The sequence below is a fragment of the Kogia breviceps genome, chromosome 19 (genome assembly GCF_026419965.1).
Source record: "Kogia breviceps isolate mKogBre1 chromosome 19, mKogBre1 haplotype 1, whole genome shotgun sequence".
NCBI classification, from domain to species: Eukaryota; Metazoa; Chordata; class Mammalia; order Artiodactyla; family Physeteridae; genus Kogia; species Kogia breviceps.
In genome coordinates this window covers 37,474,777-37,754,255 of record NC_081328.1, presented here as the reverse complement: position 1 = coordinate 37,754,255, position 279,479 = coordinate 37,474,777, and the positions used below count along the sequence as shown (strand labels likewise).

The window sequence follows — 279,479 nt, the reverse complement described above, 5'->3', positions numbered from 1 at the left end:
ACATTTGTTTTGCATCTATCTTTTGAACTAGTTAACTTTTACGTTTAAATTTGTAAAAATATTATATGCAACAGGAACTCTCATCAGTGCTGTCGGAGTGTAGCTTGGTCCACCACTTTGGAAAACTGTTTACCAGTATCTACTAAAGCTAAACATATACCTATGACTCAGCAACTCCACTTCCTTGGCATATACCCAAGAGAAATGAATGCACGTGTTCACCATAAGATTGCATGTACAGAAACGTTAAAATAAGAGCCCCAAGCTGAAAACTATTCAAATGTCCAATAATTAGTATGGATACATATATTGAGGTATACTTATGTAATAAAAGAGGACAAATTACTGCTACACATAACAACATGGATGGTTCTTCACTTGCTCAGCATGTTTGCTCGGAGGACACGGGTCCTCCGAGAAGTAGGTGCCGAAATGGAATCAGATATGCAAGGGACTTATTAGGGGGAAAGCCCGTGAAGAGTAAAGGGAGAGGGAGGGCTTCCCTGGTGGCGCAGTGGTTGAGAGTCCGCCTGCCGATGCAGGGGATACGGGTTCGTGCCCCGGTCTGGGAGGATCCCACATACCGCGGAGCGGCTGGGCCCGTGAGCCATGGCCGCTGAGCCTGCGCATCCCGAGCCTGTGCTCCGCAACGGGAGAGGCCACAACAGTGAGAGGCCCGAGTACCGCAAAAAAAAACCACAAAAAACAAAACAAACAAACAACAAACTGTGATATAGTCACATAATGGAACACTATACAGCAATGGGTATTAATAAACTAACTCTACATGTGATTAATCTTTAGAAAGAATCAAGGCATAGAAGAATATATTCATTATGATTCTCTCCATAATATTCAAAAACAGACAAACTATATGGCTTAGGGATCCAACTTTGGTGGTAAAACTCCAAGAAAAGGAAAGAAATAATTATTATGATTCATCCTCTTTGGAGGAGGGATGATACGATCAGGGACAGGCACATGGGAAAGGAGTGGGTTTCTAGGAAGCTAGAAATATTTTGTTTCTTCACCTGGGTGGTGGGTAGCTCAGATATTTATTTGGTAATTATTTGTTAAACTGTAAATTAGTGTTCAATGCACTTTTCTGTATGCATGTTATATTTCACAATAAAAGTGGTGAAAAAAAGAGAATGGTGATGCTTACTGTTTCATTTTAAGCTTTTTTGTGTGTGTTGAGGCAGTGTAACCCTTCCTCCATCTGCCTTCTGAAATCTTCCCTCAAACCTACCACCTGAATATCCAAGGGACAGAGGATTCTAAGCTGCTATCTACATCACGATGGCACTTAATTGGAGTAATTTGTCTCAGACACTAGTCTGTGCCCTCCCTGGTGACAGAGACAGAGACTACTGAGCATAGTACCTATAGTAAATAAAAGCTTATTGACTGAATGTATGCAAATTACGTGAAAGCTCTGGATTCCTGGGGGGCTGTAGAATCACTTCCTTATTTATCACAGGCCCCACAAGCTAATACAGAGCCTAAAAATTGTTGGTGTTTTATGGTTTACATAGTTCTTTCATACAAATTATATGATTACATAAAGTTACATTTTAAGAGAGGTTGAACCTGGTATTAGTTTCCCCATAGCAGGGATGAGAAAACAGTCTTTGTCAAAGATAGAAAATGATAAGAGTCAGGACTAGGATCAGAAAGCCAGGGTCTTTCCATTGTAGACTGCAGATGTCTTCCTCACTTGCTTTCTGCCATGCAGGGGAGACATACTTTGCAAGATGCTTTGAAAACCATTGGACATTAGACTCCAACAGCTGGGCCATAAGAAAGAGGAGGGAGGCACACGCACGTATCTCCATCCTCAATTTAGTCTTTCGTCTGCATTTAAAAATTTGGTTGACTTCCTTCTGTGTGAGCCACATTCCAGAAAACTTCCATAGAAATGAGGTAGGGTCCAGGAGTCTAAATTAGAGCTCTCCAGTCCAAGCTTTGTGACCTACATCTGCAAGGAAAGGACTTCAAGCCCATTTGGACTGAGGTGTGTTTCCTCTACCCTCTGAGTGGTATGCAACATTTTCTATGCAATGGCTGGTGGTTAAAGCCACTTTCTTTTCTCTTTGCTTCCTGTTTCCTTATCTTCTTTGTTTTCCAAACACTTTCATTGCTGTCTATTTGTTTCCAGATTCTGATACTAGATATCAATGTGTTACCCTGGGATGACCCAAAGTGATAGCACAATATCTGTTTATCCAGACTTCAACTCACATGTCTAGCAGTCTCCAAAATAAACACTGCCACTAAGGAACTATACTTTGGCACCAATCATGTTTCTGCCACCTCAGGGTCCTTCAGACCTGCATAATTCATTACTGTGCCAGAGGGGCTCATCTGTCAGATCATACTCATCTGTCAATCCATCTATGTTCTTCCTTTCAAGGGACTGAAGAAGCTTTTGAAACTGAAGAAGGAAATCAAGAAGGGCCTCAGAAACATTTACCAGATGGGTGAGCTACGGGGTAAAGAAGGCTTGCCAAGGGTGGACAGTTAAGATGAAAATATGGCAGCAACCTAAAGAGTAAAAGGCTATTGGAGGATGAAAAAAACAAAATATGAAAGGAGAAAATACCTCTGGCTTAGGAAAAAAAGATATTCATAAACTCAAGAGCAGTGCCTACATGCTGTGGGATTTTCTAAGGAGAGGGGAAGAAAAGTCAAACTGAGCTGACATCATCAAAAAGCAGCAGGTTGTTCCCTTGGCAGGCTCCTGCAGCATGTGCAATATCTCCACGTCCTGCAGTGCATGGTGGCCAGCAGCTTCACCAACAACCCCTCTTCCTTGTGTGGTTCTGTAGCAGAGTGAGAAATTTCCCCATGAAGAGCCTTCCTTGGCACCCTAGAGGGCAGATCTCTGGAAAGTTCCAGAGAGTGAATTTCCAGCCTCAGTGACTTTTCTGTCATCCGGTGACCCATGGTTGTGCCCTTTTCAATAAGGTCTAGATCTCAGCCCTGGGAGCTGGTGGCTCTTTCACGGACACTCTGTCTCAGTCCCAGCGGTAGTAGCTGCTCTTTATATCCGCTACCCCTCTATTCTTTAGGGTTCTCTATATCTCACTATCCAATTCCTTGTTATTCTACTCCTGTTATGGTTGACAATTCTTTATATAAAACCTTCTGTGTTCAAATTACATTGTGTTTTTTGTCTCCTGATTGGACCCTGACTGACACACATACCTACAATGTTAACACTAACACTAAATAACCCTAATACTAAAACCAGATAACGATATCGTAAGAAGGGAAAACTACAAACTAATATGTTTCATGAAATAAATACAAAAATCCTCAATAGAATATTAGCAAATCAAATCCAACAATGTATAAAAATAACTATATACTATGACTAAAAAGGATTTATTCTGAATATATAAGGATGGTTCCAACATTTGAAAACCAATTAATGTAATCCATCACATCAACAGACGAAAGATTAAAAAATCACATGATCACATCAATAAATGCAGAAAAAGCATTTGGCAAAATCCAGTACCCATTCATGACAAAAGCTTTCAGCAAACTAGGAATAGAGGAGAACTTACAGAACATCATACTGTAAGTTCTAGCTAATGCAATAAGACTAGATAAGGAAATAAAAGATATACAGGTTAGGAAGGAAGAAATAAAACTGTTCTGTTTGCAGATGACATGACTGCCTAAGTAGAAAATCCCAAAGAATTTACAAAAAACTTCCTGGAGTTAATAAGCAATTAGAGAAAGATCACAGGATATAAGGTTAATATACATAGGGACACCAAGGGGGGAAGTGGTGGGGGGTGGGTGTGGGATGAATTGGGAGATTGGGATTGACATATATACGCTAATATGTATAAAATAGATGACTAATAAGAACCTGCCGTATAGCACAGGGAAGTTCACTTCACTACAGTAGAAACTAACACAACATTGTAAGACAACTATACCTCAATTAAAAAAATTTTTTTTTAAAAGTTAAATGTCTTCCTAAATATCAGCAATAAACACTTGGAATTTGAAATTAAAAATACAAGTCTATTTACATTTGTGCAAAAAATTAATATTTAGGCATGAATCTAAGAAAATATGTACAAGATCTATATGAGGAAAACTACAAAACTCTGATGAAATAAAGAAAATATAAATAAAGAGATATTCCATGTTCCTGGATAGGAAGACTCAAAATTGTTAAGATGTCATTTTTCCCCAACTTGACCTATAGATTCAATGCAATTACAACCAAACTCCCAGCAAGTTATTTTGTGGTTATCAACAAACTAATTCTAAAGTTTATATGAAAAGGCAAAAGACCCAGGAAAACTAACATAATACTGAAGAATAAAACTAAGTCAGGGGACTGATACTAACCAAATTTAAGACTTACTATACAGTAATCAAGGCAGTACGGTATTGATGAAAGAATACGTGAACTGATAATTGGAGTAGAATAGAGAACCCAGACATAGACCCACACAAGTGTAGTCGACTGATTTTTGACAAAGGAGCAAAGGCAATTCAATAGAGGAAGGATAGTCTTTTCAACAAATGGTGCTGGAACCATCCATATGCAAAAAAAAAAAAAAAAAAAAAGAATCTAAACATACAACTTATACTTTCCACAAAAACGAATTCATCTTAGACTAAATGTAGAACATGAAACTATATAACTTCTAGGATACAACAGGAGCAAACCTAGATGACCTTGGGCTTGGTAATGAGTTTTTAGGTATGACACCAAACGCATGAGTCATGGGAAAAAAATTGGTAAACTGAATTTTACTAAAATTAAAAACTTCTGCTTAGTGAAAGACACTGTGAGAAGAATGAAGAGACAAGCCACAGAATGGGAGAAAATATTTGCAAAACACATATCCAATAAAGAACTTGTATCTAAAATATACAAAGAACTCTTAGAACTCAACAATAAGAATGACTAATCCAATTTAAAAAAATGGAGAAAGATCTGAACAGTAGATATACACATGACAAATAAACATATGAAAAGATGCTCAGACCAGATGTCATTAGGGGATTTAAAATTAAAATGACAATGAAATATCACTATATACTTATTAGAACGGCCAAAATCAAAAACACTGAAAATACCAAAACCTGGTGAGGATGAGGAACAACAAGAAACACACCCATTGCTGGTGGGATATAAAATGGTAGACCAACTGGGGACACAGTTTGGCAGTTTCTTACATAACTAAACATAATTTTACTATACAATCCAGCAGTCATGCTCCTACGTATTTATGTGATTTGAAAACTTATGCCCATACAAAAACCTGTACACAAATATTTATAGCAACTTTATTCATAATCACCCAAAACTGGATGCAACCAAGATGTCCTTTACACAACCATATGATGGAATATTATTCAGCAATAAAAAATGATCTATTAAGTCACAAAAAGACATGGAGGAACCTTAAATGAATATTGATAAGGGAAAGAAGCCAGTCTGGAAAGTCTACATACTGTACAATTCCAAGTTTATGACACTTTGGAAAAGGCAAAACTATAGACACAGTAAAAAGATTACTGGTTGTCAATGGCTCTGGGGTAAAGGAGAGAGATGAACAGGTGAAGCATAGGGCATTTTAAGGGTGGTGAAACTATTCTGTATGAAACTGTAAGGGTGGACACATGTCATTATGCAGTTGTCAAAACTCATAGAACTGTAGAACACAAAGAATGAACCTTAATATAAACTATGAACTATAGTTGATAATAATGTATCAACATTGGTTCATTAATTGTAACAAATGCATCACACTAATGCAAGATGTTAATAATAGGGGCGGGCTTCCCTGGTGGCGCAGTGGTTGAGAATCTGCCTGCCGGTGCAGGAGACACGGGTTCGTGCCCTGGTCCGGGAAGATCCCACATGCCACGGAGCAACTAAGCCCGTGAGCTATGGCCGCTGGGCCTGCGCGTCCGGAGCCTGTGCTTCGCAACGGGAGAGGCCACAACAGCGAGAGGCCCGCATACCACAAAAAAAAAAAAAAAATAGGGGAAACTGGGGAGGGATGAGGGTGTGCGCTGGAGTGGGTATATGGAACTCTGTATAATATCTGCTCAATTATTCTGTAAACCTAAAACTATACTAATAAATTCTATTATTCTAAAAACAAACTGAAAGCAAAGAGACCAAAAGAAACAACCCAAAAGAAACAACTTTTTTGGTTCTAATTATAAAGGTAATATATATGCCTTTATATGAGTGATATCAAACAAAATAATACGTGGAAAGTACAACGTTTTTATTATATTATACTTTGCTACTCTTCTTGACCTTAATATAGTCTTAGGTACACAGAAACAGATTGTTTGTAAACAACAAAACATTTCAATAAAACTCATCCACTGATACTTACACTTTCCTTTGCACACTGGAGATATTAAATGCCTTCTTAGAAATGCCATGTCAACTATCTTTTTAGGGTTTCTAAAAGGTATGTTTTCCAATGTTTTGGTCTTACTGATCTTACTTACTGGAACTATCTATGACACTCTGGGATGTGAACAAATCATCTGATGTTTGCCACCTCCACAAGCAAGTAACAATGCTTTCATCTCTAGTCTTCACGTTGCAGTTTCTGTTTGAAGTTTTATGGACAAGAGTTAGCTCCGTAGATTTGGATAGAAACGCAGGTCTGACATGTAACATTAACATCAGGACTAAAAGTCCCAGGACCACAAACCACTGCAGAGGAAAACACAATGGAGTAGATTATTATAATTTCAGTTAGAGGTATCTTATACCAATAATACAAATTGCCATTAATGTCACACCATTGACATTCTATATCTATGTTATACTATGAGTAATGTTCAGCCAGTTAAGGTGTGGAAGATTATTTATGCAGATTTTTTTCTTGGCTGCACTGAGCGTGTTGCAGGATCTTAGTTCCCTAACCAGGAATTGAACCCAGGGACACGGAAGTGAAAGCGCAGAGTCCTAACCACTGGACCACCAGGGAACTCCCCATTTATAAGTTTTAAACATTGTAATTTGATGATCTTAAAGACAGAAAAAAGTTAGAATCTTAGCTATTTTTTTCCTTTAGCATCAGCATTTTACAGTATCTTCTGCATTGCTTCATTTATGAGTTCCTATTTATTGTTTTCTAGTTCCTATTTACAACTTCTAGGCAGGACCATTTTGTTTTCTTTCATAGTACAGTAGCTTAAGTCAGGGCTTCCTTGGTGGTGCAGTGGTTAAGAATCCACCTGCCAATACAGGGGACAGTGGTTCGAGCCCTGATCTGGGAAGATCCCACATGCTGCGGAGCAACTAAGTCCGTGCGCCACAACTACTGAGTCCGTGCTCTAGAGCCCGCGAGCCACAACTACTGAGCCTGTGCACCACAACTACTGAAGCTCGCGCCTAGAGCCTCTGCTCCACAACAAGAGAAGCCACCGCAATGAGAAGTCCGCGCACCGCAACAAAGAGTAGCCCCCACTGGCCACAACTAGAGAAAGCCCGCACACAACAACGAAGACCCAACGCAGCCAAAAAAAAAAAAAAAAAAAAAGCTACAGAAATATTTTGTAATACAAAAGATTACATTAGCAGAATTCATATACATGAAGATAATTATATTTAGAAATTTGGGCTTCGAAGTTTTACTTCCTTTTAACTAAACATATTTTTTTGGTAAAGAGAACCACTATAAATATTCAATTCAATTATGCTAAGTGAATTCTGACTATATAACCTAAATAATTAGATATTTATATTTTATAATTACCACAACAGGTAGCGCAATTGCTGTGGAGACCTTCATTTTTCCCAAAGCCTGGACGACAGCTATCTATTCGTACTATCTGAAAACTGTGGTCCACAAAATGCATAGCTGGTAGAGTTTTATTAAAGTCATGGCTGAAAATATATGCTTGACTCCGGAAAAATTCTTCTATTCGATTTCTTGCCTAAGATTTAAAAACACCAGAGAGAAGTACAATTACTAAACTATGAACCAAATTTCTCCTCCTGTATCAGAGGCAATGAAACGTAATACAAACATGCCATTGCTTTACACAACAGATGAATTCCCGAAAAGTTGCATGTTAATAATAAAATTAGTTTAGCCTTGACCTTATCAATTATTGTCAATTTTTATGCACAACAGTTAAGAAAAACTAAATTGAGGTTAAAAAGCACTTGTTTTGAATTACCTGCATCATGTCTATTCCATATGTAGATAACCGGGAGTTCATTATTTCTAATTCCAAAAAGCCAAGCAAAATGGAAACCAAAACTTTTCTCTAATCAGCATTACAGACTAATGGTGTAAATTTTGTTTTATTTTTTGAGCATGGGGCTTAAATAATAACTAATAATAACCCATAACTATGCACAATATTAAGGGTATGTGCTCAGGGATAGAGGAGGAGAGTGAAGGGATTTTTTAGACTATGTCCTTAGCCTCTAAGGAAGCAGAGGAGAGAGCAACTATTTTGATCAGTACAGATACAATTTTGGAAGAACCACTGTTTTTTTTTTTTTTTTTTTTTGTGGTACGCAGGCCTCTCACTGTTGTGGCCTCTCCCGTTGCAGAGCACAGGCTCCTGACGCAAAGGCTCAGTGGCCATGGCTCACGGGCCCAGCCGCTCCGTGGCATGTAGGATCTTCCCGGACCAGGGCACGAACCCATGTCCCCTGCATCGGCAGGCGGACTCGCAACCACTGCACCACGAGGGAAGCCCAGAACCACCGTTTTAACCTAGGTTGACATGATTGTAAGGTTGTTCTTCAAGCTGCTGCTTAGTTACATTTGGAGAACAAAGACCAGTGATCCATCTTTCCGTCATAGGAAAAATACATAATATTAACCTGGGGAGCTGTATAACATTCCAGATATACTCTTCCAGAACAAAACATTTTTAAATAGCCAAGATCTCAACAATCTCAGTTTATAAAACTGAAACCAAAAATCAATAATACTTCATATTTCAGTTTTTAAATAGCTTTGTATACTATTCAAATACTTTCCCCTTACACTGAAATTCTCACCTGAAGGATATTATGGTTAGTGGTATCTTCACAGTCAACAGACTCATTGCATTTACCTTTCCACCCTGGTGCAAAAGGATTAACTGGAGGGGGAAAAATAACATTTTCACAGAAAGATTCCAAAAAGTTCCAAACATTCTAATAAAGCTCCAAATGCTGAATTCAGTATGCATGTGTGCATGTGTTTAATCTATGTAATTCTAGTAATAAAGTAAAGGTGCACAATTTGAATGATTTATACATTATGATTTCACTCCATCTGGGGGCTAATGGAGGTAACTACAAGGCTTTAAAATAAATAGTAATAAATTTGGTTTGGTTTCTCCCTTTTGTTAAGTTCTCAAAACTACAATTTAAAATTCTATAAGAAGTTATAAGTTAAATATTAGCTGCATAGTTAAAGCCCATATTTATAAAATGATATTAAGCTCTAAAACACAGGCAACAATATATCATAGTTGAAGGCAAATAATGTGTTAATTTTTAAAACCACAACCAGCTTAAGACCAACAACATACTTTAGTGCTTAACAAACATTTAAGGCCTACTATTTATAAGCTTTCTATAATAATATGGTAATTAATTTTGTAATTAAGATTAAACACATAAAATTAAAGAAATTTTAAAACTTTACCTTCAAAGGTTATAAATAGCTCAGGAATGAGGCCATGTTTTGGGACTTTAACAAAATGGCATTTATATGATGGTTCTATGATATGGCATGACAAATCAGAGATTAAATTATCCAAGATTTTCTTCAGCACTCTAAAAAGCATATCATTATACCTTCCCACACAAGATTTTGTGGTAAAACGTACAGCCATCTGATATGAATAGTCAGGTTCCTGGTAGGCTTTAAAAAAGATGAGAATAAAACAATTGTGCCTAGCATTAATTTCCAAATAACATATAATATTAAATCCCATCAATCTTGCAAACCAGCACAGAAACTTAATTTATCTAATAAAATGGAGTTTTGGGGGGTATTTTATTTTATTTTTTTCTAGTAAAATGTTTTAACAGTTTGTCCTCACAAGAAGATATAAAACTAATAACTTTAATGAAAAAGGTTATTTTCATCTGATATATTATCCACTCAGAACAAGAGATTGTATGGTTTCCGTGGGCTGGCTATATATATGTTAAAAGTTTCAAGAAAAAAAAAAAGACTTTCACGGTGAGGGTCTTAATTTACAGAAGTGTTGCTGTCAGCACAGTCCAGTGAAAAGGATCATTAATTTGCTTTTATGGAATTAAACATCAGTTTTTAAATTATCTGGCAAAGTTGTGATAATGTAGATTGTGCCTGCATACCTAGACAGTGGGAAGTTGGAGGCTGAAAGAGGATTATTTAGGACACACTATTTTGATGTCAGTTTAAGAGTTTGCCTAGTTAAATACACCCAAAATACTCTATAAGTCATAACGATTATATATGACTCATTTTCACTAAATGAAGAAACCATATACTTAATTCTGATCCATATTAAATGTTTAAGTTAAAATATGCCTAATATTCTTACCAAAGATCATAAAGTCATATCTCTGCTTTACTACCTTTTCTTCTTGGCTTTCTGCTTTGATAGTCTTATAAGAAAGAGTGCATGTGTAAAGTCCAGACAAAGTCTCCAGAAAGTCTTTCACCATCAGCTTTCCTGTTTTAGTTATATTTGTTCTATTATTTCCTGAACAGAAAAAGTAAATTGCTTGGTTATTTAACATGTAACAATTCAAACATTATTTAGTAAACTTGGGATTATAAATAAATACAAAAATTTAAAAATTAATGGACTATTTTAACTTCAAGAATTCAATAAATCTTAACTCTGTCATATTACTCAATGGAAAACCACATGAGATAAGTACACTTTTGAAATATATTTTGGTTTTCTTTAATTCATTTCTTGGCATCTAATTTCAATTGATTTATGCCAGTAATTCTGTAAGTGAGATCACACTGCCTTATAGTTCTATGCAATTTCTTCACATAAGACAGAAATTAACAATGCTCATATTATAAGACACCCTCCTAACATCATGAAAAATTACATATTAGTTACCTCATCTCCTATCACAGGTGCTGCAAGGATAAATTTTAGGTTTTATAAAAACTTCTTAACTAATACAGCTTTGGGAAGTAAGGTACAAAAATTACTGCTTCAGTTTTTGCCTAAGGAGAAAATAAGGCACAGACCAAGATATAATATGATTGTCTAAATATGGAGTAAGTGAATCTGTAGTTAAAATTAAATTTCAATTTGTTCATTCTAATAAATGACAGTGCTTTTCTTAAAAAATGTTCGCATCATTAAGAAGATATTAAAATCGAACAACTTACTTGTTAATGGCTTTTCATTAGGCCCAACCCATAAGTAGGTGGGGTCCACTGTTTCTTTTTCAGCACGTTTCAAATCCATACAGACAAAGACTGGGCTATTGTGATGTAATTTTACATATACTTTCACTGTGACAAAATAAAACAATATATAACTACATTATATAGCAAAATTAAATTAAGAAACACACTTCCTACCACTTTGTCCCAAAGTTACTTTGATTAGTTCTTTTTGGATTTCACTATTTAAAAAATCAGCATATCATTATAACATTTGGAATGCTAAAGTCCGTTCTGCTTTTCATAGACTCTTAAAACTCTAGACTGCTACAGTCAATATTTTTTTCTTTTTTCTGTGATATTATAGTGTTGTTTATAAAAATGTACATAATACATTTTATTTAAAAAAATATTTATTTATCAATTTATTTTGGCTGCACCGCGTCTTAGTTGCTAAAATGTACATAATACATCTTGATGTACAGATTCAGAACTAACTAGAATAAAAAAAATTTGAAGGGTTAATGGAATCAAATTAAAGACCAGAAAAGGATCTTTTGGTTGCAAAACTATTTTAAAGATGATTATTGTCATCCCCAAGGCAAACATGATATTTAACTACAAATTTCCTCTGTTAGGAACAATAATTAAATGGGACAGACTAGGAAGATTTTCTGCAATACCTATTCTGTTTCGGATTTGATGGAAGCAGCAACAACGTGCTTGGAACCAATACAGTCTCACAAGATATTAACTTTAAAGTCTACTGAATGCCAGGCTCTGAACATATAAAGAAGACACCGTCCTACAATTTGGTGGTGGCAGGGAAGGGGAGGGTCGCCAAACACGGAGAGATTCCAAAGTTGACTAATGCTATGAACCGGCCCAAAGTTATCTAAAATTAGTCTTGTGACTAATTTTCCTTGGCGAGTGTGAGAAAGTTTCATCACAGTGGCAAATGACATTTGAGCTGAGCCGTAAAGGATATGTAGGAGTTCTAGTTAATAAGGGAAGGGATAAGGGCATTCCAAACTGAAGGACTTCCAGCCCCGGAAATCACTCCTCTGAGGGGGCCTCGCATGTTGCAAAGCAGCGGGGACACCTGGAAGTGAAGTGGCATCAGAGAAAGAGATCTGAATTGAATCTTAGCTCCTAACGAGCTATGCAGCTTTAGGTAAGGTGATACAACTGAGGCGTAGTGGCGTCGCTGTAAGGATGAAACGATGCAACAACCTTCGGGAAGTGCAGAGCACACAGTATACGTTCAACAAATGTTTGCTCCATTTCCCTCCTCGGGAAGAACCTTAGCAGGGCCACGGAACCCCGGCTCTTCGGGCAGACTCTGAGGGTGAAGAGGTCCTTATTACCTGAGTCTCCCGGCTTGCCATAAATGAAGCCTTTCTCAGTGCGCTCGGAATTACGCTGCCATCCAACTGCGGAGGAAAGATACCACTGACTTTTTACGTAGACGAGAAGCCAGGGCTCAGAGTGGGGCGGGGCGGAGGAGGCAGGACGGAGAAGATGGGAGAGGCCAGGGGACCAGGCGGGAGGATCCCCACCTCCTGTGAAGTACCAGAGCACCGCGGAGAGTAGGACCCACGCTCGCATCACGGCTCAGGGGCTAGCGTCGCGGGAGGGTTAGGCGTCGAGGGGCGGGCTCCTTCCTACCTCAGCCCCAGCGCAACGCCTCGCCATCTCTCCTCCACCGAGAGGAGCAAACCGACGGGGGTCGACTTCCCTACTTGTCCGTCGCTACAGCGGGAGCGGACGCGCAGGAGAACGCTCGCGTGAACCGGACCTCGCGCGCGTGGGCCTCGCGCGCGGGAGCCTCGCTGGGCGCGTGGGCGGGGCTGGGGGCGTGGCGTGGCAGAGGGCAGGGCCTTGGGCAGGTGCGCGGGAGGCGAGCGCCCCGCCCCCTCGCGCGCACGCGGCTGCGGTCATGCGGATGCTACTGATGCTTCGCGCCTCGAGTCTGGCGCCCTTCCCCCACGCTGTCGGCGGCTCGGTTTTCTCTGAGCAGTCCCTGAGAGAAGAAAAGAGTAGAAGAAAAGAACGAAAAGGCTTCGCGTTTCGGTCACTTCCTTAGTCTGGGGCTGAAGAGATCGACGAGAGGAACATGGTGGTCCCAGTGGGATAGGGCGGGTAGGGAATGCGATTACAAGAGGACCTGAGGAGGGAGAAGCTTCTGAATATTTACACTTCACAGGAAGCAGAGAGCCCCGCGTGGGAATTTCCTATGCCTTTCTTCTCATGAACTGTCTGAAACTGTGTGCACAATCTTTTTCAAACTCTTAACACCCAATTTTTACCCAGTTGTGTTCTACCCACAAAATGAAGAACCTCTAGTGCACCAGTAAGGTGTCTCCAGGCCTTCACACTCTAGAGGAACGTTTAATCTTCATCTTCAACTTCGAGTATCACACGGCGTTGAGAGACCCCGCTTGCAAACGTGTCCAAGGTTGTGAAGTAAGACTGCTTTAAAGAAAGGACCCAATTGAAAGGCGAGATCCCCAAATGCTTTTACTGCGGGTAGGGATGCTAAGGCAAGATCAGCGAGCTCCGAAGGGGACCGTGCCAGCGTTTGATGGTTCCTTCTTGGCTACTAATTTGATGGCCTGGAATGCCCTGTGTGTTGTCTGTTTCTTAGCAGCGGGACACCCTCAGTCGTGGTTTTGAGTAGGCTGGTGGGTAGAGAGCCCAAGGTTCAGACAGGGTGCAGAATGATTATTTGGGGTGAGATCAAGAGTTTTCAGTTTTATTTCCTTTGAGCCGAGTCAGTACTTGGACTATCTCAGATGGTCCGGGAGCAACCTTTGTCAGTGATTTCAGTTTTAGTCACTGTTAATTTTACCTACATAGCATAAGCCATGAAATGTGATTCGGTGAGTCAGATCCACCCATGTCAGTTACCGTGTCTAGATTCATGGTCTAGTCTCAACTGTTCCCTTCTTAAAGTGATGATAATGAAGACAAATTTAGGCATCATCTCTGATTCCCTGGAAGTTTATCATTTCAGTTTTAGTCAAAGTACATTATAAATCCACAGTGTTTTATTACCTTCCCACTTATAAGTAACTGATCCTTGTAAACGCTGTGTGATCAACTTTGAATACTATGAGACCTAACCAAGTGAGTAGTAGTTATTTGTTCAAAGTATCCTTCCACTCTTTTAGAATAGTTTTAGATTTAAGGAAAACTGTGAAGATAGTACAGAGTTCTCACGTACACCCGCCTATTTCCTTACTAATAACATCTTACATTAGTTATCGTACATTTCTCACAATTAATGAACCAATATTGATACCTTACTAGATAAAGTCCATACTTGATTCAGATTTCCTTAGTTTTTACCTAATGGCCTTTTTCTGCTCCAGGATCCCAATCAGGATCCCACATTACATTTAGTCATCAAGTCTCCTTAGGTTCCTCTTGGCTGTGACAGTTCCTCAGACATTTCTTGGTTTTGATGACCTTGACAGTTAATTACAGTTTTTATGACATTGACCTGACCTTAACTGGTCAGACACTTTGCAGAATGCCTGTCTATTGGACTTTCTCTGCTTTTCTTTTTTCATTATTAGACTGGGGCTACAGGTTTATGGGTGGAAAACTACAGAGGTGAAGTGCCATATTCACCACACTGTATCAAGGTACAAACTATCAGCATGCCTTATATCATTGTGGATGTTACCTTGATCACCTGGCTGAGGTAGTGTTTGTCTGGTTTCTGTAATATATAAAGTTACTCTCCTCCCTCTCCCTTTTCATACTGTACTCTTTGGAAGGATATCACTATGTGAATCCCACTTTTAAAAATCTTTTTGTTTTGCCACGCCACGTGACTTGCAGGATCTCAGTTCCCCGACCAGGGATTGAATCCGGGCCACAGCAGTGAAAGCCCAGAATCCTAACCATTAGGCCACCAGGGAACTCCCAGACATGAATCCCACACTTAAGGAGTGGGGATTTTTGCTCCACCTCCTTGAGGGCAAAACAGCTGCATAAAGTATTTTACCTGTTTACTTTTTATCTATCCCCTTAAGTGTCATTCTCTTGAGTCTGAAATACTCAATACTGAATTAATTATTTACAAAGTAGTAACACATTCCATTGCTAAGCATAAAGCACGTTGTAATGGAAGCTAAACGTTTTCTAAAACTCTTTAATAACCAAATAACTATTCATCCTTACACCATCCCTGTGAAAATTTACAGTTCCTCTTCTGCTACTTTTGATGTGCTATTTTTGCTTTTAGAAACTAACAAACAACAAATTTCCCCTTTCAATACTAAAATTAGACCTAGTGTTTAGAGTATTTCTCTGAAATTTATATTATCCTGTAGAACTCCAACTCATACAAGCTATAGAGATGCTATCGTGGTGCCATGATCTTAAAACAAAGCCAATACAAGTTATTAACTCATTTAAAAATTATATACCTATATCTATACATATCTCCTATACCAAGGCATATTTAAAATAAACTAAAATTCATAAAATTACAACATGGTTCTTTAACTGGTAAGTGTGGGCTTATTCTGATATGGCCTGCTGATGCACAAACTCCCAACCTTAAGTCTCAAATATATTTATATATATCAACAAGGTAAGTTTCTAACAAGGGTGAAAGTGGTCTTTCTGAGAATCATTTACATGTTGTCCAGTTCAGCACACTGGGTAACTTTATGAGGACCCACCTGAACAATGTCCCTTCGACCTCAGTGTGAAGAAAAATTCTGTTTTTGAAAAATTATGTGGTCACTTCCCCTTTCCTCTCCCTATAGTCGTGTGTGGTTGACCTCTATAAAGTGGGAAGGATATTGGGAAAAGTTGTTGACTGTGTGTACTAACATCTTTGAGTTAATTTTGCTCTTAGTGTGTCTCCCCAACCCCAACGCCTTAGCACTGATACGTTATATACGTAGTTTTGTAAGCTGTTTCAGATCCTATTTGGAGGAAGGCAAGGTAGCAGAAGATAAACACACATAAATAGAGTGTGTAGTATTTTGTGAGTGGTGGCAAATAAACCAAGCAGTTCCCAGAAGGGAAAACAAAGTGACAAAATTGCTTCCAAAAATGAAAAAGTTGAGTTGATGAAAGTGCCAAAATTCTTTGGAACTGTCTTAGAACTTTCTGAAAACTTGGACCAAGAACTTTTATTATGTGAAATGAAAAACTGAAGAAGTAAAACGTAATACATCGAATGAAGTGAATTCTCATCGATGGCACTCATGGCTAACATCCCTGAATCTAGACCAAAAGTTCCAGATTTTGCTCAATTTAAGACAAGCCTCTTTTAACTTATACTTGAAAGAAAGCAATCCAGATCCTCCCTCCCGCCATGTGACATTACTCTCCCATCCATTATCCTTCCAAAATAGACATTCCGAGGCAATTTACAGTCGCACCGTTGCCATCCTATCGGGGTTCTTGGCTTTGACATTCAAAAGGAAGCTGGAGGCGCGGTAGGTACCTCCGGCGCTCCGCGGTGAGCGTCCTTTAAAGCCGCCGCCAGCCAGCGCCGCTGTAACCCCGCGCACCGGCCGGTCGCCGGCTCCCGTCCCTTTCAATCTGCGCCGAAGCGGCGGCCGGATCCCGGGGACTCCCCGCGCTGGGAATCTCCCGCCAGCTGCGCGCTGCGTCCCGGCGACTGCAGGAGCACGTGGAGAGGCCGGGTAGCCAGACCGGCAGCTCCAGCCCAGGCGGCGAGATGGAAGGTGAGCCTCCAGCCCTCTTATTTTCTAAATGGTCTTTAAAATGCTCTACCGGTGCACGCAGCAGAGAGAGTTCCTTCTGAATCTCGGTTTTGCTTCTATTTATTTCTTTTGTCAAAAGTAAATATGAGGCATTTCAGAGGGCTAAGCGTGTCGGTTCTCATACATCTCTCATTTGCTCCCCTTCCCCCACCCCCCAGCTTTGGACAGTGATAACTTCTCCACAGTTTTATTTCTTAGGGGTTGTCAGGGGTCAACTCTAAGTCTGCAGAGGAAGAGTCTTATGGGGTGTCCCTGAAATGGCAGCAAACCTGAGTTGGAATAATTCATCCTTTTGCATGATTTTTTCGTCCATGGTTTCACTGTCTATTGGAATTAGGCTAACCTGAGTAACTTCTTTAGAATGAAAGGTGACTTTTTTCTTCTAAGGGTAAAGGCTGTCATATGGGAAGGTAAATTTTAAAGTGTTGGCGCTTGTGGTTCCCTTGGAACTCGATCTTCTAATGATAACTTCTTTACTCAAAGCAAAAATCAGCCTCACATTGTTTCGTTTGAATTAATTTTGAAAGTCATAAAACTATCCTCGCTTCTTAAAAATTATTCAGTATGTACTTCCTTGGGATAATTAAAATTTCACACTACTGTTGTAAACTTTCCAGTGGTCTTTTCAACAAGTGTTTCTAAAACCTTGAAAATGGCAGACGCATCTCAAGTTGCGGGGAGGTGGTGACAGAAAATCAGAATTTGTGAGAAATGTATTCATTCTATTAATAAATGAGATACTGACACCTAATTAAAATGTTAACTTGATAAATATTACGAATAGCATGGACATTTTCTTCATAATAATCGAAGGCTCTCTTATTGCCAATGAACCTTGAACTTTGGCAGCTTTAGGTCTAGGGTATATGAACTTATTAAAACTTGACTGAATACTTTAGGACATGAGATAAATTTTGTTTCACAGTATAATTGAGTGCAATACTGTGGTCTTAAATCCTCAATTTGCACGTGGGTATGTTTATAATTTTTTAAAACTGACTTGGCCCTTATGTACATTTTTTTCCCTCTAAGTAGAATGCCAAATGATAAGTCAATGAACAGTATGTATGTAGAAAATTTTAAATGACCATTATTGAATAATACTTCGTGTTTTGTCTTATGCAAAACTCTCTGTTTTAAGTTTTTTTAAATTATCAAGATTTTAAAATAACTGAAAAATTTGCACTTTGACTATTTGAAAAATGGTTTATGACGTGTAATTTTTAACACGTAAAGATTTCATTGGCCGAGAACAAGAAAAAAATAAGGTTGCTGTACACTATGAAAAAATAATTTTAAAAATTCTCATGCTTTAATTATTACAAATGAATTGCTGAATTTGTTTTTGTGAAGTTATAGATCAATACTTTAACACTATTTTTTCCTAGTCTTAATCATTTCACTTCTCAAGAATAACATACAGAATACTGTAAGACAGTGGAAACTGTAATGTTTCTCTGTAAACGTTGAGTTCCGAATTCATTTATTTAATGTGAAATAAAGAAATTATTAACTAAATAGCATAATTTAAGATATTAAAGCCCTAACAAAGGCTTTTAGATAAGTCTGAATAAGAAGGGAGTGAAAACTTGTGTAGAATTTGATTTGGAATGAACAGACTATAAATGGAAAGAGGTAGAATATAGAATTGGATCAGTGATAAGTTGTGAGTTTAGATGAGTAGATTCTATTAATAGGTCCATACAGATAGATGTTATATGGTATGCTTAATGCAAAAACTTCAACACTTAAATAAAAAATAAAATTAGGGTTTCCCAGGTGGCGCAGTGGTTGAGAGTCCGCCTGCTGATGCAGGGAACGCGGGTTGGTGCCCCGGTCCGGGAAGATCCCACATGCCATGGAGTGGCTAGGCCCGTGAGCCATGGCTGCTGAGTCTGCGCGTCCGGAACCTGTGCTCTGCAGCGGGAGAGCCACAACAGTGAGAGGCCCGCCTACAGCAAAAAAAAATAAAATAAAATAAAATAAAATAAAATAAACAAAAAGGTTAGTGATGTGATTTTGGCTATTCTAACATCAGGTCCTTGAGGACCAGAGTATTTGATGTAGCAAAATATCTGGTTCATTATAGCCATCCAAGATTGGCTAATCTGGCTCATACATTTGATATTTAAATAAAGTACTTTCATATTATCTTGATATTTTGGTCTCAATCTAGAATTTGACCTATAGTGTATACTTCTCATTTCTTGGCAATATAAGCAAGTAGAGCACTTTATGGAATACTTTTATTTTCTGCCTAATTTGGGGGTCAAATTAATATGCTATAGTTTATTGTGAAATGTGAGGCTATATAGTCAGTCATTCCTTCAGCATATAAAATCTTTTTTAAAAATTCATTCATTTTTTTCATTCATTACCAGACATTTATTGAGTTTCTATGTGTGAAGATGTCAGATGAAATAGCTTTTGAAATAGAAATCTTATCATGTAAAAATGAAAAGACAATGCATATAATAAATCAAAAACTATAATTTTTTCTTTTCTCGCAATTTGTGATCCTAAATATTTTCTATCCAGAGATTCTTTATGTTACTAAATTTTGTTATTTGTGCTATAATAATATCCCTTCTGTCTGATATGGTTGAGAAATGGGTGGTTCACAAATAATGAATTTTACAGGTATTGACATATTTCTCATTTAATATATGACCTTTTATTTCAACAATATTGGATAGAAATCTTTCTAAGAGTATTTATTACACAGCCCCCTGCTTTGTAAACAAGGTCCACAAGAGAAAACTTTCTCTTGGTGACCCAGGCTCACTATTTTGACCATCAGGTAATGTATTGTTCTATAGTATTTCCTCACAGGGTTTTGAACTGTGTAGAGCTGAGTGCCCCTACGCTAAATATTCCCAGGTTATTGTGTAATTTTTGTTTCCTTCTTGATGTCAGCTTCTCACCACATGGCTTTTGTGACAGCCATTTTTCATTTCTAGGTTTCTTTCTATGCTCTGGATGGTTGGGATTTACAGAGATATAGCCTCCAGATGGTGGAGTTTACTAGCACTGTATTATGAACATGTGAAAGTTGAAATGGTAAAATTCAAAGGAACAAAAGCCGCAGAAAGGCCATAGGGTCCAGGTAGAACATAATTTTAGAAAATTCCCGCTTGTGCTTCCTATAATCCAATATGCTATTTCACACTTCCATGTCTTTGCTAACAATTTCACCCCATTCTTTACCTAGTTACGCCTACTCATCTTTCGAGACTCTTCTGAGGCATTATCACTGTGAAGGACCTCCTCATGACTTTCCCTGGTGGTCATTTTTTTGAAAAGTTGTCACCAATTTTTCTTTTCTTTTTTTTTTTTTTAAGAAATCAATTTTTTTAACTTAAAAAAAATTAATTTATTTATTTATGTTTGGCTCTTCGTTTCTGTGCGAGGGCTTTCTCTAGTTGCGGCGAGCTGGGGCCACTCTTCATGGCGGTGCGCGGGCCTCTCACTGTCGCGGCCTCTCTTATTGCGGAGCACAGGTTCCAGATGCGCAGGCTCAGTAGTTGTGGCTCATGGGCTCAGTTGCTCCGCAGCATGTGGGATCTTTTCCCAGACCAGGGCTCGAACCCATGTCCTCTGCATTGGCAGGCGGATTCTCAACCACTGCGCCACCAGGGAAGCCCTGTCACCACTTCTTCTGGTGGTCATTCTACTCAGTCCCATCACCTCCCTCCAGTTAGGCTAAGGACCTTTCCTTACTGTGCATACTTCTGCCGATTGTATTGAAATTATTTATGGATTTAAGTGTTTATTCCCCCACTGGTCTTTAAGCTTCTGAGGGCAGAAACTGTGTCTTATTTTTGTATGCTCAGTGCTAAGAGCAGTTTCTGGTTCATAAAAGACCTTCAGAGTTTGTTGCATTCAGGTTTTAAAATGGTGCTGAAAAGTAATTTTCATTATGTTTATTGTGATGCCTTTTATTTAATTAATTTTTGTGAGTAAGGCATTGGTGCTAGCAATTCTTTGTTAGAACTCAGAAAAATTTTAAAGTACTTAAGTGGTATAACAGAAAGAGAAAACTTAGAAAAATAATGTTATTGGTTTTTAGGCTAGAATATCACTTAATGCTAAATCTTATCTTTACATCAGCAGGTTTCAGGATCACATATTAGTCCATTAAAATATGGATGAAATATGAGGGGAAACTTGCTTTCTCAATCAGTAAGATATATAGATGGTGCTATAAAATTAGCATACATTTTTCCAGTGATACCTTTTTTAATACATTGTTATAAGCTTGTCATCAATTTATAAATGTATATATTTACACTTACTTAGGACTAAGAGATTATTGGTAGATCTTTTATCAGACACCCAATATTAATAGGCTGCAGACTCAAGCTGTAGTTCTAGACCATGTATGAGAAGAGCTGAGTGATTAACACAGAAACCGGCCTGCAGTAAGTGCCCAAAAAATGCTTTTTGGGTGTGCTAAATATTCATTAATTATTGTGAAAAGAGACTCTAAACATCACAAGGACATAGAGTATACTCTGCTATCAAGCCTTTTAAAAATACAACTCTCTCATTAACTAGTACATTCACAGTAATTAGAAATCATAAGGATGACCCTAAGTCCTTTTGAATCACTTTTTTAAAAGGATGAAATGATGAAACAATAATCATATTTCTATTACATGTGGATTATTTGAAAAGTGATCTATATATAATTCTATTAATTATTATTGCTATATAATCTATCAAAATATTTTAATCCCCAGTGATCCTGAATGAGATCATTTTTTCAGCCTTAATTGAAATTTGCTTTTTGTATCCAAAATTAAAGTTCTTAGAGTCCAGAGTGGTGTAGGGTAAATCGAAATAATTTGGAGTTGATACCATATTATATTGGATATGTGTCCCATCTAGGAGATATAAAAAAGTAAGTGTTGGGCTTCCCTGGTGGCACAGTGGTTGCGAGTCCCCCTGCCGATGCAGGGGACCCGGGTTCGTGCCCCGGTCCGGGAAGATCCCACATGCCGCGGAGCAGCTGGGCCCGTGAGCCATGGCCGCTAAGCCTGCGCGTCCAGAGCCTGTGCTCCGCAACGGGAGAGGCCACAACAGTGAGAGGCCCACGTACCGCAAAAAACAAAAAAAACAAAAACCTAAGTGTTTAATAAGGGATATGAAACAGAATAAAAGCATTTTTGGAACAGTACTTTTTACTCATTGACAAAAATTCAAAATCAGCTTACCTTCTGACTTATACCAATGGAATTGGCAACATATCACAAATTGTATTTATTAACAAGTGTTCTTAGAGACAACATTTTTGGCACATCAGGTTATTTGTAGGTTTATAAAAGAAACTTTTTTAAAATAAGAGAAATGGAAAACATTTCAATAGCATCACTGATGAAACAGCGCATAACAGTATTTTCTACTCTTAACTCTTAATTATCTAAGGATTATTTATCTAGGTTTCTTGCTTATTTTGGTCATTAGTACACCTGTAGCCCCATCTAGACTGTCAAATTCCAAAGTGTAGGGATCTTTTTATCACCAGTAATAACTAGTACCCAGCCTGGTCCCTAGCACATAGTAGGACTGTAGTCATATTTATTGAATAAATTAATGAATGAGTTGCCTGTGTTTGGTCATTTGACTATTTGTTCAGCTTTTATGGTAAAGATAGTGTAGAAAATAGTGACATGGAAACTAGTTAATTTTGCTGGTTAATTCGTCAGAGGTGCTGTTAAAGATTTGATAGAAGAGTTTGGAATGTTGCCTAAATCCCACAGGATGAACACTGTTATCTTTTTCTAACCCAATATTGTCTCTACTCTGGGCAAAATAATGTAGTGAAATCTAACTTTTGGGTTTGTTTAAAAAGTTTGCTGCATTCTTTGCAGTGTTACAGTGGAGCACTGCAATTCCCACAGTAAACTATTTCTTCACAACAAATGTGTTGCTTCTTAAAGTTGAGAATAACATATTTTACTTAATTTGAGTTCTGTATCACAGCACTATCAGTTTATTTGCAAAGTATTATCTATTTGAGAGACTATTGACATAGCAGAATATTTGGCACATGTGAACAATTTTACAAGAGCAAGTATGCACAGGAAAAAAAATACCAGTGCAGAACCACAATCTTACTCATAAATCTTACTCACTTATAAATTTTTAGTATTTTCAAAGGGTTAGTTAAAAAGTTTTATTTTTAGGTCAGAATATAAATTTTTATATGGATAATCCTCAGTGCATTAATATCTGGTAAATGATACGCATGAAAGTCAAATGAAATTTAAATCAAGCCTCTGCTATACATTTGTGGTGCTATCTACACTGTACACAAGCATATAATCAACTATTAATGATCATTAACAAGTGGTTCTTTAATTACAGATATAAAGGCAGATGATGGGAAAAATGATTAGTTGTTAGATATTAGAAAAATTAGTTTTTCAGACTGTAGCTATTATATATATATTTTTCAATTTATTAATTTATTTATTTTATATTTATTTTTGGCTGTGTTGGGTCTTCGTTTCTGTGCGAGGGTTTTCTCCAGTTGCGGCGAGCTGGGGCCACTCTTCATCGCGGTGCGCGGGCCTCTCACTGTCGCGGCCTCTCTTGTTGTGGAGCGCAGGCTCAGTAGTTGTGGCTCACGGGCCTAGCTGCTCCGCGGCATGTGAGATCCTCCCAGACCAGGGCTCAAACCCGTGTCCCCTGCATTGGCAGGCAGATTCTTAACCACTGTGCCACCAGGGAAGCCCCTGTAGTTATTATATTTTACGTCAGCTATGATACAACTCCACATCTATAAAAAATATTTATAGGTTGGTGAGCGTGATCTTTTTTTCCTGTCCACAGAGTCTATATTTTTCCTGTGCATATTTGCTCATGTAAAATTATTTAGGTAAGAATATCTCTAGAGAGACCACTGCTAGGTCTACCTAGCTGTTGACCCTTTCCTTCCTTTGCCTCAGATCAGTACCTGGCAGCCTTTTAGGAAGCTGTTCCTCATTCTAGGTTGGAATCTCTCTCTTTTCTGAAACTTAATAATATTTTATGTCATCTAATGACTGCTAGAACCTAACTGCATTTTATGTACAAACATAAAGTATTCTTGCATGGTTTTAATACAATCTAAATTGTTTAAGGATGCAACTACTATATAAATTAAGAGAAGATGATTCTTTAGTTCAGAGCCAAGACTTTTGCCATTATTGATGCCGCCTCTATCTTGCATTTTTTTGTCTCTTGCATTCATGATGATTCTATAAATACATCTGACCACCGTCTTATTATGTCTTCTAGAACAATTGTGGTACATTTACATATTAAAATACAGATTATTTTATTATCATTTATTTCACCTTTATGTTACAGTTAGGGCTTTATTTTTAGAAAACTTGGGTATGTGGATAGGTTATATTTAATTTATGATAGTAAAGAGGTATTATAAAACTTTTTTTCTAAAAGAGGGGGCACTTGGTCTTGGTAAGGCTGAGAACCACTCTAAGTTTATTATACTATGAGAGACCATCCACAGTCTGAATAAGATAATGTGTACGAAAATCACCTTGTATCTACTAGACATAAAGTTAGGGTCTGTTTAACTCATAAATCATTTACAAGGATCCTTTAGACCCTTGCTAATCTGTAAGTATGGTCTATGGACCAGCAGCATTGGCAACATCTGGAACATGTTACAAATGCAGAATCTCAGGCCAGACTTGCTGAATCAGAATCTGCATTTTAACAAGATTACTAGGGCATTCTTGTGCACACTAAAGTCTGATAAGCATTGCCCACAGTTTGAAAAGTATTAGTGAAACTTATTATCACTCTCATAGCACATGTTGGATTAGTAGTGGATCATCTTTATATATGTATTTAGAATATATTTTTTATTGTTTAAATGCTGGTTTTAAAAGATAGCTGATGGGCTTCCCTGGTGGCTCAGTGGTTGAGTGTCCGCCTGCCGATGCAGGGGATACGGGTTTGTGCCCCGGTCCGGGAGGATCCCACATGCCACAGAGAGGCTAATCCCGTGAGCCATGGCCGGTGAGCCTGCGCATCCGGAGCCTGTGTTCCGCAACGGGAGAGGCCATAACAGTGAGAGGCCCGTGTACCACAAAAAAAAAAAAAAAAAACCAAAAGATAGCTGAGCAATGAAAGTTTTTAGAACATTCAATTTTGACTTATCTTGTAATACAACATTTATAACACAATATAATTCAAAAGCCAGAAATCTTTATTCAGGCATTCCTCATTCAAAAATATTTATTGAATGCCTGTTATGTGTCATGTATGCAAAATACTGGTAATACAATGGTAAACAAGACAGCAGTGCTTTTGCCCTCATGGAATTTACAGTCAGATGAAGAAGACAGGTTCCCAAACAAATAAATCCCCAATGAAATAATTAAAATTATTTGAAGTGCTATGAAGGAAATTAAAAAGTGCTAAAATGGAGAATAATGGTCGGTGCAGGGTTGGTGAACCTCTCCTCTGAATAAAAGTCTGTCTAGAGATAGAAATTTGGTTATCCTCAGCCCATAGATGATATTTAGTGCCATGGGAATGATTAGGATCACCTAAAGAGAGAATGTATTGTGAGAAGGGGGGCTTGGGTTTGAGCCCTGAGAAGCATCTTACTTAGGTGGTCAGATAGAGGAGGAGGGGCTAGCATGAGAGGAACAGTACAGCAAGACAGGTGAAAAACCAGCAGAGTGTGGTGTAACAGAAATTCAGGAGAGGAGAGTGTTTCATGAAGGAGTGTGTGGTTAGCTATGTTCAATGTTGCTGGAAAATCAAGTAAGGTGAGGACAAAAAGCGGGGGTTGGTTTTGGCAACATAAAACTTGCTAGTGACCTTAACAAAAGTGTTTTTCTGGGGCTTCCCTGGTGGAGCAGTGGTTGAGAACCCGCCTGCCGATGCAGGGGACACGGGTTCGTGCCCCGGTCCTGGAAGATCCCACATGCCGTGGAGCAGCTGGGCTTGTGAGCCAGGGCCGCTGAGCCGGTGCGTCCGGAGCCTGCGCTCCCCAACGGGAGGACCACAACAGTGAGAAGCCCGCGTATCGCAAAAAAAAAAAAAAAAAAAAGTTTTTCTGTGGAGTTGTGGGGGTGGAAACCAAATTGAAAGGTTAAGGTGGGAATGGGAATAGAGGAAGTAGAAACATTGTTACAGGTCATTTCCTCCAGAAGTTTAGCTAGGAGGTAAAGCGGAGAAATAAGTGGAGCTGTTGCTGGAGAGAAATGTGGATGTGGATGAGAGATTTTGTTTTTGTTTTCCAAAGATGAATGACACAAACTATCTGTAGCCTAAGTTTAGTGAAAAAAAAAATCAAAGATCAAAATTGAAACATCTTTTTTTAAAATAAATAAATAAATTTATTTATTTATTTATTTATGGCTGTGTTGGGTCCTTGTTGCTGCATGTGGGCTTTCTCTAGTTCCGGCGAGTGGGGGCTACCCTTCGTTGCGGTGCACGGGCTTCTCATTGTGGTGTCTTATCTTGTTGCAGAGCATGGGCTCTAGGCGCGCAGGCTTCAGTTGTTGTGGCACGTGGGCTCAGTAGTTGTGGCGCACGGGCTTAGTTACTTCACGGCATGTGGGATCTTTCCAGACCAGGGCTCGAACCCGTGTCTCCTGCATTGGCAGGCAAATTCTTAACCACTGCGCCACCAGGGAAGTCCTGAAACAGATTTTGAAATCTCAATTCTCAGGAAAATTTGATTGAAGAATTATCTATCACTGAAAATATCTTCATATTTATTTGGTACATAACATGTAAATAAATTTCCTGTCAGAATTTTTATATGGCACCCATTCGGTGGATGGTTGGTATAGATATAATCTATAAAGACGCTATAGAAGACTTATGAGAAACCCTTGAAATTCAGACTTCTTTTTAAAAGTGGGAAGATACTGCTATAATTGCATTTCTAAGGTTTGGGATTTTTTGTTTTTTGGCTGTGCTGTGTGGCTTGCAGGATCTTAGTTCCCCGATCAGGGATTGAACCCTGGGCCTTATCAGTGAAAGCACCGAGTCCTAACCACTGGACTGCCAAGGAACTCCCCTGGGATTTTAGATATTTGAAAATGTTTGTGTTCAATAGATTTTTTTAAAATTAAGGAGTAACATACGATGAAGTATACCTTTCTTACATATATAGATTAATTTTTACCTATATATATTTTTACCTATACTCCTTCTAGGTCAAGATATGAAACATTTTACACCAGAAACTAACACAGCATTGTAAATCAATTATACTCCAATAAAATAAATTTTTTAAAAAGCTATGGAACATTTGCATCACCCCAGAAGATTCCCTTGTGCCCATTTATAAAACCTCCCTTTACCCCAAGTAAAACACTATTCACACTTCTGTCATCATAGATGAGTTTTCCTGTTCTTGAATTCCATATAAATCATACAGTAGGTACTTTTTTGGTGTCTGGCTTCTTTTGCTCAAGATACCTTTGAGATCCATCCATATTGTTACATTTATTAGTAGTTCATTCTCTTTTATTATTGAATAGTATGAATATACCACAGTTTGTTTATACATAGTACTGTTGATGGCCATTCAATTGTTTCCAGTATTTGTCTATATGATGAACATTCTTATCCATGTCTTTTGGTGGACATATACATTCATTTCTCTTGGATGTAATCTAGGACTAGCATTTCTGGGTCATACGGTAGGTGTGTATTTAGCTTTGATACATACTGCCAAACAGTTTCCAAAGCGGTTAGACCCAGTTTACCCTCCCACTGGCAATGTGGAGAGGAGAGTTACAGTTGTTTCACATCTTGTCAACACTTGCTATTGTCAGTCTTTTTAATTTTAGCCATTCTGGTGGTATTTCATTGTTTTAATTTGTATTTTCCTGGTGAATAATGATGTTGAGTACCTTTTTGTATGTTTATTGACTATTTAGATATTCTCTTTCCTAAAGTTCTGTAAGTCTTCTGTACTTTTTTTTTTAAAGTTGGATTGTTTGTATTTTTTGTACTGATTTTGTAGGCATTTTAAAAAAATTTAGAAACGTAGACTTTGTCAGATGTGTATTGCAAATATTTTCTCTGAGTCTGTAACTTGCTTATGTATTTTCTCAGTCTATTTGATAAATAGAATTATTGATTTTAATGAAGACTAACTTATCACTTTTTTTCCTTTTGGGATTAAGTGCACCTTATGTCCTGCTTAAGAAATCTTTGCCTATCCAAAGCCATGAAAATATTCTCTTGTGTTTTCCTCTAGAAATTTGATTGTTTTAAGTTTCACATTTAAGTCTATTACACACTTCAAATTGATGATTCTTGACATCATAACTGTTTTTGACATCAGTTATTTTATAACAGAAACTAGGCATTTTACAGTTACAAAATGAAAATCTTACTTGGAATATGTTGGATTCAACCACTTATGCACAGTTTTTCAAAATATCAATGACATGAAATGCCCATTCTTTCTTTTCTCTCTACATGTTCATTTGCTGGCATGTGATATCCATGATAAAATATTAATATACTTATTTTTCTACAGCTTTAGAATAACTGACACTAGATATTGAATTTGTTGTTTTAGACCTGTGCCCCACAGTCTATAATTTCTTCACTAGAATTTAATCTAGGGAAAAAATGGAATATTTTGTAAAAAAGGTTAAGGTAGGAAGTATTGAAATGGTAACGTGGGCTGTATTTGATCCAATGTTCTTAGACAAGTAGTCTTGATGTTTCTTAACCTTTACCTTAATCCAAGGAGGAAGGGAAGGAAGTATTTCATGGCTGGAGAGACTACTCTCATTTTAAGGCATGCCCCCCTTTTTCTTTTTCTTTTTAAAATTATTTATTTATTTTGCCCCCCTTTTTAATATCTTCCTTTCCTCTCAATCATAGTCACTTGAGGTGTTTGAAATTAATTGGGTCTAAAATTTATTCTAGTTCTGACTTTCTTCTAAGATTTATAATCTATATAGGAAAGCACCTTAAAACATTATTTAAATTCTTTGAAACAAAGGTGAAACTCAAGAAAGGAATCCTGCTTCTCTTCATAATGTGCCACTGACATTGTACCTTTGGACACTTACATGATTTTATATTTTTTGTCATTCTTTGTGTCTTAAATTTTGTTTGTAAAATGGGGAGAATAATAAATGCCATTGCACGCACGTGTTTATCTTCCAGAGATACTGTGAGATAATACAAAATGTCACGTGCACTCCTGGGCTAAGTGCTTGATGCCACATTTTTGGAGGACCACAGGCAAACAAAACCGGGTTCAGAAGAAAGCTGTCACCATGGTTAGGGAACTGAGTGGTAGCATTTGCGTAATAACTTATTCTGGATGTTCCCAGAAAGCTGAACTAGGACCTGAAATGGACAATTTAAGAAATTTGAGTTTCACTACATTTAAGGAGGAACTTTTTAAATCATTAGAGTTTTTCTGAAATGAAAAGGTATAACTTCTGTATACTTGGAAGTGTCTAAGCAGAGACTTTACAACCCAAATAGGGAGATACTGGAGGAAATTCAAGTATCAAGTGGCAGGGGAAGGAGTGGTAAGGTAGTTAAGATACCTCCTCCAATTCTAATATTCTAATTTCATTGGTTATAGGGATCATTTTTAAAATTATTTTACAGAACTGTTCTTGTGATGGTAAGATTCCAGGTATGATTGTATGTGGTAGTAATAAAGGGAACTCATGAAGGATCTTTCAGAAATAGTAGCTAACACTTCCGTGCCACATTTGTAGTCCTGAATGTGAATGTTTCAATTATGAATACATTTTTGTAGTCAGCGACTCAGTTTCCAAAGCTTTTTGTTAAAAAGTAAAAGTGGACATTTTAGATTTTTAAAAAGAGGTATGGGGATAGAGGAATCAGTTTATTGTTATGAAGGTAAAGGAGAATGTCAACATTCAAAGACGGCTTTCTGGCAGCTGTCAGGCACCAGTGCTGCTGACAGCTGGCAAACTCAGTACATGATTTTTCCGAGATTGACATTTCGCTCTCCTTTAGCATCTACACTTCCTACTGGGAAAACAGACCAGCAAGTGGAAATCTGATCTCTGAAATTAAGAGTAGAATTTTATTAGCTGGTATTCTTAATTGAATGATGATTACTTAAAGTATCAAAATAAAGACAAGTTTATAACCATTTGAATTAAAAATATGGTTGCCAATTTTGTTGCTAATGTAAATATTTGATTTTGTTGGTAGGTAACATATTATTAACATGTGAATTTTGACAAAATCTCAATTAACTAGACTCCTGCCATTTCCAAGTTTAAATTTTGTTTGTAATCTACCCCGTTTCATTTTGCAACACATAAAATACTAGAATCTCAGAGAAAAATCTTGGTATCTTTTAAAAAGAATTCTAACTAGTGAATTTTTAAAAATAGCATCTTTGTTGAAGGAAAGAGAATCTGAAGGAATAAAAACAAATTTGTAATTGTCGTCTCTCAGTAAGCATGTGATGAGGCTTGTTTTCAATTCTGGAAGAAAACAATTTGAGATTGCTAGTAAAGCTTTGAATTTATAGAGTGCTTGGGATACTACAAAAGAAATAACCTTTAACTTTTACAGTATAATATATTTGTGAGCTATATCAGTAAGAGAATAGTTATACCTTTCACAAGATTTGTTATTTAAGAGGTAAAGTGTCAGTGGAAAACACTAATGATTTAATTAAACCAAAAATATATCAAGAGTTAGTTATTTAGTTATGGGAAGAGCAGGGGGTCAATTGATATGAAAGAGTGTTAACTAGGGTTTTCTGCTTGATTGTAATGTTGGCTTTTAAATGAGGTAAGAAAAATGATTTTAGCTAATGATATCAAAAAATCCCAATGTATATGCTGAGTTTATATTTGTACACATACAAAGGTACATTTTAAAATATTTTATCTGGATGTTTGGCATCATGTGGGGTTTCTTTTAACCCTCTGAAAAGTCACATTAATTTTTTAATCAGTGAAATTTGTAAAATGCTTCGTATGAAGCGTGCTGTTTAGATCCTTTATCTTTTTGATTACTGCATTAACGGAAAATGCTTTTGCCTGAAATTCCAATTGCAGGAGTTTTGGAAATATTGATAGAAGATGGTCATTGTTAAGCTGTTTCCTAGTATAATATCTTTAGAATTTTGGTTGATATTTAATTTTTATACATGGTTTGATCTACTTGTTTTTTCCTGATGCAGAGTTTTAATGTTTGTTTTAAATAAATAGCTTTGCAGTTAGTGGTACCCCAAGCAGCAATGAGATATTCTAAAATCTAGAGCTGTGCTATTCAGTAAAACTTTCTACAGTGATGAAAATATTCTTTATCTGTGTTATCCAATATGAAAGCCCCTAGCTACGTGTTCTGTTGAGTACTTAAAATATGGTTGGGGGGACTTCCCTGGTGGCGCAGTGGTGAAGAATCCGCCTGCCAATGCAGTGGAGCTGGTTTCGAGCGCTGGTCCTGGAAGATCCCACATACCGCGGAGCAACTAAGCCCATGAGCCACGACTACTGAGCCTGTGACCTAGAGCCCGCGAGCCACAACTACTGAGCCTGTGTGCTACAACTACTGAAGCCCGCACTCCTAGAGCCCGTGCTCTGCAAAAAGAGAAGCCACCACTATGAGAAGCCCACACACTGCAACGAAGAGTAGCCCCCGCTCGCTGCAACTAGAGAAAGCCCACGCCCAGCAATGAAGACCCAACGCAGCCAAAAATAAATAAATAAAGACTTGACCTTTAAAAAAAAAAATCTTAAAAAAAATGTGGTTGGGTAACCGAGAAACTAAATTTTAAATTTTTATTAACTTAAATTTAAAGTCAAATTGGCACAGGTAGCTAGAGGCTATTATATTGGACAGTTCAGTATTCGTGCTAGTATTAATAATAGATTTAGAGCAGGTCTTGGTAAACTTTTTCTGTAAAGTACCAGATAGTGAATGTTTTAGGCTTTGCGAGTCATATAGTCTCTGTTGCAAGTACTCAACTCTGCTGTTGGAATACAAAAGCAGTCATACACAATGTGTAAATGAACAGATTTGGCTGTGTTCCAATAAAACTTTATTTATTAACACTGAAATTTGAATTCCATCTAATTTTCAAGTCGCATGAAATAGTATTCTTCTGATTTTTTTCAACCATTAAAAAATATAAAAATCATTCTTAGTTCACAGGACATACAAAAGCAGGTGATAAGCTGTAGTTTGCAGAATCTTGACCTAGACTGTTTATAAGTAGCAAAGATAGAGATATAAAAATTCATGTGTTAATTCAACAAATTTATTGAGTGGCTATCACAACTGGGCACTATTTTGACAGCTGAAGATACAGCAAAATAGCAATAAAAATTACAGTCAACATCCATGTTTTCATGGAGTTTACATTCTGGTGGGGGGAGAGATTTTAAAAATGAACAAATATATGTCAGGTGGTAAAAATGAAATTTTTAAAAATAAATTTATTTATTCATTTTTATTTTTGGCTGCCTTGGGTCTTCGTTGCTGTGCAGGGGTTTTCTCTAGGTGCAGTGAGTGGGGGCTACTCCTCATTGAAGTGCACGGACTTCTCATTGCAGTGGCTTCTCCTGTTGCGGAGCACAGGCTCTAGGCGTGCAGGCTTCAGTAGTTGTGGCATGCAGGCTCAGTAGTTGTGGCTCGTGGGCTCTAGAGTGCAGGCTCAGTAGTTGTGGTGCATGGGCTTAGTTGCTCCGTGGCATGTGGGATCTTCCTTGACCAGGGCTTGAACCCGTGTCCCCTGCACTGGCAGGTGGATTCCCAACAACTGCGCCATCAGGGAAGTCTGAAAATGAAATTGTATGAAGAAAAATAAAGAGAAAAGAAAGTGCCAATGGAGGATGACATTTTATTATAGGGTAGTTAGGTAAAGCTTGTTTGATAAGGTGACTTTTGAGCACACACACCAAATGGGGAAGACCATTTGGTCAGAGGGAAGGGTAAAAGCAAAGGTCCTGAGGCAGGAGCACGCTTTACCAATTCAAGTAATAGGAGAGATGTAGAAAATTGACAAGAATTGTATTTCAACAAAATTAACCCACTTTGGAATTCTTCCATCATTTGCATCAGATATGTATAAATATCAGTAAAGGGAACTATATTTCTATCAAAAGCAATATAGGGACCTTTCCTTCTTAGCTTTCTCTAGCATTCTTTTTGGAAAACAGTTTAAAACTATGTTGACTGCCAACACATTAAAAAAGACCCCAGTAGACCCCATCATGGAAACTTTTTGAAGTCTTTTTTGGACTGAAGTATGAAGGAATTACAAAATGATCCATTAAAAACTGTAAAGCTTTTGCTGCACTTAGAAATATTTAACAGGTTTCTGGTCTTCAGATGGGAATTCCTTTACCATCTATTCACTACTGGACTTCATATGTTTATAAAGACCTTTGAGTTCAAGGGGGGAAATGCACTTCAATTTATTTTGTCCTTGTCTTTTAAGTATTTTTTAGCACCTAAGAAGAACATCCATGTAGCCTGATTATAGATGGCTTTAATGTCTCCTTCAAGTTCTGAATACTCAGATAGTCAAATCTTTTTTTCTTGGAAACTGTACTCAGTTCCTCTTGGTGTTATTTACAGCACACAAGGCTGCTTGAAAAAATATTGAGAGATATTTAAATGTCACTGTCAGAGAGTTTAAAAGTTTCAGGGAACCAGGACCTTTTTCCTTTAGGTCACCAAATCAAAAGCCATCTTGCTCTGTAGTAACTGAAAGGTGTTTTCACATGAAGGTTGTTCATGTGAAACTTTTGAGCTAGTTTTCTTTCTTTTTTTTTTCGTGTTCAGAATCCCTTTAGTGTGCAGTTAAAAGTTTCACAGTTAGCTTTAAAAAAAAAAAACAAACTTAAAAAAACCCACTATCAAACTTACAGAAAAGTTGCAATACTGTACAAAAAACTATTTTTTTCCGGAAATTTTGAGAGTAAGTTGCTGACATGAAGCTCTATCACCCTTGAATACTTTAGTGTGTGTTCTACCTTCTCCCACATAACCACAAAACAACCATCAAAATCAGGAAATTAACATTGATCTATGACTACCATTTTTAAAAAATATTTATTTATTTATTTGGCTGTGCTGGGTCTTAGTTGCGGAGTGGGGGATCTTCGTTGCTGGGTGTGGGATCTTTTAGTTGTGGCATGTGAAATCTTAGCTGCGGCATGTGGGATCTAGTTCCCTGACCAGGGACTGAACCTGGGCCCCCTGCATTGGGAGCACGGAGTCTTAGCTGTTGGACTACCAGGGAAGTCCCCATGACTACCATTTAATCCTCAGACCCCATTCAGATTTTTCCAGTTGCTTCTATAACATCCTTTACTTCAGGAGGATTCAGCTCAGAATCACACATTGCATTTAGTTGTCACATCTCTCACTCTCCTTCAGTCTGGAAAAGTTTCTCAGTCTGTCACGACCTTGACACTTTTGAGGATTACAAGCCAGTTAGTTTGTAAATTACCCTCAGTTAGTTTGTTTTCTCACGTTTAGATTCATGTTGTGCATATTGGACAGGAATATCACAGACGTGATGCTGTGGGGGGGGTTATATATAAATTTATTTATTTATTTTAGGCTGCGTTGCGGCTTCGTCGCTGTGCGCGGGCTTCGTTGCGGCGAGCGGGGGCAACTCTTCGTTGCGGTGCGCGGGCTTCTCATTGCGGTGGCTTTTCTTGTTGCAGAGCATGGGCCCTAGGCGTGCGGGCTTCAGTAGTTGTGGCACGCGGGCTCAGCAGTTGTGGCTCGCGCGCTGTAGAGCGCAGGCTCAGCAGTTGTGGCGCAGGGGCTTAGTTGCTCTGCAGCATGTGGGATCTTCCCGGACCAGGGCTTGAATCTGTGTACCCTGCATTGGCAGGCAGATTCGTAACCACTGCGCTACCAGGGAAGTACGATGCTGTGTTCTTCTCATTGTCAGTGGACACATAATTTTCATTTGTCTCATTACTGATGAAGATCGCTTTGCTCAGTTACAGTAGTGTCTACAGGGCTCTCCACTATATAGTTTCTCTTTTCATGTTTGTAATAATTAAGTATTTTGAGGAGAAGCACTTTGAATCTATATAAATATTCCATTTGTTACTATACTTTCAATTTATTAACTTTCTTATTAATGTCAATATGGACTTATGAATTTCTGGGCTTTTTCAATGAGTTATAATCTAGTACTATCATAATAATTTTGATGCTCCCTTGTCTCAGATTTGGCCAGTGGAAACCCCTTCAAAATGATTTCTATATCCTTTTAACATATCCTCTTTGTTCTGTGAGCACTTCCTTGCTTTCTGGCACAACAAAATGTTCCAGTCTCACCTGTACTTTCCCTGCCCCAGCCTTGGAGTCAGCCATTTTTCCAAGGAATCTGGTTCTTTTAAGTTGAGAATGATATTTAGAAGTTAATATCCATATGCTAGAAGCTGTTGTGGTGTCACTGCTCCCAGGTGCTCTCAGTGGACAGGGCTAGAGACTATGTGTATGTATGCCATACATATACACACATTTACATCTATATTTTGTATCAATTGATATACAGTAGAACCCATGTGTTCCTGCCAATACTTGCATTTCCAATATAGGACCACAGGTTTCCATATTTGTAACTCCCTTCTCTGACAGAGAAAAACCTGGGTCTCATCCGTCATTATATTTTTCTTATTTGATCAATACTCCTTTATATAACCAGTCATCCATCGCCACTGCCATCTCCTCTTCAGTGAAGATGCTTTCCTTGCCTCATTTGGGTTCTGACATCCTGTACTACAGCCACTGATCTATGTGGACACCCTTTTCAGCTGTTGGTGTCTGACATTCCCAGTGCAAGGCTGCGCCTAACATGTGGATGCCCTCTTCACCCCACTCAAGTTTGGACACTTTGCACTGGACCGCATCCATGCACAGAAACTCTCCTCAGTCCATTTGGGCTCCTTGGTGCCAGGCCCCACTGTCCCTGTGCGGGTACCTTGCTCACCCTGTTTACTCTCTGAAACCAGAGCACCCCCAGGCATAGATGTCCTCTTCACTATGCTCAGGCTCTGACTCTTCATGCTAGGCCATCACTTGCTTGGATATCCTCTTCATGCCTCTCAGACTGTAACACTCCAGGCCACGTAATTCTCCCGCCCTTCTTACTGTCTCAGGCTCTGACTTCCCATGCTGTCTGCCCTTCATATAGAATCCCTCCTCATCTCATTCTGAATGCCCACCACACACAGTCACACTCTTCATGCTGGTTGGTCTCCAGCAGCCTGCCTGGCCTGTCCCCATTCCTTGTATGGATGTTTCTTTCACCCATCTTGGGTTTTGACCCCACATAGCAGGCTGCCCCTTTGCTTATTTTAAAATTATTTGTGGGCTTCCCTGGTGGTGCAGTGGTTGAGAATCCGCCTGCCGAGGCAGGGGACGTGGGTTCGTGCCCCGGTCTGGGAAGATCCCACATGCCACGGAGCGGCTGGGCCCGTGAGCCATGGCTGCTGAGCCTGTGCGTCCGGAGCCTGTGCTCCGCAACAAGAGAGGCCACAACAGTGAAAGGCCCGTGTACCACAAAAAAAAAAAAAAAAAAATTGTATTTTACCTGCCCTTATGCTTTGCTGCTAACATCTAATGGGTGGTGTGTTAAACTTTTAAAATTAGGATAGAATGTAAGTACAGTGACTATATTTTTCAAAACAATAATTGGAATATGTCTGAAATATAGTATAGAATATTTGAAATCAGTGCTATCCGGAGCAGTTTTGGGTATATGATCACCATTAAAATAAAGAGCAGGGATTTCCCTGATGGTCCAGAGGCTAAGATTCTGTGCTCCCAATGCAGGGAGCCCAGGTTCGATCCCTGGTCAGGGAACTACATCCTGCATGCCACAATTAAGAGCCCGCATGCCGCAACCAAAGATTCCGCATGCCACAACTAAAGATCCTGCACCCTGCAACAAAGAACCTGCACACGGCAACGAAGGTCCTGCATGCTGCAACTAAAGGCCTGGTGCAGCCAAATAAATAAATAAATATTAAAAAAAAAAAAAAAAAGAACAAAGAGTTTCAATTTCTTTCTTTTTTTTTGGCTGCACTGGGCTCAGTAGTTGCAGTGCATGGGCTCAGTTGCCCCGTGGCATGTGGGATCTTAGTCCCCTGACCAGGGATTGAACCCATATCCCTTGCATTGGAAGGTGGATTCCTAACCATTGTGCCACCAGGGAAGTCCCAAGAGTTTCAATTTCTAGTAATAGAAGAGTACCTCCTATTGAACCAAACTTCCAACAGATAACAATTATAGGTTCTGGACAAAATATGAAAAAAAAATCTGTTACCTGTTACCAACTTGTTTTTATGGCTTTTTTTGCCCAAGAGTAGGCCCCAGTTTTAGCATCAGGGTGACCAAAACTTGAGTAGATAATCCACAGTTTTACTAGCTTAAAAAACAATAGCAATCACAATAGTTGGGAGGCAAAGGGGGAAATCCTAGAATGGAGAGGGCAGAGAGGGTTTTTTGTATATAAATTATCTGGCTGGACCAAATCTTTAGCTAATCCTTGAACTACACATATATGGGTCATACCCTGAGCAATCCATCAGAGGTGAAAGTAACTGAATAGAGATTTACACTACTGCAAGAGTGACCAACTTGTCCCAGGTTCCCTGAGGCTGTGAAAGTTCTGTGGTCTTGGAAAATCCTCAATCCCAAGTATATTGGTACAATTGGTTATGCTAGCTGCTGCCCACCACAAATGAAAAAGAATTTGAGTTTAACTACATGCTTTAAAAAGTAAAATAAACAAAGAAAAGATCCTATATGTTTCAAAGGAACATAACAGACTCCAGAAATTCTGTAATATCTTTATAATGTCCAGGGTACAATCCAAAATTATTAGGTTATATGAAGAAACAAGAAAATGTGACCCATTCTCAAGAGAAAAGGAAACCAAAGGTGACTGAGCCCAAAGTGACATAGGTATTGGACAAGGATCTTAAACAAATATAATAATTATACTCAAAGATGCAAAGGAAAATATGCTTGTAATGAATTAACAAATAGGAAATCTAGCAGAGAGACTAGAAAAAAGAACAAAATGGAAATTCTAGAACTAAAAATTACAATATCTGAAATAGAAAACTCACTGGATAGTCTTGACAGCACATTAAGATGAGAGAAGAAAGAGTGAGTGCACTTGAAGATTTATCAATGAAAATATTCAATCTGAGCAACAGAGGAAAGAATTTTGGGGGGGAAAGAATAGAACCTCAGGGAACTGTGAGAAAATATGAAAAAGTCTAAAATACACGTAAATGAAGTCCTAGAAGAAAAGGAGCAAGAGAATGGAGGAGAAAAAGTATTCGAAGAAATAATGGCTGAAAATTTCTCAGGTTTGGTGAAAAACATAATTTTACACATAAAAAGTTCGGTGGACCCAAGTGGGATAAATGCAGATAAAACCACACCTAGACATATCATAGTCAAACTGCTAAAAACCAAAAGTCAGGAGAAAATCTTGAAAGCATTCAGAGAAAAAGAATACATATATATAGGAAGACAACAATACAAAATATCACTGACTTCTCATCAGAAACAACAGAGGATAGAAGATAGTGGAATGCCATCTTTAAAGTGCCAGAAGAAAACTGTCAACCCATAATTCTATGTCAAGTAAAAACAACCTTTAAAATTGAAGGCGAAATTAAGATATTTCCAAATAAATGAAAACTAAGAAAAGTTGTCATTCACACAGCTGCCCTACTAGAAATGCTAAAGGAAGCTCTTTAGACTGAAGAAAGACAATACCAGATAGGAACTCAGGTCTTTATGGAAAAATGAAAAGCATCAGAAATGGTAAGTATGTGGGTAAATACAAAGTACTAATTTGTTCCTCTTAATCTCTTTAAAGTATAATTGCTGCATGGATTCCTTTTATTCTCCTTGAGGCATATTTTAGGGAGGATATAGAGAAAGAATAGTCCTGCTCTGAGGAGGAAATCGGCAATTAAGTCTTCCAAAATAGTATCATTAAATTTGGAGTTCTCACATCTGAAAAAATTTACTCTAAGTAGCTAATATTTGTAATCCTTTTCTTTTCAGATATAAAACCAAGTGTGGAACTGAAAAGCACTCAAGAGCCGTCTGTGCCCACAGGTAACATCAGGTCTTTCCACTCTAAAAATACACTGTTACTGAATAGACCAGAGGAAGAGGAATATTCTGATTGCAATAAAAATGCTATGGAGGGGCTTCCCTGGTGGCGCAGTGGTTGAGAGTCCGCCTGCCGATGCGGGAGACACGGGTTCGTGCCCTGGTCTGGGAGGATCCCGCATGCCGCGGAGCGGCTGAGCCCGTGAGCCATGGCCGCTGGGCCTGCGTGTCCGGAGCCTGTGCTCCGCAGCGGGAGAGGCCACAACAGTGAGAGGCCCGCATACCGCAAAAAAAAAAAAAAAATGCTATGGAAATGTGTTGGGGAAAAAATGTGGTTGTCTCTTCCTGATACAAAAATAACATATCCATTTAGGTCATATAAGTTCTTTGGCATCACAGAGCCAAACCATCTACCTAACGTTAATCACTGGTTTTTGTGGTTTTTTTCATATTTTTTCAACTGATTGGTTTGAATAAAGACAGTTTTTGTTGAACAATATAGTAGCTTATATTTGAACAACTTGTGCTTTTCACTCAGGAACAGTGGTCAGCAAACTTTTTGTAAAGGGCCAGAGAGTAAATATTTTAGACTTTGTGGGCCATATGTGGTCTCTGTTGCATATTCCTCTTTATGTTTCTTTTTCTTTTTTTTTTTTTTCTTTTTGCGGTACACGGGCCTCTCACTGTTGTGGCCTCTCTCGTTGTGGAGCACAGGCTCTGGACGCACAGGCTCAGCGGTCATGGGGCCCACGGGCCCAGCTGCTCCGTGGCATGTGGGATCCTCCCGGACCGGGGCACAAACCTGTGTCCCCTCGGCAGGTGGACTCTCAACCACAGCGCCACTAGGGAAGCCCGGCAGGTGGATTCTTAACCACTGCACCACCAGGGAAGCCCTAACCTTATGTTTTAATTGAACCTGTACCTCATATTAGTTGTTCAGGCGTGCACTTTACGTCCGTTATTTCAGGCTTGAGAAAAGTAAACTAGAGTCTTACTGTCTTAAGAGTATATGTTATATTATGCAGAAAAGAGAAACTTTACCTATAAATCAAAACCTGAGTCCATGATGACCACATTTTCAGGACCTCTTAGTCATGGATTTTATGTAATATGTTTCCATTTTACTCCTACATGCCAGTAAAATGTCCTGCTCCATGTGTTCAGTCATGCCTGCAGCTGAAAGGAAGCCCCTGCAGTTTCTAATCACCCCTCCTTAGTGCCATAGGATTCCGTGTCTTTATTTGTTGCATGTAATAGATTCTCAGCAAATATTTTATTGAAAATTGGGAAGGAGTTTGATAGCAAGCGGGTATCTTTTCTGTTCATTTCTTTTTTATCATCTTTTTGTTAAGCTACCATGCTTATATGTGAAATAATTCCAACTATGTCATGCCTTCTTCCTTACTTCTAATATTATCAATATTTATTGTACAAAATTATATTTTTGTTAAACTTGATGTTTAGTAAGTTTGCTGTTTATTTAACCATGCTTTTATTATGTCTACTGCCTTTTACTTAGGAACTCCCATAACACTTTTTTCCCCCTTAATCTCATGTCCGAGTCTACATTATAGGCCTGAGTGTTGCATTATAGCTGTGCATTTGTTTTATCTACATCTGTAAAGTATAAGCTCCTTGAAGACAGGAATTATAACCTATTCATATCTGTAGCCTTGTCAACATTTAGTAAATGTTTGATGAAATACAGGAATTTGGGGGCCAATATGCTTTCCACAGAATCACATTTATAATATGAACAGAAAGGGAAAATAGGATTTGCTACAGAAGCTTACAGGCTTCCTCTCAGGAAAGCATCTTTCCCAAATCGAGTTATGCCAGTAGTTTCAGACTCAGTATTTCTTATCACTATATGTTACTATTTCTTGGTCTTAACTAGCAATAGCATCCTACTGAATATACTGAGATATACCAAAGGGGAGAGAATTTCAATCCAAGGGAACTTGAGTGCATTTTAACTCAGGTGAAAGAAATAGTTAAGAAAATGATGTCTAATGGAAAGGCACATGAACCTTGGGCATCTTTCTAAACCTCAAGAGTTTTCACATATATCTTACTTGGGTGTATGTGAAAGCGATATTGTCTATCACTAAGGGATTAGGTGAAGCTGAAGTAGGAGTCTTACTTAATACATGTTTATAAAAATCCTTTAAAGTTGACTGCATAGTTAAAATTCTTCTTATCTTCCAGAAGGTTCGGTGCTTTTGCATGACTACGATTTAACCAAACCTCATGAAACAGAAAATGTGGATGGTACAGAAGGCCCAGCCAATCAAGATGAAGACATAAGAGGTGAGCCGTAGTGTATAGACCAGAAACAAAAGATATTGTTCAGGCTCAACATGGAGAAGAAATCAGGAAATCGCCAAGGAAAACTTGCATTTGTGGGTTGAGTTGGAAGGAATTCAGTTTTGTTCACTTTACAAATATATACATTTAATAATTTGCTACAGGATGTCAGCAAATTTTGAGAGTTTAAGGTGCTTATTCAGTGTTCAAGTTATACTTACTTCTTTTTTAAATTTTTTAAAATTAATTTTTATTGGAGTATAGTTGATTTACAATGTTGTGTTAGTTTCTGCTGTATGGCAAAGTGAATCAGTTATACATATACATATACCCACTCTTTTAGATTCTTTTCCCATATAGGTCATTACAGATTACTAAGTAGAGTTCCCTGTGCTATACGGTAGCTTCTTATTATCTATTTTATATATAGTAGTGTGTATATGTCAATCCCAATCTCCCAGTTTATCCCTCCCCCTCCTTCCCCCTTGGTAACCATAAGTTTGTTTTCTACATTTGTGACTCTATTTCTGTTTTTTAAATAAGTTCATTTGTACCATTCTTTTTTAGGTTCCATGTATAAGTGATGTCATATGATGCTTGTTTTTCTCTGTCTGACTTACTTCACTCAGTATGACAATCTCTAGGCCCATCCATGTTGCTGCAAATGGCATTATTTCATTCCTTTTTGTGGCCAATATTCCACTGTATATACGTACCACATCTTTTCTTTTTTCATCTTTATTGGAGTATAATTGCTCTACAATGCTGTGTTAGTTTCCGCTGCACAACAAAGTGAATCAGCTATTTGTACACATATATCCCCATATCCCCTCCTTCTTGCATCTCCCTCCCACCCTCCCTATCCCACCCCTCTAGGTGGTCACAAAGCATCGAGCTGATCGCCCTATGCTGTGCCACACCTTCCCACCAGCCATCCATTTTACATTTGGTAGTGCATACATGTCAATGCCACTCTCCCACTTTGTCCCAGCTTCCCCTTCCCACACTGTGTCCTCAAGTCCGTTCTCTATGTCTGTGTCTCCCTTCCTGCCCTGCCACTAGGTTCATCAGTACTTTTTTTTTAGATTCCACATACATTCGTCAGCATATGGTATTTTTTTTCTTTCTGACTTACTTCACTCTGTATGACAGATTCTAGGTCCATCCACCTCATTACAAATAACTCAATTTTGTTCTTTTATGGGTGAGTAATATTCCATTGTATATCTGTGCCACATCTTCTTTATCCATTCATCTGTTCATGGACATTTAGGTCGTTTCCATGTCCTGGCTATTGTAAATAATGCTGCAATGAACATTGGGGTGCATGTGTCTTTTCGAATTATGATTTTCTCTGGATATATGCCCAGGAGTGGGGTTGCTAGATCATATGGTAGCTCTATTTTTAGTTTTTTAAGGAACCACCATACTGTTCTCCATAGTGACTGTACCAATTAACATTCCCACCAACAGTGTAGGAGGGTTCCCTTTTCTCCACACCCTCTCCAGCATTTATTGTTTGTAGACTTTTTCACGATGGCCACTCTGACCAGTGTGAGGTGGTACCTCATCATAATTTTGATTTGCGTTTATCTGATAATTAATGATGTTGAGCATCTTTTCATGTGCTTTTTGACCATCTTTATGTCTTCTTTGGAGAAATGTCTATTTCGATCTTCTGCCCTTTTGTGTTTTTTTTTTTTTTTTTTTTTTTTTTTTTGCAGTACGTGGGCCTCTCACTGTTGTGGCCTCTCCCGTTACGGAGCACAGGCTCCGGACGCGCAGGCCCAGTGGCCATGGCTCACGGGCCCAGCCGCCCTGCGGCATGTGGGATCCTCCCAGACCGGGGCATGAACCCGTGTCCCCTGCATCGGCAGGCGGACTCTCAATCACTGCGCCACCAGGGAAGCCCTACCCATTTATTGATTGGGTTGTTTGTCTTTTTGGTATTGAGCTGAATGAGCTGTTTGTATATTTTGGAGATTAATCTCTTGTAGGTTGCTTCATTTGCAAATATTTTCTCCCATTCTGTGGGTTGTCTTTTTGTATTTCATTTTTTAAATAATATGTTTATTTTACTCTTTTCCATTATAAAAGTAATACGTGTTCATTATAGAAAGTTTGGGATATTTTCCACCGATTCTCCAATTCTCCAGACATCAACTGGGCATCCAGCAATTCAATTCTTATGCTAACTTCTAGAATTAGTGCAGAACCCACAGGTTAATGGCTCAGTCCCACAAGACGGCCCTCACTTCAGACACCACTTAAAAGTACCAGGTCCCCAGGTTACCTGCACTTCTGTCAAACTTGACTACAAATTCGGGATTTCCCACAACCACCCTCGCCCTCAGGTTTGATAATTTGCTAGAATGACTCACAGAACTTAGGAAAGCACTTTACATACTATTACTGGTTTATCATAAAGGACACAACTCAGGAACAGACAAATGGAAGAGGTGCATTGGGCAAGCTATGGGATGGGAGGGTGCAGAGCTTCCATGCCCTTTCTGGGCACACCACCTTCTAAGCAGCTTGATGTCTTCACCAGAATCTCTCTGAATCTTACAGTTCAAGAGTTTTTATAGAGCTCAATCTCCAGTCCCTTTCCTGGAGGTCGGTGGGTAAAAGTTCCAACCCTCTAATCACAGGTCTTTCTGGTGACCAACCCATCCTGAGGCTATCTAGGGGCTGCACCTTAATTCACCTCAGTAGCATAAACTCAGGTGTGATTAAAAGGGGCTTGTTATGAATAGCAAAAGACACTCTTATCACTGAGGAAATTTCAAGGGTTTTAGGAACTTCTTACCAGGAACCTGGGACAAAGACCAAATGTAGTCTTTGACTATGAACCTCTTATAGCAAGTGCATCATAGAAGTCAAAACATACTGGCACATTACTAGAGTCACACTCAGTCATTAATTAGTCCAGTCCATCATCATAGCATATGAAAATGTCTTCTAGGGTGAGACCGCTCAGATTTGCAGGCTTCCATTTGATCTTGTCAGGTTCCAAATGCAGGAGTGGTCTCAGCAATACATGGCTTCATCTTTTCAAGCATCTGGTATAACTAAGCTAAAATACAATATTATTCCCTTGTTCTGAGTCTCTGTTGAGATTGTAATATAATATTGGATTTCCTTCATTGCATAGCCCATTGATTCATTCCTTTGCCCTCAACTACTGTTCCTCCTTCTCTCCGTTTATTTATACTTAAACTTTTCCACCTTTGGAAGGAACTTTAGTTTTTTTTTTTTTTTTTTTTTTTTTTTTTTTTTTTTTTTTGCGGTACGTGGGCCTCTCACTGTTGTGGCCTCTCCCGTTGCGGAGCACAGGCTCCGGACGCGCAGGCCCAGCGGCCAGGGCTCACGGGCCCAGCCGCTCCGCGGCACGTGGGATCCTCCCGGACCGGGGCACGAACCCGCGTCCCCTGCATCGGCAGGTGGACTCTCAACCACTGTGCCACCAGGGAAGCCCTGGAAGGAACTTTAGATTCAGCTACTGTGATGTTCTAGATTTCAGGCAACAATACTAGTCTAGTAAGTGCCTCCCCTTCAGTTCACTTCTATTCATATAGGGTAGAGTTACTTAGGTACAGAACTAGTGGGCTATTTTTACCACCAGGCAGTGACTTCTTTCAGTGTTAACGTTCATTTTGCTAAATGGAATGAAGACACAACTTGCCTTATCAGGTCTTTAGGGACTCTGACATAAAGGTTTAAAACTATAGTTACAGTTTCTTGCTTAGGAATCATCTCTGTTTCTGGCACTTGTAGTTGCATCCCTGGTCCTGTGACTACAGGGCATCAGATAGGAAAGAGAAAGCTGAGGTATGTGGAGAAGAATAAAAAAGTATGGTTATCATACCAGTGTCCTCTCTCTTTGGAAAGAATCATATAGTCATACCATCGTCTTGCTCCCATGGAAAAATTTGCATAGTCATACTAGCAGCCTCTCCCCACCGTCTCTTCCCCAGATCCACCAGAAAAACAGAGGAGTCTATCTAGTGGGGACAACACTGCCTTAGCTCCTCTTATGTTGAGTATGAACACACACTCTTTTTTTTTTTTTTTTTTAATTTATTTATTTATTTTTGACTGCGTTGGGTCTTCGTTGCTGTGCGCGGGCTTCTCATTGCGGTGGCTTCTCCTGTTGTGGAGCACCGGCTCTAGGCGTGCGGGCTCAGTAGTTGTGGCGCACAGGCTTAGTTGCTCCGTGGTATGTGGGATCTTCCCAGACCAGGGCTCGAACCTGTGTCCCCTGCATTGGCATGCGGATTCTTAACCACTGTGCCACCAGAGAAGTCCCTGAACACACACTCTTGAAGACGTGTAAACCAACCTTTCATGCCTACATCTCCCCCTGTTTTAAACAACCAATGTTTCAACTGCCTGTTCCAATTCTCTATGAAACTATTATTCTGAGGAGACTCTCTCTCTGCCTACTCATTATTTGATATTATGAGCTGTAAAGTGTGTTCCTTGCTCTGAATAAATGTTATTTGGTGGTCCAAATGGGTGCAATATCTTCTGTTCTGGTTCTTTTATAGTACTTGGACCATTTGCATCTACTACCAGGTAAGCAAAGCCCAGTCCAGAGTTAACACCTATTCTATCAAAACCCATTTGTAGCCCCACTGGGGCTACTGACATTGGTTCAGTGTAATCCACTTGCCAGCTTTGGGGTCTTCCCCCTGAGGAATCTCCCCCATAGCCATCTGCAGCCTCTGTTTTTCTTGTTGGCATACTGAACAGTTCTTGTTGGCATTTTGAGCCTCAGAAGGTACAAAAGGAATATGTGCAGATTCAGCCCTCTGCACTGCTTTGGTCCCCAAATGTCTACTTATTTCATGGACCCAAGTGGCCACCTCAAGCTAATACCCCATAATATCCATGGATGATTGGTCATCATCCAATCCTGGAAGGGGTTTCTTCTGTTAGGCATCAACCTGTCCTACTTTAATGTACCCGTCCAATTCCCATAGTGATTTCCATAGGGCTATGGTCCATACGGACATCCCTTTAATAGACCAGACTTCCCTAGCCCTCTGCTATTGGTATGGCCGGACCATTGGCCATCACTCATGAGTCAGGTAAAAAACAAAACATAGAGGCTTTCATTGTTGTTGTATTCTTCCATCCCTGTTAGGTAAACAACATGTAATTCATCCCACCCGACTGATTTGTTTTTACCTTCCTCAATCAGAGTGGTAGTCTTCCAAACAGGATATTGGCCATTTACCTTGGAACTGCCATCCATAAACCAAGCAGCGTTTTGTTGGTCAGTCAAGAGCTGTTTATAGGGCACTGTCCAAGTGACAATAGAATCCGGCAGCTCCTTACACAGTTCAAAAGTCAGTCCTAGGGCTTCCCTGGTGGCGCAGTGGTTGAGAATCCGCCTGCCGATGCAGGAGACACGGGTTCGTGCCCTGGTCCGGGAAGATCCCACATGCCGCGGAGCAACTAAGCCCGTGAGCCATGGCCGCTGGGCCTGCGCGTCCAGAGCCTGTGCTCCGCAACGGGAGAGGCCACAACAGTGAGAGGCCCGCATACCGCAAAAAAAAAAAAAAAAAAAAAAAAAAAAGTCAGTCCTAGGGGAAAAGAGGCCCCCTGCTTGTGAGTATCTCCTGCTTACATTCCCCTTGTAGCACAATCCTGTATAAACCATTTGCATTTTATTATGGAACTCTTCTGGGCATTGCCCTCCCCATAGAGCCATCACACAGAATTTGTCCGCATCAGCACTCCAGCTTCTCTTCTACACTGTGTGGACTTGGGCAATCCTCTCCATCCTCATTTAGCATGTCCAATTAATATCGCTTGAAGGATAGATTTACATGCCTTCTGTTTTACAAGGTAGTTCCCCGATCAGACACAATATCCATACCCATAATACATTCAGGTAAAAGAGGTACAACCACTTCGCACATACCGATTTTCCTCCAAACTTTCACCTTAATCAATCAACCCTTATATTCCTTTTTTAAAAAATTGAAGTATAGTTGATTTACAATGTTCTATAAGTTTATGGTGTACAGCAAATTGATTCAGTTATACATATACATTCTTTTTAATGTTCTTTTCCATTTTGATTTATTACAAAACGGATATTGAATATAGTTCCCTGTGCCATACAGTAGGACTTCGTTGTTTATCTATCCTATACATAGTAGCTTGTATCTGCGAATCCCAAATTCCTAATTTATCCCTCCCCCACCCCCTTTCCCCTTTGGTAACCGTAAGTTTGTTTTCTATATCTGTGAATCAGCTTCCATTTCGTAAATAAGTTCATTTGTTTCATATTTTAGCTTCCACCTATAAGTGATATCATATGTATTTGTCTTTATCTGTCTGACTTACTTCACTTAGTATGACAATCTGTAGGCCCATCCATGTTGCTGCAAATGGCATTATTTCATTCTATTTTATGGCTGAGTAGTAGTCCATTGTGTGTATATACCACATCTTTGTCCATTCATCTGTCGATGGACATTTAGGTTGCTTCCATGTCTTGGCTATTGTAAATAGTGCTGCTATGAACACTGGGGTGCATGTGTCTCTTCGAATTATAGTTTTGTCTGGATATATGCCCAGGGGTGGGATTGCCAGATCATACGGTAACTCTATTTTTAGTTTTTTGAGGAACCTCCATACTGTTTTCCATAGTGACTGCACCAATTTACATTCCCACCAACAGTGTTGGAGGGTTTCTTTTTCTCCACACCCTCTCCAGCATTTGTTATTTGTAGACTTTTTCTGATGGCCATTCTGACCGGTGTGAGGTGGTACCTCACTGTAATTTTGATTTGTATTTCTCTAATAATTGTCTATGTTGAGCATCTTTTCATGTTCCTGTTGGCCATCTGTATGTCTTTTTTGGAGAAATGTTTATTTAGGTCTTCGGCCCTTTTTTTTTTTTTTTTTTTTTTTTGCAACCCTTATATTCCTAACTGTAACCTCCATAGGACTTCATCAACAGGTTTTGGTTTTGGTTTACAATATTAGGTAAGAGAAATGCTCCCCAATTGGACATAATATCCATTCTCATAAAACATTCAGGTAAAGAAGACACAATTTCTCCATGTAAAGCTTGTTTAAAACATCCCAGTTTTCATCCGAACTACTACCTTAATCCTGTCAACCCTGACATTTCTATATTGTCTCAATCTAATTGGAGCCCCCTTTAGGGCTTCACTAACATGTTCTGGTAGCACAGTGCATGAGGTACCCATGTCAGGGAGTTCCAGAAACTTTTCTTCTCCACCCCCTGACTATTTTTATCTCTTCACGTGCAAAAGAATTTGGGTCCCTAGTGAGAGGTTGAGCCAGGGGACCCTGGCTCTTTTGTTATGACAAAGATTAACCTAACCGTTGCCCTAGGTGATTTCAGGTCAGATTTCTCCTTGCAATCTTTGCCTTCTAGTTTTTACACTGGAGTGAATAGAGTGGACTTATTTGGGGCCCTTTAAAGTAGAGGAACTAGCAGGGGGTCCTTATGGTCCACCCAACTTTCTATAGTGCTGTATTAAGACCGTTGTTTCAACTCTATCAATGTCCATTTTATTTATCCCATTTCTTGATAACTATCTAAAGATTTTCATCCTGCTGAAATGAGTCCCTTAACTCTCCCCTTTCTTTTTCTTCTTTATTTTGGCCCTATCAATGTTTCCTTTATTCATCTTATTTCTTTATAATCATTTACAATTTTCCACCTTGATGGGACAAGTCCCTTGACTCTCCCTCTGCCTCTCCTCATTTTCTTGTTAATTAACCTAATGTTTTTATTAGCATCTGAAAGACCCAAGAGAGGAAGCTGAGACAGCAGATTCAATAAGGCTTCTCAGACTGTTGCTTGATTTTGAAGCAGTAATATTAAATGGGATGCCCATGCAAAAGAGGTCCCCTGTTCTGTGTTTTCTTAGATTCTGTATTTGTCTTTTGGGCATCTATTAATCCCAGGGCCAATTTTATTAACTGTATTTTCTTATTTTCTGTATATTTGATGCTTTGATGTCTGGGGACCTTACAGACCCAGGGGAAGACTGCCCTTCCCAGGGATAGCCAGTTCTTAGAGACAGCAAAGGACTTGGCCAGGAGCGTGCTTTTCATATATAAACGAACCAATCCAGAGTCCATACCCCCCAACCATCTCCTTATCTAAATCTCATGAACTGAACTATATTTCCCCTGTCTGAAATTAATCCAGGGCCAAGGAGCAGACAACTAGAGACCACTCCTGTGTCCCAAAGCCTGCTGGAATTATTCAAACCAAGCAGTCCTAAATCGTTTATCCTGCCTGCCTTACCTTTTCTCGGAAACTCCAGTGAAGGCTCTAGCCTAGGATTTTCCTTCCTCTTTTCTGCATCCTGACTGACACTGGTGCTTCCCCCTGTGGCCCTGTGTGGTATGTGGTGATGCCCTTTATGGACCCTGTGAGTATAATAAACTTCTTCCTTCCAGACCTTGTTCCCATTTCCTCCTGTGGCTGCACCAACTTTACCATACTATATACAACATGTACATGCTTAGAACACCCCCTTAATCCACAGCATTTACTAAGACCTGGGTAATAGGCATATTTAGTGAGTGACTATCTTGGTTATCATAAAGTCAGTCCCGTATGGCTTACATATGAAACATATCAGCTGCTTCATCTGGGTTGTTCTACTTGGTACTTATAGAGGGAGTTGGACAGTCCTCTTTCTCAGGGTAAACAGACCTTACAGTGGCTTTTATCCAGTCAACTAGGCTGGCCATTCCCTCAGGAAAAACGTGCTGTGTTTGTGGATCATGTATAATCATCTGCTATTGTTCCGTAGTGAGCTGTGGGTCCTGGGTCAACCAGACATGCTCTTCCACTCTGCAGCATTCAAAACTAAAGACAATGCCCCTAAGTTAGACCCTCTCACAATCCATTTTAGTAAAGGTTGTTCAGGAAGCTGATGTTACTGATTAACAAAATAAGAAAACTCCTTCACACCCTACCCCCTGGTTTCAGTAGTTTCTAGGTTTTGCCTTCCCGTCACATGAACCACCTTCTTGGTGACCAGAAGTCTTAGAGGTACTCTCTACTGTTCCCACATAATTTTTCCCTTTGGGGGAATCTTTGAGCCTAGTATCTAAAGCACAAACCAACTGAAATCTGAGCTTGGTTTATCATCAAGGTCTGACCCAGAACTCTCTTTTCATTTCATTTTGGCTTTGCAGATAACAGTAACCAAGGAATTGTACATTTCGCTTTTTTCTTATTAGTTTGCATTTCTACACATATCCAGTGAGTCAACTTCCCAAGAGTTGGATCCACCTCTGAGTACCCTTGGTAATTTTACTTTTAGTAACTGATCAAAGCACAAGTGCTGCTCCATAACACGGGTGACCATGTAGCCAGGAATCAGAGGTTCTTCAACCCCTGCTTTTTCTTCCTTTTTCTTCCCAAACCATATGTTTCCATGAGCCAGGTCTGTTCTAGCAAATCCCACTCATGACACCTATTGTGGGATGTTTCCAACACCAACAACTGATTCTTCAGACACCAATTCACCATCAATTCAATTCTGCTACTAACTTCTGGAGTTAGCACAGAACCCACAGGTTAAGGGCTCAGTCCCACAAGACGGCCCTCACTTCAGACACCACTTGAAAGTAGCAGGTCCCCAGGTTTCCTGCACTTCTGTCCAACTTGACTACGAATTCAGGTTTTCACACAACCCCCACTCAGGTTTGATAATTTGCTAGAATGACTCACAGAACTTAGGAAAGCACTTTACATACTATTACTGGTTTATCATAAAGGACACAACTCAGGAACAGACAAATGGAAGAGGTGCATTGGGCAAGCTATGGGTTGGGAGGGTGCAGAGCTTCCATGTCCTTTCTGGGCATACCACCTTTTCAGCAGCTTGGTGTCTTCACCAGAATCTCTCTGAATCTTACAGTTCAAGAGTTTTTTGTTTTTTGTTTTTGTGGTACACGGGCCTCTCACTGTTGTGGCCTCTACCGTTGTGGAGCACAGGCTCCAGACGAGCAGGCTCAGTGGCCATGGCTCACGGGACCAGCTGCTCTGCGGCATGTGGGATCTTCCCGGACCAGGGCATGAACCTGTGTTCCCTGCATCAGCAGGCGGACTCTCAACCACTGTGCCACTAGGGAAGCCCCAGTTCAAGAGTTTTTATAGAGTTCAATCTCTAGTCCCTTTCCTGGAGGTTGGTGGGTGGGGCTGAAAGTTCCAAGCCTCTAATCACTTGGTCTTTCTGGTGATCAACCCATCCTGAGGCTTTCTAGGGGCTGCACCCTAAGTCACCTCAGTAGCATAAACTCAGGTGTGATTAAAAGGGGCTTGTTATGAATAGCAGAAGACACTCTTATAACTCAGGAAATTTCAAGGGTTTTAGGAACTCCGTGTAAGGAATAGGGGACAAAGACTAAATACATTTCTGTGTTTTACCACAGCTTGGAAAGTTCATAGAAGTAGAAAGAAAAAAGAAAAACCCACTTCTATCCTACCACCCAAACATAGTCTGTATTAGCATTATGGAATACTTCCAGGCTTTTTTTGGGAATTTTGAGCACTATATTTATGTCAGCATTGCAGACATTTTATACTAATATTTATGTTGCTATAACTTATCACTGTTGCTTTGTGAATATAACTCTGATCTCATCTTAATGTCATTTCTTCAGAGAGACTTTCCTTGACAACCAGTTATTTTAATGCAGTAGGCTATTTTAATTCTCTTCATGGCACTTTGCAACGGATAATTTTGGAGTTTTATTTGTTTATTGTGTCTCTCCCTCCACCCTTCATGAGCCAGGATCTTGAGTTTTCTTTTTCTCTCTAGGTATTTGCAACACCTAGAATAGTACTTGGACCATAGTATATGTGCAATAAATATTTGTTTCCTTAAAAATACACACACACACACACACACACACACATATACACACACAAACATTTTTTTCCTTAAAGGAAGAAAAGAAGACAAAAATTGTTTCTCCAGATCTTCTTTTGTCTTAGATTCTTAAGGACCAAGAAACGGAGTTCTATGTCTAAAACTTCTGAGACTCAAATCACAGCTTCAGCTAATATTCCAGCTCTGCCTAGCTATACATTAATTTGTACCAGTTCTCAACCACAGAAACTGAAAAATGCTGCCTGGCACAGGATGTGGTCATTTGTGCTGAGGAAAGGCATATGGTGTTCTACCAGCTTCGTGAAACTTTTTGAAAGTGACATCCATGGAGTCACACTCAGAAAGAGGCAAATGATAACTGTGCCTTTGGCTGGCATTCTTCTGAGTTAGGGTTTCTGAGTTCTACTAGTAAACACCATGAATTTTAGGTTTGAAATGATGATCCCTATACAACTTTTGGTCTGGGAATTTATAATTTATGTTAGAATTTGTTCTGAGTTCAGAAGTAGCCTATGAGTTTTATGTTTTCAGGTAGTCGGGGAAAAAAACAGATGAAATACTCAAGTATAAACAAGAAACCAAATAATTCCATTCAACTATAGGAATTTGAAAGAGATATTATTAAAAGCCATGTGATACAGCACTTCTCTAGGAATCCATACAATAGATTCCTGACCTCTGTGTTTTGACCCTGCTCCAGAAGTACTTCCAAGGGTCAACTTCAACTGCTGTGATGCTTATGCCGTTTCTATCACCTTACCTCCAACTACATGTCAGTGGATTAATGGGATACCTGTGTATTTTTCTCAGTTGTTAGGGGTCTGGGAGTGTCATGTAGTTCCGGGTAGAGACTAGACGATACAATCAATCATTCTAAATAATTTGGAAAAGAGAAGAAACGGTTCTTTCTGCTAAGCCTGACTTAGAAAAAAATGAATAGGCTAACTTCAGCACTGAAAGATTAATTCATCATTTCATGATTAAGCTCCAAACTGATTACTGTACTGTAATGCTGGCACTTAATCTGGATCATATATCTGGGAAAAGGTTGTTACCAGGGCCCTGCTTTTTCAAAAGATATAATATTATCAGTATATACAAATTATATATGCTAAATTATAAAATAACAGGACTGAAAAGTAGCATTACCTAGTACAAGTTACATAATAATGTATCTTAATATGTATTAAGGCACTTCTGCCATATTCAGCATAGGGAAACATTAAGACTAGAATTAAGATTATACTTTTAAAGGTAGTTAGGGAAATTTAGCTATAATATAATAATGATTATAAATAACTTTAAAGTATGCTTTAGAGGATCTTAGTCTGTTTAAATTTAGTGGAAGCATTTTTTAATGTCCTCTAAAACATTTTAGAAACTAAGACCGGTCTTGGAATGTTTTAAATTAGGAATAATTGCCGTCATGTTTAATTTACATATTTAAACATATCATGTGCATCTTTCTAACTTTCCAACTCTTAGAAAATTATCTTATAGAAAAATTAGAAACACTCACTTTATTTTTCTCTAGTGGAAAGGCAGACTAAATTTTTAGAGGGAAACATCTTTACCCAACTAGAATTGTTGTTTGAGAAGCAAAATAAAATATCTGGAATAAAACTTTTTAAAGGTATAAGCATTTAAGTTAAATTTACTTGTTTCCCATAAGATAAAAAGATATTTTTGGACTTCCCTGGTGGCGCAGTGGTTAAGAATCTGCCTGCCAATGAAGGGGACACGGGTTCGAGCCCTGGTCCAGGAAGGTCCCACATGCCACAGAGCAACTAAGTCCGTGTGCCACAGTTACTGAGCCTGAGCTCTAGAGCCCGTGAGCCACAACTACTGAGCCCACGTGTTGCAACTACTGAAGCCCGTGCGCCTAGAGCCAGTGCTCCACAACAAGAGAAGCCACCGCAATGAGAAGCCCATACACCGCAACGAAGAGTAGCCCCTGCTTGCTGCAACTAGAGAAAGCCTGCGTGCAGCAGTGAAGACCCAGTGCAGCCATAAATAAATAAATAATTAATTTTTTTTAAAAAAAAGATATCTTCATCTTTTTTTTTTTTTTTAACAATATATTCCTAGGGACCTAGTACAGGAGTTGGCAAATTTTTTTGCAAAGCGCCAGGTAGTAAATATCTTGGACTTTGCAGGCAATACGATCTCTGTTGCAGCTTCTCAACTCTGCTGTTGTAGTGTAAAGCAGCTGTAGCAGATACAGAAATTAATGCATATGGCATTCAATAAATTTATTTATAAAGACTGGCATTAGTGATAGAATGCAGGGGTGGTTAAATGGTTGTTCACTGTAAAATTCTTTCAACTTCTCTGTATTTCTGAAAATTTCATAATAAAATCTTGAGGGTGGTGAAAAAAAACAGAAAAAAAACAAAAAGACTGTCAGTAAGTGGGTCAGATTTGGCCTGCAAACCATAGTTTGCCGACTGCTGGCCTAGTGTATACATTTATTGTGTGATGACTTAAGAAAGCTTTTGGTCCTTGAAAGGAACAAGGTTTATGTAAGCATATCAAAAGGGCATCAATGAGGAGTCTAACACTATTATTTTTTTTTAAGATTTATTTATTTTATTTATTTTTAGCTGCGTTGGGTCTTAGTTGCAGCACGCGGGCTCTTCATTGCGGCACATGGGCTTCACTCTAGTTGTGACGGGCAGCCTCCAGAGCACGTGGGCTCTGTTGTTTGTGGCACACAGGCTCTCTAGTTGAGGTATGCCAGCTCAGTAGTTGTGGCGCACGGGCTTAGTTGCCCCGCGGCATGTGGGATCTTAGTTCCTTGACCAGGGATCGAACCCACGTCCCCTGCATTGGAAGGCGGATTCTTTACACTGGACCACCGGGGAAGTCCCTAACAGTGTTATTTTTTAAATTAGAAAAATATACATCACTAACAGCCCTGTTTATCATACACATATACTGTGGGTGTATCTCTGTGCCACTATAACTTATATAAATTAATTGGTCACAAATAAAACCATATGTGGATTCAATGTTGTGTTTACCACTTAGTTGGTTCCTCCTTTCTTCCTGAAAATTTAAACCTAGTAGACTGATGCACTGGAGATATTTAAATCAACTCCAGTTTGCTTCCTCCATGAGGCCTGCTTGCACGGTCCCAGCTCCCCAAAGTGTGGTCTTAGAGCTGAGTTTTTGAAGTGTGTTTAATTAATACTTCTTTAATCCTAATTATACTCTATCCATCTGGAATTGTTTGTGCATGACAAACTTTCACCCCATCACATTACAAACTTTTTGAAAAAAAAAGAGCCCTAGTAGCCCACATTTACATCTTTCTAAAAATACCTACCTAAGAAGTGATATAACCCACCTAGATTTTTGAAGAGGTTGAGAGTTCGTTTTCCAGCCTGGTCATTGACTCCTATGAACAATTATTATTTCTCTTCTTAGTAACGACCAGCTCCAACTGTTGTCAGACTGGTCTTGAGCAGTAGGAAATAACCCAGGGGTCCCCAAGTCTTTATGTTTGTTTAGCATTGAGTAAGTGCTGGGAGTATCATAGGCACTTCACTGAATACGGAGGATATTGGGACTTTTCCTGTGGGATGTAAAATGTCATTGAGATACTGTAATGTCAAAAGCAGGTGTTAAAGCAATTATAACATATCATGAGAGAGAATATCTTTATGGCTTGTATCTGGCCTGTGTTCACAGAGGAACAGAATAAAATAAAGCCTCTGGAGATCAGGGTTAGAGGTAAGATGTGTTTTAACAGTAGTGTACCCAGGGATATAACTGGGTAGAGATGACACCCCAGATGGTGGAATATCATCCCAGCGGGGCCCTGAGAAAAAGAAATGCAGTTAAAGGCAGAATGACTGAGGTAGAACCTCACAGCTTTTTGTTTCAGTCCTTCTTCCTCTGAAATTGGATCCCCATCTTTGCCATTTCCCACTTAGAATAAGGAAGGAAAGATTCTGTCATTTGTATGTATGTTTTGAGTTTTTGATTCGCCATGAATATGCTGATGGCATTGCTTTTCTTCTTTGAATAATTAGGGAATATGAATTTGGCTATCAACACCCTGCATTTAACATGATACTGGCTTCCATTTTTCAGCATTCCTAACAACCAACCACCATCTTTTTCTACTTACACTGGCAGTTTTTTCTGGAGCTGCTACTGGGCAAAAAGTACACAATATATCTCAATATCCATCATCTTCAGCTGTTTACCCTGCTTAAGTTGCACATTTACCCTTTGTATTAGTTTTCTAGGGCTTCTATAACAAATTACCACAAACTGGGTGACTTATGCAGCAGAAATTTATTCTCTCACAGTTTGGGAGCATAGAAGTCCCAAATCAAGGTGTCAGCACCACCGTGCTCACTCTAAAAGGCTCTAGAAAAGAATCCTCGTTTGCCTCTTTCTAGCTTCTAGTGACCCCCAGCAATCCTGGGTGTTCCTTGGCTTGTAACAGCACAACTCTAATCTCTGCCTCTGTCAACACATGGCCTTCTTCCCTGAGTATATCTCTGTATGTCTTCTCTTCTTATAAGAGCACTAGTCATTGGGTTAAAGGCCCACCTCATCCAGTGTGACCTCCTCTTAACTAATTACATCTACAATGACCTGATTTCCAAATAAAGTCACATTCTGAAGTTCCTGACAGACGTGAACTTTGGGGATACATTCAGCACACTACATCCTTCATATTCAAAATCTTTACAATCGAATATCAGCTATACCTGATTCTCACTGTGAAATAGATTTCTTTTTAATTCATTGTACAGTGGTGATCAATTAGTGTATTTATTTAATTATTCCTTTGTGTAAGAGTTAGGATTGTGACTGAGTCCATGAAAAAAGTTGAATCTGATAATTTTTGGAAAGGAAGGCCTTAAATTTTCTCTGTGCTGATACCTTGTGTGATGCTTAGGTCAAAGATAAGAACTTTAATTAGAAAGTTTGCTGAAAAAATAATTCTCCCTCCCTCAGGAGCTAGAGCTCCCATCCCCAGTAGTTTTGTGGGTTTTTTTTTTTTTTGCTGTATGCGGGCCTCTCACTGTTGTGGCCTCTCCCGTTGCCGAGCACAGACTCCGGACGCGCAGGCTCAGTGGCCATGGCACACGGGCCCAGCCGCTCCGCGGCATGTGGGATCTTCCCGGACTGGGGCACGAACCCGTGTCCCCTTCATCGGCAGGCGGACTCTCAACCAGTGCGCCACCAGGGAAGCCCTATTCCCAGTAGTTTTCCATGTCAGGGTGTCAATATCTTTTGAGGTGTACAACTATTTTGCACTCGTGAGAAATACAAACTATTTTGATGCTTCTGAAAGTGGGGGAGGGGAAACCAAGCCACATTTGTGGTTTATGGATGCTAATTACTGCTACATTTAGATATGTGAAGGAGGGTCTGTGTCTGGTGGGCGCTGGGAGAGACTGTCAGCCTCGCCTAGGCGCTCGCTGAGGTTCCAGCGGTACTGCTCAACACACGCAAATACATGCTTCAAAAGGAAGTGCCGTTTTTTATCAAAATATTACATCTCTCAAGCCCAGATCAAGACCTGTCGCTCATGGGATGCAGGGGTTATCTTACAAAATCAGCAGTGCTTTGCTGCAGAAGTTCACTCACAGGGGATTTCTGTAAGTGTTCACAATGGGCAGAGAGGCTTCACGGCTCATACTGTGTCAAACGGGTGAGTTCTGTTGGTGATGAAACCCAGACACCTCTCCTTGACTTTTTTTTTTTTTAAACAAAAAACACCCGGATTCTTTTTTTTTTTAAACCAAGCTAAGTGGCACAGTGAACTAAAAGGAACTTATAGGAAGATATCTGGCATCTGCGAAAAAGGAATATACAGTTGTAATAGTTGACAGAAAAATAGGTCTGCCTACTGTCCTTAGTGGGTCCTCCAAGATTCTTTCCCTTTCCTTCGGCTTTCTTTTAACCGTGGAGCAATAGTACTGGTGCCTCCTTGGGGTGGAAGCAAGATGAATGAAATTTTTTAAAATGTAGATTCCAGTCCAGTTGGTTAGCAGTACGTGTGAAACACCCATTTGTTTCCGCTGACTCTCATAGCATCTACTCTTGCCAAGGGAGTTTGGCCGCTCAAACTAAGTTTGGCACCCAGTCAGGTGAACCGGGCCATTGTGTACCCTGGTGCAGTTTGGTAACCGCGTGAATGCACCCTCCTGAGGGCTAAGTGAGGAGTCCCAGCGGTGTGCCAGAGTCAGCTCATAACCACTTGTTAAATTTTCAGTGAGCTGGCTGACTTCACATTGATGGCTTGAAACGGGCCGAGGTATTTATACCACTGACATCAGCAAATGCTACGAAGAAGCCCTTCCCCGCCTCTGAGTGGGTTTTTAAGCATTTACCAGCATACCACTGTACTGAAGACTGAATGAAACCCTGTTCTGGCTCACTAGGTCACCATTTTTCATGATTCGTCAGAGGGTTTGGGGGTTTTTTTTGGTAATTTGCACAAAGGAGAATAGTGTTGGAGAAGAGTAGGTGAGATATCTGCACAGCATAGTAGGCACGATCCAGAAATTTTATCCTTAAGGTATGGGGGTCGCATTAGTACAAAGTTAATGAAATATAGGAGGTTTTTGGTAGCTACTGTTACAAAAAGCACAAAGCAACAACAGTGAAATTTAGACTAGACACAGCTGACCACACATTAAACTTTAAAAGTCTCAAATAACCATGAGGCAGTTACTTCCTACCTAATCCCATAACATAAGAATTTTAGGGCTTCCCTGGTGGCGCAGTGGTTGAGAATCCGCCTGCCGATGCAGGGGACACGGGTTCGTGCCCCGGTCCGGGAAGATCCCACATGCCGCGGAGCGGCTGGGCCCGTGAGCCATGGCCACTGAGCCTGCTCGTCCGGAGCCTGTGCTCCGCAATGGGAGAGGCCACAACAGTGAGAGGCCCGCGTGCCACAAAAAAAAAAGAATTTTAGCTTGCTCCTGTCAGAGAAGAGAAGAAGAGTCAAAGAGTGATTGCTGGAGGCAATCACCAATCCTGTTATATTCAAATTGATATCAATACATATTGCATTGCGGTGAAGTCTTACTCTACTCCATTGATCCCAGAGAGTTGATGACATGGCAAGGACAGTCTTTTTTAGTCTCATTCTTCTTTTATGCTGAAGTTTGGGGTATACGGTAAATGCTAAATATTTACCCATTTTTCTTTCTGCCTTTCCATCCAACCATCCATTTATCCATTCATCCCCTGCACTGTTCCCAAGTGCTCACTAAAGAATTGTCAATTGATTAAGTAAAGTGAAAAAGAACATGTGAGTTCATTTTGGCCTTGAGGTCTTCTTTAGCAGTGTTCTTCAAACTGGGATAGGGGGAGACTTTCCAAGGATTACATGGATGTGGATCATTTTAAGAGAATCAACCTCCAGATCTTCATCTTCATTATGTTCTCTTTCCTGAAGCAGGTCTCCCCTATAAGACTGTTGTCTTTGATATTCTTCTTTCCCACCTCCCCTTTCACAGCGATCCTTTTCCGCTTAGTAAAAGAAAGGGACCTCTCTCACTCATCCCAAATTTTACTTCTTTGCCCTAAAGTCTAAATATTTCCAGGATGCCAAATAAAGGGTCAGTTAGATAATTCCTCTTATCAAAGTTTCATAAATGCATGCCCCCCTCCATCCATCTCATTGAGAGGTGCATTCCCAGCAAGTTTTACTTTTTATATTTAATAATTATTGATCAAGATTTATAGCATACATATATTGTTTTCATCAATTTTATGCTAATAATTGTAATGATAACTCAATCCCAAAGAATTTTTAACACATAGCACTTCATAAAAATATTTTTATTTTTATTTATAGTTGTTTTTCTTCTAGAGACATATGATAGCATGAGCAATTGAAGACTCAAGCATAAAAGACTAGCACATAAAGGTAAAATTCTATGGGAAAAGAGAAATGGAAATAGAAGTTCAAGGAGAAGTTTTCTCATTTTTAAAGCTTATTTATGTATTTTTAAATTTATGAGGGAGTAAATAAAATCACTATTATTTATATTCCATATGCACCCATTTGAAAGGGTGCAATAACAGTTTTGACCATCATTATTTACAATGAACAAAAATGTGTTTTTGTTTTAAAAACTTTTAACTTATGATAAGAAATTATAGATGTCAACTTAATATCCACTTAATGTCCACTATATACAAGGGAGAAATATAATTTTTCAAAATTCTTTTGAGAGTACTCAAGCAAAAAATTTGAAGACCAGCCACTGTCATGTATAGTATATAAAATGCAACATAAGGAGCCTTCAATTTAAGCCTGAACCTATTTAACAGCCTAATACAAACTTGATACTTAAAGGTTTGAGAAGCCTCTCAAAACTATGTGAAATTTTGTGTTTATCGTTATGTGTACATTTTTCTATGTACAGTATAGTTCTCAAAGAGATAGGTCCACAACCCAGAAAAGATGAAAAAGCCCTGACCAAAGTGTATAAAGTCTTAAGGCTTCTTGACTTTGCTGTTTTTGTTATAGTTCGTTTGTAATGGTCTCTATGCTTTTTTTTTTTTTTTTTTTTTTGCGGTACGCGGGCCTCTCACTGTTGTGGCCTCTCCCGTTGCGGAGCACAGGCTCCGGATGCGCAGGCTCAGCGGCCATGGCTTACGGGCCCAGCCGCTCCGCGGCATGTGGGATCCTCCCGGACCGGGGCACGAAGTCGTGTCCCCTGCATCGGCAGGCGGACTCTAAACCACTGCGCCACCAGGGAAGCCCTATGCTTTTAACATAAAAAATTTTGGTTCATTTCTGTATGTGTATAAAATAATATATACTAATTGTAAAAAATCATGAAATAGGCACAATCCCCCTTACTTCATCACTAACCTGAACCCTATCCTAGGCAACTTTTTAATTGTATTCCTTGTTGATTCAAAAGCCTTTCCTTTTTCTTAATTTTGATAGGGAATGTTGGAAGTGCTTCATCCATAGAAAAATACTGGGTGGCAATTTGGAAAACAGTTTTTAAAAGAATAGACATCATCTGCCCCTGACAATTTTATGTGGTTTCTTCCAGCATTTGATACCCAGCAGTCTAGCAGATAGGCTGACATGGTATTCAGGCTTAGAATTAGGAAAATTACATTTGGAAGTGACTGACAACGCAGTAGTTTTAAAGCTTTGGATTTTAAAGTGTCACACACAGAGCAGATGAATGAAGATGTCAGAGCCAGGGCTAAAGGAGGACTCTGGTAATCCAGCCCTTGGTGTATAACCTTCAAACACCAATAAACAAGATTATGTGGATTTAACATGTGACCTTTCTCATTCTGACTGGTAAGTCCAGATGTTTTCTCATTCAGCTGCCTGGTTGAAATCTGCTTTTTTACTGACTGCATTTGGATCTAGATTCAAGGTTGCAGAAATGACAGTCTTGAAAACTATATTCTTCAGTGAGTGATGCTGTCTAAATAGTAACATATGGAAATCCGTGTTTTAATAATTAAAAATAATTTGCGACCTTACCCTTAATAGATTTGTTAATTATGTCAACTGAATAAGTAAAAATGGGATTGCAGTAGATAGTTCACTATATTAGTCAGTCTGGTGGCATTAAAAACGTTGACAGGATTTGTTAGAACCAGGCTTTTCTGCACCTGTGTCTGCAGAGGCAGAGTTCCCAGTCATGCCTTTGTTACCCTTTGTTACTCCTCAAATAAGTTCATAGCAGCCCTAGAGAAAATAGGAAAGGCTCCTTATTAGCTTCTCTTAAGTCACTCTAGGCTTCTGGCCATACTTCTCACCCACTTTAATGTACCTTTATTACCTTTTTTCGTTGCTTGGAGCCCAGAACTATTTCTGGCATTTGTTTGAACTCTTACTCACCATTAACTTGATTTTCCGGTTCTAGTCCTTCAGGTTGTACTAATTCTCTCTCTTAGACTATAGAGGAAGATAACTCTTTATTTTCTTCTTTTCTTATGGGAGAACTAAACTCTCACATTCTTGAGTGAACTCTCAGAGAGCTTCCCCATGTGCTTTGTACCACTGCTAACTTGTAGGTAGGGACAGTGCTCATTAATTAATAGTCATAGCCTAGTAAAGCATACTAAACCATTGACAGACTAGAAAGCGAGACATAAAAAGACATAAAGGCACAAAATGTGACAAAGAACTAATACAATTAGAAAATCTGGATCTTTATGGATTTTCGTACAATTTAGAAAGAGAGCAAAAATCAATAGTTACTTAGGTATTCTCTGAAGTGGATAATAAAATAATTAAGTACTATAGGAGATGTCCTATGAGGCCAACTCTTACATTGATTGTTTTAGCCTCTTTCCTACTGCCAAGTAGCAGATACAACTTGTGTTTTTAACTAAAAATTTATTTAATTCTTTGAAAAGGGCATGGAATTAGTTGCATAAGAACAAAAGGAGTTGAAGATAGTCTTATGAGGATTTGTCATATGAGTTTAATCATAGCTCAAAAGCTACACTTGTCACGATGCTCCTTGTGATAGTTGGTGAATGAGCTGCTAAACTCTCCCCTCTTGAGACAGTCAGTATCAGTGTAGCTGGCTATCAGTTGTTGGGGTTTTTTTTTAATCCTTATAGTGTTCTTTAAAAAGAAAACAAAACAGCTTAGTGAGGTTATAATTTACATACCTTTAAGTGTCCAATTCAGTGATTTTTAGTAAATTTACAGAGTTGGGCAACTAGCACCATGTTTTAGAACATTTTTGTCACCCTAAGAAAATTCCTTGTACCTGTGTGTAGTCAATCCCGATTATTATTCCCAGCACCAAGCAACTACTAATTTGATTTTTGTCTCTATAGACTTAGCATTTCTGGACATCTCATATAAAAGGAGTAATACAATATGTACTCTTTTGCTCTAGCTTCTTTTACTTAGCATAATGTTTTTGTTTAAGTTTATCTATATTGTTGCACATACCATTACTTGGTTCCTCTTTATTTCTGAATAGTATTCTATTGTATTGATAAAGTACATTTTGTTTATTAGTTCACCAATTGATGGATGTTCTGATTGTTTCCTTTTTTATTGGCTTTTATGAATATTACTGCTATGAGCATTTGTGTACAAATCTTTGTGTGGACGTAGGTTTTCATTTCTTTTGGGTAGATGCCTAAGAGTGGGGTTGCTGGGTTGTATGGTAAATTTATGTTTAATGTTATAAGAAATGGTCTATATTAGTTATTGATTGCAATATAACAAATTATCCCAAAACATAACAGCTTAAAACATTACAAAGCTATTATCTCAAGAATAGAGGCATAGCTTATCTTGGTCCTCTGCTTCAGAGTCTCTCATAGGCTGCAATCAAGGTATTGACCCAGACTGTGGTCTCACCTGAAGGCTTTAGTAGGGAAGGATCAACTACCAAATTCACTCATGTGCTTGTCAGAATTCAGTTCCTTGAAGGTTTTTGGACCGAGGGCCTCATTTCCTCACTGTAGTTTGGTCAGAAACTGCCTTCAGTTCCTTGCCATGTGAACTGTCTAGCTTACTTCATTAGAGAAGCTCATGAGAAGCATAAGCGTGCGCGTGAGAGAATGAGAACAAGATGCAAGTCATATTCTTTTATAGTATAATAACAGAAGTGATTTCCCAGCACTTTTGCCATGTTCTTTTAATTAGAAGCAAATCACCTAGGGCCAACGCACATGCAAGGGGAGATTACACAAGTATATGAATACTAGAAGTCCGGGATTATTGGGAGCCATTTCAGAAAGCTGCCTACTATATTGCCAAACTTTTTTTCCCAATGACTGTACCATTTTTCATTTCCACCAGCAATGGATTAGGTAGAGTTCCATTTTTTCCACATACTCGCCAACACTCATTATTGTCTGTCTTTTTGCTGATAGCCATTCTAATGGGTGTGAAGAGGTATCTCATTGTGGTTTTAATTTACATTTCTCTAATAACTAATGATGTTGAATATCTTTGCCTATTGTTCATTTGGTTAATTTCTTTGGTGAAATGTCAATTCAAATCTTTTTAACATTTTCAGTTTAGGTTATTTGTCTCATTATTGAGTTGTAAGAAATTTTCATTTATGAATCATACTTTTGGCATCGAATCTAGATTCCAAGGTCACAAAGATATTATGTCTCAGCTAATATGCTAGGCCTTTATATACATTATTTTGCCTAATTTAATTACAGTAACACCCTTGTTAGGTGTAGATGTTATCACTGTTGCACAAATAAGAAAATTCACAGAAGTCAAGTGACTTGTTGAGATCACACAACTAGTTAGCACAGCTTGAACCTAGATTCTGTCTTATACTCCAAAGTTCCTGCTTTTTCATCAGAACTTCTTTTTAAAAAGACATTCAAACCTATTTTCTGTGGGCAAAATAAGAGTGAAATATGATAGTGTCCCTTCCTTATAATTATTAGTACCCATTCTGGTGCTATTTGAATACTGTTATTAGAAACCTCTATTTGTGATCATTGGAAGTTGCCTTTCCAAATAGAAAGGGGCATGTACTTCAGTTTGTTGCCTAGATTCCATCCTCGTTTCATTCTGCAAGACAATATCCCTCCACAGTTTGTGGTGGAGCTAGGATGCAGTTTTGCTTGCAGCCTTGAAGTGTGTCACTGGGCATCTGTTAAGCAGTTATACTTTACCCCCAGGGATGAGCATGTTCCAGTGACAAGATAGCTTATTCCCTTATGTGCTTTTTTTTGGGGGGGGGGGGGGTACGTGGGCCTCTCACTGTTGTGGCCTCTCCCGTTGCGGAGCACAGGCTCTGGACGCACAGGCTCAGCAGCCATGGCTCACGGGCCCAGCCACTCCGCGGCATGTGGGATCCTCCTGGACCGGGGCACGAACCCGCGTCCCCTGCATCAGCAAGTGGACTCTCAATCACTGCGCCACCAGGGAAGCCCTCCCTTATGTGCTTTTCACGTTGTACATTCACCTAGGACAAGTCAGTGCTGAGTTCCTTCCATTGTTTCTTAGTGCTCTAGTTCCATTATTTGAAAAACAGAGAGAGGGGAATGGAGGAAGCAGAGAAGAAGAAAAGCCCAATGAATATATAGCAGATGGTAAATTTTATATTATTTTGTACATATTTTGTTTTAATTAATTTAATGTTTAAAAGAGCAAGAATCTTCTAATTCTTAAGGCTTATATCCATTTTTCTCTCTTCCAAGAATCCTTTATACCCTTTGGGTCTGGTTGGTATACTTTATGTTAGAAATACAATTTATTATTTTCTTCTGCTGTGGCCTAAGATGTTAGCCTTAGGCAAAGTTACAACCTGTGCAATATTTTGGAAACATCTCCAACCTTAATTTTGTACTTTAAGCAAAGAACAAATAATAGTTTACTCCTTCCTTCCTCCTTGCCTTCTTTCTTTCCTTCCTTCTGTTCAATTGGTAAGCAGTCACTGAACTATGTGCCCAGCAGAGTGCTAAATATTAAGGGCACTAGTGGAATGATATACAGACATTGACATCAAGGAGCAGCTACACAGAGAAGAAAATCAGGACTACCGTAGGGGGAGCAAATGTGGAAAGGAAGTACAGAAGAGAGAAACAATGAGCTAGGTTGAGTATGAAACAAGTATAAGAAATCCAAGAGGTGATTGGTAGTATCTGTTGGGCTCAGCAGGGAGGACTGGATGGAAATAAAGATTTGGGAGTCATTAGCAACAAAAAGTTGGATCAGGAGAATATGTAAAGTGAAAAAACAAAAGGTTCAAGAAACAGACCCCTGGAGACCATTCACACCTAGGAGACAGAGAAAGAGGAGTCAACATGGAAAATAAATTAGGTAGGAATAGAACCAGGAGTGAATAGAGTGAGGGAAGAGGTTCAAGAAGCAGGGATTGGCCAGTGGCATCCTGTTCTAAAGTAGCAGAGTAGGAGGGGCTGAAGCCAGACCACACCAGGCAAAGAAATCATCTGGAAAACTGATCATCACTGTAGGGCTTGGGACTTTCTCTAATGTATCATGAGGAGAAACTCTGCATACTACAGCTCATCTTCAGACTCTTGTAGACAAGTTGGGGGGTGATACAGCAAACTGACTGACTTCTTCCTTGGCTGGCCTTCTTGTTATCATTAAATTGGTTCAGGCTGCCCAAGAAGTTCATTCATTCATTCATTCATTCATTCAATACCTATGATAAGTGGGCCCTCTGAAAGGTTCTAGGGAACACAAAAATTCTAGGTTCTGGCCCCTGCTTTGACGATGCTTCTGATCTATATGCGAAATAAACATGTTACTGTCGTATAGTTAACATAACACATACGTGTACTATGTATACCAAGAACTACTTATGCTCTGCATATATATAGAAGACATTTTCATTCCTTCCCTTACCCATGATCCTGAGTTTGGTGTTGTGACAGTCAGAATGTTTTCAACCAATTTAATTGTATTTGGATGACAATTTTTGAATTTTTCTAAGAATTATATTTTAATATGCCTGAAATTTTTTTTTAAATTTATTTATTTTATTTTTGGCTGCATTGGGTCTTCGTTGCTGCCCACGGGCTTTCTCTCTATTTGAGGTGAGTGGGGGCTACTCTTCGTTGCAGCGTGTGGGCTTCTCATTGCGGTGGCTTGCCTTGTTGCAGAGCACGGGCTCTAGGTGCACGGGCTTCAGTAGTTGTAGCTCACGGGCTCAGTAGTTGTGATGCACAGGCTTATTTGCTCTGCGGCATGTGGGATCTTCCCGGACCAGGGATAGAACCCATGGCCCCTGCATTGGCAGACGGATTCTTAACCACTGTGCCACCAGGGAAGCCCTATGCCTTAAATTTTTAAAATTGAACTCTGTTAAGAGAAAGATAGAGTGAATATTCTATACAAGAAAATTATGAATGAGAAGAAAGTTTTTTCTTCTGGATTTATAAATGAAATATCTACCAGGTACATATTTTAGTTTATCTGTAGTATGTTTAGGCAACATCTAAAACCTTAACCTCTTTAATCGTATTTTCAGTCAATATTTTTCGATGGATAACAGTTCTTTCTCAGAAATATAAATATAAAATAATAAATACACAGGTTGATCAATAGAAAAATTCAGAGCTATAATGGACAGAAATGAAAAAAGATACTTGTATACTTTTTTATAGTTTAGAAGGAACTTCCACACATCATGTTTTTCAATCCTCACAACTCAAAGAATTCACTTGGCCCCATGGTAGCTGAAGAGCTTAGCCCAACTGATCAGCTGTAACCGTACCTACTGCTGATATGTAGTGTATTCCTGTTGTTAAAAGTAATAAATCTCTTGTTCTAATGGAGAAGCAAAGAATTGCACTGAAATTATTAAGCAAAATTATTTTTACTATTATGGCAATGAATGAGCTATTTGATAGTCAGATAATAAGACAAAGATTAATGTCAGTAAAATTGAGGGTGGTTCCTTTGCAGCTGAAACTTTCTTCATGTTTTCATGCTAATGCTCTTGAATTTGAAGTGACATGATTTACTGATTACCAGTTTAGCTTCTTTAAGGGGAAGTTTAAAAGTCTGATAAGAATATATTTTAATGAGAACTTACTTAAACCAAATCAAATGTTGTCCAAACTACTACCTCTTATTTCATCGCTACTGAGATATCAATATTTTATCTCTTATTAGTCTGATTCACATTTTCCAATTTTTTCCTAATTTTAAAATAGTTGTTTTAAAGTTACTAGATGCCTATCATTTTAATTTTAAAAGAAGAGAAAAATGAAAACATAATGGATACTATAAATCAATGACCAAAAGTTTTGTTTTCATTGAAGCTTTATAATTTTACTGATTAGAAAATACTAAAACTGCATATAGTTCTCAAAATAACGTTGGTTTTTCTCCCTTCTCACTTTACACAGAAAAATGTAAATTAGAAAATGAACATGACCCATAATTTCAGTGTTCTTGTTCGTAATACAAAGAAGCCATTGTGGGAAAGGAGTACAGACATTAATTTTATAAGGAAAACTGTTCTAGTTAATCTGTCTGTGCTATATTGGGTGACAGCAACAAACTCTGTAGACTAAATACCTACAATACGTATATCTCCCATTTTGCTCTTTAGTGCTTCAAGCTTCTAAATCCTATTAACAGCTGTCAAAACCTGGTAAACTATTTAGATGCTTTCACAATTTGTTTAATTGGTTACTTAGAAAATGACATGCTAGAAAAGCCCATTCCCCCACCCTTTCTTTTAGCCTGGCTGAACATCTGTAGCATTAGGGCCTCATTATCTCTGAATTGGCATAGCAAATCAGTGGCATCATTAAAATGCCACATTAAGATGATTAAGCTTCTTTGTTATCCAGTTGACTTTTGCATGTGCTGAGGATTTCATGGTTATGACCCCCAATCCTTGTAAAACATTTAAACAACATCATCGTTTTGTGTCTTCCCTAACAGTCGCTACCTGGTTTTGTCCCTTCTCACAATATCTTTGGCAAACTTGAAGCTATTACTCCAGACTTTGTCCCGATTTAAATTGGATTCTGAGATCTCATAGTTCAGAGTGGAAATTCAGAACCTGCTTTTTACACTGGGAAGTTCATACTAAAAACATGTTATCCAAGACACCCAAGTTGCCTGTTCTGTTTGCCATCTTTGATAGGTTCTTCTCTCCAACTGAGCATTTTATGTGCCTGTAAAACAAACTGAGGCACAGTTGGCTGAGACTGCTATTGCCCCTGAAGGATTTAGCTGTTGGATCCTTTCCAAGACCCATTGTTTTTGCAATGTCTCAGGTGAAACCAAAAATGTCTACTCTGGAGTGCAAACCTTTCATGTGATAACCATCACCCCAGGAAATGAGACCATGTGCCTCAGCCCCGGTGAGCCAAGCCTTTGTTCTTTTCAGCCTACAAAATTCTCTCTGGGGTGTGTGTGTGTGTTAGTGTGTGCCATCTTCCTAAGAGGCCTCCAGAACATAGACAAAGATGGGAGCAATTGTACCCCAGAGTAGCTCCTTTAGAAAGAAGTTCAGCTTAATCTAATTTTCTGTGGGTTAGATTCAATTTAGACATCTTTTCCCCCCTCTGGGAATGTTTAGCAATTACCTTTATCAGCAATTTGTGGTTTGGTATGTTCTTTTCTCCACAAACTCAGTTATAAAAAATTTACTCAGGAAGCCTTTAACATTTTTTATTATGAAGTATATCATACATTTAAAAAGGCAAATATAATTACATGTATAAAGAATAATAGCAAAACAAGCATCCATGGACCCACTACCTGGCTTAAGAAATAAAATACTGCTAGTGCCTGTGAAGATTCTTGATAGTCTTTTAAGTGCCAATTTAAGCCATGTGTCTAAGAAACCTAATATATTTAATAAGAGACTGGAATTTACAAAACTGAAATGGGAAATTATTCACATTACAAAAGGTCTGTTCACTGTACAGAAGACTTCAGGATGCTGTGGGGGCCTTTCCTCAAGTATATTCAAGTATTTCTTGCCAGATCTTTAAGACTTTCTGCCTTTATTAACAGTTCAGGTGTTGCCAGGCACTGACAACTGAAAAATCGAGGAAAAATGAAGATAAACATCTCTGAATGTATAATGTAAATCTGTGGAACAATATAATTGGTTTTACATGTAATGTTTTATGAAGACGGAAACAGGAGAATTTTTTGCTAGTTTAAGGTATCTAGGAAGACTTCATGGAAGAAATGGCATTTAAACAGCATCTGGAAGTTTGAATAGAATGTTGATGTGGGGAAGGGCATTTGAGGTAAAGGAAAGACTGGAGGAGAGGTTTGGAAAACTGCAGTTAGTAAGATGGCTACTGTGCTTCTCAAACTTTAATGTGTATAAGAACCCTTGAGGATTTGTTGAAATGCAAAATCTGATCCAGTAAGTCTAGGGTGAGGCCTGAGAGTCTGCATTCCTAACAAGCTTCCGGGGGATGCTGGAACTGCTGATTCAGGGACCTCACTTTGAGTAGCAAGGTTCCAGTCTAGAGAGAAGGATGATTCAAGGAGTCTAGTGAGAAATGAGATGATCAGGTCGGCTTGGGGCAGGTTCTAGACAGGTCCTTGAATGTCTCACTAAGAAGTCTGGACTTTATATTCTGTAAACAAAATGAAATCCTTGAAAGTTTCTGAACAAGAGTTTTAGTACTACAGGATGATTAATCTGGCAATAGGATATAATCTAAAAGAGAGGTCACATGTACTGTGGACCAGTTAGAAAGTTACCATAGTGGTATATTCATGTATTAAGTATTTACTGTGTATGTACTTTATGCAGAGCACTGTGTCAGATTCTAGAGCAGCAGTTCTCAAACTCCATTGTGCATAAGATTTGCCTAGAAAACATATATTTTTTTAACATCTTTATTGGAGTATAATTGGTTTACAATGGTGTGTTAGTTTCCACTTTATTACAAAGTGAATCAGCTATACATATACATATATCCCCATATCTCCTCCCTCTTGCGTCTCCCTCCCACCCCTCTAGGTGGTCACAAAGCACCGAGCTGATCTCCCTGTGCTATGCGGCTGCTTCCCACTAGCTATCTGTTTTACATTTGGTAGTGTATATATATCCATGCCACTCTCTCACTTCGTCCCAACTTACCCTTCCCCCTCCCCGTGTCCTCAAGTCCATTCTCTACGTCTGCGTCTTTATTCCTGTCCCGCCCCTAGGTTCTTCAGAACCTTTTTTTTTTTAGATTCCATATATATGTGTTAGCATACGGTATTTGTTTTTCTCTTTCTGACTTACTTCACTCTGTATGACAGACTCTAGGTCCATCCACCTCACTACAAATAACTCAATTTTGTTTCTTTTTATGGCTGAGTAAGATTCCATTGTATATATGTGCCACATCTTCTTTATCCATTCATCTGTCGATGGACACTTAGGTTACTTCCATGTCCTGGCTATTGTAAATAGTGCTGCAATGAACATTGTGGTGCATGACTCTTTTTGAATTATGGTTTTCTCAGGGTATATGCCCAGTAGTGGGATTGCTGGGTCGTTTGGTAGTTCTATTTGTAGTTTTTTAAGGAACCTCTATACTGTTCTCCATAGTAGCTGTATCAATTTACATTCCCACCAACAGTGCAAGAGGGTTCCCTTTTCTCCACACCGTCTCCAGCATTTATTGTTTGTAGATTTTTTGATGATGGCCATTCTGACTGATGTGAGGTGATACCTTATTGTAGTTTTGATTTGTATTTCTCTAATGATTAGTGATGTTGAGCATCCTTTCATGTGTTTATTGGCCATCTGTATATCTTCTTTGGAGAAATGTTTATTTAGGTCTTCTGCCCATTTTTGGATCGGGTTGTTTGCTTTTTTGATATTGAGCTGCATGAGCTTCTTGTGAAATTTGGAGATTAATCCTTTGTCAGTTGCTTCATTTGCAAATATTTTCTCCCATTCTGAGGGTTGTCTTTTTGTCTTGTTTATGGTTTCCTTTGCTGTGCAAAAGCTTTTAAGTTTCATTAGGTCCCATTTGTTTATTTTTGTTTTTATTTCCATTTCTCTAGGAGGTGAGTCAAAAAGGATTTTGCTGTGATTTATGTCATAGAGTGTTCTGCCTATGTTTTCCTCTTTATAGTGTCTGGCCTTACATTTAGGTCTTTAATCCATTTTGAGTAGAAAACATATTTTAATGCATGTTTCCAGCCCCCACACCCCTAATTTTGGGACCCCCAAAATATCTATTTTAAAACCCCACAACCTTTCATCTTACAGATACAGGTGAAGCAGTGTCATAGGGGATACAAAAAACAAAAACAAAAAACAAACCTGTGTAGCTTCTGACCTCAGATAGCTTACATGTCCATATGGGAGATGAGGTGAGTTTACAAGTAACTCAGAGAACAAAGGAACAGATCATTTTGCAGCCAGGGGGATCAGGGAAGGCATAGTAGGGAGAAATGGCATATTCGTTTTGCCTTAAAAGATGTGTAGGATTTGGACCTGTGGTAATGTTGGGGAAAGACATTTTGGGCAGTGAAAATAATACAAGGAAGGATGCTTAGAAGTTGTTTAGTTTGGTTAAAGATATCTGAGTATTCAGAATCAACATTACAAAAATTATTGGGGCCAGATATTGAAAGGTCTTTTAAATTCTTTGTTTCTGAGTTTGGATTTTATTTTGTTGGCAGCAGAGAATATTGGAGAATTTGGACAGGGTCATGATATGACCAGAGCTACAGTTTACAAGAACCATCTGGTGGCAGAGTATAGCATGAGCTGGAAAGGAAAGAGAAAGGAGACAGAACAATGTAGAGGCTACCACACAATAGGAGAGCAATTAGGGTCTGAGATTTTGGATAATGAGTGTGTAAAATAGTGGGGAGGAGAAGCAGATTGGAGAGAGGGTACAAAAATAAAACCAATGGGTGATTAAATGTGGGGTGCAAACAAGAGGAAGGAAAGATGACTGTAAAGATTCTAACCTGAATAACTATGAAGATACCTCGGAGGCCTTTGGGAACAGAGGACTGAAGCAGGGGAGAGAGATTACACCTGGAGATACATATTTGGTGATTAATCATGTAAAATGCTAGTTGAAGCCTTAAGAGTGGATGAAATTGCCATAGGGGAGGGGGTATAGAGGGAAGAAAAAAGGGGGTTAAGGACAGTATTTGGGAGGCAGAACCAGGGGAAGAGCTAGAAAGAAGCAATCAGAAAGGTGAGGAAAGAAGGTACAGTTTCACTGAAGAAGTAGGAATACAGAAGAACAAGGAGTGGAGGTCAACAGTATCAAGGGCTACAGAGAATTTGGGGAGAATGGCACACAAAAGGCCATTAGATTTAAGAATCAGGAGTTTATTGATGATCTTCAAGGGAGCAGATTCAGTGAATTACGGAGGCAGAAGCCAGATTACAGGGTATTTTATATCAGTTTTGAGATCGTAGAGACAGTAAGCACAGATTACTTTTGTATGAAATCTATCTAGAAAGGAATGTTGAGAGAGGATGAGTTTAGGTATGATGGGATGAGAGGCTAAAGTAAATTGCAAAGGGAATAGAAAAGAGGAGTTGGCATCTAGAGAACCTGAGGACATAGAATCTATAGGACTTGGAGACTGACTTGATTTGGAGATTGGACGGAAAAGGATTCCAGTTTCAAGACTTGGAGAACGGAAGAAGGAAGAGGCTGTGTGTGACTATAAAGACATCATAAGTTAGCAATTTGGGGTTCAAAGATGACAAGTTTGATTTTAGATATGTTTCTTAATGTTTTCAAGGGATACTAAGTAGAATGCCCCCACCTTTCCTCTGCTCCAATAAATTTTCCTCCCAAGGAAGGGAATGAATCTCTTAGTCCTTAGAGCAGACTAGTTTCCTTTCTGGTCGTTTTGGTGGACTATATTTGGAGACTGGGTGCTAAGCCCAATAATCTCTCAGGAATCCCATTTGTATCTTAGATATTAATGTATTCTAATATTCAGCTCTGTTTATTTTCACATGGTAAACCAGAATGAATTGTTGATCCCCAGTAACCATGCAGAGAGGACATCCAGGTCTTTTATCTAAAACTGGTAGGACTCCAAGGGCAAACCAATAACTATACCAGGAGCTCTTTTGGTCCACTAAGTCCAAGGGACTTCCTTAATTTCCTGTCCATGTGTCTGTATGCATTCCCTTAGAGCCCTGGGTCTCAAATACTGTCTTCCTTGTTCTATGGCTAAGTCCCAAATGACAAAAGCCAAGAATTTGTTTTGAGCTAGGTCGGGGTAGTATTGAGTTCTAGGTCAAGCCCGTTAAAGCCAAAATCCTGAGAGAAGGAGCAACCCTCTCATGTCTTGTGTTTTCAGAAAGACCCGAAACATTGATCTTACTAGTTTTTAATTGTCACTGACCACAGAATGGCCGGAGTCTGTTCATACTAACATTTACAACGAAAATGAAAAGGATCCTTCTCTGCTGGCCCTTTCTATATGCTGTTTTTGGTTTTCAGTAGCTGAAGTTTTCCGTTGAGTTTCTTTTAAACGCCTACATGCAAACTAAAGAGCATTCAAGCTTTGGTGGGATATCACCCACAGCTGGAGTGATGGAGGAAGGGAGGAGGGTACAAACCTCAGGTGCATCCTTCCCTTTAAAAAAAAAAAAAAAAAATTTAAAAAGCAAAAACCACTTAAGAAAACAAATTCCATCGGAAAGCAGGCAAGATGTGTCCAGAGAAAGAAGAGAATGAATCTCTCTCCATTCCCTTCTCATCCGTTTCCCGTAGGAAACGTATATCAATTCATGTATAATCCAGATGCTTAGGATGGGCAAATTTGAAACACGTTGGATGTTTCCTGCAGCCCTACATTTCTTCTAATCACAGAGTGAAAGATTGTGAACCATGAACCGTGGTGAGAAGCAGTGGAACCGTGTTGCAGCAATGGTTCCTTTGTTGGTGGTTAGGCCCTGTCTTGCTCTATTAAGCAAACACAGTTAATACAGATGAAAGGTAACCTTGATAGAAGTGAAAATTGAAACTTGAGTGGAAGGTAGCAAGCCAGGCACAGCTGCAGTTATACTTCCTCCTATGTGGCAACAGGAGCTGCACTTACTGGTGTTGCTTGGAAGGGATGTCGTTTTTTAAAATATCTTTTCTTCAGCGTGTTTTGGTTTTTAAAGTCTACCCCATTGATGGGGGAGTGTGGAATATGATAGTAAGGGGGCAGATTAGACTTGATGTGTCAGAGTGTGAGGCCAAATCCAAGTTCAGTGTTCTAAGCACAGTTAATCTGCTAGTAACTGGCTGTGTAACTTGGGACTACTCACCAAAAATGTCTCTGATCCTGGATTTCCTTAACTGAAAAACAAGGGTTGGATTAGATGATCTCTAAATTCCCTTCCAGCCCTGAAATTCCATTGATTTGTGATTCCTCATGGAGCATTACAATTTCCAGTTTCTAAGAATGATTTTTTTTTTTTAAGTAAGCACTTAGGCAGCGTTTCATATATATGAAAAAATCCCTTGTAAATATTTATTGTTATTATATCAGGCAAATATTTAGGTTTTCTTAGTATGAGTACATAAATTTACCTTCTTCATTTCTTATGTTCTTCAGCTTAAGAGTGCTGCACCTCTTTTTGAGATAGTACCTGATCAGCCAACTCACTTTAGCCAGCCCCACCTCTCCTATCCAGTCCTACAATTCTGGGACCTCGAGTTTAGGCCTCCCTGACTTGGGTATAGGTGCCCTTCCCCTTGCTTAGATTGAGCTTCATTTACCTGTGTCAATGAAGATGACTCCTTAGAAGGTTATGTTAAAGGATTACTTCTCCTTTTATCTTTCTCAACACTATTTCACTAGTACTGCCAGCTTCCTCTACATTCAGTGTTCTCTCTTTATCGGTTCCGAGAGAGAGAGAGAGAGAGAGGGAGAGAGAGAGAGAGAGAGAGAGAGAGAGATAAGACTCATTTTAGCAGTTGGTATACATGGAAGGGGAAGAGGCAAAGCATGGCTTAAACTCAGAAAAAAACATGTTAACTATTCAACTCTCAGTCTTAGTGGCAAAAATTGGATGCAATTGAAGAATTAAAACAGCATTTTCTTCTTGAAACCAAGGAGAACATCACCTTGCCTTGTAACTGCAGCCACCGAAAAAATACTAAATCTGAGAACCTTTCTTCTCCCCCGGTGCTGGAGAAGAATTGCTCAAAATGTGTTTTTCATAGTCGCTTTGAACAGTCATAGCTAAAATCTATTATCTCTACTTTTCTGGATGGCCTAAAATGCTGTCATCTCTTTGTGTGCGTGCGCGCGCGTGCGCGTGTCTGTGTTTTCCCCTGACTGTGGTTCTGAATTCAGATAATGAGTGATCATCCTGATGGTATTTTCTTGTTTTGTGGATGTACAATATTGTTAGCTTCATTTAGTGTTTAATTGTCAGTTGTGGGTCTCTGCTCTTTGAGCTGCTTTGATAGCTCCAAAACCAATCATCGTTCATTCCTTGCATTTTCCTCCCTGCAGATGATTCAATGAAAGTGAAAGATGAATACAGTGAAGGAGATGAGAATGTTTTAAAGCCAGAACCCTTGGGAAATGCAGAAGAGCCTGAAATTCCTTACAGCTATTCAAGAGAATATAATGAATATGAAAACATTAAGTTGGAGAGACACGTTGTCTCGTACGATAGTAGCAGGCCAACCAGTGGCAAGATGAACTGCGATGTGTGTGGATTATCCTGCATTAGCTTCAATGTCTTAATGGTTCATAAGCGGAGCCATACTGGTAAATAGTCTCCTTTATCCATTGTTCTGAAAACTGTCCTAATTCAACCACATGAGAAAGAAGTGGTGGAATTGAGGACTTACTTTGGATTACTTTCATTGATTTTTGCTATAATTCTGATGTATCTCTCCCTCTCTGTATTTCCATTTACCCAGTGATTTTTTATTCCTGCTTCTTGGTGCATTTGGCAAACATATTGCAAATGCTATGACTAAAAGAAGACTGTAGAGAGCACTAGGTCAGCCACATATTTTTCTTCAGTTAATAAGTGGGAGTTAAATTGTGTGATATGATAGGCGTCTTTCATCTATTTTTGCATAACTTTTAAAAAAGCAGATCTCATTATATTGGGTTCAAATTTGGTAGATGAAAGGACATAGCTTTTATTAACAATTTTAAAAAATTTCTTTTCAGACAACAAAAAAGCAGAGTCAATAGAAATGTATACAAACATAACACTCCCACTGAGCCCAATAGATTTCATCTGACTTCGGATATGACGACTTTAAAAATCATTTCTTGAATTAAAGAAAACAAACACTTCTGGCTCTTTATACCTTGTTAGGACTTCAGTCTGTGACTCTTTTTACAGATTGAGATTACATTCAAAAGGAATGCTAAGTAATGTAAAAACTTAAATCTAGGAAGCGCTTCTAAAGCTACTCTTATTTTTTTGCTCTGATCCAAGACAAGATACCTCAAGTAGCCTTGCTAGGTGAGTGCTTTTTCTCTTCTGGAGGGAAGAGTCCATAAGTAAGTCTTAGGCTTGCTTTGAAATACAGCTCCCATCTGATCCCAATAGGAACAAAAACTATCGAAAAAATGAGCTTTTGCCATAGGCATCTAATCTGTGCATATGTTTCGCCACTTGCTGGGTGATCAGAAATCTCTTTTTTTGTCCTTTTTAAAGGTGAACGCCCATTCCAGTGTAATCAGTGTGGGGCATCTTTTACTCAGAAAGGTAACCTCCTCCGCCACATTAAACTGCACACAGGGGAAAAACCTTTTAAGTGTCACCTCTGCAACTACGCATGCCAGAGAAGAGATGCACTCACAGGTCATCTTAGGACACATTCTGGTAAGTGAGAGCAAGGAGCATTCCATATCTAGTAAATGTGTGTTCCTCCGTGCCCATTGCGGAAACTAGAAAGAGTTCAGTATGGAGGTTTTCATCCGTCACTCTGGCTCTGAAGGGTTACAGCAGCAGAGACCTCTAGGGCTAATGGCACTTCCATTAAGGCATTAATTGCTCTCCATCTGGCCCAATGGGGTTGATCATCTCCGTACCATCTTTGCGCCCCTAGAGAACATCACAGTCAGACAGGAAAAGCCTGCCCTATAAAAATGCTTTTTTAATTTTTGCAGAAAAAATTATAGCCATCAGTATTTTTATGGTAAACTTTATTAAAAGATTATTTTCCTAAAAATATACACACATACTTTTCATTCAAAAGTCTGGATAGGGCTTCCCTGGTGGTGCAGTGGTTGAGAGTCCGCCTGCAGATGCAGGGGATGCGGGTTTGTGCCCCGGTCCGGGAAGATCCCACGTGCCGCGGAGCGGCTGGGCCCGTGAGCCGTGGCCGCTGAGCCTGCGCGTCCGGAGCCTGTGCTCCGCAACGGGAGAGGCCACAGCAGTGAGAGGCCTGCGTACCGCAAAAAAAAAAAAAAAAGTCTGGATAAAGCAAATGATGTACTGTTTGTAAATTATGTAAAACTGTAAACTGGGTATGACTCGGGGGTTAGTTTTGGCTAGTCTGGGCTAAATTGGGGAGTTTGGGCCATTCTGGCCTAAATTTCTTTTTTTTGCATTGAGATATAATTGACAATATAACATAGTATTAGTTTTAGGTATATATGAGCTAAATTTCTTAAACCTAACTTTCTTCTTCATCAGCGTATTTATTTATTATTATTTGTGTGTGTGTGTGTGTGTGTGTGTGTGTGTGTGTGTGTGTGTGTGTGTGTGCGGTACGTGGGCCTCTCACTGCTGTGGCCTCTCGCGTTGCGGAGCACAGGCTCCGGACGCGCAGGCTCAGTGGCCGTGGCTCACGGGCCCAGCCACTCCGCGGCACGTGGGATCTTCCCGGACCGGGGCACGAACCCGCGTCCCCTGCATCGGCAGGCAGACTGTCAACCACTGCGCCACCAGGTAAGCCCAGCGTATTTATTTTTAATCTCTAAAAGATGAGCAGCAGTAAGAATTCATAAAAGGCTATGTTCTGTCTTGATGTTTTCGCTCCTTATTTTAACCACAGAAGATACATTTTTTTCAACATTTAGAATTTCCCTCCTAGAAAAATAAAACTGAGTTTATTTTCAAATTTGGGACCTCATGTTCTTGATGTTATCTGACAAAATTTTAATTGAAGAAAAAAAAGCTTTGTTTTTATGTCAATCCACATTCTGCTTTGACTAAAACCCAGCCCCAAACCCGCAACTGGTCACAATTCAGAGACTAAGGATTAAACAAATCAGCCCCAACGAAACCCACCATGAGAGATATAAATGGCAAAAGAAGGGTTTCTTTTACAGCTCATTGTTCAAAGTAATGAATTATGACTGAGTTTGGTCCAAAAAATTAGAGTAGTTCTTTTCTGTTGCTTTTTCCAAGTAAGATCCAAAAATAATAGTCATTTTTAAGACAGATTCTAGAGGACCCCAATTTATGCAGAAACTTAACATTCTTAGCCCTAACAGAGCTGCATTTGTTTTAACTTGGGATTCCATAAGGATCTTTTAGTGCTTTAAGTCCCAAAGGCTCTGTTTTAAACCGAGCAAGAGGATTAGAAAATAAAAAAATCTCAGTCCCTAAAACTCTGAAAAATGCGTGGGGTACGTTTCATCGACAAGTCAGAAAGGCTAGCCCCGCACACAGAACTGAAGTTATTACTTACATGATTTTAAAAGTAACTCATTTGGAGGAGTTAGGAGGTTAAAGGTGGCCTGAATTGTATGGATGAACTTTTGAGGAAACTTTTGCTTTATCTTAGAAGTTAAGATGAAGTCATTTTTGCAATTCCTTCTTATTTCTATTATTCAATACTATCCTCAGGGGCTTCCCTGGTGGCACAGTGGTTGAGAATCCGCCTGCCAATGCAGGGGACACGGGTTCGAGCCCTGGTCCGGGAAGATCCCATATGCCGCGGAGCAACTAAGCCCATGCGCCACAACTACTGAGCCTGCGCTCTAGAGCCCGCGAGCCACAACTGCTGAGTCCACGTGCCGCAACTGCTGAAGCCCGCGTGCCTAGAGCCCGTGCTCCGCAACAAGAGAAGCCACCACAATGAGAAGCCCACACACCGCAACAAAGAGTAGCCCCTGCTTGCTGCAATTAGAGAAAGCCCATGCGCAGCAACGAAGACGCAACACAGCCAAAAATTAATAAATAAAATAAATAAATTTTTAAAAAGAAAACAAAAACTATCCTCAGTTGGATAGGTCAGTTTTTATTGATTGAGCCCAGACTTTGCTATAGCCATTGAGCAAGGACAAGCTACATTTATTGAAATCTGTCAACGCTCTAAAAAGACTGAATGGCTAACTTCCACAAACTGCAGCATTCTTTACTTACAGCCAATTGGATGTCACAGAATATCGGATCTCTTCCTACTGCATTCTTAGACCACAATAACCTCCTTGAAAAATAAAAAGTTCCGGGCTTCCCTGGTGGCGCAGTGGTTGAGAGTCCGCCTGCCAATGTAGGGGACACGGGTTCGTGCCCCGGTCCGGGAAGATCCCACATGCCGTGGAGCAGCTGGGCCCATGAGCCATGGCCACTGAGCCTGCGCGTCCGGAGCCTGTGCTCCTCAACGGGAGAGGCCACAACAGTGAGAGGCCCGCGTACCAAAAAAAAAAAGAAAAAGTTCCTATTTTTATTTTTTTCCTGAAGAAACAAGATTGGATCGGGAGCCAAAACACTATGCTCCATGATAGTCATTAAATCCAAATCCTTTCATTTGGGAAAGGACACTATCCTTTCAAAGAATACTCTAACATGATAGTCAATCGTAGGCCATAACCTTATTTCAGTTTACTAAATTTAAAAGTAATTGTAAGTGCACAAGTATCCAAATACTCTGGCTTCTCTCAGCAGTCTCATTCTTAGTGGACAGTTTTCACAGGGCCCCAATACACCATTTGTTCTATAACCCCTGAGGGTCACTGAGTACCCCTTGTGCTCTCCTTATAGTTGAGAAACCCTATAAATGTGAGTTTTGCGGAAGGAGTTACAAGCAGAGAAGTTCCCTTGAGGAACACAAGGAACGCTGCCGTACGTTTCTTCAGAGCACTGACCTGGCTGAGACTGGTGAGTTCATGCAACACCCGTTCTGCACATATTTAGTGAGCATCTGCTGTTCTAGGTGGTAGCATACAATAGTAGACAAAAATACAAAAAATCCTGCCCTCCTGGAGTTTATATTTTCATAGGGAAAGACAGACTAGAAACAAAGAGAATAAGTACCTTACACAATAGAAGGTAGTAATTGCTATTGAGAAAAATAAAGCAGGTACTGGGGGCTGATGGTAAATAAGGAAAAACATCAAGGAGCTGACATTTTAACAGACTTAAAGGCATACGGAGAGAGCCCTGCAGATAACTTGGAAATAGCAAGTGCAAAGGACCTGGGGCTTGAATTTGAAGAAGTAGAGATAACCCTTTGTGGCTGGAACAGAGTGAGTAATGGGACACGAGGCCAGAGAGGAAATAGGAAACCAGATCTTATCAGGCCTTGTAGGCCATTGTAAAGACTTGGATTTTTCTTTGAGTGAAATTAAAAATCTTCAGAGGATTTTGAACAGAGAGGTGACGTGATTGGACTTCTCATTTGAAAATAAAATCACTCTACTTGCTACTGAGAATAGGTTGTATTGGGGACAAGATTAGAAATTGGGGAGTCCAGTTAGAAGGCCATTGCAATAATTCAAGCAAGAAAAAATTGTGTCTTGGTAATGGTAGAGGTGGTACAAAGTGTTTTAACTCTATACAGTATAGTTTAAAGATAGAACCAACAGGATTTCTTAACAGATTGATGTGGGATGTGATGAAGAATGCAGTTGCCATTAACTGAAATGGTAAAGACTGAGGGTAGAGGCAGTGTGAGGGGTGGCTAGGGCAGAGTCCATTAAAACCAAAAGGATTTTCTTTGCACAAGGCCCCCAAATCATGTACTTGTCAACTCATATGATTTATTGTGATGCTTATATTTGGTTCTGGGAATTTCATATTTTATTCAGTGTTTTGAATTACATGCCTAGTGACAATTGGTTGAAACACTGGATGTCTTTCCATGTATCAGTTGTGTTTTTATTTCCTTTCATTCTTGAGTTGAAATAACCTGAAACTTTTTTGTGTCACATCTCTGCAGTTGTCCTTTGACCCATATAGTTGACCATCAGCCTGGTTCTGCAGCTTGGATTGCCTGATATTTTTATTTGTTTACTTGAACCAGTTGCTTATTTAGAGTAGGTATAAATCCTCGTGGGATTTGGTGTTTGACAGCAGTAGTTGCAATTGAATAGTTTGAACATCCTAAAACAGAAAGATTACAAAAAAGTGACAGAAATAATGTGAAACTCAGGAAAAATGGAGTGCAAATCATGAGTAGTTTAACTGTACCCGTTTTGAGTAAGAGGAACCTTTTGTTTTAGATAAAGCCTATTTTATGGTGTTAGGAGCTGGCCAGCTGACTTCTGTTGGTTTGCAGTGCTTCTGTTTTTTATCCTGATGGCATCTTTAGTTTTATCAAGGAGTTGGATTTCCTCCTTATTTCTAAAAAGAAATGTTTACTCTTAAAAAAAAAAAAAGGCTCCTAAAACTTGGGTTTTGACGTCTTAAAGCAACATGCTTAAGGTTAGTCAGGCCATACCTGGGCATCTTTACTTGACGTTCCATATTTCAGACAATAGACAAAGCTCTTACCGTGAGAAATTCTCAAGTTATGAGAACCTATTATGTTCCAAATAGAATCATTGATATTTAAAGCAAGAAGAATTAAAGAGAGCAATTAATCCCACCTGTTCATTTTATTTTATTTTATTTTTTGACATCTTGATTAGAGTATAATTGCTTTACTATGTTGTGTTAATTTCTGCTGTAAACAAAGTGAATCAGCTGTATGTATACATATATCCCCAATATCCCCTCCCTCTTGTATCTCCCTCCCACCCTCCCTATCGCCTGTTCATTTTAGAGGTGAGGATATTGAGACTCATCAAAAACTCAGTGACTTACTTAAAAATCACTAGAACTTTTGTTGTTTTCATGATTAGCTATTTTTTTTTATTTTCAAAGACATATTGGGACATAATTCACATACCATTCAACTCACCCTTTTAAAGTGTACAATTCAGTAGTTTTTAACATATTCACGAAGTTATACAACCATCATCACCACCCTAATTTCATAACGTTTTTGTCACTCCCAAAAGAAGCCCTGTACCTATTAGCAGTCACTCCTGTTCCCCCTCTCTCCAGCCCCCGGCAACCATCAATCTACTTTCTGTCTCTGTGGATTTGCCTATTCTGACCATGTCACGTGACTAGAATCATATAATGTGTAGCCTTTTATGTCTGCCTTCTTTCACTCAGCATAATGTTTCAGGGTTCATCCACGCGGTAGTACTTCATTCCTTTTCATGGCTGAATAATATTCCATTATATGGATTCATTGCATTTTATCTATCCATTTATCAGTTAATGGACGTTTGGTATTTTTCCCACTTTTGGAAAAATGGCTTAATTAGCTATATATATTTTAAAGGTTATGTATTATCTAGTTAGCAAAAGTAGAGTAACACACATACTAATAGGCACATACGTATGCATATATGTCTTGATTGTCCTGGAAGCAGGGGAAAACATTGAGTAAAATATCCTCTGTGAACAGTAAGTTCAAAACTACTGATTTTGAAGTAAGGTTACCACCTTACTTCCCATCCCCATGACCTTTTTTAGGAATTTCATATTAGAAAAGTATCCAAAAAAAATGTTTTCACTATCTTCAGTGGTATAAGGTGATTCAGGAAATACTGAAATACGGAGGTTGAGTTAATTTGCATTTCATAGGCTGGTTTGATGGATCCACGCAACACACTTTAAGTCTCAGCAAAAAGATAAAGGGTTAACTAAGTCAGCAACTTTTGATTTTTTTAAAAAACAAATATGTCGTTATGGTGGTTTCAGGTTAGAAAATGTATAAAGTCTCAGCTTAATCAAATATAATAAATACTGCATGTCCTGTCTATCTTTGATATTTCAAATAGTTCTCATGATTTTTCCTGAAATCCAAAATATAAAGAATGTTTACTCAAACACAAGCCAATCCTTTAATTATTGCCACAGCTCCCTATGTGGTTTCCATTTCTGTTTCCTTCTTAAAATTGGGAGTCCCAGTCTAGACATAGTGTCCCATTTTGAGCCTGACCAATATAGTGTCACCAGTGGTACCTCCCTAGCTTTCATTTTATTTATTTATTTTTGGCTGCATTGGTTCTTCGTTGCTGTGCCCGGGCTTCCTCTAGTTGCAGCGAGTGGGGACCACTCTCCGTTGCGGTGTGTGGGCTTCTCACTGCGGTGGCTTCTCTTGTTGCAGAGCACGGGCTCTAGGCGTGCGGGCTTCAGTAGTTGTGGCTCACGGGCTCTAGAGCGCAGGCTCAGTAGTTGCAGCGCACGGGCTTAGTTGCTCCGCGGCATGTGGGATCTTCCTGCACCAGGGCTCGAACCCATGTCCCCTGCATTGGCAGGCAGATTCTTAACCACTGAGCCACCAGGGAAGGCCCATCCCTAGCTTTTAAAGTGATGCTGCTGCATTGTGGATGTGGCACTTATTCATCAAGGGCTTATTGTAAATTGAAGTGCAGCCTAGAGTGAGAGCCAAGCCTTGGGACAAACCTGCCCCAGTCAGGAAGCAGGCCTTTATGGAAGCAGAACAAATGAAAAGGCCTCGGACTGGAGACCAATCTGCAAAAGAAGGTCGTGTTGGGCAACAGGACTTCCGGCCTTGCTAATCATTTTCTTTTGTTCAGATAGCATGCGTTGGATTCTCATGTGCCAGGCTGTGTGTCAGAGCTGTTTATAAAGATGAGTGAAGGTTAAGCCCCTACCCTTAAAGTATTCACAGTCCAACAGGGGACCGGGTACTTGATCTGTTAATATAAAGGTCTAATAGAGATACATGTGATAGTGTTACTTCAGTCCAAATTTTTATACCAGACATCATCAAGATACTCTAATTCTGTCTTAATGGAGTATATATAAAAAGAAGAATGAATATAGACGATCACAGATTTCCTTTTCTCATTGGCTTGAACCTTATTCCAGAAAGGAACTAACAGCTGGTATAGAGATTCATTTAGCCTCATTTCACACAAATTATGAATACTTGGAGTGGGACATATTTTTGTATGACAATGAGTTCTAGTAACAACACGATTTTTAAACTAATTGAATAATTATATTTATTTATGAATCTAAGAGTCAAAACCTTTTATCTTCATTCTCATTGTTGCGGTTGAGATAATACAAGCATGAGAGTTTCAGAATAAATTTATATTTTTACCAAATAGCAGTCCAAAGAAAAAGCTTAAAATGTTTTAAACGTCTATTTTCCCAACAGATTATTAGAAAATCAATACTAACTCAACAAGTAGTATTCATTCTACATGCTCAAAATGGCAACAGTTTTATGTAACTTTTTTGTTAGAACCTGCCTTGCTCTTTGATAGCAGTCTATTGTTAGACAATTCTTATTGCATAATAACACCCCTTTGTTCCACTCTCCATCAGTTACTGGCTGGCCACACCATAGAAGAGACAGGAAGAAATGCCTCTTATTTGAGATCCATTTAACACTTCAAGATCTAATGAAGGATTTTGAACAAAAACAAAAACACAACGAATTATATAGTTAAATCTGCAATCACTTTGAAATAGAAATGGCATCATGCAAACAGTACAGTTAACTAAAACCCAGACAAACCATTAACATTTTTGCAGAGATTAAAGGCGGTAACCTATTCTGTAATTTTGACTTCGTATGAGTTTTATTGTTTATTTTTTCAACGTGTCATTAAAATCATTTTGCTAATGAAAATGGGTATATCCACTATACACTAGTAGGCAAGTAACATGAAGGGGAATTGACCCCGAATTATAGTCCTACTCCCACTGTGCTCACTCATGAACCAAGTGTGCAAATTGTCCCTTGCCACCGTCCCATATTCCCCACACCCACCCCTTGCAACACTAAACTGCCAAAACACCACCCAAGAACGGATTTCCTATTTCGTCATTTAAACCCATTATCTTGTTCCCTTACTATCTTGCCAAACTGGTTTCCCTCCACTTACATTCTGAGATGTGATGTGGCAAGATAACAAGTCTAGACTATTTGTATAAATAGACAGTTGGGTCTTAAAGTTGAAGCAGAGGACCAAACGCCAAGTCCTCTTTTTTCTTTTCCCCCTTTCAGTGTACTACCACCTAAACTCCTTGTAATCCCGAAGAGATTGGCTTGACTCCAAAGCATTTCTTTGTGTTTTAAAGGGTGTTCGTTTAGTACAGCAGCTGTCCAACAAATGCAAGGCACAAGACTGAGAGTTTGGGAGAGAAAATGAGAGTATACCATAGTCAGCTGAAACTTTAGCCTTTGCCTCACTTGCCAATTCGAAAACACAGTTAACTCAGTAAAGATGACCTTAATCTCTAGGATGTGTTCACATGTGCAATGAGGATTGGGATCTTGGAGCTGATATTTTGAGTGAATGACCCTGCGGGTGGGTGTGGGTAGATGGCAGCCCTCTAGATGAGTAGTTTCAGAGGATTCCTTTCAATCCAACCAGAGTTGTGGAATATGGGAAGTCTCCACCCTTGCCTCAAATGATCAGTCTCTCCGTAAACACTCCAGAATTTTATCTTTTTAAATGTCAGGCATTTGGTCACTGATTTCCAGAGTAAGATTTACCTAGAAATGACTGTCATGGCAAGCTTGGTGAGTAACCAGGGATAAAAGATGATGTTATCTCTGAAGGTTGCCGTTTAGTGACATGCCCCAATTATGTTATTTAGGTCAGTGTATCCCCGCTTTAGCCTCCTTCCAAATATAGAGTATATAGAGTGTGTGTCCTCAGAAAGATGCTTGTGGTAATTGATGGTGGCTTTGGTAAAATGTAGGGAGATGCTGAGAGCCAAATGGGAAGACTAAACTGGCAGCATGACGCTTGCGCTAAGTACTGGGACTGACAAACAGATCTCTGGGTAATGATGGGGCCATTAGAGGAATAACTAAAAGACTAAAGAAGAGTAGTGGTAAGATGGGGAGAAAGTTAAAAATTCCCAAAGTACTGTTTTTCATTCTTGTTTTACTATAAATCTTTTTGGATAAGAAATACACGGGGCAGGCATGGGGGTGGGGGAGGACCTTACCTGGCTTGAAGCCTCTCAAAGTTGCTGGAACCAGGAATGAATGTTCCTAGTCAAAGCACAAACTTAGCTGCCTCTCTGATGCTTCTAAGAAAAAGCCTCCTTCTAACAGCCTCGGGAACTTATTTCAAATCCCAGGCCTTTGTCTTTCATCTCTCTGCTCTTGGGGCTCTGGGTAGTGCCACATCTGGTGGTGGTTTGTGTGAAAGGAAATAATATGTATAATAGTTTCCTGTTCGGTCATTTAAACCTATCCCTGTGCTGGACAGAATTTAACCCACTTCACTCAACAGCAGTGTTCTGTCACTAAAGTGCCCGTTATTTACAACGATCGGTCAGCTACAGTCGCAGGGCTTTACCACTAGTCCCAAAGCTGCCCAGTTCCCTTATTCGGACCCTTACTGTTTTCATTTACGCAAATAGTGTTGTTATAGCTTAAGCTGGAGGCTGGGATTTATTTCTTTAGAGCATAGAATTGTTTTGGAGAAGAAACTCACAAAGTCTAGTAAATATGGTCATTGTCACCATTCTCTTCTCTTATTCATTTTTGGAGCCATTATTCTTGAATTTTTAAAACCCTGAGCCTTATAATTTACTGTGTAATGACTGGCAAGGAGTTTTAAAAAAACAGAAACAAAACCATGCCAAGAATAAAATGAAAAATATTTAATACTTTGAATTCTCTCTTTCTGATTTGGCTTTGGTCTCTCACCCTGGCCATACTTGATAGTCTTGCCCTTGAGGTCTTTCTTTCTATCTGTCTATCTATCTATCTATTTATTTATTTATTTATGGCTGCATTGGGTCTTTGTTGCTCCTCATGAGCTTTCTCTAGTTGTGGCGAGTGGGGGCTACTCTTTGTTGCAGTGCGCGGTTCTCTCATTGCGGTGGCTTCTCTTGTTGCAAAGTACGGGCTCTAGGCATGTGGGCTCAGTAGTTGTGATTCGCAGGCTCTAGAGCGCAGGCTCGGTAGCTGTGGCGCACGGGCTTAGTTGCTCCGCGGCATGTGGGATTTTCCTGGACCAGGGATTGAACCCATGTCCCCTGCATTGGCAGGTGGATTCTTAACCAGTGTGCCACCAGGGAAGTCCCTTCCTTGAGGTCTTTCATTTACTGCAGAGATAGCCAGTTTTCTTCTCTCTGGGCATGTCCATTTACGATACTGAATATCTGAGAGACCATGGAACTTGTGACATTATTTCTGTGTATTAGAATCTCTTCATACAGCAAACTCTTCAGCTACAGAATGAGCACTGACAATTCCTAAATCTGTGTATGTATTTAGGGGGAAAAAAAACCCATTCTGTAAAAATCATCACTTGCTTTTTACTCTAGTTACTTAAGCTGATTTCAATTTCTTCTTCCTTAGAGACATGAGGAATGTACAGATACTTCATTTTAGCTTGGACACCCTAAAATGCTTATGATAAAACAGAGGGAAATGTTTGTAGCATCACAACATGTTTGCTTAGGGCAGGGGTGAGCAAAATTATGACCCTCAGGCCAAATGTAGCCAGCGGCCTATTTGTGCACAGGGATTTTTACATTTTTAAAGGTCAAGGAAGAACCAAAGAATATGGAACAGAGACTGTACGTGTCCCACAAAGTTTAAAATACTTACTATCTATCTGACCCTTTACAGAAAAAGTTTACTGATCCCTAGCTTTGGCTAACATCATGTGTTAACATTTAAAGCCTTGTATTTAGAGCAGCTGGTATCTCTGAACTTCAGACATAAACTCTTATTGGGTATTGCCTGCTGTACCAGGCTAAATTGTACTATATTTATCCCAATTTACTATTGAGTTGATTCAATGTTGGCACTATTTATATATTCTTCTAGTGGTTCTCAATTCTTGCTGCATCTTAAAAATCATCTGGAGAGCTTTAAAAATGCTGTTGCCTAGGCCCCTACACCAGAGATCCTGATTTAATTGATCTGAAGTGGGGCCTGGGCATGTGTGTCTTCTGTACTCTTCAGGTGATTCTAATGTTCAGGCAGGTCTGAGAACAACAGACCTATACCACTTAAAGGTCTATTTGTGGATTGACAATTGGACCATATTCTTAGGCAGTTTTTATTCACATTTTTCATTAGAAATAGAATAAAGATGCATTATACAAATTGTTCTTTAATTTCAAGACAGAAGTGTTGCTCAGGGAAATTTTAACTGAGACAGTTTTGAAATGTGAAGAGCATATGAAACAGATAATGCAGAGACCAGTAAAATATAATTTAAAAGACAGGAACTGAAAGGAGCATGCTGGAAAAAAAAGAAAAAGAAAAAGAAAAAGAAAAAACCACTCAGAATTTCAATACACAAATCACTGAGTAGATTTCTTGCTGTCTGGGTAAGTGTATCTATTTTCAAAAGTGCTGTTAACATAAACATAGCAGTAAATCTGGGGCACCATCCTTTTTTTTTTTTTTCAAAGTTGTTAAGAAGAATTATATCAGTCTGCAGGTGTCATATGCAGTTACTCAGAATCAGAAAGAAGGCTGATGGGGGTTAGAAGATCTCCATCTATCTTTTTGCAACCAACCACGTCCAGGCTGTTTATTTAATACTTCCTCTTGCTAATGAAGGTACTGGTTGGGGATGGGTCGGGCTTTCCCATGTCGGCATAAGACTGCAAGATTTGAATGTGACCTGGTGTTGGCTTCGACAACAGCAGGTACCCCAGTCAAGAATCTGAGCAGTAATAACAGGTAACAACAGAGTTTGCATCAGACCTCTGACACTTTCCCTTCCAGTTTATTTCTTTTTCTCTCCATTTATCAACGTGTTCTTTTCCCTCTTCTTTTTTCATTTTTCCAAACCAGCAAGTGCGGAGGCAAGACACATCAAAGCAGAGATGGGAAGTGAAAGAGCTCTCGTTCTGGACAGATTAGCAAGCAATGTGGCAAAGCGAAAAAGCTCAATGCCTCAGAAATTCATTGGTAAGAATACAACCCTTTTTCCTGCTGTTGTTAGCAGATAGTTTGAATGAGATAACATAGGATGCTTACTACACAGGCCCTTCCTAGTTTAATCTCTGTTAAAATAAGGTAATTGATTTTCCATTGTACAACTTTTCTTCTTCAGGATTCATTTTGGTAACTAGAGCAAATGATAAAATATTTTAAATAAAGAATCTTAACTACTGAAGATGCGATTATTTGGTATCCAATTTCTTAAATGAAGTTGGTGTTAAAAATGCTGTTCCTTCCTCTTTATTCCGAATGACATATGTTCCATGAGAAAGTTTGTGCAATTGATACCAGTACGACGTTCAAGATAGCATTTTTGTAATCTTTTGCAACTATGCTTTACAACTTGGTTCCCTTATCGTGCTCAAACGTTTTTCATGCTCTAAACTGTATTGCCATATTTTCTTGAATTTGATTGAGAATTGGTTTTAAGAGAAAGTGGTTGGGAATACATAGATATAAATAACAAGGTTTGATTTAATCATTTGTCTTACTGGAGTTAATTTTTATACCATTGGTTTCCACATTGTCAAAAAATACAGCAAGAATGAGATGGCTAAGAAGTAATTATGTCCATTAAACTGTTACGACCGCCAAATGGCAGAAATATTGTGTTGAATTCTCCCAAATGTTTACATAAATGTGACGATGATATTTCAAATAGATTTGTATTTGTGAAGTAGGCAGCTGAATTGAATGTATTGGTTTTGCTATAAGTTGAAAGTCGGTGATATTGAACAAAAATAGTTATCACACGAAAATAGACCTCCCTCAACACCAGTAATATTTTAGAAATCTGTCAGTCTGTTTTTCCAAAGCTACTTGCTGTTGCTATTGATTTCTTACTTCAGTCCTTTTGTGTTTATTCTTTTCAATAGCTTTTACAGATATCAAGTGCCTGCCTGGTTTTTAAATCTGGTTAAATATTATTCTGGTCTAGGTAATTTTAAAATTCTGGTCTAACTAGTTTTTTAATTTTATGTGAATTATAGAGATATATTGAAAGAACCCATATATTTCAAAGCTACCTAGCTTTTTTTTTTTTAACATCTTTATTAGAGTATAATTGCTTTACAATGGTGTGTTAGTTTCTGCTGTATAACAAAGTGAATCAGCTATACATATACATATATCCCCATATCTCCTCCCTCTTGCGTCTCCCTCCCACCCTCCCTATCCCACCCCTCTAGGTGGTCACAAAGCACCAAGCTGATCTCGCTGTGCCATGTGGCTGCTTCCCACTAGCTCTCTGTTTTACATTTGGTAGTGTGTATATGTCCATCCCACTCTCTCACTTCGTCCCAGCTTACCCTTCCCCCTCCCCATGTCCTCAAGTCCATCCTCTACGCCTGCATCTTTATTCCTGTCCTCCTAGCTTGGTATTTATACTTATTTATTTTATGTTGTTTGACTGAGAAGTTATTGTATTCTTTTAGTCACTTTAAGAATAAACTGTGTCAGACTAAAGTTGGTGAATTTCATCTCAGAGAGACCCTCTCCTCTTTACCATCTTCCTTGGTGAGAAATGTCAGGGGGCGTGTAGTGACTTCCATATGGGGTTTAGGCACAGTGGACCAATTGTGATTGCAAGACATTATCTTAAAACATTGCTCATACCTCTTTTGAGCTGTACTTACGTGAAGAGGTTCTGGCTGGCATACAAAAGGAAGCTTGGATTGTTATTCTATGCCATGAGTATAATTTAATTTGGGGGATGTTTTGACTGTAGAAATGGCTGCAGCTGATATGGGTGGGGAGGAACATGGGGAAAAATGGGAAAGAAAAACATGTAAAGTGACTTAATTTCAATCCAGTTATGGTCAATGCATGTTGGTCTAAGAGAACTAAAATATGAGGGAAGGTACTTAGTACACATAGTTGCCCTAAACCTGTCCTTGAGCTAAAGCCCTACTTAATAAGATAAAAGTTGCTTTGGTATCTTCATGGGTTTAAAAACACATGTTTCACATGTCCAAGTCCATGCCATTTTGCTTATTGCATAAGGGATCCATTCCATTTGTTTATTACCACTGTGACCAGGAGATTCTCACTCTTCCATTTCCAGACTCAGGAGAGGTGCTGATCTTGTAGGTACTGATTTCTGTCATCTTCTGAACCATCATGTTCTCTCTGAGATGAAATCAGGAAACCCAGTAGAGTTAGCTCTCGATTTGAGCTGAGGTAGCAACTTCAGGACTTGGGGGCCCTGAATAGCTGGGGGAATTTTTTTTATATATATAAATTGTGGTAAAGTGCAGTGTAGGAAGAGCACTGGATTAGAAGCCAAAAGACTGAGGTTGTGATTCCAGTTCAGTCATTTCTTAACTGTGTATGTTTAGACAAATCACGTAACCTTCCTGGGCCTCTGTTTACTCACCTGTGAAACGGGTAGACTGAACAGGTGATGAAGTGATCCAGAAGGTCCCTTGCAGCTCTACCATTCTGTAAGTCTGCAAGATGAATTATAAAAGGCAGCAACAATGAGCACCGCTTTTTGTTTATAAACCCATATGTATAACTTCAGATAACTTTTTTCTCAAGGTTGTACAGATATGGTATGCTATGTTATAAACCATAGTATATAATTTAGGTTTTTGGGGGGGAAGATGTCATTTAATCTGAGAATCTATAAAACAGCTGCATTAGTTCAACATTTATATATTTTACTTAGTACATTACTACTTATTCATTTGCTCTTTCATCCATTCACTTATCATGCAAATGGTTACAGAGCTCCTGCCATATACGTGATGTTCTTGTTCCTGAGCACGGTTCTAATCCTCTAGCATTAGCTTATTCCCTGAACCTTAAGAGATTTTTTAAAAAATAGAAGAAACCCCTTCAATCATTTAACTGAATCCACTTTTTGATAGAAAATAGTAATATCAAGGGGAAAATAAAGGAACATTATAATACTGTGCAGTATATGGGATGAAGTGATAGAAAACATATGGGGCTAATGTCTTCCCTCCTTCTCTTCTCTCTCCTATATTTCCTCTCCAAGGCATCATTTTCTGAAAAGATTCAGCTGCCAGGGAAATGGCAATGGGTAAAGTGTGAAGGAAGAATGAGTCACTCCCTTTAATCCTTGTTGACAGTTGCACAGTTTGGCTTCCCTGACCTCTTGAACTGTGAGGGTAAAGGTGAAATTATACCATCAGGTCAGCCTGTTACTTTCCTAACAGGCTTGACATAATTAGCAGTAGATAGCATTTTTCATCCATTAGAGATGAACTGAGGAAGAGGGATGGATTGGATTAAGTCTAAATGCATTTAGAAACACAAAAACATGCCTCTATTGAAGAGTAAGAGTAAAATTAAATTACCCAAGTAGGAGAAAATGAAATCACTTTTTTCCTAGTTCTCCAAGAAATTTTGAATCACTTTCTATAAAATAGGAAATAAATGGACACATATTCATTAGAAATCAGCATCTTTATGTCATCAAAATAATTCTTTTTAGTTGTTCTTTCCAAAGGACAAGAAGACCTTGCTTTTAGCACCTAAGCCCTTTAGGGATTGTCTTTTTTCTGAATCTTATTCTCCTGTTACAAACTTGCTTGACTATGCTTCTAACTAGGCCATCTTCAAATACTTGGCTCAAAATAGAGGCCAGATTTCTCTCCTGAAGGGAGGAGGAAAATGACTACATTTCTGCATATTTCTTTCTCTGATTTTCATTCTTTCTCCAAAAACAGATGTGTTATTCAGACCAAAGTGGTTACCATAGCATCTCCCTATTTTTTAAAATTTCATGTAGTACTTTATTAAATGAAGTTTTCATGTTGAAAAGAACATGAAAAAAGATCTCACTCACCCCTCCACCCCCCCACCCCCACCCCCCATAAACACGTTGTGAGGTTTTGACACTTCAGCAAACACTGTCGGTTCTCCCTGTGAAGTAACTAATGAGAAATGGTCTGCTTTGGTTAACAGAGCAACAGGAAGCAGTTTTAATACCTGCTTCTAAAAGCAAAAAGTATCTTCTCCCATCCCTTCCCAAAGGGCCCAAAATCCCTAATCCTATAAGCATCAAAAGTCATAACGTTTTTGAGCTTGAAGGGATATTAGGAACCACCCAGTTAAAGTTCTTTTACTAAGGAGGGAAGGGGGAAGGGAAAAATGGAGAGATGCAGCTAGTAGGTGACAGAGCAGGGCCAGAGCCTGGGTCTATAAAGTGCTGCGGTCCAAGGCCTTCCACCCCCAGAAAGTCACCCAGAGCAGTGCATGTCATGTGTGCTACACAGGAGCTTTGGAAAGGGAAGGGTCTAGTCATTGAAAGCTGGTGGAAGAAAAAGCCTTGAAGAAGGGCAGTCATTCTCTCCTAAGGGTGTGTTTTCTTGAGAAGAGATCTGTAGTGACTCCATCAGGGCAGATGACAACCAAATAGCACTTCACGGTGACTCACAGAGGACAAAGGCTTCTGCAGCAACAAAACGTGGTTTCCAGCTCCGTTTTCCTCACTGCCACCCCCATGGCTCTCTCTGTTCTCTCTCCTCCTTCCTGCTTCTCGTTCCGTGGCTTCCTACCCTCTGCCTTCCTCCTCCTGGAAGAGGTGTTAGCCACTTCAGTCTCACTTAGATTGAGATCAGAGCCATCATCATCATCAGGTATTCCATTTACCCTACTTACCTGCCCTTTTTGGGGGGGAGGATATGTGCTTGCAGTAGGAGTAATCGATGATACACTTGGGAAATTGTATGAAGGCATCAGCAGATACAGTTAAGTGACTTGAAGAAACTTAAAGGCTTAAAGAAAACCCCAGTGTTTCACATTACCCCATCACGATGACTGTAACCTCAGAATTGTTATTTTTTCTAATGTTCAAATCATTTCTCCTCCTCTTCAAAAAATCTTTCAGTGGCTCCCCGTCAGAATAAAATCCAAACCACCCAGGCGTTCTGAGTCTTTCACAATCTGTCTCTAAGTTATCTTTTCTAAATGTATCATTTCAGCCAACTAGTCTTTTAATTCAGCCGTAATGAACTACTCCCACTTCTTTGTAATCCTTCTTTCCATGGTCGCTGTGTGGAATGCCCTCCCTCCCATCTGCCCCCTAAACCTCCACGTGGTCTACATTCCCATACTTGCCTGAATTCTCTCTCTTCTCTGTTCTCCCTTTGCACTCAAAGCAAATTTAACAGTCTGCTTTTTTTTATTATTATTTTTATTTTTCCCTTGATTTTTATTTATTTATTTATTTATTTTAACATCTTTATTGGAGTATAACTGTTTTACAATGGTGTGTTAGTTTCTGCTTTACAACAAAGGGAATCAGTTATACATATACATATGTTCCCATATCTCTTGCGTCTCCCTCCCTCCCACCCTCCCTATCCCACCCCTCTGGGTGGTCACAAACCACCTAGCTGATCTCCCGGTGCCATGCGGCTGCTTCCCACTAGCCATCCACCCTACGTTTGGTAGTGTCTATATGTCCATGCCACTCTCTCACTTCGTCACAGCTTACCCTTCCCCCTCCCCATATCCTCAATCCATGCTCTAGTAGGTCTGTGTTTTATTCCCGTCCTACCCCTAGGCTCTTCATGACATTTTTTTTCCCTTAGATTCCATATATATGTGTTAGCATACGGTATTTGTTTTTCTCCTTCTGACTTACTTCACTCTGTACGACAGACTCCAGGTCTATCCACCTCACTACAAATAACTCAGTTTCATTTCCTTTTATGGCTGAGTAAGATTCCGTTGTATATATGTGCCACATCTTCTTTGTCCATTCATCTGTTGACGGGCACTTCGGTTGCTTCCATGTCCTAACAGTCTGCTTTTTGTGACGTGTGTAAATGTCTCCACCACCACCACCACTACTACCACACCTCAGATTTCAAGGAGACTTTAGAGGGGAGAATAGATTAATACTTGTCCCATGTTACGTGGCATATTTGAGACATGGTCCATATTTTTCTCTCTCCACTCTCTTGGCTACTCTGTACTTTGTTCTACCACATAGTATTAAGGATACTAATTTGTAATGAAATTGTGTACATACTACATCTCCTCCTGGATTGCAATTAAGTTTGTATTCTTCAAAACACTTAACATGCTGTGAGGCAAATAACAATAATAATAATAATAGATCTACCAGTTATTGAGTGCTTACATGTGCCAGTACTCTGTTAAGCACTTTATGGACATCATGACAGCTCTGTTCATCATAGATGTTTCTTGAATGCATGCTACTGGTCCATAAGGAACAAAGCACAGTTGCTTTTCTACTGCCTATGGGAACCATCCCAGCAGAGAATCTGAAGTCATTGCTAGTGGTGGGGTTGTGCGGCCATGGGCGAGGTGGCAGCCAGGAAACAGCAGTTAATGCTCAAACATGTACTGAGGTATATGGGCCCTTGGATCACATCCTGGTTCTCCATTTACCAGTTGAGCAACCTGAGCAAGTTAATCAACCCGTTTGTGCTTTAGGTCCTTCATCTGACTAAGAGATGATAATTCATCTTAGGTAAAATGAAACAATATGCAAAGTACCTGGGACAGCACTGGGTATATAGTAGTGGCTCAATAAATAGTAGCCGTTCTTCTTAGTATTATATATACGACACAGTGCCCGGTACTGTGAAGTAGAGAAGCAAACAGGTTAGAGTAGTGGATCTTGTCCCTCCATCCCGAAGGCAGAGGTCTAAATCCACATGCTCAGCTAAGGTCCCTTGTAGCTTTAGGCTATGATTCTGTACTTTCAAGTTGGCACTTAGAAGCCAACAACCATATGCCCTCACCACATCGCGGCAATTCAGGTCAGGCAGTCGCTCAGTTCAGAGTTACCAAAGCCTAGATGGTAGGGATTGACACCTTTGAAAGGGATCACAGGTGGGGAACGGCCCAACCAAGTAGCCTTGGTTTCTAAACTTAGGACTTGTTGCCATTTGTATTATCGTTGGAAGAAACCCTCTAATTCAGCCCGAAGCTTCTCTCATTAATCACTCAAACGTGTGTGGTACGATTTTGACTAGAAGCTCGGTGCAGGTTTGGGAGCAGTTACACTCTTGTGGTTTGAGTAACCTTTTTTATGAGTGTATTACTAAAGAAACGTGAGCTGTTGGCTTTTCAATTACTGTAGCTTACCCCTTTTGAGTTTCATACACATTGAGTCATCGTGTCTACAGGTGACCGATAATCATCTGCACTAATCAAGTTACCGTAACTCGGAGATGAGGGGATCTTATGAGTGCAGGTTGCGTGCACGTGAAGATCTGAGGCTCTCCCGTCTTCTTAACAATGAACAATGGTCTGCGTTAACCACAGAACTCAGTCACACATTTCCACTCATCCCGGGGTTGATTTTCCTCTTATTGTTTTGCCTCTTACGACTTCAGCACTCAGCTGTTTTCTGACATGTGCTGCATGCAGGTGGTATAGATTATGAAATTGTAGGCCTAGTTAAGTAAAACCAACTCTCGGGAGAAGAGATAAAAACAGAGTTTGTGATGTGCCCGCCCCACCTCGGAAGCTTTATGGGAGCCTCTCTGTTAGGCGAAAAGATAAAAAGATGTCCAGGGACCCCCTGGTGTTTGGGGAACTGAGTAGAGCCAACCACACTGGAAAATCATCACTAACCTTGAAAAGGCCAGGAAACCCAAGTTCATCATTTCTGTGTCACTTTCAGGGGAATGAATATTTGTGACTTTCGACAGCTTTCATGTTCTCAGTCTCGTTCTTCCAAACAGCTCTAATCAGAGACTTATCCAATCTGGCAGTTGAAAAGTAGAACCGTTGATTACTTTGGCAAAGGTCTACGTTTCTGTTCCTTTTTATTGAGTTGCCAAGGTACGGTGATTTTCTGTGCATATTTTTTCTCTCAGGTATTTGTCTGGAAACTGTCAGGTTGGCCTTAAGGTAGTGGGGATACAGGACAAATCCATCTGATTAGATTGGATCTTTTAGCAGGTCTTTTTGTCTCCAATTTCTCACTGTTCTGGTCCATCTGACCCATTGCTGTTACATTAATATCCTGAAAATAACATTTTGACCACAAGCATCTCTTGCTCAATGCGGTTTGTAGAGGTTTTGCCGTTTGTCCAAATCTAAACCCTACGGTTGGGTATTCAGAATGCCCATCATTTGGTCCCACCACGTGTTATCTTTTTTCAGTATCTCCTAAAAGGTTGGAGGCAGGGCTTCCCTGGTGGCGCAGGGGTTGAGAGTCCCCCTGCCGATGCAGGGGACGGGGGTCCGTGCCCCGGTCCGGGAAGACCCCACATGCCGCGGAGCGGCGGGGCCCGTGAGCCATGGCCGCTGGGCCTGCGCGTCCGGAACCTGTGCTCCGCAACGGGAGAGGCCATGACAGTGAGAGGCCCGCGTAACGCAAAAAAAAAGTTGTGGAGGCAAAGTGCCAGGAGGCTCACAGAGCATTTGAAAACCTTGATCCACATGGCAAGAAAGTTATTTTCTTTTTAGTTCTCCTTCAATCTTCCTGATTACACCAACGAGAAGGATTTAGACGTAACTAGATGTTAATTGCCTTCAACACTAATCGCACACTTGGTAATCTGTGTTTTTAGCAAAGAGAGAGGGGATCTTTGTCTCCAGGTACTTACAGTATCTGATCAAACTTTAATAAATTGCTGTGTTTCGTTGTCTTTATTTTTCATAGTTACCTTCCATTTGTGGCAAGTGGTTCTGTTTTTCTTCTGTTTACGTTAATGATATAAAGTTTCCTTAAAAAACAAATTTCTTCAGCAAAAAAAGAAAGGAAGGAAATGCGAGCTGATTCAAACAAAATTAAAAACCCCTAACATTTACCAAGTGCTTTCTCTGTGCCAGGCACTGTTCTAAGCGCTTACCAGTTGAGGTAGGTACAATTACTACCCCCATTTTACGTGAGGACATGGAGCCATAGACAGGTTAAGTAACTTACCCAAGGTCACACAGCTAGTCAGGATGAGGCAGCATCGAATCCACACCATCTGACTCTAGAGTTCATGCTCTCAGCCACCACACCACCCTGGGGTATGAATATTGCGGAATGTGGAGGGCTAAGTGAAGTTTGAGAAATACTTTCTTCCACACTTCTTGATATTGCTCTACCCAGACTCTCTTACTCCTCCCTGCCCATGTCTTGGATGGCCCCACGTGTCTGTCTGGATTCATGCTCCTCCCTCAATTAGGATATCTCTTCTACCGCTCTGAAAATCTAAATCCTACCAGCTCATCAAGACCCTTCTCAAAATGTAGGTTTTCCAAGAATGCTTTCCCTTCCACAAGTACTCCTGAATTTTTTGCGTTCCCATGACGCTTAAATATACACTTTGTATATTTACAAACCACCCTGCCCTTCCCTTTTAATTCTTTTTACAGAAGACACGTCACCCACCCTGCTTAAACGCCTCAAACATGGCATTTAAAATACAATCAAAAGCTTCCATAGAGCAAGGCTGCCCTTTCTCAACTTTTAACATTTATTTTGCTCCAATTCCATCTAGCCAAGTCTTATTTCTCTGCCCCTAGGTTGGAGATACCTCAAGAACAGAAACTGGTTCTTCCAATCCTTTTTGTTTTCTTGTGTTTTGTCTTCCCTGAAGCCTTTACTGTATGGCAGTGACACGTTCTAAAACCGCAACGTGCCTAGGCAATGTTAGGGAAGAGAGGATACGGTTTAGCAAATCTCTCAGGATCCAACGTCTATGGAATGAAAAAGCATCAGCAATAACGTTAGCCTCACCTCCAGCCCTTGACACCTCTTCCCCACTTTCTCTTGCCTCCACCAGCCACTCACCATTGAGCACATGTGCCATCACTGAAGATCCCGCTCCTGCCTTCCCTGTGGCCTTAGAGCCTCTGTTTTCTAACACACAACACCCACACGCCCTGAAGGTGGCTCAAGTCTGTTTTCAGAATTTCTCAGCAGTGTGACATGTGAAGTAGGAGAGGGTGACCACAAGTACATTTTTCAGTTAAGTGTGAGATAAGTCCTAATGATCACATATGTACCAATGATACATCTTTTCAAGCAGAAGCAGAACAACACACTTTATGAAGAGGACAAAGATCATCATGATCTTTCATCAAGAAAGCCTTTCTAAAACTCTCTACATTTGAAGCTCTTTTATTTAAATCTCAGTCAGCCTGATAACTGACGTGTTTGGGAAGTGGTAAGTTGGAGTTCTGGGGGCTATTTTCTCTGCCTCTGCAGCTATTTAAAAAGCTGCCGAGGCCAGAGCATCCCCACTTTTTGCAGCACTTCCGGCCCCCGGCTCCCTAGTATTACAAGCAGAAAAGAACGAGCAAACTAAGAGTTCGGGCATTGACCGTGTCTTCAGAGTTCATGAGCAACAGAAGTGCAGAGGTCCCCATATGCTCCTGCACACTGACAGCTGCCTTTCCCCCTCTTAAGCCCCCCTCCTGGTGTTCTCTTGCTTCTTTTCTCCAAGGTTCCCTCCTGGCATGAGCAGTGGAAACAACTCACATTGTAGCCTCAACTTAGTGACATCTCTGACTCTCCCTTTTGCCTGCTGGTTTCAGTTCTTTTGACTGTCCAAACATGTGCTGTCAACCACTGTCCCCTGAGACTTCAACACCCGTGTGGGACCATTCTGTCTGGGCTGAGTGTTCTTGAACAGGCCACTTGTCCTTCCTCACTTTTCACGGACTCCAGAAAATAATTTTACAAACTCTCTGCCTTTGTGTTGTTCCTTTTTTCACTCTTTCTTTCCCTTGTTCCAGGTGAGAAGCGCCACTGCTTTGACGTCAGCTATCATCCCAGCTATATGTATGAGAAAGAGAGTGAGGTGATCCAGACCCGAATGATGGACCAGGCCATCAATAACGCCATCAGCTATCTGGGTGCCGAAGCCCTGCGTCCCTTGGTCCAGACACCTCCTGCTCCCACCTCGGAGATGGTCCCAGTTATCAGCAGCATGTATCCCATAGCCCTCACCCGTGCCGAGATGCCGAATGGTGCCCCCCAGGACCTGGAAAAGAAGAACGTCCAGCCGCCAGAGAAGAGCCTGCCTTCTGAAAGAGGCCTCTCCCCCAACAACAGTGGCCACGACTCCACGGACACTGACAGCAACCACGAGGAACGCCAGAATCACATCTACCAGCAAAATCACATGGTCCCTCCTCGGGCCCACAATGGGATGCCGCTTCTGAAGGAGGCCGCCCGCTCTTACGAACTCCTCAAGCCCCCACCCATCTGCCCTAGAGACTGCATCAAAGTGATCAACAAAGAAGGGGAGGTGATGGATGTGTACCGCTGTGACCACTGTCGAGTCCTCTTCCTGGATTACGTGATGTTCACCATTCACATGGGTTGCCACGGCTTTCGTGACCCTTTTGAGTGTAACATGTGTGGCTATCGAAGCCACGATCGCTATGAGTTCTCATCTCACATAGCCAGAGGAGAGCACAGAGCCATGCTGAAGTGAAGAGCTGGGCCCAGAGATGATTTGCACCTGAGCATTCAACATCATTTTGAAAAGCTGATAATACCCCTCGCCTAACAAATCACTCTCAGAACAAACTCAGTTCCAATCCCCTTTTCATGCCATTTTCGTGTCCAAAGGATCACGTTCACGTGGGCAGCAGAGACATGCTGTCCCCATTCAGAAACTGTTTGCAGATATATCATGTTACTACTTTTGTGAAACCTTTGTTTTCCCATCAGGGACTTGAATTTTATGATATTTAAAAGCCAATGAAGTATTTGGTCATCATCTTTTGCAGCAACAGACAGGCATTCTTTGGAGTCTGTTGCCAACCAGAAGGGTCCCCTGGTTGTGCTGCATGAGACATTGTTTCTGAGATACATCAGCCATACGTGGAAAAGACTTTTAGCCATATGCCCAGGTCCACAGAGAAGAACTGCTGACCAGCTGACCTTGCTGGGAAGCCTTGCCCTTCTGCACTTCACACAAGACTAAAGGGTTAGGATATAAACCTTCCATCGCAAATTATAGTCTAACAATTAGGAAAAGAACAGCCATAAAATGTTACCAATAACTGAAGCCCCTAGTCTCCAAGCATCAGGTCCACTTCTTATCACACAAGCAAAAACAACCCAAGTTTTCTGATGGCACTTCTGCTTCTACTCTTTATCCTCCCGTCTCCAATTAAAAGCTGCTTTGGGGGCTTCCCTGGTGGCGCAGTGGTTGAGAGTCCGCCTGCCGATGCAGGGGACGCGGGTTCGTGCCCCGATCCGGGAAGATCCCACGTGCCGCGGAGCGGCTGGGCCCGTGAGCCATGGCCGCTGAGCCTGCGCGTCCGGAGCCTGTGCTCCGCAACGGGAGAGGCCACGGCAGTGAGAGGCCCGCGTACTGCAAGAAAGAAAAAAAAAAAAACCAAAAAAAAACGCTGCTTTGGGTTAAACCATTCATGGATAGGAGAAACTCTATCTCAGAAGAACTAATGGTTTAAATATAGACTGTCCTGGGAACTCCAGGAGGTTGTCCACTGTGGGTGATGGCATCCATTTCCTACTGTCTCGATTGGCAGGCCTGGTTCTGAGGAAGGAGATTGTTTAGCAGCACCACCGGGGATGCAGGGAAGGAGGAACAACCACCTGAAAGTTCTTCATCTCCTCCTTCATGGAATATTGGTGTACGAACCCAAAGCACACTTGCCAATGATTTTTTGAAAAAAAAAAAAAAAAAAAAAAAAAAAACCAAAGAATCCTGAAAGTATGACTTAGCCTCCCCCTCCCCACAGGAAAGGAACCGAGGATGCCCGTGATCAGAGCTGAACTTCAGAATGGAGTGAGGAGGGGGGCACCTCTGCTGGCAGGATATCCTCGATCAGGCAGGTCGGGGGGGTCCCAGCCCCCCATTTTAAATGGAGCTGTTGTATTCCACAAAGATTCCTGAAAGTCTGATCTTGGTTCTGCAGGTGTGTCGGTCATCTTTATCGTTAATTATGGGAGACATGCTATCAAGGAAAAGTGATGTAAAAATTGTAAAATTAGCACTGGAATGAGGGTCACAAAATCTGTTTGCTGATTCCATATTTGCCACTACTTAGCCAGATGACTTCGGGCAAATCATTTAACTCTTAAAACTAAGTTGCTTCAACCATAGAATTAGGAATGGGATTTAGATGTTCTCGAAGTTCCTTTACAGCTTTAAATTTATGTGATTATGCAGTAACCACAATTATTTTTTTAAACCTCTTCATGTATGGGTATTAAGCAGAAGAGTATGTATATGAATATACGTTTCACATTTCTTTGGTGTGAAAATGGAAGTATTGTTAAGTTTTTCCTTTAACCACTGAGTTGTGGTGTCAAGAGGATGGTGAGGAGGAACAAAAAACAGGAAGGTATTTTGATCTTGCCCCAGAGTGTACACACAAACGGGCACCTGCAGCTGCTTGCCGAAGCCTTTTTTTTTTTTTTTTTTCTCCTTTTAAAGAACCTATGTTAGGGAAAATAAATTCTGCTTCCAGGGACAACTTCATGGAGCCTATTTACAAATTAAGAGTCAGCTGTGTGAACATTTCTGCCAGAGCCAAGAATCCACAGTTCCTGGTGGATTAGCGTTTTATGTATCTGCCTTGATTTTTCGAAAGGGCTTTATGCATTAGGCTCAAACTCAACTCGTTTATGTGCTGCCAGTAATTAAAATGTTCCACCTCAGACTGCACAAATGGTTTATCCTTCTTTGTAGCATGGCGTCTGTCTCAGGAAAAAAAGATTTTGTGAAACTCCATGGCAACAGTTCCAACATGTTTGAGATTTCAGCTAAAAGACTAGATGTATCTCGGTGTGTAGCCTTCAGTACCTCACTGTATTTCCGTAATCCTGGACTCCAAGCTACACCAAGTTGCTTATACCCATTGTGAAAGAAGAGCTGCTTATTATATTCTTGGAATATCACACATCATGTTGACTCTTCAGGGGACAAAAGAAAGAGCATTTGGAAGCAAGGATGAGTAGGAGAGAAAGCTAGGGAAAGCGAGCATTTCCACCAGATTAGTGGGAAAGTCTTTAGTGAAGAGACCGACTCCTGCACCTTAAGATAGTGAAACTAAGGCCCATCCCACCAACCTGGGGACTCTGTAAGTATAACCCTCATTTTCTCTGTGAGTGATGGATTTTCTGAAAGATTTCCATTCTTCTGAGGTCAGTTTTCTGAGTGGGGCCACCACTCACACGGGCTGCACTTCTGTTACCGCGTTCTCAGCCTGGACTGGGACATGTCAAGTCCAGAGAAAATGTATATGTGGAAACTCCACATTGTTAAATCTTGAAGTTGAGCCAGGTGGTATGTAGTGGTTACCACAACACAGGTAAACACTTACTTCTGCAGGCGCTCCTTATTCTACTTCACCCCCTCCCTTGCCGGGGGTGGGAAAGGAGGTAAAGGAGAACCTTAGCAAATGCCTAGAAAGGAGGACTGAGCAAGATTCACATCTGACCCAGCTGGACGGTGAGGTCCCCTGGCAGCTTCCGACAGCACGTTTCCTTTCTCAGCCAGAGTCCCTGTGAACGTGAGCCTCATAGGTCTTCTCTCTCCATTTCCCACCAACCCTCTTATTAGCCAGGCCCCCACCACACACCCAGGAGGCCGAAATCTGAGGAACAACCACACCCGTGAGAACCAGACCCGCCACCTGACAGCCAAGGTGGCAGAATTGGGATGGGGGTGGAAAAGGCCGAGAGCTGGCTCTCCAAATGTTCCTCATTGCTATTTGAGTTGCTGCATAGGTATTCCTCCTGGCAGAGAACTAAACAGAGGTGTCTCCCCCATTACCCTCCACCAACACCACCAGGAAAAAGAGACATGTTCATAAATCCACCAGGCTTTAGATTCCCTAAGTCATTCTCCCAAAAAGATGTATTAGCCTTGACACAGATAAGCTAGCTAATCATATGCTTTGTTACCCATTCTGAACTGTTCCTGACTCAGCTTCTGACTTTGTCAGTGACAAAATGGCTCACCTTTTAAATGCAAGCCTTAACATTTTGCCAGACCCAGAAGTAAAGCGACCTCAGATTTCTTTTGCAAAGAGAAATGTTTAAAAGCACAAAATCATTCTCAGTTGAAACACTGTGTTATCAACAAATCTCACGTCAACATAACATTTTTCCCAAGTGGCCTCTGTATCACTGTTCTTATCCTCTGCTTTTTTCCTCCTGCTAAATGTGAGATTTAGAATGTTTTCAGGGGGAAAAAGCAGTACTTCTGATATATATCCCAGGACAGCCAGTAAGACTGTAATGGAAATTTTAAATGTTTAGTGTTTGAAGTCCTAACTTTAAAGTGTACTCCACTATGAGTAGGTACGTTGGTCTCTAGTGGAGATTTGGAAACTCTGTGATACTTAAGATTTTTGAGTTCTCAGAGTGTCCAGGTTCTTTGACAAAGACTCAGAATTAGGAGTTTGAGCTCAAGAAGAGAAAAGAAAGTGGAGTGATGAAACTTTTGTCCTAGAAAATAGAATTAGGCTGTGCAGAAGACAAGAGATACACAGTGATCTCTCTTATCTTTTAAAGAATTAGGAGCTATTTTTGTGCTCAGACAGAAAGTGTAGTTCAGAGAATCTCTATAGGCAGAGTTCAGAAAAGCAGAATGATTTGGGATTTAAGTGCCTGTAAAGAGGACAATTTTGACCTGAAACCAAATGCTAAACCTGGGTCATCCCAGGGAAAGGATCTGTTCTCTAAGCCCAACAGACTGAACAGTTCTGAGAATGATGAGTGAACCCAAGGTCGGAGACTGTGGACTTGGAAGAGCCTAGAAGACAGGTGTAGGCTTTCGACTTGTATGAGCTCATAGCACAAGACTGTACCTCTGTTTACCCAAGCTGTATATAGCGTGTCCCACATCATGCCAGCAACATGAGAAACAGGGGCTTCCCTGGTGGCACAGTCGTTGAGGATCCGCCTGCCAATGCAGGGGACACGGGCTCGAGCCCTGGTCCGGGAAGATTCCACATGCCGCGGAGCAACTAAGCCCGTGTGCCACAACTACTGAGTCCGCACGCCACAACTACTGAGACCGCGTGCCACAACTACCGAAGCCTGCGCGCCTAGAGCCCATGTTCCACGAGAGAAGCCACTGCAATGAGAAGCCCGCGCACTGTAACGAAGAGTAGCCCCCGCTCGCTGCAACTAGAGGAAGCCCGCACGCAGCAACGAAGACCCAATGCAGCCAAAAATAAATAAATAAATAAATTTATAAATAAATAATAAATTTTTTAAAAATTTTTTTAAAAACATGAGAAACAGGTCTTTGCACTTTGAAGAAGCTGGAGGCAAGTTTCCTCTGAATATTACAATATTGGACTGTCTTATATGCTGATATTGAGTTGTTATTTGAAACTGGAATGTTAATGTTTTGATTTTTTAAAATGAAAGGAGATAACAATATCTACCTCCCAAGGACGTTGTGAGGTTTCATGTAATTTTGTCTATTAGGTAAAGTTACTCTGTTTTTTGTGGGCGTGGGGGCGGATTATGTTGGATGGTTGCAAATTTTCCACTATATGTACCGTGTCTGGATTTAAAGACATGGAGAATATTCAAAGACCATACTAGGACCGTGATAGTAATTGACTTGCCAATGAAGGCAACTGATCTCTAACACACATGTTTCCTTCATGTTGTTTTAATGCCTAAGAGTAAAGAATATGCTGAATCTTAGAACCAATGTGTGTGAACCACATGGTACAGATACTTCATGGCTTTGAAGCCAGGGAAGTAGCCTAGCTTTGCTCCCTCACCGTGAGCCCACAACCATTAATCCTTCAAGCGATTTAGAGTTTCCTCAAATGGTCCCCACTGTCCATCTCTCCATCGACCCCACTCTAGAAAGTCTGGAGAGCAGTCCCATGATGTCACCCACCTTCTCCCAAGCCCATGCCGTGCATCTGGGGGGCCTACTTCATTTTCTGAATACGGGTGCAGCTTTGCTTCTTCCTCTCCTAAGAAGACTGAGAACAGACATTTTGACATGTTAGGAAAATGGGGCAGCCTTAAAAATGACTGATCCCATTGTCAATGACTCATTTACACAAGGACTTTTCCAGGTTAGCAGACAAGGTCCTTTTCGGTGGGCCTGCTTCTGTGGGTTCACAGAAACCAAATTACTGTGGGTTGCAAAGAATTAGCAGGTCATTTGAAAAGCAGACATCCCTTCACCCAGACTGTGGTTTTGCATGCTCAAGTTCTCAGTCTGTGAGCTTTGGTGAGGGATCATTTTGGCTACTGGAAAAACCATAGTTTATTTTAAATTTCTGGTTGCCAAAGCCACCACACGTGTGGTCTGTGGATGACCCTTGTCTGCAGAATGACGGGGCAGGGGTGGGGCAGAGAAGGGAACATGGTTTGGGGCTCAGGGCGGCCTTCCCACGAGGAGTGAGGGAGAGAGAACTTGCCGAGTGGTTTTGACACAGCCTGTGCTCACAGCACGCTCATCTGGGTTTCTCAGAAATGCCCTCCCTGCCCAGCAGTGACCTTCTCTCTTGACTCCTCTCGGATTTTACCTGAAGTCTGAGCCCTTGGAGCCCTGTAGTGCCCTACTCCTCTGTAAAGACTGTGTAAAGAATCAGCCTCTGAAATGTAGCAATGCTAACCTCGCCAGAAACAACCCTGCTGATAAGTTTTCAAAGTTTCTTTATTATGTTTGATTTTTACACTGAAAAATAAAAAAAAAAAAAACTGGTGTGTTTAAAATTAGTCATTGTGCATGCCTATTATTTGTTGTTGCTGCTGTCAAAAAATGGAATTAATTCTGCCCCTAGGACTATTTTCTTAAGTTAGCCCCTCTGGCTCTTTCTTAAAGTTCAGATACCTAGATAAACAGAATTATCATTGACATAAAACATCTTGCCTGATGCCTTGCTGAACCTGCTGCTGGTATCCTGCTGCTGGCCCCCACGTATGCCCTCATGGTGGGGTTCTGGTTCCACTGGCCCTTAGTTCACCAAGGGGATCTGAGGAGGTCGGGGCCTGGACGTGACAAACTTGACGGTTTTGGCATGGTGTCTCCCAGTTCCAAGACACCAGCCCGCCCACCCTCCCAGCAGGGATCCTTCCTAAAAGATATGCAAGTCCTGATTTTTCCATCTCTGGGGTCTCAGAAACATCCACGCTGGGAAACTCAACTTGCAGTTGAACTCGGCCACATTGAAATGTAGTCTGTAGATACTTGGAGGCCCAAGCCTCAGGCGCTGGGGGAAGCTCCTAGGAGAATGGCATCGGAACATGTGGCTCTCTTCCTGTCTTGATATCCTCTGTTCTCTCTCAGAAGAGGTCGGAAAAGAGTCTGAGGGGTGGTCTGGCCTGCTTAGCCTCATCCAGAACACCTTACCTTTCCCCTCCTCTGTGGAAGAGACAGGAAGAAGATGTTCCTGAAGTTAGGGGCTAGCAGACGCGGGGCCAGGTCGGTGGCAGCTTTCACTGGCTCTGTCTTCAGCACCATCCACCTCCCTTCAGCACCACTAGACCGCCCTGAGACTCTCCAGCAGGTTTTCCAGCCTCAGCGCTAAGGCCAGGGAGAGAGGAATGGCTTTGCAGCCTGCCTGTGTACTGGAGCATTAAATACATTCAAAAATAGCCCCTCAGGAGCTGATTTTCAGCCTTGGAGAGGATGGTCTGTGGCCTTCCCCATCCTCACTCCCTTCCCAAAGCAGAAGCAGCTCAGAAAAGAGGGAAGCAAAGCAGGGAAACTCCTCTGCTGAGGAGAGAGCTCTCGGCAGCTGGCTGGGTCTGGGATTGGGGCTGAATGGACCTCCTTCCAGCTCGATGATAGCTTCCTTTACTATTTCTTGGCAACTAAGTTGATGCTTTGGGGTGGGGGTGGGGGCCTGGCACTGGACGCCTCTCTACACCTGCACCCTCCCCCTCCCCCATCCCTCAACACAAGCAGGCCATTCACCCAGGCTGCGGTGCAAACCTCCACCTGCAGGCAACTTCCACCGGAGGGCAGGCAGGGTCACGAGACCTAGCTCCCTTCCCTCCCTCCCATCCCCTAGAATCCGGAGTCAGGAATAGCAGGGGTGGGGTGTGTGTGAGAGTTCTGGGAAGGCCAGGACCGCTGAGAACTGGTAGAGGAGCTCCTGCAGCCAGGACAGACACAAGGTCAGGCTGCAGAGCATTCCCGGTCAGACAGTTGTTTGCATAAAAGCCAAAAGCCACTGCACCTGGGGTGGGGAGGCCCTCTGGGGAGGTACTCCCTGGCTTAGGGGAGAGGGGGGAAGGAGGGTGTCATGGAAAGTCCCTGAAGGACACGGGGTGTTGAATTTGCTGCGGTTTTGTTTTTAACTCTGTCTTGACCTGTGAAGTAGGCAGCTGCCTCCCTTCCCCCCAAATAACAGAGCTTCCCCCAGAATAACAGGAACATACCCAAGGAAAGAGCCTGCAGTGGAAAGAATGGAGGTTAGAGGGCCTGCGGGTGATGTAAATTGCCCCCCTTCCCCAGGATTGAGGGGGCAGGAAGCCCCAGAGCAGCCTTTTCCCATCACCTCGCCTTTCCCCTCAACCCCCAGCCCCCCAGGCCCCCTGGCCCAGAAGAACAGCCTAGTCAAATAAACCACAGCCCCGGGGGTGGATGGGAACTAGGGGGGCAGATGCTGCCTCCTCCCCCAGGCTCATCCTTCCGTTGGCTCAGTCCCTGTGCTACCCGCACTGGAATCACATTCTCAGCACCTCCACCTCCCTCTCACTCACAAACCTTACCTGCCCTCCCCTGGACTCCTGGGTATGCGTGTGTGTGTGTGTGTGTGTGTGTGTGTCTGTGTGTCTGTGTGTCTGTGTGTCTGTGTGTCTGTGTCTGTCTGTGCATTGGGGGAAAACAGGCAGTCAGTGAATCCAGCAAAGCTCTGTAGTCTCCGTAAAGCAAATGCTGGCCTTGTGCAGACTCCAGCTGAGTCCTTGTGGACTCCTGGGTACCAGTCCCAGACCTGCCACTCTCTGGGTGACTCTGGGCACTTTGCTTTCCCTCTCTGCGCCTTGATTATTTTTCCCTGGAGTCAGGGATTTCTAAAGTTCTTTCCAACAGAGACAGCCTGGCCTCAACCCCACTGCTCCAGCCAGACCTTTCCCATCATCCAGAAACAATAGGAGAGAAAGAAGGTTCTGTCCCCTCTTCCTTCCCTCTTTGGGAGGGAGGTGGGGCCCTGGAGCCAGGGTGATGGCGGCCTATGATTTTTCCCAAGGGGTCGTAGAAAACCGTCCTATAAAATTCCAATCCCGGCCCACAAGCTGGGGGTGGGGAGTGGGGACAGGGAAGGACAGTGGAATGGTGGGAGACTCTGAATATGGGCAGTGAGGTTGGGTCTGAACCCCGGGCCCCTGTCCTCTGTCAGGACGTCCTCTTAGCTCTTCGTGGACGCAGACGCCAGATTCCCGGGTTGGGGGTGCCTGGGAAAGGAACGCGAAGGCCGGGTGGAGGGGGAAGGAGCGCGGTGCGAGGTGGGAGCTGAGGGGGGTGTGAGGGGAGGGACATTGGCACTTCTGAGAAACAGCTCGGCGTCTCAGCAGCCCGCAGCCTAACCCCTGCCTGCGGCTTCACAGCTCGCTCCTCCTGCCGCCCACGCCGCTCGGGGCCTCTCCGGGGGTCGGCAGCCCCCGCGGAGGCGGCTGCTGCTGGGGAGGAGCGGTAGCTCTGGGGACAGCGGAGTGGAACCCATGGGGCGGGGAGGGGGGATGGAAAATAGAGGAAGGCGTGGGTCGCGTGACACCCCAGGAGTAAAAACCCATCCTTTACTAGGGGTCCTGAGCGCTGGACCTCGGCGAGCCGTGTGTCCCCCCTCCTCCCCCAGCCCAGGTACTCTCCCATCACACCCCGAGCAGGATCCAGAAGTGAAACTGCTCAGGGTCACAGCCCAGCGCCGCCGCTGCGCGCCGCCCCGCCCTTCCGGGCACTGAAGCCTTGCAGGATCTCCCAGCGCTCGGGCAACTGCAGGGGAGGAAACTGGGGGAGGGGAAGGGGAAGTGCCCCGCCGGGCAGTCTGCAAAGCGAGGCCTTCTCCCCTGGGGGTGCCCGCTCTTCACCACGAGTGGGAACCTCGAGACGCGCGGACCTTAACAACGGGAGCCAAGGGAGAGGCGTTTGCAGTTTCCGGCACCGCCACTGGGTGTCACTGCAGCCGCGCGGCTGAGCCGGCTCGGGCCGGTCGGGAGGCGGGGGAGAGGGTCCCAGGGAGCTGGACCGTCGCGGCCGCGAGGTCCTCCCTGGCCTTCGCCCCCGGAGGCCCCGCGGTGGTTGGATGCGGCGCCCAGACCTCCCTCCACCCGCCTGGTCTCTAGAGGCCTTCACCCAGCCCACCGACTTGCAATGAAGAGCAAACGAATCCCCTCGCCCCGCGACGGATGGGCTCGTTGCTGTGGCGCCGCGCAAGCCTACTCCCGCTGGCCCAGGGATCGACGGCGCATCTTCGGCGGCCTCGGCGGGGCCGGGTCAGCAGAAAGTCAGGCACCGCGCCCCCAAGCGCACCCCCTGGCAAAGCCGGCGGGCCTTTCAGCCTCAGAGGCGGAGGGGGGCTCTGTCGAGACAGGTGTCCGCAGCTCCGCGACAGCTCGAGCCCGTGGGCTCCGGCAACCGCGTGCAGGCCGGGTTGTTGGGGGCGGGGGGACTTGCAGAGGGTGCAGATCACCTTGCGCACGTGTTGCGGAGCTAGAGCGACTGTGGGATGGGTCCCCGGCTTGCATCCTCACTCCTACTCACCCAGCTGCCCCTTCCCACCCGCAGCTCATCCCTTAGATGTCTGGGACGGATGGCTCAGCCTGGGAGAAGGGAACCAAAAGGTGGGAACCTGTATCGGACTGATGGATGTAAGAGGAGAGGGAAGAAAGGAGGTACCCTGGAATCTTTGGGAAAATTGGGCATGTCTGGTAGGAATGTGCACTTCTACCCTGTCTTGGATCTAACTCAGGGCGTGCGTTGGGCAGGGAGATGCAGAGGAACACGTCCGTCGGCTGCGGGTCTGTGGGGGTACAGGTGACCCGTTCTGTCCCCGCGTACAGCTTCCCCTCACACTCCAAGGTCACAGGGCCCAGCGCCACTACAGAGACCTTAGAGGGATCCACGTGGTGGCCCTAACAGAGTGGCATTGGCTTTCCACTCACCCTCAGTCTCTCCAGAACCACCTCAAGATAAACCCAATCCGAGTAAAAACAAACTGCTTACCATGAAAACACAGCTCCGGCTAAATAGCCCTCCAGGTGCCTGGGAAAGAAAAACCTGCCCCTTCCTTGGGGTAGAGGCGGCCCTGCAAGAGGACGCTAGAAGCCTCCAGTAGCTCAACCCCCATGAGATTGAATTTCAGGCCTCATTAGGGCCTGGTACAGCACAACCCTTCTCAGCCCAAATGGTACCACTTCCCAACACCCCTTCCTGTATGGAGAGCATGAGGGACCCCTGAGCACCAGCCTCAGCCCCCAGGATCACCCACTCCCCTGTGGTTTTTGATGCCAGTCTGCAACATCAAACGTCCCCAAGATCCAAGTCTCTTTTGCCTCCTCTCCCAACTCCCTCCCCCAGCTGAAAGCTCTGTCTGAAGAGACTACTGCACACCTCAAGCCCAAGCCCCAAAGCTGAGGTTCTGCTACAGACCCCCACCACTCCCCGACCTCTGTGCAAGTTGGACCAACCCCTGACCTCTCTGGCTCCTCTTTTCTGCCTGCTGGACCAGATAGGTGGTTCAGTAGTGGAAGCCTTTTATTTATTTTTTTCCAAAGACACCAGGAAGCCGAACTCCCAGATATAAAGGCAGTGCTCCCTCCAAAGCCCCAACCTGCCCCCAAAGCCCTGCTGGAACCCTTGAAAAGTGCTCATGTCGACAGTTCAGAAGAAAGGATCTTTCTGAGTGTCCTTGGGCTCCCCTGCCTCTCTCCTTTCCACCCTCCCTCCCTCCTCGGTGTGTCTGGCACTGGAGCAAGAGGAGGGAGCCAGGCAGGGTCACTGACCTCAGGTGGAACCCTCAGGCCTGCGCCAGGAGGGCCTCCACTCGTGAACTTGGAGGCTGCATAGATTTCATTGACCAGGATGTCTGGGGAGCAGGGAGAGAATGAACTGGCCAGAGTTTTGTCTGTCTGGATGACCCTCCCTGGACATCCTAGGAGAGATGGGCTCCCCTAGAATCATGCCCACCTTTTCCCAGAGTCCAGAAAGTTGGCACCAGCCCTCCCTGCCCTCCATACCTGAGCAGGCAGGGAGGCCAACCCTGTGGCCACACCCTCCTACAGGCCTAGTTGCTGCCAAGGACAGCTCTGCACCTTGGCGCCAGGCTCACAGCAGCCACACTAGCCCCAGGAGCTGGTGTCTATGACGTACTACAGGTCTTTTAGGGCCAGCTCCCTGCATATGGCCCTGCATCACCCTCTCTCAATGCTTGCGTCCTCCTCAGCAGGGGGAGATATGGGGAATTTCCTTTTCTTTCCCGAAGTCTTTTTCCAGTTTCTGAAATGTTCTTTAACAAGCACATTTTTTAAGATAATCAAACCCAATAACTTAATATTGAAAAGACATTATCTGAGGCACTAGCCCCTACTTCCTCCACCTGCCCCGCCTCCTCCTACCGGCCCAGACTTCCTCATAACCACAGGCCTCCGCTATCTAGCACTGCAGCTCTCCCTGTCAGTCCCTTCTGCTGTCTGGCCTCTGTGGGTCATGCTGCATCCTCAGAGCTGGCGAATCTTGCCCTGGTCTCTCTGTGAGCTGAGGGGCCCTTGTCTCCCACACTCTCAACTGCTGCCTCTCCTTCAGGAAGCCAGCAATCTCAGCCACTCACCAAGGATGTCCAGCTGCCAATTTCCAGTATCCAGCTCAGGGCTAAGCCAGCTGCTACAGGCCCCCAGCAGTCCAGGTCCCTCATAGCGGCACTGAGAAGGAAGGGGGCAGAGAAAAAAGGACAGGGCAAGGAAGGACTGTGTTCGCCACTTGCAAGATGGGCTGAGTCTGACCCTCTGTCCCTAACTGTATCTATGACCTCGGGGGGACTCTCTTTGAACGTCAGTTTCCCATTTACAAAATGGGAATGATCTCTGTCTCACATACTCCAATTAGCTGATTGACATAGGAAGGCTTTGTCTCCTGCCCTGTGTCTTAGGCTGTGAGAGGACAGTGTGTCCTGTTTTTTGGTTTGTTTTTTAAATAGAGCTTTTTTTGTTTGTTTGTTTGTTTTAACATTTATTTATTTATTTTTTGGCTGTGCTGGGTCTTCATTGCTGCACCGGGCTTTGTCTAGTTGCAGCGAGTGGGGGGTACTCTTCGTTGTGGTTCTCGGGCTTCTCGTTGCGGTGGCTTCTCTTGTTGTGGAGCACGGGCTCTAGGCATGAGGGCTTCAGTAGTTGTGGCACGTGGGCTTCAGTAGTTGTGGGTCGTGGGCTCTAGAGCACAGGCTCAGTAGTTGTGGCGCACGGACTTAGTTGCTCCGCGGCATGTGGGATCTTCCCAGACCAGGGATCGAATCCGTGTCCCCTGCATTGGCAGGCGGATTCTTAACCACTGTGCCACCAGGGAAGCCCTGTGTCCTGTTTTTATGCAGCCTAAATCCCTGGACTTGCTTAAGAGGTGACTCATGGTAACCCCTTTACTCTCACCCCGGCCTGGACCCCTTGCACCCATGCTACGGAAGTGGCCCTGGGCATCCACGGTCAGCACACAACCAGTACCAGCCAGCTCGAGCCCGAGGGGCAGCCACTGATAGGATGGTTCTGGGAACCGTGGCAGGTAGCAGGTGGCCGGCAGCAGGTTGCACTGGTCCCTGCCTCCTTAAATCCTGCTAAAAAGAAACAAAATCTAAGTTCTTCAGGGTAAACTCTGGAAGGTTCCAGGCTGAGGATGGCTGAGGCCTTTCTGCCCACCTCTGTCTGACAGGCCTGGCTCCCCAGCCTGGGATTAGCCAGGGTTGGGGATGCTTCGGTCACAAGTGGCTGCTGGAGCTGCCAAGCCTGGCCCAAGGGCTGGCTGTAGATGTTGGTCCTTCTCAAGGTCACCTCAGGACAACACCTCCCATTAGCCAGAGGGCTGCAGAGAAGGGAGGGGGCTCTCCAGGGGAGGACCCCCTACAGGCTTGGGAATTCCACCTGGAAGTCAGCCAGGCAGGGGCAGGGCAACGGCCCAGACCTGGCTCTCCCACTAACTGATTTGGGGCAGTTCTCCTCGAGGAGGAGTCTGTTTCCTCACCTACAAAATGGAATCCCACCACCTCATGCCCAACCAATCTCAAAGATTTGGGGAGAGATCCTACATTAAATTTTTTTAAAATTATTCTAGATTTTCAAGCTTATACAAAATTAAAGAATAATTTAATGAATCGCATGTACCCATTACCCAGCTTCAATGTCAACTCATGGTCAACCTATGACCATACTCACACTCTCTCCCCTAAACTCTGGGTTATTTTAAAAACAAAGCTGAGACATCATTTCACCCATAAATACTTCAGAATGAATCTCTCAAACGTATAGACTTAAAAAAAAAAAAAAACAAACCACAATACCACTATCACCCCTTAAAAAGTTAACCATAATTCCTTAATATTATCAAACATCTCATCAGAGTTCAAATTTCCCCCAATTGCTCATAAATGCTTCTTACAGTTCTCTAGTTTGGATTTGAATCAAATAGGTCAACACATTACATCTGCTTGATAGATGTCTAAAGTTCTTGAAACCTAGAGAGTCCCCATCTTTTCTTGTAATTTTTTGTTGTTGAAGAAGAAACTGGGTTATCTGTTCTGTAGTTTCCCAATCTGGATTTTGGTAATTGTATCCCCATGTGTCATTTCACGTGTTCCTCTGTTCCTTTTATTTCCGATAAACTAGTCATTGGATTCAGGGAGCTTGAATTCTTGGCAAAAATAATACCCCAGGGCTTCCCTGGTGGCGCAGTGGTTGAGAGCCCGCCTGCCGATGCAGGGGACACGGGTTCGTGCCCCGGTCCGGGAAGATCCCGCGTGCCGCGGAGCGGCTGGGCCCGTGAGCCATGGCCACTGAGCCTGCGCGTCCGGAGCCTTTGCTCCGCAAAGGGAGAGGCCACAACGGTGAGAGGCCCGCATACAGAAAAAATAATAATAATTATAATAACAATGCCCCGTTGAGGTTCACGTGTGGAGGGAGGGAGACTGAGCAGCAGTTCAGGTGTTACCAGTCTGATACCTTTCTTACAAAGCTCCCCCATCATGTAAGAGCTGAAACTAGAAAACTCTTGGACAAAAACATGTACTGGTATGGGCAGTGGGCAGAGGCCAGACCCTGCAGGGTCCATCTGGGCTGAAGTGGAGGCATGGGGGAACAGGCAGAGTGATATTGTGGAAAGATCACTCTGGATGTTGAAGGACAGACTGGAGAGGGAAGCCAGACTCAGAGGGCTGAGTGCTGTGGGATTCCATTTATAGAACTTTCTGGAGGGCATAGAACCAACTGTAAGGACAGGCAGCAGACCTAGGGTTGGGGAGGAGGGAGAAGGTTGACAGGGCGGGGGGTGGGGGGTGCGTCACAGGGACCTGTTGGAGGTAAGTAACAGAGCCATTGTGTGACTTGGTGGTGGTAGATCGTGCGTTTCTCAGGACTCCTCATCTCGCCAGGTAGCCCAGGGCTTGCCAAGGACACGGATGCTGTCTGACTCATCTCCAGCTCCCAGGCCCTGTTAGAGTGACCTCCATAGCTTTAGGTCCTGTCAGGAAACCTCACCTGGATGACAGTCCCCTGTCCATTCATTCATTTAACAAGCAATCCTTGGGCACCCACTATGGGCCAGGCTCCATGCTGGGCACCGGAAACTCTCAGATGACCAAAAGAGGACCTTGAGAAACATCTAGGCTTGGCCAGCATGTGGCCTCGATCCATCAGACACATCCTCAAGGCCTTGACTGGTGCCCACCTCTCCTCTCTACTCCACCTAACCGTGCCTTGCCAGACAGAACTCACCCCTGTGAGTAGCAAAAAATAATCTTTATTGTCACTAGTATAAAACAGAGATCAACTGGCCTCAGTCTGTACAAAGTGTGGAGTGTAAAGACCACCTGGGGGCTTCCCTGGTGGCACAGTGGTTGAGAGTCCGCCTGCCGATGCAGGGGACGCGGGTTCGTGCCCCGGTCTGGGAAGATCCCACGTGCCACGGAGCGGCTGGGCCCGTGAGCCATGGCCGCTGAGCCTGTGCTCCGCAACGGGAGAGGCCACAGCGGTGAGAGGCCCGCGTACCACAAAACGTCAAAAAAACAGAACAAAACAAAAAAGACCACCTGGGCTGCCCCCATTTCTCCCATAATGCCCTGGCCCAGAGCAGCGCCATGAAGGGGAGATGCCCACCCGAGTGCCTTCCCTGAAGGAGAAGTTAAGGGTGGACCGGGCGGGGAGCACTTTTGGCCAGAGGGAGGCCAGGAGCCGAGGAGGAAACCGGAGTGGGGGAGCCCCCAGCCATTCACGATGACCCTGGCCCCACTTCCTGCCCCCTCCGAGTCCACCCTAGGAGCGGAGGTGGGTGGGCGGCCCAGAGTGGGCTGAGACGCAGGCCCGCCCGTGTGGTAGTCAGAGGGCCACGCGGGTGCAGCAGTGGCGCAGCAGGCAGGGCAGGATGCCGCGGTTCAGCTGGTGGAACTCCACAAGCTGCAGCAGGTCGGTGAAGCGAGTCTGGCCCTCGTCCATGCTGAAGTACAGGCGCCCCTCCTCCTCGCTCTGGGGTGTGGCCATAGGGGGTGGAGGTCAGGGAGGGGCCCGGGGCCAAATGAGCTCCCTCCTGGGCCAGGGCTGAGGTCCCCACAGCCTGAGCAGGAGGAAGGAAAGAGCGGGAGGGCGCAGGCACACTGGGGGCCTGGTGAGGAGGACGGGTCGCTGGGAGCCCTGCACCTCCACTGCGGCAGGAACCTGGGACTACTCACCGGCAGGATGAGGTAATGTTTGACTTTCTGCACATGGCACAGCGAGAGGACAAAGCCCTGCGGGTTCCGCTGACTCTCTCGCACGAGGAACACGCTGCCAGGAGACAGGGCAATATTACCCGAGGACACACGGCTGCCACCTCGACCCGGGTCTCTTGTCCCCGGCGCTGCTGCCCTGCCCAGCCCTGCCCCTTACCCATCTACCAGGCCCTGCTGCCCGATGAGCCGCTGGCTCTCCTCGCGGGAAATGCGTCCGTGGAACCAGGGTTGGGTGCGGTGGATGGCTGCGGTGAGGGGAGGCAGAGGGGCAGTCACTCCAGGGTGGTGACCCTCATTCTAACCCCCCCCGTGAGGAATGTGCAGAGAAGCCATGGCAGTCCCCCCCACTGGGGACGGCGAGCCCTCACCCACCTGCACTGAGGCTCGTGCCCGAGCTCGGGGTGGGCAGGCTGAGACGGTGGTTCGTCTTCTTCTGCAGGGCAGTGGGGGACACGGGGGGTCAGCACATGGCTGGCGTATTACCAGCCCCTGAAGAATACAGAGCCTCTCTCCGCAGCTAGGGGCCTCCCCTCTCCCCTCGCTTTCCTTTTCCAGCTCCATGGAAACCCATGTGGAGAGTAGGTCCCCAGTACAAACCCTCCAGGCCTGGGCCTCCTCCAGGGCAGCACTCAGAGCTTCCCGGGGGTTCTCGATGACACGCCCGGCGTGGCCAGAGAAGTCCATGGCCACCAGGGTGTTGTCTGAGACACTCCTCTACAGATTGGACAGGATGGGGGGACGGGTCAAAGCAGGACCCAAGTATCCCCGGCACGGGGCCTGGGTGCCTCCCCCGTCTCCCCACACTAACACCCCGGGCACACTCACCAAGGGCGGGGAACCCACACAGGGTGGGCGCAGGTGGCGGCACAGTGCCTGCTGATAATTCTTATACAGCTGCACCCCATACTGGGAGGTGGAGAGAGAAAGAAGGCCGGAGGTCAAGCAGGTGCTGGGAGATGGGCAGTGGTACCTCCCCCCCCTCCCCAGACCAGAGCTCCCCAAGAGCAGGGCTACATCTCTGCCCCTGGATAAGGGGCTTTCCTGAAGCCAGAGCTGAGACTCCAGCCTTGGACCAAGGATTCTGAGAGAGCAAGGTTGTGATGCCCCCTTATTCTGGAGACTTCCTGAGGGCAGAGCTATAACTCCTCCCTCACACCAGGGATCCCCAAGGCTGGCCCAGTGCCAGGACCTCACCTTGAAGAGGCGGAAGGCGGCTAACCAGCAGGTGCGGCTCTGTTCATCCTCACTGCAGAAGATGCGAAGCCCCTTGTGGCCGTTTCGAAGCTTGTTTGGCTGCAGGGAGAGGAAACTGGCTGGTCCTATATCTGCCTTTAGGACCAGAGATCTTCTCCCGTCTCGCGTCTCCGTGGGGCAGGGCAGGGTGCAGGGAGAGGAGTCCGGGGGTCCCAGAGGGAGCTTAGAAGCCCCAGGTACGATCCTGGTGCCTGAGCAGCTCCTGCTCTCTCCCAGACCAGGCCAGGCTCTTCACCTTGATACAGAAGCCAAAGTCCGTGGGCATCCCGTAGAGCTTGCGGCCCTGGGTCACCACGTACACGTTGGACTCATTCACATCTGCTACATACTGCAGGTGCCTCGGATCCTGCAGAGCACAAGTGAGCAAGACTTGGTAAAGGCAGACCCTATCCCCCATCACTGCCCCCCAAAGCCAGCTGGGGAGAATTCAGGCCCAGAGAGGAGCAGAGAAGTGCCCCAAGTCACACAGCACATAGAAGTAGAGCCAGGACTTGAACTCAGTTCACCTGCCTCTCCCACTGCTATAACTCCTGAGGCAGGTAAGCTGGGAGGGAAAGGGAGCAGCTGTGGGTCTCAGGGCCTAGAGGGTGAAAGGTCCAGGAGTTCCAACAGAGAAGGGGCAGCTCCTAGAAGGACCAGGGATGGGGTATCTGAGGTGCTGGGGCTGTCACCCTCAAGACCTCACCTTGGAGGTGCCCTTGGTGGAGTAATAGAGGCCAGACCGGCGTAGGAAGCAGAAGAAGCGTTTCCAAAGCTTGCGTCCTGACCCCCGTAGCTGCAGGAAGCCCTGGATCTCTGGGAAGCTGCCTGCATTCAGGAAGTTCTGAGGCCAGAGGAGAGCAGGGTGAGAGGCCTAGAAGTGGCCACACACACACACACACACACAGAGGGCCCCCAGGATCTGCCTTTATGGCAGGAGGCACACCACATACATTTATTGTCTTCATTTAACAAAGAAACTGATGCTCAGGCAGAGAAAGTGACTTGTCCACAGTCACTTAGGGCTGCGCTGGCCTTTCCACCCCAAAGAGGGAGGGCACAGGCTTAAGGGCCAAGAAGCGCCGGGCATTCCTGTGGAGTCATGGATATGCCGTGAAATGGGGGTGTCCCCTCACCTGGATGAGGTCTTCGTGGGATATGCCCGTGTGTGCATCCAGACAGCTGGAGACCATCTTTTCTGGGAACAGGGAGTGCTGGGGGAGAAAGGAGCCAGGAGTCAGGGACTGAGGGTCCGGGGTGAGGATCAGGGTGTCCCGGTGCCCAGACCCCCCTCACACACACTCACTGGGGTGCTCTTGAACAGCTCGTACTTGGCAAAGTTTTTCCGGAAGAGAAAGCGGCTGTCTCCGCCGATGGGCCAGGCAGCCTGCACTTCCGCCACCGACTCGTGGTCCTCCAAGACCCGCTCTAGGGTCAAGGGCAAAGAGCAGAGGTCAGTGGAGACCAACGAGGCCTCCCGGATGGGCCACCGGCCTAGCCCAAGGTGTGTAGCATTGACTCCCGGGCCAAGGCAGCCCGCTGCACCCAACTCACCCAGTGCTAGGTGGGGGTGGCCCTCCACCAGCCCCCAGTTCTCGTCACTCAGGGCATGAGATCGCTGCACCAGCATCTCACACACGTAGCGAGCCGTGGCGCCCGCTGCCACCTCCACTGACCGGCAGGCCCCATCTTCGCTGTACACCTTTATGACCTGTGCCCCAGGAACGGGAGAAGACTCAGGGAAGGGCAAAGGATGGTTCCTTCCCGTCCCCCGTCTGCTCTACCCTCAGGGATCCCTGACCAAATCCCGCGACCTCCTCCGAGGCGGCACTGTATCCACCCCCGTCCCATAGCACCCCTCGCTCCCTGCCTTCTCTTTCCCAGGACAACTCACATGGGGGCAGCTGGTGTCTCGAGGGAGCAGCCCCCTTGCACTGGAGGGCCCCCCAAGAATGGGGGTCTGTGAAGGAGGACTGCAGAGCTCGGGGAAGGGGTTAGGGATGGAGGGTAGAGAGGTTGACCGCAGCTCCTCCTGTCGAAGAAGTTTCCTGGGCGGTGTGGGGGGAAGGAGTGGGGAGTGAGGAGTTGACTGCAAGCTTCTGTGCGTTACCCCGGCGCTTACCACTCCGCCCAGGCCCCCCTCAGCCGTCACCCCATTTTACCTGCTGGTCGGAATGGGCAGAGGCTGGGACCTCTTCACCTCCCCAGACAGAGGAACATCGGGAGGTGGGGGCGTCCCAGGAGGGGTCCCAGGGGCCAGGTACAGGTCTTCTGAGGAGCTGCTGAGATGAGGTGGAGACAGACCCAGCTCCATGACATCTGAGGGAGAAGAGGGGGCTGACACAGCTGCTCTTGTGCCCTTGCCCTGGGGAGAGGGGCCAAGAGGACCCAGACCTCCTGACTTCACCCTGCTGTCAAGGTGCCCCCCAGAGTTTACACAGCACCTCCTTGCTCCCCCCTAACTGGCATTCTCTGGAGCCTTTGAGGAAGGGTAGATTGTGCCCATTTTACCACAGGGGACACTGAGTTCCCGAGAGGGAAGCATTGTGGCCCCATCCCAGGTGAGCCAGGGAGTGGAACCCGGTGTTTGGGCTCCAAGTCCAGTGCTCTTCCTTAGGCCCAGGTTGCCCATGGGAAGAGCTATGAGGGTCCCCCACCACAAGCCAGGCAGCAGCAACAGACTCCATGACGCACAGATGGTCTGGGGCTCAGGGTCTCGGTGTCACCCTTTCTGAACGTGGGGCACTCACTCCTCTGGGCTCTGCCCCAGGTTTTTCCAGCGCTTTGTTGTCAGAGCCTGTTGTGGCAGCGCCTGCCCAAGTGCTGAGTGATGCTCGAGGGGGAGAAGGAGGTGTGGAAGGACAGGAACCAGGAGGGCAGCAGGCAGGCTCAGCTGCTGTGGGAGGGAGAAAGCTAGCCTGGGGGCCCTCGCCTTAGCAGCCCCCAAACCTTGTGTGCCTTCCCCAGGCCCCTCCTCCTGCTCCTCCTGCCTCACTTTCTTAAGGCCTCAATGCCGAGCTACTTCCTCTGAGAAGCCTTCCTGGATTTTCCACATTCAGGCTGAAGGGCTCCCTCTCCGCACTGTGCTGGGGCCTCTGCGCCAATTACTGTGCACCTGTCTTATCCACCCACTGGTCTGAAGATGCCCGGCCACCCCAGGCAAGGCCAGGGTCTTATCCATGTCTTATCACCCATAGGCATCCAGGACGAGTAAGGAGAGAAGAGACAGGGCAAAGGTGCCCACTAGAGGGTAGAGGCATTGCAGGCCCCTCCTCCACAGGAACCAAGACGCTTTTGGCTGGGCTGAGACCTGGGAGGATCTGGGAGGACTCACGCTTCAGCCCCCTGCTTGCTCTCCAGACACTGGGCCAGTGCTGTTAGGTGCCTAAGGTACCTGGGATTGACCCCCCCAGGATGAGGCAGGTCCCCAACCCTTAAGTGAGGGCATGAGGAGATTTGGGGGACAGGTGAGTCAGGGTGGGGTGGGACAGCACTGCCTGGGGCTCTCCATTCAACCTTGACTCATCTGCACAACTTCCTGGCTTAGGAGAAACACAAACAACCCTGCCTCTACCCACCCCCTCCACTCCCGCCCCCAGCCTACTGGCCTGGGAGGAATGGGGGAGGGGCCGGGAACAGGATGGGGGAGGAGGAGGATGTTGGTGGGGGGCGCTGAGGCTCCTCTGACATCATCTCCTCCTCCCCACCCTTGGCCTAACTCCGACTCCTCCAGCACAGGTGGCACCTGCAATGGGCCCCAGTAGCCACCACCCAGCCCAGGAGCCCCCTCACCCAGGAGGAAGAGAAGAAAGGCCTGGCCTGGATTCAGAAGCCCATCTGGAGTGGAGCTGACCTCTCAGGGGTGCCCCTAGTGCCCCCAAAGTAACCCAAAGAAACATGCAGCGCTCCTTCTCCTGTCTGGGGCCCACCCTTAGCACCCAGGACTCAGCTGGCCCACGGGGCCCATTCCTCATCACCCCTGGGGGATGAGGGTCCTTCTAATTAATACACTCTCCTGGGTGTCCTGGCCAGAAGTGTACTCGGGAACAGGAGTAGAAAGTCAACACACACAAGAGGACAGACACAGACAGGCAGACAGGGAAAGGCCAGGAGAGAGAGAGCCAGGGAGGGTCCTGCCAGGAAAGGGAAGACACACCCATCATCGACCATCGAGAGACACCAGCACATCAACACTCCACTGGCACCCCTGTCTACCCTCTGGCAGACAGCCCCGGTGACTTCGTTCCGAGGAGGACTAGGGGAGGGGCTGCAGGAGCTGCCTCCACCATTTGCCAGAGACCGACAGTGGGGTGCTCTGGGGCCCAGAGGACTGGGTCCTCCCCCATCCCAGAGGGGAGAGGAATCTGGGCAGCATTTGGAAGGGAAGAGGGTAGATTTAAGTCAGACTAGAGTCCGGCCTCTGTGGGCAGGAAGCCTGACTCAGGATGGGTTTAGCCTTCAGATCCCTCCACCCTGCTCTCCAAACCCTTCTAAGGCAAGACAGGAATGGGGCAGTCGGGGCCAAAGAGAAGAGGGAGCAGGAACGGGGTCCTAGCTGTCCCGCTTGGGCAGCCTCCACCCCCATCGCCAAGAGATCTGAAGCTTTCACACTGGGGCCCCGGGAAGGTTACATTGAAGAAATCGACCCCCCAAATCAGTCTGTCCCCTAATTACTGCGAGTCCCAGCCGCGGCTCCCCCAGTAGCCTCTCCTGCCCTGGCGGCTCCGGCCCCACCCTCCTTCCCGTCCTCCAGGCCTTCAGCCTCCTTGTTTACTTCCTGAATCTTGCCCCACCTGGCTGGCCCCGAGGGCGGGTGGCAGGGCCCGGTGTAAGAGTTGCCTGTAGAAAACAAGGCCACCTTCGGGACCTCCCAGGGTGGGGGGAGGGGCTGGAAGCGCCGGGAGGGGGCAGGAAGGCCCCGGCCTGGCCCAGGACCCCCCGCCCCGCCCCCATCAGGTTTTAGTTGCGGGGGCGGGGGGAGGCTTTACCCGTGGGGGAGCCCTTAGGGTGAGGGCCCAGGTGAGGAGGCGGGAAACCCCTAGATGACCCGGAGCTGGGGGGAGGGCCCCGGACCCTGAGGCCCCGCCCACCCCCTAACTAGGGAAAAAACGCCCAATGGGAGTCGGGGGGGCAGCTCTTTTAAAGTTTAATTTGGAAAGAATGCTGGAGTGTCTGTGGAGTTAATCATTACAGGCTGCTAACCTTCACGGGCGGCCTCCCCAGCAGGATATCAGGGGGAGAGGGGAGAGCAGAGTCCAGGACAGGCAGACCAAGAGGGGGCATTCTTGAGGGGCAGTGGGGTTGCAAGGCCTGACAATGGCGGGCAGGTGCATTCCCCATCCGCAACGTGCCAGGGAGACCCAGACTCGGACAGGGTCTTTCCTCAGCCTATTCAGACAGACGAGGCAGCCCTCCCCGCCCCGCACGCACACACACTCTCCCCAGGCGCCCCCCCCCCCGAGCTACAGATCCCCCAGCATCTAGCCCTCCAGCCTGCCGAGACCACTTCTTTCTGAAGCCAGAAGAGACCACCCCCGCCCCCCGGGCCTGCCCCACCCCCACCTTCCCACCCGAGGGCAGGACCCTGTGTTCCAGAGTCAGGATACAATCCAGAGAGACGGAGGTCTAGCAATTAAGAGAATCCCTCTCCTTTACTGCCCTCCAAATTGGAGGGTGCCCCGCTGCCCCCGCGGAGACGTCTGTCTTTAATAACGACTTGGGGGAACTCAAACTGGGGTCAAGTCAGACTGAGCTAGGGAGAGACTTGAGGACGCTCCCTCGGCATTCGGACTGCTCTCCTAGCTCTCTTTCTGGGAATGTGGGGAGGGGCTAGTTTCAGCGGGAAAGCCGCGTCTCCAGGGGGAGAGAATCTGGTTATCTTGCTTCCCCGACCCCATCAGCTGGTTCCTGAGTGTGTCTGGGGTAGGGGAGGTGAGGGAGGGGGAGATGCGGAGAAGGACGAAGGAATAGGCAGAGCGGGAAATGAGACTAGGGAGAGACTGGGGGTAGACGGTGAGGAGGGGCGGGATGGGAGACTGGAGGAAAAGAGAAAGCGAGGCCGCTAGAGCAGCACAGCAGGGGGCCGGGTCCTTACTGATCATGCATCTGCCGGAGCTCCCCGCCCCCAACACGAAGTGCCCGCTCGGGCCCTTACCTGGACCCTGGGTGTTGGTGCACCTGGCTGGGGCCGCCAGTTTAGCGAGGGAGACTCCAAGCCCTCAATTACCTGTCCCCCTCCTGTCCCCGCCCTTGGCCTGACATCACTGAGGGGGGAAGGGGAGGGGGAGGCAGGCGGCCGCCCGTCCTGTCCACCTGGGCATCCGGCCAGCCAGCTCTTGGCCCTGAGACTGGCACAGCCTGGGGCCCTGGGGCCCTGGTGCGGCTGGGGGTGGGAGCAGGTCCCCTTACCTGGAGGAGCCCCAGCAGGAGTAGCAGGACACAGGGTTCGAAGTCCGGCTCTGTCTAGGAACCTCAGCTACCTGGACTTGATTTCAGATCTGCTCCCTCTTCTCTACAGGTGGTAGGAGGGTGTCCTGACTTTGGACGCAGAAGTGGGGGCAGGCTGAGCTCTGCTGTCCAGGCTCCTGGCCCAAGGAAACAAGTTATCTTGGGCAGGTGGGGGCGGGGCCTGAAGGAGGGGCAGGGGAGGAGGAAGCACAGGAGGAGGGGCGGGGACTCCCTGACACTCTACGCTGGCTGGGATTGTTTTTGTCCTTCTTAGCAGGTGCCAGGAGAGAGACAGTCGAACTGAACAGCCTCGAGAGCGAAGATCTAGGATCCTCATGACCTGGGAGGAGGGGCTGGGGCCTGGAAAGTCAGGGGAAATGGCCCCGCCCACTCTTCCCCATGCCCCTCCACAAACCTGGTCTGTTCATTGGCCAATTTAGGGGGCCTGTCTGCTGCTCAGGGTCCTACCCCCTGGAGCAAAGGGCACTCTGTGAAAGAGGGAAGCCAGCCAGAGGGAGTCCAGCAACATGGCCTGCTCCTTGACCTCCAGCCACAGTCTGGCCACCCAGGCTGCACCCTGGCCCCTCAGAGGCACCGAGCATATATCTTCTTTTCTAAGCAAAGTCCAGGGTCTCAGCTTCCCCTTCTAAAATCGAAGGGGTTAGGCAAGGTCTCATAGCGGGAGGAGTGATTTGGGGAAAGCTCTGGCCAGGTGCCCGGGGACTCCCCTTAGCACTCTCCTTCAGCACTAGGCAAACACAAGCGTGGAGAGAGGTCCTGGAAGGCTGAGATCAAAGGTAGCAGCCGCCTCCCAGCCCAAGTGGGTGACAGTGGGTTAACCAACAATTCATAGGGGTGATAAGAGGTCTGCCCTGGGGGACCAAGAAGGAGTGGCTCCAGGCTCAACTTTCTCCAAACTGTGTTTTCCTTGGAAAAAACAGTATGCGCGCGGACTAAACAAAGATGTGGGGGAGGGGGCACGGTCACCCGGACCACTGGACAGCTTGTGCAAAACACAGCAGACAACTCATTCAATCATTCCTTCATCCATTCAACTAATACTTGTTAAGTACCTAGTATATGCCAACCCCATGCTTGGCACTGGGGACACAGCAACAAGACAGACCCCACCCTTATCTTCATGCAGCCCAATCAGGGAGACTGGTGTTAATCAAAGAATCACACAAATAATAAGAAATGACAGGAGAGGGCTTCCCTGGTAGCGCAGTCGTTAAGAATCCGCCTTCCAATGCAGGAGACACGGGTTCGAGCCCTGGTCCGGGAAGATCCCACATGCCACGGAGCAGCTAAGCCCGTGCGCCGCAACTACTGAGCCTGCATTCTAGAGCCCGCAAGCCACAACTACTGAGCCTGTGTGCCACAACTACTGAGCCTGCGCTTTAGAGCCCACGAGCCACAACTACTGAAGCCCGTGCACGTAGATCCCCTGCTCCGCAACAAGAGAAACCACCGCAATGAGAAGCCCACGCACAGCAACAAAGAGTAACCGCTGCTCGCCGTAACTAGAGAAAGTCTGTGCACAGCAACGAAGACCCAACGCAGCCCAAAATAAATAAATTAATTAACTTTTAAGAAAGAAAGAAATGACAGGAGACAACTATGCTGAGAGAATGGCTTACCCAGGGAGTTAGGGAAGACTTCTCTGTAGAAGTGACAACTGAGCAGAGGGGAAGTTGTCTGAGGTAGAGAGATTTGGATTGATGGATGGGAAGTGGTGGTGGTGAGGGGTGGTGAGGGGCATCTTTCATGATGATGGAGCAAGTGCCAAAGCCCTTGACTAAACGGGACAGAGCATGCGGAGGCAGAGTGGGGTGGAGAAGGAAGGAGAGGAGGCCACACAGGTGCAGCTGAGCAGGTGTGGAAAGCGTGGGGAAAGGCTTTGTACTCAGCTCTGTTTCTCAAAGCGTGGCCTGTGACCACGGCCTCCAAATGTCCCTAGGCTTGTATAAAAAAACAGATCCCTGGGCCCCTCCCCAACGACTGAATCTCGGTCTCTGGGGCCAAGACCCAGGAATGTGTGGTACTGACAAGCCCTCCGGTGGTTGTTCTATAAACCGGGTTTAAGAGCCATCCATCCTGTCTGTCCAGACCAGCAGGAACTGTGGGCAGAGGCCAGACCCTGCAGGGTCCATCTGGGCTGAAGTAGAGGCACAGAGGAGCAGGCAGATTTATATTTTGGAAAAATCACTCTGGTTGTTGAGGGATAGGTTGGAGAGGGAAGCCAGACTCGGAGGGCTGAGGGCTATAGGATTCCATTTATATGACTTTCTGGAGGGGGCAGAATACTAAGGACAGAAAGCAGATCTGGAGTTGGGGAGGAGGGAGAGGGGTTGACAGCAGAGGAGCTTATGAGGAGGCAATGGAGGTGTGTGTATCTCGGGTGGATGTACAACAGGACTCACAGAACTGTACACTCAAGAGGATGTGTATTACTGTGTATAAATTATATCTGAATTTCTTAAATAAAAAAAGAAACAACAACAAAAAAGAATAGATTTATAGATCAGTAGAACAGAATCAAGAGTCCAAATAAAACCCCTTACATTTCTGGTCAATTGATTTTTTTTTCTTAATATCAACTCTTTATATTTATTTATTTGTTTGTTTGTTTATTTTTGGCTGTGTTGGGTCTTAGTTGCGGCGCGCATGCTCTTCCTTGCAGAGCACGAGCTTCTCTCTAGTTGTGGCGCACGGGCTCACTTGCCCTACAGCATGTGGGATCTTAGTTCCCCGACCAGGGATCGAACCCAAGTCCCCTGGTTTGGAAGGTGGATTCTTAACCACGGGACCACCAGGGTAGTCCCTGGTCATTGATTTTTGACAAAGGTGACAAGACAATTCAATGGGGAAAAGGATAGTCTTTTTGATAAATGGTTCTGGGACAACTGAATATCCACATGCCAAAATATGTATTTAGATACTTCCTTTATATGATGTACAAATATTAACTCAAAATAGGCCATAGACCTAAATGTAAGAGCTAAAACTAAAACTTCTAGAAGAAATTATGCAGGAAAATCTTCCTACCTTGGGTTAGGCAGAGATCTCAGATGCAACAGCAAAGGCACAAATGACAAAAGAAAAAATTGATAAATTATACTTTACCAAAATTTTTAAATAGTGCACTTCAAAAGACACCATTAAGAAAAATAGGGCTTCCCTGGTGGTGCAGTGGTTAAGAATCCACATGCCAATGCTGGGGACATGGGTTCGAGCCCTGGTCCGGGAAGATCCCACGTGCTGCGGAGCAGCTAGGCCTGGGGGCTACAACTACTGAGCCTGCGCTCTAGGGCCTGGAAGCCCTAGAGCTACTGAGCCCCTGTGCCACAACTACTGAAGCCTGCACGCCTAGAGCCCGTGCTCCACAACAAGAGAAGCCACTGCAACAAGAAGCCCGTCAACACAACTAGAGAAAGCCCACACGCAGCAACGAAGACCCAACACAGCCCAAAGTAAATAAATAAAATAAATAAATTTTTTTAAAAAAGAAAATTAAAAAAAAAACTGTGGAAGACTGGAGGAAAATAATTGCAAGTCGTATATTTGATTACAGACTTTGTATCCAGAATAGGGTTGACCCCTGAACAATACAGGGGTTAGGGGCACTGACGACCCCTGAGCAGTTGAAAATCTGAGTATAACTTTACAGCCAGCCCTCCCTATCCAGTTTCCATCTATAGATTCAATCAACCTTGGATCATGTAGTACTGTATTATGTACTTATAAAAATCCACATAGGGCTTCCCTGGTGGCGCAGTGGTTGAGAGTCCGCCTGCCGATGCAGGGGACGCGGGTTCGTGGCCCGGTCCGGGAAGATCCCACATGCCGCGGAGCGGCTGGGCCCGTGAGCCACGGCCGCTGAGCCTGCGTGTCCGGAGCCTGTGCTCCGCAACAGGAGAGGCCACAGCAGTGAGAGGCCTGAGTACTGAAAAAAAAAAAAAAAAAAAAAAATCCACATATAAGTGGACCCATGCAGTTCAAACCTGTGTTGTTCAAGGGCCAACTGTATATAAAGAACTCTTAAAAATCAACACTAAAGAGACAAACAACCCTATTTTAAATGAACAGAAGGGGACTTCCCTGGTGGTGCAGTGGTTAAGGATCCGCCTGCCAATGCAGGGGACACGGGTTTGAGCCCTGGTCGGGAAGATCCCACATGCCGCAGAGCAACTAAGCCCGTGCACCACAACTACTGAGCCTGCGCTCTAGACCCTGCATGCCACAACTACTGAAGCCTGAGAGCCACAACTACTGAGGCCTGCGCACCTAGAGCTCATGCTCTGCAAAAAGAGAAGCCACCGCACTGAGAAGTCTGCGCACAGCAATGAAAAGTTAAAAAAACGTAATTAGAACACTTCCTAACACTGTACACAAAAATAAACTCAAAATGGATTAAAGATCTAAATGTAAGGCCAAACACTATAAAACTCTTAGAGGAAAATATAGGCAGAACACTCTATGACATAAATCACAGCAAGATCCTTTTTGACCCACTTCCTAGAGAAACGGAAATAAAAACAAAAATAAACAAATGGGACCTAATGAAACTTAAAAGCTTTTGCACAGCAAAGGAAACCATAAACAAGACAAAAAGACAACCCTCAGAATGGGAGGAAATATTTGCAAATGAAGCAACTGACAAAGGATTAATCTCCAAAATATACAAGGAGCTCATGCAGCTCAATATCAAAAAACCAGGGGCTTCCCTGGTGGCGCAGTGGTTAAGAATCCGCCTGCCAATGCAGGGGACACGGGTTCAAGCCCTGGTCCAAGAAGGTCCCACATGCCACGGAGCAACTAAGCCCTTCTGCCACAACTACTGAGCCTGCAGTCTAGAGTCTGTGAGCCACAACTACTGAGCCCACGTGCCTAGAGCCCGTGCTCCACAACAAGAGAAGCCACCACAATGAGAAGCCCACGCGCCATAACGGAGAGTAGCCCCCATTTGCCACAACTAGAGAAAGCCCGCGTGCAGCAACGAAGACCCAATGCAGTCCAAAATAAAATTAATTAATTAATTAATTTTTTAAAAAATCAAAAAAGCAAACAACCCAATTAAAAAATGGGCAGAAGACCTACATAGACATTTCTCCAAAGAAGATATACAGATTGCCAACAAACATGAAAGGATGCTCAACATCACTAATCATTAGAGAAATGCAAATCAAAACCACAATGAGGTATCGTCTCACACCTGTCAGAATGGCCATCATCAAAAAATCTACAAACAACAAATGCTGGAGAGGGTGTGGAGAAAAGGGAACCCTCTTGCACTGTTGGTGGGAATGTAAATTAATACAGCCACTATGGAGAACAGTATGGAGGTTCGTTAAAAAACTAAAAATAGAACTATTATATGACCCAGAAATGCCACTACTGGGCATATACCCTGAGAAGACCATAATTCAAAAAGAGACCTGTGGACTTCCCTGGTGGCACAGTGATTAAGAATCCACCTGCCAATGCAGGGGACACGGGTTTGAGCCCTGGTCAGGGAAGATCCCACATGCCACGGAGCAACTAACCCCATGTGCCACAACTACTGAGCCTACACACCACAACTACTGAAGCCCGTGCACCTACAGCCCATGCTCCACAACAGGAGAAGCCACCGCAATGAGACGCCCACGCACCACAACAAAGAGTAGCCCCTGCTCACCACAACTAGAGAAAGCGCGCACGCAGCAACGAAGACCCAATGCGGCCAAAAATAAATAAATTAATTAATTAATGAAAAAATAAAGAGAGAGACATGTACCACAATGTTCACTGCAGCACTATTTACACGTGGAAGCAACCTAAGTGTGCATCGACAGATGAATGGATAAAGAAGATGTGGCACATATATACAATGGAATATTACTCAGCCATAAAAAGAAACGAAATTGAACTATTTGTGGTGAGGTGGATGAACCTAGAGTCTGTCATACAGAGTGAAGTAAGTCAGAAAGAGAAAAACAAATACCGTATGCTAACACATATATATGGAATTTTAAAAAAAAGGTTCTGATGAACCTAGGGGCAGGACAGGAATAAAGATGCAGACATAGAGAATGGACTTGACATGGGGAGGGGGAAGGGTAAACTGGGACGAAGTAAGAGAGCAGCACTGACACATATACACCACCAAATGTAAAATAGATAGCTCGCAGCTGCATAGCACAGGGAGATCAGCTTGATGTTCTGTGACCACCTAGTTTGGTGGGATAGGGAGGGTGGGAGGGAGATGCAAGAGAGGCGATATGGGGATATATGGATATGTATAGCTGATTCACTTGTTATACAGCAGAAACTAACACATCATTGTAAAGCAATTATACTCCAATAAAGATGTTTAAAACAATGAGCAAAAGATTTGAATAAGTGTTTTTCCAAATAAGATATATGAGTGGCTCATAAGCACATGAAAGGGTGCTCAAGATCATTAGTTATTAGAGCGATGCAAATTAAAACCACCTCACTCCCATCAGGATGGCTATAATGAAAGAGACAGACAACAAGTCTTGACAAGGATATGAGGAAACAAATTGTCATATATATATTGCTGGTAGGAATGTAAAATGGTGCAGCCACTTTGAAAAACAGTTTGGCCATTTCTTAAGATAAACATAAACTTTCCATACAACCCAGCAAGTCTACTCGTAGGAATCTACCCAAGTAAAAACACATGCACATACAAAGACATTTACATGATCATTCATAGCAGCATTACTCAAAACAGCCCCAAACTGGAAACTCAAAATGTCCATCAACTGGTATTGAACAGATAAATAAAACAGTACATCCATACATTGGGATATTTCTCAGCAACTAAAAGGAACAGACTACTGGTACATGCTACAGCATGGATGAACCTCAAAAACTTTAAATGGGGCTTCCCTGGTGGCGCAGTGGTTGAGAATCCGCCTGCCGATGCAGGGGACACGGGTTCGTGCCCCGGTCTGGGAAGATCCCACATGCCGCGGAGCGGCTGGGCCCGTGAGCCATGGCCGCTGAGCCTGCGCGTCCGGAGCCTGTGCTCCGCAACGGGAGAGGCCACAACAGTGAGAGGCCCGCCTAGCACACACACACACACACAAAAAAAAACCCCAAAAACAAACAAAAAAACCTTTAAACGGAGTGGAAGAAGTCAGAAGCAAAAGACTGCATATTATTTCATTTATAAGAATATCCAGAAGAGGCAAATTTATAGACAGAAAGCAGATCAGTGGTGACTTAGGGCTGGAGCTGGGCGCTGGATTGACTGCAAATACACAGGTGGGACTTTTTCATGTTGGTGGAAATGTGTGGTGATGGCTGCACAACTCTATAAGTGATTGCATTGTTTAAAAATGAATGTGAGGATATTATGGTGAGACTCCAAGGAGAGAAGAGGCAGGGAGACAGCCTCCATTTCTAGAGTTACAAAACGGGAATAAAGAAGCCAGCTCTGTAGCGGGGCTAGGATGAGAAGGGGAGGTGCGGTAACTGGATGCACGCGATGGCAGCATAGAGCCTGCGAAATCGAAGCATCAAAGCCTAAGGTTCCAGAAGGCAGAAGACTGGCGGCGACTGCCCAGACTGTGCCTGCAGTTTAGAGCTTAAGAGAAGTACCTGAGTGTGTAACTATGGAGTGGTTTAAAATACCATCAGTGGGACTTCCGTGGTGGTGCAGTGGTTAAAAATCCGCCCGCCAATGCAGGGGACACAGGTTCCAGCCCTGGTCTGGGAAGATCCCACCTGCCGAGGAGCAGCTAAGCCCGTGCGCCACAACTACTGAGCCTGCGCTCTAGAGTCCTTGGGCCACAACTACTGAGCCCACGTGCCACAACTACTGAAGCCGACGCGCCTAGAGCCTGTGCTCCGCAACAAGAGAAGCCACTGCAATGAGAAGCCCACGCACTGCAACGAAGAGTAGCCCCCCGCTCGCTACAACTAGAGAAAGCCCGCGGGCAGCAAAGCAGCCAAAATAGTTAATTAATTAAAAATAAAATAAAATAAAATGCCATCACCTAGTGAGAGATGGCAACTACTCCATACCATCAGCCAAACCCAGGCCCTGGGTCCGCTTGCCCCACTTTCTCTTCCTTTTGTAAACTGGAAAGCGCTTTGCAGTCTAAGACATGTCATTAGATTAAATAAGACCGTGAAGTCCAGAGGACGCTAGGTGCAGGGCAAGTCGGGCGCTGAGAATGCAGGCCAGGAAAGTTGGTCTGGACCAAGCCTCCCAGCCCAAGCTCTCCAGCTGGTGACAGTGTCAAAACAAAGCAGCAGCAGCAGCCTGAAGGGGGCGCCCGGATGTAACGCGCGGCCCCGTCCCGTCACGTGCCTGCGGCGTCGCGTCACACCCGGAAGCAGTTGCTGTGGGGAGCCGGCAGTAATGAGCGGGGAGACAGAGCCGGCGTCCGTAGCGCCCCCTCCCGAGGAGGTCGAACCGGGCAGTGGGGTCCGCATCGTGGTTGAGTACTGGTGAGGGGCTCCGGCCAGTGGGGGAATCCGGGCCGGAGGAGGGTGGGTCCATCGGAGGTACCGTCCCCAAAACCCAAGCGGACCTCAGGTATCTTCTCCCTAGTGAACCCTGCGGCTTCGAGGCGACGTACCTGGAGCTGGCGAGTGCCGTGAAGGAGCAGTATCCTGGCATCGAGATCGAGTCGCGCCTGGGGGGCACAGGTGAGGCCGCAGAACACCTGCTGAGTCAGTGTTCTAAATCCCAGCTCTACCACTTTCTAGCTCTGGCACTGGCTGTTTTATATAGTGTCCAGCAGTGTCTGGCACATAGTAAAATGTCCGTGCAACTTGAGTGAGGGGGGCGTTACAGATGAAGCCTGTTGGGAAAAATGGGTGAGACTGAAGTGTAGGGTTGGAGGGGAGGGAACCCTCTATTGAGTTATGAAGCCAAGTTCAAAGGAAGCGGATGGGGCCCGTGAAGGACATGAAGGAGGAGCCTGTGTTAAGTCTAAGGAGCGTGGAGGGCCTCCCCTGACTTTGGCCTGTTCTCAGCATACAGTTCTTTCATCCGTTTATTTCATACCAGGGGCCTTTGAGATCGAAATCAATGGACAGCTGGTGTTCTCCAAGCTGGAGAATGGAGGCTTTCCTTATGAGAAAGATGTGAGTACTTGGCGTGCTGGAAAGACCCCTGGTTCACCCTGCCCCTACAATGAACGCATCATCTCATTTCACATCTCTGCCCTCTAGCTCATCGAGGCCATCCGAAGAGCCAGTAACGGAGAACCCCTAGAAAAGATCACCAATAGCCGCCCTCCCTGCGTCATCCTGTGACTACACGTGATTCTGGGTTCCTGCTCTCTTCTGGGATCCAAGCCTTGGTCACCCCTTTGGTTGTGCTGAGGGCTCCCTACTGCCTCTTTCACCGCACTTAGCTCCCTGTAGCTAAGAGCCCCTGGCCTCCACTTGGCCCCTTTGGGTACCAGGAGGGTTCTGCGGTCTCAGGGGTGAAAGAGAAGACCCTCTCCATGGACATTTCTACAGCCACCTTATACCCCTTTCCCAGGATCAGTGCCCACAAAAACCTGCTCCCCTCTCCAGCTTAGCCATACCTGTCAGATGCTACCATAGTTCTAATTTATTTTCTACTAACCCCAAGCAATGTCAGCTATTGGCAATAAAGTGGCACTGCAAACACCAGTGCCCACTAGTGTGTGTTTTTATGTCCAGCTTGGGACTGTGGGAAGGGAGGAGAGGGAGACAGAGGCCAGCCCAGCCTTAATACCACCAACGTGATCGTGCTGTCTGGGTGGGTTTTTTTCTGGATAGCTACTTCTAATTCAACGATTTCCTTGCCAAGGCAAGGAAAATGAGTCACACAGTGGACACTGCCTCTTCTTTCCTCCGTCCTTCCCCGACTACCCCTACCTACAGGGAGGAAATTACCCCATTCTGGTGGGTGGCCTTAGGAGTTTCTTTTTTTCTAAGCAAGAACGATCTGGTCATCAAAGGGCTCTCAGGTCAGAATCCCAACCAGTTTCCCCCCAACCCAGGAGCCAGGAAACTGGCAGTAGGCTCCTCATTCACGCTTTCCAAAGATTCCTCGCCAGTCCCTCCAGGAAAGAGCAACTGAATGTAGGTTAAGAGGTGAGCAGTAAAGGGATGGCTCAGAGCCACCCCAGACATAGGCTGGTGTCCAGCTGTTTTCCAAAATATATTTGCAAATGGAGAAAGTGGGTATGGAGAAGGGACATTGCTCCCACAACCCCAGGGACTCCCCACCCCCGCTTCCACAATACCCACTCTCCACCGAGTCCTTATTTCATCTTAAAAAAAAATAATAAGATAAAACAACCAAAAAAACATAAGTAAAAACAAAACCAAAAAAGCACTCTGTACAGGGACCAGATCTGGGCGCTGCTGCTGTCCCCTTCTTCTTAGGGGCAGAGCTAGGTCTCAGGGAGTCTCTGCTGTGGTTCCTAGACACCCTCTTGGGGCCTCTTCCCTTCCTAGGCTCAGCTTCCCTGTCCTTCAGTGTCAGGTTCTGGAAGAAGTCAGGCTGGGCTGCTCCCTCAGGTAAGGAGAGTGGCTGTGGCATCCAGTGGACCCTGCTGGCTGGGCCAGGGCTCCAGCATCAGTCAAGACTCCCCGGTGCCGCCCCCTCTTCCAGCCAGGCTGGGCGGCTCTCAGCCACCTACGAGTTAGAAGAGGAAGGAAGACTGCTGGCATGGCAGGCTGCCCTGGATGTGATCCCAGGGGCCCTCTTCCTGCCTCGTCCCGACGCGGGCCAGAAGTCAGGCCTTCCACACTCCCTGAGAGGCCAGCAGGGCCTCAGCGGCCCGGGCCTTTTGGCTCATACTGGCATGTCCAGACCCAGGTACTCGGGGTTCTCTGCTGTAGGGGTCCCTTCAAAGGTGCTGGGTGGAGAGCCCCGTTCTGATGGGTCCTGGTCCCAGTAATAGAGGTTGTCAAAGGCTGGGCTGAAGGCCGGAGAAGGGTGGGACGGAGGGCCAGCCCTGCCCCGGGGTGCCAAGTACTCAGGGTTCTCCACAGCAGCCCCAAAGGCAAACATGTCTTTGACAACCCCATTCTTCCCAGGGGAGAGAGTCTTGGGCCTTCCCAGAGTGGAACCGGCAGGTCGAGGAGGAGGCTGAGGACCCTCTAGGGGTGAGGGGGGCTGTGGCCGAACCTCTGGCTGGTTCACGTATTCTGAAAGGACAAGAGAAGGAGGCTTGTTAGGGGGAGGAGCCCACGTGTTCTGGCTGCTGCCCCTGCCCTCGTAGTGGGCCCTGGGCTCAACACCCCCAATCCCCACCTCCCAACCTCTCAGCTCGGGCCTGGGCTCTATACCGGGCTGGGGGCTGCAGGTCAGGGGGGCAACGTAGCCATCGGTCTCGGGAGGAAGCGGTACTGTGGGGTCCTCGCTGTACCGCTGTAGAGGGCTGGAGTCATGTTGGGGGAGGTTCTGCAGCCCCTTGGCTGCCCCCATTCCCAAGTCGCCATCAAACACATCAGAGCCAGCCCCTTCGGAAGGTGCCAGTGGAGACCTGGGGGGCTCCTCCTCCGAGGGCTCCAGACCCAGCGTCAGCTCACCACCGCCACTCTGAGGACGAGAGAGAAGGTCATGACGGGGGTCCTTCATGATGGAGACTCCACGGGAGGTGACAGGGTCACAGGAGATAAAAGAAAGTCGCCTTTGGGGTTTGACACAGTCACTGTGGCAAGAACGGGGTCACAGTTGGAAAGCAGTAGGAATCCTTCTTGGGGATAATGGGGTCTCCTCCGTGAGAGGTGATGGTTGGGGGACACTGGAGAAAGGGACTCTAGTCCACTGGGGTCGGGGGAAGTAACCAGACACACCCACCACACTGTGACCGGGCGCACTGACCCTGGTGGATGTGCTGCGGTGCCTGCGGTGGGCCGTGCCCCCAGAGCCCGGGGCAGGGTCTGGGCAGAAGAAGCCTTGCTGGGGTACCAGGTACTCCTCAGCATCCACCAGGTCCCCCATGTCATCATCCTCCAGCAGTGAGCGGTAGAAGGTGCTGTCCAAGGGGCTGGTAGGGCCCAAGTCTTCATTCTGGGGAGGCGGGAGACAGAGCGTGGCAGCCTCTCCCCAGCCCAGCCTTCCAAGGGAGGCTCAGGGAGTGCCAGAGGTCTGATGAGTCAGGCAAGGGCTGGGCTTGGAAGCCTGGGACCCAGGAATCATCTCCCTTTCCTCCCTCTAAGGGAGAGTGATCTTAGCCCTAGGCAGGGATGGCGTGGAAAGGCCCAGTACCTGGATGACCACAAAGCGCTGGGGGTCCCTGGCCATGCGGGAGAATTCAACCACCAACTCCCGGAACCTCGGCCGACATTCAGAGTCAATCATCCAACCTGGGGGCGGGCAGGAGTCCCGCATCTCAGTTCTGGCTGCAGCCTGTGTGCAGAGCCCCTCACCCCCACCCCCGGCCTAGACAACCCCAGTTACTAGAATCCAAAGCCCTCAGGTGGTAGAGAAGAGGTACCAGACTCGGATCCTGAGAGAGAACCTTTGAGAATCTCTACTAGTTTCCCCTTTTTATTTTGCATATAAGTCTCTTTCTAGCTGGTCCTTGATAGCTCCTCTGGACTGGTACTGTAAAGGGAAGTGAGACCCTTTTGAGGCTGCATTAAACGTATCATCCTGCTCTTGGCCCCCTCCCATGCCCCTTGTAGGCCCCTCCACCCAGGACCTCCCAGTCCTCCTGCAAGCAGCCGACTCAGCTCAACCACGCACATTTGACCATGATCATGTAGACATCAATGGTGCAGATGAGGGGCTGGGGCAGCCGTTCCCCCTTCTCCAGGAGGTCAGGGATCTCCCGGGCTGGGATCCCATCGTAAGGTTTGGCCCCAAAAGTCATCAGCTCCCACACAGTCACACCTGGGACAGAGATGGGGTTAAGAGGTGGAGGGACCAGAGGGAGCTTTAGTGTACTGAGCCCCAGAGGCTCTATCCAAGAGCCTGGCACCATGGGGGAAGGAGGGGAGGGATGCAGTGTCAAGGGCAGGAGATACCCGGGTCTTTCCGCAGTCCCTGGCAGACTGAGGCACTGGCAGCCCCTTCCTTCCTTCACGCTAAAGTGTCCATTAATTCACTCCATCCCAGCCCTCATCCTTCCACCCGCATCCCCCCCAGGGCCACGGCTCCGTGTCCACCCTTCCAACCCACCCCATCACACACCATAGCTCCACACATCACTCTGGTGGGTGAACCGCCGGCGGAGAATGGACTCCAATGCCATCCACTTGATGGGCACCTGGGAGAGCAGAGAAGGAAGTGCTCCAACCAGGTGTGGCGGGGAGGTGGCCGTTCTGGGCTCCCCCAGGGGCCAGACCCCACCCCCGCTTGCTTCACTCTACCCCCTCCTCTGACCTTGCCCCCGTCCGCGTGGTACTCTGTCTCGTCAATGTCCAGCAGCCGAGCCAGCCCAAAGTCTGTAATCTTGACATGGTTAGGACTCTTGACCAGCACATTCCGGGCAGCCAGGTCCCTGTGCACGAGCCGCACATCCTCCAAGTAGCTCATCCCCTGGGGTCAGAGGCATCTGTGTGGACCTCGCTCTGCCAGAACTTTCCCAGGAAACCTCCTTCTCCTAGCTCTGAGTGGAGACAGAGGCTTGCTCCCAAGGGCACCCGCAGAGCCCGGCCCCCAAAGCGCATACCTTGGCAATCTGCACACACCAGTTCAGCAGGTCCTGGGAGCCCAGGCGCCCGCGGTGCTCCCGGACGTGGTCTAGGAGGCAGCCATAGGGCATAAGCTGTGTCACCAGCTGCACCGTCGATGTCAGGCAGATGCCCAGAAGGCGGGACACGTATGGGGACCCTACACCAGCCATCACATATGCTTCCTGGGAGCAAGGGTACGCACTGAGAGGGTATGGGAAACCACTAGCCCCCAAACCACCACACACCCCTCCCGAGGGCTGAGCCGTGACTGGGGACCCTCACTCAATCCAACCCCATTCGTCACAGGCCAGAACCATGGCCCACAGACTCAGGAGGTTTAAGAGTAGAGATCTGGGGGATCCCAAAGTGTCTCCTAAAACCCCAGTGAAGACAGAGCCCACAGCCCAGACCTGCAGCCAGGCGGTCCCCACTGTACTCCCAGCTGGTGAGGGTGGAAGGGCTTACGTCCAAGATTTCTTTGTTGGCTTTGGGGGATGTGTTTTCCCTCAACACTTTGATGGCCACTGGGATTTTCACATTTTCCCCATCGGGGATCCAGATGCCCTGGGCAGAGAGGAGGAGATGAGCAGGAAGAGGGTGGGCCGGATGCAACCTGCAGTCGTCCAAGGGGTCGCTACTTGTGCTCCCAATCCCCTTCCCCACCCTTGGACCAACCCCATTATTGAGCAGCAACCTCACCATTTCAGCCCACTCCCTATCCCCTTATACGTAACTGCCCTACCCAACAGAACCACCCCCAGCCCCTGGCTGTCTTCCCGACAGAACCCTCGTCCACTCCCTGACCGCATCCTCTGGGACCGCCCACCCAGGACTTTGGCCCCACCCCTGACCTTGTAGACGGTGCCAAAAGCTCCGGATCCAAGCACCTTCACCTTCCTCAGCTCTGTCTCTTTCAGGATCCGCATCTGAGCCTGATTTGGCATCGCTCCGCTCGGTGTCAGGGGCTCCACCAGCTGGGGTGAGGGGGTGGTGCGTCAGTGGGCTGGGCTGCAGACCCCAGGCCACCCGAGGCCCTCAGACCGCCTCACCTCTGTCTCCTGCAGCAGCCTCCGCATCGTGTACTTCCGGATCTTCTGCCGCCTTCGCTTGATGAGGATGCCGAAGACCAGCCCCACGACGACGACCAGCAGGATGCCCACCACAGCGGCAATGATGGACGTCACAGGGCTGGGGGCAGGAGCCAGGGTCAGGGACTGGGGACCAGTCTGGGGCAGGAGGGATGAAGGGGTCCCATGGAGGGGCATGAAGGTCACTGGCGTTTGGAAAGGGAAGTTGGAAGGGTGACGTGCAGGTTCCCATCCTGTTTCACCTACTCAAAAACCTCCGTTGGCTCCTTACTGCCTGCAGAATGAAGTCCAGACTCCTTGCTGGCCGTTCAAAACCCTCTCCACCCACATCTCCAAATGGTCTATGCTCTAGCCCAGGATTCTCAAACTTCCTGACAAAAATCATCGGGGAGCTGAGTCTGGAGCCCTACCCCCCAGAGACTCTGATTGTGGTATGAGGTGGGGAATGTGCTCCCAGGGATCCTGATATTCTGGCCAAATTTTCCACCCGTGGGTCATGATTTCCACACCTCCCAGCCTTTGTTCATTCTACCTGGACCATCATTTCTGCATGAGGTCATCTTTCAAGACTCAGCTCATCCTGGGATAGAAGGATCTCCTGGGTGCTGACCCTACATCATTGTCATCCTTGCCCCCTTCCCTTGCTTCGCCAAGCGCTGGCACATCACAGACCTCTAATGAACGCCTGTGTCATGGACAAATGCTTACCTAGGACGTACTCCAATCTGTTTTTCTCCCCAAACACCCTACTGCCTAGAAATCAAGTCCAGTGATGGCAGTGGTGGACATCACAGGGCTTGTGGCCTCATGGTGAGGGAGAGCCTATGCCCTCCAAGATCCTGCCCTAACCTGATGCAGACTTCACCCCTTACCCCCTCCTCTGAGCTTTCTCAGTGGCCCACCACAGCAGAACCTTCAGCAAACACGTCCTAGATTGTCCTGACCCCTCTCACCACGCTGCCTGGTTGCTTCCCTCCTAATGCAAGTGACATACCTGCCCCTCTTTCAAGACCTGGCTCCCATGCCACCTCCTCCTTGAAGCCTCCCACTGCCCCCAGGTAAGAATTCATTGTCCCGTCCTCAGTGCTGCAGTTGCGCTCTCTTCTCAAGGTGCCTTGAGTCCCAGGGAGTTGCAGGCTGCCTGTGTCCCTTAGGAGACCCCTACCTACTCGAGGGGGGGGGAGGTGCTGGGTGTCTTCGCCATCTTTTCCTGTTCCCTGCCCCCCAAGCATCCCGAGCAGGTCCTCCGTCCACTGGTTGAAGCTAATTGAAAGGAGGATCCTTAGTGGAAGAGTGGGCTGGGGAGGGACATGTGTCATGTCAGGAGACCCCCTCCCTGCAGCAGTGACCACTCAGGGGCCGGAGGGGGACTGAGGGGCAACACGGGATGCGTCCTGGGGACCAGGCTGACCTGGCTCTCTGCTCGGCGGGGCAGCCCTTGTCATCCAGGTCCACACAGCTGCAGAAGAGAGAGAGTCCTGTCAACAAGGCCGGGAACCACCTCTTGCACTCCCTCAGCCTCACAATATCCCCAGAGGTGGGTGTAGCTGGGTCATGATCCCTATTTGACAAAGGCAGAAACTGGGCTCAAGGTCACCAGGGCTCTTTCTACCACCCCACAGGGGAGGCCTTCTCCAGTCTGCAAACCTGCATCCCCTGCACCTCCCTGTCTTGGGTAGGAAGTGGGGGGCACCCAGAGGAGCATCAAGTCCAAAAGCTTGGCTATCCCCTCTGTAGAGGATGCCAGGGTAGTAGTTGGGCACAACCTCCACCGAGGACAGTTTGACAATACTGTGACCCAGCAGTTCCACCTCTCAGGATAGACCCTAAAAATGCCAACACCTGTACACTAGGGGGCATGTAACAACATGCTCACTTGTACATGGAGCTCAAGTGCAATAAACTGCATGCCCCCCCCCCCCAAAAAAAGGAGACAAGTTCAATGAATATCCCTCAAACAGGGACATGGTTAAATACTACTGCATAATCCATACTGCAGATTGAGCAGTTAAAAAAAACAAAAGGAGGTTGGTTCATGTGCACTCACAAGAAAGAACCTCCAAGATACATAAAGTGCCGGGACGGAGGGCAAGCAAAGTGCAGAACTATATGTAGAGTACTACCCTATTTACATTAAAAAATGCACACACACAAAACCCAAAACTGATAATATGTGAGTCAGATGAATTGCTGAGAAATAGACGAGCCAGATGAAATTGCTGTTTCTTGATCATTTTTGACTTCCCCAAACAGCAATCTTCGACCTAACATAAATGGAAAATGCATTTATGTAAATGTGTAGAGCACACCAGAGTGATCTGGTGGTTCTCCCCAGGGAGGGGAGGGTGGGGGACTGGGTGGGGGGGGCAGGGGACGAAAGGGCACTTCTGCTTTACCGTGTTTATACTTTGATACTCTGCTGAAAATGTGTATCACAAGAATGTATGCATGTATTCCATGTGTAATTAAAAACAACTAAGTGAAAAACATAAAAAGAACAGGGCAGATCACTGTGTTAGGACATGGAAAAACATTGCAAGAAAAATTGCAAGGCTGAGTGAGAAAAAGCAATTTCCAAGCAATATGTATGGTCTATGATCCCATTTTGGTAAAAAGAAGCATATACTAGAATGTGCACAGATAAAAACCGGAGAGTAATAATAATAATATATAAACATATACTTTATATGTTATAATAATACATATGTTAGTGTGTGCATAGATTTAAAAAACTGGATGGAAAATATTGCAAGTTATTAACAGTGGGATAGAACTGCTAATACTATTCACTTTCATTAAAAAATTTTTAACAACGTGTTACTTTTGTGATCAGAAAAAAAAGATATGAAAAATAAAGGGTCTCCGGGTAAGCAAAGGCAGAGTTGTCCCACTTTTAGAATAAGAGCCCCAGGGAGGGTCCTGGAACGAAGCCTTTCTTTCCATGGAAAAGGCCCTCAGACTCACGAGTGGGTGCAGTTGATGGGGCATGGCTGGCACATGCCCTCCTCATCTGGGAACTTCCAGATGGGCATGAAGGAGAGGTCAGGCTTCACACCGCTGGGGCAGCGAGCCACGCAGAAGGGAGGATCCTTGTGGTGGGCGCAAGCCATACACTGGTCAGCCTCCTGGGAGGGGAGGAAGGGTTTGTGGGGGGCTGGCCACCGACACTCCCAGGGCAGCAGGATCAGGCCCTCGGGTCCCCTTTTTGCTTTCCTCAGCCACTCAGCAGCACTGTTCACCTTGCTCCTGGGACAGCCCCTGACCTGCTGTGTCTGCTGCCCCTGTTCTGCACCCAACTCCCCACCTTCAAAGCTTGATCCCCAGGCCTGGTGGGGTCGGGGGAGTGTATTACCTAAGGTATAACAGCAAGTAATAATAGTAACTAACTTGTGAAGACTTTTCCCTGTGCTTGGGCACTGCACCAAACCCTATTTTGAGTTAATTCTCACTGCATCCCATCGGGGTAGGTACTAGTATAAACGTTCACTTTACGAATGAGCCAGTGCAAGTGGAGCCTGGATTTGAATCCAGGTCACCTGATGTCTAAGCCCCCAGGTCTAACCACCTTAGCACAGCCATGGCCAAGGGCACAGGCTTCCCTGGGCCCTTTGCATGGTCTGAAGGGCCTCAGCGTCCACAGCTCTTGCTGTCCCCAGCATCCCAGCCTCCTTCCACCCTCCTACCGCTCAGGTCTGGGCTTGGAGCCCTCCCCAGGGGTATTTTACTGGACTTGGCCAGGTCCCTGGCAGCACCCCCAACCCTGCCCTGCTTCCCTCCACCCAGCTCTGAGCACACTGGCACCTCACCGAGCCAAAGCAGGTCACTGAGCCATTCTGGGGCTGACACTCAGGGTGGCACGGCAGACAGTACCTGTCCTTCACGTACTCCCGGGGGAGCCTGAGGAGAGGATGGCCTGTGAAGGGGTCTGGAAGGAGCCCCTGTGCACCCCCCAGCCCGGCCGCCCCCTCCTCTGCCCCGCATACCCCTGCAGTACTCGGCATTCTTCCACGCACTGCTGGCCCCTAAGGAACTGGCTGCAGTTGACGCACTGGGTGGGCCCTGGACCCCAGCAGTGCCCGTGGGCACACAGTGGGTAGCAGGCCAGGCCCTCGCCCACTGCAGTGAGGAGGAAGGGGTCAGAGGGGACTCTCAAGGGAGACTCCGGGTCCAAGGGAGCTGGGGGAAGAGTCTGTGGGCATGGCTCTGGGCTGGAGAGGTGGGGACAGGTGCCGTGCAAAGCAGGGAGAGAAAGACTTCTGAGGTTCCAGGAACAGAGAGGAAAGGGAAGGGAGGGATGCCAAGGCAGTGTGGCAGGACCCTGCTAGAAGCCATGCCAAGAGGCCAGGCCAACCAGAGCTGTGTCAAGGATGGTGCACCAGGGACGGGCAGTGCACACGCACAAGTAAGTCCCAGACTGCTGCTGCCAGAGGCCCGTGGGCACGCCCGCGCAGCAGTGCTGGGCTCCCTGTCTTACCGCACTCGACCTCTGGCCGGTTGGCACTGTGGAGCAGGGTCTGGTGGGGGTTCCGGAAGAGCTGGTCCCAGGGCACCGTGTGTACAAAGCAGAGGCGGGCGTTGCGGTGGATGAGGGCCAGCCCACTGCCCAGTTCCCGCAGCGAGCGCAGCCCCAGCCAGCGGATGCCCAGCCCTTGCAGGGTCAGCGAGTAGGCGCCACTGTGGGAGGGGGAGTGCTCAGATGCACGGGGGCAACGCACCACTGACCCTCCCCCATCAGCAAGGGCTGCCCTCGCCTTCCTCCTGTCCCCAGCACACTCTGCAAACTTCCACGGGAACGCTGCTGCTGGAGTCCCCAGGGAAAAGAACCCCCATTTCCCCCCCTACACACTCAGAGCTTCTCCCGGGCCTCCCGGGGCAGCTCCTCCCCCGTCAGGCCTCTCTCCTCTGGTGCTCACTCATGCAGAACTCGTCCCCGGATTACTCGCAGATTCTGGAAGACGTGGAGGTCCGGCAGGCTGTCTGGCCACGCTGAGATGTACAGGTAACCTGCAGGCACAGAGTGAGGCCAGGGGTGCGGGGACACGACGAAGACCTCCCAGCCCCATCGAAGCAGGATTCAGAGAGACAGAGCTCACCTGTGATCTCCTCCAGAGACTCAAATACTCTGAGCTGCTCAGGCTGTAGGGGGGCAGTGTTGGAGGCTCCGTCCCTAGAAGGAGGATTCGGAGGGCCAAGAAGGGGGTGGGTAAGACCTCCCTCCACAAGCTGGCCCTGCCATCCTCCCCAACCTCCACTCCACTTAAACCCATTGCCCATCGAGCCTGGCTGTTCCCATCCTGAACTTCAAAGCCCAGGCCCTGGTTTGGCAAATATCAAAACAATATTTATATCCTTTGATCTAGAAATTCTGCTTCTAGGAATATGGCCTAGAGAGACACTGGCCCCTGTTCCCAAAGGCATGTGCAAGGGAGAACTGTTTGCTAGAGGGAAAATAAAAAACCTAAGGAAATTAAAACTTTTAAATTTTTTAAAATTTAAACTTAAAAAATTTTAAATTAAATACCTAAACACCCATCAGTAAATGGGGAGCTATTAAGTATAATCCTGATCTATGCAGACTAAAGATGAAAAACTAACATTCAGGAGCATGTAGTATCTGCTGGGCACGGTTATAGGAACTTTACAAATATTAACTCATTTAAACTTTATGACACCTCATGTGGGTGGGACTATTTTTGCCCCCATTTAACAGATGAGGAAACTGAGACCCAGCAAGAAGGTCACATGATTAGTAAGTGGTAGAAGCCAGGTCTCAAACCTGCTACTCTTTGCTGCCACCTCTTCCACAGCTGTGGAAAGAACATGTCCAAATGTCCACAGCTGGACATGACCTAACTGTCATAACCAGCTCTCCAAAGCCAGGGGCAAACAATATTCACAACAGGCTCCCATTTTAAAGCAACATTTCCCCCCAAATTACTAAAACTAGGTTTCTCTGTGCGTGTGTATCCATATATGTATGAGTGGTCTAGAAGAACACACAAAAACTGTTAACAGTGGTCTCCTCTAGAAAGGGGAGTAAAGGTGGAGGAAGTGTTGAAGGGAATTTTCTCCTTTTTTAATACATATTTTTATTGAAGTATAATTCACATACAATAAATTGCAGATTTTTAGTGTGCAGTTTGATGAGTTTTGTCAAATGCATTCACTCACCTATCCACCACCCCAACTGGTATACAGAACATTTCCATCACCCCAGAAATTTCCTTTGTGTCCCTCTCCATGCCCTCACCCTGGCGCAATCACTGTTCTGATTTCTCTCACCACACAGTGGTTTTGCCTATTCTAGAGCAAAGGGAATCATACAGTGTGGACTCTCTCTTGTCTGACTTATTTCGCTTAACATAATGTTTTTGAGACACATTCATGTTGTTTTATGTATCAGTAGGCCATTTCTTTTACTGCTGAGAATTTCACTGTATGGATATACCACCTTTTACAGTTGACCCTTGAACAATGCCTGGGTTATGGCAGCAACCCCCCACAAAGTCGGAAATCCAAGTATAACTTTACAGTCAGCCCTCTGCACCCATGGTTCCAGATTCAAGCAACCCCGGATTGTGTAGTACTGCAGTACGGATTTATTGAAAAAAGTTCACATTTAAGTGGACCCACGCAGTTCAAACCCATGATGTCCAAGGGTCAGCTTTATTGATTCCTTCAGCTATTGATATACATTTGCAGTATTTCCAGTTTGGGGCCATTATGAATAAAGCTATTATGAACTCAAAGAGAATTTTACTTTATCTGGATGGCGTGACCTCCATACAAGTGCATGTTCATAGATAACATGTCATTTATGAGAAAAATCCCAGGAATTCTCTGGCAGTCCAGTGGTTAGGACTCCTTGCTTTCATTGTCAAGGGCCTGGGTTCAATCCCCGGTTGGTGAACTAAGATCCAGCAAGTCACGTGGCGCGGCCAAAGACAAACAAACAAACAAAACCCAAAACCTCCCCCCTCCAAAGTCCCTGCTGGCCTTCCACCTGCTTCCTTTGCATCTCTGGCCTCCCACCTCTGTCTCCCGCCATCCCCGAGAAATGCTGCCACTTCTGGGGCCTCAGGATTCAGTGCCTGCCCTGATGCTGCCTCAGGCCATGTGCCCACCCTTAACTCTGAGTATCCTTACCCCTCAAAGCTCTCCGGCAGAAACGCCAGGCTCCCAAAGATCTTCTTGCAGCCAGCAAACTCCTGGATGTTGGCACTGGTGACCGCCCTCACCTCCCGCAGGTGTTCCATGCCCAGACCATAGCACACTGTGGGGAGGGGGGCAGGGGGGCACCTCAGCCTCCACATGGAGCGCCAGGAATTCAACCTCCTGGGTCCTGTCCACGGTCCCCTCCTGGGGCCACATGCCCCCTCCCCACATTGACAGAGGCATGGGGGAGCTTGTGGGACTGCTCAGGGGAGGGCCAGGGGCAGAGTCAGTGGGAGAATAGGACTGGGTCCCGGGAGGGTGGCACAGGGGCTAGGCCAGGCTGGGTGTGCAGGGGGCGGCCACTGGGTACCTCGGGCACAGGGCTTGCTGCATTTCTCACACCGCTGGGTTCCATCCTCAGCTGTCACCTCTTGGTTGTTCAGGGGACAAACCAGGGTGCAGGATCCCACGTCCGTAGACAGGTAGTTGTCTGAGGAGATCAAGATCGTCTGTCCACGTGCCCTGGCCTTTCAGCACCGCCCCCCACCACCATGAGCTGTGTGACCATGCCCAGGTAGTACAATAAGAATGATATCAACCGATACCGAAATGCCCTTACACCATATCTGAGCCCTGGGCACTCGTCCACTCCTCACAACAACCCGGTGCGATAGGCACTCTTAGATCCCCATTTTGCCAAAAGGGAAACCAAAGCACAGAGTTTTCTATAAATTACTCAAGGTCCCCGTGCTAGTAAGTGGAGGAGCCAGGATGTGAACCCAAATGGTCTAGCTCTACACTTCGTACTCTCACCCACCATGGGGAGGGTACGACCAGGACCCAAGAGCCCACTGCTGTCTCCTGTGACAGGAGGAAAGAGGTCCCCAGGTCTGAGGCCAGCCCCTAAATGCCCATCAGTAAATAGGGGAGCTAGCAAATAAAACTCTGATCTATCTAGACCACAGAATAAAAATCAACATTTAGGGGTGCTTAGTATTGGCTGGGCACAGTTATAAGAGCTTTGCAAATATTAACTCATTCAAACTTTATAACCACCTGGTGAGGATGGGACTATTTTGGCCCCCACTTAACAGATAAGGAAACCGAGACACAGCAAGAAGGCCACATGACTAATAAGGGGCAGAGCCAGGTCTCAAACCCAGGCAGTCTGGCTTCGCTGCATGGGCTCTTAGCTGCTATTCTTTGCTGCCACCTGCTCCGCTGCTGTCGAAAGAACAAGGCAGCTCAGTACGAACTGCCATGACCAGCTCTCCAAAGCCAGGGGCGAACCGTACTCACAACAGGCTTCCATTTACATAAACCAAAGTCCCCAGCAAAACGACTAAAAGTACGTCTCTCCCCGGCACTCACAAGGACAGGCGGTCACGCAGCTGGCGCCGAAGGTATAACGGCCCTCGGGGTTGGGCATGGACTCGAAGGTGTCCGTGTTGTAGGTGACCAGAGCCGGGCAGTGCAGCTCACAGATGCCACTGTGGTTGAAGTGGAGGCAGGCCTGGGGGACAGGCAGCTGGTGGGCACTGGGCTGTTTTGCCCTGGTGTGCCAGAGGGTTAGGGCAGCACCAAGCGGGATGCCCCTCCCCTTGCACCCCGAGGGCTGGGGCGCTGGGGGCACGTACCAGACAGTCAGAGTGCTTGGGGCCCGTGCATCCGGCAGCACATTGCTCGTGGCAGCAGTCGGTGGGCTGCGGGCCCTTACAGCGGGCACAGCCGCTGGCACAGACGGTTCGTGTCACTGTTGGGCAAAGGGCAGGATGAGGGCTGGGCGGCAGCCTGGGCACCGCCCCTCACCAGCATCACCTTCTGGGGGGACTTCCTGCCTCAGGGAAGATGCCGAGGCCCGGCACCCGGCCGCCATGTCACCTTTATTCCCGCCCAGCCCCTGCCCCCAGATTCTGGGCCCCCCTATAACTCACAGCTCTGACAGTCCTTGGAACTTTCTCCCCAGCAGTGGGGAGCTTTACAAGCTGGAGAACAGGGTGGGCCTGGGGAGAGAAACAGAACGGCAGTGAGAGAGACAGAGACCAGGAGACAACGCACAGTGAGGGAGAGACGAAGGCAAGAGAAGAGGACTCCAAAACCGGAGGCACGATCTGGAAGCAGAGGGAGACAGGGCAGAGAACCACAGAGATTCAGAGACACAGAGAAAGAGGAAGTGGGTGGTGTTAGTGCAGCAGCAGCGGGGGCATGGAGCAAGCCAGGAGTCTGGGGTCGGTGGGCTGCGTGAGAAAGAGAGGCGGCTGCAGGCGGGGAGGAGCGTGGCTTACAGGCCCGTGAGCGGTTGGTGTCTATCAACATGAGGGCCAGCTGGTTGTTCTTGTGGAAGATGTCCTTCCACAAAATCGTGTCCTGGTGGCAGAGCTGAGGGTTCCGCTGGATCAAGACCCCTCCCTTCAGGATCTCTGTGGGGCGGGCAATAATCAGGTGCTTCTTCCCCCATCTGTCACCTTCTGACCTCCCTTGGCGCCTGCCTGCCTTCTAAAAGGGGAGTGGGGCTCTTAAACACACCCCAGGTTCCTCAGGGAGCAGAGAAGACTCCTTTAGCATCTTTTAGCTCTACCAACACCACCCCACACGTGAACAAGAGGAGATCCGGGGCGGAGTGAGCTGTCCGTCTCACTGTCTCCTCTCCTCCACCTCTACTCTATGCACCTTGCTTAGCAATTAAAAGAGAGTGTGAAATCCAGCCTCACCACCACTAACTAGCTGTGTAACCTCAAGCAAGTCACTTATCCTCTGTAAACCTCAGTTTTCTCATCTGGAAAACGAGAATAACACTGATGCTTCCCTTGCAAGATTAAAGCATGACTGAAACGGGGTTATGCACGTAAAGCACCTGGCACTCAGAGTCTGGGACACTGTCAGCTCCAAGGCTGCCGTGTACAGTTACATAGGTTGTTCACTGTACATGTGCATTCAGCCAAGAAGTGGGCAAAAACCCAGCCTGCATCCTAACTATCAAGCTATGTGGGCTGGCACAAGCTGTGACTTCCTGGGAAGAAGGGGAATCTTTTTCGAATCCTCACAAGGGCGCCTCCCCTAGCTCCACTTGCATCCATCCGGAAGGGACCCCAGTTCTTATCCACACGAAGCAGCCCCATGGCTAACAGGGGCCCCGGTCAGATCTCAATAACCAGCAGAAAGTTTCAATGATAAGGATGACCACCTGTGAGGCTTCGCAGCTGCAGCTCCTGCAGCCCTCCCGGAGCAGCGCGTGCAGCAGGCGTGGCACTGTCCAGAAGGTCTCCATTGTCCAGCACGGCCAGGGCATAGCTGTCCTCAAACAGCTGCGTGCCTCGCACGATCCGCAGCCTCTGCAGGGGGACCTGACTCACTCGGTTGTGAGCGATGAGCACGTAGCCCTGCACCTCCTGGATCTCCTGGGAGGGGACAGGGTAGGGTAGGGCTGAGGCAGATCCAGCCTCTGGACCACTACCACCCCCCCACAAGGCCTCCTCAAGGTCACCCTGTGACCTTGAGGTCACCCGCCACTGAGCAGTCCTGCTCCCTCAGGCCTAAAATGGAGATCACGGCCACTCCCCACCTCCCCGAACCAGATTCTAGTATGATAAAAAAAAAAAAAAAAAAAAATGGCGGGGGGGAACACTCTGTAAACTGTAAGCAAGCGCCCCACCCTCTCTGCATCTCAGTTTCTTCATCTGTGAAGGAAAGGCCTGGACGAGATGATGTTTGTGATTTGACAGACTAAGCATCGCACCTGAGGCCCCGCTCCAGGGCACCATGGACACAACCCAGAGGCTGGTTTCCATTCTCTCTCCTGCTCCTGACCCTTTCACATACATTTTCCATGTGATCTTCAAAATGGGCCCCCCAGCGAGTTCAAGCATGTCTGTTGCTCCCAATATACAGATAGGGAAACTGAGATCCAGTGAAGCCAAGGGCCTAGACCACATTCACATGGCTTGTCAGCGGCAGAACTGGACCGGGAACCCGCCAGCCCTTTCATTACTCCGGGTAGGAGGGGGACAGTGGCTGGGGCAGTCGGACAATGGAAGGTGATCATGCCGGCAGGAGAGCAAAAAAATTTAGCAGAGGAACGAGTGCATTCCATCCAGAGATGCCCACGGCCAGCCACGTTGTAGAGAAGGAGTCAACTGGTCTTGCAGTAGGATGGACGGGGGTTAGACAACAGAAGGGACTTCCCAGTTGAGGAGCCACAACAAAAGAGGAAATACAGGGTGGGGAACACTCTTCTACCACCCATCTGCAAGCAGAGGGCTCAGCCCAGCAGGAAGCAGGGCCTGGCTGGGTTTTGCCCATGGGCCTCACCTGCAGGAAGGAGAGGCTGGCGTTAGCGGGCAGGTAGGTGAGCTCCAGGTTACCCTGCACCACCTGACAGCCCTGGTAGAGGTGGCGGAGCATGTCCAGGTGGGTCTCGGGACTGGCCAGCAGCCGCAGCTTCATGTCTGTGCCGGTGCACACTGGCAGGAGAGAGAAGATGGGTCAGAGGGCACTGCCCAGTGAGCTTCGCCAACCTGGCCGCCTCTGCCAACCTACTCCCCAGAGCCACGCCACCGCAGACAGCGAGAAAGCACAACGGGAGGATCCCTCCTCCCGTGTCCCTTGTACCCACAGAACATGCAACAGCAAAGGAAAGTTTGCAAATTGGGGAAGAGGAGGGACTTCAGGGGAGAAGCTCCCCTGACTCGGCCCATCCCGAGCATCCAGAGGGGGTCTCGCTGTACCAGCCTTAGGGAGCTTGCCTGTTCGATCCAGGGTGTTGGCTGGCAAAGAAAGCCTCCCTTTGTCCCAAAGGCACAACTCAGGGCCAACGGGTAAAAATCCCCCAAGAGAGGCGATGATGAATCATGAATCCTCTGGATACCCCCTGACCCTCTCCCGAGAAAACAACGCCACCCACATGCCAACCTCCTGGCAAGGGATACCCACCCCCACAATGCCACCCAGAAAGTGGGGAAGGAGGGTCAGCTGGAGTCATAGCTGGGGCATGGGGGCCACCAGGGGCCTGGTCACTGCAGGGACTTCTGGAATTCCCCCAGGCAGAGAAAAGGAACATCAAATCCCAACCGTGGGCATCCGGACCGGAGCTGCAGATGCTGAGCCAGAGTGCTGCCTACTCCAAAGGCTCCTACGCTGGTACCTCACCCTTGCCACCTCCTCAGGGCAAGACTCCAGAACCAGCTGGCAGAATCTATGTCACGAAACTCCTGCCACAAGGGCATTACGTCAGCCCTGTGTACCTGCCTGGTGCCAACCACCAGCCGAGGGGCATCAAGATGAACTGCCGCCCGGTCCACCTGGACCCCAGCCCAGTGTCCCTGAGACCAGAAGTACTCACTAAGCCCAGGGATACTAGAAGGGGTAAACTACCCCGGGTAAGGGGGTGCTCTGGGCAACAGTTGGCACCATGCCTGCCAGCAGTGGGGGAGATTAAAGTGCCCAGTTAAACCCGTTTTTCTGCTCTGGTGAGAAGATGAATCACCTGGCACATCTTGCCCAGGAGGGTGTGCCAGGGGGAGGTGGGTGGGGTGCACTCCCAGATCCACAGGTGCCCGAGCTGCCCTGAATTCCTGTTGGTCCCCTCTCCACCTCCCACGGACTACGTGCGGATTCAGGGGGACAGCACAGTGGCTGACTTTCAGGTCTGACCCCCGGGGCTCCTGATCTCCCAGCAGCTTGGAGCCTAAGGTCAAATTCTGGGAGGTAATGAGATACCCCCTGCCTCCAGTAACCGGGGGAAAGGCTCGTGGGCCAAGCCCCCAGGGTTCTGGCCTGGGCCAATGGCCACTAGCTGGCCGCCTCCCAGGAGCACCTAGAGTGGTCTCTGTTCCCACCCCTCTGGCCAGATAGGGAAGGAAGCAAAGAGGGAGGAATGGGAGGACCCAGAAATAGAACTCAAGGGTCCCTCCCCCCAGACTCCCAAGAGAAACAGGAGCCGGGGATGGCAGGCCAGGCCCAAAATAACGCCCGCTGCCAGGACCTCCCCCAGCCTCAGCAGCTTCAGCTGCTTTGTAGGCACAGCTGTCTCCAGGCCTAGACCCCAAGGCCCTGGTCCAAGCCCGGGACAGGGGCTGGCAGAGCCGGGGCAGGGGTCCGTCTCCACCCCCTGTGCCCTCTGCCGCCTCGAAGGGACACCGACTGCAGTAGCCAGGCAACAGGAAAACAACAAGGGAACACTCGGCAGGCACTCTGGGTGGAGGCTCATCCTCCAGAGGCTGGGACTACAACCTCGGTTTTGCAAAGAAGGAAACTGGCTTTGCCAGGGGTTATTCTCCCAAGATCAGAAAGCTTGTGGGCCATAGAGGGAGGATTTGAACCCGAGCCGGCCCCGACTTCAAATCCCACATTCCTTCCACTAGACCGAACTGCACACACACCCCTCCCCACGCCCTGTTCAAAGGTAAACACACACCAGCTCTGTGGATGGCACTGAGTACATGATAGGCTCCGGGCAGGGCCCAGTGGCTGAGCTGGGTGGGAGGACCAGACAGCAGGAGCCCCGCCCCACGCGTTTGTTTGTGTCCGTTTCTGAGTCTGATTCAGACTAAACGTTTGCAAGTTGGGACCCTGAGACTTACTCCCAGGGAGCTGGAGGCTTGGGGGCTAATACCCTCCAACCTGACACCTTTCCTACCTCCACACCTCCCTCCCCCTCCCATCTCCTCACTCATCTCCCCCTCCCCAGTCCTCGCCATGGTCCCCATATCCACTCCGGCCCCCACTGATTTTCTGGGGGCGGCGGTAGGAGGTCCTGTTCCACACGGGGAGCGCTTTGTCTCCAGAGCACCTGTCCCTCAGGAGCCTCGACCTCCACATCTCTGGGGCAGTTAGTGTGAGGCAGGACCAACCCGGAGCCAGGGAAACAGTGAGCCCTGGATAAGTGTTTGCGGGATGAATGAATGAATGAATGAATGATCAATGAACTCCAATCAAGAGTCTCCAAACCAAAAGGGACCAGTTGAGGTCACCATGTCCAGCCCTCTCTTCAGAGGCTGGTCACGGCCCCCAGGTCCCTCTAGCTGGATGTTAGTGGTCAGGTTCCAGCTCTGGGGGGCTCTCAAATGGGTTCTTTCTTCCCCACCAGCCTTCAGCCCCAGTTGCCTCTCTTGCTCACCAGCATGAAAGCCAACACTTCCTTTGGTTTCCATGAACTCTACCTGCACCCCCAAAGCTCACCTCCCCCAGACCCGTGGGGCCAGAGCCCATTCCAGTGACGCCGGGACTCACCCACCACACACGCCTGGTGTATCAGACCAGGGGCCGGGGCTCAGGGCATCAGGCCACAACCCTAGCTGGGCCACTCACGGTGTGACCTTGATGAAGTCCCTGGATCTCGAGGGCAGAGGCCAAATCAGATTCACCTCTATGTTCAGCAGTGCCTGTGACTTAGTAGGCACTCACTGAATATTTACTGACCTGACCTTGACCGTGTGGGGGGGATAATGACAAGTCTTACTCTCTGCAGAGAAAGTGCATGAGAGTTAAATGAGGTGATGAATCAAGAAACAGTCTGTAAACGTGACAAGGCTTTGTAAACAGAGCTGGGGCAACACAACATCGGCTATAATAATTCTCCCACTTCTTAAGAGAGCACACACCCCTCACCCTGTCTCGGCTCTCTTCCCAGGGGCAGGGAGGAAAGCTGGCCTACTAAGAGATGGGGGTGTCACCCCAGAGGGCCTTCCCACAGGGCAGGGAGGGGGATCTCTTTCCAGGTCATTCCAGCACCCAGGGCCAGGCACGACCAGCCTGGCCCTTCACCAGCTCCCCAGCCCCAGCCTGACACTGGTCCCTCCCTCACCCGTAGCCCTGTAGGTCCCACCGGCCTCTGGCCTGCTCTTGCCCTCAGTCCCCTGCCATGCCAGGAGGGCCCAAGAGGAAGGCGGACATGAGCTGGTACAGGGAAGGAGAGGACTCCAAAGCCAAGAGGGAACCTGGTGGGGGGCGAGGAGCACCTCACCCTCATTTTCTAAAGCCTAAGTAAGGGAGGTGATTCACCTGAATAACAAAATAGCATGTCTACCCGAGTCTGGCCACCCGACTGCCCCCGAGGCTTTGCTTAACCCATTCCTGTCGAAGGGAATAAGACTTTGATCAACTCTTAATGCCTCCTCATCAGAGTCTAAAAATGCCCTGGACATTATTGGGTCGCTGGGAAGCCTTGGCTAAGTCACTTTGTTTCTTTGAACTTCAGTTTTCTCATCTGTGCACCTACTTCACAGGATTGTTGCAGAGATGAAATGAAATTGTAATGGATGGGAACCAGGCAAATAGGAAGCACGCTATACTTTTCTAAAAGGCGTCTGGGTAATTCCAAACCAAGAGAGAATTAACAGTGCTCTGTATCTGACTTTGTGATACAACGTATTTTCTCTTTCGGCATTTGATCCTATCTTTCAATTATTTTTTTTTCTTGAATATTAAAATGAGGCTACTTTCCCTGTTGGGAGAATCATTCAGGAATTAAACTATGAGCTCTGCAAGATGTGTTTGCCGCACTTTCCAAAACCTTGGCCTCCAAGAGAAGAAAATCCCAACCCTCTGGGCCTTCCCCATCTCCCCTTCCCCCACATGCCTGAGCCAGCCCTCAGCCCTGGCATATACTGGGCGTGCTAGAGGCAGCTGAGTGGGGCTCTGCCATTTTAGCCATTCCCCTGCACAACACACCCAGCACCTCTCTCTGCACCCAGCGCTGCAGGCCGAGGGGTGAGGAAGACCGGAGGAGCTCCTCGTCAAGGCAGGAGAACCGACCCCTCAGATCCCAGCCTCCCCCTGCTCGACTCTCAGGCCCAGGTGGGGAGGGCAGCGGCTCAGCCTGACAGCCCACAGCCCAGCCTCGCCTCGCCTCGCCTACCTTGCCTCGCCTCACACTTCTCAGAAGGTCAGGGGTGAAGACGCCTGCCTGGGAAACAGGGAGGGGAAGGGGAGGCTCCTGGAAAAGAGGAGCCTCCTTCCTCAGAGAGAAGGCTGCGTGGGGGCACCTCCCCGCTATTTACAGCAGCTCTTGAGGGAGTTCCTTGAGAGGGCAGAGTTCAGCAGGGAGACTGCCGTTTGGCCACACAAAGCCCAGACACACAAACACACAGACCACACAACTCAAGAACACCCTAGTATAGACATCCCTCAGATAACACAGCAGAGCTCTGACAGAGGGGGCCCTCGGGCAACACACAGACAGCCCGACACCCACCCCTTCTCCAGACTCCCTGATCCGTGAAGACCACCCACTACTCCTAGAACATTCTCGTTCTGTCTTCTCCACAACCAGGCGATGTAGGGAGCAGAGTCCCCCCAATGTTCAGGGTAGATGAATATAGTGATTTTGAAGCTGTAGTTAGGGGTTGCACTGCCTGGGGTCCAATCCGGGACCCACCAATTACTTGCTGCTACTTCACCTCTTGAAGCCCGTGTCTTCAAGCCTGGAAAATGGGCACACTAGTTAGGACTTCTCTTATAGGGTTGTTCTGAGGATGAAAGCAGGGAACCCAGACAAAACACGTACAGCAGCTGGCACACAGTGTATTTCCAGTACGCGTTAGCTTTCACCGTTATCGCACCCAGACGGACAGATGGGGCAAGACAGACACTGCACCCCACCCCAGCACCCTTCCCCATACACAGCACAAAGGAAAAGGCAGGACAAGCCGGCCCTCGGCATACCCGCATCTGGCCCCGTTCCTTACCCTCCCCCTCCCTCCAAGTGCCCAGGAATCCCTCCCTCAGAACCCTCCCACTTTATGCCCCAGACCAGGAAGCCCACCGCCACCGCTCCGTGACCCACGCTCTCCAAGTCACAAAGCAGAGTCCCTAAGTCGGCCCTAACGAGACTTGTTCAAAACAAACGTCTCCCCCTTCCCCCACGCCAGTCTCCGGCTGAGGCAACTCTGCAGTCGGACTGGCCACCCTCTGCTCCCCGGCTCTGGCTGGACAGGTTGCTTTCCCCACCTCCCCGCCTCCACACCCCGATCCTGCCAGAAGCTGGAGTAACTCAACCCAGTCGGCCGAAAGGGGGCGGGGAGGGGGCCGGGCAGAAGGGACCCCCAGGAATCCAGCCCAGTCCAGTCTGGAGGCGGAGGCTGCCAACTGGAAAGGCTTTGAGAGAGGAGCTTGAGGGGGCTCAAGAAAGGGGAAAACACACACACACACACACACACACACACACACACACACACACACACGGCAATACACCCTTTGAGGGAAACTTTCTGAACAAATTTCAGAGGCCTTTTTTGACAAGTTCCGGAGCCGTCGCGGGGTCTGCAAAGCAAAAGTCCCTCGAATGGGACGTCTAGAGCCGCTCCGCTGTAGTCGGCCCCCTGCCCCACCTTCTCTGGCCCCTCCGAGCCCGAGGGCCGGCGGCTCTGAGCCCCCGGACTGTCCGAAACTTCGGGTCGGGAAGCTCCGATGGCCCCTCTGTTCCCGTCTGGCCAGGGCTTTAGACGGGGGTCCCAGGCTGCACGGGCCCGTCGCCGCTCCCTGCCCTCCCCACCCCAGACCCACCTTGGGTGCCCGCGGCTCCGGGGGGCAGGAGGGCGAGAAGGAGCCCCCAGCGGCACCAGGCCGCCAGCTCCATGGTGCTCACTGCGGCTCCGTCCCCATGGCTGCGGCGAGGCCAGGCGGCGAGGGCGCCGGGCGGGCGAGGGGAGGGGGCCGGGCGCTCGCGCCGGAAAAGAGCACCCAGCGCCGGGGCGGCCGGCGGCCTCGGGGGGTCTTCTCGGCTCTGCGGGCACGATGGAGGGGAATCTCAGCTCCACAACTTCATTCCTGTACTTCCTCAAGGCAGCCCTCCTCCTCCACCTCCTCCTCCTCCCGTGATTGGGAGCCAGCGCGCTCGCGGCTCGCCCCCCCTCACCCCCTCCAACCGCATTCCAGCAAGTCCCTGGGAGTGGCAACTCCCAGCCTCGCTTTCTCCCTCTCTGCGCGCAGGCCTGGGTGGCGTGGCTGCCAGCGCCCGGACTCCAGGGTTGCCCGCAGCAGTTCTCACCCATTTCCATGGAGAACCCCCCAAAGCAGAGGAGGGTGATGGCGCCCCTCCCCCCGGGACTCTGGCGCAAACGCTTTAGCCTGCCATTCTTAACTTTCTTTGAAGTCGCAGGTTTTATCTTAAACGTCCCTGGCCGTTTGCATCCTACTCCATCCCATGCCTATTTGTTTTAATATCAAATACTGGTTTTCCTACCACATCCTCAGGTAAAAATGTTAGTCGAGGAGGGCGATGCGTTGCGTTTAACCTGCGGCTTCCAGGACTCCCTGGCATACCTTCTCGAATCTTCTAGATATCTTTTCCAGTCTGCAAAGCATGCTTTAAAGGGGCTCTGCAAGTTTGGGGAGAGAGTCAAATTGGAGAAACCTACGTCTCAGTCCTTCAAAGGACATCCTTGTTTCTTTCCGGGGCCCTCAGCACCCAATTCATCCAAGGTTCCTTCTCTGTCCCTTGCCTTTTATTAGTCTGCTTCATTCCACCTCCCCACCCTGCGTTCCACCTGGAGCCCCTGACCCAGTTACTAAGACCCGGTCGGGGGTCTCGTGGGGGTGGGGATGGAAGGAAGGCGTTGTTTTTGTTGGAAATCACAACAAAATATTGCACGAGATACACTTATCCTAACAAATTATTTGTTGTTTGTCTGAAATTCAAATTTAACTGGGCATCTTTATTTTGATTTGCTAAATCTGGCAACTCTAGTTGGAATGCTCAGCCTTGAGCAGGCCTGTGCTGGTCAAGAGGGGATCAGAGGCACCTACCCGGGGCTGCAGAATGAAGGACATTAGCATCTCTTAAACTGCTTCCTTATTCCTAGCTTGGTTCTAGGCAGGCACTTTCACAGTAGGGGACTTGAGAACACGGCACTCTGGGATCAGAATGACCTTGGTTCAAATCTCAACTCCACCACGGGTTAGCTGTGTGACCTTACGCAAGTGACTGAGCCTCTCTGGGTCTCAGTTGGCTCACTTGTAAAATAGCATCTGGCACACTGTGCTAGGGGTTAAAGGAGATAATACTCCTGAAGCTCTAAGCACAGTACTTAGCACATAGTAATTGCTCGAAAAGCGGTCTCAGGTTTAGTTATACTGGGACAGATCCAGGTTTTGTGGGACCTGAAGCTTATGAAATTTGGGGGACTCTCTTTAAGAAAAGGAAAACAAAGTCATAAATACAAAATTAGACACAGAAATGCAAATGAGGGGCCTGAAGCTTACCCCTGTTTAACACCGTGGTAAGTCCACCTCTGGCTCTAATCAGTGATGATCAAACTGCAGGTCAGTATCCACTAGAAGGTTGGTTGTGAAACCAATTTCAATGATCAGGACAAGTCTTTCTTTCTTCTTTATTTTATTTATTTAGTTAGTTAGTTTTTGAGAAATAGAATGGAATAGAAGATTGACTACAGGTAAGTGGGGTAAGGGCATGTGTGTCCTGGGTGATGAGGTACAATGGATTTATTCTTTGGATTATAGTCATGAATGTTCAAGAAATACTGCTGTGTATGGGGCCACAGTGACCCTTCAGGATGGACATCAATATCCCTACTTTCTCTAGGGTTAGAGTTAGAGTTAGGATGAGCGTGAGGGGCAAGGAGATGGAGGCTCAAACACTTGCCCAAGACATTCTCAGAGCTAATGAGGGAAAAGGTGAACAGCCAGCAAAGCCAGCCCCTCACCCTCACCCCATCACCCAGCCCAGGACCTAGTCAAGGTGCTGCTCAGAAACGCAGCCTCTCAGCCCTTCGGGGAGAGGAGACGTGCTCTGGCTCCAAGAGTCACTTGCTGGACACACACTGAAGGACTTGCGCTGGGCGCCCAAGCTTGAGGCTTCAAGAGACCATCAGGGTCTTAGAGTCAGGGTTAGAGATGTCCTGTCTCCCCCGGGCCCCATGCTCCCTGCCACTGTGTTGGGATGGCTTGTCCTGTGGGGAAAGCTGCTGTGATGGCATCCTTTCCTGAGTCCCCTACTCGGTGCCACTGTCTGTCCTAGAGCCACACTCCTCATCTCACTGAGTCCTCTGGCGGGGTGTTATCTTTCCCCATCTTGCAGAAGAGGAACCCTTGGATCCTGAGGTAACTGAGCCATGAGACTTTGGCTTTATCCATTTGGCTCCAGAGCCCAGAATCAAGGGTGCATGAACCCACCCTCCCTGCGGGTCCCTGCACAGGACTCAGAGGGGGGGTCCTCCAAGAAATCCGGGCAACTACTGGTCCCTCCCTCCACAAAGATCCCGCCTCCCCACCCCCTACTCCTGCCTTGGCCAGACAAGCCCACCCTCTCCCGCATCCCAGATCCCAGCAGGCAACTTGGTCTGGAGACAATGCGCAGTCCTAGATGGCTGCTTAGGGAGGGCGGAGCCAGTGGGAGTTGGGGCTGGAGTGGGGATGGGGGAGGAGCGGGGGTCAGAACTCACGCCCCTGGAGGAGGCTCCAGCGGGGCTGAGTTTCCCAAAGAGAATGAACCCATTCAGAGTCAGGAAGGAAGGGGAAAAAACCTTGTCTGGCATTTGACAAGAGGAGAGGAAGGGGGGCAGGGGTGGGAGCTGCTGATTCGCTTCTCCCCTCAAATGCCCCTCCAGCAGGGTCTGCCAGGACAGCCAAGGAAAGGGGATAGCTGAGGGACAAAGGCGGGGGGGACTGGGTACGGGGGTGCCCTCAGGAGGAGAAGGGAGGGGGCCAGGGGACTGCCAGGGTTGCTGGAGGAGCCTAAGAGTTTGCCAGAAAGGGTCCAGTGAGGGACCCAGGGAGACAGAGACAACTGCAGAGGAAAGGGGTGGCAGGAGAGAGGGCAGCACACCAGAACTGCCTGAGACGGCCTTTGGGTGGCAGGTACTGGGTCTGCGGGCAGTGGAAGTGACTATTGGCACTGAAGAGTCAGGAAGGGGCTCTGGCTTAGGGAGGTGACCTCGAGGGGTCAACAGGCTGGGGTCTGGAACCAGCGGCCTGTGAAATGCCAGTCAATCATTGACCAGCCCCTGAGACTGGGGGCACAGGAGGGTGTGTGTGTGTGTGTGTGTGTGTGTGTGTGTGTGTGTGTGTGTGTGTGTGTTGGCACCAGAGTCTCCTCCTCTCTACCTACCTCACCAGCCAGCCTGTGGTCAGAGGATTGAAAACAAACAGAAAAAGGGAGGAGATGCAGTCCACAGTCCGAGGTCCAGGCCACAAACTGGGGCCTACCCCACAAGGCCTCTAGTCTGGGGCATGGTTTGCTGGGGAAGTGTCTGTATTAATTAGTTAGTTGGAAGGAGTACCCTGAAAGTAGGCACAAGGCCACAGGAGAGTAATCTAGAAGTTTCTTTTTTTTTTTTTTTTTTTTTTTTTTTTGCGGTACGCGGGCCTCTCACTGTTGTGGCCTCTCCCGTTGCGGAGCACAGGCTCCGGACGCGCAGGCTCAGCGGCCATGGCTCATGGGCCCAGCCGCTCCACGGCATGTGGGATCTTCCCGGACCGGGGCACGAACCCGTGTCCCCTGCATCGGCAGGGGGACTCCCAACCACTGCGCCACCAGGGAAGCCCTAGAAGTTTCTGGTAAGAAAAATCTGTCCTTCCTAAAGGTGGCCTTTTCAGAACACTTGCAACCTAACCTCTGAGAGGCCCCTCTGTGGGCTCCGGATTCGCCCCAGTCCCCAGGTTAGCAGAGGAGCAGAGCCCAAAGGGCACACCAGACACGTTAGACCCTGAGCGGGCTGATCGCCTCCCTCAGCCCCTCACCCTCATCTAGGAATGCAGGCCCAAGGCCTACGTAGTCTGCCTTTCTCCCTCCCTAGGCCGTTTGCGCTCTCGGCCTCACCTGGCTTTAATGCATGAGCATGAAGCACCCGCGCCGTCCATCTTGGCCTGTGCACACACAGCTGTCACGGTTTGTGATCCCGTGCTCTGTGCTGTCGGTGTGTTTGTGCTGGCTGCTCACCACGTGTCCTTACTTTATCTGGGGGTCAGACAGTAGCTGGGCCGTGTGGCCTTGAATAAGGCTTCACCTTGCCATCTGAAATATGAGAGAGTTGGACTGAATGGTCCCTGGTCACAGTGTTTTAGGATTTGGTGTGGGGGTCGTGACCCTTTCAACCCCTACACTTGTCCCTTGAAAGCCCCATTGAGTCATCTGTTTGGCAGATTCCAGATTCCTTGTTTCACAAGCACTGGGTCTTCCTGCTCCATTCAAGCCTTCAGGACCCCAAGCTCACCTCACTTGCTGCTGTAGATACAGACCACTGGGGTGTGAATGAGGACACTCTTGCCTCTGGCTTTTGGTTTGGGGAAGAGGAGGCTAGGAAGCTTCCAGAAGCATAAAGCTAGGGCAATCATGAAATCCTGATTTGGGCGGACAATGCCAGTTTCAGATGATTTCATTCATGGAACCCACATTGTTTATGCCTCCCTTTCTTTGCCCTTTCCATCCAATCATCTTTAAGATCTATCAATTCCCCTTCCAATACATCTAAGCTTTCCCCACCACCAGTCTAAGCCTCTGTCAGTTCTCTAGGCGAAAGCGCTGGCCTTTGATCTTCGCTCCGCAGCTCTTGCCCCCTTTCAATCTGCCCCTTTTCCCCCACAATACCAAAATAAATGTTTTACTATAATTCAAAAAGATACATGCACCCCATGTTCATAGCAGCACTGTTCACAATAGCCAAGACATGGAAACAACCTAAATGTCCATCAACAGATGAATGGATAAAGAAGATGTGGCACATATATATGATGGAATACTACTCGGCCATAAAAAAGAACAAAATAATGTCATTTGCAGCAATATGGATGCAACTACAGATGATCATGCTAAGCGAAGTAAGTCAGAAGAGAAAGACAAATACCATATGATATCACTTATATGTGGAATCTAAAATATGGCATGGATGAACCTATCTACAAAACAGAAACAGACTCATAGACATAGAGATCAGGCTTGTGGTTGCCAAGGGGGAGGGGGAGGCGGAGGGAGAGGGGTGGACTGGGAGTTTGGGGTTGGTAGATGCAAACTATCACATTTAGAATGGATAAACACCAAGGTCCTACTGTAGAGCACAGGAAGCTATATTCAATACCCTGAGATAAACCATAATGGAAAAGAATAGTAAAAAAAGAATGTGTCTATGTGTATAACTGAGTCACTTTGCTGTATAGCAGAGATTGCCACAACACTGTAAATCAACTACACTTCAATTAAAAATAAATAAATAAATAAAAATAATTTGTTTAAAAAGTAAATGTTTTAAACATAAATCAGATCATTTCATTCTCTTTGGTGCTAAAACACCTCCTAATGGCTTCCCATTGCCTAACCTCTTCCCTGTGACCTGAGACCTTCTAGAATCTGGTCTCTGGCCTTTGCTTCAGTCTCACAGCCTTCCACCCATGCAGCCTTCTTTTCTATTTTTCAAAGATGCCAAACTTGTTCCTATCTTAGGGCCTTTGCACTGGCTGTTCCCTCAGCCTAGAACAATCTGCCCCCAGGTGTTAGCAGGGCTGATTCCTTCTGGTCATGAGCGTTTCAGTTCAAATGTCACTTTCTCAAAAAGTCTCTGACCACCCAATCCAACGTAGCCTCCACCTCCCTCCCAACTCCCTTGCCCTCCCTCCCTCACTTACGTTATCCAATTATATAACTCAATGCTTCTGACTACATGAAATTTTTTTTTTTACATTTTCTCTTTGTTTTTAACTGATGGCACACACAGATGGCACACATTTTTCAAAGTACAAGAATAAAAAATGGCCCTCACTTCCCTGTCACCCAGACACACAATTCCCCTTCTCCCCAGAGGCGACAATTATTTCCACTTTCTTATATATCTTTCTAAATACAGTCTCTAAAACAAACATAATATATACTCTTATTTTTCCTCACATGAGGTGATGTGTAAACACACACACACACACACACACACACACACACACACTTTCTTATACTTACCAAAAATATCATGAAGGCTTTTCTATGTCAGGACATTATAAATCTGCCCCATTCTTTTTTTTTTTTTTTTTTTTTTTGGCTACTGAAAATAATGAACAATGCTACCATGGACAGCTTTGTACTTACCCCATTCTGCACTTGTGTAGGTATACCTAGAGATTGTGTAGATATGCCTAGGAGAGAAAATGCTGGTTAGAGAGTCTATGTAAATTATCGCATTACAGGGTATGTATATTTCACACAGTGCTAAATGAGCCTACATAGCGATCATACCAATGTACTCTTACATTAGCAGTGAAATTATCTTAGTCTTTTATTTGGTACTCATTTATTGTCTGTCTCCCTCCTCTGACCATGAGAAGGATGGCACCTTATTCATCACTGTCCCCAGAGACTTGCACGTGGTAAACTGCAATACATATTTGATGAATTAGGAACCCTCATTGTAGACTATCCTCCAATTTTTGTTCTAAGAATATGGTCAGTTTGCTTATGAGCCCTCAGCACACTATAATGTTTGCTTTGTCTTTCTCCTCCCTGGACTGGGAAGGATTTCTGATTCACCTATTTTTTTCCTAGTGCAATGGCTGACATCAGTAGGGCTCAGTAAGCCCGAGTTGAAGGAATGAATCAATGACTTTGCAGGCTGTGACTCACATAAGAAACCAAATGCACGATAGGAAGCAGATTAAGCTGAGGTGGCTCTGTGGGGAAGGAAAGGAGGGTCTCTGTGTTGAAAAGTGGGGAGATGGAGAAGCCTGGTAATTGTGTAGGGCTCTTCTGGCAGGCAAAACTCTCAAGAGATGTCCCAGAGAAACAACACCTCATCTCCCACCAGGAAAACATAACAGATGTCTCCACCTTTAACATAGGATTGTTTTCTCCATCAGGTAGCCATGAGTTTTCAAGGACCTATAAAATGTTTGAGACATGAACAGATTTTCAATGTTAGCTCCAAAATACGATAAGAAAACTACAAAAAAATTTAATATTTATTAAATATGTACAAAATGTAACAGTATGTCAACTATTTACAGCAACTCAATTCAACTATATATAGTTACTTATAAATTTCTTTAATGTGGGTGTTGCCACATTTTAGTATGTTTGATATAGTATAGGATGAGGCTTCCAAAATTGGAACCTTAAAAGTTTTAAAAGCGCTCTATCTCTACCTTGGTGTTCTCTCAAAGGGAGAATTCCTGCTTTGTCCGTATTTCATCCTCTTTAATCCTAAATTTCCTCATCTTTAAATGGGGATCCTCATAAAAATGTTCATCCAAGCGTTATAGTAAGGACAAAATAAAATAATGTATTATAAAAGAACTGATCTGTCACACAAAATTGTAAATAAACTATACTTCAATTAAAAACTAAAAAATAAATTTTTAAGATTAAAAAAAAATGAACCGATCCATCAGATGCAAAGTAGTATTAGCACTCTATTGTTTTCCATCAGCTCCTGGAGGGCTGAGTGGTTGTTTTGTTGTTCATTTCAGCTTCCCAATCGTATCAACTGGGTGCCCAACTCCAGGGGACACTATTCATGTTATATTTAACTGGAAGAGACACCATTCACAGAAAATATAATGTGAATGAAGCACCCCTGAGTGCCATTCACAGAACATACAATATGAATGGTGCCTCCTGGAGTTGTGCTTTGCCACCTTGGTGCTAGGGCTAAGTGCTCAGGAAATGTTTGTCAAACGAGTGAATGAATAGAATCCAATTTTACTTCCAGCTCATTCCACCTCCAAAGGTAAAAATTGACCAGGGGTGAAGAGAGTGGAGAGGAGGAAAGGCAGTCATTAATCTACACACACACTAATTATGCATCTAGCTACAAGGCGTCAATGCTCCAATGAGACGAGTGTGTGTGTTTGTGCTGGTGGTAGTGTGGGGAGGAGGGATGATACTAAAGCGAGTGTTCTCCTATTCCCAAAGATCCTCCTGTTAATTTTTCTTGAAATAGCACACCTCTCCTATCTCAGCGTGGTCTGAATCACAGTGGTGATTTGACAGCCCTGGTTTGGCACCCAAATTCTTACGATGAATTACGTTGTTCATTTACTTAAAAAAACAACAAACACAAAAGCAAAAACAAACAGAAAAACAACGCGTTCTTAGCGAGCGCCTACCCTGAGGCAAATTCTGTACTAGTGCTGGTAGTAGAGTGGTAAACAAGACAAAGAGACCACTGTGTGTTATAGCACCCTCCAGGTATTATCACCCGCAGAAGTAGTGTTTGAGACTAAAAGAATCATTAGGAGTGATAGCAAGAGTGATACAGACGAGGTAGAGCCACGGGGCTTGAGAGACATGACCCCTTGAAGGGAGTCTGGGGCAGACGAGTGAGGGAGACCAGTAGGCAGGGGCCAGATCTTGCAGGGCTTGTGGAGTTATGATTTTATCTTGAGGCAAGTGGGAGCCAGTAAAGAATTTTATGAAGGAGGATGACACGGTCAACTTTTAATTTTTGGAAATAGAGCATGGGCTGGAGGGGTATAAGTAGAAGTGGGGGGATGTGTTAAGAGGCTAATGCGGCTGCCTCGACGACAGATGATGATGTCTTTAAATAGGATGGCGGTGCCAGTGGAGATGGAGATAAATGGACAGTTCCGGGTACATTAGGGAGTGGAAACCCGACAGGGCTGGGGACAGAAAACTAGCCCTACATAAAACTAGCCCTACCTCAAATAAAGAGGCCCTGGAAAAGAAAGAAGACGGATGTTGATAAAATACCACCTATTTTGCTTCTTAACCCACCTGGTGTCTCCCCTCCCCTAACCCTGACGTCCGTTATATGCAGATAACATTAAGGCGAGGGGCGGGGCAAGCGCCCCAAAAAATCCGGGAACGTTTATTTAAACTGGGGTGGACTTCAGCGGAGAATAGATGAAAGAACACAAGGCACTTCCGGTTACTCCGGAAGTGAAGACTCCTAAGCTCCTCCGCCGGCGGAGGGCCAGGGTGAAGGGATGGCTGGACGAACGGTGCGGCTGGTGCGGCTGGTGCTGCTGGCTGGGGCAGCCGCACTAGCAAGCGGCTCCCAGGGTGATCGCGAGCCGGTGTACCGCGACTGCGTGCTGCGGTGCGAGGAGCGGAACTGTTCGGGGGGAGCACTGAAGCACTTCCGCTCCCGCCAGCCAATCTACATGAGTCTAGCAGGTAAGCCCCACCCCACAGTAGGCCCCGCCCATTGGGCTTGCCCTGCCCCTTTTGCCCCCGAAGACCACTCTGCAATCTGTACTTTAGTTCCTCCCCCGGGTCCATTGTGAGTGTGAGTGAGTGGAGCCCCAGAGTGATGAGATAGTTTGTCAACCAGGAGCTTCATTTACTTTTTATTTAGTCAGTCAAATGGGCATTTACTACCTCCTGGGTACAAAGACCTGGAAGGACACTGAAATCAGACCAGGGTCCTGACTTCGGGGCTCACAGTCCCCAAGGGGACTTTAGCCTTCTCAAGTGCAAGGGAGAGGATGATTTGAGCCCCAAAGGATTCTTAGATTAAGTAATAGGGAGGAAGGAATCGTTTCTGGTTTTGAGGAGGTGGGGGCAGTGATTATCTTGGAACATTCGCGAGAGAAAGGGCTTCTGGATGGATGCATTAAATTTAGGCCTGTGGCCATAGTGGGCACTTACTTTGTGGCAGGTGTCAAAATAGTTATTTTTCACAACAACCCTTTGAGGTCAACTCTCTTAACCTGATTTTTACAGATGGGGAGACTCAGAGAGGTTAAGTGTCCTGCCCAAAATCACACAGCCAGTAAGTGGTAAAGTGGAGTCTTTAGTTCTGGCCTGTTTGACTACACGTTTCTTCTCTTTACTATCCCTTTGCATACTAGACAGAAAGAACAGAGAGTGGAGGCCCTGGACTGATATGGACACATCCAGCAGCTTGGTTTACTCAGGGAGCAGGGTGCATGAAAAGGAGTAGTGGGAAATAAAAGTTAGAAAGGCAATATGGGGCCTTAAAAGTCAGACTGAAGAATCTAGGCTTCGTTTTCATAGGTGGGGTGTAAAACGGCAATGGTTTCTCCCTGATGAGTGAGAGAAAATCCTGTGTTCAGGAAAGACAAACATAAACCCAGGTATCCACAGATGAGTCCGTCAGATGCCAAGGTCTCCATCTTGGGTGAAAGGAAAAGAGAAGAAACATCTCTACTTGCTCACTGTACTCTCCTACCCCCTAAAACACACACACACACACACACATGCACACACATGCCTTTCCCTTACATATATTTTACACCATCTCTCATCCATCCAAGCAGGAAGCTAGAATTTTCTGATTTCTCCTGGTTCTCTCCAACCTGCAGGACCTCTTGGCCTGTGTTTGAGTTTGGGCCCCATTCGAGCTCTCTCTGTGCCTCCCCATGCTGGGGAGTTCACCAGGCCATATTTATCTGTTTCAGGCTGGACCTGTCAAGATGACTGTAAGTATGAGTGTATGTGGGTCACCGTTGGCCTCTACCTCCAGGAAGGTCACACAGTGCCTCAGTTCCATGGCAAGGTGAGTTGGAGGGTCAGGGTAGGTAGATGATGGGAGTGAGATGCCTCTAGTTGGACCACACTGTCCAAGCAGGCCAGGGTGTGGGGTGATGAGTGTGTGTTTGGGGAAGGTACCTGTTTTTCTCAAAATATGCTGGTTATCATCAGATGGGAACAATGTGTCCTGCCTCTGGATTTGAGGTAACAGGATCTGGGAGGCTTTGGAGTCTCCCCAGGGAGTGGCCCTGGGCTGCTTAGGGTGGTTGAGATGCCCACCTTGCTACAAAGACAAATTCCCTGAGCATCCTCCTGGCACACTTTCTGTTGCTTCTTCAGTAGGAGTCTGGATTAAAATAATAACACCTCCTCAGATTGCCCAGCGAGACACAGCTTGCTGATGCCTTTTGATCCAATATGATCTTGTTCTAGAGTGTTGAGGTTGGAAAGAATTCTTCTCCCCAGTTTGTCACAGAGTCAGCTGAGGCTCAGAGGCCTGTGGTTAGTGGTAGAGGAGGGATCAGGACCTGTGTCTTCTAGATGGCAGAGCTATGCTATTTCCATCAGGCCATACTGAGCCATCCACACTGCCCTGCCTGGTCTTCCCAGTGCTGTTGAGTGCTGGCCAGGATAGAGGGAGTCCCTCTGCAGGGGAGCTTGTTGATCTGAAGAGGGACCGCCCCTGAGGCTTTGGCCAAGGTCCAGAGCTCAGGAGGCGGCTGGGGGCACGGTGATGCAGCAGGTCAAGCAGAGGCAGGTTGGACCAACTGGGTGTTGCTTGCTCCTCAGGCCCCTCCATGTGCTCCTTTTTCAGTGGCCCTTCTTCCGGTTCCTGTGCTTCCAAGAACCAGCTTCTGCTGTGGCCTCTTTCTTCAATGGCCTGGCCAGCCTGGTGATGCTGTGTCGTTACCGCACCTCCGTGCCAACCTCATCCCCCATGTACCCCACCTGTGTGGCCTTCGCTTGGGTAGGTAACCTGGCAGGATTCCTGCTCGACACCCTCACCGAGGAACGAGGAACTCTTAGATCCCCATTATCACCCACCTTGCTTCCCCTGTGTTTTCCAGGGTTAAAGTTGCAGCTATGGGACGGTCGAGCCTGGGGAGAGCAGGGAAGGTGCTGAATCAGGCCTTCCCTTTCTAGCAAAGTCCTAGGTCAGGCTGTTTCAGAGAGAGGGAGAGAGGAAAGAAACATTGTTCCTGTCCTGAAGCAGGAAGCTGCTAAAACACCTAGCGGGGCAATTTACAAACGCAGAAGGGAAATGGGTGGTAGGGAGCATGTGGGGACCACAGGTCTTTCCAAGGACCCCTCTGGAAGGTTCAAAGCACTGTCAACCCCAGCTAAGGCCTGGAGGCAGTAGCAGCCACAGCACTCCATCTAGAGTTCAGTCTGGTCTTAGACCATCCTTGGAGAAGCTGAAATATGTTCCCTCTGAGTATCCAGAGAGGGCTCTGAGCTTCACAGAATGGCTGGTCAGAAAAGCCGGCATCCAGAGCCTGGAGTTGTGTGAGAAGCAGGGACTGCGGTACAGATAGGACCCACAGCAACCTTGGGGAGGGTGTGAGAGTAGGAGGCGGCAGTAGATGTCTCTAGACTAGAGCTACCGCTGTAAGCCTTAGGAAAACAGCCCACACTCACTCATCTTCCTGCCATCAAAGCAGCCCCTTGTTCATATATTGAGCACCTGCTATGTGCCAGGCACTTTGTTGGGTGCAAGAGATCCACAGGTATATAAAAACAGACGGGTCCCTGCCCTCTGGTACTAATCACATAAGCACACAACTGAATATAAAAGGACAGCTATGAACAAGTGCAGTGGAGGACAGATGTGTGCTGTTGGGGTGTGTGACGGGGTCTAGACCAGTACAGGGCAATCTAGGGAAGCCTTCCCTGAGGAAGGGGTGTGTGAGGTCAAATCAGAATGATGAGTGAATGTGCACTGGCAGGACAGAGTGCAGGTTCTATGAGGACCTGAAAGGCCAGGAGGCCGACCAGGCAGAAAGCTGGGAGGGGGTGTGAGGTGGGTGGGCAGGTGGGCAGCAGGTAGAGCCTGGAGATGGATGGGGATGGAGAGCCTGGAAGGCACAGTAACACTTTAGATCTCGACTGTCAAAGCCTCGTGAAGCAGTGAGGGTTGGAGAGAAGGGGCTTCGTGAATAGATTTGCTATTCTGGCTACTGTGTAGCGACCAGGTTGGAGCGGGCAGGAGTGGATGCGGGTAATTTTAGCATAGGGCACAGTAGCGAGACTAGAGAGGTGGCCTGGGTCTTGGGAAGGAAGGTATTAAAGAGAAGTATGTTTGAGCTATGTTTTGGAGGTGACATTAACGTTTTTAAAATGTATTTATTTTACAAACAACTACATAGCTGTTACTGTGTGCCAGGCACCATTCTAAGCACTTTATAAATATTAACCTTGTTAATACCGTAACAAGCTTATGAGGTAGGCAGTATTATTGTCCCCAGTTTACAGATGAGGAAACCAAGGACTGGAAAGGTTAAGTAATCTGCCCCGGAGCCAGGGTTTGAACCTAGGCATCTGGCTTCAGAGTCTACACTCTTACCATCTTGGCTGTGTGGATAACCTAAGATGGGAAGAGAGGAATCAAGGATGACCCCTGTGCTTCTGCTTAGGAGACAGTGATAGAAACTGTGGATGCGATCACCAGGGGAGAACTTGGTGAGAAGAGAAGGGGTCTAGGATGGAGCCTCGAGGAACCCCAAAACCTGATGGCTGATAGAGGAGGATGAGCCAGCAACAGAGACAGAAGGAGTGGCCAGAGAGGTGGGTGGAGAATGAGGTCATCGCGTGGTTGAGGAGCCCTGGGACAAGGACAGGAAGGAGAGAGCAGGCCATTCTCCTGAATCCTGCTTCAGTCAAATAAAATGAGACTGAACGCCGCCCCTAGATCTGGCGACCCTGAGATCTCTGAGGACCTTGGGGAAACTGATAGTGTTGGGGTGCCGGAAGGCCAGGCCAGACCTCAGACGTGAGAGATGGGCATTGGAAGGAGGGCAGCAAGGAGGCTGTTGAGCCTCTGGGTAACGTTGTTCCCCACTAACACTTTCCATTCAATAGATATTCATAATTTTTATCAGTTACGGACACACAGATGACGTGACAGGCATGGTCCTCAGTTCTGTACATACATTTTCTCACTTAATCCTTGTAATACCACTGTGAGCTTTGTGGAAGGCTCAGATCGGGGAAAACCTGCCCCAAGTTAACAGCTAACAAGGTAGTGACTAGTGGAGACGGGCTGGCGCCCTGGGCTGTCTGGCTCCAGGGCCTGAGCACCTAGCCCCTCTCCGGGCTCTCTCCACGTGCTGTGCGAAATGCTTATGGAGCATCTTCCGTGGGTGGAGAAAGGGGTTAGCACTTGTGGTAGCTGAAGCGCCTGCCCCAAGGAGCTAAGCCAAGTGGGAGGTCCAGGTCCTGCCAATCTGGGCGGCAGGATGGAGGCAGAGGTGAGGAGGGCTCAGGGAGAGAGCTTTGGGAGCTGTGAGGTGGGGAGATCATATCGTCCGGGGGAGAAGTCTTTCTGGGAAGCCCAGAGAGGAGGAGAGCCTTCATCCGGGATTCGTAGGCCTGGTCAGGCTTGTGTGCACATGGCGGGAGAGGAGGTTAGATTCCAGCATTCCAGGCTGCGGGCCCAGCAGGAGCAAAGGTGCAGAAGCTGGTCAGTGTGGGGCCTGGACAGGCAACCTTGGGAAGGTCAGCCCGACCACAGTGTGGCTGCGTGAAGGGGAGTCGAAGGGGGGTAAGATGAAGCAGAGAGGGCCCCAAGTGCCCGGCTGAGGGGCAAGGACTCTTGTGTAGGCAAGGGCCTGGCATCAGCCCAGCCTGTCACAGGCATGGGTGGGATAGAGCCACGACTTCCTGTTTTAGGCCTCACACAGAGAAGGGAATTTGGTCCTGGCCAAGGAAGCAGGAAGGGTGGGGAAACTGAGGACAGTACACCCGTCCCCTTTCCCTTGCGCTTCTTCCAGGGACACTGCTGCCTGGCCCACCGCTTTACCGCCCCCTCGCCCCTGCCCCTGTTAGCACAGCACAGCCCTGCCTGACCTCTCTGAACTAAGCTCAGTGCCTCCTGGGGTAGACGTGCTGGTGTGGGGGTCCCAGCCTTTATCTTCACGACATGTGCCAGAGGCCAGTGGTCACTTCACAGCTCTTGCCTTGATCTCCCTGTTTCTTGGGTCTTTCATCTCACTGGCGTCTGCCACTCAGCGTCCTTCTTGGTGAGGATCATACCTCCCAGGTGTACCCTGCAGTCCAGCGTGACCAAGGACCCTTAGGGACAGATCAGGAAATGTTAGGCTGAGAGAGGACAGATACCCGGGGCCGGTGTCACAGGGCACCCTACGGGATGTGGTGTCCTGGGACGTGGGACCCCCTTCACGCCACCAATAGGCCCTTGAGGGACAGAGTCTCAGTGCCCACACTCCCTTTGACGATCCAGTTTGGATTTTACACTTGATCTTTAGTCCTGTGTATGTTTGCAAGCGCGAAGGATCCCGAGCTCTGTGGAGGGTGTGGCAGTGGACTTGGTCCTGGGCTGGGTTTTCTGGAACAAGTGGGGCTCCTGATTTCTGGTGGGGTGGGGTGGGAAGGCCCCCCACCTGCTCCAGCTTAGGTCTTGGGGAGGGGAGTGGGTCTCAGTCTTTTCTCCGGGAATTAGCAGAGCTAATGAAGCTTTGGCACAAGAAGTCAACCCCTGCCTTGACATTTAGACCTGGACTTAGGCTGGGCAGCAGCCGGGCTTTGGAGGAGCCCTCCAAAACTCGGCCCACCACAGACCTTTGACTTCGTGGAATCAGGGGCCCCTGCTCTCTGCCAAAGCTGCCAGGCCAGACCAGTGCTCTGCCCCTTCATCCAACAAGGAAAGGTCCTCAGGGGTAGAGGTGAGGCTGAGGGTGCCGGGGAATCCCAGACTGTCTCTGCAGGATGATTCAGGGAGGTGGGGACTAACCGTACCCTACCTCTGCCGAGGAAACTATGAGAAGAGACAGGTTAAGGCTACAACAGAATGGTGGCTAGACTTCATGAAGGACTTCCCTGCGGTCAGACAAGAGCCAGTGGAAAGGGCAATGGCAAGAAATCAAGGGATCCTTTTTGATGGTGGAAAAAGCCCCCCTTCTCTAGTCTCCATCCACTTCTTGCCCACTTCTTTCTCAGGAGTGAACTGGGGCCAGCTTGCCCTGCCTGAGGCCTCTGGGGGGGGCCCAGGATGGCAGCAGGCGTCATATTTAACATTCTGCCTCCCCCACTTCTGAGACACCGAGCTATTTAAAGGCCCACTTGTCCCCACCTCGGTGGTGTCAATGACAGCCCCGAGCACTGGGGCTTAGTACTGGGGTCGAATTCCTGACAGATCTGGCTCACTTGGCATCCAACCAGTTTCACGGCTGTGATATTTTTGTCTCAATTTTCCTATTTTCCAACAGACTGAAACAGCCTCCTCCTCTCCCTCAGCCCAGCCTTCCTTGTCCCCCACCAGTTCCACCCTCGTTGGCAACCTGCCCCGCCTCCCCCTTTCCTCAGTGTTTACGCAAAGTTCTTGGCGTCCATCGCCCTCCTGGCCTGTCTGATGGACCAGTTATCCCCCCGGCCCCCCATTCTACTCAGGCTTGGCCGAGGAGTCTGGGAGCAGCCGTACACTTGGGCTGTCCCTTCCTTCCACGGCCCCCTGTCCCTTCGCTTGAGTCTTGATGACAAAACTCGAGTGAAGGGAAGTACCATCTCTTCGGTGCATCCTGGTGGGGTAGTGGCTCAGGAGCAGGGAGGAGGCGCCTCTTCCTACAGCTGAGGCGGCTGCCTTCTGGGATCAAGAGACCCTGGGTCCCCGTGGTTTGCCCTGGAACATTGTGACCTTTGCGGGGGGGGGGGTGTCAGGTGAAGGGAAGCGGTAGGGGGTCAGTCCCTGGACATGATGAAGGAAACTGACATTTCTGGGTCATCGAGCGTGTGCCAGGCCGCAGTAACAGCCACCACTTACTGAATGGCTTCTTTGTGCCCCGTGTTTCGCAGACATCGTCCTCACAGCCCTCTTACGCAGTGGATGCTATTATTAACCCCGTTTTGTAGGTGAGGCAGCTGAGGCTCAGAAAAGCTGTTATTTGCTCAAGATCACACAGCTGTTTAGGGGCCGAGGCAGAACTTGAACCCAGAGTCCATCTCCTTATGGAGGCTCCAGACATCCTGCCCCCAGCCTGGAACTATGGGATGAGCCTAGGCAGTTGTGGGGAGACCACCCCTCCTCGGCCTAGACCTCCCTGGCCGGCAGGGAGAATGGGAGGCAGACTTGGGCTCTTTGGCCCCAAGTCTGTGAAGTGGTGTGAGGATCCCACACTGGCCAACAAGGTGGGGAGAAGTAACTCCTAATGTTTAACCCTCTTCCTGGGCACTGTGCTGTGCACTGTAGTTGTATTGCTCATTAAATCCTTAGCAATACTATGATTATTCCCATTTTACAGATGAGAAAACTGAGGCACAGCAAGGCTAAATAACTAGCCCAAGGACACACAGGAAATTCAGAGGCAGGATTTGAACCCTGGCAGTCTGGCCCTAGGGCCTGTATTCTTAATGACACTATCTCCCAAATCTGTGGAGAGGGTCAGAAGAGGAGCCCCCCATAATGGGACACTCCCCAGGGGAGAGGGGACTTTTCAGGGGTGCAGAGTTCAGGCTTCAGGTGGGTCTCTGTAAGTGGAAGGCCCCCTGGGGAGGCGGTTGGATAGGGGACCAAGCCGCCCCCGCCCCCGCCCCCATCCCGTAGAGCTAAGCCCTAGCCCTGTGCATCCCCCCCAACCCCCAGCCACCACTTAGCTCAGTCCTCCTGTCACCTCCCCCTTCCTGCCATGGGTGACAAGGAGGCCTGGCTGGCTGCCTTTCCCTGCTCCCTTCCCCACCACCTCCCCCTCACGTTGGCTCCAGGGCCACTCTTCCCCAAGGATGTCCCTGTTCCTCGCCTGCCCAGGAGACCTGGCCCATGTGATCGCCTGGGCCCCGTCTCCAGCCCCGGGCCTGCTTCTCTCCCCACGCTGACCCTGAGTCTGAGTCTTCTGACTCTGCAGAAGCAGAGTATGAGAAATGACTGTCCTGTCCCGTTTTCCAGCCTCCGGACCATGCCTCCATTGCTGTCTCTGGGGAAGGGGTAGCACCAGGGATGGGACAGGATGGCTGTCCTCAAAGGAGGAAGCAGCCTGACCTGGACTGATCACCTGACATCAGGGCTGGAAAGGGGACAAAGGATCACTTTGACCAGCCCCTGATTTGTCCCAGGGGGAAGCTCGGGCCCAGAAGGACAAAGCCTGTGCCCAGGTCATGAGAAGCATAAGCAGCGAGAGTCAGCCCTGGACCCAGGCCAGACAGGCTTACACTGGACTTCCTGAGCCTCCAGAGACTTCCAGCTTTGTAGTAGAGCCCAGGCCTCCCCCCCATTGCTCTTCCCATTTCCTCATCAGCCCCTCGAGCCTGCATTAGGGAGCTCATCCTACCCTCTGACCTTCCTGCTGCATACTGGATGGAGAGTGGCTTTTTACCTTGCTCCCTCAGTCCCCTGCCTGGCCAGTTTTCCTGGTATACTGGACCCCACTGAGCAGCTCCGGGCCTTTATCCATCTCTGGCAGGCCTGTACCACCCTAGCGCATCCATCCCCACCTCCAGGGCATTCCAGGCCAGACTTTGGCTGTTTCTCCCTTTGACTGGTTTCCCAGCCCTCCAGTGTGCGTATCTCCACCCCAGCCCACCCTTCTTTCAGTATGTTGGGCTTCTGCTGTGGACACAGCAGTCCCTGAAAAATATGCCAGCACCAACTCCCACAAGAGGTAGCCTCATTTGCAAGATGATCTGTGCTCTCTCCTTGCAGTTAATTCCCAGGAGAAAGGCCTCCAGCGTTCCCTTGGGCCCTTGCCCACCGCTGCCCCTCCAGCCCTGCTCCTCTGCCCCTCCCAGAACTCGGAGCAGCAGCCACTGGCCTGGCGGGTTGGGCCAGCCCAGCCGGGAGGAGGCTGGGCTCTGCTGGCCAGGCTCCTCCTCAGAGACTTGGCCCCAGTGGGATCTACTTGCTCTCCCTCCCTCGCTTGCTTGCTCTGGACACACCCCAAGCTGGCTCGAGCCCCTCCCCCACCCCACCCACTTCATTCCCGCCCCCAGAGGCTGAGGTCACTGGCTCACCTGGCCCGGGTGGGGCTGTCATCATCACCTGCCAGTTGGGGGAGGAGGTGAGGTTCCCCGGGGGCTGTTGTCTGAGCCACTGAGTAACCAGGGAACTTGACTCTGCTGGAACTGGTTCCCAGGCCAGGCCCAGAACCTGTGGAGGCTGCAGCCCCCGTGGCCTTGGGGGTTCAGGGTGGTGGGAAGCTGAGCCTGAGGGCCCCGGGCTGGGTGGGGGTGGAGGGACACGGGTTTGTCCAGTCCATGGGCTCCAGGGCCCAGGGGAAGCATGGTTCTCAGCTCTATAGATCCCTTTCCCCAAAGTGAGATGGATGTGAGCCCTCTGGGGGGTCTTCTCCACCCTGGGGCACCACACTCACCAGCCACTTCCCTCCTCAGGTCTCTCTCAATGCTTGGTTCTGGTCCGCAGTCTTCCACACCAGGGACACCGACCTCACGGAGGTGAGCGCCCTCCCACTCCCGTTTCTGCTGGACACTGCCCCGCGGAGCCAGGAGCGGCGGCCAGAGCTGGCTCGCTCTTCTCTCTTAGTTCTGTACTGACTCGGTTTACGGAGCACTTGCTCTGTGCTGGGCGTTTTAAACCTATTAGTGCACTTGAGCCTCGCTTGACCCTTGTGAGGCAGGTGTGATCATTGGCTCTGCTTAACCGATGCGTCAGCTGAGCCTTGGACGGGGTGAAATCACTCGCCCAGCACCATGCAGCCAGTGAAGGGGTGCGGTCCAGACTTGAGCCCACAGCTGCTGAACTCCAGACCACACTCTGAATTCTGTGCATGCTCTTAGGTTCTGGAGTCCTGGCGGGCACCCTCTACCAATACCTCTAAAGCCTCGCTGCTGAGCACACTTTTTTTTTTTTTAATTGTATAATGTGAGCACAAGGGTCAGTCTGTTGAATTCAGGCACGAAACAGCGATAGACAAAAGGAGCACGAGACACGTCCCCACCAGCCATAGGCCTAGGACTCCCACGTTAGACTCTGGCTGGGCCTCTGCCACCCCTCCCTGCCCCCGTCCCTAGTGGGTCCTCTCTGGAGCCTGCCCTCCACGAAGCCTCGTCTGCCGCCTGTTGCTCACACACTGGTCCCTCATCCAGCTCTCCTTGTCCTCAGAAAATGGACTACTTCTGTGCCTCCACTGTCGTCCTGCACTCAGTCTACCTGTGCTGTGTCAGGTGAGCCCGCCTTGGCTGCTGTGGGAGCAAAATCAGGCCCTGGGGGCAGAAAGGGGTCACCAGTCTCTCCGCTGGGGGTGCCGTCCCAGGGCTTTCATCTCGCACATGCATACGCTCCAGACAGCTCTGGATAGGGAGTCTGTGGTGGGACCAGGGGCCCTGGCTCTTTCCAAGGAGGTTGGCAAAGGCCCCCGGGAATTGGAGGCCTGCCCTGCTAGCCTGTTTTGATGGGGGAGGGGGAAGCGGCTCCCCCACACTGCTGCTGGCGTGAGGGGACGCTTCAGGGAACGCTGCTGCGCGGACGGGTCACCCTACATCTGAGCAGCTCTGGGTGGCGGGGCAGGACCGTGGGGCTGCAGCGCCCGGCCGTGGCCAGTGCCTTCCGGGCCCTCCTGCTGCTAATGCTGACGGCGCACGTCTCCTACCTGAGCCTCGTCCGCTTCGACTATGGCTACAACCTGGCGGCCAACGTGGCTATCGGTGAGGTGGGACAGGGTCTCTGCGGGGGCTGGACCATCTGAAGAGCTGCTGGCTTGGGGTGGAGGTGGGCATTGGTGCTGTTCCCAGAGAAGGAGCTTCTAGAGAGACCCTTACGGGGAGGGAAGGGAAAAGAATTGGGGGTGGGAGAGAGGGGAGGTTGGGAGGAGCCCCTGAGGGGGGCCCTGGGGTCACAGAGCGTGGGGGCGAGGAGAGACTTTGGGAGGAGAGGAGGTCCGGGAATGAGCCTCTCCCCGCCCCCACCCGCACCCAGGCCTGGTGAACGCAGCGTGGTGGCTGACCTGGTGCCTGTGGAATCGGCAGCGGCTGCCCCACGTGCGCAAGTGCATCGTGGTGGTCCTGCTGCTGCAGGGGCTGTCCCTGCTCGAGCTGCTAGACTTCCCGCCTCTCTTCTGGGTCCTGGATGCCCACGCCATCTGGCACGTCAGCACCATCCCTGTTCACGTCCTCTTCTTCAGGTGGGTACTCCTCCCTGCCTGGTGCTTACCTCCTCCGTGCCCGTCCTTGCCTGCTTCTCGGAGGCCTCTGTGCACTGGTCACCCACTGCCCGCTCGCCTGCAACACCCCACCCTGCCCCCAGGGGACGCTCTCAGAGCTGTGCCTCAGTGGGCTCCTCCCTCGGCCCACAGCTTTCTGGAAGATGACAGCCTCTACCTGCTGAAGGAGTCAGAGGCCAAGTTCAAACTGGACTGAAGGCCCTGGAAGCGGGTCTGCCCTCTTGGGGACTCTGTCCCTCCCTGCTGGCTCCCCTTCTTCCCGCCCCTCCCCACCCCAATCCTTGAGATGCCTTTTTTTCCTTTTAGCATCTTGAACTTGGACATGGAGGGTGTGGGACCAGAATCATGTAACCTGCCCACCCCCTTGCTCACCCCGACATGGCCCTCACAGGTCTTGGCGTCGGTTCAGACCTGGCCTCGTAACATCTGGGGCTGGAAAATGGGCAACCCCTCTGGTCCCTGGAACTGAACTGGGCTGGAACTGTGTTCTCAGCTCCACCGAGAGGAGGGCTGCCTCTCCCTCCCCATCAGCCTCCTCCTCCCATCCCCTCACTGCCTGGGTGCTTCCCGGAACCCTCTGTCTAGCTGGGAGACCAGGTACCACAGGCCTTTGGGGATATAGTGGGGTCCCCTTCTGTTACCCCCGTGCCCTCCTCTGGGGCACCACTAGGTGGCACTAGATGCTTGCTCTTTGGCTGCCCAAGTTTCAAGGCAGGTCCCATTCTCCCCATGGGATCTAGAGGGACCAAGCTGTTGGGATTGGGGAGCAGTCACACCCAGACTATTGCCCCAGTCAGACCCCCAGGAGGCCTCACCACACTCCCTGTTCGGGGCCAGGACCCCAGAGAACCCAGGACAGGAATCCCTCTGGCCCCTGTGTTGCTGTTCTGGTTGGGAGCCCGCACGTGAGTGTGTAAGGGAGACCAAGTGTGTAGGTGACGGGATGGTGGACATGGGCCTGGGGTGTGTGGGATGCTGGGTGGGGCAGTGTGTGTGAGCGTTGGCCTTGTGCAGTGTGGAAAGTGGGGGTGTATGTGAGTGGTTTTGAAGTGTGGTGTTGGGGGGTCGGCGGGTTAGTGTGGGTTAGGGGAACGTGCAGAGACTGAGAGGAAGTGCAGGGGAGTGTGAATGCCACACGGTGGGGGGGAGAATCAAAGCCATTTACTGAGCACCAACCCTATACACAGCCTCAGGCCAGGCAGAAAGCCAGGGTGTCCCCAAGATCTGGCAGGGGTAAGGGCGTCCAGGCTGCATGTGTGTATGTGTGTTCCTTTCTTTTGCCCCCCTCTTTACGAACCTCACTGGGCTTCTGCACAACCTAAGATCTCCCCCAGAATCAGCCCCTTGGGAGGCAGAAGGAGGAAGAAAAATGGGGATCCTCCTCGCCTGGACATGGTTGGCCAGCCCCTACCCCAGCGCCCTGCCTGCTAAGCCCCTTTGCCACTGCCTGACCCAGGGGAGGGAGGGGGCAGTCTGAGGGAGGAGGGGAGAAGCCTTTGGCTAGGTCTGGTTTCTGGTCTTGCCAGAGGCAGTCAGGGGCCGTGCTGTACCTACACCCTGGTAAAGGTGACCCCTGCCAGTTGCCAGCAGCCATAGCACATTCCTGCTCCACAAGGACAGAATGTGGAGCTGCAGAAACTTTCCATCCAAAGGCAGTCTCTGTGACGGGAGCAAGGGGTCTGGATTGTTGCTTTTTCTCTGCCCTCTTGCCTCTCCCTGGGGGTAAGGGCGCTGAGCTAGGACTCCAACCTCAGGGACTTGGGTGACCTGTAACTTCTTTTGATACTGAGAACTATTTTAAGGTAGGAGGGTGGCAAGGGACATTCTTAATAAACCAATTCTCAGACTCACTTACCCTTTTCCGGCTCATTTGTGGGCTAGAGGGAAGAAGATAGAGCTGGCTGGAGGCAACAGGCAGATGGCATCTCTACCTAGGCCCATGGGAGTGGGGATGGCAAGGACCAGATTCAGGGCAACAGCAGATCTGGATGGTGCTCCCGTCCCGCTCGTGGTGGGGGCTGGGAGAGGGAGCTGGTGCCTGTTCTTCCCCTCTGACTTCCCTTGGCCTTTGTGCCTGGATTGTAGCACCACCCCCTGCAAGTGCTCCTAATTATCCCCCTTCACCTCCCCTTCTGGGCTCTGCTAAGCTCCACTATTATTTATTTGTTCCTAACCTTTCTGAGCTACACCTGCAAACAGGATAACAGGACCTGCTGCCGAGTGTGAGGACTGAATGGGCCTAGCAGGTGCCTGGCACACAGCAGATGCTGAATGAATTTCCTCTGACCCTGGCTTTCCTTAGTTTGGGAAGAATGAGTGTGCGGAAACCTACCTTCATGGGAGCTTCTGGAAAAAAGGCCAGGGTTGACGCCTCCCATACGCCCACAACACAAGAGAGCTCTGGGCCCTTGTTGCTTCCCAGGAGAGCCACAGACTGCACTTACACCAACCAGCATGGACTTATTTCTTTATTAGGCGCCACCTCAGATAACAGGGAATGTAGGTGGGTGAGGGCCACCGGCACTGTGTGCACTGGGGCCTCACGCCCCCACCTTCTTCTGGGCCCAGGCGAAGAAGATGCCCTTGACATCATCTACGCCTGTCCGAAGGTGGGAAGGCATGATGTAGGTGCGCAGGTCCCTCACCTCATAGCCGCTACGCACCAGGGCCTCCCTCACCTCCTCCTCACGCACTGGCACCACTGCCAGCCTGGCCGCCCCAGCCAGGTACCATGACTCCTCCAGGGCCCCGATGAGGAGGAGGTGCCCCCCAGGCCTCAGCAGTGTAGTGATGTGGTCCAGGGCCCGCTGGAAGCTGGCAAGGTCTGGACTCACAGCCTCTAGGCAGAAGGCGGAGACCAGGGCATCGGCAGGCAGGGGCGCCAGGCTCCCGGCGCCCAGGGGCTGGGGCTGGTGCACGTCGATGGGCAGGATCCGCTTCACCCTGGCTCGGAGCTGGCACTCCTTCTCTTGGCAGGATTCACTGTTTGACTCAGAAGGCAGAGTCAGGACCAGGGCTCTGGACTGCCCACACCCAGTTCTCTGTTGCCTCCCACCAGCCACTCCGTGGGACACCCCCTGCCCGACCCGCATCCCCCAGCCCTTACCCCTTGCCCTCGATGAGACAGACATGCTGGCTGTACACGCTCCAGTCGAAGGCCCCGGGCTCGTCTCGCAGCCAGAGCCCCAGCTCCTGGCGGTTCACCTCCAAGAAATCTGTCATGGTGATGTCCTCAAAGTGGGCGCAGGCGCTGAGCAGCTGGTAGATAGTGGGGCCTGAACCAATGTCAATGAGGGTGCGTCCAGACACCTCACCTGCGTGGGGCAGAGGAAGCAGGTCCTGGCGCCGGGCCTGTGCCTGCAGCCCCCAGCCTCAGTCACGGCCTCCCTTACCTGGGGCTTCTTCCCCTCTCTCTGTTCTTCTCCCCCTAGAAGTGTGTCTCTATCTGGAAAAAGCATTGGCTCTGGAGTTAGACTAACCAGGGTCTGAGTCTGGCTCCAACATCCGCTGACTTTTACCTTGGGAAATGAACTTAGCCTCTCTGTGACTCAGGTTCCACAACTCTAAACCCTAGTCACCCACCAGTGAGGATTAAGTGGGGGGAAATCTCAGGTGCCTGGCAGCTTCTCTCCTCCGCCTTTGCCCCTCATTCTGCATTCCCCACCTCACTTCTCAATTCTGAGTGTTCTCCCCTCCCGACCGGCCCTCTCTCCCCTCCTCTCACCCTCACGTGAGGGATGCTACTCCTCTTCCTCCTCTGTTTTCACCTCTTAACGACCTATCCCCATCTGGCTGTCGCGTGCGCGCCCCTTTGGCTCCCCATGACTTCTTATCCCGTTTCCCCGCGCTCACCGGTGGCGAAGGTCTGCGCCAAGCAGCGCAGCTTCCAAGGCCCGACGCCGTCGGGGCTGCCCAGGTCCCCCCGAGGGGGCGCGTAGTTGTTGCGGAGGTAGGCGCGGGGCTCGAAGCGCTGGTAGGCCGAGGCGACGGCCGCCCGGCCCGGGGCTGAGTCGGGGGATGCGCCCACAGCGTGACTCACGTCTGTCCCGCTCATGCTGCTGCCGCGGCCGCCCTTGTCCCCCGCTCGCCTTTATCTGCGGCCGGACCCCCGCCTCGACCTCTCCGCTGCGGGGGCGGCGGCTGAGCGATGAGCCGCCCGGGGCCACGCGCGCTGCGTTTCCCCTACCCCATCCATCTCCTTTAGTGTCGGAGCAGCAGACACACGGGGCGGGGAGGGGGGGGGAGCGTCCGTCCCCGCCCCTGCTCCACAGTCGCTCCGGGCTGCCCTCCACCCTTTGCCTCACCTGCTCTGGTCCTAGGCCAGCTCCCGCGCCCTGCCCCTCAGCTTCGTACCCCCAGACTCCTTAGACCCCTGCGGCCGCCAGCCCCAGCTCCTCCGTAGCTCTTCTCCAGCTCCAGCAGCCATTCACTCCTTTTGCCTGGCATCCCTTCCCTTCTTTTTTGCCAGGGTTCAAGCTAGCCCTTTCCCCCGTTCCCAGCTCCCAGCGCCAGGGACACCTCTGGGACACCCTGTCCAACATGCACCCCCCTTCCTTAGTGAGGTCACCCCAACTCCCCTGCTCCGCCTCTCCTCTAGGCCTCTCTTTCGTCCCTGTCCTCCAGCGTTCCCCCCGCCCCGACTCCAGAAAGGACAGTCCGTTCTGGCCTCCGCCACGGTCGCCCCGGGGCCCCAGAGCAGAGCTCCGGCCCCGCCCGTCAGATGGCAGCGACGATAGGGTAGGCGAGCAAGGATAAAGCACTTAGCGGACGGAACAGCCCGGGCCTCCCCTGCGGGCCCTGCAGGCTCCCAGCCGCGTATCTGGGGGCCGCCGAGGGCGGAAGGCTCGGGACGTTCCCGTCGCGTCCAGGGCGAGGGACCCAGGTGAGGACGGAAGGGCGCGGGTCGCATTCTCCAAGCTGCCAGGGGTACCAGGGGACGCGATCCGAGCCTTCGGGTGCCAAGGGATTAGGTGTGTCGCCTGGTCTGGAGTCTGACCCCTCTCATCTCCCAGCCCACACTCCAGCCCCCTCTGGGGGAGCAGGGCCAGGCCAGCCCTGTAGATTGCTTGGCACTCTAGGTACCAGGCTGTCAAGAGGCCAGGGTCTCCCTTCCTATCCTCCCAAATGGGAAGTGGATTCTGCGAGGCCATCTCCATGGTCCTCCTGGAGTGGGACCCTCCTCTGGCTAAGTCTAGTGCCTCTCGGCCCTGGGTAGGCTACCAGCCCCTGGCCTCCTCTGTGCCACACCCTTGCCCCCACCTTGTCCCAAAGGGAAAGTGTCTTCTTGTTGAACCAGGCAGCCAGGTTGGGACATGAGTCACCACAACAGCTGCAGGGGTCACAGACAGGAACCTGACCCCCCCCACACACACCCCCTACCCGCGAGAACCCACCTTGGGCTCCCAGGGCAGGGAGCGTGGAACACCTTGACCCCAGCCAAGGATTGATTCTGTCTGGATTCAGAACCAAGCGAGAGGTCAGCCTTGGGGTCACTGACCCCATCCACACCCTGAGGCACAGCTAAGGACAGTCCCGGTGCCAGCCCCCTCCATATTCTTCACGAGGTCATTTAAACAAACCCTGGATGCCAACTGGCCTCCTGGGCACTGCCCAGTGCCAGGGGACTGGACACAGGCCAGGACTGCAGAGCAGAGTCAGGGGGACTGGACGGACAGCCACCCTGTTTATAGCTCTGTCCCTGCAACCCTCCCCCTCCCCCCACCCCCCGAGCATGGGGTGACCCACTAGCTCTGCCATATTTAGCTCAGATGCAGGGTCTGTTCCCAGAGGTGAGCATGGGGGGGACACCAACGGGTGGGCCCCTCAACCACCAGGAAAGAGACGAAACTCCGGCATGTGATTGAGCATTTATTGCAGCGCTAACAGAGGGTGCTGGGGGCTCCACCCTGCCTCTGCCCTCTTCACGTCTCCCTCCCTCCAGCGTTCTCCAGGCCTCCTTCCCTGAGCATTCCAGATCCCCTTCTGCTTTTTCTTCCTCCTTCTCTGAAGCTGAAATCTGGACTGCGGTCACTCCTCTCAGGGACCTCTTACCCTCACCAGCATTTTCTGCCTCTCCTCCTGGGGGTGCTCGGCTGTGCTGGCCCCCAGCTCTCCACCCTTAGCACCCACCGTCTTTGCTCCCTCCCTGTGGGAACTCAGGAGACCCAGGCACCCTGGCCTCCGGCTCCCACCTCCCCTAGCCCCCAACTCTGGGCAAACTAACAAAGCTTCCATGGCCAGCAGCTCCCCTCCGTGGTCCTAGCCAGGAAGGGCCCAGCCCAGGGCAGGCGCCGTGGAGCCCAAGTCACTGTCCCTCTCAGCCTCTCTGTGCTTCCTGGGACATGGAGCGAGACAGGGTGCGACCCAGGGCGCCGGGCTTGCTGACAGACACCACAGGGGGCAGCTGCTTGGTGATCTCGGCCACGTCCTGGCGGTCCACACACTGGCCACCCAGGGCTGCTTCCAGTGCCAGCAGCTCCCGCAGCGGGATGGGGGTGTCCTCCTTGGTGGCGCCCACCTTGGCAGGGGTGAAGATGGGCAGCGGCAGCATCCGCTGGTAGGGCAGCTGGTACTCCTGCAGCCCGCGGCCCAGGATGCCCATGCGCAGCACCAGCCAGGGGGAACGCTGCACCAGCGCCTGGCACTGCCCCTGCCGGTGGTAGGTCTCCCACCGCTTGGCATCCTCCTCATGCAGGGAGCAACTGGGAAGGAGAGGGGAAGGGGACACTGAACTCCTGAGAGAGCTGTTGCGCTCCAGGCAGTCACACGCTGAGTGGCAGGGCTCCCTAGGACCTGCCAGGACCTGGGGTGCTGGAGGGGTGACTCCACTTTGCTCCCCCCAGCGGGAACTCTCCTGGCTCCCACCCCCCGAAACTTCTCCTGGGCTTTGTGCTCTGGCCTCATAAGGCTCAGGAAGGGTGCTCTGGGGGAGGGGAGGAGGGGCCCCCAGCTGGCCAGCACTCACCCCTCCTCAGGCCGCGTGGACAGCGTCAGATCCTTCCACTCAGCCCAGAAGGCCTCTCGGCGCCCACAGTTCTCCTCGGACACCTGGCAGCTCAGCTCTGAAGTGGCCATGATGACCGCTCGCTCCCTCTGGGCTCTGTTCCTCCCAGGCCCTTTAAATAGCCCCCTCCTCCCCCTCCTCCAGGGGCTATTTTCAGGCCCTCTGGCGTCAGATGCTACAAGCAGGGACAAGACTCACTGCTGGGGGACTCTGGGCCCAGGGCGGGGCTTGGGGTACCTGGACTCTGGCTGCCCCCAGGTCAGAGGTCAGCTTCTGAAGAGCTCAAGATGCTTCCGTGGGGGCGGGGGTCCTCAGCGTGACACCTCCAGGTGTCTGACACTCCTCAGACACCATCGGGGACCAGGCACGTGCCCAGCCTCGTGCCACCTTGGCACTTGCCCTCTGCCCCACCCCTTCCCCTAACCCAGGGAGGACAGAGGCTTGCCTGTAAACAGAGCAAGAAACAGCGGGAACCAAGGCCCCCTCTGGGCTCTGTACCAGGCCATCGTGTCCTTCCACACCGCCTGGGCTCAAGGGCACATCCCCTGACTATCCCCTCAACAAGAAGGGACGGTGCCGCCATGTCCTCGGGCATCCGCCCCTGAAGGCCTGGCCCCCGACCACCACCTCACCAGCAGGGGCAACAGAAGTTAATTCCACACTTGGGATCCTGGACACCAACCTTTGCCAGGTGTCTTCCTTTCCCGTCGGGCCAGTAGGGTGGGGGGAGCAGATGTGGGAGGTGGCCCCCAGCTCTACCCCAACACCTCAGGTGGGGTCAGGTGGGAATCCAGGGGCTCCGGGGAGTGGCAGCCAGATCTGGCTCTAGCCCCAAAGCAGCCATAAATAGGCTATGTGACTGTGGGTCAACTTCTACCCCTCTCTGGGCCTCATTTTGCCCCCTTTCTGTTCACAATGGCCTTACCAGAAGAGTTCGGGGTCCTGCCAGCTCCAGGGTGCCACTGGGCAGGACCTGGCTCTCATCCCCAGGGAGCAGGCCAGGAGGAGGGCTGCCAGGACAGCCCAGCACCGAGAGCAGCGGCGCGTGCTGCTGGAAGCTGGCACACAGGGTGGAGGGCGTGGGGGAGGAGGAATGAGGGCGTCACTGAGTGGACAAAGCAAAGGGCACCAAGAGAGGCAGGGACAGGAGCTGAGATGAGAACCCAGTGGTGAGGCCCGTGGGCACCCACCTGGGGCAGAACTGCATCCCCTTGATTACTGAGCACTACACCTGATTCCTGATAGCTTTTAACCTTACAAAAGCTTTTATAAAGTAGGAAATGGAGGCTCAGAGAGGTAGATTTGCCCAGGGTCACACACCTAGCCAGGACCGAGAGGAGACCCCACCCCCACCCCAGGCTCTAAGCAAGTCAGCTCCTCCGGAAGCCTGAAGGCAGGGAGGGAGGAGGGCAGGTTTTCTGGTGGCCCCAGTGTGATGGGGCAGAGACGGGAAGTTGAGTGGAGCCCAGGGGCCGGGATCCCGGAGGTGCCTCAGTGACCTAGAAGGCCAGGCCCCACGTCCAGTCTCCCCCCGGACCCCAGCCTTGGGACCCCAGGGGCAACCAAGGCCCGCTGTGGGTACTGCCAGGTCTCCCCCTACCTCCCTCCTCCCAATCCTGGGCTGGAGACCTTAACCTGATCTTCCCTCACAGGAGACCCGGCAGGGAGGCGGGGAATTTTTCTCTGACCAGTCATCTGCCCAGCTGAACCATTCAAGAAAGTTGCGGCGGGGTGGGGTGGGGTGGGGGGTTTCCAGGAACTGGGTCTCCACTGGCTCCATCCGCCTCCGAGGTGCTGCCCTTCTCTTCCCGCAAGAGGCCAGGCTGGAAGGACAGCTTTTTTTTTTTTTTTGAGTTCATGTTTTTAATTGGCTCAAATTACAGAGGTCCCCAAGGAGGCCCTGGGCGGCGGGGAGGCAACCTGGAGAGAACCTGGGAGAGGCAGGCTCCCTGCCAGCACCCACCACTCCCACCTGCCACCTACACTCCCACAAGTGCAAGTGGAAAAAGGTCCCAGACCCTTTAAATAATCCTAAAACACCGTGATAAGAGGGCAGGTGGAGGAAGGGGCTCCTGCACCTTCACACTGGTGACAAGGCTGCCCTGACTTCTGTCCTGCCCAGGGTCCTCCCCCACCAAGTCCGAGGTTCCCATTCCAGACCCCGGCCTGGCCAGGTGGGGACAGCGGATCTCCTCTTCCAGGAGGCAGGGACGCCATGTAAACGTCGGCAGGATGGACCCCACTGGCCTCAGCGGCACAGACAGACGCTTGAGCTCTCGACCTGCCCACGGCCAGGGCTCCCCTCAGGCACAGTGAAGCGCGTGGAGGGTGGCAGCTTGGGGCCGAGGGGCTGCTGTGGGAGGAAGCTCCTTCCTCCCCACTGTTTGAGGCCAGGTCCTCTTGGGCAGCGGGAAGCCCAACGACCCCTCCTCTGGCTCTGGAGGCCGTGGCGACAGGACCCTGGCCCGCAGGGTGGGGAGGGGGCAAGCTCATGCCCGTGCACCCAGCTCTCCGATGCGCTGCCGCAGATGAAAGGCAAATTCAAACATGGTGGCTGCGAGGCTCTGGTGGATGAGGTACCGGGGCAGGCGGCCCTGGGGGAGGCGAGAAGTTCCAGGAAGGCTTGCCCTGGGCAGGGGCTCCCCCTCAACAACTGGCACCAGCAGGGGCTGCTCTGGGCCAGAACACAGGTGCAGCTCTGGAATGCAGCCTAGGCTGCCCTCCCCCCTCCCCCCTGGCAGGAAGAACATGCCGTGCTGTGCCCGGGGCTTGGCGTGAGTCACACAGACAGACCTGGGAGGGGCGGGGCTGGCAGCCAGCCGCCCTTCCTGGGGGCCTCGGGAGTCAGAGGTAAAAAGGGGAGGCACAGGCCCTCCGGCAACTCAGGGGGAGAAGACCGTCTGGACCCTGCCCCCAGTTTTAGAGTAAGAAAGGAGGCGGCAGTAGGGGAGGCTCTGAGCAGAGCAGGGAGTGCCCAAGGTCACGCAGCAGAGTCCCCTCCACTCCACAGCGCCTGCCTCGCAGCCCCCGCATGCCCACCTTGAGATCTGCATTAAGGATCCAGATGAAGGTGCAGACTCCAGGGTTACTGGCTGACTTGAGCACGATGAAGCCCCCAGGACCATTCTCTCCCCTGAGGAGAGAGGTACCAGTGGGGGACCTTGGAGCCAGGCAGAACCCCTGACCCCCCCCACCCCGCCCCATTCTTGGCCCACCCTGGACTGGGGTGGGAGAGGGAAGGGAGCTGCTGGTCCAGCAACCCCCTCGCTGCCTGAGCAGGGCCCAGGACGGGTGTCCCAGAGGTCACAGCATAAAGCCCTCCACCCCCACCTGCCATGTGACACTCGAATCCTCCTACAACCGCCTGCCCATGTTTGCACACCCCCAGTGGCAGGGAAGCCCCAGCTCACCACCTTCCCAGCCCTCATCTAGTTGGTCCAGGGATTCTAGGTCCGCTCTAGTCCTGAGGGGGTGGGCTGGGTGGGCACTTCTCACCAGGGCCCAGCTCTGGGAGCGGTGCAGTGCCACTGGGCTCCAGGAGGGGGCGCCTTCTCAGGAGGCGTCAGGCCTGAGCTGTATGGTGCACATCCCATCTCCATTTAATTCGCCTACAGCTCCCCTGACTCCATAGATAAGGAAGCGGGCACCCAGAGGGGAAATGAGCTTGCCCATCACCCGGCAAGTCTGCGGTGGTGGCGAGGCCAGAGCCCCAAGCTGACACTCAAAGAACAGTGCTCTCTGAGGAACCCCAGGACAGAAGGGGAAGAGTGGGGTATCTGGGAGGAGGTCACCTGCAGGACTAGGATTAGACAGCAGGGGAATTGAAGGAGGCCCTGGAACAGGCAGCAGGAAAACTAAGGCCTCTTCCTTTGCAGGTACTTCCAAGTGCTGCGGGAGGAAGGCAAGGCCGCGGGACAGGCAGAAGGGGATGAAAGGGACCCGAGTCTCCTCAGGCGGGAAGTTGATGGCTCAGAACACGGAGCCTCCTGCTCAGGTCCCCCAGACCAGTGCAACCTCACGGCTCCCAGCCCCCTTGCCCGGGCTGGTCCCTATTCATCCCCATTCACGCTCTATCCTGGAGCTGCCCTCCAGCCTGGTGGTGGGTCCAGCCTCCAGCAAATAAGCAGGATTAGGGGCAGTGGGACTGCGGACAGGAAGGCAGCCTCGGCAGGAGAAAGTGCCCAGCTGTACACACCGACCCTGCCCTGTCCCCACAGCTACCACGGGAGGGGCCGGCGCGGACCACCCCAGGCAAGGCTCAGCTCACCTGACATATTTGTGTGTCGGGGGCTTGGCGCAGTGGGTGGTGGCGATGCCCGATGACAGGTATCGGTCTCTGCGCCGCTCAATGCGTCGGACGTTCACGAAGTCCCTGGAGGGGGTAGGGTTAGGTCAGAGGGTGCCGAGAAGGTCCAAGGACAGGCGGCCTGGCTGAGAGGAGGGAGCCTGGGGGGCACTTACCTGGGGGAGACCACACCGCCCGCGGCCCCTGAAGACACATCGTAGGAGATGAGAGTGTTGTCTTCTACTCGCTGCAGGATCTGCGGGCGTCAGGGCAGGTGTGAGGCGTATCCACCCCAGGAAAACCCCAGGGAAGGGTTCCAGCATCTCAGGAAAGCCCCAGGCCAGCCTGCTTTCCGCTCAGGTCCCTTAATTAAGAGCCATTCCCATTCATGGGCACTGGCTGAGGCAGGCACTCTGAGCATTTCCTCTTTCCATTTTCCCCACCCTCTCCAGGAGGCACTAGTACCACCATCCCCATTTTACAGATGGGGGAGCTGAGGCACAGAGCAGTCCAATGACGTGACCTGGGTCCCCTGGGGGTCACTGGTCATGCTGGGGTACAACTGCGCCCTCACCTGCTATGTCGCTCTGCCTCTGCCCTGAGGGGTGCCCAGGCCTGGCCCCCTGGCTCGGCTCACCTGGCAGGCTGTCACCGTCTTGTTCCACAGCACCATCCTCTCAGGCTGCAGGATCACCTCCTGGTACACCAGCTCCGCGGGGCAGGGCAGGAAGGTCTGGAGCAGGGCGGGCAGAGGGCTGGGTGGTGCCAGATGTACTCGGGCACACCAGCCCTTCCCTCCTGGTTGGGAGAAACCTGCCAGACAGTCACCCTACCCCTGGGCTCTTTCCTGGAGTCCCAGGCAGAGCAGGAGGCTCCAGAACACCTCTTCCCTCACTCACCTTCAGGATGAAGGTCTTGCCATGAAAGGGAACCTCGATGGTGTACACAGTATCCCCATATTCCTGTGGCAGGGACAGAAGGGTGGCTGGGAGGTGAGCAGAGGGCAGAGGGGAGCCTGGGGGGCAGGAATGGGTGACAGGTAGGGCAGGTTTTTAACAGCTCAGGGTAGAAAACTCCAGGAGTTTCGGGATTTCTGAGCAGCCATTAAAGAACAGCGGATCTGGGACCTCCCTGGTGGCACAGTGGTTAAGAATCCGCCTGCCAATGCAGGGGACAGGGGTTTGATCCCTAGTCCGGGAAGATCCCACATGCTGCAGAGCCACTAAGCCTGCGAGCCACAACTACTGAGCCCACATGTCACAACTACTGAAGCCCACGTGCCCACATGCCTAGGGCCCATGCTCCACAACAAGAGAAACCACCGCAATGAGAAGCCCATGCACTGCAACGAGGAGTAGCCCCCGCTCGCCGCAACTAGAGAGCCTGCGCGAAGCTATCTACAAAGACCCAACACAGCCAAAAAATAAAAAAGTGGTTCTGCCTCCTTGCCTCCTTCGCTGTTGGTGGGAATGTAAGTTGGTGCAGCCACTATGGAAAACAGTACAGAGATTCCTCAGAAAACTAAAATTAGAATTACCATATGATCCAGCAATCCCACTCCTGGGAATATACCTGGACAAAACTATAATTCAAAAAGATACATGCCACCCCTATGTTCATAGCAGCACTGTTCACAATAGTCAAGACATGGAAACAACCTAAGTGTCCATCAACAGATGAATGGATAAAGAAGATGTGGTACATATATACAATGGAATACTACTTGGCCATAAAAAAGAACAAAATAATGCCATTTGCAGTGACATGGATGCAACTATAGATTATCATATAAGTGAAGTAAGTCAGAAAGAGAAAGACAACTACCATATGATATCGCTTATATGTGGGATCTAAAATATGGCACAGATGCACCTATCTACAAAACAGAAACAGACTCATAGACACAGAGAACAGACTTGTGGTTGCCAAGGGGGGTAGGGGGAGGGAGAGGGATGGACGGGGAGTTTGCAGTTGGTAGATGCAAACTATCACATTTAGAATGGATAAACACCAAGGTCCTAATGTATAGCGCAGAGAGCTATCTTCAATATCCTGAGATAAACCATAATGGAAAAGAAAATAAAAAAAGAATGTGCATACGTGTATAACTGAGTCACCTTGCTGTACAGCAGATATTAACACAACACTGTAAATCAACTACACTTCAATTAAAAAAAAACAACAGTGGTTCCGACAAATGTTCTGCAATGAGGAGAGAAAGGCTTTTGATATCAAGTTTAAAGGCAGGAGCACAGCTGCGACTGCAAGCACGAAGGACCGTGTCTCCAGGCCGACAAGGGCTGCCAGAGGAACTGGCCAGAGAAAGGGATGAGGATGTTTTCCCCGTTTTCCAAGCTCTCTGCCATCTTTTTAGATAATACTGTTTTGACCATGAAACAAAACACCAGACACAGGGCCGAAGCCTGGCTTCCCCTTCAAAGCTGGAGCCGAGGGAGCAGAGCAGCAGGGGGTGGGGGTGGGGGTGGGGGTGGGGGAGGGGAAGCAGGGGGAGGGGCGGTGGAAATGTCCAATGCAGCCCAACCAAGTGGTTGACCCCAGGGCTCAGCCCCCTCTCCTGGGGTTAGGAATATGGTTCCAACACATGCAATCTTTGGGCTTATTTCTCAGGCCTCAGAAAAGGGAGGGAAGGGGCCTCCCTGGTGGCACAGTGGTTAAGAATCTGCCTGCCAATGCAGGGGACACGGGTTCGAGCCCTGGTCTGGGAAGATCCCACATGCCACGGAGCAGCTAAGCCCGTGCACCACAACTACTGAGCCTGTGCTATAGAGCCCGCAAGCCACGACTACTGAGCCCGAGTGCCACAACTACTGAAGCCCGTGCGCCTATAGCCTGTGCTCTGCAACAAGAGAAGCCACTGCAATGAGAAGCCCATGCACCGCAACAAAGAGTAGCCCCCGCTCGCCGCAACTAGAGGAAAGCCCACGCGCAGCAATGAAGACCCAACACAGCCAAAAATAAAATAAATTTAAAAAAAAAAAAAAAAAAAAAGAAAAGGGAGGGAAAACTCCCCACAGGAAAGCTCTCAGCATCAGGTGGGAGACAGGTTTCTTACATTATTCTTCTCAAACTTCCAGTTCTCCTCCTGGGCCAAGATCTGGTCCACCACTGCCATAGCCTCCTTCCCCTGGAGGATGTACTCCCGTTCCTGGCCAAGGATGGGAGTCAGGAAGGGGTCAGCCTGGGGTCTGCACCCCACCTGCTCTTTCTGCACCGGGCTGGGTGGGAAGCCTGACTCAGCCAGATGTCCAGATGCCGGGTCTGGGCTGGTCTCCCGGGCCCTGCGAGCTTCCTGGGACCAGGTGCCGTGGCTGCGGTTGCTACCCTCAGGCCCCAGGCAGGAAACAGACCAGTGGGCCTGACCGACAGTGGGGCAGACACCCAGATGGACACGGACTGGCATTCAGGCTGCCTAAGGTCTACCCTCCCCTGGGAAGCCCCTGCCCACCCGGCTAAGTGCAGCACTGGCCCCTCCTCCGGGGTGCCCACCCGGGGCGGGGTAGGCAGCCAGATACCTGGGCAGAGAAGCCTTTCTTCCCAACAACTTCTTCATCTGATTCACTGTCAGACCCTGCAGAAAACAAGCAGAGGACAATGGGAAGAGGTGGAGAGAGCGGGGGGAGGTCGGGGTACAAGTGCAATGGTGTAGGGGTATGAAAGCGGGTGTGGCAGAGGGCTGCTCGCTTTCCCCGGGGAGCTGACACAAACAGAAAGAACAGACCCAGCCAACGCCCCTCCCCGAAGGCAGTTCTCCCACCCACCAGCCCGCACCTGCAAAGGATTCTGGGGGTGAATAGAACTGGCCCTCGGACAGGGCGCTGGAGAAGAGCAAGGGTCCTCGGGCGACAGCAGCCTGGGCAGCAAGATACCCTGGGGGAGCAGACGTGGGCAGCCATCGCCCCAGACCAAGGACAGTCATGCCCCAGCAGCCTGGGGTCCCCCGGCCCAGGCTCACCCTAAGGCTCCTAGAGACAGAGCTGGCAAGAGAGCTCAGAACTGGCTCTCATGCCCGAAACTCTCCTCTCCTGGGTGGGGGTGACCCTCACTCACTGCACCCCCTCAGCCCCCAGCACTCACATCGCTCCTCCTCAGCCTCCTGGGGTAGGACTTTGAAGTCAAGGAACCAGGTCTCCAACCAGGCGAGGACGAAGGAAACGATAGGGAGCAAGTAGCCGAAGGCCCCTTTGCTGAGCAGCTGTGGAGGGAGGGGGCTGAGCTCCACGGCAGGGGGTCACCTCAAACCCAGAGCCTCACCCTGGGGCTACCAACTCTGGCCTACACCCCACTCCTGGTACCAGCTGTGGGGACCCTCCGTGGCACACGCCTGTGAGATGGATGGATTAATGAGTTCTGCAGCAGGATAAACTAAGGTTAGGCTGGAGGAGGAACTTTCCGTCCTTGGGGTTGCAGCAGGGCAAGTGGGGAAAGCCAATGAAGATGATCCCTTAGAAATCTCAAAGGACAGGATTCTCCCTCACCCCAACCCTGACAACAGGGTCAGATACCCCAAATCAGAGGAGCGGTCCCTTCTTGGGAGAAGCCCATCCCTCAGGCCAGATGCCCACCAGACCAGCCAGACCCTGAGCCACTGACCTCAGAGAGGATGACCTTGACAATGAGGAATGCACTGGACACCAGCGTGGTGACCTGCCCAGGGGAGGGAAGGAGGAAGAGAGCGAACACAGAGGCTGGGGAGTGAGTCCTCGTCCATCCCATCTCTCGCGCCAGCCCCGCCAGGGCCTGAGAGCTGCCAGGAAAGTGGCATCTTACCGCAATCACCCACCAGTGCCGGAGCCGCAGCACAGCATAGCCCAGGAGCAGTCCGGAGAAGCGGAAGAAGGCCAGGACCTGGTGTGGGGGGCCGGGGAACCATCACGGGCAAGCCAATGGCCCGACCCCTGCTGAAGGCTGGCCTCCCCCTCCAGTCCTGCTCCCTGAGGTTCCCTCCACATGGTGTACACACCCCAGGAGAGAATGGCCAAGGCCAAGTCAGCGTTTCTTTGGGGATGATCTGGATGTGACCTTCTTGGATAGGGGTCTCTTGTCTTCCCCTCCCACTTGGGGCTCTCTGAAGGTGGGGCCTCATTTAGGAACCCGTTAGAATACTGAGGGTTCCCTGAAGATAGGAGCAAGTCTCCCTGATCAGATTAGGATGCGTGTTGCGAGAAGAAGAGAATCCAGCAAAAGAGTCACGCTCCTATGCTCTCTGTGTCCCCAGGATCTCCAAGGCCACTCACAAAGATGTCAAAGAAGGAAGTTTTAAAGCTGTAGTGGACGATCTCCTGCTCCAGGTTCTTCTGGATGCCTGTGTTGGTCTGGAAGAGAGAGATGTGGATTGCTCTGCAAGCAGAACCAAGTCCCCAGGGCTGCCCCTTGTTCTCCCAGAGGGGGAGGGGGCGGGGTGGGAGGGAGAAGGGAGAACCGGGAGGAGAGGCTGTAAGTGCTCAGCTACCACCCAAGAAGCCCCCGAGGCAGCAGGGGAGCTCAGCCAGGGACCTGAGACCCCAGCACTATGACTGTTTCTCTAAGCATCCAGGCAGCCCAGACAGGCGGGGCTAAGCTGAGCCTCAGACACTCGCGGGCACACTGCCCAGGAAGAGGCAGGCCTGGAGGGCCTTGGGGCTGTGCAGGAGAGGCGATGAGCCCTATGCAGGTAGCTAGGGCTGGCACACAGGGTGCTGGGAGCATGCCTCTCACATAATTTCATCTCCCTCCCACCACTGCGCTGCTCTATCTTCCCAGCCAAGCATCCATCTGGGGTGCTGGGGGCCAGGGGTGGGCAGTGGTGTCAGACGGAGCCCCAGGTGGCAAATCAATTGATTAGGTTTGTGCTTAATGGGCAAAATCCATCATGCTGCTAGAGAGGATGGCATTCAGAGTGAGCAGACTGGTCCCTGCCCCTGCCCCTGCCCTCGCCACCCACACATTTTCAACGGGACCCCTGAGACCCTGGCTGGGGAGTGAGGGGTCTGGATGGACACCGAGAGCTAGAGCAGCCTGAGGCTTCAGAAGGAATGGGGTGGCAGGCTTACGCCTCTGCAGGTGGGGCACCAGCCCCAGGAGAAGAGGGGCTCAAGGGGACTCTCAGGAATGGGGCCTGGGAGCCCTGAAGGGGAAGACCCTGCACACCTAGCCCGGGGCTTCTGATCTCCGGCAGATGATGTGAATTGGGGCAGTGGGGCTTGGGGGGCTTGTTAAAGATACAGATGTTCAGACACTGGGTCTGAATCTCAGGCTGAGCTGAGCATCCAGAATGGTTATAAAACTCCCAGGTGATTGACGCTTGGGGCAGGAGCCAGCAATCTGGACAGCCCCTCGCTGAACTTCGAGCCCCTGGCACATCCCCACTGAATGCCTCAACCTCAAGACCACTCTGAGCCCTGTGGAGTCTGACGCCTTGCTGCCCCTGGCCTGACACCCCACCCCGCCCCAGCTCGGTCCGCCTCTTCCTCCTCTTACTCCTGGAGCTCCCTCTTGGGCTCCACGGCCCCTCCCACCCCTAACAGCCCCTGTCCCTCAAGCTCTGTCTTCCACCATTTTTCTCTTTACAAAGAACTCTCCCTCTGCCTGGGTAACCGCCTGCCCACTGCGTGAGGACTCAGGACAGTGGAGTTCCAGCCCCTGCTTTGCCATGGGCTATGAGACCTTGGCACAGGTCTTATAACCCGGCCAGGGTCGTTGCATCCACTGGGCAACACACAGTCTGTTAGAAAATTTAAAATATATATGCTCCAAAATATGAAAATAAGATGACAAAACTGAAAATTAATAACATTTCAATTAAGCATCTACCAAGTGAAACAGTATGTTGATTCTATGAACTATTAAATCCAGCACTCTGAAATTTTTCATCACATTTGAAAACAATCTGGAGGTTAGATTTTCGTACTTTACAAGAATTCTCAAGTCTGCATGATGACTACTAAGCTATTACAGCCAATATAGCCAGGGAGTTTCAAAAGTAAAATTATCAAAAAAATTTTTCAGCTCTTTTCTGTCAAGAAAAATACATATACTGAATGAAGGATGTGGGTGAATTTTAGTGCCTGCTCTGAGATGCTGCACGGGACCTTAAAAAGCAAGAATGTCTAAGACCTCAGAAGCTCTTCAAGTGGCCCCGAACCTTGCTGGGCCTCAGCTCTCTCATCGGTAAGATGGTCCCGAAGGCCCTGTGGCTGTGGCTCCTTCTTGCTGAAGGTGCCAGCTCATCCCTGTGCACCAAGGACAGTCACCCTCAGAGCCCTGCCTTGCTTTCCAGCTCAACACGCCTGGAATCAAACTTACCCTCTTCACCCCTAAGCCAGCCCCTTCTCCAAATTCATTTCTAGCACCAGTCATTCTCCTGACACCTGAGCTTGCGATCTGGAGGAAGGGCGCCTGTCATCCAGAACTCTGACCCACTTTGTACAAGGAGAACAGGGGGTCTCAAAGAGGCTGAGTCCCTTGCTGAGGTCACACAGTTACTACAGAGGAGAAGCTGGCACGGGACCAAGCCTGGGATGCCCTGTTCCACGGCTCCTGCCTCTGTGTCAGGTCTTGCTCTGCCCCGTTAGCACCCGGGGATTAGGCCCCACCACCAGCTGGCCAAGCACTGCACAGGGGGAGAAGGGGGTAGACCCTGCCCCGACAGGCAGCTCCACCTCCAGACTGCTAGGTGGCATCTCACCAAACCCAAGAGGCCAAACTGGGGGGCAGTGGAAGAATGCCCCAAGTGGGGAAGGAGAGCTGGGCACCACTGGGAACTGGGAGTTTTTACTGGTTGCTCCCCACTCTATCCTCTGCTTTTAGCACAGTCTGTGGGACACAGCAGGGGCTCAAAAATGTTTGTTGAATGAATGAATGAATGAATGAATTGAGCCACAGAGTAACGTAGAGCAGAAAGAAGACAAAGGTTTCAATAGTTCAACCAGAGTCCTCTGGGCTTCCTCCTCCTTTCTCAAGAGTGTCCACTAGGGGGCAGTATGGCGCAGAGGTCAAGAGTGCGAGCTCTGGAGCCAGAGAGTCTGGGTTCAAACCCTGCCGCCTTCACATACTTGCTGAGAGACTTCAGATAAACGACTCAGCCTCTCTGAGTTTCTTTCTCTGGAAGATGAGAACAGCTATTCTTATCATCTCATTCTTCCTCTTACCCGGAAATCAACAGTCCCCCACCCCGCCCCCGCCAGAGGCAACCCTCCCATACGGCAGATGGAGTAACTGAGGCCCAGGCAACCCCCACAGTGCGGCTTGTGCCTCCAGCCTTGGCCCCACTCACGTTCAGCTCAATGATCCAGAGCAGGGAGATGAAAAGCAGGTCGAAGGTGACAAAGAGGCAGAAGGTGCGGCGGACGTCGGAGATGGCCCGGCGCTTCTCGCGAGGCGGCGGGAGGAGACGCGAGGAGAGGCTCTGGCTGTGGGACAGCGAGGCGCCGAGGGAGGCCACGGCTGGCAGGCTGCGCTCCAGGTCGCGGGCCGGCTCCCTGGACAGCTTGCTCATCCTGGCGGCCCCCACCTCCAGGCGGAGAGGGCCGGGCCTCAGCGGCACGGCTGCGGGAAGACGGGGCGGCTGGCTCAGGTCCTGCATGTCAGGGTCCTGGAGGGCCCGGTCACCTCCCTCGTCCCTTCCCACGCAGCCCCCGGGGACCCCGTTTGCTCCCAAACACATCTGCCCCTCAGCCCCAGCCGAACCCGGTGGCCCAGGGCCCCCTCTGCCTAATTTCCCACTGGGGCCTGACTTTCAGGCGGGAGGGGTCTGAGCAACCCTCTCACTCGGTCCCGCTTCTACATCCCCGGCAAGGTCTTGCAGCCCCACGGTCACCCCTGGAGGCCTCTGGGATCCTCCCCGATGTCCGGGGGCACAGCCTGCTCCTGCCAAGCGCTGCCCTGCGGTTCAGCCTCTGGGCCTGCCCCCACCCCCAGGAGAAGTCAGTCCCAAGCTCTGTTCTTTGTTTTCCAAGCACAAAGCCACATTCCCTCCCAGCAGCCAGCCCTACCCTCCCACCCCCTAATCCATGGCGACTGGGAGGGACTTCCTAGAGCAGAGTGCTCTGTGCTGGGGGCGGGATGGTGGCATGACATCTTCATCTCCAGCTATGTCCCCACCACTGCCACCTCAGGGCTACCCAGCACGGCTCTCTCCCAGTGCTCCAACTTGCTCCTAATGGGCGCGTCTCCAGGCTTCCTCTCCCCGGGCAGCAACCACTTCTCCACATGACAGCCAGCCGGAGAAAGCTTTTCAGAACATGAATCAGATCCTGCCATTCCCCACTTACAGCCCTTCAAGGGCGCCCCCTGGTCTGAGGATAACAGCTCCCTCCTCGCGATGCCCTCGCAGGACATGGCTCTGCCTGGCTCCTCTCACAAGCCACGGGCCCCGTCGCACCACGACGGCCACCCGGGCCTTCTAGGTCCCTACACGTGGCAGCCCGGTCCTGCCTCGGGGGCCTTAGACCCAGCTCTTCGGGCTGGGTGGAATGTTCTCCCCAGTCCTTTCAATGGGCAGCTCCAAAGCCCTCTCCTCAGAGCCTCCCACCCTCCTGTCCCCAGTCCCAGTTAATGTACAGGGCTTTACCTTCTTCAGTGAACTCTCACCACCTGAAACCATCTTACTGACTGTTCTGCAAACTCCACGGTGCAGGCCTTTATCTGACTTGGTCCCTGCTGTCTCCTAGGACCTAGCACAATGCTGGCACTTAACAGGTGCTCAATAATTGACTGTTGAATAAATGGATGACCCAGAGGGTCTCCTGGCCCTCAGCTCCATGCTACATGGTCGAGAGGACCAGGGCAAACCCAGCCACTACCCAAGGCTCGCGCAGAGCTCCAGTGCCCACAGAACACTGCGCCCATGGTCGTGTTTCATGCCCACACAGGGCAGGATGGTTCCTCCTATTCTTCAGATAAGACAGCCAAGGCTCTGAAAGGGTGAATGGACTTACCCATCCCTTACCTGCCTGTGCAATCATGAGGCTGAAATCCTCATGAACCCCAGAGACAGAAGCGGCCCTGGAGCACTCCCTCCCTGCCATGCGGGCCCCAGGCCTAAGGTCTCTGCTCTACCCATTTGCTGGCGGGGGCCCTCAGAGGCCCTGTCCCCTGCGCGGGGAAAGGAAAGGTTTAGTCTAGAGCCAGAGAAGAGCTGATGCAGTGTAGTGGGGCCTGAGTTTCTGGGACCCCATCAAGGGTCTCCCTGAGTATTCTCACACACCAGCACGAGGGGGCAGGTTTGGGGGCCAGTGGAAGGGGAGCCCTAGATCTTTGTGCTTGATCCTGGGAAGGCAAGATCTAACCAGTCTCCCCTCCAGATTCGCCGTCTCCTTCATACCTTTGCTATGTCTGCTACCCTCCACGTCCCACTTCATCTACTAAGTCCAAAACAAGCCCCCCCGTATGTGGCCAGCAGGGGGTTCTGAGCAAGCCGGATCACCCAACCCTCTGCCTCTGTGCCAGCGGACACAGAGCTGACTGTTCTCAGCAGAGGCACCAGCCCAAGGCCATCCCCCCACTACCACACTCTTGGGATCCCCGTGACAAGCTCACCTGGAGGGTATTGAAGGAAGGCTGGGCCCAGCTCTGGAAGGCGGCAGTCAGAGGAGGGGATGTGACAGGCTGCAGGCAATGGGACCCCCCAACGTCCATCAGATGGATCTGGTGCCAGACTGCACACTCAGCGCATCCCTCACCGAGACAGGGCCGCAGCCCCAGGGCGGGTGACATTTGCTTGTCTCTAATAGCCCTCTTGTCTCCTGCCAGACCTGTCTCCATCTCGCCTCCCCCTTTCTGTCTCTCTCGTAAGCTACCTCTCTACCTTTCTTTAGAAGTGTCTCTGTACCCTCTCCCACGTCCATCTTTATTTCGCCCCCTCTCTGGGTCTTCCTCTCCCTCTCTCTCCCATCTGTGGGTCTCTCTGCACCCCCATCGGATCAGTCTCTCTCATGTTTCTCTCTCTCTCTCCTCTTTTCTACCTGCCTTCCCCCTTGCCCTCTTCCCTATCTCATGGCAGGGTGCTGTGACTTCCCCAATCCCAGTCTGCTCCCAGGTCTGTCTGGCTTTCCCCCTGGCTTTCCCCCTCCCTCTATGGGGACAGGACTTGGGCGGCAACAGCACTGACACTCACACACCCGGATATCCCTGTGGAAGCGAGAGACGGATGGGGGCTGAGAGCAGAGGTGTTGGGGGAGCCCGGGCGAGCTGCGGACGCAGGGATGCGAGGGAGCCGACCCCGGGAGCTCTGAAGCAGGGGTGGGGGCGGCTGGCCAAGAGGCAGAGAGAGAAGGGTTCTACGTTACCCTTCCCCAGGAAAGAAACTCCGGGTCCAAATAAGCAAGAGCTGGTAGAGTAGAATGGGCACTGGTCGGGAGTTAAGACCTGAGCCCCAGTTTGAGGGCAGCCACTAACCCTGAATAACTTTGGGCAAGTCCTTCTTAGCAAACCTCCATTTCTCTGTGTGGGAAAAGGGTCCATGGTTTAACTTAAAACGAAACAGCAACAAGAAAACCTTACTTAGAATCTCAATATACGGGAATTCCCTGGTGGTCCAGTGGTTAGGACTCTGTGCTTTCACTGCCGAGCGCCTGGGTTCAATCCCTGGGCGCAGCCAAAAAAGAGAACCTCAATATAGAAAACAGATAAAAGCAGGACTGTATGGGTCCTGACACAAGACACGGCCACATCGCGGCCACACGGGTCAGCCTTTCCTCAGACTCCATCCACGGTCACCCCTGAGGCGCCCCCTTGGGCGTGGTTTGAAAATAACTCATTCAGATGACTTCAAAAGGCTTCTGAGCTCCCTCCGCCACCTGTCAGTCTAAGAGGTGAAAGCCACCTTGGCCTGGAACTGCCCTGACCCTGGAGGATGGAAGGTGGCGGCTGCCGGCAGAGCAGCTCGGCCTGGCCTCCGCCCGCCGCCCCCACCCTCCTGACGGCGGGGGCAGGGAGCAGGAAGAAGTATCAGGAGGCTGGAGGCCACCCAGCCCCCTGGGAGCAGCGCCCCTGCCAAGCCCACCACCTGCTGTCACCGGCCCTTCCCAAGCGCCTCGCTCAGGAATGAAGCAGCACGTGCGGCGTGAAGCGGTCCGCCTGGGCTGCCTGCAGACTTGACGCTTGATGTGCTTGCGGAAGCTGAGCTGCTGAGGCTTGGGGAGAGCGGCGGGCAGGGAGGGGAAACTGGAGGTTTTATCGTCCTCGGTCTGAAGGGAAAGAGGGGTGGGGAGGAGTGGGCAAGGCAGGTCTCTGGGCCCAGGGAAAGTTCAGCGGGCAAAGGGGAGGGGTGGGCCCTCACACCCCCTCCCAGGCCTTCTCTTACTGGCCCCAGGAAACACTAGCCCCAACGCAGCAGGAGCTCTGGGTGGGGCCCGACTCAGCAGACAGCAGCGGGCAGCTGGTACTGTGCAAAGAGAACAGGACTCTGCGGCCAGGGCTCAAGTCTCAGTCTGCCCTTACCAGCCGTGCGACCCGGGGCAAAGAGAACCGTTCTGAGACTCGGTTTCTTCAGCTGCATTAAATAAAGGGAACGATAATATACTTAATGCCATAGGACTGTCCACTTGAAAATGGCCGAAACGGTAAATGTTACGCTGTGCATGCGTTACCACGATTAAAAAAAGGCAGCAATAATTGCTACCGCCTCAGGCTGGCATTTATGTATGGGTTCGTAGAAGGATGGCAGGTGCTTGGTCGGTAGGGGTGGAAATGGAACCAGCAGCTGGCAAGGCCGTCCAGGTGAGAGGGAGATTAAGTGGGGTGCGGGAGGGGGTGGGGCTTACAGACTACAGTAGTAAAATCACCCCCAAAGGCCTGAGTTCAAATCTGAGCTCCACAGTTCACCGGCCTGGTGACCCAGGGCAAGCTGTCCAAGCCTTCAGCCCAGGTTCCCTCATCTTGTGCACTAAGGGCCCAGCTACTGCAGCTCCAGGCAAATGTGTCTCCCCAGGGAGGGGCTGGGGCGGGAGGTGGGGGGCGGCCCTGGCTCCCGGCACAGGCTCTGGAGCAGGGGGCCTGTGACTGATCTCTGATACTATCCCTTCCCACTGATGCCTGCTCCCCCCACCCCCGCCTCCCCCAAGGTCCAATCTCCAGGGTTCTTAGGTGGCAGGGGCACAGACAGGGCCCTTCCCAGGCCTCAGTCCCAGCCCAGGCCAGAAGCTCCAGCCATCTCTCGGCAGCTCCCGGCGGCGTTTCCCGGCCAAGGCAAGTCTGCAAAGGAGGGAGCAATGTCCCTCCCTCACCTCACTTACTCAGCAAGCCTCCAAGGCTGCACCTGGAAACGGGGGATACCTGTATTGAGCCTGGGCCACCTGGCGGAGCCGAGGAGACAGAGGTGCGTGGGGAGCGCGTAGGACAGCAGCTGGCACCACAGAGTAAGCGCGCCATAGACGTCAACCACGGCCACCAGGCCACCACCTCTGACGTCCTCTCACCCTCTCCTCTGCCCAGCTTCCCACAGAGGGCTGGGCCAAGCCGCACAGCTGTGCTCTGCGACCCCAGAGGACAAGTCTCATCTATATCCACAAATGATTCTCACTTCGGAGCAGTGCGGCTCCTCCAAACCCTCTCCCCAGACTGAGGGGACAGGAGACACGGGCTCAAAACACATCCCCCACGCTGCATTGCTCAGGAAATGCGGGCACTAGCCACGGGGGCTTCCCTGAGGGGTCCCTAACTCAGCACAAATCAGGAGGAATCGGTGAAGCCAAGAAAGGACTGGATGTCAAGCCAGGAGAAGATTCAAACCCTGGATTCTCACCTTACTAGTCACTGAACCTCTCTGTGCCTCAGTTTTCTCCCTGTAAAATGGGGGTAACAGTAGTACCTACTTCTTGGAGGTATTATAAGGATTAAGTGACTTATTACACATAATAGTCCCGAACAGTCCCTGACGCAGAGTGATCGCTGCGGAAGGGTGAGCTAACATGACACCCCTGCCTCTTCTTTGGCGGAAACACAGCCTTGAGCTCTGACTGCCTCTGGGAGATGGCTTCAGGCCAGGGCTGGGGTTGCTCTGGATCAAGCCCCTGTTAATGCCCAGGTTAATGGGGAATCCACAGTGGGGCAGGAGGCAGAGGCTCTGCGTGCAGAAGAGGTTGGCCTTGGCCTGTGTCCTGCCGCTGGCCGGCCTGGGCAGAAGCTGGCTCGGGGACGGAGGACAGCAGACCGAACAGGCCTGCAGACCATCCACAAGAAACAAATCTGGGCTGGCAGTGGCCCACGCTGGCCCCCTGCAGACATCCTCTCCTTTACTCACTGCACCCGCTACCAGAAGCTGTGGAGATGAGGAGACTGAATGAAGCTCGGAGAGGCCTGCCTACAGCCCCCCAGCACAGCCAGAGCCTGTGCTGGCTGGGGAGCGAGGTGTCAAAAGACCCCAAAGAGCTTAACAGCCACCCAGGCAGGGCCTGTGGAGAGCCCAGCGCCCTCCGCTCCACATCCCAACGATCAACAAATCCTTCAAAATCCAGCCAGTAGCTGCCACTACCATCACCCTGCCCGAGCCACATCTCTCACCTGCTACAGCTTCCTGACCGCCTCCTTGTCCTCGTCCCAAGTCTGTTCTCAACGCAGCAGTCAGAGGGATCCCAGTAAAGATCAGACCACACCTCCCAACGCCCCAAACCTCCAACAGCTTCCAGCTGCCCCAGAGTAAAGGCCCAAGTCCCCACCCTGGCCTGTAAGCCTCCTCTTCCCCTGGCCTCCTCCCCTGGAACCCTCTGCTCCAGCCACACCAGTCCCTCACTGTTCCCTGGACACACCAAGCATGTTCCCACCCCTGGACCTTTGTTCCTGCTGTCCTGTCTGTTCCTCCCCTAGGTCTCTGTCATGTCCCCTCCCTCCATTCTGGTCACTCAGGTCCCTTTGGAGAGGCCCTCCCTGAACACCCTACTTAGCCCCACCCTCCACCCCCTTATCCTGCTTTATTCTTCTTCACAGAACACATCACCCCAGACATATTATATGTCTGCTGGGCTGTTGCCTGCCTGCCTTCTTCCACTGGAACAGGGACTCCCACGCTCTGCTCACTGCTGCGTGCCCAGTTCCCAGAACGGTACCAGGCTCACAGTAAATATTCACGAAGTGTGCTGAACGACTACTTCCACCCTCTCCTGCAGCATCACATGCACACCAGCCCTGGAAGAGCGGCCCCACCTGTCCAGCCTCTCCTGGAGCTGGACTCCACCCTCTCTTGGTGTTTCGTGCTGCCCAGAGCCCCGGCACCTCGGCTACCAACGGGCAAGAGGGACTGGTTTCCTGGGCACCCTCAGGCAGGGTGGCAGCTCCCCTCCTCTTCCCTGAGCCCCGACTCACAGAGAGAAGACTGGGTGAGGAGTGAAATCCCTCAGATAGCAAGGGTCCCCAGCACTCTTCTCTTGCCATGGGGTTGATACCCCTCCCCCAATACTCTCCAGATCACTGGCTGCTCCCAGGACACACCATGGCCAGCTGGTCTCCCTCTGTGCCTCCCATCCCTCTGTTTCCCCATTTTGGAATGACCTCCTCCCCCTGGGGGGAACCCCAACTCTTCAGAGACCAGTTCACAAGGCACCTCCTGGGCAAACCTCACCCTCCGCCTCAGGCTTCCCCAAGCCCAGGCCATTCTTTATGAGCCTGTGTGCCCTTGACCAAATCACTGAGTCTCTCACCTGTAAAATGGGGATGGTAGAGCGCTCACTTCACAGAACTACTGAAAGGATTAGAAATAACACCTGCAATGTGCCTGTGTGTAAATAACAGTAGCTATTACTACTATTAGGGGCCACAGTGTTAGAGGCAGGGCCCTAGGCCGGGCACGTGGAGCACGGCACTCTGCCCAAACTGAGGGTCCATCAGTACTGCTAGATGGTAGGATGGGCCCTGAACTCAGAGAGCTGCTCGCCCAGGAGGGTACACATTAGGCTCTCCTGTAGTCCAGGGCTCAGTGGCCCATGCCATCAGCCTCGACACAGTTGGCTTACTGGCACCTACTCTGTCCCACCTAGAGGGCTTGGGAAGTTCCCTGGAGAAGCAGGAATTTAAGGAGAGGAGGACACGGCAGCAGTGACAAATAAGATATCAAAGCCCAAGACAGGCTCTGTTTCTCCCTTCCTTTTGGGGAAGTGGAGAGGGTACAGTCAAGCCAAGAAAACATAGTCATCACTGTACACTCCTACCCCTCCCCAGCCCAGAAGGCTCTGACGGTACAGTTTACTGGAAAATCCTAACAAACTGAGATCTACTCAGCCCTCCAGTTCCCTCTACATGCCAGGCCCTGTTAATGTTGGAGATGCCCCCGGCTCTGTGATTCTCTGACCCCTGGCCTACTCAAGGGCTGGTGAGTCAGGCCCCACTCGACCCCTTGGTGCTGTTGGATAAAAATGGGGGCTAATGAGGTCAAGTTCTCAAGGTCAGTCTGGAAAGAGCCAGTCATCTTCCAGGGCGATCTCAGTCCTATCAGCCTACTTGAGGGAAGGGCTCTGCAGGGGTGGGGGTGATTCAGAACAGACTCCTCCCAGCACCAGCTCTGACCAGACAAAAGCCAGGATCAGCCTCTGCCCAGGCAGGAAAAGTTCAGAGGGACACATAACGGGCCGGATGGGATGCCTTCCTTGTCCCTTATCCCACTGATGTGGCAGCTGCCCCTTTGAGGGCTGGGAGCCTGAGGCAGTTTCTGGGAGACAGCTGTGGACCTGGAGTCAGGAGATGGTTCCTTAAGTTCCTGCTGAGACACCTCCCAAGTCTCAGCTTCCTTGTCTGTAAAATGGCGCCAACCATCTCTACCGTTCAATGCAATAAGTGTGAGCTGTCAAACGTACAGGATTTTTGGTCTCACCCACGCCCCCCTCCTCCAAACAAGTCTAGGTGTGGGAGAGCTCAGTTTACCGCAGCATGAGAACTGAGAGTGTACGGTGTGCCAGACACTGTGCTGGTCCCTGGGGACATTCAGGGGCTCCGGGTCTGGTGAGGGAGGCTGACAGATAAATGTACAGTGCCATGCTGTGATCAGCACTTTCAGGGAGGAACGAACAAAGGACCGTGGGCTCCCAGAGAAGGGAGCATCTGACCCAGGCTAGAGTGGGTGAGGTCAGGAAAGCCACAGGGAGGAGAAGCCATTTGACTCAGGCCTCCACATCTACCAGCTGGAGGCAAGGAAGATGGGCGTTCCAGGCACTAACAAAAGCCCAGATTCAGGTTTAAAGCACAGGCCCAGCCCACAGGAGTGCATGCTGACCCTACCCTAGGGACCTGTCCCCAAACACGGGTACCAGGCCTCCAGACCTCCCCAGGGCATGGTCCCTACAGGGGACACTTCTTCATGGGGACACTTCTTCATGGCCAAGTGAGGAAAGGAATCCCCAGCCTTGGCAGCAGAGACTGTCTCTGCCCTCCTGCCCACCTCAGCCCCCTCCCCTGCAAGAGCTCTCTATTCAGAGGACCCAGCTCTCCATTCTCTGAGCCCACCCTGGTCTCTACCTCCTTCTGGTAAACTCATTTTCTCGCTCTAAGGCCCCTCACTAATTGTCAGCTCCTCTGGAAAGCCATCCTTGGCCTTTTTCTTGTTTGGGTTCCCAGACCTCTGTGTACATTTCTCTAGAATTAATGCTTGCCATGTAACATTTATCCATTTCCAGATTCATTTCTTGAGCAGAAATGACAAAGAGTCATTGAGAAATGACAAAGAGTCACATTCATTGACAAAGAGTCAGGCTTTGGGGCTCTGGGACAGAATGAGAAGTAAGCCATGTCAACTGTCCTCAAGCACTTTATAAAATTAAAAGTTATACCCACTGTTCTATATTACTCTTATGTAAACAGTAATAGCTAACACTTATTTACTGAGCACTCATGTGCTCACTGTTTTAAGCCCTAAACATACACTATTTCATTTAATACTCACAATAACTGTCAGGTAGGCACATTACTATCTCCATTTGACAAATGAGGAAACTGAGGCAGTGACTTCATCAAGATCACAAAACATTATCAGAACGCAGGAAGTCTGATTCAGGAGTCTGTATTGTCAGTCATCATGCTATTAATGGACGGGTGCTGCAGGGACTCAGATGGGGCAATATTTAGCCTTGGGGGTGGTGGTGGGGAAGATGATCCAGAGGTGATGCTGCCTCAGCAGAGCACTGAAGGACAAGCAGAAGGTAGCCCAGCAGGGAAGAGGAGAAGGGGCTTTCAGGCAGTGGGGCTGGTGAATGCAAAGGCATGGTGACACAAAAGGTGTGGACAAGCGCATCCTGCAATGCCATATTATTGGACCTTAGGGTACACATAGGGTAGGGAAGAGGTCAGGTCATTGAGAGCTCTGTAAATTGTGCTAAAGATTCAGTCTTTCCCATAGGCAATGGGAAACCATCAAAGGGTTTTAAGCAAGGAAGTGACATTATGAGATGTGTTTCTAAAGGATCATAAGAGGCACTTCCTGGTGGCGCAGTGGTAAAGAATTCGCCTGCTAATGCAGGGGACACGGGTTTGATCCCTCGTCCGGGAAGATCCCACATGCTGCGGAGGAGCTAAGCCCGTGCGCCACAACTACTGAGCCCGCGCTCTAGAGCCTGCGCGCCTGGAGCCGGTGCTCCGCAACAAGAGAAGCCACCGCAATGAGAAGCCCTCATACCGCATCGAAGAGTAGCCTCCACTCACCGCAACTAGAGAAGGCCCGCGTGCAGCAACGAAGACCCAACGCAGCCATAAATAAATAGACTAATTAATTAAAAAAAATAAAAGTAAAGGATCACAAGAGTTACAGTTTGGAGGCTGGGTTGCAGGCAGCCATGATTGGAAGTTGCTGGGAAGTCATTGCAGTCATCCTGGTGAGAAACACATCAACAAGGGTGGTAACAAAAGAGTTAGAGGCACAGGACCAGGTGTGAAGCATGTTCAGGTCACCTCTTAGATTTGGGAATTGAGAAAGAAGAGGAAGTATAATTCTCAGGTTTCTGGCTGGGATGGGGTGGTAGAGAAAGAATGAATCTGCAGGGGAAAAGAGCAGCAGTTCAAGTTCAGACCAAGTGAGTGGAGCTGCACAACTGGTAGCTGGATGGCCAAGCCTGAGGCTCCAGGGAGGTGCACTCCCCTGAAGATATAGATCTGGGCGCGTTTCGGGTATTTAGGTGGTGTAAAGCTGAAGCCATGAGAGTTGACGAGACCACCCAAATTCAGTGTACAGAGTAAGGGACTGGACTGGGCAAGAGAGGAGAACGTGAAACAGTACTTCTACAGTCAGAGAAGTAGGAAGAAAATAAGGGGGTGCTGATGCGGAGGAAGCCAAAAAAGGGGGAGAGAGGCACGTATCAACTACTTCAATTACGAGTTAGTATGCACCTCGAAGACTCAAGAAAGATACTAAAGGGCCCTTCTGATGTCAATTAGGAAGTCATTCACTGCCATTTCCAAAGGAAGTTGAGGGAGACCGGATGACAGTGAGACGCAGACCTACAGTAACTTGTAGATATATTCCTCCTCATTCTCAGGCCCTGACCCCTCCCTATATCCAACTCCTGCCCTTTAATACCCAGATACCGCCCACTCGCTTCTCCGCTCACAAAGAAGAGGTCGGCTTTGGAGGCCGATTCGGACGCCCATCCCGGGCTCTCTCGAGTGGGCGGGGTCGCGGACGTTCAGTGCCCGAGACCCTAGAACCCGGCGCGGGGTGGAGCAAGGCCAAGCAGAGGAAGGGGGCGGAACCTGGGGCGCAGGGGGTGTGGGAAGGGTCGGACGGAACTATGAACGGACACCGGCTAGAGAGGCGGGATCTGCTGGCAAGACGTAGCCCTCGTACCACCACCCGGTCCCTCTGACCTCTCGCGGACCCACCTGCTCCATGTCAGCCACGGCCCCAGTTCTTCTTAGCCCCAGCCGCAGTCGGTCTCCGCGGCCCCAGCAGCGTCTCAGAGAGAAAGGGGATCTCCCGGCGGCGCCACTTCCGCCACTGAGTCCGCCCCCGAGAGCGAACGTACGTAAGACTTCAGCCCCGCCCCCAAGCCCTCGGGCCCCACCCCCAAGGGGCGGAAGTGGGGGTTGCAGCTGAAGTTAGGCCTGAAAGGATCTTCCTAACGGTAGGGGAGTTGGAAAGAAGCCCAGGGGCATCATCCTTATTGTGCCACATAGGCCTGGCACTGTGGAGAAAAAAGGGGATCTTCCTGAGGGGAGGCCTGTGGGGCTGGGGGACAGGCCCTTTGAAGGAATCCAGTTACTCTTGAAGGACTCCTCTTTCCCCCTCTGCCTCTTTCAGCCATCCCCAGCAGGATCTAGAACTCCTGTGGTCCTTCCCAAGAGGGCTCAGAGCTTGTCAGCAGTCAAGGCTCCAAACTAGAGGACTGGACACTAGGGTCGAGGACCTGACCCTTGGATGACCACCACAGGGTAACAGGGAAACCTGTTACCTCCTCCCTCTCCTTTCCCCTGAAAGAGAAGTCTCAGCAGTTATTTACAAAGATTTATTACAGCATGGGAGCGGTTCAGTCCTGGAGTCAGGGAAGAAGGGAAGGGGGCAGAGCAGCTGGAGGACAAGGAGAGCCTGGCTCCCCCACCATGTGCCCCCCTAAGGACTTATACTAGGCGGCATTCCTGGCATCAAAGCACAAACAAAATGCAACAAAGCAGCCTCTGCCAGTCCATCTTCCAGGCACCCAGGATGGGGAGCAGTTGATAAGGGGGAGATTTCCAAAATGTTGAGTTTGTGGAAAGGATGCCTGAATCCTGGGCCCTGGTAGAAACCAGTGAGAGGGGTGGTGACTTGGAATTCCCCAGGGGATGGAGAAGGATCTATGGGCACTTAAAGTTCTCAGTACCCTCTTTCCCCAGATCTTAGGGTCCTGCCCTGTGGGTTTCCTGTGCCCAGGGGAGAGAGTCTGGGGAGTAGACTTGTGAAGGATGAACCTTTGTCCCCCATTTACTGGATTTCCCAATGCAAGCTCTCTCACATCCCACCACCCACTGGGTGAATGGCGGAATGACTGGCAGGGGTAGGCATCAGGCAGCAAGTGCCCAGGGACTCTGGGCATCAGCCAAAGGTGGGCAGACAAGCAAACACAGACCAGCCCTAGTCTTCTAAGTCAGAAGCCGCAGCCCTAGCAAGTGAGGGGAAGGGTACAAAGTAGGGTGGGGACAGAGTGAGTTTCTGGGGAACAGCAATGCCCTCGCCACTTCTTCTGGGAGATGCAGGGCTGGTGCCTATGTGCCAGGTTCAGGGTGAGCAGGGCGCTGTGGCTCCTCCCCAGGTTCTGCAAGGCAAGCAGATGGACTTAGGGTCTGGCCACACCCACCAAGATCCCAGCCCCGCCTCCCCAGCGCCACCCCCCCGCGCCCCGCCCCGCCAACCTCACCATTTAATGCCGGATCTTCCACTTGGTCCTCAGAGCTTCCGTCTCTCTGGGGCTCATCCAGAGGAGGCGGGCGCTCCCAGGGACCCTCCAAACCTTGGCCACAAGTAGTCTTCTGCCCAGCTGGGGACGGGAAAGAAGGGACAAAAGCACAGGCTCTGAGTATCCATCTGGCTGTCCTGGAACAGGAGCCGAGTCTCTCAGCTGGCTGTGGCTAAGCTTTCTGAGGGTATCATGGAATAGTAGAGACAGCACGACAGCACGGGACTAAGACAGCTCTTGCAATGACTAGCCATATGACTTAGATAGGTCCGTTGTTACCTCTTTGAAGGGGATGGTAAGAGGGAAATTGTGTAGACTGCCTTAAATAAGATAATAGTTAATACCCTGCAGCCCAGCGTCAGCACTTAGGAGCTGCTCCAAGATTGGTGGCAATTGATATTGCTCCTTGGTCATCTTGTCATTTGACCCACTGCCCTGCTGCTTCCCTAAGGGAACAGTCTCCTCTCACCTCCTCTTCACCTGTTCTGGGGGGGGGGGGTCCCAGTGGGAGTTGACTCACCTGTTCCAGCTGGAGCTTTTACTCCCATGGCCGATGCCCCCGCTGCCAAGGCAGAGTGGAGGCCCACGCCATTTTGGGGGGCGTGCAAGGGATGGACACTTCAAGCAGGAGTGGTTGGCTATTTTTCATCCCCATAAATAACGGCACCAAAACGTTTAAGGTGCACTGGGAGGGATAGATGTGGCTGGCCTGGGCCTAGAAAGAACAGTCCTGGGAGGGCTGAGATCTTCCTGCCTAGGAATTCTCTGGGCCTTGGGACTCCCTGTGGAGATTTTGGGATTTGGGGTCTCTAGCTCTGAGGCCTTCTGTGTAGGTTTCATGCCCCTCCCTGGCCCCTCTCTTCCCAGGCAGCTGGGGTTTGAGCTGCAGCCAACGCAGTTGGTTCTTGAATCCTACATTCTCCATCTAGACACTAGAGGGCACCCTCTCACCTCCAGCCTAGGCAATAGAAAAGGGGAAAAGAGCCACAGGTTCCTGGAGAGGATTTATCAACCAGCCCTGTGCCTCCCAGCAGAGACCACATCCTGTGTTCAGAAATGCAGGTGATGGGGGTACTGGATACTCTTAGTCCACTATCCCCCATCTCCTTGCACCTCCCAACTGCCGTGGATGGAAAGTCCTTTCTTGGGTCTAGCCTCAAACCTCAGGTGGCCTTGCCTTAATTCTTAGGGAAGAGAGGAATTATTAGAGGAAACCTGATTGGGAGAAGGACTGAGTCAAGGATGGGAACAGCCCAGGTGTCAGGTAAGGCTGAGTGCAAGGCATCCTGTGGGATGAGAGAGTGGGGAGGCCCTTTACATGTGTGGGAAACTGTGAACCGGGAGGGGGTGTTCCAGGACACTCAAGGAGGATCCCACCTAATCTGTGGTGGTGGAACCCAGGCTTCACAGCCCGTTCAGCTTACCAGACCCCCTGCTGCCCTTCAGGATTTCAGCCTGGCTGTCGTCCTCGTCCTCCTCCTCCTCCTCGTCCTCCTCCTCCTCCTCCTCTTCTTCCTCTCTTGGGTAGCCCAGCTCCCGCAGCTCCCCCAGCTCATCCTCCTCCTCTGAGGCCTGGTTCTCACCCAGGTTGCTGATGGACTGCAGGTGAGACTCAGCAATGCGCTGCACAGCTGGCACAGGGGGACCGGGAAGGCAGGGGTCAGCCAGGCCCAAGAAGCGGGAGAGGCATGTGGCCCAGCCCCCAGCCTCCTTCCCGTGGGCCTGGGGCAGAGCTAATCTCCCACAGGGGTCTAGTTCCAAAGCTAAAAGCGGCAGGTCAGCCTGCTGGGGGCCAGACCAGGGCAGAAGCAACAGGGGGTAGACTCTTGATCATGTCTGGCTCTTAAGCTGTCAAAGGTGCTGCTCCCCCAGAGGCTGGCACCAGGCAGCTCCTGCCAAGCTGGACAAGACCAGGCAGGTACAGCAGCAGCTTCACATTCCCTGGTTGGGGAGCTTGTCCACCAGCTACAGCCCCTGGAGAAGGCCCAGGGCCTGTGGGCCAGGCCCTGGGGGATTTGTCCCTTTCAATTTCTAGGGGAGCGCCCAGCCTGCTTAGGGCTCACTGCTCACCCCGATCCTGCCCACCACCCCATGCTGGGCTTGGTCCCCACTCCCTGGCACTGCCCCATCATAGATACTGCTCCACACACCTCTGCCTCAGGCTCTAAGAGGCAGGAACAGTCCTGAGGCTGAGGACATAATAGTCTGCAGCCAGTGAAGTCCATGCCTGGGGATGCGGCATGCTCAGACGCGGCCCCCACAATCTTGACCCACATCCCCAAGCTTCAGCTTCCTCTGCGGTGACCTAGAAAGCAGCGAACACCACCCACCCCCCCAACGCCACCAAGGCCTGCTGGGATAGGACCTAGCGAGGGAAAGTGTGGGCAGCTGGAGAGAAGTTTCCAAAAGATGGAAAGGACTAGGGGGTTAGGAGAAAGGGGCCAGGGCTGGGGGACTCTGAGAGAATGGCAGGGGTTGGGGGGACCCCGGGAGGAGTGGCTGGGACAGAGGCAGCAGGGGGGCTAGGAGCTGGTGGGATTTTAGAGCATTTGGGTCACTAAACTCAAGGCCCAGAGACCAGATACTGAAGAGCTGGGACCTGCGGTTGCTGCAGCTACTCCTTGCTCCGTAGGCAGCCCCTCCCCTCAGAAAGCCCAGAGCGGGCAGATCCAGGCTGGAAACCTCCAGTGTAGGGAGCAGGGCACCGCTCTCCTGCCAACTCAGGGACAGGCACAGAGGGTGCATTGTGCCTGCCCGGCTGCCCTGCCTTGCCCCGAGCTCCTCCCGGTGCCTCCTGCTGGCTCCGGGCAAGCTACCCAGGCAATAAAAGCTCAATAAATTACCCCGCCCTGTCCTTGGGGACACGGCAAAGCTTCACCTCGAGCCAAGTGTGAGAGCTCGGCCTTGGAGAACCCCCCTCAAGCCAAGACTCAGTGTCCACCCTTCCTTGGGGGCCCTAAGCTTCTCCCCCTACAAGTCCCCCACCCTGCCAGATGCTTTCCCTGCCCAGAAAGGAGCCAAAAGCCTATAACACAGTGCCCTGCAGGTTCAGAAGGGTCCTCTGAGCATTGGGGAAGGGGGGAAGGGAGGAAGGGAGGAGAGGAGGTGGCAGCTGGAGCAGCCGGGGGAGGAGAGTTCAGTTCGTGAGCCACAGCATCAACAATAGGTGTGCGCAGCCCTGTGCTGGCGCCCCGTGAGCCTCCCGCGTGCCTTGCCTGCCTCGTGCCTCGCAGGGCTCTCTGGGGTCTCCCCCTCATCCTCCCAACTGTCTCCTAATCCCTCTGTCTCCAGCTCTGGGAACCTGAGTTCCCCCCACCCAAGTGTGTGTCTCTTTTTAAGTTCCAAGGTCCCCAGCACAGCCCCCGCACCCCTCTCCTGGCCCCTTTCCACCGCCCTGCCTCTCCCCACTCAGACCCTCCTTAAGTTGCAGCCCAAAGGGGCCACGGGGGTGGGGGCACATTTCTGGCCATCTTTTTCACCCCAGCCCCCTGCCCCTTGCTCACCGTCAAGAGTCCAAGGGTGGTTCTTCCCTCTCACACGCACTTGCCCCCAACCCAGCCCACGATGGGGAGCAGCGGGATTTCTCATAGATGATGATGCCACCTCTTCCCTCATGCCTGCTTCAGGGGCTGGCCTTCCCCACATCCCTACAGGTAGGAAGTCCTTCCAAAAGCTGAACCCACTGCCCGCTTGGTGTCCTTGCATCGTCCTGTCCTTGAAGAAGAGAAAGGGCACCTGCCCCTCTCTCCTCTCCTCCCAGTCTCTGCTCCCAACCTCGGCTGGCAGGCTGACGGGTGCACCTGTTGACCTTGGCCGGTCACTGGGAACTCATTAAACCCACCCCCACCCCGGAGGGAGCTCTCCGCACACCCTGCTGGTTCCCTCCCTCCCAGCCTCCGTGGGAGGAGGGGCTGGCCAGGCAGGAAGAGCCTCATGTGGGAGTTGAGGTGGGTGTAGGAAGGCATCCTAAGGCTTAGTTAGGAAGAGACCCTCCCCACACCCCGACCTGTCCCACCTTCTCCTCCAGGTGTATCTCCCCCCAGCTCCCCCCGCCCCGGAAGCCAAGTCTCCAGGCCGGCCCTGAAGACCCCTGTGATTTCACACCTGCTTCCCTTTGCACACCTTCCTCGCTGTCCCTGGAATGTCCCTCCATGCCTGGCCCGCCTGTTGAATTCTTATTCATCCTTCCCATCCAAGCTTAAACACCCTCTCCTCTGTGACTCTCCCTGACCCTTTGAGGTGAAGGGCCCCAGGAGGGTTGAGGCCAAATCTTACTCTTATTTTTGCCCAGCACCCACGGGGGGGGGTGCTGGCATACACTAGGTGTTTGATAAGTGAGTGCTGTAGGTATGACTTGTCTTTTGGTATAGAAAGGAAAAGCAGGAACAGAGGCGTCGGTGTGCAGACCTGTGCAAATGGCACGGGAATGGGAGAGGAGAGCGAGGGGTGCAGCCCAAAGAAGGTGCCCTTCAGGGAGAAGGAGGGGGAGGTGGTCCAGTGCATGCTTGCAAAGGAGGTGCAGAGCCGAGCCTCTTTATGTTGATGCCTACTTGTTACGTACGTCTTTTCTTTCAACCCCACAACCTGATTTTAAGACCCATGCCACCCTTTTCAGCCTCTGGGCTTCTTCTTTTTACAAGGCCAAATTAAGAAGGAATTGGTCTCTAAGTAGGGATTGGGGTGGGTACACAAGACTATCCGTCCCCACCAACAAAAGCTCAACATGTCACACACACACCCAATGTCAGCCCAGTTGCAGGGGTCAAGGGGACAGCCCAACTGATGGGTGGGGGACAGTACCTTTCAGCGAGGGGGGTGTGTAGGCACAGGGGTTGGCTCTCTTCGACTTGAGGTGGTGCCCCTCTCCTGAGGCTCTCTGCTGGGGAAGTGCCAGGTTAAATGGGCTTTTACAGAGGCCCCTTTCCTTCACCCTCCCTCCATTCCATCCCACCAAGGCAACCCGGGCAGACTGGAACCCGGGCAGACTGGTCTAGCCTCTGTTCTCAGGTCCAGGCCCAGGCACTGCTGCCCCTCGGGGCCTGAACCTCCTGTACCTCCTGCACCGAGGCTGAGGCTAACTGGTGGCTTTGGGAGGGGCTCCATAGCCATGGCCTGGCTCAGAGCAGGACCCTGGCTTCTGGAGGCCCAGCCTGAGTCTGAGCAGAGGAAAGGCAAGGGCAGGGCAGGGTGCTGGTGGCAGCCTGGCACCAGGCACTCTCACTGAGGTGCCAACTGATATGCTAATGTCCTCCTGGGTGACACCCTGTGTTAGCTGGGAAGTAATCCCCTCCAGCCCATCTCAAAGGGCCCTGGCATCCCTCCTTCCAGCTGCCCCTGGAAACTCACCTGGTGGGGTGAGGCCTCCTCCTCTGAGGGAGGCCACCAGTGAATGGAGCCAGGAAGAAGAGAGAAGAGGGAGAGAGAGAAGAGAGAAAGAATCTGAATTACTTCCCCCAAAGTCTCCATCTCTGTGCCCTTTCCCTCCTGGTGTTGGGAGGTGCCTGGTCAATAAATGAACCCAATGGAGTTGGGCTCCCAGACCTTAACCCCCCCCATCTTCTGCTCAGTCTCCTACTCATGGGACTTTGGCAGGGGCCCCACGAAGGCATCAGGGTTAGGATGGGGCCAGGACTTGGGGGCAGGGTACGGGCCCACCTGGCGAGGAGTGCTCTGAGAGCCGGAACAGCATGGCAGGGGTTGGTCTCCTGCGCCGGATCTAAGAAGATAGAGAAAGAGATGGGGAGGAGGGGGGGCAGGACAGACACCTGCAGCCCACTCCCCACCCCCTACCCAGGCAGCAGGGAACAAACAGTGCTTTGGAGTCCCCAGGGAACCTTTGAATCAAAGACTGTCAGAGCTGTAAGGAACTCCATAGCTCACCCAACCCCCTCATTTTACCCAAGGCTCAGAGAGGTTCAGCAAAGAGCTCAAAGTCACACAGCATGCCAAGGCAGGGAAGGGACAAGAAAAATTCATCACTGGCTCCCAGCTGACGCCCATCCCACTCCATGGCTACTCCAGAACTGCCACCTCCCTTTCTGTCTTCCCCTACCAAGGCCCCTCCTCTCTCATTTTTGAAGACATCAGACCTCAGGACCTGAAGCTAGCTGTGGAAGATGCCCCATGGGCCATGGCACCCACATGGCCCTGCCGACCTAAGGTCAGCTCAAGGGCTCCTGGGAAAGTGGATCCAGTTGCAGAGGGAGGCTGAGCCTGGTACTGCAGGCACCTCCAACCTCACACTGAGGCTCAGGTGTGGGTCTGACCCCCCAGACCCACAGGGGCCTGGGTGTGGTCTCTGGGGGCCTGGCTCTGGGTCCCTCTAGCAGTATCTCTCAGGCTGCAGAACTCTTCACCCAGTCCTCATAAAAAACAAAAAGTTGCCCTCCCTGGTACATGAGCCAAGCTGAACCGGGGGGGTGGGGGGGCGCACTGAGCACTTCGAGTGACTCCCCGCCTTCCCCCCAGCTTGGCAATCAGACCAACTGTCAGTTAATTAGGTCCCCTCTGAGCTCCAGGGAAATGCACACAGAGAACCAGGTGAATTAAGCTGAGACTGCCACCTCCCTCTGCCAAGCCCCCAACACTGCCCTCCAGAACAAAGGCTGCTTGGGCCGGGGACCCAACCCGCCCCCATGGCCGCCTAGCTCTCCCCAAAATGACCTGGCTCCACTCTCACTGCGCTGTGGGGTGCCAGCTGCAACTCAGCAACAAGTGAATGGCTAGGTTTCAGGGTGGGGGGCAGAACCCTCTTCTCTTCCTCCATCACATCCCACCCCCCACCCCCACCTCAAGCCCTTGGAGGCCTCCAGTCCCCAGAAAGGCTGTCCAGAGAACTCAGTTGTCTGTGGGAGGACTTCTGGCTTCGGTGATGACTGGTCATCATCCCCCACTCCCCCCCCATGTTGCCATGTTGTGGCTCTGTCTAGAGGTCATAACAAAGTTCTGGCGACCCCAGCCCAGGCACGCAGGGTGGAACTAGACAGAAAGCCAGAGCGTGGCGCAGCTGGGCGGAGGCCTGCTCTGTGTAATGGGTCAGTGTACCATGTTTCTCACATCTGAGCGGCACCAGTGGTCCGCGTGGGAGTTTAGGGAAGGAGGACACTGTGCAGGGTCCAGAGGACCGTCTGCCCTCCCTGGGGCCGCCCGGGATTCTCCCGCCCCGAGATCAGGACCGAGGCCCCGGGGGAAAAAGTTGCACGAGTCTCCAGCGAACTTCACGCGCTGCCCCACGTCCCCGCCACGTTCGAGGCGGGCCCGGGACTCCTTCGCCCCCGTCTCCCAGGCCAGTTCAGACCCCGGAGCGCAGAGGAGCCCGAGTGTTTAGCGGGGGTGAGAGGGTCGCTGCCGGGGCTGGGACGCAGCCCCCTTACCATCTCCACCTGGCGGGGGTCGAGCTGGCTGGGGGGCGCGGGCACGGAGAACTGGATCTTCTTGCGGTCCTTGGGGTCCATGGCGGGCGGGTGGGCGGTGGGCGGGGCGCGCGCCGCGGGGTCCGGGGCTGCGGTCCAGGCGCGCTGCTCAGGGCGCCGCGGCTACAGCGGGCTGAGTGCGGCGGGGAGGAGCAGGAGGGCTGTTCACGCACAGATAAAAATACCGCGCCGGCGAGGGGAGGGGGCGCGGGGGCGGGGGGCGGGGGGCGGCCGCCTGCTCGCCTACCCCGCCGGGCTCCGGGGCTCGCCCGTGCCTCGGTGCCTTCGCGCCCGCGCCCCGGGCTCCCCGGCTCGCGGGTCTGGGTCCCTGTCTCTCCCCTCCTTCCCTCGCTCTCTCTCAGTGTCTCTCCGCCCTTCCTCTATCTCCCTCGCTCCCTCTCCGCATGTCTATCTCTGTCTCTGCCTCGCTCCGTCTCTCCGGGTCTCACCCTCCGGCCCCAGCCTTGGGGTGCCCGGCCCGTCCCCTCAGCCTGGGACTGGCGCCCGGGAGCTTGGTGGGAGGACTCAGGAGACAGGGGCCAATGAGCGCCGAGGAGCGTGTTCTACCGGGGCCGGGAGGAGGGCGGGGAGTGTGAGCCCGGACCCGGGGAGCGGGCTGGGGGCCCCCTGCCGTCTCCCCAGAACTTGAAGCTGCATTATTGATGGAGTCCAGCAGGGAGGATAATGCGGGCAGGCCGAGGGGAGAGCAGCAGCGGGGACTCTGGCTTTAACCCCTTCCTGGCATGGATACTTGGAGTTTCACGGGGAGGCCTGTGAGGTCGTGGAGAGAATACCACCAGCCTGCCACGCTGTGAATGGGGGGGTCCTAGAAAGCGAGTGAGCGTGGAGCGGGTTGTGCGCGGGAGGACACGTGTCAGTCATCATGGCAGGGAGTGTGTGAAAGTGAGTGCCAGGGGCCCTGTAGTGCCTATAGCTAGGGAGTTGTGTGTGTGTGGCGGAGGGGGGGGGTGTCGGTGTGGTGAGAGTGTGTGCGAGTCTATGTGAGTAAGTGTGTCAGAGTGTCAAAGATGCGGGTGTGAGTGGCAGGGTGTGGGAAGACTGTGTGCGTGCGGGGGAGGGGGTGAGGTGGGGGCGGATGTCAGAGGCTGTCAAGGTGAAGGGCAGACTGTGCCAGCTTGCAGGGGGAGGGGGGCGGACTGTATCCACAGCTCCAGCCTGTACAGTAAAAGGGGATGAGGCTGTGATCCTGGGAGCACTCCCGTGGGGGGCGGAGAATGTGTCCCTTGAAATATCCTGCATTCAAGTGCCTCCCCAGATCTAACGTGGGGGAGACAGAGCCAGCCCAGGGGAGATAGAGTTGGGGGTGTTGGGGGGCAGCCTGTACCAGTACACGTGCCATCACGTGTGTGTGAGTTTGGTGCAGGAATAGAGCAGGGGGGAGAGGTGTGTGTGTGTGTGTGTGTGTGTGCTCGTTTCTGAGGTGTGAACCTCTCTCTCTCTGCAGAGGCGTTTGTGTGTGTGTCTCTGGAGGGGAGAAAGGGGAGGAGATGGCCCTGCGGTTTGGAGTGTCCCTGTTTATCTGTCCAGGTCCTTGAGTATCTTTGCAGGAACCGGTGTTTCCCTCTGCGGGCCTAGGGGCGAGGGACTGAATGTCCCTCTGCGGTGACGAGAGGGGGTGTGTGTAGACGTGTACCTAGGCATGTGCCTTCCTGGTGCTCTCTGTGCTGTGCTTTGTGCTGGCTCTCTTCTCTCCTAGTCACCCTCAGGCCTGGAACAGTCAGGCGTCCCCCTCCCCCCACCCAGCAACTTTTCCACTCCCAGCCCCAGTGTGCTGGGTCCTTGGCAGAGCAAGAAGGAGCAAGAGGCCAGAGGAGTCTTGTGCAAATGGGGTCAGGGGCACAATGCAGTGGCCCAGAGTCAGCGCCCACTCTGGGGGCGAGGAGAAGGTAGCAGGAGGGCAGAGCTTTGCCATGGGCACGGGAAGCCCTGGCTGCTCAGGGCCACTCCCCCCAACCCCCAGGCCTGGCTCATGTCCCGCTGTGTTTGTTGACTTTTATGCTTGTGGGGAAACAGCCAGTTGCCAGGTTGCTGGCCCGGGGGTGTGGCCATCTCTGGCAGCCCCTGGCTTGGCCCAGACCCCTCCTTCAGCTAGGTTACTGTGGGGGGTGGTAACGACCAATTTGGCAGTGCACATGAGGAGGTCCTGGGAGTCAGAAGGGGCACAGGAAAGGCATGGCTCAGGCCTGAGTGGCCACCGGGCTAAGATGAGGCTGAAAGGCCTGTGGCTTCCAGTGCTGGCGAGGAGGTGGGAAGGTCCTGGTTGGGATGAAGGGGACGGAGGACAGCTGGATGGGTAATGAGAGGACAGGGACAAGGAGGCATCACTACCAGTGGAACCTCACAGCCCATCCGAGCTGAGAGGGCCTTGGGGAACACAGCGGTTGAGGCTCCTTTGACCGGGGAGGCTTGTTCATAGAGGTTCTGCCAAAAGGATTGGAGCTCTGGGTGGCCCTGAATCAGGAAAAGTTCCCCTGACCCAGGCTGGGGCAGCTGGGAACGGAGACTCTCCTCTCTTGGCTAAGCTTGGAAGATGGTGTCTTCAGGGATAGAAGGGACGGTCTTTGCCCTCTTCGCCCAACCTTTGCCCAGGCACCCACAGCTCTGGCTGCTAAACCCTGGAGCCAAGAGGGACAGGGGAACCTCGCTGACAGAGGAACAGTCACAAGGGACAGACAGGAAGGAGGAGGAAGGGAAGGAAGGATGACAGAGACAGGAGGTGAGAGAGAGAGAGAGGAGGGGGAGGTAGGAAACATTGGAAAGAAAGAGCGAGAAAACACATGTGAGAGATGGAGAGACAAAGGGGGAGAGAGAAAGCCTCATGACAGAGAGAGGCAGGAGACAGAGATGGAGAGAGAGTAAAAATAGCTCAGCATTAAGATAATTGCAGCTCACAGCTCTGCCCTCCGTTAGGAATTAAATGAGGTTTTATTACTTTGATTTTTCTCTCCTGGATCCTACGCGACTTCTCAAGAACTTGGGGAAAAGTTTTTCAGGTGGGCGGCCAGGTGGCGGGGGCTGCGTGGGTGACAGAGGAGGAAGGGAAAGGGACTTCTGGGGGGGAGGAGGTGTGGGCAGGGGCAAGGAGTGGGGAGGGGCTGGTGAGGATGGGGGAGCCCAGCAGGGGCTGGGGGAGGTGGCCAGCGTCAGGCACATGCTAGAGGGGCTGAGAAGCAAGGGGCCAGGGTGACCTCCATTTTCTTTGACTTAGAATTAATCATATGCAAATGAGATGTAAAAATAATATGCCACTCCTCGGTTATTATTCTTGAGTTAGAAACACAGGCGTTTGGGTCCAAGGAACAAATTCAAGACCTTGTTTGACTTAACTCCCATTGAACTATGGGTCTTTCTGCTTGGACTGACAAAGTTTGTCATAGGGTGTCTATTAATGTATACTAGGTCTGAGCACACTATTTTGAGCACACCGTTTCTCCTCGCATCATTGCCTCTTGCCTGCCACGTTGTCCGGCGTGCAGGAGGCACTACATTCACCTTCTCTGGAAGTGTGAAGCCTTTGTTCTCTTTTGGGAAGGTGGGGAAAGAGTTCAATCGTGGATTTTCCCTCCTTTCTTCCAAGCAAGATAAAGTCTAGTGGACAACATAAACTGGGTAGATTGGACAGACCTGGGTCGGAAATCTTAGATCTGTAACTTACTGTGTGGCCTTAGACAAATTCTTAGCCTCACCGTGCCTCAGTTTCCTCGTGTCTCAAAGCTCACCTTACATGGTACCTGTGACGATTCGAGAAACGGAAACTAATGAAGTCCCCAGCCCAGTGCAGGGCTCCCCGGTCAGTATTCAATAAAGGTTCCAGCTTCTCTAGAGCGCTAGGAGTGCAGTTCCTAAAATAGCCAGAAGGTGGCGGAGTCGGCCAGTGTTTGGGCTGCTGCGCTGCTGGCCCTGCGGGTCTGTAGCTGGGCATCACACCCCTGACCTTGGCACCACGGAGCTGAGTCAAGCTGGCTGTGTTGGCATGTGGCAGCTGGAAGGGAGGCCCCCGGAAGCCTCTGAAAGCAACCTTAGAGAAGCCAGGGAGCGTTAGCCGGGACTCTGGGGCATCTTTCCCTGCCGCTGCTGGTGGGGGGCGGGCGGGGGGCGGGATGGAGAGCGGGAGGGAGAGATTGGGGATTCCAAGGCCCGCCTCTGGGAGAACCCGTGGACACCGAGAGAAGAGGGCAAAGGCACCCTCAGTAGGGACACTGGTGACACCAGGACAGGTGGCCAATCATCTGGGACACTCATTGACACATTCATTCATTCATCCATCATCCAACCCTTTGCCCATTCAGTAAATTCACACTGGTGCTTTTTTAAAAATCAACTCTATTGAGTTAGAGTTTATATACAATAAAATGTACCAAGTTTAAATATAAATTTCTATGAAACATTTCCATACAACATGTGACCACTATCAATACAGATATAGAACGTTCTCGTCACCCCCAAATGTTCTTTTGCCCCATCCAAGTCAACCTCCCCTCCCCCCTCACTGGATGTATCATAACTCTTAGCACACTATTTTGAGACATGTCCTACCCACTATCTGTCTTTGCATCATCACCTGCCTGCCATAGTGCCCAGAATACAGTAGCACTACATGCTGTAGAGGGGATAGATTGAGGAATGAATGAGTAGATAAATACATGAGTCATAGAACTTGGCAACGCGTGACGTATATGGAGCATTTACTCTGTGCTGGACACGGGGCTGGGCCTTTTATATGTATTGTCTCATTTAATCCTCATCAGATTCAGTCCGTTTTACAGATGAGGCAAATGAGGCTCAGAACTTCTGCCCAGAGCCTGGGTTCAAAGGCAAACCGTCTGACTTCAGAGTTAAGTACAAGATCGCTTGCATACACTGAACTGGGCTTCTCTCTTGCTCAGAATTGGACCGGGTTTCTCTCTCTCTCAGCCCAGTTTGGACCAACCTGGGTGGGAAGCAAAAAAATCAATGTGCGGAGGCTGCCCTCTGGTGGCAGACATGAGTACAGCGGTATCTGTTCCCTCTGGCGCCCCCAGGTGGATGCTGTTGAGAAGAATCAGCAAGCCGGCAGCCCACAGCGGGGGCAGCCTCAGCCCCGGGCACCTGGAGACCCCCTGCTCTGACCACTGCCTGGTGCCCCCCGAGGTGCCAGCTGAGGCTGCCCCCGAAGAACGCCAGCTGCCGGAGCCTGCCGCCTCCCACCCCCTCCACCAGCCTCACACACACTCCAATCCCGGTCCAGTCGGCTGCTTCCATTCCCTGAAGAAGAGGCCCTAAAGTTAAAACAGCTGTTAATTTATAAACCAATTTTTCCGTGACTGCTTAATAAATCGCCAGCAGCTGCTCTGCCCCCCCTCCTGCCCAGGCACCCGGCCCCGAGGGCTGCATGGAGAAGCTCAGAGCCGCCAGCCTGCCCCTCCTGCCTCCTTCCCCCAACTCCCCAACTTGCCCCCAGTCTCCCAGGAACTGGACATGTGTGGGGGAAACCCCAATGAAACCCAGCTTCTCTGGGCTTCAGTGGAGTGGAGAGGGGAGGATGATTTTTCTACAGCCCAAAGGCCATCCCTCCCAACACCCTAAAATCCCCAACCCAGGACTCCCAGGCCCAGAGGGTAGGTGTCAAAGGTTTTCTTAGTTCTGGGGGAGATGAGGTGTTCAGATTCCCTAGAGAAGTTCCCCTGAGCAACTGAGAGGCAAAAGGACCCTGGACTCATCCCTGAGCGCACCGGAATCTCAATTCCTATATCAGGGTGGTCCCCCTGACAGATGCTAACAGACTCACTGACCCTGCTGTTCTCTCGGGAGGGGGGGTGGGGGTGCTGGGAGGCAGCAAGGAATGCTGGGATAGCATCCGCTCTCTGGGAAGATGCCCACACACACTCATCCCCAGGATAGTGAAAGGAGGGATCTGGGCCTCCAGAACATTCACTTTGCCCAACTTCCACTAGCACATAAAAGACACCATGAAAATCCACGTGGGGTGGAGTTCTTGTGAATGGCTGACATGAGACATGTTCTTCGCATCTGCAAGTTCTAAAGGCACCAGGGTGAAAGGCCTGCTGCTACTGTGTTCCCTGACTCTGCTGGGCAAGAGTCAATCCAGCCATGCTGGACTTCCCTAGTGGCACAGTGGTTAAGAACACGCCTGCAATGCAGGGGACACGGATTCCATACCTGGTCCGGGAAGATCCTACACGTCACGGAGCAAGTAAGCCCGTGCGCCACAACTACTGAACCTGCACTCTAGAGCCCGCGAGCCACAACTACTGAAGCCCATGTGCCTAGAGCCCGTGCTCTGCGACAAGAGAAGCCACCATAATGAGAAGCCCTTGCACCAAAATGAAGAGTAGCCCCTGCTCGCCGCAACTAGAGAAAGCCCACGCGCAGCGATGAAGACCCAATGCAGCCCAAAATAAGTAAATAATTTATTTATTTTTAAAGAAAAATCCAGCCATCCCCTGTAGACGCAAGGAGCTCAGTAGGAAACTGGGAACAGCGTGGTAAAGCACCCCAGGTCAGAAGTTCAAATCCTGGTCTCCCACCTACTAGCTGTGTGACCTTGGGCAAGTAACTTAACTTCTCTTTCCTTCCTCGGTGACTCCATTTATAAAATAGGGATAATAATTACAGAACTGTTGTGAAAATTAGACAAGCTGAGGTACACGAAGTGCCTGGCACATCGTAGGTGCTTACGGTAATGTGACAGTATTATCTTTCTCATTCCCCTGCTGGAAAGAGCAGAGACTTGATCTCCTAGCTCCCCACAAGTACCAAATCTTGGGGTGGGGTTGCTCAGGAGATTTCCACGGGTGGGGGCAGGTAGGTGTTCTGGGGACAAAACTGAGAAAATACCAACCCGGATTTCTGAGTTATATGGTTCTGACTGGGTTCTCTCATTCTGGGCCCTTCTATTCCCTCACATTCCTCCACCCCACAACCTCCTCCTGACTCAGGTCGCCATGGCCTTTCCGCAGCCTGCTTCTTGGAAAGGAAGGAAAAGCTTCCACCTGACTCCAGCTCCTGGGAGCCCCACCTCTCAAGAAGCAAGTTCTCCCCACAGTCTGTCTGACTGAATTCCCTTCCATTTCTTCTCTTGTTCTATTAGCTCTCATGACCCTTTCCTGCCCCACACCCAGAGACCTGCTGGCCTCTGCTGTCACGCAGGCCGCAGGCCAGGAGTGAGCCTGACTCTGCTGAATCCTCCCTGTGTGCCCAGAGCAACTTAGTCAACCTCTCTGAGCCTTGGGTTCCCCAGCTCTAGAATGGGGAGAATCCCAGAACCTACCTCCTGGGTTGTCATGAGGGTTGAATGAGACACTGCCCATGAAGTTCTTATCCTTAGCACAGGGCCTGGCTCTCAGCAGGTGCTGAGGACATAGTGGTGGAGAGAGAGGTGGCAGAGTGTGGTGGAAAGAACCCGGATGCCAGAACTGGACTGTCTTGGTTCAAATCCCACTCCACGGCTGAGTGACCTTGGGCAGGTTGCTTAACTGTCTAGTGCCCGTGTTTCTGTGTTTCTGCATCCATAAAAGGGCCTGTGATGGAACCTACGTCACTGGGGGGTTGTGAGCCATCTAGAATTCTCCGAACAGGTCTCCGGCTAAATAAATGTTCACCTGAATTAACAGTATTGTGAGTTGCTGTTACTATTATGGGCCCACTAGAGCACCGACCCCCTTTAGGCCTTGCCGCACTAGGGGCTTGTTGATGGCAGAAGGTTGCAGGGTGAGCAGAACCAGACTGGAGACCCTAGTATTGGGGTTCCTGGCTCAGGACAGGCCCGCAGGCTCCACTTCCGCAGTGTTCCCACCTCTGACATCCCCCTAGACCCTGGCTTGGGCTCAGTCAGGAGGCACAACCCTCTACCTCCCTGAGTCAATGCTCCTGCAAACTCTCCAGCCCCCTCCCTATGCCTAGGTCCTGACTACCTCCTAGAAGAAAAAAACCGGGTCCCGGGGGCCCACTCAAGCCTAGGACTGCTCTGCCAGGGTGCCAGCTGGTGCCCATGGAGGCGGTGCTGCAGTTTGATCGTGTGGAAAGGGAAATCTTGGAGGTACCCCCAGCCGTGGCGGCCCCCACCAGAGATGATACTGGGGCACCCAGGACATCCTGGAGGCTTCCTTCTCCTGGGGACAGGCTGGGGTGAGAGCTAATCTTGTCTTGTCTGGTGCCTCAGTTTACTCAGCCATCCTGGAGATGGAGTCTTCATTTCTGTCTCCCTGGGGCCTCAAAGGCCTTGGCATTGGCCTCTCGCAGCTCCTTGCCCTCTTTCCTTTCTTAAAGAAACCGAGCTCAGCCTCCTCCTCCCGGCCCGGATTCTCTCCTTAGAAGCCACCCAGGAGGACACTTAGCCCGGGAGGGGAGGGGAAGAGCCAACCCCGTGCTGGAGATCGCCTCTGCAGGACGTGGGGCTGCACCTCCAAGCCCGCCCAGGGCCGGGGTCGCCCCGCGCTCCCCGCCCCTGCCCCTTCCCGCCGCCACTGGCCCTTTAAGAGCCTCTCCGCGCGCCGCCGTCCCGGATCAGCCAGAGAGACCATTAAAATTTTATGCAGAATGAAAATGGGCCAGGTCTCCAGCTTCCTCGCTCCCATCCAATGATTTATTACTCGCAAATACCACAGAACTAATTAGTATAGTAATTAATTAATACGCATTTGCATATTTGCATGTGCAATTAGTGCAGTGGAGTGATTACTGGGAGAATGAGGGGCCCTGGATTGTCAGATGTGAGGAGGAAGTGGCCTGGAAAAGAGTTAGTGGGAATGAACTTTGTAGGGAGCGCGAAGGCGGGGAGGGAGGGGGAGGCGAGCGGGGCGAGGCCGGGGGCGCGGGGGCGCTGGACCACCTCGCGAGGCGCGGAGCGGCCGCGTGGGGCAGCGCGGGTTCCGGGCCGACCCGCGGCCACTGGCCGCCGGTTGGGGTCGTGACCCGGGCGCCCCCGCCCCGCCCGCGGCCCCGCCCCGCCCCCGCCGCGTGGCACAGCTCCAAGAGCGCGCCTGATTGTTATGCATTGTGTTTCTTGTTGCGAGCGGAGCCTGGCGGAATGGGGCTGGCACAAGCTGTTTCCCTGCCACGCGGCGGTGGCACCTTAAAGGGGCAGCGTCCGCTTCCCGCCGCCGCCCTGCCGCCCCCGCCCCCGCCGACCCCACCCCCCAGCCCCAGTTGGACCCCTTTCCTGGAGGCGACCGGCGGCCCGAGCCGGGCTAGAGGCCAGAGGGCGCGCGCCGAGGCCGCCCAGGAGGTGGCGCGGTCCCAGCGGGCACGGGGCACGTGCCGAGGGAGCCTGGCAGGCCGGAAGGCAGGCTGCGAGCCGGGACCCAGCGGCCGGGGAGCTCCAGGCCCTCTGCCCGGCGCGTGGCCGGGGTGATGAGGAGAGAGACGGGAGAAAGCCAGGATGAGAAGGACAAGGAGAAGGAGTGGCAGAGGCCCACTGGGTGCCAGGTGCTTCTTCATAGGACACCGCTTTGCTTCCAATCTTCACAAAGATTCTGTGAGGCAGAGCTCCTTATTCCCATTTTACAGACCGAAAAACAGAATGGGGTAGCCCGCGGCTAGTGATCAAGTAGGAAAGCTGGGTTTCCAGCAGGTCGGTCCATCCTCAGGTGCTCAACGTGGAGCCAAGGGCCAGAAGAAAGAGTGACATTTCCTCAGGGGGCATCAGGGAGGACTTCCTGGTGAAGGAAGCACCTCACTGAGCTTGCAAGGGCGAGGAAGGCACCTCCTGAAGGAGCTGAGGGAAGAGGGATACAGGGTGGAGAAAACCCATGTTTGATGTGACTGCCCCTTTCCCTGTGTAGAGAGACAACCCCCCCCCCACCTACCATGAGTAGAACTGCAGAGACCCAGGCCAGGGCACTGACTCCCATTATGTGGGGGCCTGGATAACAGGCAAACCCTTGGCCCCAGATCCTCCCAGGGTGCCCTCCCTCCTTTCCCTCTCTATTGTAGAGTCTGCTGGTCCCACAGTGTGGAGATAAACCCAGGTTTCAGAGAAAAGAACACTGTTTGTAAAAGTGAGTAAGAGATTGGACTCAGAATAAGGCAGAGCTTGGTTCAAATCCAGGCTCTGCCACTTACCAGCCATGTGATCTTGACACAGCAACATTTTAAAAAAATAGATTTATTTACTTTTGGCTGCGTTTGGTCTTCATTGCTGCCTGCAGGCTTTCTCCAGTTGCGGAGAGCAGGGGCTACCCTTAGTCGTGGTGCACGGGCTTCTCGTCGCGGTGGCTTACTTTTTTGCGGAGCACGCACCCTAGGTGCACGGGTTCACCTAGGTGTGGCTTACTCTGCGGCATATGGGAATCTTCCCGGACCAGGGTTCGAACCCACATCCCCTGCAGTGGCAGACAGACTCTTAACCACTGTGCCACCAGGGAAGTCCGACACAGCAACCTTAACCTCAACCTCTCTCTGCTTTAGCATCTAGTCTTTAAGTGGAGGGAACAGTAATCCCACATCCGAGGTCATGGTGAGAATGAAATAAAACTGTGTGTGTGAAGCCAGGGCCTGGCACAGATAACACTGCCACTGTCATTATTTCACTATTATGGATTACAAAACATGAAAGTATTACAGAGAGCTCTGAGGCCCCAGGGACAGGAGGACCCCAAAGCAGTAATCAGGGTCCTAGTTTCTAGTCCCAGCTCTGTCACCACTTATTGTGTGAAACAAGACATGTTGCTTCCCCTCTCTGTGCTGTGGTTTCCTTATCTGTAAGGTGGGGCATTGGGCCATGAGGCTCCTACCCCTAGACTGTTCCCTTCCCTCCCCTTGCCCCCCTGACCCCACAGGGTACTGAACCAGGGAAGCAAAGGCTAAGTCTCATTCACACTGTCTTGGGATCCAGTGTCCCAGGGGCTAAGCCAAGAGGTCTCTGGTTAAATTGTGACCTCCTGCCCTGCATGCACACCCCGCCCCCCCACCATGCACAGCCCTGTAAGGGTGCCCTCCTGTGCGTACCAGCACCACTGCAGCTGTGGGTCCTCTGTGCCCACTGCCAGCCTCAGGTACCCCATGCACTGATACTGGGCTCAAGGCATCAGAGAATTGTCCGGTACCAGGTACCCAGAAGTCCCCAGCCCAGATCCTTGGTTCTGATTTCCAGGGGAGGAAATCAGGACATGCCCAAGTCATGGGCAAGTTCAAAGCAGAGCCTGCCTGGAGGAAAGAAACCTGGGATGCACACCCGTCCTGTGCTCTTGCCCCTGCCCTGCACTGCCCCATCAGGCGCCCACTCTCTGCCATCAATCAGGACTTAACCACTCCAAGTGCACTTCATAATCACTGTCCTTTTGGTCCTCCCATCAGTGCTGAGAGAGACAGCCGGTGGACAAGTGGCACTAGTCCCATTTTACAGACGAGGAAGCGGAAGTTTACATGATTTGACAAAGGTTGAGACCCTGCTAAGTCTGGTGTTCTTTTGACCAGCTCGAGCTCCCTTTTCCACTGACTGCCCTCGTCTGCAGACCCGTGGCGGGGCAGGGGCAGGACATCCCAACTGCTCACTTGGAAAACTGACAAGAAAGGCAGAACAAAGATGCAGTGATGAACAGAGCTCCAGGAACAAAGTTTCGGTTTTAATTATTTATTTATTTATGTGGTTTTTGGCTGCGTTGGGTCTTCGTTGCTGCACGCGGGTTTTCTCTAGTTGCAGCGAGCAGGGGCTACTCTTCGTTGCAGTGCGCGGGCTTCTCACTGCAATATCTTCTCTTGCTGTGGAGCACAGGCTCTAGGCACGCGGCCTTCAGTAGTTGTGGCACATGGGCTCTAGAGCGCAGGCTCAGTAGTTGTGGCGCACGGGCTTAGTTGCTCTGCGGCGTGTGGGATCTTCCCGGACCAGGGCTCGAACACGTGTCCCCTGCACTGGCAGGCAGATTCTTAACCACTGCCCCATCAGAGAAGTCCCAAAGTTTTTTGTTGCTGTTGTTGTTGGTGGTGGTGGGTTTTAAAAAAAATTGATCAGGGGCCTGAGGCAAAACCAGCCATACCTGGATGGGGCAGTTGCTGAGGCAGCACTTCCGCATTTGTTAACTCATTTGATGCTTAGCAGGCATCTTATTGTAATTATCACGCCCATTTTGCAGGGGGGAAGGTTGAGGTTCCATGTCAGTGCGGGAATTGGTAGGGAGGCTGAGGGGAAAGGAGGAGGAGCTTCCCCTAGGCAGGTGTCCTGCCCTGGCTGCAGCCTCCAGTTTCTGGGCAGTGGCAGGACGGACCTTTGTCACCACGACCACTTATTGAGGATATTGTATGTGCCAGCCTCTGGGACCAGTTCCTGCCTTCCAGGTGGGAGAGACCCATGAGGCAAAGGTCATGGCCTGTGCCTCCATAGAGGTGTGCAGAAGGCATTAGGGAAGTCTGGGGAGGGCATCTAACCCAGAGAGACTTCCTGGAGGAGGTGATGCTTAGGCTTAAAAGGTGAAGAAAGTGGAGAGGGTGCTCCAAGCAGAGGGTACAGCCTGAGCAAGGGCTCATAGGCACAAGGCTCGTGAAAGCTGAAGGAGTTTAGAGTGGCTGAGGGGCGGAGTTCAAGGCAGGGACAAGTGTCGAGAGAGAGCTGCATAGCAGCCAGATCAGGGTGTCCCTAAGGAGCATGGCCTGATCCTAGGGGTCATGGGGAGCCACTGAAGGTGCCTGAGTAGGGGAACGTCACGTTCAGATTTGACTTTTCAACAGGATGAACAGCCTCAGACCTATGCAGGAAGCCAGAGGAGCAAGGGCCTGTGGGAAGTCAGAGCTTCCCAGGGGAAGAGAGCCTGGGCCAGGTCCATAAGACAGAAGGGTTGAGATATTGGGGGGTGGCTTTGGGGAGTAGCGTCAGCAAAGAAGAAATAGCTGTGGGAGTGGGACTCAGCTGTCTCTCTGGACCTCATCTCCCCTCCCCTCGGGGAGTTGCCTTTACCCCATGCAGGGAAGGTGTGGGGTAGGGAGAGGAAGGAGAGGAGCTCTGAGCCTGCTGAGAGGTGTGAGGTCCAAGAAGGGAGTCTACAGCTGGGCAGGAACCACCCTGGAAGGGGAGGCATTTGGGGCCTCATGTGGCCTCAGAATCTGAGCTTGGTGCCCAGGGAACGGGGGTCGGGCACTCCCAGACTCAGCCTCCATGCCCTGAGCCCTCTCTCTGGAAGCTACCTTGGGCGAACCTGTGACCCCCGCATCCCAAGTCCTCCTCACCACACTGAAATTGGTGCAAAAGGCAGGAGGGGGAGTCTGGGGGCTCAGGGATTGACCCGGGGCCTTGGATCTGACTGCTTTAGAAGAGTCTCTGGAGAAAGACTCCAATACCCCAAACCCTGTAAATCAGCCAGGCATTAATGCAAGGAGCATTATTGAGCACCAACTCCATACAACCCATGGGAAACCCCGGACTACTGAGATATAAGGTAAGTAGCCACCACAGTCAAGTCAGGGAGACATGGGTAAATGGTTTCTCCTAACAGGCGGTGGTAAGTACTGCAGCTGCCTGGGGAGATCAGGGAAGGCTGCCAGGAGGAGATGTCCAACCAGGAACCCTCCTGGTGAGGAATGAGAATGAGTTTGATGAAAAAAAGGACTCAGAGGCCAGAGCCTGTCAGGGAAGGAGCTCTTTTCAGAAGAACAGGGCTCAGAAGCCAGAAGTCAAAGGTTACGGGGCACAGGTCACTGTACTTTTGAAGCAAAGGACCAATCCCAAGGGTGCTGGCTTTGCTGGAGGACCAGTGGGTCTCCTCCATCGGCCTTTGTCCCAGGTTAGGGGGGTGTGCAGCAGGGGTCTGACCCAGGACTCTCAGCTCACGCCTGGAGCGGCGGGCATGTGCCCACCTATCTTTGCGTGGCGCCTAGGCCCAGAGCGGGAGCCCAGGGCGCAGGCAAAGGAAGTCGAAGAGAATCCCGGTGGTGAGCTCCGGAGGGGCAGGCCAGGAGGTCAGCACAGAGGAGGCGGGCTACACCTCACTGGTCCTCCCCCTCCCCCTCCCCGGTGGCACCACAAGGCACGCAGCCGCATATCACCCGTGCCAGCCCTCACCTCCCGGCAACGTCGCCGCATTCTCAGCCACGCCATCTGGCGTGCCCGCAGCTCCCCAGAACACTGCGGCGGGTGGGGGGAGGGGGCAGCGGGGCAGGTGCCCACCCCAGAGCCAGGGAGAAGCGGCAGGTCCCCTCCCCCAACGTCCTTTTGGACTTGAGGTGGGCAGGGGGCCGGGGAAGAGGGCGGCAGGTGCTCTGCTACTGCAGGAGGAAGCTTCGAGCATCCGAACTGATGCAAGAGTCGCCCGTCTGGGCAGCGCCAGCCGGGCCCCTCCCCTCTCTCCTTCCGCACAGCACAGCCGATGCCCGGAGCAGCGGCCCTCAGAGGATCCCCACTTTCCTGCCCTTCCCCTCAAATCAGAGATGGGGGCGAGCAGAGCAGACCGCCCCCTCCTCGCCCTGCCCCCGCCCTGGTTCTTCGCCCGCCTGCCCACCTCGGCCGGGGAGGCCCGGGGGGAGAGGAGTTAGAGGGCCGCGGCCGGGGGCTGGACGCCTGGGTTCTGCCTGCCCCTCGCGGTCCGGCACTTCGGTGGGAAATGAAATCTCCTTCTCCGGCACAGTTGCCCCCACCAGTCTTATTTGGAGCGTGGTGCTGGTGGCGGTGGTGGCGTCTGGCTAGGTGTCCTTTCTGGGTGTCAGAATGGAACGCGGGTTTTACAGATTTGTGTGTGTGTGTGGTTGTGGTGCGTTGGGTTCTTTTGTTGTTGTTGTTTGGTTTGGGGTTCTGTTTTGGGGGTTTTTTGGTGAGAGCAGTTTTATAGAACATTCTCCTGTCCTCTGAGCAAGATCACCTAGACTGCTCAGGAATGACCTGTGCCTTCCCTCTCTCTCCCCTCTACACCCCCAGTGCTCCCCCCGCCCCCACAGGACCTACGCCTGCACAAAATGGCTGCCACCCGTCTGAGGCAGCCATTTTAGGTGCCCAGACTGTGGCCTCCCCTGGGATGGGGCTATGTCTCCATGGGAACCTCAGACCCTGGGCTCCCAGCTCCCTGGATGGGAGTGGGCAGCCGAAATGGGAGTCTTCCCGACCTGGCTGAGGTGCCCAGCCTTCCCCTTTCCCTCTCAGAGACCCAGAGGGGACCAGGCCCCTCACCACCTCCCTTCCCCCAATGCCAGGGGGAGGAACAGATGGCATCTCTGGGTGTCCTTCTCCTTCCGTCTCCTTCCTTCCATTTCTGGCTCTTTCTGTCTCTCCATCACTGCATCTCTGCATCTCTGGATGCACAGAGAGGAGCACAGACGTCCCTCTATGTTCATGCTTGTGCATGTGTATGTGGACACGTGTGTGTTATACCTCTTTCAAGCCCATGTCTAAGGCGGGCCCATCCCACACCTCCCTCTGTTCCAATTTTCCCCTGTTTTTTTTTTTTTTTTTTTTATTGTATCTTCTAAAAAAAAGTTGAAATGTGTCGAGTGAGAAAAACTTGTTCCATTTTTCTGAAGGAAGAAAAGACAGGGGCAGCAAACAGACTGAGAGGGCTGAAGTTCTCCATACCCCAAGGTATATCCCCCAACCCCTCAGGCCTCTTTCTCCGGGGGTCTGAAAGGAGCTGAGGTCATTCCTGACAGGAGATAGGGGAGGGATGGAAGAGCCTCTGAAGGGCTCCCCTATGCTGAGGAGGTCTGCCTCCTGCCTGGAGCAGAAAGCAGAGCTGGTAGGGGCCTGTGAGGCTTAACCCAGGCCCCAGTGTCCAAAGGAGAGGGCAGGGGGTATCTTTCGACCCCAAGGAAGCATTAATTCACTCATTCACCCATTAATTCAACAAAAACTCAGCTCTCATGTTGACAAAGCATTCTGAATGTGTACATGCTGGGGATATGTGCAAGAAATTAATAGCATAAAGCATGTTACAGTTTACAAGGTGCTTTAATAAAAAGGAGAGTGGACATTTATTGAAGGCAGACTCTATTGCTAGCCCTGTGCTAAACTCAACACATGTCCTATCCCATTTAGTACTAACAACAACCCTATGAGGTGTAGGATAATTGTCCCCATTTTACAGATGGGAAAATCGAGACCGAGAGCCGTTATGTAACTTGCTCAAGGCATTCAGCATTCTTTAAAGCTGGTAAGTAGGGTGGCCAGGAATCAGAGCCCAAAGCATGTGCATGTAATCAAAATTACCATGTGACTGGGGGGCTCAAGAAGGGCCATGTGTCAGGATTGAAGACCCCCACCCTCTGTAAAGGGACAGGAAAGCCTTTGAGGCTGTGCCCAAACATGGACAAGAGGCCTGGCCAGCACCCCTGAGTCTCTGCCCCACCTGAGGCCTATCCTTTGGCCCCTCTCTCTGCCATGCCCAGAGTGCCCCAGACCATCTGCCAGACCATGGGTGGGAGCCTGCCTTCCCAGAACCAGGATGTATGAGTGGAGGAAAACTTACCATTGGTTTCTCATCCTTGGAGACCCCTGAGGCAGACTGTGTAACTGTAGAAGGAGCACTGGGCTGGGTTCTAGACCAAGTTCTGCTCTCCACTGTGTGGTCCTGGGCAAGTCAGTTCCCCTCTATGGGCCTCTGTAGGAGGAAGATTTGAGGTGCCTTTTGGTACCTGGTCCTGGCTCACACAGTGCCAGCCCCCCTTCTCCAAGGCCTCCTTGGCCATCATGCGTACCTCTGTTTAGAACCTAATTCATTCTACCAGGCATCAAATCAGGGTCTTACCAGCCCGAGACCCCTTCTGGAGGTCCTAGAGGGAGAAAACTGTTCCTGTCCAGATTGAGGGTGAAACCCCTATCTTTGCACCACCCAGTGCTTAGCACGTGGTTGCCACCAAAGTGCACGTGGTTAAAGTATAATTGAAGTTGTCTAAGCATATGGAAGCTGGAGGGTGGGGAGGGATAGGAAACGTGGGTCTGAAACACACAAATGCCTGAATAAAGGTGTAGAAATGTGTAGACAAGGGTCTCTCTACACCTGGTTGTGATTACCTGCTTACACACATGAATCTATTGGAGTAGGGCTGTGTATCCATTTTCTGCACCACAGAGTGAGGAACACGTGTGTGTGTGTGTGTGTGTGTGTGTGTGTGTGTGTGTGTGTGTCTAAAGCTACCTCCCTCAACTCGTGCCATTTCCATCTGTGTCTGGCCCAGGGAGAGGGTTGAAAGGTGAGCTGTAAGGTAAAACAGCAATTTCCTACCTTCCTTATCAAGACACCTGTCTGACCTACCTCCCCCTGGTCACTCCCAAGACTGCTGGAGTTGGCTTCAGGACTTGCAGTATTTTTTTGCAGGGGGAGGAGAATGCTTGAGCCTCTTCCAGGAACTTTAGGCAATTCCCAGCTCAGCCCCCTCCTCCCTCAAATAAGCAAGTCGGAGGCCAGGAGACAAAGCCACTGGTGAGATGGTCACTTGTCTAGCAGGGGGAAAGTATGTTGGGCAGGGAAGGGGGGGAGAGGAGGGAGAAGTTTCTGGGTTGGGAATCCAGACTGAGCCCTCTCCCACACCCCCAGATGGTGGGTGCATTGGCTCACCCCAAGGGTTCCTTTCCATTCCCATCCCAACCTACATATACCCCTAAACACCCAAGGAAATCTTTCCCATCAGCTGACGCCACTGATATACACACATGTCCCCACAGACACACACACGCCCATGCAAAGGCACAGACATCCAGGCAAGTCTTTCCTTTCCTCTGTCTTTCCCTTGGTTTGAATTGCGTTCAGCCGCATATGTTGTGTGTGCGTGAGGGTGGGTGGGGGAGGGGCAGACAGGGATGAGGGATGGCACGGTGCCAACATCTACCTATGGCGCTTGGGCCAGGAACGCCCCCCACGCCCACCCTGGGAGGGGGCCTCAGCTGTCCCTTTGTGACCGACGGGATCCTCCTGGGGGTCGGGGGTGGTGGTGGTGGAGGCAAACATAGAGGTCCCTCCTCCAGAGCCGAGGGTCTGGTCCCTGACCCACCTTTGGGGGCCTGCAAGGGAGGAAATGGACAGAACAGGGCCCTGGAGGGAGCATAGAATTGGGGACATCAAAACCCCCCAAGTTCCAACCTTGCCACCCCATTGTTCCCTTGTGGGGGACTCTATATCCAAGGGGGGCAACTCCTCCTACCTCCCTCTCAATCCCTGCTTTCCCTGCGTTGGGCGGGGAGGGGAAGGAGGCAGAGATATTTATTTATTTCCTTTATTTATTTAATTTTTTTTTTTTTTTTTTGGAGTAGAGAGTGACAGATGGCGGCGGGTCCCGGGGGAGCCGGCTCTCCCCCAATGCAGACGCATGCCAATCACCGTCTCTCATGTGATAGCTGCTGCCCGTGACGTGCCAAGCCCATATGGCCTGGCATAGAGGCTGGTACCCCGCCTGGTAGAGATGCCACACTCGCTCCGCGGTTCGCATGGCGCTCTGAAGACGCCGGCGCCTGCCGCCTTGAGGAGCCGCTGCCCCCGCTCCCTGAAGATGGGGGAACAATGAAATAAGCGAGAAGATTCCTCTTCTCCCCCCTCTCTCTCTTGCCCCCCTCCCCCCCTCCCCTCCCCTCTCCCCTTGACTCCTCTCCGAGGTAAGTTGTCCGAAAGGCAGCTAGATCTGACCCGCCGCTTGGGGGGTGGGGGGCAGCTTCTTCGGCCGACAGGAGGGTCCCTAAATCCCCCCTTCCCGGGACGATGCCCCCTCATGGGGTGGGCATCGGAGGCGCCCAGGTTTCCCTCGCCCCTAGGGGCTGCAGCTCAGTGGGCTGCGGAGGGAGGCGTCTCTGCCTGCGATGGGCTTGGGGAGGAGGGGGAAAGCAGGGTCATGGGGGGGCGTGAAGAGGCTGAGATGGGAACCCCCCTCCATGGTTGTCCCGGAGGAACCTTCGACCTTTCCCCACCACCGAAAAATCAAGAGAGAGAGAGAGAGAGAGAGAGAAGCAAACAAACAAATTTGGATTTTTTCCCGTCAATCCCGAAATACAACGAGATCTGAATAGCCGTGTGGGAGGGAGGCAGTTTAAAGGGGGGAAGGGGGTCCCTGACCGCAGGGGAGACGGACGGGGCTCGCTTCTCTCAGTCTCCTCCCCACGCCCGGCTTTCTCAGTCCTCGCCGCCCCGAGCCGGCTCCGGGAGCCGGGGACGCCCGGCTGGAGGAGACGATCCTCCCGCCTCTGGAACTGGGGCTGCGGGGGTGGGGGCCGAGCCGAGGGCGGTGTGCGGCCAAGTTGCAAATTGGATTAGGAGTGTGGGGGTGAGAGCCACGGGAGGGCGGGGGAGCCGGGCGGCCGGGCCCGGGCCGCCGGAGCCGCCGAGCGGGGCAGCTGCCCCACCGCGGCCGCCCAGCCTTCCTCCACCGCCGGGAGACAAGAGGCTTCCTGGCGATCGCGCCGCCTCCCCCGGCGGAAGATCTGTTCCCTAAAGCTCCGGTTCTGTCCCCGACCACACCCGGAGAGGACCGGCGCGCAGAGCGGCCCCTCGTTCAGGCGAGGGGTGGAGCCGGGGCCCAGCGCCGGAGAAAGGGCCTGTGCCGAGACCCCGGGCGGGCGGCGGGGCTGGGCTGGGCTGGCTCGGGGTGGGGCAAGCGGAGGAGGTGGGCCCCCAGGGCCCCCCGGGCGGGAACCCGCACCGGACTCGGGGGTGGAGGCGGGTTACGGGGCTCGGGATGACCCCAGCGCTCCCCTAACTCTGTGCTCTCTCCTCTTCCCGCCCGCCGGGCGCCCTCAGGCACCATGCTGACCCGCCTGTTCAGCGAGCCCGGTCTCCTCTCGGACGTGCCCAAGTTCGCCAGCTGGGGCGACGGCGACGACGACGAGCCGAGAAGCGACAAGGGCGAGGCGCCGCCGCCACCTCCGCCTCCGCCGGGGCCCGGGGCTCCGGGGCCCGCCCGGGCCGCCAAGCCCGTCCCTCTCCGTGCTGACGAGGTGCCGGAGGCCGCGCTGGCCGAGGTCAAGGAGGAAGGCGAGCTGGGGGGCGAGGAGGAGGAGGAAGAGGAGGAAGAGGAAGGGCTGGACGAGGCAGAGGGCGAGCGGCCCAAGAAGCGCGGGCCCAAGAAGCGCAAGATGACCAAGGCGCGCCTGGAGCGCTCCAAGCTGCGGCGGCAGAAGGCGAACGCTCGGGAGCGCAACCGCATGCACGACCTGAACGCGGCGCTGGACAACCTGCGGAAGGTGGTGCCCTGCTACTCCAAGACACAGAAGCTGTCCAAGATCGAGACGCTGCGCCTCGCCAAGAACTACATCTGGGCGCTCTCTGAGATTCTGCGCTCGGGCAAGCGACCCGACCTGGTGTCCTACGTGCAGACGCTGTGCAAGGGCCTGTCGCAGCCCACCACCAACCTGGTGGCCGGCTGCCTGCAGCTCAACTCGCGCAACTTCCTCACTGAGCAGGGCGCCGACGGCACGGGCCGCTTCCACGGCTCCGGCGGCCCATTCGCCATGCACCCCTACCCGTACCCGTGCTCGCGCCTGGCGGGCGCACAGTGCCAGGCGGCGGGCGGCCTGGGCAGCGGCGCGGCGCACGCCCTGCGGACCCACGGCTACTGCGCCGCCTACGAGACGCTGTACGCGGCGGCTGGCGGCGGCGGTGCGAGCCCGGACTACAACAGCTCCGAGTACGAGGGCCCGCTCAGCCCCCCGCTCTGTCTCAATGGCAACTTCTCGCTCAAGCAGGACTCGTCGCCCGACCACGAGAAGAGCTACCATTACTCTATGCACTACTCGGCGCTGCCCGGCTCGCGGCCCACGGGCCACGGGCTGGTCTTCGGCTCGTCGGCTGTGCGCGGGGGCGTCCACTCGGAGAATCTCTTGTCTTACGATATGCACCTTCACCACGACCGGGGCCCCGTGTACGAGGAGCTCAATGCGTTTTTCCATAACTGAGACCTCGCGCCCGCCCCTTTCTTTTTCTTTTGCCTTTGCCCGCACCCCTGCCCCTAGGCCCCCCGAGCGCAGGGGCACCCCACCTACTCCGGCGCGGGGCTCGGGGAGCGGGCTGCCGGTCCTGCCGCTCTCCTAGGCAGCGCGGTCCTCTTACCTGTGGGTGGCCCGTCCCAGGGGCCTCGCTTCCCCCAGGGGACTGCCTTCTCTCTCCCCAAGGGGTTCCCACCTCCTCTTTCCCAGGGAGTACTTCTACAGGGACCCCTCTTTGGGCACTCCCTGGAGATCCGCCCCCCCCCCACCAATTCCCCATCCCCGCACTTAGGTTTTCTCTTCCCCTTTCCCCCTGCAGGCCCAAAGGCTTTGGTAAGGGGCAGCTGAGCTGTGGGATACTGTTTTCCCCCTATTATTATTATTGTTATTACTAGAACAGACACCGAGCTGCCGGGCGCCCCCTCTTTCTTGAAGAGGGCAGAAGTCAGGGCACGGAGCCTGGACCTGGAAGCCCTCATCATCCCCAACCCCTAGTCTAAGCGTTTTGTGATCTTAATTTTGGCGGGAGGGAATGTGGATTGAAGGAAAGAGAGAGGCCAAGACAATTTGTAACTAGAATCCATTTTTCCCTTTTCCCTTTTTTAAACAAACAAACAAACATACAAAAAAAAAAAAAAAAAAGCTAAGAGGCGATGGAGGCCGAACGCAGAGTCCGGATCGGAGAGAAAACGCAGTAAGAACTTTTAGAAGCAATAAAAGGCAAAAAAATACTACTACCAATAATAAAAAGACACAAATATCTATGCAAGGAGGTTCTGACTGAGCCTAGCGGCCCGGCCCGGTCCCGGGATGCTCCCCCCCCTCCCCCGGCCCGCGGGCCGCGCCGCCCAAGCGCGGATCTGTGCACTTTGGTGAAGTGGGGGCCGGCGCTGCCCCCTCCCCTCCCCAGGTTCTTACAATCAGTGACTCGGAGATTTGGGGCCCCAGTGCCACTGCCCTCCCCCGCCCCGTCCCCGTTGTGCGTCCTGCTGTTTTTTAAAAATCTGTTTCCAAATTTGTATGGAATGGCAAACTGTTGGGGGGGTCGGTTTGGGGAGGGAGGGTTTGCATGGAAGACACACACGCACACCACACCGCACGCACACGCAGCCCCGGCGCGGGCGTCCGGGAGCAGAGGGAGGAGAGCTCGCCGCACCCCCCCCTCCCCGCAGGCAACTCCGTCCCTTCCCGGGACGAGGGAGGAGACCGAGAACTGGAGGCAGCCCCGCCCCTGCCCGACTGTGCCTCGGTGGGCGCCAGGCGCCCGGCGATTTCCAGTGTCTGGAGAGGGGGTTTTTGTCCGAGACTTCCTCTTGGCTCTGGCTGGCAGGTGGGCAGGGAGAGGGCTGAGGGCTCCTTCTGGAGATTTCCCAAAAAGGGGGGCAAAAGGAGAACCTCTTCCCACCGGAGGCAGGAGATCAGGCATCCAAACACACTCTGCAAAGATGCAAACCCACAGACCACACACCCACACACTCACCCACACACTCACACGCAATTTTACCTTCCTCTTGTAGTGAAGATGAAACTCCCGTCGGACACCCGAAGTGCATTGCGTGTTTCTGTTCAGTTTAATGACGATTAATAAATATTTATGTAAATGAGATGCAAAGCCGGACCGGTTTCTCACGGTGGCCTCATTTCATTCGGGGGATTGAGCTGGGACTCCGGGTGATGGAGAAACAGAGTCAAGTGACTGTGCAGTGACCACGTAGAGGGACCCTGGGCATTCCTGGGTAGGATTCCCACACTAAACCCCCTCCCACCCACCCACTGGGCACAGAAACAGCTATACTTCTGCCCCTCCCAGACCTTACACAGACTCACACACGCCCCCAGCACAAAGCATTGCACTAATCTCATTACACTCCTTCAGTTCCCAAACACGCACACGCACCTCTTTCGAAAACAAAATATCTTTTCATCACTGAAAAATGACCGAGTTGGGAGCAGTCGGTCATTTTACAACCCTCTGTTCACTGTTGCAAAAAACAAGTGTGTGGAAATGAAGAGACAACCATTTGAGCCAGACAGGGGTGTTTTAAAATAAAAAACAAAGACAAAAAGCTATAAGGTTAGGTTATGAGGATGAAATATTAATGGGAGAAGTCTTTTCGGTCTTAAATTTGCAATTTCAGTGGACTCAAGGGAGTCAGGCTTTTTCAGCCTCAGGAAGGCTGACATTTGTAGGGGTGTTGATGAAGTTGGAGGCACACCCCAGAGTTCTATGAGGGGACCTGAGTCTAGGAGTCCACCAGGTAGACAGAGTGGAGCTTGAGCTAGCCACAGGCTTCCCCTGACAGGGCCGCGAGAAGCCTTGTGGTCTACACAGGGACAACCCCCTTCCTGCCCGGTGCAGCTCCCGGTAGAAGGAAGCCCTCAGCTTAGGCAGACGGAGGAAGGGGGCCTCGGAGGAGCCTTCGGCCCAAGCCGCTTCCCCCTCTCAGGCGAGATAGCCCCAGAGTTCTCTTTCTCCGAGCCTCGGGGACAGAGGCTGCTCTGAACTGACTTCCCTGAAAGAACCCCGCCCCCCCCCCCAGACATCAGTGACCCCTGGAGAGGAGTCTAAGTCCCAAAGCCCCCCCCCCCATCCCAAAGCCTGAATACACTTAGGAGTACAAGGACCAGGCTGTTTCTGCCTCTGCTAATTTAAATTATTTTTTCATAAATATTTCTGCCCTTTTTAGAGCAGAAATGGGCGTTGCAGTGTTGAGTTTGCGGTTTGAGGTCAGGCACACTGAGGCTTTTAAAGATCCAAGACCCCAGAACGAGAGCGCCCTGACAAAGGGGGAAAGGGAAAGGTAGTTGGAGAAGGACTCGCTAGGTGCAAAAGGGAAGATCGGATTATACTCTCTGACCCTGAGCGCGGCGGCTCCCCTGTGTGAGCATCCCAGCGGAGACGTGGCCCTCCTTCCTCCACCCCGGGATGGATGGGGCGGAGCGGGGGCCGGGCCGGGAGCTGTCCGCTCCCTGGTGCTGAAGCTCGTCCGGCCTCGCGCTTTCTTCCTGCCCCAGAGGGAGGCCGAGCTTCCCCGGCTCCGGGGAGGGCCGCTCAGCGTGAGGCCCTTCCCAAAGCCTGGCCTGCCGGAATTCTGGGCGGAATTCTCCCACAGTTTTCGGAGGATTTCACTGGAATCCTTTCCAAATTTCACCGCCTTCTCTGGAATTCTCATAGGATCGCTCCTCTAGCGTGAGATGTAGAGCTGGGCCTTTCGTTCTGAGGATTCGCCCCCGTCGGTGGTCTAAGGCGGGTGGCTCTTAGAGACCTCTAAATCACCCCTATTCTTAGGAGAAAGAAGTCGGCCCACCTTCAATCTCCCTCACTTCCTGCATGGGACATGGACCAAGGTGAGAACCTCAGACCCAAATCTGAAGGAGTCAGGTCTGCTCATGGCACGGGTCATGGCCTGGCAGGGGCAACTGGAGAGAAAAGGAACTCGGTACACATCCCAAGGCCTGAGTCTTATCCTGCCCTAAGAGCAAGGTTAATTGGGATTCCCTCCCATTCAGCTGGTTTCCCAGAACGCCCTCTGAAATCCCGGGCTGGGTGGCATCCAAGTGGCTTGCGGCCCGAGGCAAAAGACCCCTCCACGTGGCTCCCCGGGCCAAACCACAGACTCCTGCGCTTTGCTCTTCCACGCGGCTCGATTCTGTTTTGGAAGCCGGATCCCAGCCCTTCCCAAGGGTGCTGACGACCCTTGGGCCGCTGCGTCTGTGGTCACTTCGGGCGGACGGAGTGCCCGGGGCCCCTTTTGGGGCGGGGATCCCTAGCGCCTCTGCTTCTTGTGAAACCGGCGTCCTCGTGAGCGGCCCTTTTCCCAATTCCTGACCCTTCCCCCCACCTCTCCGCACTCCGGCTGCGCTCTATTCTCCCATCGCCCCCCTTCCCAGCACTCAACTTCCCCGGCGAGATGGCGAGACGAGCAGAAGATGCGCGGACACACGGCCCCAAACTCCCCCTCGCAGGTCTTTTTCTCTCGCTGCTCTCCCGCTTCTGCGCACACACACACGGAGAAGCTCCAAGAACAGAAGGAGGTGTGTTTTGGGGGGCGGGGAGGAAAAAAAGGGGCCAGAGCGGTGGGAGGGAGAGGGCAAGGGGAGACGTCGCATGCCCACCTTGCCGTAGCCTGGGCCACGGGATCTCCAAGCAGGAACCAGCCGTCTCAGCTCAACCCCGGGGCTGCCAAACCGAAGGCTGGAGCCGAGATCAATCCGGAGGGCATCCTCCTCTTGATTTTCCCACCCCCGTTCAAAGTCCAGCATTTGGAAATGACTGAGAAAGAGAGATGTCTCTGAGTCCAGGCCATTTGTACATCAGGGGAAAGAGAGAGAAAGCACTACTGATTCTCCCCTCTCCGTTTAACCCTATTTCAGCCAGGATGTGGACCCTGACCCCCCAGTGAACCTCCAGTGAACCCTCAGCTCTGATTTCATCGCCCAGCTCAATAAATCACTGAGTACAATCCAGGGAATCTGAGCCCCATTGGAGTCAGCGACAGGGAAGTCCTGACACACCCTAGACTCCACTGTCTTGTGTTTACTCCTCTCTTTTTCCCTTTTATGGGAAAGTCCACAAGCTGGGAGACGCAAGGATTCCCCCTCAGAGGTCAGAGGTTTCATTCCCTCTGGAGCAACCTTTTCTTCCTCCTCTTCCCCCAAATCTTTAGCCTGAAGTTGCCTGCTCCTTGGAGGAATCTGTTGATTTGAGGGAACATTGAGACGGAGGGATGGTTCTAGATTCCACAGTTTAATTCTCAAGGAAGACGGGAGGAAAGAGACAGTGGAGGCCAGGCCTGACCAGCCCTGGCCTTGACCTCCACCCCCAGGCCCCCCGTGTGACAACAGGGGTGAGCACAGGATTCCACACCTGACTTGCTCATATGTGCTCAGAGGAGAAAGCGTTTTCTTTTGGTGAGATGTAGGAGGGAGCAGACGGGCCTCGGCTGTCACAACAGGCTTCTCAGCTCACAGCCCAAGACACTGTCACTTTTCTTTCTTTAGGGCTGGGTGCCCAGGCACTGGCCACAGGCCCAGAGGGGAGGTGACGACCTGAGCAGGGAAAAGTCTTGAAAGCCTGCTCCTTTTCCAAATCCTGAAGTGGCTTCTGCCTTCCTATTCCTCATTCTTTTAAAATTCTGGACAAAGTTTTCCTGGTTGAGAAGCGGTAAGAAAGGGCACAGACACCTTGGGAGGGTCGCTATGCTCTTTGAAATTTTCTCCACCCTAAAGCAACGGGGTAGGAGCACCCCACCCGCTCAGGAGTGCCAGCATGAGAACGCGCAGACCAAGCCTGGACTCACAAGCAGGAGGGCAACCGGTTTCCGGGGGCAGATGCCAGGGAATGGGAACCTCAGCCCCCTGGTGCGGGGAGGGAAAGCTGGGGCACTCGGGGCGGGGGAGAGGGCGAGCGAACCCCTAGACGCTGCCTGTGCCAAAGGAGCTGGGGCACACTGCGTTGGGTGGAGACGCTGCCCAGATGTGCGCCTGGGTGCGCTCTGGTGCTGTCCACCTGCCTGCCGCCCCAGCGCAGGAGCCCAGCGCAGCCTCCCAGGCGGACCGCGCTTGCAGGGTTCCAGAGCCCAGAGTGTGTGCCCGGTGTTCCGTTATTCGAACCTTTCTCTGGGCTTCTCTCCACTTCTTTCTGCGTCTCATCCCTCTTTTCGGAATTAATTGAATTAGGAACAGGTCTTTCTGGGGGCGCTTCCACTTCCCGCCCGAGGCTGTGCTAGCCAGGAGGCCAAGGCTGCGAAGTCAGGTCCCGGCAGGGCCGAGGGGACCCCCAAGCCCCTTTGGGGACCCGCGTGCCAGTTCCTACCCTCAGCCAAGTCTTCTCCAAGGGCACAGCTGGGCGGGGTCTGGGCAGTCCGCCCGGCTTGGGACATCTGTTCTCGCCAGAGTCGCATTAAAGGCGAGAGGTGGGCGGGGGGGGGGGTGCTCAGAACCAACCCCTCAATCTCGAGTCGATGCCTGCTTTCTCGACCGAAGGCGGAGGCAGCAGGGGACACTGGACTCGCAGAGTTTTTTCTCTCCCCTTGGGAAAAGCGAGCGAATGGTGTGGGGCAAGTAGGGATTTCTCTCTTGCTTTCATCTCTCCTGCTCCTTAATCAGATGCCGCCTCTGGCCTCACTCCTGGGGGGCAGCAGGGTACTTCTGCCCTGCGGGAGATGCCCGGGGGTCCCGGAGGCGCCGGCGCCCAGGATCCCTTGGGCCGGCCGGTGCGGAACGGATCCCGCTTGCAGCGAACGAGCGCTCGGCTGGGCTCTGAGGCAGAGGCCGCGGCGCCGCGCAGGGGGTGGGTTAAAAACAACTCAGTTAAAACAGCGAAAACACTTGGGTTTATATTGGGGGGAGGGCGGTGCTTTTTAAAAAAAAATCTGAGAAGAACCACCCAGCCCCTAAGCAAAACCAAAACAAAATCCTTAACTACTGTTCTCTTTGTCGCAAAAGACAGAAAAATTCCTCCAACACTTCTCCCTTGGTGCCTCCACGAAAAAAAGCTCCCGGCTGGCTAAGCCCGGCGCCTGGACACCCCTTCACCACCCCAACGCCCTGGCGCTGAGCCCAGGTCGCCCCCTGCCCACCCTTCGCTCGCGCGTTGGTGCCAGCCTGTGCCACTCAGCCGGTGCCCGCTGCCCGGTGCCAGGCGCGGGGGGAAAGCGGGGAGGAGCTGAGGCTCCAGCTTAAATTCCATGGCATCTGTTCATTATTATACAGTGAGGAGTTTTATATGGACAGCTAAATTAAAGACAGATTTTTGCCAGAATTGCAGATCCCATAAAAATGATGACACAGGATGGGGGCTTTTGCTTTAAAAAAGAAAGAAAGAAAAAATGTAAAAAACAATCCAACAAACCACAACCCAAACCCTTCGGTGCCCTCTCCTCCGACACTGTGGAGTTTCTTTGGCCCCTTTGCCTCCCGGCCCTTCTTCCACCAGCACGGGCTGCCCAGGGAGAACAAAACCCCCAGGGGCTCTTCATGTCCGCCCTGCTCACAGATGCCCAGTGACCAACCAGGTCGCTCCCACAGCCGCGGGCAGGGGGGGGGCGGGGCGGGCAGGCCGAGGTGGAATAGCAAAGTCCACCTTGGTGTGGAGGGTCAGGATGGGAACTGGAGCTGGGACAGAGTGCCAGAAAGGGGCAGGAGTCGGGGGGCCTGACCTTTCCACATTCCTAAGTCAAAGGGCGGGCTGCATTTGGGGCCGGTTGCCAAGGCTGGGGACAGCCCGGTGAGTACCTGGCATGCGGTGGGGGGGGGCCTCCATTCCAGGGCACCAGACAGTGCCCAGGTCCCCCTCTCTAATGGAGAAGGTGATCCAAAGATTGAGCACTCGGCACAATTTGCCCTGGAGTGGGAGCTGTGGAATTTCTAATTTCAGAGCTTCTAGACGACTGGAACCTACACCTTGGTGATATTCTAGAGCTTTGCAGGGATTCAGAAATTCTGGGTTCTGGGTCAGGGAGCAGACCTCCCAGGCTCCAACTCTGGAGCTCTGCTTGCAACAACTCTAGTTGCAATGATTTGAAGTTCAGGGATGCTGTTGTAGGGTGCTGGGGGAGGCTGAAAAAGTCTGGGCAGGCAACCAAGGGAGGATGGAAGGAGTGAGGGCCACTCTCAGGGGTTCAGACACGTCTCCCCAAATTAGTGGGAGCCTTTCTTATTTTTCTTTCAGTCAATTTTTTTTTTTTCAGGGAAGAAAAATATCTGTGGAGTTCTGTGTCCTCCAGACAATTGCACTGTCTGTGTCTGTGTGTGTGTCTGGAACTGTCTGTGTGGCTGTCTGCTCATCTCCCTCAGATTTGGAGCTGACAGAATTCATATCAGAAGAGCTAGCACAGGGACATCTGTGTGCCGAATGACTGTGCCTACTCGAACCTGCCAATCGCTCCTGGCACGAGCTGGGTAACAAATGCCTGTTACCTCGGAATGCTGGCGGGTGGGGGTGGGGTGGGGGAGGGCGCCTGGCACCACCCGGCTGCCGAGCCCTGCCAAGGCCCCCCGCCTGCCCTCAGCGGGTCCCGCCCCCCTTCCCCGAGTTGGGGGTCCGCGGAATTGGATTGCTCGTTAATTAGCAGCGGTTAGAGAATTTGGGTGTCTCTCAGCCCGGGGCCGATCGGGCCTCCTCGGCCTCCCTAATCTGGACCTCCCTCCCCTCCTGCCCTCCCTGCATGTTCTCCGGATAAGCTCCGGGTTTCTACGCAGGGCGGGCGGGCGGGCGGCCAGCTGGGGATGGGGTAGCTCGCGGAATGCAGGGAAAAGGGGTCTCTGGAGGGAAGAATTCCGCCGAAGTTGCCAGGAGGTGTTTCTGTCTGGAAGCGGGAGGCTCCGTGCGGAGGGGCTCTGCATAGACGCGGCTGGGCTGTGGGGTGGGGCAGAGAGACCGTAGATCGCGGACAGAGGACCGAAGAGAGACGGGTCTGAGGAGCTGCTGCAGAAGGGAAGGAACGAGAGAAGGCAAGAGGCCGGTTCCCTCCGCGCCAGGAGCCGCCGAGACTCGGCCCAGCCCGCTGCCGCGACCCCGCGGGCCTCCGCCGCCCCTCGGCCCAGGCCTCCGGCCGCGCTCCCCGATCCATCAGCCGGTTCTGCTGTCGGAGGTGGGGGAAGGGAGGGCGCCACACCACAGCCGGTGCCAGCTTGGGGTGGGGGGGGGGGTTATCGCGAGGAGGGGCGGAGAGCACATCTAAAATTCCGAGACATCTGTTCACCCAGGGAAGAGGCACCGGGCGCAGGAAGGCTGGGCGCCCCACCCGCGGTTCTGCCCGCGGTTCCAGGGGCGGGACTCCCGACCCTCCCCGCATCCTCAGCCAAGCCCCCACCCCCAGCCACCAACGCTGGCCTGCACAGGGAGGAGGAGGGGGGCGCCAATCTGGGGATCGGGCTGGGGGTGTGAAATTCAGGAGCTGCTGTGCTACTGGTGGGTCCTCAGAAAGGGAAAATCAGGGCCCAGGAGGGCTGTGTGGGGTGGAGATCCTGCAAAGGAGGATGTGGAAGGATGTCTGTCACACTAGACCTCCTCGGAGCACCCACAGACACCCTCCACATACGCACAGACTCAGAGATCATACACACTCAGATATGAATGCTCCCCTTCTTGTAAACACACATAACTGGCCCCCCTCACACTCAATCACTTACTCATTCGAGCGGTTTTACAGATACTTGGTCTGTGCTGGGCCTGGGCTAGATAGTGGGGACATAGCTTCTTACCCAACAGGAGCTGTGAGCGCATTCAGACTCCCAGGTGCACAGGCCCTCACACCGCCCTGACACTCACGTCGATTCCTAGTGGGAGGGGCACCTGGAGGGAGGAGGTTCCAGTGTCAGCACCACCCTCCTCATCCTAAGCAGCCTCCCCCAGGGGAACCCAGGGCAGGTCTAGGAGCCCCAACGGGGGGGCTCTGGACCCACTGCCAGGCACTTGTCACCTTCTTACCTACGCCTTAGTGGTGGGAGCCCCTGCCCCCAGGTTTTCGCTGAACAAGCTCCAACCCCATTGCCCGTCAAGCCTTGATGACAACCTCTCTCTTTCCCTGCCTTGGCCTGGCACCTGCCCCTCCACCTGGGCTGCCCTCGCTGGGCTAACAGGGGCCAGACTTCTCAGCTGGGAAATGTCCATGTGGTTGCTACTTAAAAACTGATTTATGAGGCCGTGGCGGCTGCGGAGGCTTGGCCTGCGGTCCTGGTAGTAATCAAGGGCATATGCCCATCTCGCCTGGCACTGCCCAGCTTGTGAGCCCAGCCCTGGCCTCTGCTCTCCTGCTGGGACGGGAGAGGCGTAAAAGGTACCAAGTCTTCTTTCTCTTCAAGTCATCTCTCTCCTCCTCCACTCTCTTCCTTTTCCTCCTCCTCCTCTTCCTCCCTTTCCTCTCTCCCTCCTCCTTCCCTCCCTCCCTTTCTCTTCCTTCTCTCCCAAGTGGCACGGACCAGCCTGTGTGCCGGGCTGACGCTCACAGCTGCAGCCCATCTGCTATGATTGAATAGTGACAGTGATGAGACAGGAGCTGGGGGGAATGGGAGGACATGGGGGCTGCCCTGCCACCCCTCACCCCCCCTTGTGCCAGCCCCCACATGCTTCCTTGACCTCCAGAATGAGGCCATCCGTTTGGCCTGTGAAGGGCGGGGAAATCCCACACCTCTAAAGAGTGAGGGAATTCCTTTTCTCCCAACTAGATTCCAGAGAAGAAAGAAGGTGAGGGGTAGGTAGAAAAAAGGCAAAGGAGTCGAGGTTGGGAGAGCAGTCTGGAAGAAATGCCCCACATGTCCACATCCGTACAGGCTTGAGCAGGACCGGGGCACCAGCACTGAATAGGGTGGGGTGCTGAGGCTCCAGTCTGGGCAGAGAAACACTGATGTAGGTCCAGGGTCCAGCTTTTTCAGGAATCCAGGAAAACATCCTTAATGGCCCCTGATGGACACCCTGTTCCCTAGACCATGAGGTTCCCCCTCTGTACCCCAGCAAACCTCCTGGCTCCTTCTCTTTAGGAGTACATTTGAAAAGCTGGGAAAATCACAGTCTACCACAGTGCCCAAAGGTGGACCTGAGACTGTAGCAAGAAGGTCTAGTCATAGATGAAAGACTTCTCAACTGATCCTAGTGCAAGACCAAGATGCAACAACAACATGGAAACTAGCATATATTTGGAGTTTATTATGTATCAGTAACTGACAAGCATTATACATGAGCTGATGATCATCTCAACCACCCGATGGATTTGGGACTCTGGTTATACCTATACTATAGGTAAAGACACATATTTTGCCCAGCTTGTATCCTAGGCTTGCCTTCTTCCCTCTTAATAGGAAAAAAAGAAAGAATAATTATGAGGTCAAAAAAACTTTAGGAGATGCAGTATCCCTTCTTTTCCACTTACTTTTCCCCTTCTGCTTCTCTTCTTCCTCTGCCTGCTCCTCATCCTAAGTGAAATATCCACTCTCCAGTGATCATCCACACACGTTGCTTTCTCTTCCTGCCACTGGTGCAAATAGGAGGAAATACCCCCAAGGGGGCACCCACTCTTCCCATCCCACCCACGGGGAAACCACACAGGCAGATTTGATTGCATCTGACCTCACCCACCCTGTTTGCTAGGGCAGCTTCTCTTCACAGCCATAGTCTTGGCCCATGGGGTCTTTTGCTTGAAGCTCTAGGTGAACGATGCCACTGGGAACAGCTCCAGGACTTCCAGTCTAATCTGGGCCCCTGGGAAGCTCGAGAGAAGCAATTTGCTCCACCTGGCATTCTTCCTCGGCCCTTTCCCTGGAAACTGTAGTCTGTCTGGGTCATTCATGCCCTCTCTCACTCCTGCCATCTGCATCTCCACCCTCCTCCTTTCCTCTTTCTCCAGTCTCTTTCTTCTTTCCTTCTTTCTTTCATCCTCTATCTTCACAATTCTTTCTCTTCCCCTTTCCTCTTTTTTCTCTCTCTCATTTCCCCCTTCATTCTCTCTTGCCTAGTTATATGGTAAACCTTTTGGTCCTTGAAATCCTCCCCTCCCGATCAGGAAAGTGGGCATTACTCGTGTTCCATAAATTTCACAACTAAGAGGCTGCTGGTGGGAGATCCATTCTTACTAGGCAATCCTACCAGAGGGAAGCTTTTGTCTCAAGAGAGGGCGATAGGAACCCATAATCCAATCTTGTGGATAAAATTAAGCAGTCACTAAATCCCTGCAATCCCCAGAACAAATCCAGATCAACAATGTTGTCCACTTGCCCAACACCATTTGGGATAAGAAATCATGTGGCGAGCTATTTGCAGGGTCATTATTGGGTTTCCCCGGTGTCTCTCTCCTTATTCTACTGTTTTAAGATCCTCCAGGGCAAGAAGACACCCTGAAAAAGACAACTGGGGGTCAACAGAAACCACACATCCAGGGTCCCTCACATGCCATTTTACCCCTACCAAACTCTTTTCATTCTTGGCCCTGAAAGGCAAAGAAAGATAAATCCTTGAGCCTGATACTGCACTTGGGCAGGAATGGGGGACGGAGATCACCTTCCATTATCACCTCCCTCTCCTTGTCCCAGTGTTCACAATACTTTGGTTCTCCTGGTATCTTCTAACCGCCACCCCCCTCTCTCCAGCTCTTCCTTCTGTAAAGAGGTCTGTCTGGTTTCAGCACCACGGACAGAGGCACTGGGTGGGTTTGCACGACCGGCGGGGCCGGACCCTAGCGGGTCTACTTCTGCCTGCCGGGATCTGTGCAAGTGGTGACTGCCCACGAGCTTCTTTCGGCGTGTGTGATTTTGTGTGTGTGTGTGTGTGTGTGTGTGTGTGTGTGTGTGTGTGTATGTGAGTGTACCCAAGCCTGTGTGAAGCCCGTGTCTGTGTCTCTCTGGGGCACGCGCCTGTGGGCATTTCCGGGTGCATCTGTGTGTTTGTATCTGTCTGTGCTGTGTCTCCGCCTGCTCCCTGTGTCCCTGGCTGAGAAAGGGGACGGGATGGGGACGCTCCGTTCTGGAGGTGGGGGGGGAGCGGGTGGCTTAGTATCCCAGCCGGGCCTGGGAGGCGTCATCCTTGCCCAGACGTGCTCCAGTCACCATGTGGCACGTGTGCCAGCCAGCACAGGCTGAGGGCATTCCGCCCCGGCAAGGGGGGAGGTGGAGGGGGATTCAGGGAGCTGGAGACAGGCAGGAAGAGGTGGGAACTGAGCTCAGCACTCAACTCTGCGGCCAGGCCCTTTCCATCCTGCGTGAACTCCACTCACAGTCACGGGCATGAAGAAACGTACAGATTATTTGCCTTTGTGAGGGCCTAGACAGCCAGATACCTCACACACACACACACACACACACACATCCTGAGGGAAATGCATGGGAGGCAGGCCTATTCCAGCTTGCACATGTGTGCAAGTCACCTGGCCCTTTTTGTACCAGTTCCTGCACACATGCACACACACATACACAAACGCCCAAGCCATTCTTAGAGCGTGGGGGAGGCTTTGTGTCACAGAACAGGACGTCTCGTCATGTGAGTGGGCACTTGCCTCCCATGATACCAGGCAACCACGGGAAGGGTCTGGTAGCTCCTATAATAACTGTTCCTTCCCCAACAAACGGGCGGTGCAGGCCCTGGGGTTGTCATCAGGAGCGCCTGCCCTCTGCACCCACCCAGGTAAATCTGGGAGGACACTGCTGCTTCGGTGCTTTATCTGGGACGGAATGAGGGAGGGAGAGGGGAAAGGCATCCGAATGGCCCCTCCTTTCCATCAGTCACGCGCTCCTCATGAAGTCCTCACCCTCCTCAGAGAGGCTGGTGTACTGGAGACAATCCTAGATTACTCATCCCAATTCCAATACTAACTGGCTGTGTGACCCTGGGCAGGTTATTTCTCAGTGTGATTTAAATATGACAGTTCACGTAAAGGGCTTTGCTCGAGAGTCGTCATTGAGTGCTCACTATTAGTATCGTTACATTAATGCTATGGAAAGAGTGGTTAGCCAGATTGGATGAAATAATGTAGCTAAAGCTTCCAGCACAGTGTCTGAGCCACAGTGGGTGCTCAATGCCTACGAGTATAGTATAAATTTAGTGGTAGAATTTCAGGAATTTAGGCAGTTAAAGGGAACTGAGAATGAATGACAGCATTCTCTCTCCAAACTTGAGAGGCATGCACTCCCAAGCACAGCACGAGTGGAAGTTAGACTTGCAGAAAAGCTGAAGGGCAAGCTAGGAAGCAAAGGATTGGGGAGGTGAGAGGGAACCCCACTGTTGTGGGGCATTCAGATCTCTGTCCTTCAGAAGCCTCTAGAGGGTCTCCATTCCAAGTCTGAAGCCATTGTCCACATGTCTTCCCTCTTGTTCCTTCACTTGGCTTCCCCATCAATAAATGGCACCACCCAGTTAGTTGCTCAAGCCAGAATTCTGGGAGTCATCCTCAAGCTCTCCCTACATCTCACTCTCCACATAGACTCTCACCAAAACCCACTGATGTACCCCGAGTCCAGACTCCTCTCTCCTTCCTCCATGCTTCCCCCCTGAGCCAGCTCATGTCACTTCTCATCTGAGTCTCTGCTCTACCTCCCACCTGCCCCCCTGCAATCCAATCTCCCACAGCAGCTAGGGTACTCTTTTAAAAAATATAAGCTGGGCCTTTCACTCCCTGCCTTAAAATTCTGCAGTGGCTTCCTTAGCACTTGGAATAAAATCCAGACTCCTTAGCTGCTGGGTCTGGTCCCTGCTTCCCTCCCCAGTGTCATTTTCTGCCTCTTCCTCTTCATGCTCCAGCTTCACTGGCCTTTCTTTCCACTCTGCAAACATTGGAAAGATCACCTTTCCACCCTATAGGGACTGAGCTGCTTTCTTGGCCCAAATCAATCCCCTCGCCTCCCTCTCACTCTTTTTGTGACCAGCTCTTTTTCACCCTTCAAGTCTCAGTTGTCCCCTCACCCCCATGAGAAACTTTTCCTGATGTCTTTATCCAAAGTGGTGCCCTGGTTATTCTCGAGTTCGGCGTTCTGTTATTTCCTTTGCAGCGCTTTACTTAACTCTTCATTTCATTTTTGTACCTTCATTTTATTTATTTATTTTTGGCTGCGTTGGGTCTTCGTTGCTGCGCCCTGCCTTTCCCTAGTTGCGGCGAGCAGGGGCTACTCTTCGTTGCGGTGTGTGTGCTTCTCATCACGGTGGCTTCTCTCGTTGTGGAGCGCGGTCTCTAGGCTTGCAGGCTTCAGTAGTTGTGGCACGCGGGCTCAGTAGTTGTGGTTCGTGGGTTTAGTTGCTCCGCGGCATGTGCGATCTCCCCGGATCAGGGATAGAACCCACGTCCCCTGCATTGGCAGGTGGATTCTTAACCACCGCGCCACCAGAGAAGTCCTTTATTAACTCTTGACTTGGTTTCTGTCTGTCTCTCCTGCTGGTCTGTAAGCTCTCTGAGGGTAGGGACTGTAGTATTTGTTCTGTTCCCACGGTAAATTCTGGGCGCAGCATGCAATAGGTACTTAGCCAATGTGTTTGTATGGTTGAATTGATGAGTACTTTGACATATTCGAAGAGGAGTGGGGGAAGGGTAAGCAGGTCCTGTAGCCTGGGCTCCAGCCTGCCCCATTAGGGGTCTGTCTCATCTCTCTTTCTTCCTCTCAGGGGGCCTGTCTACTGGCAGCCTCCTAATTATATTTTACTTGACTATAAATCTTTTCGTTAAATGTAATTGAAAAATACACCTTTCCAATCATCACATTAACCTAGCATCCACTCTGAGGCTGTAATTAAAGACTTCCTAGAATCTCCCACTGGCTTGGGAAGAACTGGCTCCGAGATCATCCCCTGCCAATCCCAAACGTGTCAGCGTCAGCCTTCCTGCCCCAGAGAATGTGGAAGCACAGGACACACGCTGTCCACAGTTCAGGTTCAGGGGGTCGAGTATATTTTCCCCCTTTTCTCCCCACTGCAGGACTCAGACAGCTGGGAGCAGTGCTCAGACCCCAGTCCATCACTCCTTCTGGGACCTGAGGTCTTCAAGATCCCCCCTCCTTATTCTCTCCTGGGCTTCTGGCTCAGAGCTGTCTCAGGGGGAAGGTCAGGGAGGAAGGAGAAAGAGAATGAATAAAAGCTCTCCCAGCACCTTAAATGAGTCAGGTCTGTCTCAGTCTTTGCAGCTCACTGAAAACAGGCTGAGGAAACTCATGCTGCGAGGGGCTCTGCAATACATAGGGATACAGTGCAAATTGAAAGGCCAGGCTCTTAGAACCTAACTCATAATATTGCCCCTTTCAGAGTCCTGGTGCTGCCCTTGGCGACTGGTGCCCTCAGGCTAGCCCCTCTTCCTTTCCAGGACTCTAGTACCTCAACTGTTCTGGTTTCCTAAGCCCAAAACTCCGGAGTCATCCTTGATAATGCTCTTTTACACCCGCACCTGATTCAAAAGCAAATCTGTCTGCTCGGCCTTCAAAATAAATCCAGAATCAGAGCACTTCTCATCTCCCCACTGCTACCACCCTGGTGCAAGCTGCCATCTTCTCACTCCTGGATGCCCACAGCTTCTGTCCTTGGTCTGCTTCAGTCTCTTTTTGGTGTAGCAGCCAGAGTGATTATTTATTTATTTAATTTTTGGCTGCATTGGGTCTCTGTGGCTGCACAAGGGCTTTCCCTAGTTGCGGCGAGCAGGGGCTACTCTTGGTTGTGGCATGCGGGCTTCTCATTGCAGTGGCTTCTCTTGTCGCAGAGCACGGGCTCTAGGCGTGCGCACCTCAGTACTTGTGGCACATGGGCTTAGTTGCTCCGCAGCATGTGGGATCTTCCAGGACCAGGGCTCGAACCTGTGTCCCCTGCATTAGCAGGCAGATTCTTAACCACTGCGCCACCAGGGAAGCCCCTATTTATTTATTTATTTATTTATTTATTTGAAATATAGTTGCATACAATATTACATTAGTTTCAAAGAGTAACTTTTTAAAAAATAACAGCTTTAGGGAATTCACTGGCGGTCCAGTGGTTAGGACTCTGCACTTCCACTGCAGGGGGCAACAGTTCTATCCCTGGTGGGGGAACTAAGATCCTGCCAACCACATGGCCAAAACAAACAAACCAACAAAAATAACAGCTTTATTAAGATATAATTCACCTATTTAGGTGTACAAGTCAATGGCTTTTTAGTATATTAATGGAGCTGTGTGACCAACACCACAGTCAATTTTGAACATTTGCACCACCCCCCAAAGAACCCATACCCGTTAGCACTCACTCCCCATTTCCCCGCTAGGCAAACAAGATTAAACATCACCTTCTCTAAGAAGCTTTTCCAGACTATTCCATCCAAAATTGTACCTTATTTCCCTATCCCCCTTCTTTGCTTTTTTTTTGTTAGTACGTATCACCACCTAAAATACTATGTATGTTACACACTTATAATGCTCACTGTCTAGTTTCCCACCCCCACATCATACACAACAAGGTTCCTGAGGGGGGGGTTATTTACAGTAGCACTCCCAGTACCTAGGACAGGAACAGGTACATAGTAGGTGCTCAGTAAACAAATGTTGCATGAATGAATGAACTCAATAATAAAGGTATTGAGATCAAGGATCTCAAAAGTGGCATCCATTCTCTAGGGGCTGGCAATGAAGACCCATCCTGGGGCCAGCTCTTGGGTGCCTGGATTTCTCTTTCTCCTCACTCTTCCCTCTTGGTCTTCTTTTCTTTCCTGCTTCAGGCACATATTCCCCTCACCTCCACCCTCTGGGCAATCCTTAACACAAACTCCCTAACCTGGAGACTTGACCCTACTCCTACTCTCCTTCTGCCCTGACCAATCCCTGTCTCTTCCCCACTCTGTTTTCCAACTCAACCCTGGAGAACATCAAGTGGGCGGTCTTCGGCAGGCTACTGGAAGAATTGTCTTTTTCACTGCTTGAGTCCTTCAAGAGTGATGAGCCCTCCAGTAAGCGTTCACATTACTGTGCGTACAACTTTGGCCAGGCCCTGAATTGAGTGCTTTGGACCAGCGCTGTCAGATACAACTTTCTACAATTATGGAAATGCTCTATTTCCTTTTCTTAAAATTTATTTTATTCAAGTATATTTGATTTGCAATGTTGTTTTAATTTCTTCTGTGCAGCAAAGTGATTCAGTTATATATATTCTTTTTCATATTCTTCACCATTATGGTTTATCACAGGATATTGAATACAGTTTCCCTGTGCTATACAATAGGACATTGTCGTTTATCCATTCTAAATGGAATAGTTTGTGTCTACCAACCCCAAACTCCAGTCCATCCCTCTCCCTCCCCACCCCCGCACCTTGACAACTGCTAGTCTGTTCTCTGTGTCTGTGAGTCTGTTTCTGTTGTGTAGATAGGTTCATCTGTGCCATATTTTAGATCCCACGTATAAGCGATATCATATGATACTTGTCTTTCTCTTTCTGACTTACTTCACTTAGCATGATAATCTCTAGTTGCATCCATGTTGCTGCAAATGGCATTGTTTTGTTCTTTTTTATGGCTGAGTAATATTCCATTGTATATATGTACCACATCTTCTTTATCCAGTCATCTGTTGATGGACATTTAGGTTGTCTCCATGTTTTGGCTATTGTGAATAGTGCTGCTATGAACATAGGGGTGCATGTGTCTTTTCAAATTATAGTTTTGTCTGGATGTATGCCCGGGAGTGAGATTGCTGGATCACATGGTAACTCTATTTTTAGTTTTTTGAGGAACCTCCATACTGTTTTCCATAGTGGCTGCATCAATTTACATTCCTACCAACAGTGTAGGAGGGCTCCCTTTTCTCCACACCCTCCCCAGCATTCGTTGGGAAATGCTCTATTTCTATTCTGTTCAATACACTAGTCACTAGCCAATATGAGGTTATTAAGCACTTTAAATGTGGCTAAATATGACCAAGGAAATGAATTTTAAATTTTATTTAATTTTTGGACTTCCCTGGTGGTGCAGTGGTTTAGAATCTGCCTGCTAATGCAGGGGACACGGGTTCGAGCCCGGGTCCGGGAAGATCCCACATGCTGCGGAGCAACTAAGCCCGTGCGCCACAACTACTGAGCCTGCGCTCTAGAGCCCGCGAGCCACGACTACTGAAGCCTGTGCGCCTAGAGTCTGTGCTCCACAACAAGAGAAGCCACAGCAAGGAGAAGCCCGTGCACTGCAACAAAGAGTGGCCCCCACTTGCCGCAACTAGAGAAAGCTCGCGTGCAGCAACGAAGACCCAACGCAGCCGAAAATAAATAAATTTATATTTTAAAAAATCATTTAACATTTTTAATTTAATTTAAATTAAAACAGTCACATGTGGCTAGTGGCTTCCGATTGGGCAATGCAGGTTTAAACATGTTATTTTATTTAATCTTTACAATTATCTTGAGGAGTAAGTATGATTGCCCCCATTTTACAAATGGGACCACCCTCCAATCTAGATCACCTTTTCATGACTTCCCCCCCGCACCATAGCACTTACTGCCTTCTAAAATAATTTACTGTTGTACTATGCCTGTCTCCTCAGCCAAAATATAAGTTCTCTGAAGGCAAGAATCTTTGTCTTGAAACATCCCAGAGTCTCAAACAGTGCCTGGCACATGGTAGGATATCAATGAAATTCTGTTGAATAAATGAACACACATGCTCAAGGTACTTCTGCCTTTGCAGCAGGAGCGCTGGATTCCAACTTGAGCCCCTTTGCTTCCAAAGCCTGAGTTCTTTCCCTTGAAGCCATTTTCTCTTAAGTAGTCTCCCCAGCTCCCTCCCCAAGTTCTCTTCCTTGGTGACCCTGGGCTGACCCAGGAGTTCCCTGCTCCTGCAATTTCTAGCCCAGGCAGAGATATGGCTTCTTTTATATGACCTTGGCTATGGTGCCCATGAATTTTACTAAATTTTGCCAAAACTCAGAGATCCTCCGGCCTTCAAGGCAGGAGCCCTGGGTCTATTTTTCAGGCTGTGGCCCCAGGAGGTCTCCCCCTCCTCCTTGGTTCCATGCCCACCTCAGACACTGCTATTCCTTCCCCTCTCTGCTGAGGAGGGGCTGGGCCAGGTGGCCTGGTCATTTGCTCCTTTCAGAGGGACACCGATGCAGTGACATGAAGGTAAGTGGGTAGAATCCTCCCCCATCCCCTGAGTCCCATCCCATGAAGAAGGTGATGAGGTATGTCCTCATGCCTGGGTGGAGGGGCAGAGGCTCTTCCTTGAAACTGGCAACTGGGGTTGTTCGTGACTCCATTAGGAGAGATGAGAGTTAGATAGCAGGAAGGACTTCCCAAAAGTTAGGAAATGAAGTAACGGTATGAAGCCTCTTCCCAACTTAAGGGTTAAGAGAATTAAATGCACTCACCTTCCTGTACACTTTCTTGTACATCTTCCTGAATGGTCGATCACAGGTAAAAATGACTGCCGGCTCTCCCCTCAGAGCTCCAGAGCTCATCCTTCTAACAACTTCTGTTTTCCACTCTTCCTCACCCCTTTTCCCAAATCCCTGAGCTCAAGGCCACTTGCTGGGGCCAAAGGGGAGGGGGGCCAGCTCCCTAGGTATCCCAGGGAATATTAAGCCACATCGAGAGGGAAGAGCTGACTTCTGACTTCCCAACCACATTCTGGCAGTGAGATGGGAGGAAAGGCTAGGGCTTCAGGTCACTCCCAGCTCTTCCGGATCATAGCTGTGTTGTCCGGAGAAGCTGGTCAACCTCTCGGAGCCTCAGCTTTCTCATCTGTAAAATGGGACTAACACTATTTGCCCTACAGCATTATACAAGTTGGAAATGGCTCATGGGAAGTTCCTGGCACAGGGTAGGCACTTAATTATTATGATTATTATTACTTAGGCTCCAGGAGGCCCTCTCTTTCATCCCCATGGATGAAGGAGGGCCTTCCCCCTGCCTTGTTCTCCATTTAGACCAGTGCAACGGGTTCCTTACTGGATTCCCTGCCTCCAGTCCCACTCTGTTCCAATCCAACCTCTACACCCTGCCAGAATTCTTTTTCTAAAACTCAATACAAACACATCACTCCCTTCCGAAAATTCCTCCCGAGTTCCCCACTGCTTACCGGGACACAGGAAGCATAGTGGATTAAGAGTGTGGCCTCGGGGCTTCCCTGGTGGCCCAGTGGTTGAGGGTCTGCCTGCTGATGCGGGGGACACGGGTTCGGGCCCTGGTCTGGGAGGATCCCACGTGCCGCGGAGCAGCTGGGCCCGTGGGCCACGGCTGCTGGGCCTGCGCGTCTGGAGCCTGTGCTCCGCGGCGGGAGAGGCCGCGATGGTGGGAGGCCCGTGCACCGCGATGAAGAGTGGCCCCACTTGCCGCAGCTGGAGAGAGCCCTCGCACAGAAACGAAGACCCAACACAGCCAAAAATAAATAAATATTTTTTTTTAAAAAAAGAGTGTGGCCTCTGGGGTCAGACCTAGGTTTGATGCTCAGTTCTGTTGCCTTCTAGCTGTGTCTCCTGGGCAAGTTACTTAATACCCCTGAGCCTCAGTTTACTCATCTTAAACGTAAAATACCAGTACCTGCTTACGGTGGTTATTGAATGAAGACCCGAGGCAATCAATATGAAGAGTTTGACACGCGGAAGATGCTGGCTCTACCTATTATAACAATATGAAAAAGTTGTAACTCCTGAGAATGGCATGCAAGGCTGTCTACGCCAGTCAGACAACAGGAAAGACTTTCCAGGCTTTAGAGCACGCTTGTCATGCTGAAGCAGCTGGCCTGTCTGTCCAACCTTGCTTCTCCCCATGCTCCACATGAACCCCACGCTGCGGCTGGCACGGCGCGTTGCTCCCCATCCCCCATGCCGAGACTTCTCTCAGCGCCTTTGCACATGTTGTTCTTGCTGCCCTGAACGCTCTTTCCTTGCCCTCCTGGTAAATTCCTACTCATCAGCTAAGACCTCATTCAAGCCTACTGGCCTCTTCAAAGATTTCCCAGACCGCCGAGCAGGCTCAATCGTGTTCTGGTCCTTCACTATCGCAGCCCAGACCTCTGCTCAGCAGCGGGTTAAGAGCCACACACTTCAGCACCAGGCAGCCTGGGTTTGAATTCTAGTTCTGCCACTTCCTAGCTGGGTGACCTCAGGCAAGTTACTTCACCTGTTCTGTGCCTCAGTTTCCTGATCTGGAAAGGGGGATAATGATAATAGTATCTATCTGATAAGGGTGTGAGGAGTAAATGAGTTATTACGTGTAAAGAATTTGCTCCCACTTGGCACAGGGTAAGTAAGGGTAAGCTGCCATCATTATTATTCTAGCCTCTCTTGCCTTCCAGGGCAAGGTTTGGTCTACATGTGTGTCTTCCTCACTAGGCTGTGAGCTCAGAGGTTAAAGGCAGGAGTTGAATCATAGGCTGGTGCAGAGTAGACACCTGGCACCTCCACCTGGATGGACAGTCACGAAGGCTCTCCTTTATCAAAAGCTTTCTCATCTGTCCCTTAGGTTAACTCTATGAGCTGGGTACTAATGTTCTTTCCATTTTACAGATGAGGAAATTGAGGCCCAGAGGTAAATGCCTTGGGGTCCGAGTTAGCGAGCAAGTAGCAAAGCCGAGGGCTACTCTTGGGCCCAGATGACTCCAATCAACCCCTCCTCCTCCCACTCCTGAGCCTCAGTTTCCTCATCTATAAAATGGGATGATAGCTATTCTTCCCATGTCTCAGGTTTACGTGTGGCTTAACTTATGTAAATGTAAGAGATCTTGAGGAAGAATGAGGCTGGAGTCCCCCTTATGAACTGGGTAATGCTTTGTCTAGGATAAAAACAAGAACTTTTCTAGAGCTGAAACTGAGGAGTAGCTGAGACCCAAAAGGCCCCAAAGCCCCAATTCACTCCTCTCCTTAGGGTTTGTCTGGAGCCTAGGGCCAATTCAACAACCTCCCCCCTTTCCTGGGCCCACTGCCAGCCCCTCCGCCCCTTCCCTCCCCCACCCATTGCCACTGGAAGACAGTGGTAGGCAGGCCCAGCCTTTGTGAGAGGGGTCAGGCCAGTTAATGTTGGGCTGGTCTGGGGAGGGGTGCATGGGGGGACCAGGGGAAGGGAGAGAGGATGGCTAGTGGGGACAGACAGCAGAGGGTCTGTGAGGGCTGGGAGGACGTGGGAGGCCAGAAGCCTGAGGACTAAAAGCTTGAAACAGGCTTCGGGGAGCTTTTCCTCCGAATGTAGATTTGAGCTCCTATTAAACTTGCCAAAAATTTGTGTTAGCTAATGGATTCTTAATTCTGTCTAAAATGAGAGAGGGAAAATTATGCCATTCATCTTGTATTGGTTTGAAATTACATCTGACACCTAATCGATCATACTGTGGAACATTAACTCTTTGGAAGAGGCCCAACTTTTCCTCTCTCCCTTGCTTTCCAGTGTTCTCCAGCCGCTCCCACCCCCTGACTCCTTCTTTTGTATTTCATTAACTAAGCAAAGCTCTGGCTGTCTCTGGGGGTGAGGGGTGGGAGTTAGGGAAAGGGTTCATTTGAATCAAAGGAGATAAGCAGGCCCCCAATCTCTTGCCCAAAACCAGAGCCCCAGCTTCCAACCTTCACGTGACCTCCTCTCTCTGCCTCCTTTTTCCTATGCATCCTGAGATCTGGAAGTGCAGAATGGAAGGCATTGGGGTGTGGGGTGACCTCAGAGGCACCTTGGGGGCACCAGGGAGAGGCAGGGAGCCAGTCAAAGCTGAGCTAGCACCTGGGGCTGGGGCAGGGGCCGTGGCAGGGGGCTCACCTGTGACTTGCCTGGCAGATGGGTGAGGAGGAGGAGGGCAGATGACAATAGATTTGCCTCTGAAAACCCCAACCCCAGACCTGCTTTTCCATGAGGAGGACTTTCTGGCAGCAGGGAGAGCCCACTGGAGGCTGACAGACCTGGGCTAGGATCTTGGCTTCACTGCTGATGAGCTGTGTGACCTTGGGCAAGTTACATAACACCTCTGAGTCTCAGTTTCCTTCTGTGGCACACAGCTTTCTGTGAGGGTGAGAACTGGATGAGACTATCCAGGTAAAACTGGGACAGAGCCATCGCCTGGCACATAGTAGGTGCCCGATAAAGGTGACAGTCGGAATCCAGATCAACACCCTCCCTCCCCACTTCTGCTGCTTCCCCTCCTTGCTTCCCTGTCCCTAACCCCATTCTTCTCTGCCACCTCCAACTCCCCGGCCCCTCCCTCAGGGCAGACACAGGGCTAAGAAGCCACAGGGTCAGGTTAGGCAAGGAGGGCCAGTCAATACCTCCTCCTAAGAGGACATCCAAAGGAAGCCTGGGCCCCTGGGTCTCTCCAGTGCCCCCAGCCCTCTTCCTTCCTGGAACTCCTCTGTCTCTTTCAAGAGTTGTGGGAGTTATCTCCTGCATGGAGTTCTCTCTCGGCACTCCCCTCCCTGTCCGGAAGGTAAGGTCTCTTGAGGAAGCGGGTCTCTAGGAAGTGAGGCCAGGAGAAGGGAAAATCCATCTGGGAGACAGCCACTTGCTTCTACTGAAGCATCTTTGACCTCTGCCTGTGGATTCCAAAGGGCTCCTGTCCTCAGTCCGGGCATCCCATCTTTCATTGGCGAGGGGTAGATTGGGCTGGGAGGGGGGCTTGGTCCCTCAAGAGCATGGGAGGGCAAAGGGAACCAGGTGGGCGTGAGAGAGGGGAAGGGCAGGGACATTGCCACCACCTCTATTCCCTAGGGGGTACCATGGCTTCTCCCCTTGGCTGACTTCGGGCACTAAGGGAGAAGAAGGTTCCAGTGCCCTCCAGCTCCGTGTCAAGGGGGTAATCATGGAAGGAATATAGCATGCAGCTGGTCTCTGGTGCAGGACAGCATGGGGGGCTGAGATGGCTTTTCATGAATATCTGGGCCATTTCTGGACCGTCTCAGTGTAGACTACTCTCGTTAAGCACCCACAAATACTAGAATAAATAAACGTGCAGATGAAGGGCCCAGGCTGGTTTAAGTGACCAGTCAAGGTCACACAAGGAATCATTAGCTCCTACTAGGTACCTGCTCCAAAGGCAGGAAAGAATGGCCTAGAATGCCCTCACTGCATTCTTGGGCCTTGTGGAGGAGCTCCAATGTGGGGGGGTGGGGTGGTGGTGGTAAGAATGACGGGGAAGTCTCACCTAGCACCCTCATTCTACAGAGGAGGAACCCAGGACTCAGAAAGGGGGTGCAACTGACCGGGGCCACAGGGTGAGGCAGGCAGCCGAGGACGTGGGCCTCTGGCTCTCAGTCCCCTGCTCTTCATGAGTCTGAAGGGATGTTTTCTGGGTCACTTGTCCAGCAGAACCCACACCGTTTCTGGGGAGGGGGCTGGAGTTTGGGGAGGGAGTGAGTAGAGATGCTGAGAGATGCTTTCCCCGAAGAGTGAAGAGCAGAGGGGGTTGGGTGAGGGTTTCTTAACTCCACCTCCCGCCCCAACGCACACACACAAACACAGAGGCAGGATTTTACTTCCCAGTGTCCCTGCTCTGGGGAGCTTGCTGTTTCCCAGGAGACGCCTAGTGGAGATGCCCCTTCCTGCCAGTCTCCCTGGTAGCCACTAGGCGGCTGTGGTTCCCTCTTCTGCCTAGAGACACCACAGCAAGGGTCCCACATGGTTTGTATTAATAGGAAGTGGAGCCCAGGCCTATAAACGCTGAGGATGGAGCAGGCTAGCCAGGAGCAGGTGGGCAGCAGGGTCAGCAGGTAGACTCAGACAGCTGCTCACAGGGCCACATTGATCAAGGGCCCTGGGCAGCCTGGCATGCCTAGATACGTCTGGTGACCAGAGGGGAAAACAATCCTCCCTCCCTGACATCTTTTTTCCCAAACTGGGAATGTTTTTATTGTGTTTTTACCTTGACTATGAAAGTAATGCATCATTGTTATATAAACAGATAATTCCAACAAAACAGAATAAACAAAAGCTCCAGGCTCAAATTTTAGGATCTGCCTTTTCCCATAGGAAAGCAATTAGCTTCTGGCTCAAGAGTCCAGGGCAAGAGTCTGCTGTGTTCAGGAAGGAAGGGGGAAGCATCATGACACTGTGGAATGTTCTATAATCTGGGGGATCCTTCTGAAGTAAATATCCTTGTATTAGAGAGGCTAACACGTGTGTCTGTCTGTTTTACCCCCAGATCAGTGGCTTCAGAGTAAAGTCCTACCCACCCACTCTGTGTTATTCCCAAACTCCCACCTGCTGGGTGCACCAGTGTGGTCACCCAAGAAATACAGACTGGAAGAATAAATGGACTCACCCAGGAGGAAACACGCCCAGAGATAGACACTGAGTTGCCAGAGTGGCCCAGATCAGGTTCGCAAACCCCACTGCCACTGGAAAAACTGGCCTCAAATCCTTCACCAGCTTTCTCTTTCCCAGGGCTGAGGAAAGCTAAAGGTTGGAGTTAGCCAAAAAGCCTAAGCCTATATAAGAAAAAGTCCAGTTTTGGCCCTTGGAAAGGACAGGGCCCAGGCACTAGAGGGAGACTGTCATGGCTTGTAGGAAGAGAGGCCCCACCCAGACAGGCATGGAGAACCTGATGTGAGTTTAGAAATTAAGTCTATGACAGTTTAAGCTCTATGAGAACTCCTGAACAACAAGATTTGATAAGCTCCTGGGCTGGTGAATGTATCCATGTGCTGGGAAGGTGGTGCACCCCAGTTCCATGGGGACCCTTCTGGACCTTTCCCTGTGTACCTCTTCATGTGCTGTCTGTTGTTCTTTTGCAATCTTTATAATAAACTGGTAAATGTAAAAAAGAAAAAAGAAAAGAAAAAGGAAGGGAGGGAGGGAGGGAGGGAGGGAGGAAGGAAGGAAGGAGGGTAGAAGTTAAGTCCATGCCATGCCAGTGAGGTGGAGAGGCGTTTTGTCCCTTTACCCTGACAGGAAGCAGCTCTGGCTGGAAGGTTCCAGGTCTTCTTCCAATTAAAAAGGGATGTAAGCATATGGAGACTTACCTCCTTCAAGGAGAGAGCAGGGATCCACCCAGCACAGCAGCAGGGATGGAAGCCAGCCCCTCATCTCCTTTTCTCTTTCTTGCCAGAATTTAGGCAGGGTCCTGCCATCAACATATTATCCCATTCAGCTATTGACAACTGTCCGGGAAGTCTTAACCCCATCTGACAGATGAATAAACTAAGGCTAAGAAAGGTAAAGTCACTTGTCCAAGTCACAAACCAAGTAGCTGACCTAAGAAGAGCCTCTAATCTCAGGTCTGGCCCCAGATGCTCTTTCCGCTGAGGCCTCCCCTCAGCACTTGGTTTCCTGGGGGCCAGGATTTCATGGCCAGGCCAACCCTGCTAGATGTGGGGACAGGTTCTCTAGAGGCCCCTGGCCTTCTTTTGAGCTCAGATTCTTGCCGTGTCCTGTGTTGTTTGAGCAGACCCTGTCCCTATTTCCCCTAAGAACTGTACTTAGGGCACCCAGGGAAGCATCTAATAAGACATGTGCCACCCTGTCTTGGCCCATATGATCAGTTCTCCTCGAAGATGTCCCATTTCCCATTTTGCCAAGGCTTGTTTTACCGAATTTCTCAGTCCATCACTGTGCTCCCTCCCCACCCCAAACCATCCCTACCCTCCTGGGGAAGGGGCAAAACTTTTGCTGAAGGTAGGCCCGAGGCCGGCGGTGTTCGTGGCCCAGGAAGGGCATCTTGGGCCCTTGGGACGGAGTTAAGAGCCGGACTCAGCTCCGCTCCTCCTTGGGGCCCTTCCCTCCCACCGGGGGCAAAGGCCGGCCGGCTGGCTCTCCCTACCCGCTCTGCCTGGCCTGCCGCTGCAGGGCACCGAGGACACGGCAGCCCGAGGAGCGACTGGGGGCAAAGGCCGGGGAAGGGGCCCGCAGATGCGGCCTCGGCCCCCCCTTTCCTTGGCCGGGGCCCCCACGGTGTCGGGGAGCAGGAGGAATCAATCAGGATAATGAAGCCGCAGCCTGCCACGCACCGCGGGGGCACTGAAGAGCCGGGGTCGGTGCCAAGTCCGCCAGACGGTTCGGAGGAGCCGAACCCGCGGCGGCGGCGGCGGCGACGGCGACGGCGGCGGCGGCGGAAGCCCGGAGTCAGCGCGCGGACGCAGCTCCGCGCAGGCCCCTGGCAACCGCGCCTTGGCAACCGGGACGCCCAAGAGAAATCTTAAAGCTGCAGCGCCTCTTTCCTTGCCGCCTCCGCCTCCCGAACCCCAGGGAAAAGGGGCGTGTCCTTACTGGTGGGAGTCAGGCTCTGTGCCTCTCGGGATTTGGGGGTCTGACTCATACCCTCACTCGTTTGCTTATCAAATGTAGATTGAGCCTACGCGCCCAAGCAAGGGCTAGACTGGGGAGGGGAATGGGCAGTGATTAAAAATTGAGCGAGGTCCTGCCAAGAGGAGTTCACAGTCTAGCGCGCAAGGCAGACCAGACTGGCTGAGGTGAGCAAAGAAAGCCCTGTGTTACCCAGGATGAAGGGCTTCGGCTGGAGGGCTGAGGGGCTGTTACAAAATTGTCTCACAGCACCTGCCTTGCTCCAGGCTATGGGTTAGCTGCTTCTTTCCTGTTATTATACCCCCACCAGCCCTGTGAGACGGTATTATTATCATTATCGATCCCATTTTAAAGATGAAGAATTAGAGGCCGAGAGAGGTGAAGGGACCTAGCCAAAATCTCATTTTATGTTTTGGACAATCTAGGAACGATTTACATGACTTCTTACTCTGGCCAGTTTTCATTACAGCATGATGTCTGGAAGGTTAGGCTTGAGTGAGGACTTCCCAACACAAATCGTGTAAGAAGTGGGGAGAAAGGGTAGCTGAGATAAGAGATGGCTACTTCTCCCTTCTGCTGCCCACTACCCTGACCCTGTCTGTCCTGTCCTCATGTGCAGGCCTGTATGTGGGCAGAGGGCTAGAAGCAGTGACCTCCAGAGTTCCCTCTGGTTCTGTGATTTGACATCTCCTGCCTGAAGTCCAGGCACCACTGTGCCACCCCTCTGGGCAGCAGTAGTTGGCAGGGGGCTACAAACTGGGGAGATTCCAGTCTTCTGAAAAAGGGGGTCAAGGGTGATGGGGGAGGATTAAAGAAGTGGTAAGGGGTCTTTGGCAAAAGAAAACCTGAGTCAATATCATTCGGCATGTTGGGCCTCATCTTCCTGTCTCTTGTCCACCTATCTTTCTCTTTCGGCACATCTATCTATTCAGGTAAGAAATTTGTGCCAGGGCCTGAGGTAGGCTCTGAGGCTGTCGGTGAGGCAAAAATCTTGCTGGCTTTGGAACCAAGCTCATCTGGTTTTAAATCCTGCTCTGACACTCATCAGCTATGTGAGTTTGGTCAGGTGACTCAATCTCCCTGAGCCTTATTCAGTTTCTTTATCTGTAGAGTAGAGGCATTAATATCTACCTTTCACAATACCTTTATTGTGAGACTTAAATGCAATGAGAAAAATGTATATATGGTGTTTGGCACATGGCAAATGCTTATCAAAAGGTAAATTTAACGATGTCTTTGCTTATTTTGGTAGTCTAAAGATACGTCCAGGGTTTCCCTGGTGGCGCAGTGGTTGAGAATCCGCCTGCCGATGCAGGAGACACGGGTTCGTGCCCTGGTCCGGGAAGATCCCACGTGCCGCGGAGCGGCTGGTCCCGTGAGCCATGGCCGCTGGGCCTGCGCGTCCGGAGCCTGTGCTCCGCAATGGGAGAGGCCACAACAGTGAGAGGCCCGCATACCGCAAAAAAAAAAAAAAAAAAAAAAAAAAAAAGATACGTCCACATCTGGATCCCTGGAACCTGTGAATGTTACCTTATCTGGAAAAAGGGCCTTTGCAGATGTGATTAAGTTAAGAATCTTGAGATAGAATATCCTGGATCATCTGGGTGGGCTCTAAATGCCACAAGTGTCATTATAAGAGAGAGGCAGGGGAGATTATACACACACAGAAGAGGAGAAGGCGACGTGAAGACAGAGGCAGAAATTGGAGTGATGTGTCCACAACCAAAGAATGCCTAGCAGCCACTAGAAACTGAAAGAACAGATTCTCCCTTAGAGCCTCTAGAGAGAGCACAGTCCTGATGACACCTTGATTTGGGCCCAGTGAAACTGATGTTGAACTACTGGCCTCCAGAAATGTGAGACAATAAATTTCTGTTGTAAGTCACCAAGGTTGGGGGAATTTGTTACAGTAACCTGGGGAAACCAATACATTTACATGGGAAATTCCATCCTGAACAAAACCCAGTACCTGCCCTCTAGGAGTTCATAGTCTAGTGGGAAATGAGAGAAGTAAACAGTGCATAGGGATGCCCAGAGGGTGGAAGGGTAAGGTAGGTAAGGCTGTTGTAGTTGGAGAAGAAGTTAGCCAGGTGAGGGGCTAAAGCAGGAAGGGCATTCCAAACAGAGGAAACAATGTGGGTAAAGGCACAGAGTAAGAGAAAACACTGCCACGTTTGGAATGGCAGGTGCATGGGGATGTGGGGGGTGGCATGACAGAACTGCTGAGGTGGGAGGCAGGGGCAAGAGAGCCGAGTAGCTTCCACCCCTGAATGGAATCAAGCTGTCTGCCCTGGGCTGGCACTGGGTCCCAGATCAGAGAATCCTAGACTGTCAGTTACGGACAGAAGCCTTAGAGACCATCCTGTCCAGTCCTGCCATTTCACACATAGGAAAATTGAGGTCCATAGAGAGAGTCCATCCGGGGAATAAGCTAGAACCAGATGGCCACACTCTGGCCTCTCTTGAGCCTGGGTGTCCCGTATCTGAGGGTCTCAGAGACACTGCCTGCTGGTCCCTCGGTAGCCCACTTCCAAAAAGCACAGGCCCTGTGGTCTCTAAACAAAGAGGGGATTATTTGCATATTATTTGCATGCTGTTAATTAGATGAGGGAGGCAGATTCACTCAGCCCCTTCCCTTCACGTCCCCCTGTCCTATCTCACTCCCATTGAGTTCTTCTTCCTCAACCATCTCTTGACCTCAGCAACTTCTCCCATAATTCCAGCCCAGGCCTCAGCCCTCAAGGCCCCTTACCTAGCCCCAGCCCAACCCCTACTGTATTAAGTGTTTGGTCCTGTCTGGAAAAAGTACCTGGTGTGTCTTTAGTATATCTAATCTGGATGGAGGATCTTGGAGCATGTTGTAGCGGAAAGGGAGTTGATGGGCTTCCCAGCTCGAGGTTTTCTCTGAGAATGGGGAGCGGTGAGCTCTGTCTCCATGTAGCCCAGGGGCCATCTAAATGGGGCTATGGAGTGGGGGAGGATGGTGCTCCTTGGGGATCTGGGGGGCAGGTGCCAGCTGCATGCCCCAGGCCTGCCCCAAGCCTCTTGGCTGGCAGCCACACCAGCCCACAGAAGAGCTGGCTCCTTCTTTTAGGGAGGGGGAATCCTGGGGAAAGTCAGGGAGCATCCCTTGGCCTAGCAGCCTATCATGGATAAGGTTGAGGTTACCATGCGAGTCATTATGGATCCTCCAATGGGGACAGCACATCCAGATTCTGGGGCTGTCATCAACCCAGTCCAGAAAATTATCAGGCACTGTGCTAAACTAAGCACAGTGTCTTCCTAAGGGCAGGCAATCAAAAAAGTTTTTCTGATAATGAGGGGAGACAGGGAAGGAGGAAGGAGAGTCACAGAAAGGCAGAGGCTCTGTCTCTCTCACCTCCCATTAGCCCCCTCTTCTCTCCGAAACCCAGGTTATGCCCAGAACCTCTCTCAGATGAGATGTCTGAGCCTGTCACCTGATGGTCACCGGAGAAGGCACCACACTGTAGCCATGCCAGGTACACAGGATGAGCTCAGGTGCCCCCTACCCCATCCTGGCAGAGTTGATCTGGGGCTCTGTCGCAAATACGGCTGACTCAAGGTAGCTGCCAGGAGCTGGGGGATGTTGGTGCATTAGGATTCATGGAAAAACCTGAGGCACAGCTCTGGCTAGCAACTTGCAGAAACCGACTTGCTCTGGTTAGGACAGTGGCCTGTATATGAGAAGAAAGACTGACCTGCACATGTGAATAATTCTTCTCCATGTATGAGTGATGTACAAGGTGCGTGTATACATGCTACAGGGGGACTCAGGAAGCACTCTGACCCGCGTGCACAGCTGTGTGTACATATCCCAGTGTGCACAAGTATATGTGGCATGTGAGTGTCTTCATGGAATTCTACCTTTTCTCTGCTCTGGGACTTCTTTTCTTGTTTTCTGGTAAAAATGGGAAGTGGGGTAGGAATGTCAGTTTCACCATCGCCAGCCCTGCTCCCTTGTGTAGAGGTTCCCTGCCTCCATTTGCCCATGACAGCAAGCAGTGGATCCCTCCCTGGTCCTGGGGCGGGGGGGTTCTAGTTGCTTCCTGGCCTGGATGACTCCATCTTGCACCGATTCCTTCTTCCCCTAGTGTGCCCCATGCCATTCCCGCATCTAGTGTCCAAGTCAAGGGGAGAGGTGGGAGGAAGTGGGGTGATGCTATGGGAGTGGGGGTAGGAAGGGTGGATCGGATACTGTTCGATTTTGCCCGGGTCCCTCTGGATCACTGCTGCTCATTTAAAATTCTGATTTAAAGCCGAGCGGCTCTTTAAATTTCCACATTAGCATGCTGCCCTGATGCCAGGCCAAGATGTTGGGATGGATTTGGCAGGAACGCCTCCAACAGCAGCAAGCAGCAGCACTTGCCAGCAATAAAACAACGCATGAATAAAAGAAGGCTGGCTTGGCGGCAGCAGCAGCCCAGGTAGCTGGGTGAGTCAAGGAGGGGCCCTCATATTCAGAAGCTCAGAGACATGAAGGCCTGTGCAGGGCACATGTGAGTGTAGGACTCTGCGGCTGTCTTGGCCCTCACCCTCAATCTGTGCCTGCAGTGGAATCTGGAGTGAGGGCCCAGGAAGGATGGTGGTTCCTACCCTGTGCCTGTCTCACCGCCCTCTCCACAGGTTTATCTTCTGGGAGGGGACAGATGTTGCTTTGGATGAGGACACAAGGACTTGGCCCATAGCCTGAGTTGTCCTATTTCATTAGGGGCCCAGAGAACAGGTGGGGTCAGAGAGAACAACACTGCCTAGAATGGCTTCCAGATCCATGACCCCGGGTGCCTGGGTGCTGAGGGGCACTGTCAGGATAAGGGGGCTGGGCGAGAGGCTGCCACGAGGACTGGGTATTGGTCCTGAGCTGGGTGGGAGAGATGCTCTGGGCTGGGTGGTTGGCTAGAATGAGGAGTGGCCAGGGAGCGCAAAGGGCTGCTGGGCCTGGCCTAACTCTAACTTTCTGCAGACTCGGAAATATTATTTGAGGTCAGATGGCAAGGGCAGCAAAGAGGTCAGATAAAGCGCTGGACTGAAGCCTGGCCACTCCTAGAGGTCATTTTGTCCACCCCTGCTTCCCAGGGTCTAGAGAGTTCGGCTCCAAAGGACCTGAGGCTGCTGGATCCTGTGTTCCTCTGCTCCAATCACCTGGCTGAGGCTCATCACCAGCCCCCGAGAGATTTCAAGGAACAAGCGGACTATCCTGCTCTTACCATCTATCCCTCCCACTTGGTCAAACCATCTTCTTCCTTGAAGCCCAGGGGAAGAGACAGAAGCAAACAGAGGGGTGATAGCAGATGGTCTCTGCAGTCTCAGCTAAGGCAGTAAGGCAGAAAAGAGGGGTTTTATGTAGAGCACCCTTCCCCGGTGGAACTCCTCCCTTCCAGCTCACGAGTGATTTCAGGCCCAACATGGGGAGACATTGTTGGGACTTTGAATTCTCTCAATCGCTGGAGGGCAGACAGGCAGGACCAGGCTTGGGCAGGGCAAGGGCCCCATATCCTGGGGCTTGGCCTGTCTTGCCCTGATAGCTTTTTCCAGGGAAAATGAAGCGGCCTGGCCTCCCAGGCACCTTGTTCCCTGTTCCACACATTGCAGTTGAGTCAGCCCTGGGGTGGGGGTGTGGCTACTAAGCTGAGTTTAGGCCAGAGAGATGTCCTTCTGTCATTTTTTCATTCACTCAACAAATATTTACCGAAGAGCTGCTTTGCACTAGGCACTGTGCTGGGCACTGGTGAACACAGACAGACATGGTCACTGTCCTCGAGGAACTTTCCATCTGGTGAGGGAAATAGGATCATTATTGAAATGACTGCACTAAATGTTATGAAAGAAGACTATATAGTACCATGAAAGTATATAATCGGGGGACTTGGCTGAGTCTAAGGAGCTGAGGATGAGCTTGCAAAGGAGACAGAGAAAGAGCAGCTAGAGTGGTAGGAGAATTGGCAGTGACATCACAGAATCAAAGGAGGAGGTGGTCACCTGTGCTGAGAGATGCTGCGAGCCCGTGAGACACCTATTTGCCCCGACCCTTCACCTGCGAGTTGTGAGTACAGGTATGGAAAGGCTCTGGCGTTGTGCCTGGCTCACAGTTGGTGCTCTGTAATGTTAGCTCCCTTTTCCCCCTCCCTAAGCTGAGCCTCCCTCCAGGGACCCCAGATTTCTGGAACAAAGGAACTGCCTCGGCTTAGCCTCCCCTGTCAACTCAGGCCCCAAGCCCCAGCCATTCAGTCGTCAGTGAGGGACTCTGGGCCTCTCCACATTAGTCCCTTCACATGGAGCTCTACCATCCTCCAAACTACTGCTTCCTTTGCACTGGTCTTCCATGAAGAGGGCCTGGGGTCTAGGTCTTGGAGAAAGATGGCATTCTGGCTGTGCTTCTGGGGCTGAGTCTGAGAAGGCAGTTGGAATCCTCAGCAGCTCTCAAAGCTGCCCGGGGTGAATCTGAGTGTCTTAGGTAGGGAGAGGGAGTAGTGGGGAGATGAGGAGGGGGGCTGCCCACCCAAGGCGGCGTGGAGCCCAGAGCCTTTTCCATTGCAGACACCCCATCTGTCTCCCACAGAAGGCTCGGGTTGGAGGAGGTGCCGAGGAGGGGGGTTCAGAGGGTGAAACTGTACAGTCTGAAAGTGAGTACAATGGCAGTGAAGGTGCTGACTGGGGAGAAGGTGGAGGGTCGGCTCGGGGAATCGGCAGGAAGAACTAGAGGTCCGAGGTTGGGAATGGAGGTGGGGAGGGTAGGGGCACTGCATGTCACTCTCCCATATAGCTTTGTGTTTGATTTTGATTTAAAGCTCCCTACCCCACTGCCCAGAGGGCAAAGAATCACACTTTTCTGGCTAACAAACTAATGATGTTCCTAAGCCCAGGGCCAGGCTGGATTCATGATATTTCCCTCTTCCCGGCAGTCAGACCTTTGCCAAACCTTAAAATAATATTTTAGTTCAATTGGATGGCTTCCAAGGTGTTTCCTTTCACACATTACTTTAACTGATCCTGCTAAAGTCCAGGGAGGTAAACATTATTATTATTCATCTATAAATAAAGCAACAAGGAGTTTAAAAGATTAGGTGAATAACTTGGATCACAGGAGAGTAAGGAGAGGGGACCGGAACCCAAGTCTCCTGACTCTATATGCAGCCATTAGGCTATTCTTGGGCCTTCCTTGCTCCTCATTTTTGTTGATTATTGTACCACCTCCACTGCCAGGTCAAGTCTGAGGTTTTCTAGTAGAGAGCTCAAATCTCCTTCCCTGAAAAACCCAGGCCTTGTTGAACACACATCGACACAACACCCCCCTTTCTAAAGTCTAATCCAGACATTAGAAAACTGGACATCCCCTGAGGGATGAGCCTCCCATATACGGAAATATGAGAGTGCTCTAGACTGGAAGTGGTGAGGACGGAGGGACAGGGCAGGGTGTGGGGAGAGGAAAATGCCAGGCCAGGAAGCAGCTCTGTTGGCTTCCATTCCAGGTCCTGAGTGGACCCGTGGGAATCCCTTTGGACATCCCCTCCCCACATTCCAAGTTCTAAATACTAGTTTTTTTTCCTCTACCTATACTTAAGAGAATATGATTCCACAGCTTCCCTACCTACTCCAGTCTTTTCTCCAACTCTTCCCTGTTTGGAAATTCCTCCTAGGGTGTAACTTTATAAGGTTGCAGCTTATTCCCTCTAAAACAGATGCCAAGGGAACCCAAGACAGGGCTTCGGCTATTAAATATAAATAGACAAGGGAGGGAAACTGAATATAGAGACAGATATTATATCTCTCAGTCCCTGCGAGTTATTAGGAAGAAGGCACTAGTGGTTGCTAAGCAACAGGTCTCCACAGAGGACAAGGCACCTAGAGGAAAAAAGCCTCCTTTGACTGACTATTGGGGTGAGAGAGTAGGGAAGGTGGGGGTCGAAGGGCTATAGACTGGAAGGCTGGGCTTCTGGGGAATGGTTGGTGTGTCCTCCAAGACCAGCCCTATTACCCAGGCCTTAGCAAACTCCGCCTTTATAGCCTTCAGGATTGGTGGAAGGAGGAAGGCCTCAGGCATTCCTCCCTTCCTGCCAGGAGGAGGGAACCTGGTTTCCATAGCAACCCAGAAACAAACCTGGCCTTGTTTTGCTTATGGCTTCTCTGTAACCCCCTCAAGGAGCATCAACTTTCATAGAGCCCTTTCTCTGACCCCCAACTTCTGATTTGAGGGGCAGGGACCACAGAAAGGTTAGGGGTGGGGATGCCACAAAGCTGGTACACTTGGCTCTAAAGTGACCTATTAAGACTCTAAAGGGGGAGTGACTTTTAGGGGAAAGGACTTCCAGGTGTCCTCTGACCTCTGCACCTCCTAAGGGCTGAAAAAAGCAGGGGCAAGTGGTGGCATCAGAAGCAAATTCCGGGCCCAGGCTTCCTTTCTAAAGATCAGGTACAGGCTGGGGCTGGGGGTCAGGAAGAATGAGGAGGCAGGGTCTTTTTTTGCCCCTTGGCCGCCCAGACCCCCATCCTCCTAGACCTGAAGTCCACTGTCATCAAGCCCCGAGAATGGAGATATAGAACATTAACGTATGTCAAGTATAAGTGAGTGGCACCGAGGGGCATAATCTGTTTTTCTAATATGACCACAAGCAGAGTGTTAGAAGAATTAGGCCGACAGCTGCTGGTTTCCCCCTCCCTTTCTACCCCCCCTCCTCGCTCTCCCTCTCCCTTGCTCCTCGGCGTTTGCACACACCAATGGCAGCCGAGCCCTGCTCGCGATTTCTCTTAATCTTCCTCCGCCATCCTGCGCTCTTTCCGCAGGCGGTGCTGCGAAACCGGCAGAATTCCGCGTCACACCTTACTGCTCTCTGAGATTGCTCCACAGAGAGCTGAAGGAGATGGCAATTCGGCGCTGATGCCGGCTGGCAGCAGTTGGGAGAGGGGAAGGAGGAGAGAGAAGGAGGAAGGGAGGGGGGAAAAAGTTGGCACGGATACCAAGTTTTTCCCTAGAGAGACATGGTTTGGTGGTGGTGGGGGGGGCAGCAGAGAAGAAGGGAGAAAATGACACAGAGAAAAGGAAACGAGGAAAAAGAGGCAGAGGGAGAGTGACAGAGAGAGAATTAAAGTTCTCTGAGACATTCACATGTAGGCATCCTTAGCCCACCTCACTCATGACCCTCTAAAGATCACACCACCCAGTCGGGGTTCCCAGCCCCCACTCTCTCTCCTTCTCTCTCCCCCAGCCAACCTGGAAGTCAAATCGGCCGAGGCATGTTGTGTGTAGTGGTGCAATTGTGTGTGTGTGTGTGTGTGTATACGCCTGTATGTTGTCTCTGTTTTGGATCGCAGTAGAATGCAGTATGTAAATGAGATGGTTATTACCGCAATGTTCATCAAGCTGAGCCGAGAAGACATTAATAGCCTGATGAATATGCATGTGAATTTGTTAATTAAGTTAATTATTCTGCTGAAAATGCATTCGTCTTCCAAGGACATTTTCCCAATGATTTTTACATGCTCTAGCCATTAGTCATGCTATATTTTATCAGGGAAATGAGTTTGCTTAAGTTGTAAAAAAAAAAAAAAAAAAAAAAGAGAGAGCAAGAAGAGAAATAGAGAAAGGAAGAGGGAAAAAGTGAAAGAGGAAAGAGAAAAATGTGTTGAAGTTGAGAGTCGGAAGGCATCTGAGGCCAGCCTGAAGTTTGAGGCCCAGCTGGGCTTTTGAAGCCTGCCCTCGATTTTTATGGGTATCTCACTCTACAGTTTTTGCCCTTTTTTGATGACAAACTTTTTTTTCCAGTGCCAAATTTCCAACACATTAATTAATTGCTGTAGCCAATTAACTGTAGTTGTGCAAATGAGTTTAGCACTAATTACCATGCAGTGCCTGTAATCACAGAAAAAACTTGCTGAGAGAGAGAGAGAGAAAGGAGGAATGGGAAGGGAGTGGTGGCAGGAGAGGAGGGTACCTGGAGTAGAGGGGCAGCCAAGGGAAGGGAAGAAGCAGGGGTCCTGAAGTTTCCTGATAAGGCGCCATCTTGGCTTCAAGGGCAGGTAGCTGTCTCCACATTCAGGACCTCTGACAATCAGGAAATCTCAGAGGGGATAAGAGCCAGTAAATAGTGGTCTCCTTTTGTCTAAGAACTTCCACCCGGGGAATTTCCTGGTGGTCCAGTGGTTAGGACTCCATGCTTTCACAAACAAGGGCCCTGGTTCAATCCCTGGTCAGGAAACTAAGATCCTGCAAGCCCCTAGGCACAGCAGAAAAAAAAAACAAAAACAACTTCCACTCGAAAAAGAGGTTTAGAATGGATATTTCTGGTTGCTTCAACAATGCAAAGTACTTCCTATACATCCTGAAGCCCTCAGTGTTTATCCCCCATGGCTGGAATTAATGGATAAGGATGGAGGGCACCATTGGAAGAAGATGTGCCATTTCTGATGGGCCATGGGAGATGGAGAAGAGTGATATGCGCTCTCAGCCTGGTTCTGGAGCTTTAAGTAGACAGGGAAAGTTGTTGTAAGTCCACCACAGCTACTAGAATAGGCCAAGGAAGCAATGGTAACAGCAACTGTAAAAAATCCAGTTCCAGCCAGAGGTGGGAAGAGGCAGCCTTTGGCCAGACATAGCTCCCAGGAGAAAAGCCAAACCTTCTCTCCTGAAAGCTCGCATTTCTGCCATTCATCACGTTTGGGCTGACTCTAGGTTTCCACCTGTCAGCTTCTACCAGTGCCCAGAGGCTGAGGGATAGACCAAATGATTTCTCTAGCTCCTTCTGACTTAGCTGTCCATGATTTGGAGAGAAAGAGCAGTGGTAAAGTGAGGACTAAGTGTGACCTGGCTTTTTTTTTTTTAAGCAAATAAAGGCTTGTTTTTTATTGAATGAGTGATCTATGTAATTGCCGAGGCCACTATAAACAGAGAAGAGGGAGAGAACTTTACTTCTTGGTCTCTTCCTCCTTGGACAGAGTCTTGACGATTTCCTCCTTCTTGGCCTGGAGTCACTCTTCGCGCTTTTGAGCTTCCTTGGTCTTAGACCTGCAGGCCTCAGCCTGGTCCGCCAGAAGCTTCTTGCGAGCCTTGTCTGCCTTCAGCTTGTGGATACATTCCATAAGAATCCGCTTGTTTTTGAACACTTTACCCTTCACTTTCAGGTACAGGCTGTGATCACGTGGCGGTCACTCTTCTTAAGAGTCACGGTATTTTCTGAGCAGCGGGTGCAGAATTCTCATCCTCCTCAACCAGGTTACCTTCTCGGGCATTCGAGCATTGGTAGCACCCTTTCTCTTACCTATGCCCATGTGCCTGCCCTGCTGGCGGGCCAAGGTGTATTTCCAGCATCAAGCCCAGGGATGGACTGTCCCAGGCTTCCAGATGATCAGCCCATCTTTGATCAGCTTCCGGATCTGCTGATGGGAGTTGGCATTGGTAATCTCATTAGTCTCATTGGGGTCCAACCAGACCTTTTTGCCACAGCGGAGGACACTGAAGCCAAGCCTTTTCTGAAGCCTGATCATACTCATGCCTGCGGCCGCAGCAACAAAAGAGTGAACTGCCGTTTTTGATTCCACTTTTCTTTCCCTGAACCATGTCCCAGACACCCAGCCTGCCCAAGGGGTGTGTGTGTGTGTGTGTGTGTGTGTGTGTAAATGACCTATAGCTCCCCACCACACTAAAAAAAATTAAAATGCTATTTCTCCCCTTACTGCCCCCCGCCCCAGAATAGAGAGCTCACTTGTCATAGGACTCAACTTCCTCAGACCTCATCAGAGATACACTCAACTTCACATTTCCAAGGAGACCCTTGACCATTTATCCTCTGATAGACACCCAAAGGCTGAGTCCTCTCTTTCC

The 279,479-nt window shown here is 49.5% G+C and overlaps 12 protein-coding genes, 2 long non-coding RNA genes and 1 pseudogene across 41 annotated transcripts in view; 6 read left to right on the top strand and 9 right to left on the bottom strand.

The window, feature by feature from the left end:
* GSDMB (gasdermin B) overlaps positions 1-3,076 on the top strand; it is a 15,200-nt gene extending 12,124 nt beyond the window's left edge. Inside the window, 1 exon segment of the mRNA XM_067020841.1 lies at positions 2,414-3,076. Within this exon segment, the coding sequence (XP_066876942.1) occupies positions 2,414-2,484 (71 nt within the window). The 3' untranslated portion in view covers positions 2,485-3,076.
* Positions 3,077-3,372: 296 nt separating this feature from the next.
* ZPBP2 (zona pellucida binding protein 2) lies at positions 3,373-13,234 on the bottom strand. 2 transcript variants are annotated; one of them, XM_059047450.2, is made up of 8 exons: positions 12,926-13,234; positions 12,734-12,799; positions 11,370-11,495; positions 10,555-10,716; positions 9,666-9,884; positions 9,032-9,114; positions 7,767-7,947; positions 3,373-6,718 (listed from the first exon to the last, which is right to left on the bottom strand). In XM_059047450.2, exons 1-8 carry the CDS (start codon positions 12,972-12,974, stop codon positions 6,624-6,626), a joined length of 981 nt encoding a protein of 326 aa, XP_058903433.1. In that variant the 5' UTR covers positions 12,975-13,234; the 3' UTR covers positions 3,373-6,623. The 2 variants fall into 2 exon arrangements, with proteins under 2 accessions (XP_058903433.1, XP_066877020.1); XM_067020919.1 differs by lacking the exon at positions 9,666-9,884 and having other exon boundaries at positions 6,624-6,718; positions 12,926-13,006.
* A 3,633-nt stretch (positions 13,235-16,867) lies between these two features.
* On the top strand, positions 16,868-102,633 carry IKZF3 (IKAROS family zinc finger 3). The gene is made up of 8 exons (XM_059047437.2): positions 16,868-17,083; positions 39,197-39,250; positions 41,456-41,557; positions 76,379-76,639; positions 77,550-77,717; positions 80,829-80,945; positions 89,884-90,000; positions 100,723-102,633. Exons 1-8 carry the CDS (start codon positions 17,077-17,079, stop codon positions 101,424-101,426), a joined length of 1,530 nt encoding a protein of 509 aa, XP_058903420.1. The 5' UTR covers positions 16,868-17,076; the 3' UTR covers positions 101,427-102,633.
* Positions 102,634-116,874: 14,241 nt separating this feature from the next.
* On the bottom strand, positions 116,875-133,794 carry GRB7 (growth factor receptor bound protein 7). 9 transcript variants are annotated; one of them, XM_067021208.1, is made up of 16 exons: positions 133,579-133,794; positions 125,500-125,675; positions 121,254-121,410; positions 120,986-121,139; positions 120,646-120,802; positions 120,398-120,519; positions 120,228-120,305; positions 119,798-119,935; positions 119,348-119,458; positions 119,053-119,151; positions 118,684-118,764; positions 118,456-118,572; positions 118,231-118,291; positions 118,016-118,103; positions 117,820-117,913; positions 116,875-117,616 (listed from the first exon to the last, which is right to left on the bottom strand). In XM_067021208.1, exons 3-16 carry the CDS (start codon positions 121,403-121,405, stop codon positions 117,470-117,472), a joined length of 1,599 nt encoding a protein of 532 aa, XP_066877309.1. In that variant the 5' UTR covers positions 121,406-121,410; positions 125,500-125,675; positions 133,579-133,794; the 3' UTR covers positions 116,875-117,469. The 9 variants fall into 9 exon arrangements, with proteins under 9 accessions (XP_066877309.1, XP_058903399.1, XP_066877311.1 ...); XM_059047416.2 differs by lacking the exon at positions 133,579-133,794 and adding an exon at positions 121,842-121,987 and having other exon boundaries at positions 125,500-125,695; XM_067021210.1 differs by lacking the exons at positions 125,500-125,675; positions 133,579-133,794 and adding exons at positions 121,842-121,987; positions 125,246-125,315.
* An 83-nt stretch (positions 133,795-133,877) lies between these two features.
* MIEN1 (migration and invasion enhancer 1) lies at positions 133,878-135,186 on the top strand. The gene is made up of 4 exons (XM_059047469.2): positions 133,878-134,007; positions 134,111-134,208; positions 134,573-134,649; positions 134,737-135,186. Exons 1-4 carry the CDS (start codon positions 133,919-133,921, stop codon positions 134,818-134,820), a joined length of 348 nt encoding a protein of 115 aa, XP_058903452.1. The 5' UTR covers positions 133,878-133,918; the 3' UTR covers positions 134,821-135,186.
* A 501-nt stretch (positions 135,187-135,687) lies between these two features.
* On the bottom strand, positions 135,688-158,258 carry ERBB2 (erb-b2 receptor tyrosine kinase 2). 6 transcript variants are annotated; one of them, XM_059047392.2, is made up of 27 exons: positions 157,917-158,258; positions 151,725-151,876; positions 150,601-150,814; positions 149,702-149,836; positions 149,351-149,419; positions 149,054-149,169; positions 148,788-148,929; positions 147,787-147,906; positions 147,408-147,534; positions 145,355-145,428; positions 145,175-145,265; positions 144,736-144,935; positions 144,245-144,377; positions 144,068-144,158; positions 143,226-143,386; positions 141,673-141,720; positions 140,223-140,361; positions 140,025-140,147; positions 139,639-139,737; positions 139,170-139,355; positions 138,881-139,036; positions 138,689-138,764; positions 138,242-138,388; positions 137,762-137,859; positions 137,375-137,563; positions 136,837-137,089; positions 135,688-136,695 (listed from the first exon to the last, which is right to left on the bottom strand). In XM_059047392.2, exons 1-27 carry the CDS (start codon positions 157,987-157,989, stop codon positions 136,340-136,342), a joined length of 3,768 nt encoding a protein of 1,255 aa, XP_058903375.1. In that variant the 5' UTR covers positions 157,990-158,258; the 3' UTR covers positions 135,688-136,339. The 6 variants fall into 6 exon arrangements, with proteins under 6 accessions (XP_058903375.1, XP_066877304.1, XP_058903376.1 ...); XM_067021203.1 differs by lacking the exon at positions 138,242-138,388 and having other exon boundaries at positions 157,917-158,229; XM_059047393.2 differs by lacking the exon at positions 149,702-149,836 and having other exon boundaries at positions 157,917-158,210.
* An 8,946-nt stretch (positions 158,259-167,204) lies between these two features.
* On the top strand, positions 167,205-180,991 carry PGAP3 (post-GPI attachment to proteins phospholipase 3). Of its 4 annotated transcripts, none has more exons than XM_059047452.2 (8): positions 167,205-167,481; positions 168,729-168,826; positions 169,616-169,768; positions 177,355-177,417; positions 178,085-178,146; positions 178,490-178,626; positions 178,898-179,102; positions 179,274-180,991. In XM_059047452.2, exons 1-8 carry the CDS (start codon positions 167,292-167,294, stop codon positions 179,335-179,337), a joined length of 972 nt encoding a protein of 323 aa, XP_058903435.1. In that variant the 5' UTR covers positions 167,205-167,291; the 3' UTR covers positions 179,338-180,991. The 4 variants fall into 4 exon arrangements, with proteins under 4 accessions (XP_058903435.1, XP_058903436.1, XP_066877302.1 ...); XM_067021201.1 differs by having other exon boundaries at positions 167,251-167,481; positions 168,633-168,826; XM_059047453.2 differs by lacking the exon at positions 178,490-178,626 and having other exon boundaries at positions 167,207-167,481.
* LOC136793206 (uncharacterized) lies at positions 171,872-177,524 on the bottom strand. The gene is made up of 3 exons (XR_010838183.1): positions 177,336-177,524; positions 172,867-173,091; positions 171,872-172,536 (listed from the first exon to the last, which is right to left on the bottom strand). It is a non-coding gene; the product is annotated as an uncharacterized lncRNA (long non-coding RNA).
* Positions 180,992-181,596: 605 nt separating the features above from the next.
* On the bottom strand, positions 181,597-184,797 carry PNMT (phenylethanolamine N-methyltransferase). Of its 2 annotated transcripts, none has more exons than XM_059047461.2 (3): positions 184,535-184,797; positions 182,248-182,455; positions 181,597-182,123 (listed from the first exon to the last, which is right to left on the bottom strand). In XM_059047461.2, exons 1-3 carry the CDS (start codon positions 184,641-184,643, stop codon positions 181,682-181,684), a joined length of 759 nt encoding a protein of 252 aa, XP_058903444.1. In that variant the 5' UTR covers positions 184,644-184,797; the 3' UTR covers positions 181,597-181,681. The 2 variants fall into 2 exon arrangements, with proteins under 2 accessions (XP_058903444.1, XP_058903441.1); XM_059047458.2 differs by lacking the exon at positions 184,535-184,797 and adding an exon at positions 182,994-183,663.
* A 199-nt stretch (positions 184,798-184,996) lies between these two features.
* On the bottom strand, positions 184,997-187,953 carry TCAP (titin-cap). The gene is made up of 2 exons (XM_059047466.2): positions 186,106-187,953; positions 184,997-185,842 (listed from the first exon to the last, which is right to left on the bottom strand). The coding sequence occupies exons 1-2, from the start codon at positions 186,213-186,215 to the stop codon at positions 185,458-185,460; spliced, it is 495 nt and encodes a 164-aa protein (XP_058903449.1). The 5' UTR covers positions 186,216-187,953; the 3' UTR covers positions 184,997-185,457.
* A 27-nt stretch (positions 187,954-187,980) lies between these two features.
* On the bottom strand, positions 187,981-210,370 carry STARD3 (StAR related lipid transfer domain containing 3). Of its 6 annotated transcripts, XM_059047429.2 has the most exons (17): positions 210,221-210,337; positions 209,048-209,214; positions 200,966-201,034; positions 198,702-198,973; positions 195,685-195,762; positions 195,218-195,295; positions 195,041-195,094; positions 194,525-194,642; positions 194,219-194,317; positions 193,963-194,018; positions 193,503-193,595; positions 191,329-191,391; positions 191,067-191,162; positions 190,606-190,685; positions 190,412-190,516; positions 189,184-189,277; positions 187,981-188,738 (listed from the first exon to the last, which is right to left on the bottom strand). In XM_059047429.2, exons 2-17 carry the CDS (start codon positions 209,094-209,096, stop codon positions 188,634-188,636), a joined length of 1,509 nt encoding a protein of 502 aa, XP_058903412.1. In that variant the 5' UTR covers positions 209,097-209,214; positions 210,221-210,337; the 3' UTR covers positions 187,981-188,633. The 6 variants fall into 6 exon arrangements, with proteins under 6 accessions (XP_058903412.1, XP_058903415.1, XP_058903418.1 ...); XM_059047432.2 differs by lacking the exon at positions 209,048-209,214 and having other exon boundaries at positions 210,221-210,370; XM_059047435.2 differs by lacking the exons at positions 209,048-209,214; positions 210,221-210,337 and adding an exon at positions 202,868-202,914.
* Positions 210,371-210,829: 459 nt separating this feature from the next.
* On the bottom strand, positions 210,830-219,730 carry PPP1R1B (protein phosphatase 1 regulatory inhibitor subunit 1B). Of its 2 annotated transcripts, none has more exons than XM_059047463.2 (7): positions 219,144-219,730; positions 217,426-217,486; positions 217,117-217,139; positions 216,571-216,649; positions 213,195-213,401; positions 211,732-211,851; positions 210,830-211,629 (listed from the first exon to the last, which is right to left on the bottom strand). In XM_059047463.2, exons 1-7 carry the CDS (start codon positions 219,222-219,224, stop codon positions 211,580-211,582), a joined length of 621 nt encoding a protein of 206 aa, XP_058903446.1. In that variant the 5' UTR covers positions 219,225-219,730; the 3' UTR covers positions 210,830-211,579. The 2 variants fall into 2 exon arrangements, with proteins under 2 accessions (XP_058903446.1, XP_058903447.1); XM_059047464.2 differs by having other exon boundaries at positions 216,571-216,646; positions 219,144-219,726.
* A 17,623-nt stretch (positions 219,731-237,353) lies between these two features.
* On the top strand, positions 237,354-241,625 carry NEUROD2 (neuronal differentiation 2). Of its 4 annotated transcripts, none has more exons than XM_059047448.2 (2): positions 237,354-237,702; positions 238,838-241,625. In XM_059047448.2, exon 2 carries the CDS (start codon positions 238,843-238,845, stop codon positions 239,989-239,991), a length of 1,149 nt encoding a protein of 382 aa, XP_058903431.1. In that variant the 5' UTR covers positions 237,354-237,702; positions 238,838-238,842; the 3' UTR covers positions 239,992-241,625. The 4 variants fall into 4 exon arrangements, with proteins under 4 accessions (XP_058903431.1, XP_066877225.1, XP_066877223.1 ...); XM_067021124.1 differs by lacking the exon at positions 237,354-237,702 and adding an exon at positions 237,747-237,820; XM_067021122.1 differs by lacking the exon at positions 237,354-237,702 and adding an exon at positions 238,141-238,364.
* Positions 241,626-248,134: 6,509 nt separating this feature from the next.
* Positions 248,135-258,730, top strand: LOC136793172 (uncharacterized). Its single transcript, XR_010838092.1, has 2 exons — positions 248,135-248,615; positions 258,420-258,730. It is a non-coding gene; the product is annotated as an uncharacterized lncRNA (long non-coding RNA).
* Positions 258,731-278,563: 19,833 nt separating this feature from the next.
* On the bottom strand, positions 278,564-279,148 carry LOC136793174 (large ribosomal subunit protein eL19-like; annotated as a pseudogene).
* Between the last annotated feature and the right edge of the window lie 331 nt (positions 279,149-279,479).

What these genes read in the sequence shown, in the direction of transcription:
- NEUROD2 (XM_059047448.2), top strand. Translation starts at nt 238,843, where the DNA reads ATGCTGACCCGCCTGTTCAGCGAGCCCGGTCTCCTCTCGGACGTGCCC.
- ZPBP2 (XM_059047450.2), bottom strand. Translation starts at nt 12,974, where the DNA reads ATGCGAGCGTGGGTCCTACTCTCCGCGGTGCTCTGGTACTTCACAGGA. An exon ending in GCTCTGGTACTTCACAGGAG is followed by an intron (nt 12,800 to 12,925) that starts GTGGGGATCCTC and finishes TTTCCTCCGCAG; the next exon opens with TTGGATGGCAGCGTAATTCC. An exon ending in TGGCAAGCCGGGAGACTCAG is followed by an intron (nt 11,496 to 12,733) that starts GTAATAAGGACC and finishes ATTTTGTCACAG; the next exon opens with TGAAAGTATATGTAAAATTA.
- PGAP3 (XM_067021201.1), top strand. Translation starts at nt 167,292, where the DNA reads ATGGCTGGACGAACGGTGCGGCTGGTGCGGCTGGTGCTGCTGGCTGGG. An exon ending in AATCTACATGAGTCTAGCAG is followed by an intron (nt 167,482 to 168,632) that starts GTAAGCCCCACC and finishes TCCAACCTGCAG; the next exon opens with GACCTCTTGGCCTGTGTTTG. An exon ending in TGCCTCAGTTCCATGGCAAG is followed by an intron (nt 168,827 to 169,615) that starts GTGAGTTGGAGG and finishes CTCCTTTTTCAG; the next exon opens with TGGCCCTTCTTCCGGTTCCT.
- PNMT (XM_059047458.2), bottom strand. Translation starts at nt 183,195, where the DNA reads ATGAGCGGGACAGACGTGAGTCACGCTGTGGGCGCATCCCCCGACTCA. An exon ending in GGCGCAGACCTTCGCCACCG is followed by an intron (nt 182,456 to 182,993) that starts GTGAGCGCGGGG and finishes TGCCCCACGCAG; the next exon opens with GTGAGGTGTCTGGACGCACC. An exon ending in TGTCTCATCGAGGGCAAGGG is followed by an intron (nt 182,124 to 182,247) that starts GTAAGGGCTGGG and finishes TGAGTCAAACAG; the next exon opens with TGAATCCTGCCAAGAGAAGG.
- IKZF3 (XM_059047437.2), top strand. An exon ending in TCAAGATGAAGACATAAGAG is followed by an intron (nt 41,558 to 76,378) that starts GTGAGCCGTAGT and finishes TCCTCCCTGCAG; the next exon opens with ATGATTCAATGAAAGTGAAA. An exon ending in AATGCCTCAGAAATTCATTG is followed by an intron (nt 90,001 to 100,722) that starts GTAAGAATACAA and finishes CCCTTGTTCCAG; the next exon opens with GTGAGAAGCGCCACTGCTTT.
- PPP1R1B (XM_059047463.2), bottom strand. Translation starts at nt 219,224, where the DNA reads ATGGACCCCAAGGACCGCAAGAAGATCCAGTTCTCCGTGCCCGCGCCC. An exon ending in AGGAGGCCTCACCCCACCAG is followed by an intron (nt 216,650 to 217,116) that starts GTGAGTTTCCAG and finishes GCACTTCCCCAG; the next exon opens with CAGAGAGCCTCAGGAGAGGG. An exon ending in GAAGGGCAGCAGGGGGTCTG is followed by an intron (nt 211,852 to 213,194) that starts GTAAGCTGAACG and finishes TCCCGTCCCCAG; the next exon opens with CTGGGCAGAAGACTACTTGT.
- GRB7 (XM_067021208.1), bottom strand. Translation starts at nt 121,405, where the DNA reads ATGGAGCTGGGTCTGTCTCCACCTCATCTCAGCAGCTCCTCAGAAGAC. An exon ending in ACTTTGGCTTCTGTATCAAG is followed by an intron (nt 119,152 to 119,347) that starts GTGAAGAGCCTG and finishes CTCTCCCTGCAG; the next exon opens with CCAAACAAGCTTCGAAACGG. An exon ending in CCGCCTTCCGCCTCTTCAAG is followed by an intron (nt 118,765 to 119,052) that starts GTGAGGTCCTGG and finishes TCCACCTCCCAG; the next exon opens with TATGGGGTGCAGCTGTATAA.
- STARD3 (XM_059047429.2), bottom strand. Translation starts at nt 209,096, where the DNA reads ATGGCTGCGTTGGGTCTTCGTTGCTGCACGCGGGCCTTCTCTAGTTGC. An exon ending in GGAGGCTGAGGAGGAGCGAT is followed by an intron (nt 194,318 to 194,524) that starts GTGAGTGCTGGG and finishes CTGCTCCCCCAG; the next exon opens with GGTATCTTGCTGCCCAGGCT. An exon ending in ACCCCCAGAATCCTTTGCAG is followed by an intron (nt 194,019 to 194,218) that starts GTGCGGGCTGGT and finishes TGTTTTCTGCAG; the next exon opens with GGTCTGACAGTGAATCAGAT.
- ERBB2 (XM_059047392.2), bottom strand. Translation starts at nt 157,989, where the DNA reads ATGGAGCTGGCGGCCTGGTGCCGCTGGGGGCTCCTTCTCGCCCTCCTG. An exon ending in CCAACAAAGAAATCTTGGAC is followed by an intron (nt 139,356 to 139,638) that starts GTAAGCCCTTCC and finishes CCTTGCTCCCAG; the next exon opens with GAAGCATATGTGATGGCTGG. An exon ending in ACCACGCGGACGGGGGCAAG is followed by an intron (nt 138,765 to 138,880) that starts GTCAGAGGAGGG and finishes CTGCTCTCCCAG; the next exon opens with GTGCCCATCAAGTGGATGGC.
- MIEN1 (XM_059047469.2), top strand. Translation starts at nt 133,919, where the DNA reads ATGAGCGGGGAGACAGAGCCGGCGTCCGTAGCGCCCCCTCCCGAGGAG. An exon ending in GTCGCGCCTGGGGGGCACAG is followed by an intron (nt 134,209 to 134,572) that starts GTGAGGCCGCAG and finishes ATTTCATACCAG; the next exon opens with GGGCCTTTGAGATCGAAATC. An exon ending in GCTTTCCTTATGAGAAAGAT is followed by an intron (nt 134,650 to 134,736) that starts GTGAGTACTTGG and finishes TCTGCCCTCTAG; the next exon opens with CTCATCGAGGCCATCCGAAG.
- TCAP (XM_059047466.2), bottom strand. Translation starts at nt 186,215, where the DNA reads ATGGCCACTTCAGAGCTGAGCTGCCAGGTGTCCGAGGAGAACTGTGGG. An exon ending in TCCACGCGGCCTGAGGAGGG is followed by an intron (nt 185,843 to 186,105) that starts GTGAGTGCTGGC and finishes TCTCCTTCCCAG; the next exon opens with TTGCTCCCTGCATGAGGAGG.